This window comes from Artemia sp. Qi Xiang Cuo, chromosome 17 (genome assembly GCF_049724085.1).
Source record: "Artemia sp. Qi Xiang Cuo chromosome 17, ASM4972408v1, whole genome shotgun sequence".
Taxonomy (NCBI): domain Eukaryota; kingdom Metazoa; phylum Arthropoda; class Branchiopoda; order Anostraca; family Artemiidae; genus Artemia; species Artemia sp. Qi Xiang Cuo.
Window position 1 is genome coordinate 28,616,804 of NC_142810.1, and position 259,021 is coordinate 28,875,824.

Below are 259,021 nucleotides of genomic sequence, written 5' to 3' on the forward strand. Positions count from 1 at the left end.
GCCTGTAGGAGGGGGATTATGAAAAGATCAAATAAACATTAAACATTTAAACGCTTAAGATTTAAACAATATAAACATAACGTTAATATTTAAACATATAAACATAAGCATTTTAACTTTTAACATTTAAAGCATTTGCTTAATAAAAAAAAAAAAAAAAAAAAAAAAAAAGAAAAAAAAAGGAGAGTTCACTAAATAAGCTTTATCAAACTACAGTGAATCACAACATCTATAAAAAAAGGAGAGTTCACTAAATAAGCTTTATCAAACTACAGTGAATCACAACATCTATATATATATAAAAAAAATAATAAAAAAAAAAAATTAAATGAAATAAAACTTTTGGCAGCAGGCAAAAGTAAAGAAAATTAATCACATGAAAACAAATATTTTTTTACTAGTCTTTTTAAGGTGCCAAACGAGTGGCATTCTCGAGCCGAATCGGGAAGGGTGTTCCATATCAAATGACACGCAACAAGAGGATTAAAATCGGATCTTATTGTTGGTGTATGGGGAATTTGGATATTTAGAGAACTACGGAGTTGATAATTTGACCGATCAGATACAAAAGAAGACGTAAATCTAAGGGACCTAGGAGTATCACCATAGAACTGAAGAATAGCGAAAGTCGCAGAGGAAAGAATATAAAGTTTTTCAATATTAAGTAACGGTTTAGTCGCCAAATGATTTACATCTTGGATAAGATCTAAAGCTTTATCGTAAGTATTCGAAAGCGGTTTGAGAAAAGAAGGGAAAGTAGAAATCCATATGACTGGACAATAGGAAACATAAGAATGAATTAAGCAATGAAATAGGATTCTTAGAATTGGCCCTGGAAAGATATGTTTTAGTTTTCTTAGAATACCAAGGTTTCTGCATACCTTCATTTTAATCAAATCAATATGGTGTTTAAAAGATAAATTTTCATCTAGGAGGATGCCTAGGAAACGGACATGGCCATCCTTTGATCTACTAATAAAGCCTTTGGATATATGAATTTCAGATAATTGAGGACAAGCCTGGGATATACGAGAAAAAACTAAAAAACTGGTTTTAGAAACATTTAAGGCAAGAGAGTTAGCATCAAACCAAATTGAAACTCTCTCAAAGAGGTCCACTGACTTTGTACGAACCTCATCCTCTGTTCTCCCGGAAGTAATAAGGGTGGTATCATTGGCAAAAGTAACAAGAGAATCCGAGGTATGCAAATTATAGTTATGGGTAAGGGAGACTGTTGGATGACATAGACGACAGCAATAAAGAGGATTTTTATTTGCAACTACAAAAATTAGGTCATTTATATAAATTAAAAACAGTGCCGGCCCTAAAGCTAACCCTTGAGGGACCCCCTGGTCAACATTTGATGGTGAGCGAAAAAGTGGATCAACAGAAATTATTCTACCAGACAAGAAAGACTTGAACCAATCAAACACACTACCTCTTACGCCAAAATGAGAAAGTTTAAATAGAAGAACACTGTGGGCTAAAGAATCAAAGGCTTTACCAACATCCAGAAACAAAGCAGCAGGAATCAAATGGGAATCTATGGCAGAGTGAAGATAATTCAGTAAAACTGCACAAGCATGCTCAGTTGAATGATGTGCTCGAAAACCAAATTGAAAATTGTGAAAAAAATCTTTAGAAGTAAGAAAATTATTAAGACAAGAAAGCATCGCCTTCTCAAATATTTTGCTAAACACAGACAACAAAGAAATTGGCCGATAGTTGGCTAGATCATCTCGTGTCCCCCCCTTATATAATATTATGACTCGAGCACGCTTGAGACTACTCGGGAAAATACCATGCTGAAAGGAGACGTTAATAAGTTTTGTTAAGGGATAAATAATGGAAGGAAGTATGAACTTAATTACTTTAGTAGGAATATTATCAGGGCCAGACGACGAACAATTTTTCAATCCCATAACAATTTTAGCAATTTCATTCTCCGTCGCTGGTTCCAAAAACATTGACTTCATACAAGGTAGTCCAAGATAAGACCAGAAGTTGGATCCTAAAGGAGAAGAACCAACAGCCGAAGCGGTCGTTTTACCAATATTCGCAAAATATGAAGTAAATGCATCTTGGACATTCAGTTCACCTTCGATGATTTTGCCATCGAGATCCAAAAAAGAAGGGGCTGATGAAGATTGAAAAGAGGGCCTAACTACAGAATTTATAACCTGCCATGTTTTTCGTATATCTTTTACACAGTCTGAAAAATAATTCAAATAATACTGGGACTTGGCCTTTCGACAAGCAAAGTGCAAAATATTCCTATAAATTTTAAATCATTGAAGGCAAATAGCTTCATTGAAGGATTAGTAGACTGAAAGGCCCTCCAGGAATTCTTTTTTTTCTTACAACTCTAAAGGAGACCAGAGGTCATCCAAGGATTTAGAGGAAAAGCATTCTTAGACTTTCGATTAGAAGGTAAAGCAGAGCAAACATCAAGAACAACGTCTTTAATAGACTCATAAAAAGTATCAAATAAATTACAAAAATCAGAATCACTCTCAAAACCACCCCAAGAAATTTTTGCCAATCTTGACCTAAGAAGCATCAATTCCACGTCACCAAACCTAAAAGGCCTCTTGCCAGACTCACAAGTCCTCTCAATAGTCAGTTTATCAAAACAGTATCTAGAGTAAACAGGGAAATGATCGGAAATGTCGCTCACTAAAACATAATTTTGGATCAAGGTGGCCGTACAGAAAATATTGTCAATAAGAGATGACGTAGTCTCTGTTATGCGAGATGGGATACATACAGAAGGTAAAGTACCTGCGGCAAGCATGGACGACAGAAAATCCAAATATACAGAAGACTTTATATCAATCAAGTTTATATTAAAATCTCCCATAATAATTAATTCAGTCCACTGTTTTAGGATGGTATCCAGTAGATCATTAAGGGTGTGTAGAAACAATGGAATAGAGCCACTAGGAGATTGATAAATAATACCAACAATTAAATCCTTACCTTCACATTTAATATCTACGAAAAGTGACCCATAGACACCTTTAATATTTCTGGATAAATCCATTCTAAGAGAATATGGGATATTATTAGAAAAATACAAAGCAAGACCACCCTTGGCCATCTTTTGTCGATTCAGTCGTTCCATTTTATAACCTTGCAAATCCAAAAGCATATAATTTTTAGAATCTAAAAAAGTCTCGCATAAACCAACAACGTCAGGTAGCCCATCCGAAACAATCTGTTTTAGATGGTCAATTGAAGAACAAAGACCCTGGATATTCAACTGGAGCACTGAAAAATATCCATACCGCTTGACAGCCTCCCTCAGACTAGAAACATATTTACTTATTACTGTGTGGTTCACTGTGATCAAATCACAGTTGACATGTCCGATAGAATTATTGATAATGCTTAAAACATCTAACCGTTTATTTTCAAGCTCAAAAAGTCGTCCTACAACTGGGGGCGTTTCTAATTTGCCAGTAAAAAAAAGACAATCGATTTTAGATATAGCATCAAATAATAAAATATACATGCACAAAAAAAAAAAAAAAAAAAAAAAAAAAAAACTAAGCACAAACCGCGAATTATCGAATCTTTCGTATAATTTATTTACCAGGTGGTTTGGCCAAAATTTGCCCGCGGTCAGTCCATACATTAAATTTACCGAAGCAATCTCTTGCCGCATTTAAAACTTCACGACGCTATTTTGTTAGCGATTCTGACAAAAATATTCCACTTTTTGCTAGTTTAGTCTTTGCTTTGAAAACAACTCGAGCTAATTCAACATTTTTGAAGCGTATTATCACTGGAGACACTTTAGATTGATCGTTAGAGTCATTCAAACTAAATCGATAAACATTTACAATATTATTAACTTCAAAACCAGGGACCAGCATCTTGTCTTTAATGATAACCGATACTTCTTTCTTTAGGTCATTTCCAGGCCTCTGCCTTACTCCATTCATCACTAAGCAGTCCAACATCTTTTCTTGTTCAAAATCATCCACTTTCGATTCCAATGACAAAATCCTACTTTCCAAGCTTTTAACCATTGCAAATAGTCCTTTGAGTGATTTTTCTATTTCTTGGAATTTTGGGTTGTAATCAATGGAAATAGCATCATGAATTTTTTTTACTATAATATCAATTGCTTGATTCGCTGCATCAGGGTCTGTAAGTTTAGCCTTAACTTGACGGGAAATCTCAGCTGTAAGATTTACTTGCGTCCAATTTAATTCATCCTGGGTAAGAGCTATTTTTTGCAGGATTAGGCTAGGTGCCAGTGAGTCTTCTGCAATAATGCTCGCTGGGTTTAATGCTAGATAAGTAGGTGATGACGATTTATAAATGTCTGGAAACGAATCTAGTTCGGTAAATGCTTTACCAACATCTTTTTCCGTTCTTTTGCGAGCACTAGGGTTATCTGAAAGTAATTTCAAATTAGACTCTGACACTTGGTGCTCAGAATGATCGCCGTAGCAAAAAACTGTATATCTCCATAATCCTTTAACACCACTTTTTGACTGCAAAACAATTGCTGGCCAAGGGGGGTAACTTTTGAAACTTGCGAGAACAATGTCAAAAGGCTTGAATTTTGACATGAGCGTAGCAATCTAAAAATTTCAAATCATTCCATATAGACTTTGAAATGTTTCAAAGAAACATTTCAAAGTTTCTTTGAAATAATCAGAAATGTTTCCCCTGAACGGAATGCTGGGAATTTCCGTATTTTCCCTCTGAACGAATACGTGTTTCACTTTTTATTTTTTATTTTCCGGGAGTGATAGTATTTATCTAGTTGTCACTTTGAAAAAGATTTAATTTTTTACAGTTATGAAGCATAAAGGTGTCAAATATACTGGCTTTTGGTATTCAAAATTAAATTAAAAATATTGAATTAAAAATTTGTATTTGATTTTTTTAATCCTAGTTTCAATGTTTTGTTTTGAACAAACTACTTTGATAATGCCTTACTTTTTATAAACACTGAGTCTAAAGACATTAAATATTTTCGTGTTTGATAACCAAATTCAAAACTGTCGTTATTGTTAAAAAAATATATCCGTCCAACGCTTCGGCATTTCTCAACTGAACTAAATGCTAGGAGTTTATATCTTAGTTTTTGTAAGCAGGCTATTGTTTTATAAATTTTTTTAAATTAATTACTTTTTTCATTTTTATATACTTTTACTTTAATTGACATACTTTTCCATTGCCTTCAGAAAAATGTTCGTCTCTAAGCTTCATTAAATAAAGAAAAAACAAGTTTTTTCAACTGATAGTAAGGAGCAACGTTAAAACTTAAAACGAATAAAAATTATTACGTATAAGATGGGGGTTGCTCCCTCCTCAAAACCATACTCATCACGCTACAGTTTTTTGGCACTTTGAAAACAGTTACTTATTGTTCTAGTTAAACGACCCTTGTGTTTAGGAGTCGTTTTTAAAGAATTGGGACACAATTTAAAGTTTAGCCTAAAGACCGAGATGTTGACGATGGGGAATCCATCTCATAAACGTAATAATTTCTGTTCGTTTTAAGTATTAATGTTGCTCCTTACTTTCAGTTGAAAAACTTGTTTTTTTTCTGTTTTTTTTAAATAACGCTAGGGTACCCGGCTCCGCCTCGACGGAAAAATCCTCACCCCATAGAAACATCCTCTGGACAATTCAATCCTGGGGAAAATTTACCCGGGACAATTACACTTGACATATCCACGCGTAAAACTAAATCGGTAAAGACAAAGCATGACATATAAAGAAATTTCATGTATGAATTCTGGAAAATCAACCCAGAGTAAAATTTCCTCTGAAAATTTAACCCCCTGGAAACTATCCTCTCCATTGAAAATTCTCCCAGCAAAAAATTCGTCCTCCCCTCCCCACCCGGAAAATGTATGCGTACTTCCCAATAACAAATAAAACAATAGGGGGGCCATGGCCCCCCCTATACTTTGAAAATTACCTTCTTATTTATATTTCACAGCTATTTTCTATTTTAGCTATGTGCTATATTAAACCAGCAACTGGTCCAATAAATACGACCAACAAACTGGTGCCCTAATTATATAATCTTGTTTTGAAATGTCTAAGAGCGAGCGTGTCTACACTATTTTATTTCCGAGTAGGGTTCATTCAAAACTAAGCTTCATGTGGTCAGTACCCGTTTGTTATTGTTCTTGTGAAGAATTCGTTGTAAACTATGAGTTTTGTATATTGCCTTTTTTAGTAGCTGGGAAAGGAAATGTGTTCTAGGGTTTCAAGGGGTTTTGGTCAGCAGATTCTTGACGTTGTTGAATAGTTTATGGGATAACTAGTCTCAGTGGAGTGTATGGGACTGTCGTGAACAGGAAATGTAAGTGATTGGTTTATAGGGTTTCTAAGCGGGGTAGTTTCACTGTGGAGTATGGGAGTGATTTTCTAAGTGAGTTTCTACGTGTTTCTTCAGTTCTTCTCTTGCAGTGTCTGAGTGAAGTCATTGTCTACTATTCGTTTAACTATGAGTAAAAAGCGACAACAAACTTTGGACATTTTTTCGGTGAAAATGCGGAAGAAAAATGAAGAAACTTTAGTGCAAGAAACTGGCAATAGTGTCAGCGCCCAAAGTCTCGGGTTAGTTGAGATAAATTTCCCCACCTGTGACAGAATTTCGGAAACAAGCGGAACAATAAATGGCTCCGATCAACATGAAAGTTTGGTCTGCATCGCTGAACCCCTTGCGGGTTCCAGTAGCAGTCAAGAAACTCTCTCAGATATCTCTAGGACGCGTCACGACAAACCAGCTCAACCTATTCTTGAGAGATATCCGGCTTCCATTTCTAACGGAAGGAAATTCAGTGCACATTACTATAAGACTTATGAATGGGTTGAATACTCAAAAAACTTGAAGTCCGTGTTTTGTTTTGCTTGCCGCCATTTTTCTATGGGGACTCTAAGGGCTGGAGAAACTGCTGGAAGAAGGGCTTTCATTGAGTCAGGATTTTGCAAGTGGAAAGACAGTTCTGCTATATTAAAGCAACATGATGGTTCTGAAAAACATAGGCATTGTATGTCAGCATGGACGGAATTTAAGATAATGAGTACTGATACTTCGAAATCTATAGCGAATGTCATAATTCAGTACAGATCTCAAGAGGTTCAGGAAAATAAAGATCATATGAAGTACATTTTTCGCGCTATTTGCTTTCTTGGCCGCCAGGGTCTTGCTTTGAGGGGTCATGACGAATCAGAAACATCTGCAAACCGGGGTAATTTGGTTGAATTGATGGAGGAAATGTCTAAAGGTGACGAAAAGCTGAAGGCCAAGTTACAGCGCCGATATGGTCACTATTGCAGTCATCAGTACCAAAATGAGGCAGTTACACTGATAGGAAATGCCTTGCGCCAAGATATTATTTCAGAAGTAAAATCAGCTAATTATTTTGCTATTCTTGTCAACGAGACAAAAGACGTTTCTAGAAAAGAACAATTAGCGATCCTACTCAGGTACATATCAAATGGAAAAGTAGTGGAGCGACCAATCGGCTGCTATCACATGCACAAATTAGACGCCGAGAGCTTATCCAACTCGATTTGTGAAACTATAGAAAAGCTTGGTGTAGATTCGATGCTGAGTATTGCCCAATGTTATGATGGCGCATCCGTCATGAGTGGGGAATTTAACGGAGTTCAAGCAAAGTTTAGGGAGAAGGTGCCTCATGCAGTTTATGTACACTGTCACGCCCACAGATTGAACTTGGTTTTGACTGACTGCCTAAAAAATATCAGCGAACTTTCTGAATTTTTCTCTGTGGTGCAAAGACTTTACGCATTTATATCATGCAGCAATACTCGTCACGAGCTATTTGTGTAATCCCAGTGTATTAGCGGGCAAAAAGTCTTGGAGCTAGAGAGGACCGTCCAGACTCGCTGGTTTTACGCAGTCCGCTCTATTTCGAAGGTGAAGGCCAGATTTGATTGTATTGCTGCTGTGCTTGCCGCAGTCTCTGATAGTTCCAACGGCGAGGCAGCGTGTGAAGCAAAAGGACTACTGGACAAAATCAACTCTGCCTCTTTTGTTTCAACTTTGCACATAATGGAAAAAGTATTAGTCATTGTAAATTATTTATCACAGCAACTTCAATCCGGAAGTTTGTTGATTTATAAGGCACTTGCACTGATTTCTGGGACATATGAGACACTCCAAAAGCTGAGAAATGATAACGAATGGAACAACTTAAGCAAAAACATATCTGAATTCTTAGCTTTCAACGATATCCAGGAATCGAAATCTCCACAATCTAAAACCAGTGCTCGAAACAAGAGAAGTCAAGCCATTTCCATTCGTCTCAAAGCCTTTCTTTCAAACTCAACAACCGGTAAACGCAATATCAGTCAGCCAGTTAAATCAGACTGCGGTAAACTTCTGTACTTTGAGGTAATAGATCGTTTCACGAGTGAGATGGACCAACGTTTCAAGCAGAATATGCCTCTGCTCGACGCTTTATCTGCCTTCGACCCCTCAAGTTCCAATTTTCTCGAAATTTCAAAAGTGGAAAGAGTTATGTGTCATTATCAAGAGATTTTCGGTGTTGACGACCATGCCATAGAATCCCAGCTTTCTCTTGCGAAGCTGCATCTGTCAAAAAGTTATATTTCAAAAATGGATCTTCTTCGAGCTATCGAAATCTTATCCGACCTCCCTGTTGCTTATTCTGCAGTGCTAAAACTGATGAAACTAGTTGCTACTTTGCCTGTGACCACTACCAGTAATGAACGATTCTTCTCGGCATTAGGGCGTGTGAAAGACTATCTGCGATCGACGATGGGAAAGGACAGACTCAGGGATCTCATGATAATGGCCGTTGAAAAAGAGGAGGTAAAGAAACTGGATTTGGATAGATTAGTCAACAATTTTGCCAAGCAGCGACCTCGCCGCTACCCCCTGTTTTAGGTATGTTGGCTAAATGTTGTTCTTTTTTTTGCATCTTAATTTAAAAAAAAATCTAAAAAAAAATCATTGCCCCCCCCTACATTTTCGTGAATTGGCGCCACTGTATAATATATATATAATATATATATATATATATATATATATATATATATATATATATATATATATATATATATATATATATATATATATATATATATATATATATATATATATATATATATACATATATATATATATATATATATATACATATATATATATATATATATATATACATATATACATATACATATATATACATATACATATATATATATATATATATATATATATATATATATATATATATATATATATATATATATATATATATATATATATATATATATATATAATATATATATATATATATATATATATATATATATATATATATATATATATATATATATATATATATATATATATATATATATATATATATATATATATATATATATATATATATATATATATATATATATATATATATATATATATATATAGTTTTCCACAGAGAATATGGAGATAAGTTTAAGTCTTTTTTTAAATAGATATTCTTCCAGTCAAAATTAACACTTTGAGAAATGAATAATTTCTACATGAACAAAAGCTACTTTTTAACTAAATTAATGAGTTTTCTTGAGTCAAATCGTTCGTCTTTCCCATCAGAAGACTCGTTTTAGATGTGCCAAAGGGCCTTGTTGTCTTTAGGTTCTCTGCCAAGAAAAGGGTCTAAAATTGTCACCGCGATGTTGGCAAAGACCTGTTACAGAAGTCTGGCACTATATTTGATGCATTTCTTTCTGTGATGATAAGTCTGATATCGTTTGGACAATGGTTTTTAGGTTTTTCAGTGTTCCCGGAGGTTAAGACCTTTAGACGACCCAGATTTCTTTTTTTTTTCTTATTTTTTAACGTTATGGGAGCATTAAAACTAAAATCGATTTCTATTCTCAGGTCAAGTTTTTTATTATTATTTAAAGCAAGGGCAGTTGCTTAGCAATTTTGGTGCCCAAGAAACCTGACGATATCTATAATCAAGGATATCGATTGCTAATATCGGTTCTCAGGAAAAATCAATAGAATAGATTAGATAGCATCGTAGTTCATCCATATAGAAATGGTGACAGAGAAATCGTCAAACAGTTCGTGGTAACGAACTGTAAGTAAGGAGCGACCCGACTCAATAGTAACCGAAACTCTATAAAACAGAATTTTGATACCAATAGATATATCAAAAGAATTGGGGTTTTGTGCTGGTTTCAAATAAAGTTTAATTAAGTTTAATCTTATCGATTTAAGGTTACGAGTCTGAGAAGATCAGCCTGATTTTTGAGGAAAGGGGATAACACCCCCTAAAAGTCATAGAATCTTAATGAAAATCACAGTATCAGTTTCATCATATCAGAGAACCCTATTGCAGACGTTTAAATTGCTTATCTGAAAAAAATGTGGGATTTCTCATTTTTTGCCAGAAGAACTATCACTGATGCGTGTTTATTTTTTTGTTTTTCCCAAGGGTAATCACACTAACCCAGTGGTCCTAGAATATCATGAGAGGGCTCATTTGAACGAAAATTAAAAGTTCTAGTGCCCTTTTTAAGTGACTAAAAATTGGAGGGCAACTAGGCCTCCTCCCATGCCCCTTGTTTCTCAAAATCATCCGATCAAAATTTTAAGATAGTCACTTTTTTTCAGCATAGTTGAAAGGCCAAACAACTATGCCTTTGGGGATGTCATGTTCCTCCCACAGCCCCTGGGTAAAGATCTTTAAGTTACAAAATTTCTCCATTGTTTGCGTACAGTATTTGCTATTGGGAAGTAGGCCTATGCTTAGCTTTTTCGCGGGGGGGGATTTTTTTGCTGGTGGGATTTTTCACGGGGATACTTTCCACGAGCAGGGAAGTTTCCAGGGGATGAATTTTTCAGGAGAAATGTCACACTTGTGTCTTGCTTTCTCATTGCCGACTCAAGTTTACGCGTGAAGATATTAAGGGTAATTATCCGGGGTAAATTTTCACCAGGATTGAATTGTCTAGAAAATAAATCCTTAAAGAGGAGGGATTTTTCCGTCGAGGAGTACACACACACACACACACACACACAGAGACACACACACAAACACAAACACACAAACACACACACACACACACACACTAACACACACAGAAACAAAGACACACACACACACACAAAAACAAACAAACAGACACACACACACACACACACACACACAGACACAAAGACACACACACACACACACAGACACACACACACACACACACACACACACACACACACACACACACACACACACACACACACACACACACACACACACACACACACACACACACACACACACACACACACACACACACACACACACACACACACACACACACACACACACACACACACACACACACACACACACACACACACACACACACACACACACACACACACACACACACACACACACACACACACACACACACACACACACACACACACACACACACACACACACACACACACACACACACACACACACACACACACACACACACACACACACACACACACACACACACACACACACACACACACACACACACACACACACACACACACACACACACACACACACACACACACACACACACACACACACACACACACACACACACACACACACACACACACACACACACACACACACACACACACACACACACACACACACACACACACACACACACACACACACACACACACACACACACACACACACACACACACACACACACACACACACACACACACACACACACACACACACACACACACACACACACACACACACACACACACACACACACACACACACACACACACACACACACACACACACACACACACACACACACACACACACACACACACACACACACACACACACACACACACACACACACACACACACACACACACACACACACACACACACACACACACACACACACACACACACACACACACACACACACACACACACACACACACACACACACACACACACACACACACACACACACACACACACACACACACACACACACACACACACACACACACACACACACACACACACACACACACACACACACACACACACACACACACACACACACACACACACACACACACACACACACACACACACACACACACACACACACACACACACACACACACACACACACACACACACACACACACACACACACACACACACACACACACACACACACACACACACACACACACACACACACACACACACACACACACACACACACACACACACACACACACACACACACACACACACACACACACACACACACACACACACACACACACACACACACACACACACACACACACACACACACACACACACACACACACACACACACACACACACACACACACACACACTCACACTCACACACACACACACAAACACACTCACACACAAAAACTCTAACACAAACACACTCACACACACACACACACACACACACACACACACACACACAAACTCACACACACAGTTGATTTCCAGATAGAAAATATGTTTTTGAGGAGGAAACTCCCCCACAACCCTCAGGGCAAGGGTTTTAAGCTATGCCCTGGGGGTTTATAAGGTTTTTTGATTGGAAATTGAAAGGGCTAGTGCCTTTTTTAATAGTTGAAAGTGATTGGAGAAAGACTAAAGCCCCTATCACACACACAGACACACACATAAACACACACACACACACAATTTACGTTTGAACATTTGAACAATTATTCGACATTATTTCTGCTCATCATTAATTTACTGTAGCAGCTCTTTACTTTTAGTTGAAAAATATCCATTGTGGAAAAAAAAGGTTTTTGTCACTCTAAAAAATATACCATTAGAAGTAAGTTTACAGAAAATTTACGTTTGAACAATTATTCGAAATTATTTCTGCTCATCTTTGATTTAGTATAGCAGCTCTTTACTTTTAGTTGAAAAATATCCATTGTGGAAAAAAGGTTTTTGTCACTCTAACAAATATGCCAATAGAAGTAAGTTTACAGAAAATTTACGTTTGAGCAATTATTCGCCATTATTTCTACTCATCTTTGATTTAGTGTAGCAGATCTTTACTTTTAGTTGAAAAATGTCCATTGTGGAAAAAAGTTTTTGTCACTCTAACAAATATACCAATAGAAGTAAGTTTACAGAAAATTTACGTTTGAAGAATTATTCGACATTATTTCTCCTCATCTTTGATTTAGTGTAGCAGCTCTTTACTTTTAGTTGAAAAATATCCATTGTGGAAAAAAAGGTTTTTTTCACTCTAACAAATATACCATTAGAAGTAAGTTTACAGAAAATTTATGTTTGAACAATTATTCAACATTATTTCTGCTCATCTTTGATTTAGTTTAGCAGCTCTTTACTTATAGTTGAAAAATATCCTTTGTGGAAAAAAAGTTTTTGTCACTCTAACAAATATATCATTAGAAGTAAGTTTATGGAGAATTTACGTTTGAAGAATCATTCGACATTATTTCTGCTCATCGTTGATTTAGTGTAGCAGCTCTTTACTTTTCTTTGAAAAATATCCATTGTGGAACAAAGGTTTTTGTCACTCTAACAAATATACCATTAAAAGTAAGTTTAGATAAAATTTACGTTTGAACAATTATTCGATATTATTTCTGCTCATCTTTGATTTAGTGTAGCAGCTCTTTACTTTTAGTTGAAAAATGTCCTCTTTTGGAAAAAAAAGTTTTAGTCACTCTAACAAATATAACATTAGAAGTAGGTTTACAGAAAATTTACGCTTGAACAATTTTTCGACATTATTTCTGCTCATCTTTGATTTAGTGTAGCAGCTCTTTACTTTTAGCTGAAAAACGTCCTTTGTGGAAAAAAAGTTGTTGCCACTCTAACAAATATAGCATTAGAAGTAAATTTACAGAAAATTTACGTTTGAACAATTATTCGACTTTATTTCTACTCATCTTTGATTTAATGTAGCAGCTCTTTACTTTTCTTTGAAAAATGTCCATTGTGGAAAAAAAGTTTTTGTCACTCTAACAAATGTACCATTAGAAGTAAGTTTATAGAAAATTTACGTTTGAACAATTATTCGACATTATTTATGCTCATCTTTGATTTAGTGTAGCAGCTCTTTACTTTTAGTTGAAAAATATCCATTGTGGAAAAAAGTTTTTGTCACTCTAACAAATATATCATTAGAAGTAAGTTTACAGAAAATTTATGTTTTAACAATTATTCGACATTATTTCCACTCATCTTTGATTTAGTGTAGCAGCTCTTTACTTTTAGTTGAAAAATATCCTTTGTGGAAAAAAAATTTTTTTCGCTCTAAAAAATATACCATTAGAAGTAAGTTTACAGAAAATTTACGTTTGAAAAATTATTCGACATTATTTCTGCTCATTTTTGATTTAATGTATCAGCTCTTTACTTTTAGTTGAAAAATGTCCTTTGTGGAAAAAAAAGTTTTTGTCACTAACAAATATACCATTAGAAGTAAGTTTATAAAAAATTTACGCTTGAAGAATTATTCGACATTATTTCTGCTCACCTTTGATTTAGTGTAGCAGCTCTTTACTTTTCTTTGAAAAAAATTCCAGTGTGGAAAAAAAGGTTTTTTCCAGGTTTTACTAAAGGCATTAAATCTCATAGAGACTTTTATCAAGGACATTAAATCTCGTCCCGTATGTATAAAAAAAAATTGAAATTTAGATATCTAGCTAATTGATGAGTTTTAGACATGAAAATTATGGATATAATGAAAAATATTAAGTAATCCTGTTTATTACATTTATAGAACATCGCCGAGTATGTCCAAGAGGGAGATAACATATGGGACGCATGGATTTTAACTGAATCTGAAGAAGAGTTCCTTCTTTTTAACAGTAATGAAGATAGTACTGATGATATAATGGAGATCCACTATACAGAAGATGGTCTATCATACACATTGGAGGATTTGGTATGGCGGGGACCTTTGGGCCGACTCTGTATAGAGGAAGATGAGCGGTTGGTTGGTAGTTTGCCCATAAGAATATGAGAGGATTTATTTGAGGAGATGCCCCCTCTGCTAGATATAATGGTAATTGAAGAAGACGAGGTTCGAGTAGTTGAACCCGAGATTGTATGTATACCGCCCCCTCTGCTAGATATATTGGTAATTGAAGAAGAAAACGAGATTCAACTAATTGAACCCGAGATTGTGTATATAAAAACTATTATAAATATTGATGTATCAAAAGAATAAAGATTAGAAGAATTATTTATTTTTTTATCTTTGATAGACAACTTGACTGAGGATTGATAACACTCTAAAGGGTGATCTATTCAATCTGAACTATTCATGTACAGAAGTCTCTGTTGGTATTCGTACTCTAGGCTTATTGAGTAGGAGAAAATTAATATAGTACAAACAAATTTATTGCAAGGTTACGATACATAACTTATCAATCAAATCAATAATGAGATTTATTGTAAAATGGTATATGAGAATTCTTCCAGAACGATTTTTGATATTTAAAATCCATTCCATTGAATAAACTCTTATGTTGTCTCTTCAATGGCCACTTTTTCCCTTCTCTTAGATCATATTCATTATAATATTAACTGCTATATCTTGCACTATGCACGTTTTTCTTCGAGTTGTCTTTTATACTATATTTTGAGGTATCTCTGTAGAGAAAGCCCTCTTTTCCCAGTCTCTTCTTTCGATCTTCCTTTTCTGTCGTATCAAACCTTGTTTTATGCGAGTTTGCTTGCAATCTGTATAAATTTCTCTTCATATCATGTATGATTTTTCTCCTTATTTCCTCCAGATTTTTCTCCTCTATCCCTACGTCTACATTGTCTAAACGTGTAGTATGTTCATGAGAATGTTCAAAATCATGATAATGTCCTTTATATATAGAACAGTTGCAATAAAAGGATATTTGTAACTCAATTTGTTTACTCATGTTATCACACTGCTAACTATAGACTTAATGAACTTCTATTCACACACTAACAAACACTATAAACCTCAAGGATGAATTGTGATGTAAAGGGAAACTTTACGTAACTTCCCTGATTGGGTTTGAAGGAATCACGTGATCTTGTCCAGTTAGACTCAATCAATACGTTTAGAAACAACAAACAAATTGACCTTAAATGAGGTGTCATTGATCCTCTCCCGGTGGACTCGATCGATAACCCAGCAATTGTTGATGTGAACTTATGTTGACATCCAAGAAAACAACAAACAAATTGACAAACACACATAACCCTCAAACAATCATCCAATAACCAGATGTCTACATCCAGCAATTGTTGATGTGTTAAAACATCGGAGATGTAAGAAAAGGAATTTGCATACATCATATGTTGGATAGATAAGTTACCATGGAGAAAATATAAGTATCTGAATAAAAATTGTGTAAGACTCAAAATGGATTATTATTATTCTACTGATTAAGAACTAACAGAAGAGGGTAACTATAGTATCAAGAGAGAACATGATGAATTATTTTACGGAACAGATTCAAAATGTCCAAAGGTATTCAATGATATTAATAATGTATAATAGTATATTTTTATACTAATGTCCTACATGACATTATTTAATTAAAAATATATTATGTATTACATTGTTATGTGTTAATTATTTTTAGAGTATACTAGCATATCAAACGTTTAGAATGTTTATTAAAACATCGGAGTTGTAAGAAAAGGAATTTGAATACATAATATGTTGGATAAATAGGTTAACATGGAGAAAATCTAAGTATCAGAATGAAAAAATTCTTTATCAACATCCTTTGCCGAATATGTCCGTTAACATTATCAAAACCTAAGTGTCAGAGTGACGAAATTCTGTATCAACATCTATTGTCAGATACGTGGGATAACATTGACAAAATCTAAGTATCAGAGTAAATAAATTTTTGGATCTTAATCTTTGTCAGATACATCGGATAACAGATTAAATTTACAAAATATAAGTATCAGATTGAATAAATTCTTTTTCATCGTCTTTTGTCGGATATGCTTAATAAAATTGAGAAAATCGAAGTATCAGAGTGAGTAAATTCTTTATCAGTGTCTTCTGACGGATAGGTTTGATAACACTACCAAAATCTAAGTATCATAGTGAACAAATTCATTATCAACTTATTTTGTCAGATAGATCAGATAACATTCACGAAATCTGAGTATCAGAGTGAATAATTCTTGATCAACTTCTTTCGTCAGCTATATCAGATAACATTCACTAAATCTAAGTATCAGGGAGAATAAATTCTTTTTCATCGTCTTTTGTCGGATATGCTTGATAAAATTGAGAAAATCTAAGTATCAGAGTGAATAAATTCTGTATCAATGTCTTTTGACGGATACGTTTGATAACACTACCCAAATCTAAGTATCATAGTGAATAAATTCTTGATCAACTTCTTTAGTCGGGTACATCAGATAACATTCACGAGACATAAGCATCAGAGTGAATAAATTCTTTATCATCGTACTTTGTCAGATATGTCTGATAAAATTGAGAAAATCTAAGCATCAGAGTCTATGAATTTCTTCTGACAGATACTTTTGGTAGCACTGATAAAATTTAAGTATCAGAATGAACAAATTCTTTATTAACATTCTTTATCAATATCATTTCTCGGATACGTCGGATAACATTGACAACATCTATGTATCACATTGAATAATTTCTTTATCAACATCCTTTGTCGGATACATCGGATAACATTGACAAAATCTAAGTATCAGAGTGAATGAATTCTCTATCAACTTCTTTTGTCTATTACATCAGGTAAAATTCACAAAATCTAAATATCAGAGGTAATAAATTCTCAATCAACATCCTTTGCCGGATATGTAGGTTAACATTATCAAAACCTATGTGCCAGAGAAATGAAATACTTTATCAACATCTAGTGTCAGATACATGGGATAACATTGACAAAATCTAACTATCAGAGTGAATAAATTTTTTCTATCAACATCGTTGTCAGATACATTAGATAAAATTGACAAAGGCTAAATATCGGAGTGAATAAATTCTTTATTAAAATCTTTTGTCAGATATGTCAGATAAAATTGACAAAATATAAATATAAAAACGAATAAATTCTTTATCATCATCATATGCCGGATACATCGGTTATCCAGATAAAATTGACGAAATCTAAGTATCAGATTGAACAAATTCTTTATCAGCATCTTATGTCAGATATGTCGAAAAACATTGAAAAAATTTATGTACTAGAAAGAATAAATTCTTTATCAACTTGGATACATCGGATAACATTCACAAAATCTAAGTACCAGAGTGAATAAATTCTTTATCATCATCCTTTGTCAGATATACCTATTAAAACTGAGAAAATCTAAGTATCGGAGTGAATAAATTCTTTATCATCATCCTTTATCGGATACGTCGAATAAAATTGAGAAATGTAAGTATCACAGTGAATAAATTCTATATCAACATCTCTTGTCAGATATGTCGAATAAAATTAACCAAATCTAAATATCAGAGCGAATAAATTCTTCATCATCATCATATGCCGGATACATCGGTTATCCAGATAAAATTGACAAAATCTAGGTATCAGATTGAATAAATTCTTTATCAGCATCTCATGTCAGTTATTTCGGATAACATTGTCAAAATCTAAGTATCAGAGTGACTAAATTCCTTATCAACTTCTTTTGTTGGATACATTGGATAAAATTCACAAAATATAAGTATCATAGCGACTAAATCCATTATCATCATCATCATTTGTCATATACGCTTGATAAAATTGAGAAAATCCAAGTATCAGAGTAAATAAATTCGTTATCAATGTCTTTTGACAGATACGTTTAATAACATTGACAAAATCTAAGTATCAGTGTAAATAAATTCTTTCGTAACATTTTTTTTCACACATAGTCATAGTGAGAGAGACATGCAAAAAGTTAGGTTAATTTAGGTTCACTTAGAGGGGTGGGCCACTCTAAGTGAACCTAAATTAACCTAACTTTTTGCATGTCTCTCTCACTATGACTGTGTGTCTGAGCGGGAGTGCTGCCATCTATAACCAGTCTAACCTAAATTCAACGCAACAATGCAAAAAGTCAAATTAAACTTCGATTTTATGAATATTATCTGATAACGAATTTATTCACTCTGATACTCATATTTTGTCAATTTTATCCGATGTATCTGACAAAGGATATTGATAAAAAAAATGTATTTACTCTAACAGTTATATTTTTTCAATTTTATCCTATGTATTCGAGAAAAGGATGTTGATATAGAATTTAATCACTCTGATACTTATATTTTGATAATGTTATCCGACGTATCCAGAAAAGGATAATGATAATGAATTTAGTCACTCTGACACTTAGATTTTGTCATTGTTATCCTATGTATCCGACAAAGGATGTTGAAATAGAATTTAATCGCTGTGATACATAGATTTTGATAATGTTATCCTACGTATCCAGCATAGGATGTTGACAAAGAATTTGTTCACTCTGATACTTCGATTTTGTCAATTTTATTCGACGTATCCGACAAATGATGTTGATATAGAATTTTTTCATTCTAATACATAGATTTTGTCAATGTTATCCGACGTATCAGACAGCTGGTGGCGATAAAAAAAATGTTATTAAAGAATTTATTCACGCTGATACTTAGATTTTGTCAATTTTATTAAACGTATCTGTCAAAAGACATTGATAACGAATTTATTCACTCTGATACTCTGATTTTATCAATTTTATCAAGCGTATCTGACAAATGATGATGATAATAACGGATTTATTGGCTTTGATAATTAGATTCTGTGAATGTTATTCGATGTATCCAACAAAAGAAGTTGATAAAGAATTTATTCACTCTGATACTTGAATTTTGACATTGTTATCCGACATATCTAACATAAGATGCTGATACATTATTTATTCGATCTGATACTTAGATTTTGTCAATTTTATCCGACATATCTGACAAGAGATGCTGAGAAAGAATTTATTCACTCTGATGCTTAGAATTTCTCAATTTTATCCGACGTATCCGACAAAGGATGATGATAAAGAATTTATTCACTCTGATACTTAGAGTTTGTCAATTTTATCCAACGTATCTGACAAAGGACTATGATAAAGAATTTATTCATTCTGATACTCAGATTTTCTCAATTTTATTACGATGATAAAGAATTTATTCACTCTGACACTTAGATTTTGTTAATCTTATCCGATTTATTAAACAATAGAAGTTGATAAAGAATTTATTCTTTCTAGTGCATAGATTTTGTCAATGTTATCCGACATATCTGACATAAGATGCTGATAAAGAATGTGTTCAATCTGATACTTAGATTTTGTCAATTTTATCTGGATAACCGATGTATCCGGCATATGATGATGATACAGAGTTTATTCGCTCTGATGCTTATATTTTGTCAATTTTATCCGACATATCTGAAGAAAAGATGTTTATAAAGAACTTATTCACTCTGATACTTAGAATTTCTTAATTTTATCCGACATATCCGACAAAGGATAATGATATAGAATTTCTTCATTCTAATATATAGATTTTGTCAATGTTATTTAACATATTCGACAAATGATATCGATAAAGAATGTTGATAAAGAGTTTGTTCATTTTGATACTTAAATTTTTTTAGTGGTATCAAACGTATCTGTGAAAAGACATTGATAAAGAATTTATTCACTCCGATACTTAGATTTAGTCCATTTTATCCAATGTATCTGACAAAGATGTTGTTAGAAAAAATTTACTCACTCTGATACTGAGATTTTATCAATTTTATCCCATGTATCTGACCATAGATGTTGATACAGAATTTCATGACTCTGATACTTAGGTTTTGATAATGTTAACCTACATATCCGGCAAAGGATGTTGATAGAGAATTTATTCACTCTAATACTTAGATTTTGTGAATGTTACCTGATGTAATACACAAAAGAAGTTGATAAAGAACTCATTCACTCTGATAGTTTCATTTTGAGAATGTTATTCAATGTATCCGTCAAAAGATGTTGATTAAGAATTTATTCATTCTAATACATAGATTTTGTCAATGTTATCCGACGTATCCGAGAATTGATATCGATAAACAACTTAACTAAAGCATTTGTTCACTCTTATACTTAAATTTTGTCAGTGCTACGAAAAGTATCTGTCAAATGGTAATGATAAAGAATTTATTTACTCAGATACTTATATTTTCTCAATTACATGAGACATATCTAACAAAGTACGATAATAAAGAATTTATTCACTCTGATACTTAGATTTCGTGAATTTTATCTGTGGTACCCGACGAAAGAAGTTGATCAAGAATTTAGTCACTCTGATACCTAGATTTCGTGAATGTTATTTGATGTTTCCGACAAAATAAGTTGATAAAGAATTTATTCACTATGATACTTAGATTTGGGTAGCGTTATCAAACGTATCCATCAAAAGACACTGATAAATAATTTATTCACTCTGATACTTAGATTTTCTAAATTTTATCAAGCATATCTGACAAAAGACGATGAAAAAGAATTTATTGTTTCTGATACTTAAATTTCGTAAATGTTATCTGATGTAGCAGACGAAAGAAGTTGATCAAGAATTTATTCACTCTGATGCTTTGATTTCGTGAATGTTATCTGATGTATCCAACAAAATAAGTTGATAATGAATTTATTCACTATGATACTTAGATTTGGGTAGTGTTATCAAACGTATCCGTCAAAAGACATTGATAAAGAATTTATTCACTCTGATACTTAGATTTTCTCAATTTTATCAAGCAAATCCGACAAAAGACGATGAAAAAAAATTTACTTACTCTTATATTTAAGTTTTATAAATATTATTTAAGATATCTGTTATATGATCATGACAATAAATATTTTTCTTCTGCTAGTCAGATTTTCTCAATTTTATCAAGCATATAGGACAAATGATGATGATGATAAGGTATATAGTCGCTATGATACTTATATTTTATGAACGTTATCCGTTGTATCCAACAAAAGAAGTGGATAAAGAATTTACTCACTCTGATACTTAGATTTTGACATTGTTATCCGACATATCTGACATAAGATGCTGATACAGAATTTATTTAGTCTGATACTTAGATTTTGTCAATTTTATCCGGATAACCGATGTATCTGGCATATGATGATGATAAAGAATTTATTCGCTCTGATACTTAGATTTTGTCAATTTTATCCGACATATCTGATAAGAGATGTTGATAAAGAATTTATTCACTCTGATGCTTAAAATTTCTCAATTTTATCCGACATATCCGACAAAGGATGATGATAAAGAATGATAATTTAATTTTCTCAATTTTATTAGGCATATCTGACAAAGGACGATGATAAAGAATTTATTCACTCTGATACTTAGAGTTTGTCAATTCTATCTGACGTATCCGACAAAGGACTATGATAAAGAATTTATTCACTCTGATACTTAGATTTTCTCAATTTTATTACGATGAAAAAGAATTTATTCACTCTGACACTTAGAATTTGTGAATGTTATCCAATTTACCCGCACAACCCTCAGGGCAAGGATTTTAAGTTATGCCCTGGGGGCTTATAAGGTTTTTATAGAAGGCGTTGTCGTAGAAACTTCAAAAAAGGCTCATTCGATTGGAAATTCAATGGCTAGTGCCCTTTTTAATAGTCGAAAGTGATTGGAGGGCAAATAGCCCCCCCACGCCCATCATTTCCACAAACACATCCAATCAAAATTTTGAGATAGCCATTTTGTCCACTGTAGTTGATTTCCACATAGAAAATATGTTTTTGAGGAGGACACTTCCCCACAGCCCTCAGGGCAAGGGTTTTAAGTTATGCCCTGGGGGCATATAAGGTTTTTAAAGAAGGCGTTGTCATAGAAACTTCAAAAAAGCTCATTCGATTGGACATTCAAAGGGCTAGTGCTCTTTTTAATAGTCGAAAGTGATTAGAGGGCAACTAGCCTCCCCCCCCCCCGACACCCATCATTCACCCAAACGCATCTAATAAAAATTTTGATATATCAATTTTGTTCAGCGTAGTTGATTTCCAGATAGAAAATATTTTTTTGAGGAGGACACTCCCCGACAACCCTCAGGGCAAGGATTATAAGTTATGTCCTTGAGGTATATGAGGTTTTTATTGAAATATTTGTCGTAGAAACTTGAAAAAGGGCTCATTCAATTGGAAATTAAAAGGGCTAGTGCCCCTTTTAATAGTCGAAATTGATTTCAGGGCAACTTACCCCTCTCTCACGCCCACCTTTTCCCCAAAAACATCCAATCAAAGTTTTTAGATAGCGATTTTATTCAACGTGGTTGAAAGTTTTGGAAATTAGGTTTTTAAGGATGACAACCCCTCCCCCCACCGCCCTCAGGGAAGGGGTTTTAAGTTACGCCCTGAGGGCATATAAAGTTTTTATTGAAAGCGTTGTCGCTGAAACTTCAAAAGCGTTCATCCAATTGGAAATTGAAAGGGCCAGTGTCCTTTTTAATAGTTGAAAGTGATTGGATAGCGACTAACTCCCCTCTCACGCCCACCATTTTCCCAAACACATCCAATTAAAATTTTGAGATATCTATTTTTTTTCAACGTAGTTGAAAGGTCAGGAAATTATGTCTTTGAGGATGACAAACCGCTCAGAGCTCTCAGGGAAATGGTTGTAAGTTATGCCTTTGGGCATATAAAGTTTTTATTGAAAGCGTTGTCGTAGAAACTTCGAAAGAGTTCATTAAATTGGAAATTGAAAGGGCTAGTGGCTTTTTTAATAGTTGAAAGTGATTGGATAGCGAATAATGCCGCTCTCACGCCCACCATTTTCCAAAACACACCCAATCAAAATTTTGCGATATCCATTTTGTTCAACGTAGTTGAACGTTCTGGAAATTAGGTCTTTTAGGATGATAACGCCCTTAGAGCCCTCAGTGCAAGGGTTGTAAGTTATGCCTTGGGGGCATATAAGGTTTATATAGAAAGTTGTTGAAAGTCATTTCCCAAAATACATCCAATCAAAATTTTAAGATAGCCATGGTGTTTAACGTAGTTGAAAGTTCTGGAAATTCGGTCTTAGAGGATGACAACCACCCTAACAGACCTTAGGGTAAGGATTGTAATTTATGCCCTGGGGACGTATAAGGTGTTTATAGATAGCTTTGTCGTTTTCAAAAGGGCTCATTCGATTGGAAATCAAAAGGCCTAGTGCCCTTTTTAATAGGCGAAAGTGATTGGAAGGCTTGACATTTTTATAGTAAAGATTGCTGTGGGTATAATACATTATTTTTTGTTGAGCTTGTTTTTTAGACAAGGGCACTTTGTATCAAAGGATTTGTCGTGGGATCTTCGAAAAGGGCTTATTCGATTGAAAATAGAAAGGGCTGATACCCTTTTTATTAGTCGAAAGTGATTTGAGGGCAACTAATTCCCCTTCCACTCCCACCCTCCCACGCCCACCCTCCCATGCCAACCCTCCCATTTCAACCCAAAAATACAAATAATGTTAAAAAATGTTAAAATAATTTGATTGATTAAAGTTATAAAAGTAAAAACATTTATATTTTTTCAATAAAGTGCAAATTTTATTCTGGGCTTGGGAAGGCATAGGGGTTTTGCGCCAAACTTATTTTAATTTCTGCTCGTTTTGAGTTTGACTTGGTTAATTATTGTAATTTCTGTTCGTTTTGGGTTTCATTTATTTATCAATGCTGATTTGTGGTAGTTTCACGCTTTGAATATTTGATTTTATTTTTTCTCTTTTATTGTTTAATGGAGTTCTTTACTTTTCTTTGAAAAACGTATTTTGTGGAAAAAGTTTTTTAAATTAATAAGAAAAAAACCAGGTTGGACGCATATGTCCCTTTCCCTTTGGACGATAAAACAATGCAAGTGCTGTATCAAGTATAACTCACGAAAATCCTGTTAACTTTTCAACATTTTGGCATCCCTGTTTTCAATAAAAAAAAGAAATCAAGGTACTATCACTTAAATATAATAACTCCCTATGCCCCCCCCCCTCTGGATACCATCTTGATAAGATACCGTCTCTGCTTAAAAAAAAATGACTTATTGGCACCCGTGCTTTCAAAAAAAAATCGAGGTATTATCATTTAAATATGATAGCTCACTACCTCCCCCCCCTCTGGATACCACCTTGATAGGATGCCGTCTCTGCTTTAAATTAAAAAAAATTAACTTATTAGGATCCCTGCTTTCAATAAAAAATTTCCAGATATTATCATTTAAATGTAATACCTCCCTACTCCCCCCTCTGGATACCACCTTGATAGGATACCGTCTCAGCTTTCATTAGAAAAATAATTTACTTAATAATTGCTGAGAAAGCTGAGACGGTATCCTATCAAGGTGGTATCAAGAGGGGGAGGGTAGCGAGGTATTACATTTGAATAATAATGTCTCGAAATTTTTTTATTGAAAGAAGGGATCCTAAAAAGTTAATTTTTTTTTAATTTAAAGCAGAGACGGCATCCTATCCAGGTGGTATCCAGAGGGGGGGAGGAAGTGAGCTATCATATTTAAATGATAATACCTCGATTTTTTTCTTTTTTTATTTGAAAGCACGGGTGCCAATAAGTCAATTTTTTTTTTTATTTAAAGCAGAAACGGTATTTTATCAAGATGGTATCCAGAGGGGGGGAGCATAGGGAGTTATTATATTTAAGTGATAGTACCTTGATTTCATTTTTTATTGAAAGCAGGGATGCCAAAAAGTTGAAAAGTTAACAGGATTTTCGTGAGTTATACTTGATACAGCGTCCAACCCGTTTTTTTCTTATTAATTTAAAAAACTTTTTCCCCAAAATAAGTTTTTCAAAGAAAAGTAAAGAACTCCATTAAACAAAAAATGAGCAAAAATCAAATCAAATAATCTTCGAAGCGTGAAACTACCACAAATCAGCATCGATAAATAAATAAAAACCAAAACGAACAGAAATTATAATAATTAACCGAGTCAAACTCAAAATGAGCAGAAATTAACATAAGTTGAGCGCAAAACCCCTATGCCTTCCCATGGCCAGAATAAAATTTGCACTTTACTGAAAAAGTATAAATGTTTTTACTTTTATAACTTTAATCAAATAGTAGATTGTATCTATGGAATTCTATCGAGGCCCTAGGAATTACCATGCTATTTGCATGAGGCCCTAGGACCATGCTATTTGCTTACTTTACGTTCCTTGGCCCCTTTCCAGAACATATACCTATGGATTTGCTTGCCTTATGTTCCTTCCTGTGCTATTTGGGTGGATTACGTTCCTTGGCACCTTTCCAGAGCATGTACTTATGAAATTTGCATGCCTTATGTTCCTTCCTGTGCTATTTGGGTGGATTACGTTCCTTGGCACCTTTCCAGAGCATTTACCTATGATTTTGCTTAGACGTATAGGAATTACCATGCTATTTGCTTAGACACATATGACTTACAATGCTATTTGCTTAGACACATAGGAATAACCATGCTATTTGCTTAGACGCATAGGAATTACCATGCTATTTGCTTAGTCAAACAGAAATTACCATGCTATTTGCTTAGACACAAAGGAATTACCATGCTATTTGCTTAGTAACATATGACTTAACATGCTACTTGCTTAGACACATAGGAATAACCATGCTATTTGCTTACATGTATAGGATCATGCTATTTGCTTAGTCACATACAAATTACCATGCTATTTGCTTAGACACATAGGAATTACCATGCTATTTGCTTAGACACATAGAAATTACCATGCTATTCCGAGGAAGCTATAGGAAAACATTTCTATGGAAGCTCTACACCTTTTGAAAGAGAGTGAGTACCCCCCTCACATGGCCTTATACTTTGCATAAAGCTATAGGAATTACCTTGCTATTTGCGTGAAGCTATAGGAAAACATTTCCAGAGCATGTACTTATGGATTTGCTTGGTTTATGTTTCTTCCTGTGTAATTTGCTTGCCTTATGTCCCTTGGTACCTTTCCAGAGCATGTACTTATGGATTTGCTTGGTTTATGTTCCTTCCTATGTTATTCTAAGGGTTTATGTTCCTTCCTATGCTATTCTAAGGGTTTATGTTCCTTCCCATACTATTCTAAGGGTTTATGTTCCTTCTTATGCTATTCTAAGGGTTTATGTTCCTTTCTATGCTATTCTAAGGTTTTATGTTCCTTCCTATGCTATTCTGAGGGTTTGTGTTCCTTCCTATGCTATTCTAAGGATTAATGTTCCTTTATATGCTATTCTGCGGGTTCACTTTCCTTGCAATGTTATTCTAAGAGCTTATGTTCGTTTCTATTATATTATATGGGTGTGTGCTTCTAAGTGTGCTATTCTAAGGGTTTATGTTACTTCCAATGATATTCTCAGGGTTTATGTTCCTTCCTATGCTATTCTAAGCACATTCTAAAAAAGCGAGCAGTACGAGCAGGGATTCCCCACTGGTTCCTGCACATTGCAAAAAGCGAGATATTTATTATAAATTTGGAACAATATCAATCTATGGAAATGGTTAACGATAACAAACATGTTTTCAATATTTCCGAGAGTTGGAAATATTCCAACTCTTGCATTTCACGAAAGAAATTCAAAATGAATTTTGAAAAATCAAGAGCATGTAACTGTGAAATGGTAAACCACGACAAAACACTACTGAAATATTCCAACTCTTGCATTTCACGAAAGAAATTCAAAATGAACTTTGAAAAATCAAGAGAATGTAACAGTGACAAGGTAAAGCAGAACAAAACAATACTTAAATATTCAAACTCTTGCATTTCAACGAAAGAAATCCAAAATGAACTTTGAAAAATCAAGAGAATGTAACAGCGACAAGGTAAAGCACAACAAGAAACTACTGAAATATTCCAACTCTTGCATTTCAACGAAAGAAATCCAAAATGAACTTTGAAAAATCAAGAGAATGTAAAAATCCAAAATGCACTTTGAATAATCAAGAGAATGTAACTGTGACAAGGTAAACCACGACAAAACACTACTGAAATATTCCAACTCTTGCATTTCATGAAAGAAATCCAAAATGAACTTTGAAACATCAACAGCATGTAACAGTGATATGGTAAAGCACGATAAAACACTAATGAAATATTCCACCTCTTGAATTTCATGAAAGAAATCCAAAATGAACTTTGAAAAATCAAGAGAATGTAACAGTGATATGGTAAACCACGACAAAACACTACTGAAATATTCAAACTCTTGCATTTCAACGAAAGAAATCCAAAATGAACTTTGAAAAATCAATATAATGTAACTTTAACAATGTAAACCATAACAAAACACTACTAAAATGTTCCAACTCTTGCATTTCAACGAAAGAAATCCAAAAATGAACTTTGAAAAATCAAGAGAATGTAACTGTGACAAGGTAAACCACGACAAAACACTACTGAAATATTCAAACTCTTGCATTTCAAGGAAAGAAATCCAAAATGAACTTTGGGTTTGTTGTTTTTTGTGAGTTTCTTTCATTGAGATGCAAGAGTTGGAATATTTCAGTTGTGTTTTGTTATGGTTTACCTTGTCACAGTTAAATTCTCTTGATTTTTCAAAGCTCATTTTGAATTTCTTTCATTGAAATGCAAGAGTTGGAATATTTCAGTGATGTTTTGCCGTGGTTTACCTGGTCACAGTTACATTCTCTTGATTTTTCAAAGTTCATTTTGAATTTTTTTCATTGAAATGCAAGAGTTGGATATTTCAGTAGTGTTTTGTTGTGGTTTACCTAGTCACAGTTACATTCTCTTGATTTTTCAAAGTTCATTTTGGATTTCTTTCATTAAATGCAAGAGTTGAAATATTTCAGTAGTGTTTTGATTAAGTTAGGTCAGGTTAGGTTAAGTTAGGTTAGGTTAGGTTAGTCTACGTACGCGCGCGTACGTAGGCTAACCTAACCTGATTTAACAAACGTAACCTAACCTAACAAAACATCACTGAAATATTCAAACTCTTGCATTTCAATGAAAGAAATTCAAAATGAACTTTGAAAAATCAAGAGAATGTAACTGTGACAAGGTAAACCATGACAAAACACTACTGAAATATTCCAACTCTTTCTTTTCAACGAAAGAAAACCAAAATGAACTTTGAAAAATCAAGAGAATGTAACTGTGACAAGGTAAACCATGACAAAACACTACTGAAATATTCCAACTCTTGCAATTCAACGAAAGAAATCTAAAATGAACTTTGAAAAATCAAGAGATTGTAAGTGTGACAAGGTAAACCGCAACAAAACACTACTGAAATAATCCAACTCTTGCATTTCAATGAAAAAAATTCAAAATGAACTTTGAAAAATTAAGAGAATGTAACTCTGGCAAGGTAAACAACAACAAAACACTACTAATATATTCCAACTCTTGCATTTCAACGAAAGAAATTCAAAATGAACTTTGAAAAATCAAGAGAATGTAACTGTGATATGGTAAACCATGACAAAACACTACTGAAATATTCCAACTCTTACATTTCAACGAAAGAAATTCAAAATGAACTTTGAAGAATCAAGAGAATGTAACTGTGACAAGGTAAACCATAACAAAACACTACTGAAATATTCCAACTCTTGCATTTAAACGATAGAAATCCAAAAATGAACTTTGAAAGATCAAGAGAATCTAACTGTGACAAGGTAAACCACGACAAAACACTACTGAAATATTCCAACTCTTGCATTTCAAGGAAAGAAATCCAAAATGAACTTTGAAAAATCAAGAGAATGTAAAAATCCAAAATGAACTTTGAAAAATCAAGAGAATGTAACTGTGACAAGTTAAACCACGACAAAACACTACTGAAATATTCCAACTCTTGCATTTTAAGGAAAGAAATCCAAAATGAACTTTGAAAAATCAAGAGAATATAACTGTGACATGGTAAACCACGATAAAACACTACTGAAATATTCCAACTCTTGCATATCATGAAAGAAATTCAAAATAAAATTTGAAAAATCAGGAGAATGTAACTGTGACAAGGTGAAGCACAACAAAACACTACTGAAATATTCCAACTCTTGCATTTCAATGAAAGAAATTCAAAATCAACTTTGAAAAATCAAGAGAATGTAACTGTGACAAGGTAAAGCACAACAAAAAACTACTGAAATATTCCAACTATTGCATTTCAAAGAAAGAAATTGAAAATGAACTTGGAAAAATCAAGAGCATTTAACAGTGACAAGATAAAGCTCAACAAGACACTACTGAAATATTCCAACTCTTGCATTTCAACGAAATAAATTCAAAATGAACTTTGAAAAATCAAGAGATTGTAAAAATCCAAAATGTACTTTGAATAATCAAGAGAAAGTAACTGTGACAAGGTAAACCACGACAAAACACTACTGAAATATTCCAACTCTTGCATTTCATGAAAGAATTCCAAAATGAACTTTGAAAAATCAAGAGCATGTAACAGTGATATGGTAAACCACGACAAAACACTACTGAAATATTCCAACTCTAGCATTTCACGAAAGAAATTCAAAATGAACTTTGAAAAATCAAGAGAATGTAACTTTGACAAGGTAAAGCACAACAAAACACTACTGAAATATTCCAACTCTTGCATTTCAACGAAAGAAATCCAAAATAAATTTTGAAAAATCAAGAAAATGTAACAGTGACAAGGTAAAGCACAACAAGACACTACTGAAATATTCCAACTCTTGCATTTCAACGAAAGAAATCCAAAATGAACTTTGAAAAATCAAGAGAATGTAAAAATCCAAAATGAACTTTCAATAATCAAGAGAATGTAACTGTGACAAGGTAAACCACGACAAAACGCTACTGAAATATTCCAACTCTTGCATTTCAAGGAAAGAAATCCAAAATTAACTTTGAAACTTCAAGAGAATGTAACTGTGACAAGGTAAACCATAACAAAACACTACTGACATATTCCAACTCTTGCATTTCAACGAAACAAATCCAAAAATGAACTTTGAAAAATTAAGAGAATTTAACTGTGACAAGGTAAACCACGACAAAACACTACTGAAATATTCCAACTCTTGGATTTCAAGGAAAGAAATCCAAAATGAACTTTTAAAAAATCAAGAGAATGTAACTGTGACAAAGTAAACCACGATAAAACACTATTGAAATATTCCAACTCTTGCATTTCACGAAAGAAATTCAAAATCAACTTTGAAAAATCAACAGCATGTAACTGTGACATGGTAAACCACGACAAAACACTACTGAAATATTCCAACTCTTGCATTTCACGAAAGAATTTTCAAAATGAACTTTGAAAAATCAAGAGAATGTAAAAATCCAAAATGAACTTTGAAAAATCAAGAGAATGTAACTGTGACAAGGTAAAGCACAACAAGACACGACTGAAATATTCCAATTCTTGCATTTCAACGAAAGAAATCCAAAATGAATTTTGAAAAATCAAGAGAATGTAACAGTGACAATTTAAACCACAACAAGACACTACTGAAATATTCCAACTCTTGCATTTCAACGAAAGAAATCCAAAATGAACTTTGAAAAATCAAGAGAATGTAAAAATCCAAAATGAACTTTAAAAAAACAAGAGAATGTAATTGTGACAAGGTAAAGCATGACAAAACACTACTGAAATATTCAAACTCTTGCATTTCAACGAAAGAAATCCAAAATGAACTTTAAAAAATCAAGAAAATGTGACTGTGACAAATTAAACCACGATAAAACACTACTGAAATATTCCAACTCTTGCATTTCATGAAAGAAATTCAAAATAAACTTTGAAAAATCATGAGAATGTAACTGCGACAAGGTGAAGCACAACAAAACACTACTGAAATATTCCAACTCTTGTATTTCACGATAGAAAACAAAAATGAACTTTGAAAAATCAAGAGACTGTAACTGTGACACGGTGAAGCACAATAAAACACTGCTGAAATATTCCAACTCTTGTATCTCAACAAAAGAAATCCAAAACGAACTTTAAAAAATCAAGAGAATGTAAAAATCCCAAATGAACTTTGAAAAATCAAGAGAATGTAACTGTGACAAGGTAAACCACGACAAAACACTTCTGAAATTCCAACTCTTGCATTTCATGAAAGAATTCCAAAATGAACTTTGAAAAATCAAGAGAATGTAACAGTGATATGGTAAACCACGACAAAACACTACTGAAATATTCCAACTCTAGCATTTCACGAAAGAAATTCAAAATGAACTTTGAAAAATCAAGAGAATGTAACTTTGACAAGGTAAAGCACAACAAAACACTACTGAAATATTCCAACTCTTGCATTTCAACGAAAGAAATCCAAAATAAATTTTGAAAAATCAAGAGAATGTAACAGTGACAAGGTAAAGCACAACAAGACACTACTGAAATATTCCAACTCTTGCATTTCAACGAAAGAAATCCAAAATCAACTTTGAAAAATCAAGAGAATGTAAAAATCCAAAATGAACTTTGAATAATCAAGAGAATGTAACTGTGACAAGGTAAACCACGACCAAACACTACATAAATATTCCAACTCTTGCATTTCAAGGCAAGAAATCCAAAATTATCTTTGAAAAATCAAGAGAATGTAACTGTGACAAGGTAAATCATAACAAAACACTACTGACATATTCCAACTCTTGCATTTCAACGAAAGAAATCCAAAAATGAACTTAGAAAAATCAAGAGAATCTAACTGTGACAAGGTAAACCACGACAAAACACTACTGAAATATTCCAACTCTTGCATTTCAAGGAAAGAAATCCAAAATGAACTTTGAAAAAATCAAGAGAATTTAACTGTGACAAAGTAAACCACGATAAAACACTATTGAAGTATTCCAACTCTTGCATTAAACGAAAGAAATTCAAAATCAACTTTGAAAAATCAACAGCATGTAACTGTGACATGGTAAACCACGACAAAACACTACTGAAATATTCCAACTCTTGCATTTCACGAAAGAATTTTCAAAATGAACTTTGAAAAATCAAGAGAATGTAAAAATCCAAAATGAACTTTGAAAAATCAAGAGAATGTAACTGTGACAAGGTAAAGCACAACAAGACACTACTGAAATATTCCAATTCTCGCATTTCAACGAAAGAAATCCAAAATTAACTTTGAAAAATCAAGAGAATGCAACAGTGACAAAGTAAAGCACAACAAAACACTACTGAAATATTCCAACTCTTGCATTTCAACGAAAGAAATCCAAAATGAACTTTGAAAAATCAAGAGAATGTAAAAATCCAAAATGAACTTTGAAAAATCAAGAGAATTTAACTGTGACAAGTTAAAGCACGACAAAAAACTACTGAAATATTCAAACTCTTGCATTTCAAGGAAAGAAATTCAAAATGAACTTTGAAAAATCAAGAGAATGTAAAAATCCAAAATGAACTTTGAAAAATCAAGAGAATGTAACTGTGACAAGGTAAACCATAACAAAACACTACTGAAATATTCCAACTCTTGCATTTCAACGAAAGAAATCCAAAAATGAACTTTGAATAATCAGGAGAATGTAACTGTGACAAGGTAGACCACGACAAAACACTACTGAAATATTCCAACTCTTGCATTTGAAGGAAAGAAATCCAAAATGAACTTCGAAAAATCAAGAGAATGTAACTGTGACAAAGTAAACCACGATAAAACACTATTGAAATATTCCAACTCTTGCATTTCACGAAAGAAATTCAAAATGAATTGCATTTCAACGAAAGAAATCCAAAATCAACTTTGAAAAATCAAGAGACAAAACACTACTGAAATATTCCAACTCTTGCATTTCACGAAAGAAATTCAAAATGAAGTTTGAAAAATCAAGAAAATGTAACTGTGACAAGGTAAAGCACAACAAAACACTACTGAAATATTCCACTCTTGCATTTCAACGAAAGAAATCCAAAATGAACTTTGAAAAATCAAGAAAATGTAACGGTGACAAGGTAAAGCACAACAAGACACTACTGAAATATTCCAACTCTTGCATTTCAACGAAAGAAATTCAAAATAAACTTTGAAAAATGAAGAGAATGTAAAAATCCATAATGAACTTTGAATAATCAAGAGAATGCAACTGTGACAAGGTAAACCACGACAAAACACTACTGAAATATTCCAACTCTTGCATTTCATGAAAGAAATCCAAAATGAACTCTGAAAAATCAAGAGCATGTAAGATTGAAATGGTAAACCACGACAAAACACTACTGAAATATTCCAACTCTTGCATTTCAACGAAAGAAATCCAAAATGAACTTTGAAAAATCAAGAGAATATAACAGTGACAAGTTAAAGCACAACAAGACACTACTGAAATATTCCAACTCTTGCATTTTAACGAAAGTAATCCAAAATAAACTTTGAAAAATCAAGAGAATGTAAAAATCCAAAAAATCAACTTTTAATAATCAAGAAAATGTAACTGTGACACGGTCAACCACGACAAAACACTACTGAAATATTCCAACTCTTGCATATCAAGGAAAGAAATCCAAAATGAACTTTGAAAAATCAAGAGAATGTAACTATGATAAGGTATATCATAACAAAACACAACTGAAATATTCCAACTCTTGCATTTCAACGAAAGAAATCCAAAAATGAACTTTGAAAAATCAAGAGAATGTAACTGTGACAAGGTAAACCACGACAAAACACTACTGAATATTCCGAACTCTTATATTTCAAGGAAAGAAATCCAAAATGAACTTTGAAAAATCAAGAGAATGTAACTGTGACAAAGTAAACCACGATAAAACACTATTGAAATATTCCAACTCATGCATTTCACGAAAGAAATTCAAAATGAACTTTGAAAAATCAACAGAATGTAACTGTGACATGGTAAACCACGACAAAACACTACTGAAATATTCCAACTCTTGAATTTCACGAAAGAATTTTCAAAATGAACTTTGAAAAATCAAGAGAATGTAAAAATCAAAAATGAACTTTGAAAAATCAAGAGAATATAACTGTGACAAGGTAAAGCACAACAAGACACTACTGAAATATTCCAACTCTTCCATTTCAAAGAAAGAAATCCAAAATGAACTTTGAAAAATCAAGAAAATGTAACAGTGACAACGTAAAGCACAACAAGACACTACTGAAATATTCCAACTCTTGCATTTCAACGAAAAAAATCCAAAATGAACTTTGAAAAATCAAGAAATGTAAAAATCAAAAACTGAACTTTGAAAAATCAAGAAAATGTAACTGCGACAAGGTAAACCACGAGAAAACACTACTGAAATATTCCAACTCTTGCATTTCAATGAAAGAAATCCAAAATGAACTTTGAAAAATCAAGAGAATGTAACTGTGACAAAGTAAACCACGATAAAACGCTATTGAAATATTCCAACTCTTGCATTTCACGAAAGAAATTCAAAATGAACTTTGAAAAATCAAGAGAATGTAACTGTGACATGGTAAACCACGAAAAAACACTACTGAAATATTCCAACTCTTGCATTTCACGAAAGAAATTCAAAATGAACTTTGAAAAATCAAGAGAATGTAAAAATCCAAAATGAACTTTGAAAATCAAGAGAATGTAACTGTGACAAGGTAAACCATGAAAAACACTTCTGAAATATTCCAACTCTTTCATTTCAAGGAAAGAAATCCAAATGAACTTTGAAAAATCAAGAGAATGTAACTGTGACAAGTTTAACCACGATAAAACACCACTGAAATATTCCAACTCTTGAATTTGACGAAAGAAATTCAAAATGAACTTTGAAAAATCAAGAGAATGTAACTGTGTCATGGTAAACCACGACAAAACACTACTGAAATATTCCAACTCTCGCATTTCACGAAAGAAATTCAAAATCAACTTTGAAAAATCAAGAGAATGTAACTGTGACAAGGTAAAGCACAACAAAACACTACTGAAATATTCCAACTCTTGCATTTCAACGAAAGAAATCCAAAATGAACTTTGAAAAATCAAGAGACAAAACACTACTGAAATATTCCAACTCTTGCATTTCACGAAAGAAATTCAAAATGAACTTTGAAAAATCAAGATAATGTAACTCTGACAAAGTAAACCACGACAAAACACTACTGAAATATTCCAACTCTTGAATTTCACGAAATAAATTCAAAATGAACTTTGAAAAATCAATAGAATGTAACTGTGACAAGGTAAACCACTACAAAACACTACTGAAATATTCCAACTCTTACATTTCAACGAAAGAAATCCAAAATGAACTTTGAAAAATCTAGAGAATATAACTGTGAAAAGGTAAAGCACAACAAAACCCTACTGAAATATTCCAACTCTTGCATTTCAACGAAAAAAATTCAAAATGAACTTTGAAAAATTAAAAGAATGTAACTGTGAGAAGGTAAACCACGACAAAACGCTACTGAAATATTCCAATTCTTGCATTTCAATGAAAGAAATTCAAAATGAACTTTTAAAAATCAAGAGAATGTAACTGTGACAAGGTAAACCACGACAAAACAATACTGAATTTAACTATGTTTCCTCTCATTCGAAGACATGAAAAAAAAATTTGAAAAAAATATATCATGTTAAACAAAATAAAAAAAAAATGGGGAGGGATGGGCCAAAAAGTTTGAGGGAGGGGGCACCCTTCGAGTTTGGGGATAGGGGACCTTTGGGGGGCTGATGTCTCTGCTGGTTAGGGTCGTTGGTGCTTATGATCCTTGATGGTTTGTACTCACATACACCATACTACTTGATTTGCAAGGATTTCTAAGGTTTGTTCTGAATTTCATTATTAAAATTCTTTTCTTGCCATATACATCTCTCTTAGTATCAACTTTTTAGTATACTATAACGTTAGACTCTGTTTTAAACTGACAACACTGTTCAAACGCCATTTGTGTATTATACAGAATACATCGAAGAAGTAAAGCTATCCATTATTAAAATTCTTTTCTTGCCATCTACATCGATCTTAGTATCAACTTTTTAGCATACTATAACGTTAGACTCTATTTTAAATTGACAATACTGTTCAAACACCACTAGTGTATTATACGGAACACATCGAAGAAGTAAAGCTAGGTCAAGCGTTAAGAGCATTTTATCATCGTTAACCATTTCCATAGATTGATATTGTTTTAAATTTATAATAAATAAGGTATGAATTAACATGCTCTTCAGGGTTACCTTAACTGCTAATCACTTTAACCCTTTTGTTCTCCATCTTCATACGATCCAATTCGCAAATGTTATCTAGATCTGTTTTTTTCCATATTATTCAAATAAGATCGTTCGTACAGTCCAATTCGCGAATCCCTTATCCCTTTTTGCAAATGTAAATCAAACAATTCTGATTGTAGCATCAAATTTTTTAATAACAAACTACTCTTGAGTTAAGGCAATTGTCCAAAAAATCAAAAATTAATATAGTTCGTATAGTCCAATTCACAAATGCTAAACCCTTTTTCTTTTATTCCACCTTCATACGATCCAATTCGCAAATGCTAAACCCTTTTTTTAGAGCTATGATCGCAATGAATGGTACTTGTTATCAGAAAAAAATGCCAATTGCCAAAAAAAAAGAAAAAAAATAAAACACTCCATGCTGAATGTGCTTCAAAAACCCATCTGGTTGAAAACATGTTTGTTATCGTTAAACATTTTCATAGATTGATATTTTTCCAAATTTATAATAAATATTTCGCTTTTTGCAATGTGCAGGAACCAGTGGAGAATCCCCGCTTGTACTGCTCGCTTTTTTACAATGTGATTAGATTAGCATAGGAAGGAACATAAACCCTTAGAATAGCATAGGAAGGAACATAAACCCTTAGAATAGCATAGGAAGGAACATAAACCCTTAGAATAGCCTAGAAAGGAATATAAACCCTTAGAATATAATAGGAAAGAACATAAACCCTTAGAATGCATATGAAGGAATATAAACCCTTAGAATAGCATAGGAAGGAACATAAACCCTTAGAAGAGCATAGGAAGTAACTTACGCCCTTAGAATAGCATAGGAAGGAACATAAACCCTTAGAATAGCATAGGAAGGAACATAAAACCTTATAATAGCATAGGAAGGAACAAGAACCCTTAGAATAGCATAGGAAGGAACATAAACCCTTAGAATAGCATAGGAAGGAACATAAACCCTTAGAATAACATAGGAAGGAACATAAACCAAGCAAATCCATAAGTACATGCTCTGGAAAGGTACCAAGGGACATAAGGCAAGGAAGAAACATAAACCAACCAAATCCATAAGTACATGCTCTGGCAATGTTTTCCTATAGCTTCACGCAAATAGCATGGTAATTCCTATAGCTTTACGCAAAGTATAAGGCCATGTGAGGGGGGTACTCACTCTCTTTGAAAAGGTGTAGAGCTTCCATAGAAATGTTTTCCTATAGCTTCCATAGCATAGCATGGTAATTTCTATGTGTCTAAGCAAATAGCATGGTAATTCCTATGTGTCTAAGCAAATAGCATGGTAATTCCTATGTGTCTAAGCAAATAGCATGGTAATTCCTATACGTCTAAGCAAATAGCATGGTAATTCCTCTGTGTCTATGCTAATAGAATGGTAGTTCCTATGTGTCTAAGCAAATAGCATGGTAATTCCTATGTGTCTAAGCATATAGCATGGTAATTCCTATGTGTCTAAGCAAATAGCATGGTAATTCCTATACGTCTAAGCAAATAGCATGGTAATTCCTATGTGTCTAAGCAAATAGCATGGTAGTTCCTATGTGTCTAAGCAAATAGCATGGTAATTGCTATTTTTCTAAGCAAATACCATGGTAATTTCTATGTGTCTAAGCAAATAGCATGGTAAATCCTATTCGTCTTAGCACATAGCATGGTAATTCTTATGTATCTAAGCAAATAGCATTGTAATTCCTATGCGTCTAAGAAATTCCATATGTAAATGCTCTAAAAAGGCGTCTAGTAACAAAACGTAACCGAATATCATGTTGAGGAACATAAAGTTTGCAAGTTCCATAGGTAGATGATATAGAAAGTTGACAAGGAACGTAATCCACCCACATAGCAAAGGACGGACCAAAATGCACGCAAATCCATAAGTACATGCTCTGGAAAGGTGCCAAGGACCATAAAGTAAGCAAATAGCATGGTCCTAGGGCCTCAAGCAAATAGCATGGTAATTCATAGGGCCTCGATAGAATTCCCTAGATACAATCTACTATCAATCAAATTATTTTAACATTTTGATTACTAAATATCAGTATATGTATATTGAACTGACAATGCACATTCATTTGTATCTTTTGGGTTGAAATGGGAGGGTTGGCGTTGGAGGGTGGGCGTGGGTGGGTGGGAGTGGAAGGGGGATTAGTTGCCCTCAAATCACTTTCGACTATTAAAAAGGGCATCATCCCGTTCTATTTTCAATCGACTGAGCCTTTTTGGAAGTTCCCACGACAACACCTTCGATACAAAGTGCCCTGGTCTAAACAACAACAACAACAAAAAAATTATACATTATACCCACTTCGATCTTTACTATAAAAACGTCAAGCGTTCCAATCACTTTCGACTATTAAAAAGGGCATTAGGTCTTTCGATTTCCAATCGAATGAGCCCTTTTGGAAAGGACAAAGCTATCTATAAACACCTTATACGCACCCAGGGCATAAATTACAATCCTTACCCTAAGGTCTGTTAGGGTGGTTGCCATCCTCTAAGACCAAATTTCCAGAACTTTCAACTACGTTAAACACCATGGCTATCTCAAAATTTTGATTGGATGTGTTTGGGGAAATGACTTTCAACAACTTTCTATATAAACCTTATATGCCCCACAGGCATAACTTACAACCCTTGCACTGAGGGCTCTGAGGGCGTTATCATCCTAAAAGACCTAATTTCCAGAACGTTCAACTACGTTGAACAAAATGGATATCTCAAAATTTTGATTGGATATGTTATGGAAAATGGTTGGCGTGAGAGGGGCGTCAGTCGCTATCCAATCACTTTCAACTATTAAAAAAGGCGCTAGCCCTTCCAATTTCCAATTGAATGAGCCCTTTTGAAGTTTCTACGACAACGCTTTCAATAAAAACTTTATATACCCTCAGGGCATAGCTTACAACCTTTGCCCTGAGGGCTGTGGGGGGAGTGGTTGTCATCCTTAAATACCTAATTTCCAAAACTTTCAACCACGTTGAATAAAATGGCTATCTAAAAATTTTGATTGGATGTGTTTGGGGTAAAGGTGGGCGTGAGAGTTAGTTGCCCTCAAATCACTTTCGACTATTAAAAAGGGTACTAGCCCTTTGAATTTCAAATCGAATGAGCCCTTTTTCAAGTTTTTACGACAAAGATTTCAATAAAAACCTTATATGCCCCCAGGACATAACTTATAATCCTTGTCTTGAGGGTTGTCGGGGAGTGTCCTCCTCAAAAATATATTTTCCATCTGGAAATCAACTACACTGAACAAAACGGCTATCTCAAAATTTTTATTGGATGTTTTTGGGGGAATGATGGGCATTGGGGGGGCTAGTTGCCCTCCAATCACTTTCGACCATTAAAAAGGGCACTAGTTCTTTGAATTTCCAATCGAATGAGCTTTTTTTAAAGTTTCTATGACAACGCCTTCTTTAAAAACCTTATATGCCCCCAGGGCATAACTTAAAACGCACCCCCTGGGGGCTGGGGGGGGGGAGATTCCTCCTCAAAACATATTTTCTATGGGGAAATCAACTACGCTGAACAAATGGCTATCTCAAAATTTTGATTGGATGTGTTTGCGGAAATGATAGGCATGGGGGGGGCCTAGTTACCCTCCAATCACTTTCGACTATTAAAAAGGGCACTAGCCCTTTGAATTTCCAATCGAATGAGCCTTTTTGTAAGTTTCTACGACAACGCCTTCTATAAAAACCTTATATGCCCCCAGGGCATAACTTAAAACCCTTGCCCTGAGGGTTGTGGGGGAGTGTCCTCCTCAAAAATATATTTTCTATCTGGAAATCAACTACGCTGAATAAAATGGCTATCTAAAAATTTTGATTGGATGTGTTTGGGGGAATGATGGGCGTGCGGGGTGGTGCTAATTGCCCTCCAATCACTTTCGACTATTAAAAAGGGCACTAGAATTCTCAATTTCCGATTGAATGAGCCCCTTTTGAAGTTTCTACGACGACCCCTTCCAAATGAAATGCCCTGCTCTAAAGGAAAATATAATAAATAGTACATTGTGCCAACATCGTTCTTACATGCCCTCAGGGCATAACTTAAAACCCTTGCCCCGGGGATTGTGGGGGAGTTTCCTCCTCAAAAATATATATTCTATCTGGAAATCAACTACGCTGAACAAAATAGCTATCTCAAGATTTTGATTGGATGTGTTTGGGGGAAGGATGGGCGTGGCTGGGGGGCTAGTTGCCCTCCAATCTCTTTCGACTATCAAAAAGGGCACTAGCCACTCCAATTTTCAATCGAATGAGTCCTTTTCGAAGTTTCTACGACAACTCCTTCGAGACGAAGTGCCCGGGTATGGAGGAAAAAAAATATAAATAAATAATACACTGTGACAACATCGTTCTTTACTTAGGCAGCGCTAGCGCGCTGCCTACGATTGATGAAACGGGTTTACTTTGAAAACATTCATTCATAAGTACCAGGCAGATTTACACTAAAACGAATTGGTGTGAGTAGTAATCAACATTATACTTTGCTGGCGCCCCTGTACCAAACAGGTTTTTCTGGTAGGTATTCTACCAGTCCTATTCTACAGGGCATTACACTCTTTCAAAGAGGAACGAGTATAACTTGATTGGTGATACAGGTTTTTTTTTGTGTTTAGCATTTGCAAAAAAGGGGTAATTAGTGATTGGAAAATTTTTTAATGCTTTTACAATCGGAGATGTTTGATTAACCTTTGCAAAAAAAGGTGTAATGGGATTTGCGAATTGGAGGAGATGCCATGATTATGTACTGCATAATACACAAGTGATGTTTTGGAGAGTATTGTCAATTTAACGAGAAATGACTGAAAAGTGTTTTGAGGGAGATGGGTTGCATGGAGGGTTGAGTTGTATGAGAGTTCAGTTAAAGGGGGTACAGTTACACGGAGATTTAGTTAAATGGGGTTGAGTTGCATGAGGGTTCAGTAGCACGAGGGTTCAGTTGCATGGGGGTTCAGTTGTACAGGGTTTCAGTTAAAGAATACCTTCTCGACATTAAACCTAAGGAAATTTATGTATTTGGAATAAGCGTATAAAGCCAATCATTTTCATGTATCTATAATTATTAAAATTCTGTTTTTAGAGTTATGGTTACTTTCGGACGAGTTGCACTTTAATTTCACCTTGTTTTCCAAAACACTATTTTAAATTAGGGTTTTTTTTTAGTTGTTTTCGTTTTTGCTTTATTGTTCGACTTGATAGGAATTATGAAACAGGATGGTCGCTGAAATTTCTCAATGACTAAATATTTAGTTTTTTATTCTAAAAGGCTTAATATTCTCAAGGTTTTAGCTTTTGGCGGATAACATTAAACCTAAAGAAATTTATGTGTTTCTAATCAGCGTATAAATCCAATCATTTTCATGTATCTATAATTGTTAAAATTCTGTTTTTAGAGTTATGGTTACTTTCGTACGAGTTGCACTTTACTTTCACCTTGTTTCCCAAAAAAAACTGTTTAAAATCAGGGTGTTTTTTTGTAATTGTTTTCGTTTTTTGCTTTATTGTTCGACTTGATAGGAATTCTGAAACAGGATAGTCATTGAAATTTCTTAATGACTAAAGATTTTGTTTTTCTTCTAAAAGGCTTAATATTCTCAAGGTCTTAGCTTTTGACAGATAACATTAAACGAAAGGAAATTTATGTACTCGTATTCAGCGTATAAAGCCAATCATTTTCATGTATATATAATTATTAAAGTTTTATTTTTAGAGTTATGGTTACTTTCAGACGAGTTGCACTTTACTTTCACTTTGTTTCCCAAAAACTGTTTAAAATTAGGGTTTTTTTGTAGTTGTTTTCGTTTTTGCTTTATTGTTCGACTTGATAGGAATTCTGAAACAGGATGGTCGTTGAAATTTCTTAATGACTAAAGATTTTGTTTTTTCTTCTAAAAGGCTTAATATTCTCAAGGTTTTAGCTTTTGACGGATAACATTAAACCTAAGGAAATTTATGTATTTGGAATAAGCGTATAAAGCCAATCATTTTCATGTATCTATAATTATTAAAATTCTGTTTTTAGAGTTATGGTTACTTTCGGACGAGTTGCACTTTACTTTCACCTTGTTTCCCAAAAACTGTTTAACATTAGGTTTTTTTTTGTAATTGTTTTCGTTTTTGCTTTATTGTTCGACTTGATAGGAATTCCGAAACAGGATGGTCGTTGAAATTTCTTAATGACTAAAGATTTTGTTTTTTCTTCTAAAAGGCTTAATATTATCAAGGTTTTAGCTTTTGGCGAGTAACATTAAAACTAAGGAAATTTATGTATTTGGAATCAGCGTATAAAGCCAATCATTTTCATGTATCTATAATTATTAAAATTCTGTTTTTAGAGTTATGGTTACTTTCGGACGAGTTGCACTTTACTTTCACCTTGTTTCCCAAAAAAATGTTTAAAATTATGGTTTTTTTCTAATTGTTTTCGTTTTTTGCTTTATTGTTCGACTTGATAGGAATTCTGAAACATCAGCGTATAAAGCCAATCATTTTCATGTATCTATAATTATTAAAATTCTGTTTTTAGAGTTATGGTTACTTTCGGACGAGTTGCACTTTACTTTCACCTTGTTTCCCAAAAACCTGTTTATAATTAGGGGGTTTTTTTGTAATTGTTTTCGTTTTTGCTTTATTGTTCGACTGGATAGGAATTCTGAAACAGGATAGTCGTTGAAATTTCTTAATGACTAAAGATTTTGTTTTTCTTCTAAAAGGCTTAATATTCTCGAGGTTTTAGCTTTTGACAGATAACATTAAACATAAGGAAATTTATGTATTTGGAATCAGCGTATAAATCCAATCATTTTCATGTATTTTTAATTATTAAAATTCTGTTTTTAGAGTTATGGTTACTTTCGCACGAGTTGCACTTTACTTTCCCCTTGTTTCCCAAAAAACTATTTAAAACTAGGGGGTTTTTTTGTAGTTGTTTTCGTTTTTGGTTTATTGTTCGACTTTATAGGAATTCTGAAACAGGATGGTCGTTGAAATTTCTCAATGACTAAAGATTTTGTTTTTTCTTCTAAAAGGCTTAATATTCTCAAGGTTTTAGCTTTTGGCGGGTAACATTAAACCTAAAGAAATTTATGTATTTGGAATCAGCGTATAAAGCCAATCATTTTCATGTATTTTTAATTATTAAAATTCTGTTTTTAGAGTTATGGTTACTTTCGGACGAGTTGCACTTTACTTTCCCCTTGTTTCCCAAAAAACTGTTTAAAATTAGGGGTTTTTTTTGTAGTTGTTTTCGTTTTTGCTTTATTGTTCGACTTGATAGGAATTCTGAAACAGGATGGTCGTTGAAATTTCTTAATGACTAAAGATTTTGTTTTTTCTTCTAAAAGGCTTAATATTCTCAAGGTTATAGCTTTTGGCGGGTAACATTAAACCTAAAAAAAATTTATGTATTTGGAATCAGTGTATAAAGCCAATCATTTTCATGTATCTATAATTATTAAAATTCTGTTTTTACAGTTATGGTTACTTTCGGACGAGTTGCACTTTACTTTCACCTTGTTTCCCAAAAAACTTTTTAAAATTAGGGGGTTTTTTTTTGTAATTGTTTTCGTTTTTTGCTTTATTGTTCGACTTGATAGGAATTCTGAAACAGGATAGTCATTGAAATTTCTTATTGACTAAAGATTTTGTTTTTCTTCTAAAAGGCTTAATATTCTCAAGGTTTTAGCTTTTGACGGATAACATTAAACCTAAGGAAATGTATGTATTTGGAATCAGCGTATAAAGCCAATCCTTTTCATGTATCTATAATTATTAAAACTCTGCTTCTAGAGTTATGGTTACTTTCGGACGAGTTGCACTTTACTTTCACCTTGTTTCACAAAAACTGTTTAAAATTAGGGTTTTTTTTCTAGTTGTTTTCGTTTTTGCTTTATTGTTCGACTTGATAGGAATTCTGAAACGGGATGGTCGTTGAAATTTCTTACTGACTAAAGATTTTGTTTTTCTTCTAAAAGGCTTAATATTCTCAAGGTTTTAGCTTTTGACGGAAAACATTAAACCTAAGGAAATTTATGTATTTGGAATAAGCGTATAAAGCCAATCATTTTCATGTATCTTTAATTATTATAATTCTGTTTTTAGAGTTATGGTTACTTTCGGACGAGTTGCACTTTACTTTCACCTTGTTTCCCAAAAACTGCTTAAAATTAGGGTTTTTTTTGTAATTGTTTTCGTTTTTGCTTTATTGTTCGACTTGATAGGAATTCCGAAACAGGATTGTCGTTGAAATTTCTTAATGACTAAAGATTTTGTTTTTTCTTCTAAAAGGCTTAATATTCTCAAGGTTTTAGCTTTTGGCGAGTAACATTAAACCTAAAGAAATTTATGTATTTGGAATCAGCGTATAAATCCAATCATTTTCATGTATCTATAATTATTAAAATTCTGTTTTTACAGTTATGGTTACTTTCGGACGAGTTGCACTTTACTTTCACCTTGTTTCCCAAAAAACTGTTTAAAATTAGGGTTTTTTTTTTTAATTGTTTTCGTTTTTTGCTTTATTGTTCGACTTGATAGGAATTCTGAAACATCAGCGTATAAAGCCAATCATTTTCATGTATCTATAATTATTAAAATTCTGTTTTTAGAGTTATGGTTACTTTCGGACGAGTTGCACTTTACTTTCACCTTGTTTCCCAAAAACTGTTTAAAATTAGGTTTTTTTTTGTAATTGTTTTCGTTTTTGCTTTATTGTTCGACTTGATAGGAATTCTGAAACAGGATGGTCGTTGAAATTTCTTAATGACTAAAGATTTTGTTTTTCTTCTAAAAGGCTTAATATTCTCGAGGTTTTAGCTTTTGACGGATAACATTAAACCTAAGGAAATTTATGTATTTGGAATAAGCGTATAAAGCCAATCATTTTTATTTATCTATAATTATTAAAATTCTGTTTTTAGAGTTATGGTTACTTTCGGACGAGTTGCACTTTACTTTCACCTTGTTTCCCAAAAACTGTTTAAAATTAGGGTTTTTTTTGTAATTGTTTTTGTTTTTGCTTTATCGTTCGACTTGATAGGAATTCCGAAACAAGATGGTCGTTGAAATTTCTTAATGACTAAAGATTTTGTTTTTCTTCTAAAAGGCTTAATATTCTCAAGGTTTTAGCTTTTGACGGATAACATTAAACCTAAGGAAATTTATGTATTTGGAATTAGCGTATAAAGCCAATCATTTTCATGTATCTATAATTATTAAAATTCTATTTTTAGAGTTATGGTTACTTTCGGACGAGTTGCACTTTACTTTCACCTTGTTTCCCAAAAACTGTTTAAAATTAGGGTTTTTTTCGTAATTGTTTTCGTTTTTGCTTTATTTTTCGACTTGATAGGATTTCCGAAACAGGATGGTTGTTGAAATTTCTTAATGACTAAAGATTTTGTTTTTCTTCTAAAAGGCTTAATATTCTCAAGGTTTTAGCTTTTGACGGATAACATTAAACCTAAGGAAATTTATGTATTTCGAATAAGAGTATAAAGCCAATCATTTTCATGTATCTATAATTATTAAAATTCTGTTTTTAGAGTTATGGTTACTTTCGGACGAGTTGCACTTTACTTTCACCTTGTTTCCCAAAAACTGTTTAAAATTAGGGTTTTTTTTGTAATTGTTTTCGTTTTTGCTTTATTTTTCGACTTGATAGGATTTCCGAAACAGGATGGTTGTTGAAATTTCTTAATGACTAAAGATTTTGTTTTTATTCTAAAATGCTTAATATTATCAAGGTTTTAGCTTTTGATGGATAACATTAAACCTAAGGAAATTTATGTATTTGGAATAAGCGTATAAAGCCAATCATTTTCATGTATCTATAATTATTAAAATTCTGTTTTTAGAGTTATGGTTACTTTCGGACGAGTTGCACTTTACTTTCATAGTGTTTCCCAAAAACTGTTTAAAAATAGGGTTTTTTTTGTATTTGTTTTTGTTTTTGCTTTATGGTTCGACATGATAGGAATTCCGAAACAGGATAGTCGTTGAAATTTCTTAATGACTAAATATTTTTTTTTTATTCTAAAAGTCTTAATGTTATCAAGTTTTTAGCTCTTTACGGATAACATTAAACACAAGGAAATTTATGTATTTGGAATAAGCGTATAAAGCCAATCATTTTCATGTATCTATAATTATTAAAATTCTGTTTTTAGAGTTATGGTTACTTCGGACGAGTTTAACTTTACTTTCACCTTGTTTCCCAGGGGGTATGATTCTCATCAAGACATCCCCCACCCTCTCTTACTTAGGAGCACTTTACCCCTTTTCTAAAATATGAAAAAAAAGCCAAGCCTACCACGGGTGGGACCCCCACCACCAAGGTTAGGTTACCTAACATTTCTAGGTGGCCCCCTCCACCCCCCAGGGGACCACGGGGATCGAAAGCCTACCACGGGTGGGACCCCCTACCATGGGTGGGACCCCCACCACCAAGGTCAGGTTACCTAACATTTCTAGGTGCCCCCCCCAACCCCGGGGCCACGGGGTCGAAAGCCTGACATGGGTAGGACCCTCACCACCAAGGTCAGGTTAGGTTAGATTAGGTTAGGTTACCTAACATTTCTAGGTTAACTTACATCAGGGTAAGTGGCGCGCTACTAAACCTGATGTAAGTTAACCTAGAAATGTTAGGTAACCTAACCTAATCTAACCTAACCTGACCTTGGTGGTGAGGGTCCTACCCATGTCAGGCTTTCGACCCCGTGGCCCCGGGACACGATGAAAGTAAAGTGCAACTCGTCCGAAAGTAACCATAACTCTAAAAACAGAATTTTGATAATTATAGATACATGAAAATGATTGGCTTTATACGCTTATTCCAAATACATTAATTTCCTTAGGTTTAATGTTATCCGTCAAAAGCTAAAACCTTGAGAATATTAAGCCTTTTAGAAGAAAAACAAAATCTTTAGTCGTTAAGAAATTTCAACGACCATCTTGTTTCGGAATTCCTATCAAGTCGAAAAATAAAGCAAAAACGAAAACAATTACAAAAAAAAAACCTAATTTTAAACAGTTTTTGGGAAACAAGGTGAAAGTAAAGTGCAACTCGTCCGAAAGTAACCATAACTCTAAAAACAGAATTTTAATAATTATAGATACATGAAAATGATTGGCTTTATACGCTTATTCCAAATACATAAATTTCCTTAGTTTTAATGTTATCCGTAAAAAGATAAAACATTGATATTATTAAGCCTTTTATAATAAAAACAAAATATTTTGTAATTAAGAAATTACAACGACCATCCTTTTTCGGAATTCCTATCAAGTCGAAAAATAAAGCAAAAACGAAAACAACTAAAAAAAAAAACCCTAATTCTAAACAGTTTTTGGGAAACAAGGTGAAAGTAAAGTGTAACTCGTCCAAAAGTAACCATAACTCTAAAAACAGAATTTTAATAATTATAGATACATGAAATTGATTGGCTTTATACGCTGATGTTTCAGAATTCCTATCAAGTCGAACAATAAAGCAAAAAACGAAAACAATTACAAAAAAACCCTAATTTTAAACAGTTTTTTGGAAACAAGGTGAAAGTAAAGTGCAACTCGTCCGAAAGTAACCATAACTCTAAAAACAGAATTTTAATAATTATAGATACATGAAAATGATTGGCTTTATACGCTGATACCAAATACATAAATTTCCTTAGGTTTAATGTTACTCGCCAAAAGCTAAAACCTTGATAATATTAAGCCTTTTAGAAGAAAAAACAAAATCTTTATTCATTAAGAAATTTCAACGACCATCCTGTTTCGGAATTCATATCAAGTCGAACAATAAAGCAAAAACGAAAACAATTACAAAAAAAAAACCCTAATTTTCAACAGTTTTTGGGAAACAAGATGAAAGTAAAGTGCAACTCGTCCGAAAGTAACCATAACTCTAAAAACATAATTTTAATAATTATAGATACATGAAAATGATTGGCTTTATACGCTTATTCCAAATACATAAATTTCCTTAGGTTTAATGTTATCTGTCAAAATCTAAAACCTTGAGAATATTAAGCATTTTAGAAGAAAAACAAAATCTTTAGTCATTAAGAAATTTCAACGACCATCCTGTTTCAGAATTCCTATCAAGTCGAACAATAAAGCAAAAACGAAAACAACTACAAAAAAAAACCTAATTTTAAACAGTTTTTGGGAAACAAGTGAAAGTAAAGTGCAACTCGTCCGAAAGTAACCATAACTCTAAAAACAGAATTTTAATAATTATAGATACATGAAAATGATTGGCTTTATACGCTGATTCGAAATACATAAATTTCTTTAGGTTTAATGTTATCCATCAAAATCTAAAACCTTGAGAACATTAAGCATTTTATAAGAAAAAAAAAAATATTTAGTCATTGATAAATTTCAGCGACCATCCTGTTTCAGAATTCCTATAAAGTTGAACAATAAAGCAAAAACGAAAAAAACTACAAAAAAACCCCTAATTTTAAAAAGTTTTTGGGGAAACAAGGTGAAAGTAAAGTGCAACTCGTCCGAAAGTAAACATAACTCTAAAAACTGAATTTTAATAATTATAGATGCATGAAAATGATTGGCTTTACACGCTTATTCCAAATACATAAATTTCCTTAGGTTTAATGTCGAGGAGGTATTCTTTAACTGAAACCCTGTACAACTGAACCCCCATGCAACTGAACCCTCGTGCTACTGAACCCTCATGCAACTCGACCCCATTTAACTAAACCTCCGTGTAACTGTACCCTCTTTAACTGAACTCTTATGCAACTCAACCCTCCATGCAACCCATCTCCCTCAAAACACTTTTCAGTCATTTCTCGTTAAATTGACAATGCTCTCCAAAACATCACTTGTGTAGTATGCAGTACATAATCATGGCATCTCCTCCAATTCGCAAATCCCATTACCCCTTTTTTTGCAAAGGTTAATCAAACATCTCCGATTGTAAAAGCATTAAAAAATTTTCCAATCACTAATTACCCCTTTTTTGCAAATGCTAAACACAAAAAAAAACCTGTATCACCAATCAAGTTATACTCGTTCCTCTTTGAAAGAGTGTAATGCCCTGTAGAATAGGACTGGTAGAATACCTACCAGAAAAACCTGTTTGGTACAGGGGCGCCAGCAAAGTATAATGTTGATTACTACTGGTGTGACGAAAGAGATATCGACATCCCCACCTAACGTTGCGCACGAGTGACAATAGCGCCCTTGGTCCAGTGCCCAAGTTACATTAAAAGGTCAGGTCATAATAAAAGCTTTCAATTTGGGAGGTTCAAGGAGGAGTCTTTGACATTCTTGCGACCTAAGGGTGCTAGACGTTGCAACATTCTTACGTATCTACAGTGGTTTAAAAATTTCGATCGCCCAACAAATGATGACCAAAAGTATGCACAAATATAACAAATGTAACAATCGGAATATTATAAAACTTTCTTCAAAGCTTTGAAGAAAATCAAAAAAGGCTAAATACCCCTAACTACGCTTGAAAGCTATTTTAAAAAGAAACACTTTGGAGATTTCCATGGATATGACCATAGCAGAAGCTTTGAGCCTGGAATGGGATCAAAGAGGAGTCTTTGAGTATTTTGACCACAAGTGACATATTGTTGCGGCTTTCTTAAATTTGGTAATTTTTATGAGCATTTGGAAATAAAAGCTTAAACTCATTAACTGATACTAAGTCTCCTAACATTTTGTTTGGGTTAAAAATGACGAACTAGGAAGAAAAATCTCAACTTCTTACTGGAGCTACTTCAGTCTGCATAGTATTTCAATTAATTACATTTAAAACGGATGAGCTTTTAATTTTTAAGCAACGTAACAGCTGGCACTTAATTTTTCTTCGTACCGAATAAACCATAAAAGATTTTTTGTTTCATTGTAACCAAAGTGTTCTCATGTGAAGCGTTTATCATGCGTTTTTTAATTTGCTAAATTTAACCCTTTTAGATGCAGTTTATAATTTGACTGATATTAGGTATTTACGAGTTTATAATTTGGAATGAATCCCCAAAAGAAAAAATTAATAATACCCAAAAGAGCAGCCAAAAGCAATAAAAAAGTAGGAGTTCAGCCTTAGCCTACATGACATACATTCTATAAAGAAGCCAAAAAAAAATTTAAAATGCAGTTTTTTAAAATTATTATTAAAAAACAGTTTTAAATACAAGAAGGCTTTTTAGGAATCCAAAAGAGCAAAAAAAAAAACAATCAATATCAAAGTCACCCATTTCAACAGTTTTAAAGGTGACAAAACAGATATAGGCAAAGGGTATTCTGAAAAAATTAATCTTCTAAGTTCAAACTTTCATTCATATTTTTTACACAGATAACTGACGAATTTTGTGATACGGTATTTGAAGTTTTGTATGCAGTAATTCTCGATGAAAAAAAAAACTACTATTTTGGTGATTATTTATGTTAAGAATACATAGCTAATAGATATTTCAACTACTCGTATTATGCAAGAGTTCTGAAACGCCACAGCCATTTCGTTTCTACCAGATTTCTAATTCTCTTGATGAATACCGAAGAAGACCAGTTTCCAGCCCGCGACTTGTGAATTTTTAAACTCATTAATCTGTTGTAAATTTAAGCTGTGATTTCAGAAAGACTGATGAAAACATTAATGTTTGCGGTCAACATTGATCGCACTGGCGGCGCGCCGCGACATCTTACCGGCGGCGCGCCACCGACACCTTACCGGCGGCGCGGCGCGCTGTTTTTGGCCACGCCACCGTCGGTCTTCTCTCATCGGTGTGGCGCCGGGGTCCAATTGCATAGATAGGTATAGATATTTATTGCAACAAAAGCCACTTTGGGCCATGGCAAAAAAACAACAACTAACACAAAATAATACAATATATGCGAACAGACCTTTTCATCAAATCAAAGATCATTTAAGTCAAATACCTGAAGCTTTCGGAAGCGAATCACCTGTCTTTCAATCAACCGTCTTTAAATAGACCTAGGGAAAATTCCAGCGAGGGTGGAATTCCTGTTCCAGATATGAGGTAACAAGTGATGTACGATCAGGTGTAAGAAATGCGCTAGCAAGCATTAAGAAAATATTTCTCATGATAAAACATTGGTTGTTGTCCAAATAGGCCATAATCTCGGCATGTAAGAACAAACGCATATACAGGTCGGTTACTAAAGCTAATTAGGATTGAAAGTCGAAGATATAAATAGTATTTATGATGTATATTGTAAGGTTGTGTCAAAACTCATTAGGTCTTTCAAGTAATAGCGATAATTGAATTAAACAGAATTTGGAAGTCAAATACTAACAAATAAACCAATTTAAGACATCCATTGCAAAAGAGGAGCTGACAGAAAAAGTGATAGATAGAAAGGGCTGATAGAAAGGGCTAGAAAGGGCTATCAGTTTGTGACACAAACTCAGATTTAAATAATGTCTCCTACCAAACTCTTGAACAGTTGACCCATGTTCGTATCGTATAATGGATTTTTTTTTCTGAAAGCCCTTTCTACCTGCGTCCTATTACTTTTTCAGCCCATATTCTCTGATCTTAAACCGAATCCATACCTTATTTCTTGCCTTATTTCTAAAACGTATAAACAATAAGAATTCCTCATTTCTGTTCAAAACACGCATAGGAGGGTCAGCTTGGATCCTCCTGATAACTTTGCTGTCCTACTATTTGCAGCCTCCTTGCTGAATAGAACCGTTCTTGAAGTACACGACTCCACTACCGCACACCTCTGCCCTCCAAAATATTCTCAACTATTGGCCTAAAAAACATTTCTACTTATATTATGCCCGTACCACATCATAGTCACATCTATCGATAAAGAAAGCCAAATATCATGAATGGCAAGGCAATATTGATTTTAGCGTCACACTTGTATTTAAAAAGCTAAAAATTAAAATTACAAGAAATTCCTCTCCCAGATAGAAAAACCGCTGTTCTAATTTTTCATCTTTTCTAGTTTTAAAAATTATGCCTTAAACCTTGACTCTGATTGGTCAGTCAATTTATGTTTTAAAGTTGAACAATGTTCAACTCGAGAAATTACGAACGGCAAACGTAATTGGTGCTGTAGTCGTGCGTAATTTTGATTTTATCGACAAGTGTGACTATAATGTGGCATGGGTATTACTTATATATCTTACTTATATATCTTACTTATACATCTCTACTGTTATTTCTAACACGAAAATTACCATACATATTGGATTCTACTGCTCAATTAAACACCTCAATATCTCCAACATAGGTTGGAGATATTGAAGACACTCCTCTTCCATCCCGCCCTTCTGTCTTTATATAGCCACCATCGGTGATTCTAATTTTATCATTCGCAAAAGTGTTGATGATGTCCACAAATGTAACCCAATTTCTGTGGAAGCTAGAGATATTACTAACCTTAGAAAACCTAAAAGTATTAACAATCAAAACTGACACATCGGTGCAGTATGGTAACCAACAGAACTCCCCAAATGAAAAGGATAGTGAGATACTTATTTAATTTTTGAGTCGAAAGGAGCCCAACATGTAACTTTATCCTTAATTCTTCCAACAAATTCTTCAAAGCAATCAATCCCTAAAATTTCAAATATAAGAGCTCTTTATAAATCTAGGCTATAGACTCTTGTACTTTGCATATTTTGTCATTCAGAGCAGTTTAAAAGTTTGAAATGTATTTTAAAACATTGCATTAAAGCTCGTGTTAAAAAATCCCCCTTTTTTACATCCTTTCCAAGATATACTCATTAGTTAAGAAACAATAAAAAAGGCAAGAATGGTCCGCCACATTCAACTCATCATAATCATTAATTGTACATTGCTTTCATATAAAAGACCTATCAGAGCCACATGCACATTCGAAAATCATTTCAAACTACTAAGTTTTATAGATAAATGAAAACAACCACGACCCTTTCCCTGCAGTTGTCCCCCTTATTGCTCTCCCAGAAAGTGCAGATCTCACATACGCCAAAGAATGGCAACTGTTTTTTTTTTTTTTTCTCTGTCTCTTTTCTTACATCTTTCACGTTAGGGATTGCCAACAGTGCGAGCTGGGCTATTGTACCTTCTGGATCCAGAATCCTTTCTCCGTCGAAAAAGATCTAGCAGTATATTTGCCCTCCCTATACTCTTAGGTGGGTGTGTCACTTGTATTTATTGATGGGATATTCCTCCAGCTTTAATCACACTTTCTCTACTGTTCAATTTGTAATGTGCCAGTTTGTAATTCTAATTTATATTATTCGGATTATAGATCGGAAATGAATCACGGTTGTATCTCCTTAAAACTAAATTAAAATCATCAATTTCCAAAACTTGATTGAAGTTTCAAATTTTATTGGTGCCACCATCTCAACTTAAATTCCGAATCTATCCCTGCCAAGAGTAGCCTTAAAATCAAGACCGTATCCAGGGGGGGGGGGCTACCGGATTTGAAGCCGCACCCCAAAAATTTTTCCGACTCGTAAAAACGTAACAAAACGCAAATAAACAAATTTTTATGTGTTTTTATTAATAAATCCTAAAACCCCCAGAAATAAATCCCCCCGAACAAAAATCCTGGATCCGCCCTTGCTCAAGATACTGCTATTAAAATAAACAAATTCCTTTCCTTCATTGTACATAGCTTCTCTCATTCTTTGCTTGATAAACTAAAAAAAAAACAAGTTTTTTTTAACCGAAAGTAAGGAGCGATCTTAAAACTAAAACGAACAGAAATTAGTCCGTATATGAAAAGGGCTGTCCCCTCCTCAACGCCTCGCTCTTTACGCTAAAGTTTTTTATTGTTTTTTCAACTGAAAGAAAGTAATTTCGTTCTAATTATTCATGTACGGTGAGCCAAAACCAAAACTGCATTAATTCAAAAACATACAGAAATTAAATATAAAAAAACCTGATTTTTTAACTGAAAGTAAGGAGTGACATTAAAACTAAAAACGAACAGAAATTATTCCGTATATGAAAGGGGCTGTCCCCTCCTCAACGCCTCGCTCTTTACGCTAAAGTTTTTTATTGTTTTACTGTATTACTTATATTAAGGAGTTCGCCCCTTAGTCTATACCTCACCCTTAATGCTAAAGTTCGAATTTTGTTCGAATCACAAACTTCGGAATCACAAAGGCCGGTTAATTAGAATAGATAGCACTTTTGAAAGTACCAAAACAAACTTTATCGTAAAGAGCAAGATATTGACATGGGGGCGCTTCCCCTTATATGCGTAATAATTTATATTCATTTTAAGTTTTAATGTTGCTCCCTACTTTCTGTTGAAAAAAAACTTTTTTTTCATTTAATTTCTGATCGGTTTTTAAATAATGCCTGAGAAACTGGCGCCCCCTTCATAGAAAAGTCCCTCCCCCCAAGAAAAAAGCCTCCGTGGAAAGATCCTCCCCCTCAACCCCCTACTCCGAACCCACCCCCACCACCAGAAAAAAATCGCCCCTGAAAACGTCTGTATACTTCCCAATAACCAATACTGTGTGTAAACATTGGGCAAAGTTCATGACTTGCAGCCCTTCCCCCATGAAATGTTTGGGATTAAGTCATCCTCAAAGACATATTTATTAGATTCTCGACTATGCTGAACAAAATGGCTATCTCAAAATTTTGATTTGGTGACTTCGGGAGAAAAATTACCGTGGGAGGGGGCACAGTTGCCCTCCAATTTTTAACAAGGGCACTAGAACTTCTAATTTCCATTCGAATGAGCCCTCTCACGATATTCTAGGACTACTGAATCGATACGATCACCCCTTGGGAAAAAAACGCATCCGTGATCTTTCTTTTTTCAAAAAATACAAAATTCCACATTTTTGCAGATAGGAGCTTGAAGCTTCTATAGTAGGGTTCTCTGATACGCTGAAGCTGATGGTGTGAGTTTCATTAAAGTGCTATAACTTTTAGGGGCTGTTTTCCCCTTTTCTCCAAAATAAGGCAAATTTTCTCAGGCACGTAACTTTTGATAGGTAAACTAAACTTGATGAAACGTATATATTTGAAATCAGCATAAAAATCTGATTCTTTTGATGTGTCTATTGGTATCCAAATTTTGTTTTTTAGAGTTTCGGTTTATATTGAGCCGGTTCGCTCCTTACTAACAGTTCGTTACCGCGAACTGTTTGATTCCTGATTGTTTAGTATCTCAGAATTGTCCTGTTATCTTACCTTTTCGGTGTTAAAAGCATAGCCTGTATTCAAAGAATTTTTTTCAAAACTTTTCTCTCACCTGGGCAGATCGGCTGTTTCATCTTTCAACCCAAAACCTCGGTCGTCTACCGCAACCCTAGTAGCCATTTCAGAGAGTTTTTATCTGAATACCTTGCGGCATTATTTTTACTTAAATGAAAACAAGGTTAAAAAACACTGAACAAGTTTCAAGGGGGAAAAATCTTAATATAGGATGTTTAATTGACGCAACACACGTAAATTGACCTTACTCCCAAATTTGTAATAAGCAAGCTCGGAAAACCTTGAATACCATCTTTGGTGAAAACCACAACCGCTCAAAAGGTGGGGAGGAACCGGCACAGATGCACTGGGCGCCACAGTTGGGGGAAGCCACGTGGGGGTGCCCACTTTGATCAATTTTTTCTCTTTAATTCAGCTTTTTTGCTTATATTTGAGCCGGGAGGAGGGCACTGTAATTAATTTTTTCCGGGTACCAGCAACCCTACGAATGGCTGCGGAAATGAGACATCCACCGAGAAATACAAGACTTGTTTTGATTTGACTTTTACGGGGAGATACTTTTATTATGCTTCTTTTTGTTGCTTTTTAAGTCAAAAAGAAATTATATCACGCGTTTAATTGATGTAGACTATAAATTTGTCTGTCAAACGTTGATTTGAATCCACAAAGCAAGACATGTTTCGATTAGACTTGCGAAATAGCTAAATAAAATGACCTAAATTAAGTTCGACTTTTTGAAAATAAATGTTCCTTTCTATTCTTGTAACATTTTGTATGGAACATAAAACAAATGAGTAGACCAACACCATTTTTTTTTATTATCAGTCTTTAATTATTTCGTAATTAGAATGTTTTTTTTATTTTAAAAAAATAAGGGATATAAATTTGTTTTTTTATGTATGCGTCGCTGTTTTTTGGACTACGAGTAATTTCCATTTTTCCAAATGATTTAGAGTCTGAATCTGAAAACAGTTTATCGAATGAAACAAAAAATTAGCACAATCTGTAGAATGAGTTAAATGTACAGTTTACTCTAAAATTAGACTTTTGGAACCCCGGCCAGTGTCGCTTTGGACCTAAAACGGAGGTTATAGTTTGCTAATTTCGGGACCCTAAGAATTTTAAGTCAGGATAGCAGCCTACTAATTCCAGTAAGCTTGTACCATTAACAGGATGCTGAAACTGCCAAGTTTCTAATTTATCAGATAATCATTAACCTTAGTGCCATTTAAAATAAACCAAAAAATGACGACTTCCTTCATTTCTTTTTACTTGAACACTTAGCTAGGATATTACGGACATAACGGCATTTCAAACTGACCGCCACATGAACTACATCACACAGCACACGCTTAGGCTCATTCAAGAATGGGGAATCTTTCGTCGACAAATGGGCACCACTGCAACAAGAACAGCGGTACACTTCGTCTTTCAACGGGTGACTGACAATTACTGCACCGGTTAGGAGTGCGGAGGGACTCCAAAACGCTTAATATTTCGTATTCAGCTTTTACTCCTAGGCGACACGCATTTGAAAGTTCAAAACCATCAGAGGAAAATACCTTTACAGTCTGCGACAGCCACATATGGGTCCGTCTGATCCTGCTATACAACGCTTTGATCAAACTCAATTTACAGTACTGGGCAATGATCTGGCAATTGGCTTTTAAATCTCACCTGCAGAAGCTCAATTTGATTCATAAGCGATCTTTGAAATTAATTGGAAAAAATGGACAGTATCTTATTTTTTTATATATCTAGCTGATGACCCCCAATAAAAATTTAAAACCTTATTTCGACCAGTTTCAGACTAGCATAATGTAAATACCCGATCATCATCAAAAATGCGAATGCCCTTCACCCTGACAGTAGGATCGGATTTTGCTCTGGATATAACTTCTTCAAGGTCGTGGAAACTGTTCCCAGAAGAACTGAGAGATAGGAGCTCCCTCGCGTCATTTAAAAGAAGAGTAAAAAATCATTTATTAGCATTAGAAAAGATTAGTTAAGTATTGGTAAAAAAAAATTATATAATGTATTAAATATAAATAAATAAAAATAAATTTAAAATTTTATTTTGATATGATGGTGAGGCGGTTTTTCCTGAGGCAAAGGACAGGACGATAATTGGTAGTTATGTTGGAATAAATGAGAGGTAAAGTTATTTCTGAGAAAAGGAACAGTGACCATGCTCCATATTATGTTTAAATGGCAGCGTTGAGGATCTCGGCGTCCAGGAATGGACTGAGTATTGTTATTTGGTGTAATTTATTTTTTGATTTGATATGTATCTCATAAAACTTAAACTTGACTGCAAAAAAAATTGATGTCATAATGTAGTAGCATACAATCGCGACGAACTGGCACTCTTGGAGTTTCACATCACAATTTAGTATATTAGGTACGAAATGGAGCACATTGAGCTCTTTACATTCAGGGTGACACTACCATGGAATCTACTCTATTCATAGAATTCCCCGATGTACTGGAATTATCAAGCTGGTATCCTGGCCTTAGAAGCCTTTGGATCCGAAAATTGGTAAACTATTCCAGTTTTGTATCTCAAAGAGCACTGGCCCAGATTCCAAAGAACATGCTATGGAAAGAACCATACATTTAGCCCATTCTAAAGATTGTAATAATTTTCATTTAATTCGAGTTACTGTCATCAGATTCAGACCTTAAATCATTTGAAAAAATGGAAGTGATCCATATCAGAGCAAACGCATTCATGAAAAAAACAAGTTTATATTCTTTTTTTATTTTAATAGAAAAATATTCGATTCATAGACAAATTAAAATTGGTATAATAAAACGATACTAATTTTTGGTATCGGTCTTCTCATTTGTTGTTTGTATCTTAGAGAATTTTACAAGAATCGAAAGGAAAAATTATTTTTTAAAAATTCAAATTTAATTCTAGGTTTATGAATTCAGCACTCTGTTTGACATATAAATTCAAAGTGTTCATCAATTGAACGCGTGATAAAGATAAATTTTGGCTTAGAAAGAAAGGAAAATAGCATGGCAATAATATCTTTTCCAAAATATTTTTACCTAGCTTCAATATAACAAAAACTAGGGTGATAGTATTAATTTATTTTAGTTCAAAGGTAGAAAAAACTGCCATTTAATTTATTTTTTCCTTGATCGAATTCGGAAACAATGGTCCCTAATGAAAAATAACGCAATTCGATACGCAGCACGTGTATGCACCTTCGAGATTTTCTGGCAAAATATTCTAATCCAAAAGATATGGCTCTGCCTTCCAGTTATGTGTCGACAGTATCCTTAATCTTTATTGTAAAAATAGACCGACTTGGATCCAACGTTTGCCAGCTTATTTTATTCTTGAGGAAGGTAGAAACCACGAAAGAGCAACGTCGGCTCGTCGTCAAATTCACAAGATCATTATTTGTTTATGGTTTTCAAAGTAACCAGTATCATCGTCGTTTTCGTTACTTGTAACCGTCATTTTCGTCATCACCAAATTGTTCCGAAGATGTACCAGCAAAGCATCGCTTATACATAGCCCCTTCCCTTGCTTAATAACATACTCTGTAAAGTTTTCCATGACGGGTTGTCCTCTTAACAAGGTGTATCCATGATTTACAATGCGTATAGTTTGTTATATGATTTTCAACGTAGGCTTAGGAAGGGAATATGCCATTGCATGGGAGCTTATTACTGGATGCTCCAGTGATTCATAGCTAAGTGTTGAACCTTTCCTTGTTTTTTTTGAAAATCTCATACCCCCTATATTAGGGTTGGGGAGGTCCAAATTATAGATCTTTTTCTATAACTCCGAAGAACATCCTTCAGTTTGGCAGTATCCTTTGGCCTACTTAAAACGCCAGTAAAAATATAAAAATTCCACGTTAATTACCGTTTTTATAATATATTCTGACTGTTTGTTTGGTAAGACGAGGCAAGTACGTAGAAGCAAATAGATAAGGAAGGGTAGAATTTGGGCCCTCAAAGCTCAGAAAATTTCACTGTTTTATATATTTATCTTAACGACGAAGACCACACTACTTTTCCATCATAAACAACAAAATATAAGTAGAACAATAGGGATTTTTTTTTTTAATATTCATTCAAATTTTCTTCACTGTCTTATAAAAAAAAAGAACTCCCTATTGTTCTTCTTGTTTTTGTTGTTTATATTTATCTTATACCTAATTTCAAGTTCAGAAATAATTTCAAATGAAAGCAAACAGTGACTTTGAAACTTCAAACAAGCAGTTGTAATTTTATATGCAAGGGAAGCTGCCAACCCCAAGTCTCTAAGGTAAATCCGCTATAAATGAAAACACTCACCTATATAGTTTGAAAATATCAAAATGGTAAAAGTATAAATAATATTAAACTTTTAACACTTGAAATTACAAAATATGATGTTAAACACTTCCTAAACAAGCTTAAATTACGATTCCGAGTTCTGAACGTGGTTATTCCTAAGCAATTCCAGCACTCACAAAAATACACATATAGTTAACATATATAGTTAAATATAGTAAATATATACAATATACATATAGTTAAATACGATTAAACATGTCAATTTCATTCATAGTGCATAATACCGCAATAAAAGTTTTTAACCTCGCGTAAATACCTATGAAAATGTTCTAGGGATAGTTGCTAAGGAGTTCTTTAGCAAAAAACTCCAGCCCACTAGGCGTTGGAAAAATGCTTGTACTACCCACTACGTACCCAAAGATACCCAAAAGATACCCTACATACCCAAAATGATGCAGTTTGGATTTTGGAAAAACAAGGTTGAAGCTTTACTTGAAACAAGTACTAATATATCTGCGCTCTTTAATACAGAGATTCTAGATAGAAAATGTGATCTTATGTTGCTATTCTTATGTTGCGATTCTTATGTTGCTATTTTCGAGATAAGTTTTAAGTAATGGTTCTAATAATTAAGTAATGAATCTAAAATCTTTACTGTCTACGTTTTTAGACTCTGAAATCGAAGACGATCATAGGCAGCGCAATAGCGCTGCCTAAGTAAAGAACGATGTTGGCACATTGTGTTATTTATATTTTGTTTGTTTTTTGGTTTGTTTTAGACCAGGGCACTTCGTATCGATGGAGTTGTCGTAGAAACTTTGAAAAGGGCTCATTCGACTGCAAATTGGAAGGGCTTGTGTCCTTTTTAATAGCCGAAAGTAATTGGAAGGCAACTAACACCCCTTCCACGCCCACTATTTCCCCAAACACATCCAATCAAAATTTTGAGATAGCCATTTTGTTTAACGCAGTTGAAAGATCTGGAAATTATGTCTTTGAGGAGAACACTCCCCCCATAGCCCTCAGGGTAAGGGTTGTAAGTTATGCCCCGGGCATATAAGGTTTTTATAGAAAGCACTGTCGTAGAAACTTCAAAAAGGGACCATTCAATTGGAAATTCAAAGGGCTAGTGCCCTTTTTAATAGTCGAAAGTATTTGGAGGGCCACTAACCCCCCTCTCATGCCCACCATTTCCCCAAACACACCCAATCAAAATTTTGAGATAGCAATTTTGTTCGACTTAGTTTGAAGTTCAGGAAATTTTGTCTTTGAGGATGACAAACCCACCACACCCACCACCACACCTGATTAGAAATTGAAAGGATTAGTGCCCTTTGTAATAGTAGAAAGTGATTGAAGGGCAACTAACCCCCCTTTCACCCCCACCATTTCCCCGAACACATTCAATCAAATTTTGAGATAGCCATTTTGTTCAACGTAGTTGGAAGGGATTAAAGGGCAAGTGTTCCCTTTAATAGTCGAAAGTGATTGGAAGGCAACTAACCCCCCTTTCACCCCAACCATTTCCCCGAACAAATTCAATCAAAATTTTGAGATAGCCATTTTGTAAGGTCCTGAAATTATGTTTCTGAGGATGACAAACACCCCTCACAGCCCCCAGGGCAAAAGTTTAAGTTATGCCCCTGGGGCATATAAGGTTTTTATAGAATGCGTTGTCGTAGAAACTTCAAAAAGGGTTCATTTTATTGGGAATTGAAAGGCCTAGTACCTTTATTAATAGTCAAAAGCGATCGGAGGGTGAATGCCCCCCACTCCCATCATTTCCCCAAACATAGCCAGAATATAATTTGTACTTTACTGAAAAAAAATTATTTGAAACCTTTTCATTTTTATAACTTTAAGAAATCAAAAATTAATTAAGATTTAACGGAATAAATATCAGCATTAGTATATTAAACTGACATTGCACAATTTTTCTGTAAATTCATTTGAATTTTTTTCAGTAAAGTACAAATTATATTCTGGATTTTAGAAAGCATAGAGTTTTAGAGCCTTACTCATATTAATGTCTGCTCGTTTCGAGTTTGACTCTGTTATTTATTTTAATTCCGGTTCGTTTTGGGTTTCATTTACTTATTGATACTGATTTGTGGTAGTTGTATGCTTGGTAGATTATTTGATTCTATTTTTTTTTCATTTTTGGTTTCATGGAGGTTTTTACTTTTTTTTGAGAACTTATTTTGTGGAAAAAGTGTTTTTAATTAATTTTAATAAAAGCTGAACTATTAACGCTAGGCTTTATTCAACTTATCAAAAAAAACGATGTTTTTCATAAGGTTAAAGTATTCTGTTAGACTTTTCTTTTTTTTTAATTCATTTATTTCTAAGAGACATTTAGACTTGAAAGATTTTTAGGAAACCTACTATCATAGACAACGTTTTAAGACCATATTTTAATATTGTGTTAATAACGTTAGCTTAAAGAATACAGTGTTTCATCTACAAAGATAACATTAAGATGTACAGGCTGCATTTATATTTTCAAAATTAGAAAACAAACAAAACAGACCCACTACGTTTTTGCTTCTTTTCGTAATGTTTTTACTTTATAGCTCTCTTCAAATGGGGCGAGGAGGGGTCAAAGGAGAGAATAGAAGCATATTTGCCTATCCTGAAGTAAGTTGCTAGTACTATTATCAGTTAAATAGTCTTTGCAAACTATAGAAGAAGGGCAGAGAGGTGGATATTGGACACATTAGTGGAATTGGAACGGAAGTTTCAAGACCTACTTATCTATCATCTCTATCTCTCTACCTCTCTGTTCGTTTACAACAGGTTTTTGATGCTACGGTGGTATTTAAATAGTCTTTGTACAGAATAGAAAAAGAACAGAAACTTTTAAGTTATACACTTTCTTGGGATTGGAACAGAGTTGTAACCAAGTCCTTACCTCTACGTCTGTTTCCAGAACTTTTATATTCTTTGTCTGGGGATTTCAAATACTCTCCATCCATAATAGGAGAGGTATTATTGGTTAAATATAAAACTAAACATCCCCATAGAACCTAACTGAAACTAAATTGATAGGTTTCTGATTATTATCTTTTTCTAAATTTTCTTTAGAATTAGTTCACACTTTTTTGGTTAAATTTTGAAATAGCCTTAACATTTGAACCTTCTTTTTATCATTATCAATTTTAATGTTATGTTGAAATTTCAGAAAGATCTCGTATACCAAGTTTTGACTTATTTTTGTCTCTTCTATTGATTGAAAACGTATCTCTTCTAAACACTGAATAAGCTTTGAAAATAGAAATCGTACTAATAAGAGGGAATGAGATCAGGGCTATACCGTGGAGTGTTAGAGAATACCCATAGTTTTTCCTGCTATTTTTTAAGAATAATTTGGAGCATTGTCAAGAGAGATTTTTCTTCTTTGTAAAAATAAATTTGAGCAGTCCAGGAAATTTTTCTAATGCGATTTTGTCTAAAGAGTACAAATTTGGATCGGTTTCCTCCTAGTTCCTATAGGTTTTTACGCGTGATTTTTAGAACTTTTGTTGGAGAAAAGTTTGACACACAAGTTTTGTCAAAAGACAATCCTGAAAAAGCTATTGCGCAAGAAGAATGGAGGCTTTGTAAAATCGAGTCACTTTTTTGTAACTTAAACTGTATTTGAAAATTCACTCTACTGAACTTGAAAACCATTAAAATATCTGTAATATAAAAATTTATTAGCACAAACTATATGTAAATTCTCTAAGTGATTGCACAAAATTAAGGGTGATGAAGAAATTCAATTTGTATTTTCGAATACGGCGTAAAAAAGATGAATCATCGGTTTCAACCCTTTAGCAAAAAAATCAGTTTTGTCCAGTAGCGTTTTTGGGGATGATTAATTAAATAAATTTTTAATTTGGTGAGTAATGTATTCCAATGAATTACGTTTTTGAAGGGAAAGTTACATAAAAGTTACATAATTTCACACATTACAGGATCATAAAAATGTTTGAAGTTTGATATTAATAGGTTATAAGGAAAATGACGGTGCAATAATTACTTTCTGAGCTAAAAAATCAAAAAGTTAACTTCGGACGACATATTAGAAGTCATTAACTGACCCATTAGGGACTATCCTCGATTTCTTCGGCTTTTGTATAACCAGGCTAATTTCTTTTTCATTTTATTTTTTAGCCAGCGGTACATCACTTTTACATTACATAACCCGTCCACCGACGGAGAAACTCATCGCTCATACGATAAAACACCGACGAAACAAAGAAAAACAATCGAGATAAAAAAAAAAGAAAGGCGAGGGTAATTTTCAGCAAGTGCATACAACATAAAGTTAACCATACACCTGATCAAAGATCTCCGCCAAGCCGTCCTCAGTGAAAAAGGAAAAAAAACACCAACCATTTGGAGTTAAGTAAACAGAAGTAACAAAAATATTTTTCTTTTGTGTTTTCTCTTGTTACATTCACTGACTGAAAATTACTCCTTTTTATCTTGTTTTTTTTTTTTCGTTTTTTCGTCGTTTCATCGTATGTCATGTACAACCAATGTAAAATCAGAGAACCAATGCGGTCAGAGAAAAGGTTCTTTCTATTCACCTGCTTTGTTTAGAGCTGTTTAAATAAACTTCATCTTCTCCGTTTCATTCCAATTTCTTCCCCAATAAAAAGAGGGCATCCTCTCATTGCCACACCTAAACCAGAAAATTAAATAGTATCTATATTCAAGATCATTAAAGGGTACTACAAATTATATTACCTAATCTAAAGTACCTTACGTAAAACATATAAATTTTAGCGCAAAGATTTCTGCTTTTCATCTCCAGAATCAATAATGTGGTTAGAGCAAGCAGACCTTCACACACAAAGCTGAGCAACAAGAAAACAATACTCGTCACAAGGAAAATATAGAACTCAGTGTTTATTTAAAAAAGGGACTGCAATCTTTGGTTATCCTAATATAATGAAAATAAATGTTTACTTTTCATCAAGACCACGCCTTCTTTTGGGGTGTTTCATTGTTTTCCAAAATTACATATATATCCTTACGGTAACAAACATTAAAAGGTGGAACTAAAGTCTTAAAAAGCCACATATTCAGAATCAACGTTAAAAGTTAAATTTTTAAAATCTATATTTCGTTATCAAGCTTTTCCTTTGAAGTTTTGGTGGCAATTATTGTGGGTGAATCTTTACTTACCATTCATAGCCATGGGTGGTTTGACTAAATCTCGCCGCAAAATACACTGCAACGTAATAACTCTTAATTGCCCCATATATGATAACTCGTCAGTAGCTGTCATATTTTACTTGTCACATTTTAACAGGGAAAGAAGAAGAAGAGTAAGAAAAAAGAAACAATACAAAGAAAACCGTACATTATCGAATCAAAAAACACGCTTGAGAAATCACATTTCTTCTTCTTTTTTAATGAGGATAAGCGGAGGGATGAAAATAGAAAGGAAAAGAAAAAAGTTCTGAAGAGTACTAATTGAAAGCAATGATAACCCACATAATTCACAAAGGAAGGAAAGATATAAATTATTAGGAATGCAGTTTCAACGTATATCTCTTGATAAATTGGACATCCCTGATCATTTAATTTCACGCAGTGCGAGCCAGGCTGTATATTCCTTGGCAGAAAATTTGGCAGAAGGCACTTGAGAGTTCCTTAGAGTTTAATGAGTCTTAATCGAGTCCGAGTTAAGTCGGGGTAAGTTTAGTTTTTGCGCTAGGGGCATGCGCTGGTAGAAATGCTTAATGATTAATCCCAAAACTATCACAGTAGAGATAGTAAAAAACTTTAGTGCTGATATCGGAAAAAATAATGCACCTGTTAAAAATATTTTAAGCCCTTATGATATTCTATTTTTTTAATTTATATATATTATTTTTTTTTAATTTTTAACATATTCTAATTTTTAAGTCCTTATGATATTTATATATTTTAAGCCCTTATAACAACTGTCAAAGAAACCTTTCTGGTTTTAACCCAAGGTTAAAACCAGAGTTTAACCTTGGCTAAATCAAGGTTTCCAGTTAAATTCAAGGTTATTGGGTATCCTTGAGATTTATGTTCTCTTCAAAGCATACGATTTCGCAACAAGATTACAGCTGAAAGTTGCATCAATAGACCAAATGACGTAACGTCGTCAAGATCATAGGGGAAGGGGGGGGGGACAAAGTTGGAACCGATTTTCTAAAGTCAAGTGAAAATGAATGTAAAAAATGAGCTATATGGTACCATAAAGGCAAAGTTATATTAAAAGAATCCGATCTGTTTCAGTGGATGCTTGAATTATGTAGGCTTTTCTTAGTTTTGATATGAATTTTGAATACTTTAGAAATACATTCAATACAATTTGCAATATAATTTGCAATATAACTAGTCATTTTTTTTTCCGGGGTTTGTATTTCTTTCTTTTTTTTGGCTAGTGTTCTTGTAATGTGTGTATCTCTCCTCATTTCTAGAGGCCGTGACGGACTATTGTAGAGAGCTTGTTTTATTCTTTTATTGATAACAAGAAATTAAAAAAATTATCTTATCTTGTTCTTGATTTTCTTTGCAATAGTCAAGAGTACTCATAGAGCCATCTGATAATAAAATTCTGCAAATGACTCGACGAAAAAAATTGGAGATAAAATAAAAATACTATAAAAACGACCTCATAAAGTGAATAAGTAAAATAAAATGATAATTTTAGATAACCGTTCACTAATTATCCGTTGGATGGGGGGCATTCTGGATTTTATGTTCATTGTTATGGTTGAGTAAGGAGTACGAGCCGAAGTTACTTTGAAATATATTTAATAAAATATGTTTTAAATTGAAATTAATTTTCAACATTCAAGTTTTTTTGTCATTCTTGGAACTGAATAATTATTTTAAGGGAGTTTTTTTTTTATAAGAAAAAAAAATAAACGAATCAATCGATGGCTTTAACATTAGAATTGAATAAAATACAAATCTTAGAGTTAATCTATATTATCCCTGAATGGCTTATTGACACTATTAGGTATCATTAGCTGCCTTATATCATTTTTTTTACAGGCTATTGATGATAGTCATTTGGCAGCAACTTTTTTTTTTACCTTAAAAACCCGTTGAAATAGTTGTTCATGTAATTGACTTTTGATAGGTTGGAAAACAGCGGAATATAAGGAATGGTTCTTAATTTAATAAGATCATGTTTATCTCATAGAAGTTGTAAAGTTAAATTTGCTAATGAATCATCTTGCATTTTTCCACTGAAAATGTAGTTTTTTCACATTTTACTTTTTTGATTAGCTTTCCGCTATGTCTGTAAGTAAGTAAAGGAAACAAGGTTTGGTGGTCGGATCAAAAATTGTCATCTATGTCGATAAAAAAACCTATTAAACAGAAGGCAATTCCAATTTCGTTCGTCGCCGCTACACCTTTTGATAAGAAGTAAAGTTTAAAAACAAGAAAATCTAGGCTAAATTCAAAATTACACAAATGGCTACCACAGTAAATGATATAGAAGAGGATAATAATGATATTGAAATAATCTCTGGGCCACCATCTGGTACATCAGAGTCTCCTGTGATGGTACCTGCAGTACAGAGTGACTCCAATGGCTCAGATTTGGACTTGGAAGTATCCCAGATTTTGAATGTTAACCAAGATGCTAAAACTGACAGTGATCCTGTGATTGAAGCTGCTTTAAATCTAGCAGCTGATGTAAAAAGTGATGTACCTGACATTAAAGAAGAGACTGAAAAAATAGAGAACATTGTTAGAGATGATGATGTTGATGAGTCAAAATTAACCAAGAAGGATGAGATTAGTTCAGGTGAAGCTAAAGAAGATCCTAAAAAAGATTCATCAGTTGCATCCAAAGAAGAACCTTCACCTGCTGTTGTTTCTATACCAAAAAAGGAAGAAGAGGAATGGCTAGACAAGGAATCGGATGATGAAGAAGAGGTAGGGCCAAGATATGTCCTGTAGGCCTAAAATTAAAGGGTATAAATGTAAAAGCACTCCACCACCTAAGGAGGCATGTTAAGAAAAGATTTCTTACTTCACAATATGTACAATAAGCCTAGTTAATATATTTTGCAATGGAAGAACCTTCATCTTCACTTCTTTCCTTGTTTTTCTAAGAAATTCATGAATTTCTTAGAACCTAGCCTATATATTAACAGAATATGCACCCCCTAATGTGCAAATATATACCCATAATTGCATTCAGAATCTAAATACAACCTTCATTTGCATCACAAATGAACTTTACCCCCATCCCTAAATATGTCCAAATCAGGGTATATATTTGCACATCATGGGGGTAGAGGTAAAGTTCATTTGTGATGCAAATGAAGGTTATATTTAGATTCAGAATGCAATTCTGGGTAAATATTTGCACATTAGAGAGGTAAAGTAGGCCTATATACTCTGTCAATATATAGGTTTGGTACTGTTCTGTTAGCTAGGCAATGCATGAGAAGTAAAGTTTGGTTAATGCTAATGAAATAAAACAAAATGTGATGAAAATGTAATAGTTTCAAAACAAATTTTGGCTAGCCTATATATTTGAACATTAGGGGGTGGGGTTGAAGCATAGCATATATTTAATACAGAACCTAACCTAGGTACCTTCCCACCCTAATCCCCAAAAAACTAAAGTTTAAAGATAGTTCCTGGAGTGAGAAACCCCTTGTTTATTCAGCATCTCATAGATACTGGGTAATGCTGATTTGATCTTTGCTATTCTTGATTGTAGACCCCAAAGCCACACCAAAAAGTCCGTGGTGCACCCCCCCAAAAAAAAAACAGCAGCGTGCCGCTGAGCTTGCATCAGCATGCTGATGCTGCTGCTGATTCTATTGGTGGCAGCATCACTAATATGCTGCCATTTATTTTTTTTTCTCTCTTTTTTGGTTATCAATATTGACCTTCAGGCTTCAACCATCATCCCGGCTAATCTGTTTCTTAAGAGTAAATGGGCCTGCCATGTATATCGGTTCATAGGAAGGAGAAGAAGAAATTTTTCTTGAAACAAAAATTCTACCTTCCACTTTAAAATTCTGTTCATTTTTCTTTCTGATTTTTTAGATGAAAAGAGCATTAGGCAATTCAGGATGTTATCATAGGCAGCACATAGTGTTTGGCAATATTCAATATTGATATTGATATATTGATATATCAGAGCAAATATTGATATCGAATATCGAAACAAAAATATCGATATCGAAAACGATATTTGAACATATTTGACTATTTTTGGCCTTTTCTGCTACTGGTAAACGTCATGCAGAAAAGATCCAACATAGAAAATTGTTTGGGAAATGGGCGAGAAGAAGAACAATGATGTATTTAATCCATTGACTCATACATGCTGATACACAGCATACTTACCTGTATCCATTAGTTGGCATAGCCTGTTCTCAAACTCAAAATAAGTTTAGTCAGGAGGACTTCCAAATGTTGCTGAGAACCTCCAAAAGACCTTGGCTGTATTAATGCCTTCTGAGCTGATAGGCCTTGCTCATATAAAAGAGAATTGGCTTTCTATGCTGAATCCAAATATATAGGATTCATTCAGTTTAGTGTTCCCATCAAAAGATACAAGCCTGAGAAAATTTTTGTGATTTTTGGGAAAGGGGAGAAACCCCAAAAAGTCAAAGAATCTTAAAGAAAAGTGTACCATCAGATTCAGCATATCATGGAACCCTACTTGTAAAGATTTTAACTTCCCGTCAGTGTAAATGTAGAATTTTGTATTTTTTGTCAGAATAAAAATCACGGATGCATGTTTATTTATTCCTCTTTCTTTTGCCAGCATGATTGCATCAATTCAAAGGCCCAAGAATGTTGGGAAAGTGCTTGTTCAAAAGAAAATAACAGTTCTAGTTCCCTTTTAAAGTGACCCAAGATATTGGAGAGCCAATAGCCCCCCTCCCACGCCCTTTTTCCCTGAAAACAGCCAATCCCAATTTTGAGATATTCATTTTGTTCACCATAGTTGAAAGATCGAAAAAATGTTCCTCTGGAGATAACCTGACTCCCGCAACCTGAGGAAAGGGCTTTAAGTTATGAATTTGCCTATTGTTTATGTATAGTATTTTTTATTTGTAAGTAAACAGGCCTTTTTAGGGGAGGGGGAATTTTCTGTGGGGGGATTTTCCACAGGTAGAATTTCCCATGGGCAGGGAAGTTTCTGGGGCTGAACTAACAAGGGGGAATTTTACAGCAGAGAATTTGTCATAACTCCTATACAAAATTCGTCATAATGTTTCTCTGCCAATTCAATTTTTGATGTAGAGATGTTCCAAGGACATTGTCATGATCTCCCCATAGTACCTGGGGGAAGGGCTATAAGTTATGAATTTTGTCTGTTGTTTACATATAGTTTCTGTTATTTGGAAGTATTTTCCACGGGGAGAATTTTCCATGGGCTGGGAAGTTTCCGAAGATGAACTTATAAGGAGAAATATTACACGGGAGAATTTGCCAGAACTCTTATATCAAATTTATTTTACTTTCTCTTTGCCGATTCAATTGAACATCTAGAGATGTTCCGGGGATATTATCCGGGGTAAATTTTCAGAGAGGTTAAAATTGCCTGGGAGATTTTTTTGTGGGAGGGAGGGAGTTCCCACGGGGGAAATTTTCCATGGGAAAATTTTCAGTGGGAGCAATTCTTCGTGGCGGAATTTTTTGCAGGAGATATTCTCCATGTGGAAATTTTTTGCAGGAGAAATTCTTCATCAGAGGATTTTCCGTGGAAGAAACTTTCCATTCAGAGGATGGGATTTCAATGAAAAATTTCCTGTTGAAGGAGTTTTCCGGCATGATTTGAAAAAGATCAAAAATTAAATGAAAGACAAGTCTTTTTTTTTCAAATGAAAATAGGCGTAAGAGAAATTTCTAGGCAAAATTGTCCACAAGAAAATATCTGGGTGGAATTTTCAGCAGGGACGAATTTGTAGTGATGATTTCCTGGTATTAAATGAAAACAACCAAAAATTAAATAAAAATTTTTTTTTTTAACGGAAACTAGGGAGACATATTGAAACTTGAAACAAAAAGAAAACCTACCATATGCAAGGGGAGTTACCCCTTCCTTTAAAGAGTTCCAATTATTTAAAAACAACTCCTGAAACACAAGGGCTATTTAATTAGAATAAGAAGCTTGTTTTAAAAATACTAGAAAAAAAGTATATGAAGGGCATCCCTCTCATATACGGAATAATTTCTGTCTGTTTTAAGTTTTAATGCTGAACCTTACTTTCAGTTGAAAAAACCTGTTTTCTTTTTTTTTTATTTAATCACTGAAAGGTAGAACAAATGCTCAGGGAAAAAACATTGAAATGTTGCTAAGTTGAAAAGCAAGAAGTAGTCAGTAGATCATCTTTCTTTACCCTGAGCCTGAGTAATTTCAAGTCTAGATTTCTATGATATTCAGTCTTGTAATCAAAGTTTGTTTTTATTGCTTGATTTTCTATTATTCAAAGTTTAAAAAAATTGTGCAAAATACACTTTTATTATAATTGTTGGTATTTTTCTATCAGCCAGTACACATTCGAGAATTTGGATCTACAGGTATGGGGTAGAAACAACCGCTATGCTTGCGAAATAGATAGGATATAATAATAATAATATAATAATATATATTGAATCTATAATATGCGTACCATTCAGAATCAGGGATAGAAGATGCAGATAAAGACTCATCACTTTTAGAGGACAGAAAACGCCAAAGGAGAGAAGGATTAATTTTGGCCCGTGTAGATTCAATATCAATCATCTTTTTTCATATGTAAAAAAAATCATCATATAAAATCATCAATCATATATATAATTTGGGCTGTATATTTGCACACTAGGGGGATGGTGGGGTGGGGGTTAAGTATAGCGGGGCTGCATGCAATAAGTAACCTAACCTAAATAAACCAAAATACCAACTAAATATTTATTAAAACATAGCTACAATGTAGTTTTCCACTGAATCGAAGCTAATTGTAACCATATACAAAAAGCAATAAGCCAGTTGTTGTATGATTTTATAGATTCAGATTCTCGAGTGTGTAGTGGCTAACAGATAAGTACCCAATTTTTTTTTAACTTTGCAAAGCCAAGAGTTAATCTGAATAAAAACTGATCAGAAATATCGAAATCGATGTATCGAAAGTAAAAATATCGATATTTCGATATATCGTTAGATCAAATTATCGCCCAACACTAACAGCGCAATCGATCTGTCTAAGTAAAGAACAATGTTGGCACAATGTATTATTTTTTTTTCCATACCAGGGCAATTCATATCAAAGGAGTTGTCGTAGAAACTTCAAAAAAGGCTGATTTGATTTGAAATTGGAATAGCTAGTGCCCTTTTTAATAGTTGAAAGTGATTGGAAGGCAGCTAACACCCCTTCCATGCCCACTGTTTCCCCAAACACATCCAATCAAAATTTTAAGGTAGCCATTTTGTTCAGAGTAACTGATTTCCAGAGAGAAAATATGTTTTTTAAGGAGGTTACTCCCCCACAACCCTTAGGGAAAGGGTTTTGTAGTTATGCCCTGGAGGTATATAAGAACGATGTTGGCACAATGTATTATTTATTATTTTTTCCTTTAGACCAGGGCACTTCATATCAAAGAAGTTGTTGTAGAAACTTTGAAAAGGGCTCATTCAATTAGAGATTGGAGTGGCTTGTGCCCTTTTCAATAGTCAAAAATTATTGGAAGGCAACAAACACCCCTTCCATGCCCACCATTTCCCAAAACACATCCAATCAAAATTTTTAGATAGCCATTTTGTTAACCATAGTTGAAAGTTTTGGAAATTAGATCTTAGAGGATGACAACCACCCTCACAGCCCTTAGGGTAAGGGTTGTAATTTTTGCCCTGGGGGCATATACGGTGTTTATAGAAAGCGTTGTTGTAGAAACTCAAAAAGTGATCATTTGTTTGGAAATCGAAAAGCCTAGTGCCCTTTTTAATAATCGAAAGTGATTGGAAGGCTTGACATTTTTATAGTAGAGATCAATGTGGGTATAATGTATCATTTTTTTTGTTGTTGTTGTTTAGACCAGGGCACTTTGTATTGAAGGAGTTGTCATAGGAACTTCGAAAAGGGCTCATTTGATTGAAAATAGAAAGGGCTGATGTCCTTTATAATAGTCAAAAGTGATTGGAGGGAAACTAATCCCCCTCCCACGCCCATCCTCCAATCTGACTTAATGTTTAAAAACTAAATGTTGCCATAAGATTAAATCAAAATGCACTGTGTTTATGCTAGTTTCCAATAAGGCATCTCAGCAGTATCCCAAGAACAACTGAGGGTATTATGTTCAAACTTTCAGGGCTTCTTCTGCTCTTAAAATTTGACCAAATCAAAATAGCGTAAGTGTATCCAGGCTATCAAAGAAATTAAACAAAATTTTTTTGCGAATGTTATCAAGTTTTCCATTTCAGGTCAACTAGAGGAGGTATGAAACTAAATTAAACACTACTATATGTGTCCAGATTTTTAAAAGGGTCTATGTTGTTAAATTTTGCTGAAAATTGTTTTCCAGCATACAAATAGCAGGCCAAACTATAAATTCTTAAAAAAAACGAAGAGATTTAAAGTATTATTTTCTTTTTCCCTGAAAAGACTATGTCAATATAAAACAAACAGAAATTAATTAAAAAAACCGTTTCCAAAAAATAAGTTTTTTCAAAGAAAAGTATAGAACTCCATTAAACAAAAAATGAGCAAAATTAAAATCAAATAATCTTCCAAGCATGAAACTACCACAAATCAGCATTGATAAATAAATGAAACCCAAAACAAACAGAAATTATAATGAATAACCAAGTCAAACTCAAAACGAGCAGAAATTAACATAAGTTGGGCTCAAAACCACTATGCCTTCCCAAGGCCAGAACATAGTTTGTACTTTACTGGAAAAATGCAAATGAATATGCATTGTCAGTTTAATATACATATACTGATATTTAGTAATCAAAATGTTAATACTATTTGATTTATTAAAGTTATAAAAGTAAAAACATTTATATTTTTTCAGTAAAGTGTAAATTATGTTCTGGCCTTGGGAAGGCATAGGGGTTTTGAGCCCAACTTATATTAATTTCTGCCTGTTTTGAGTTTGACTCAGTTATTTATTGTTATTTTTGTTTGTTTTGGGTTTCATTTATTTATCTATGCTGATTTGCAGTAGTTTCCTGCTTGGTAGATTATCTAGAGCTAGTATAGAAATATATCTGTAGAAATGAATTACTTTTTTTTTGCACAGTTAGCAGAGCCCACTGAAGTTGAAGTAGCCTTAAACTTTGACTTGAAACGTTATAACTTGACCACTTCTTTCAGAAAAGAATTTCGGAGGGTTATTTTGTGTTGATAATAAAAGAGGGTAAAGGTGCAGTTTAGTTCCTCCTGTAGTGTAGGGCACAGGAGCCCTATGGTGAAGGTGCAGGTTTGTTCTCCCTTATAAAACAACTTATTTCAGCAGATACAAAGAAGAAGCCCATTTGCAGCATTCTGTGGGACCCCAAGGTCCAATACTAGTATCAGGTCCCGCAAATGGCAGTTTACGCTTGCCAAGTTCTGGCTGTACCGGCCACAAGTGCCCCAGCTAAACGGCTTTTTAGCATGACAGGACTGATAGTGACTGCAAAAAGATCAATGGCTCCAGGCAGAGTGAACAAACTCACTTTTGTTACATCAATTGTAACTGAAGTGATGTAACCGCTGATTTAAAATTGTTGATGTTGTTATTTGTTTTTTTTTTTACTTCCTTTTTGTATGTATTTGATGAACAGGAGATGTTTGAACTTCAAACTTTGAAAGTTATACACACATTAGCCCAAATCATTAACAAGAAGGAAATGACTAAACACGGGATTTTATAGGAACAATGCGATGTTAAACATAAACACAACATAGGTTTCCCTGGGTCTAGTGGCTAAAAATGAGGATTCTATTTGGTCTGTTTGGCGGTGAACATAAACACTTTCCGCAGGCCCAACAAATTCCTGTTTTATCATATTGTTCTTGAGGTTTTTAGCCAACCATTTAAAAATCCTAACTACAATCGAGCTTAAACGCTCTTGGTGAAGTGGAATTTCCATTACTATTTTTAATCAGAAAAATCGGCGCGCCATGGCGGGCCGCCGGTTAAAATCGGCGGCGCGCCGCCAAAAAAATTTCCGTCGCCGCCGATACTGAATCACACATTCGCCGCCGTCATTTCGGCGTGGCGCGGCTTTGGGGACTACTTGATTGGCTGTCTTGCATGTTGCCTAGCTAATAGAACAGTACCATAGGATGTAAGAAATTCATGAATTTCTTAAAAAAACAAGGAAAGAATTGAAGATGATGGTTCTCCTGCTGGAAATACATTAATTAGGATTATTGTACATATTATGAAGTAAGAATTGTTCTCTTAACATGTCTCCTTGATTTCTTAAAGATCATTTCTTAAAAATTATTTTCTGAAAGATGTCCAAAAACGACATCTTTTTACTTTGCTCCCACCCTCTAAAGTGTAAACAAATTCTTGCACAATATATATATAGCTATTCCATGAATTTTTCTGTGTCTTATTTGGGATTAAGTTAATTTGAAAAAAAAAAGTTAGTTTATGAAAATTCATGGATTTGCAGTGTTTGACTATGATAGTCCTTGATCATTTATATACTAATAATCAAATATTTTACTATTACTGTTATTTTATATTAAAAACCCATCTTCATACAAAAAGAAAATGACAGAGCACTACAAAAAAAAAAGAAAAAAAAAGCAAAATATCACTATACAACTATGACAGTGTAACTAGAGTTGAAGAAGGTGGCCTCAAGCATGTCTTGAAATCTTTTGTTGTTTTTCTCCACAAGTTTAGCAACAGCTATAGTAGGATCTGCTATGTGAAAATTATTGGTGAACTTTGGATTGCATGTCCAAATTGGATATCTCAGTAGGTATTTTGCAAAATAAAAGAAAGTTGAGTGGGTTTTCAATTTATCAGCATTTGTAAGGATCTTCCAGACAGGTGCAATGTAGAGGATACAGGGGAGAACAACAGTGTTGTACAGCATTGCAAGATAACAGCAATTGAAGTAAAGCTTAGCAGAGACTATGGAAGCATATGAAGCTCATATGCACCATTTGCTGCATTCTGTTAGGAGATGACAAGCATGAAAAATGGTATTTCCAATGGCAATACCAATGTAAAAATTTGGTCAGAAGGGCAGATCTTTGAATTCCCAAGCACAATTTCATAAGGAAGTGGGCCTTTCCAGTAAAAAAGCCCTATGTCAGACTTTTCAGCATTAAATTCAAGACCAGATTTTAAGTATTTTGCTTTCAATTTTTGAAAAGTTTCAGAAATTTTTTCCAAAGTTCAGCTAATGTTAAAAATATCATCAGCATAAGTGACTAAGGAGATATTGAGGCCAGAAAGAATGCAAGACATCTTGCAATGGTCCTGGACTTCAAGAACATAGCTATTGAAATAACAGTGTGAGGCAATTGAACCTTGCCTGGTTCCTCTCTCAACTGGTATAGTTCTGTCCACTTACCTTGTCATTTTGTCTTGCTTAGGAGGGATTTTAAGTTGGACTTTTAGCTTAGAATACATATCTCTTTGAGATCTGATAATAGCCAGATTTACTCCTCTTTTAACAGCCCTTAAAAGCACGAAGGGGTAGATCAGGGAGTTAAAGGCATGGCAAATATCATGACTTGGCATATTGTCATTTAATACTATATAGCAAGCAGCATAAAGTCTAACAAAAGACAATATCATGCTTTCTCCCATTATTTAGAATGATAAAAAGTCATGCACACAACTTTTTGTACCTCTTTCTTTCATAGAGCAAACATAAATAAAGTCATAGAAATGACTTTTTATATAGATCCCTGTGCTGCACTGATAAGGGAAGGCTGGTGGCAGCAGGGTCAAAAATAGCAGCAGTGGCATGCCACCAATGATTTTTCCATGTTGCTGCTGGTGAGATGTTGGTGGCATGCCACCAGCACAATCAATGTTGACTGCAAAAATTAATGTTTTCATCAGTCTTTCTCAAATTCCAGCTTGAATTTACAAAATATTTGGGCCTATTCATGAGTTAAAAACTTTACAAGTTGCTGGCTGGACAATGGTCTTTTTTGTTATTCATCAAGAGAAGTAAAAATCTGGTAGACACAAAATGACTGGCATGAACCTTTGCATAATAGTTGAAGTATCTATTAGCTATGTTTTCTTAACATAAATAATTATCAAAATTAGTAGTTTTTTTTTTCATTGAGCATTACTGTACACAAGACTTCAAATACTATATCACAAAATTTATCAATTATCTGGGTAAAAACTATGAATAGAAGTTTGAACTTAGAAGCTTATTTTTTTCATAATGCTCTTTGCCTATATCTGTTTAGCCACCTTTAAAACAGTTGAAATGGGTGACTTTGATATTTATTGTTTTTTTTTTCTTTTAGATTCTTAAAAAGCCTTCCTTGTATTAAAAACTGGTTTTTAATAACAGTTAAAAAAAATTAAACTTTTTTTTGGCTTCCTTGTAGAATATGTCATGTAGGCTAATGCTGAACTGCTGCTTTTTGGATTGCTTTTGACTGCTCTTTTGGATATTATTCATTTTTCTTTTGGGGATTCATTCCAAATTTGAAACTCATAAATACCTAATATCAGTTAAATTATAATCTGCATCTAAAAGGTGTAAATTTATCAAATTGAAAATACATGGTGGTGAAACACTTCAATTACAGTGAAAAAAAAAAGCAAAAGCACTTCAATAAAAATTATAATTCTCACTTGTAAATAGCTTGTAAATGCCTTATAGTGAAAGAACTTCCAATTGCATAAAAAAAGCACAACTATCAAGTTAAAGCTACAGCTAGAATTTCTCCAATGACAGTGAAAATGTTTTTTTTTCTGTTTCATTGTGATTATTATCCAAAAGTGGGAACAGAATTCATCCCAATTTCAGATGTGTAAGAAATCCAAAAATACCCAAGACAATGAACAAGTCCCAATGGGGGGCCCTGGGTCTATCAAAATATTTCTATGGTTCTCTGGTAATTTGATATCATTTTCTTCTGTCTCCACTTTAAGTTAAAAAAAAATAAAATAAAATTGTCATCTAGGCTTTCAATTAAAAAAAGTCAAGGTATTATCATTTAAAAAAGATAGCCCCCTACCGTCTCCCCCCGCTCTCTGGATACCGCCTTGATAAGATATCCTCTCTACTTTGAATTAAGAAAATAAATAACTTTTGGCATCCCTGCCTTCAATAAAAAAAAAATTGAGGTATTTTTACTTAAAAATGAAGGCCCCCTATCTGTCCCCCTTTGGATACTGCCTTGATAGGATACCGTTTGTGCTTTAAATTAAGAAAAAAAAACTTTTTGGCATCTCTGCTTACAATAAAAAAAAAATCAAGGTATTATCATTTAAATATGACAATTTCCTACCCCCCCCCCTCTGGATACCACTTTGATAGGATACAATCTCTGCTTTATATTAAAAAAACTTTTTAGCATCCCTACTTTCATTAAAAAGAATTTCATGGTATTATCTTTTAAAAATTATAAAGGTCAAACAACAAAAATGTCAAAATTATTCAGACATACCTCAAATTACTGGAAAACTTGAGTCATAGATTTGTCATAGCATTCAATAAGATCCAAGGAATCTAATTAAAAAGGGAACACACACAAAAGCCAAATTAGGCCAGTAGCAAAAGTCCCAATATGGGGCCCTGGGCCTATCAAAATATTTCTATGGTTTCCCAGGGAATTTGATATCATTTTCTTCTGTCTCTGCTTTAAATGAAAATAATAACTGTTGTTGATATCCCTGCTTTCAATAAAAAATTGAGGTATTATCATTTAAAAATGACAGCCCCGACCCCCCCCCCCCCTATAGGCAATAACATACAAATTTTTTAAATCATATTTTTGGGGTCACTTCCATTTCAGTCTTCAATTTCCCAACCTTGCACATAGTGTATAGCTAAATTTTGCCTCAATAGATTTTTTTGGGGGGGGGGGTGAAAATTTTTCAGAAAGAAGACTGTATTTTCTTTAATCCATCAGGCATTCAATAATTGTGCATTAAACATTAAGAAAATGTATCTAACAATAGCAAAAGAAAATTATTCTGCAAACTTATGATTCAGCTGTTGCAGCAATCTGTTGACTATCAATTTTAAAATCCAACTGAACCTGTATAGGGAATGTGTTCTGTTCAACTTAAAAATAAGATTCTTGACTACAAATGATGTAAGAATCTTATAGCAATTGGTAAACTGCATTCGTAATGGTCTAATCTCATTTCATAAACACAAAACTTTTTTCAACATTCAAAGAACCGTGTATATTGCAAATTTGCAATTGTATCTGTCTGGTTTTTATCCAAAGTAACACATTATATGTATGTATATTGCAAATTTGCAATTTTATCTGTCTGGTTTTTATCCAAAGTAACACAAGAGACAAAATTAAAGAACAAGAGAGTAGTGAAGAATTATGGTATGCAAAGTAATATTTGGCAGGGATAGTCACTAGTGATAAATACTAGGGGTGGCACCATGATTGGGTGATTTTTGGGGATTTGGGGAACCAATTTTTTTGGGGGTGGCACATATATCTTCGGGAAAATCAACGAAAATTCGGGGACAGTGCAAGCCCTACTTGATTTCTAATCAGGAAAATCAAAATACTTAACCACACGAGAAAAGAAAAGCTCCGACTTTGCGGTTGAGGCAGTAAAGAATTGCTGCAAAATTAATTTAGTCAGTTGAACGCCTCTTCTGGTGGCGGCGCGCTGGCGGCGTTGTGACACTTCGGTGGCAGTCAACCGGACCTCTCGTTGGAGGCGTTCGGTTGATGCGCTGGCGTCGCTTGGGGTCTATTTTTATACCTCATTCTGTTACAGAGCAAACATAAACAAAGTCATACAGATGACTTTTTATATGTCCTCTTTTATAGAACAGCACAAATGACTTTATACATCATACTCTTATAGAGCTTTAGAGATAACTTGTTTGGTTTTCTCTACATTTACATAATTTTTTGTAATAAAAGTTTATCATTTACTACTATATAGAAAACAGTAGAAAGTCAAATAAAAGATAATATCATGCTTCGTGTGAATGACGAAAAGTCATACACACGACTTTTTATGCCTCATTCTTTTATAGAACAAAAATAAATAGTCATACAAATGATTTTTTCTACCTCACACTATTATAGAGCTTTTTATACCTCATACTATCATAGAGGAAATATGAATAAAGTAATAGAGATGACTTTTTTGGTTTTCTCTACACATACAAAATATTTGTAATAAAAGTTTGTCATTTACTACTATATAGAAAGCAGTAGAAAGATAAAAAAGACACTATTATGCTTTCTCTCATTATTTAGAATGATAAAAAGTCATACATATAACTTTTTAAACCTCATTCTTTTATAGATCAAACATAAATAAAGTCATACAGATGGCTTCTTATACCTTATTCTGTTATAGAGCAAACATAAATAAAGTCACACAGATGACTTTGTATCACTATTATAGAGCAAATATGATGAAGATCATATAGATGGATTTTTATACCTTATTCTATCATAGAGCAAACATAAATAAAGTCATATAGATAACTTTTTATACCTCAAACTATTATAGGCTAGAGCAAACATGAAGAAAGTCATATAGATGAGTTTTTTTGTTTTCTCTACGTATACAAAATATTGGTAATAAAAGCTTTTTTTTTGTTTTATCTACTTATCATCCCCAAGAAGATTTACTAATACATATTTTATCTGAAATAGCTATTATTGATGATCCACTAAAATGTTATGTGAAAGACAGTAGGCTATACTGGCCCAGTCATATAAAGAGATAATAATAAAAAGTCATACAGATGACATTTTGTACCTCTTTATATTCTAGAGCAAACATAAATAAAGTAACACAAATTACTTTTTGTGCCTCATCTCCTAAGGAATAGCATGGAAAAAGTCATACAAATGACTTTTTTGGTTTTCCTTATATATTGTAAAACTTAATGTAGGAATATATGAAACATATTTTAAATAAAAGTATATATCAGTTTTCAATATATGTATATATTTTTGGCTTTATCTCTCGAATTACCCCCCCCCCCTCATCCTGCTCTTAAAACGGGAGAGGCGGTGTCTGAGCCTTCCCCTTGAGGCAGATCCTGTTAATTTTTTATTCTCAGCATTTTTGGTTTTCTATCCAAAATTGACCAACCCTGTCCCTCCAAGCTCTTTGACACAAATGTTAATGCTGTCACTATATAGGACAAAAAGTCAACTGTAAGATATTTGATTGTTTTCTTTATATAGAAATGGGGTAGTATAATGTCTTCCATATGACTTTTAGGTGCATCATCTATAATATTTGTATTGAAATATTTTGATTATGGCAAATTAATACAACAGTGAGATTAAAAAAATAACATACTTTTCTTTAAAATGTGTTTTGTATATCCATACATTTAATATTACAGTAGCCTATATAAGGAAAACCAAAAAAGTCATCTATATGACTTTATTTATGTTTGCTCCAAAATAGAACAAGGTATAGAATGTCATCTATAGGATTTTTTTCTCATTCTATATAATTAGAGAAAACATAATGTTGTCTTATGTTTGTCTTCATACTGCTTTCTTTATAGTAATAATTGACAGTATTCTATTGTACAAACATAAAGAAACAATTTTCTATAACGTCAAATCAACGTAACCCGAAATTCATGGAGTAGAGATAATATGAAATATAATATTTCCCTATTAGGGGGAGAAGGTGAGAGTAAAGGTAGCAGTAGTTCTCTAGAAGGAGACATGCTAAAGTAAAAAGAGGCACATTTTTAGATTGCTAATTTTATACTTTTTTAACGTTTAAAGTTGCATTTATGTCAATTCATCCCTCTTCCCTTGATGATCCCATATATAGCCTTATGATGTATATCAAACAATAAGAGAAAACCAAAACAATAAAAGTCTTACTTTATATATTACAACACATTTATGTAAATCAGATTATCATTTTTTTCTTTCATAATTATTTACATTTTGACTTGACTTAAGTCCCATTGATCCTTGGAGATAATTTTGGGGCCTATCCTTTCACCATTCTGTTGATGTAACTTGTGTATGCACTTCTATCTTCTGTGAGGCAGAGAAGATGTGGTAGGATAAGCGACAATAAATTGTCCTTTAATCTATTTGGGGGACACCCTCTAGGTCAAGATCCATGTACCCAGCCTTCAAAGGCTATCTTCAGGAGACAAGTGTTATTCATACATTGTGTTTTCCATGGCCATCTAAGCTGCTGCAGTTTTATTCTGTTGAGGATGGTTATGTTTGAGCTTGAGATTATGGAGAAGCTTGATGTTGGAAATTTTGTCATGTTAAGTGATATCAGCAACATGTTGCAATAATTTTGTTTCGAGAGCAGCAAGATGATACTTATCTTCTGTTTTTAGAGTCCAGAGTTCACAGGCATAGATAGTGATAGGGGTGATAAGCTAGTCAAATTGCCTCTTCTTCTATTGTGGGGAGAGCAGGCTTTTCAGTCAAGACTACTCAGCTCTTTTTCTTTTGACTCACTCTGTGAGATGATTTGGACTGCTGCAAGTGGTTTCTACGTATTTATCTTGGTTGGCTCAGTTCTGATTATATTTCTTGCACTAGCTCTTTTGATTCTAGAAGCTGAAATATCAGGGAATGTACTTTGAGTTCAGTACTCTGTGTGCAGGTTAGGTCAGCTAGACTCTTGGCTGATGGTTAAGATTTTGTGGTGTTTGAAGTACTTTAACAGTTTACATTAAAGGTTAAGTTGTGTAGACGTCAGCATAATACATTCAAATAGGCAATGATCAATTGTTTCATTTTCCTTATTGCAATGTTTGCAAAAAGGAGAAGAGGGGGCTAAACCAGAAGAACTTGAAAACTGATAGGAAATAGCATGAATATTTAGCCTATTTGAGCTTGTATGGATTCTGTGACAGAGTTTAGAATGGTGCTTATTGGGGAAAGGAAATATAATTGATTCATTATTATTCAACTGGGCCTCCAATAATCTCCATTGGTATATATCTCTAAGGGCAATCAGTCTCCTACTTGGCTGGTCAATCTTTAGGGACTTTTTTGTAACTTCATCAGCATGATGATTGCGTATGATGCCTGAGCGGCTTGGAACATATTAGAGGTATGTTATTATTCCTCTTGAGGCAAGCTTATCTGTAAGACTAAAGATATTGGAGTGTGTCTATATCCATCTTATATTGAGATGCCATGTGCAGCAGCTCCATGCTAGACATCGAGTCAGAGTATACTATAATATTTTGTGTATTAGGACTCAATGGTTTATTATTCATAAGATACTCCAGCACCATGATTATGGCATTTAGCTCTGCTGATATTATGGAAATATTATCAAATTTTCTCTTGCCCATTGCAATACTGAGGGATGGGAAATATGCTCCACATGTCTTTTCATTCATTTTAGACCCATCAACAAAAATTGGGAAATGGTTCTTATAGGTAATTTTATTAAGTTCAGCAAATTTTTTTCTGTATAGGCTAAATTTGAAAGAGGCAAATTCCTTTGACCACTTTGAGAGATTACTATTTATTATGGGGAGAGACCAATTCCATGGTGGGGTCTGGGGGAAAATCGGGGCAATAGACCTTACTGGCACTAGGAATTTCATTTGAGTAATGACAAACTTGTGTGCAATGCCTTTGTACATGGATGGATTTCTTAACCAGTTATACAGGATCTGTGAGCCGTTGGCTTCAATTTTTGACAGATAGCTGATTAAAAGAAATCTTCTTTCATCTATTGTTGCTAACCCACTCTCATTAAGCAGAAACTTGGTAATAGTTGATTTCCCAAGACCAAATATGGGGTAGACTATGTCATTTTGTGTTGTTTCAATTTTTTGCAACTGGGTCTTTGCACAGCACCATAAACTTTGAGCCCATAATCAATTTGTGGGTTTATATGAGATTTATAAAGCCGGAGTAAAGTTTTCTCATTACAGCCCCAGGGTGTGTATAGTAGTCTTTTTGTTATTCTGATTTTCCTGTAGTATTTTTTTTTATTGTAGTTTTAATGTGAAGGTGGAAATTGAGTTTTTGGTCACGAATAAGACCCAGGTAATTTATGTGATTATCCTCAGGTATAATAATGCCACTTAGCATTAGTTTTGAGATAACTATTTTGTACTTGTGTTGGAAGTAGAAGATTTTTGACTTAGTAGGGGCAGTGGGTAAACCAGATTTGTGAGTAAATTTCTCAAATTGGAATAGTGACTTTTGCAACTTTGAATGTGCAATCTCAAAGGTGTTGCCAGTTGCCTATAAGACCATATCTTAAGTATATTGTATATTAGTGTGGGAGAGTTTCATGTCCCAGAGGAATAGGGAGAATCGGTGGCAGCTCAGGACTGCACCCTGTGGAAGGCCTTTGGTTATTGTGGTTTTGGGTGAGGGGGCTGAACCTACATGAACAATGAAACATCTATTTTCAATGAAAAACTTTATGAAAGATAACAGCTTTGGGGTAATCCAAGACTTGCAAGTTTGGCAAAAAGGATCTGGTGATTCCATTGTCATACACACATTCCGAATCTAGAAATGCAGCAACTAGGACATTTTTTTAAGATAGGTTCATTCATGGCATTTGTTAAGCAGAAAAAAAAAATTGTAGATGAATAGTTTCCTGAAACCAGTTTGAGTATGGGGTATCGTATTCATAAGGACCGATCTATGTCTTTGAGGTTTTACTCCCAAGCTAAAGAGTGTTGGGGGAGGAGGTTTATTTTGAATTTGGGTTGAATAGAGAGGATTTGAAGAATTTGTTGTTGGCAAAAGGGGATAGCTTGGATTTAGGCGAGAGAAAGAAATTTCTGGGAAAGTTTAGGCTGGCGGCTGCTGTTTGCCCTGTGTGGATTTGTGAATGAGAATTTATTTCATTTTGTATCTGAGTATGAAGAGCTGTCTGAGTTGCGGAATGAATGTTTTGGAAGATTGTTTGGGAGTGAATGCTGGTTAATTGATCAGATGGCTGAGAGGAATGCATGTGCTATTTAACAGTTGTTTAAGTTTCTTTGTTTAGAAATGAAACATAGGGAATCATGTTTGAGGGGATAGCTTATTATGGTTTTTAGGAATTGAATTCTTTTTCACTATTGAATTCTATTGGTTTTTAGGAATTGAATTCGTTGTTTGTTGGTTAAAATGTTAGACCTTTTGTGTTTTTTTTCTTTTCTTGGTTTGTTTTATTTAAAGCTGTATTTTGTTCCTCAAGCCTTGTTTCTAGACTGTATTTGTGTTGCTATGGCCTGCTGGCCTTTTGCAATAAATCTTGACTTATCTATCTTATTACTTTTCTCTACATACCAAAGGAGTTGATTGTGAATCATTTTGTCCATTACTTTTCTCAGCACAGGAGTAATCATGATAGGCATATAAGATACAGGGTCATGTTTGGGTTTGTTTTTCTTTAGGATAGGTAACAGGGATGAGCATTTCCAAACATTGGGGAAAACCATATCGAGAATCAGGTTTACATGAGCAGTGCATGGCCATTATTTTCAAGGTGTTGATGGTCATTTCAAAGAGGTTGGTTGTCATGTGGAAAATGTCAGTCCAGGAATGAAGATCACAGAGGGACTCATAAATTAGGGCTATATTGTCAGCATATGCAAGTTTCTTTACCATCCTGTGGGGGGACCAGATGGGCTATCAGCTACTGAAAGGACTGCAGTTAAAAAGAGTAGACTTGATTCACATTTTTAGCTCACTAAGAATAGTATTTTTTTTATCCAATATTCAATCTGGAACTTAAGCCAAGCTGGATATCTTCAGGTCTATACAGTAGATCAAGCCGTGGAAACAACAACAAAGCAAGATATTATTAGGGTTATATATAGGGCCATAAAGGAGAGGGGGTGGTGGCTGGAGATTGCACTGTATGGGTAACACATATTATGTTGAAAGAAAGCATGAAATAAGGGATCTAATCATATTACTTTTGTTTTATTAAGATGTTTCTTTCTGGAGAGCTGCTAATCTGCACCTTTACCAGGGAGGGTTAAGACAAAGTGATATATTTTTAGGAATGTTATAAGTAAACACCTCAGAATTTTTTAAAGTAGTTTTCAGAATTTTATGGTGTTTCCTTCTGAGAGGACTAACCACTAAATTAGAACGAAGAAAAGTGTTTAAGCATCCCACCTTTGCTAGGCTAAATCTCGATTTAGGTTAGGCTTACCAAGGCTTTAAGGTTTTTGAGAGTTTGTTTAAAGACAACAAATTTGAAAGACAGATAGTGCCTGAGAACAACTGCTCTTCTGAAGGAAACAATTTGATTTCCCAATTCATGCTCTTTCCAAACATTATATTGCTACTTGGACAATGTGTCCCTTCCCCATAATGGTGCCAGACATAGCCCTAGGGTAATACTCTGAATACTCAGATAGTATCTAACCTCAGGCAGGGATTTTGATTAAAATTTATCTTTCATAAGCAAAGGCACCAGGTTCCTAATCTTGGATGCAATATGGATAAATAGCTTGACTTTTGTTCTTAAAGAAAGAGGAAGGAAACCAGAAATTCGTTTTGAGTTGTCAGAAGTTAAATTATTCAAAATTTATGTTTCTAATTGCATGATCTAAAAGTCTTTAAGCGTCGCTGTATGTTAAAAAGCCTTCCCAACATTAGTTTAACGCTATTTTATTAATTTCTAGGAATATGAAGAAACCCTGACAGAACGATTGATTGGACTGACAGAAATGTTTCCTGCTTCCTTAAGGTCGGGAGTATATAGTCTGACTTCTGGTTCATTAAGTGCTACTAAAGGTACAGTTGTTGAACTTGTTTAAATTTAATATATTACATACATTGAATACATTCCAAAGGCGATTGAACTCAATTTTGTATGTTTTATTTAATTCTTCCGTTTTGTTTCGTCTTTTTTTAACCTTAGTATGTAATGTCAAGTCTTGAATGAAACAATTGATTTTTTTTCTCTATTTAGAAAACTGTTTTCCAAGCATTTGGTAAAAGGAGGGGGTAGTAATTGCCCATAAACACTGTCTTCAGAATATTTTGTGAAAGTTTGTAATATTGCACCTTAGCTCTGATTATTTGGACTTAAAATGTAATTCTTTTAAAAGAACAAGATGATACATATTAATAGTATATTGGACAGTAATATGGTTTTGGGGGATAACTAGCAGTGGCTTAAATTCGTCAAAATCCTTGGGGGGGGGGAGGGCAAATTTGGAGCCAATTTTCCCAAATCAAGTGAAAATGACAGTGAAACTAGAAACGATCCACATATTACCATAAAGGCAAAGAAAACTGACCTGTTTCTCTGGATACTTGAATTATGCAGGCTTATCTTAGTTTTGACAAAATTTTCTGCAGAAACTAAATTTCAGCCGGGGGGGGGACTTTGGTCTGGAGGGGGCAGTTGCCCCCCTTGCCCCATAGCAAATTACGCCCCTGATAACTAGCTGGGATTAATTCTGCATTTTTTTTAAGTTCGATTGGATCAGAGGGGGGAGAAGCATTTATTTTTTGAGCATGTATTCAATTCCATCCAAAAGAAAAAACACTAAATCAATTGCATAAAATTCTTATTAACTATAATATAAACTTTTTTCTTCATAGTTGGCCTATACAATATCAAATAGCAAATATCTGACAAAAAATTTGAATATTTTTAAAAATTTAATGTAAGGTTACACAAAATGGGAAAGAACCACATTCATGAACTTGTCTCTTATGTTTCAGCTCTATCTTGTAGTGTCTGTGAATCATTTTTATGTTTGGTGCTGCAGTAGTACCATCTAAAAAAGTTTATTGCTATTGAATACAAAAGTATGTGTAAAAAATAAACTTTTGTTTGCTGATAAATTGCCCTAAATCACACTTGCAAGTGACAAGGTGAAAATGCACCTATTGATCCCACTGAGGGTGATGATCTGGAAGCAATAGGTAGATACTAGATGCACTTGGCTTTCACTGTTGATAGGAGCTTCACAGCCTGGTTTCCATGGTTTACTAAACCAGTCGGTTTCCGCACCATTCTTGAACTTGGAGGTAGATACAGAAGCACCAGTTCTTTCACTTAGAACATTCCAAGATGACACCATCCTGTCTGAAAAGGATGTAACTCTGCTTCTTTTTGACCTGAAGTATACCCGCAATTTGCGGCTATATATGTAAGTCCTTGTGTTTGGGTCTAAATGGAGAAGTTTAGTCTGGTTCTGTGTAAGTTAGTAGGCAGTGGTTACAACACCTCTTTTTCCTGCTGTAAGTGTGGGTAAATACATCATCTTCAGTTGTAATTGATAAGGGAGCTTGGTACAACTGCTGACATATTGAGTCGCTTTCCTTTGGACTATTTCAGTTGAAGCTTTTTCTCCTTTCTTGACTGGGCTGGCTTCTGTCATGCATGTTCCAGTTTTGGTTTGACTAAACCTTAATAGAGTTTAATGAAAACTTTCTTTGTTCTACTGGCTATGGTTTTCTTGATGAGTGCAAGCAATTTGTTAGTAGTGCTTTCAATGGAGTGGTTGTCGGACGTAAACTTAAATTTATCATCAACAATGATGAAAAGATCCCATTCTTCTAATGATGCAAGACTCATTTGATTTACGTTATTACCCTCCTTAAGAAAATATGTAGTCTTGAGGTTGAAAGACGCAAAGTTGATGACTCTGCACTTACCAGTGCTAAATTCAAGAAGACAGGTTGAAGTCCATGCCGTAAGTATATTTAGGTGAGTTTGGAGTATCTTGCTATTGTCATCATCATTATGGTATGCTGGACCTATTAGTTTTGAGTATTCAGTAAAAAGACTTGTTTAATTTTCATTTTTCTGGTGCATCTTAATATAAATACTATGCTACAAAAAAGGATTAAATAACCAAACAGAAGAGTCCAATTGGTATCCTGAAATTCTAAAAAACTGTAACAAACGTCTAAAAATCCGGGTGAAAACTTCACAATTGGAAATGAATCTGTAGCATTTCTCTGAGGAAGTCAACCAGCATTGGCTAGCACTTTTTACAAATTTCCCTCTTCCAACACTGCTCCCATTTTTCAAGTTTATTACCAATACTAACATGAAAGGACATGTACCTTTTGTTGTACAAGTTTGATGCTCAGATCTATCTAGCTCAATTTGGATAAGTATTGGTGAACATTAGTGCTAGCTCACTTCCATTTCTCCTCTAATCTATGTAAGATGGGTGAAATGTGATATAAATTGCTTTTTAGCTTCAAATTCTGGTGGTGTTTAGAAGCTTCAGTATCACAATATGTCTCGAGAAGAAGTTCAGATCAGGCACAAAGAACGTTAACTAACATGTTGTTTTTCTGCTATGGTAGCTAAAAGAAACTTAGGAGTTTCGGGGAGGCGGCACGCCCCTTGCCCCCACCTTGCAAGGCTATAAAAATCTCTGCCAGGAAAGTCTAAGAAATAAATGAAATGAAATGGGGTCAGATAGTAGTATGGGCCTTAACCCCCCCCCCCCCCCCGTGTATGCACACATCTTTTTCACAATGGCATCACTGGGCAACTTTTTCAAGGTACTACTTTGAAAAAGTGGCTACTCCCACTTTAATTTGAGTTTTTGTTCTTTGTACGGAGGAAGGTATTTGAACCATGATGAAAATCCTTCCGTCTCTTTGGACTGGTATGTAGAACAAGTAGTGCTGTTGGTATAAGCTAATAGAGGTTTAGTAGATCATCCCTAAAAGTGCCATACATTAGATCTATTTTTAATGGGCTTTTGAAAGCATTTTGGTATTATCCTAAATCTTTATTTGAATGAGGTAAAAAGAGAGCCATGATTTAGCCTAAAGAGACTGTGTATATTTCAACACGATGTTATCTAGCTGGATGGCATAGAGAAATTGGAAGAATAGTTAATTTTAACTCTAAAAGAGAAAAACCAAAATAACTATTGTCTTTGCCCAACACTGCAAGAACAACTCCCAAATATTTAGAGTGCCACGAGATGAAATTTGAATGATTTCATTGTGAGAAGTACAGTTTTGTCTATTTAATTTTCACATTAAAAGTAATGTCTTAAGAAGCAGCGGAATGACTTAGCTTAGTAATAGAAGTATCATGAATCTTACCTTCTCTTTTCAGGACTTTATCAACTGACCCGTAAAATCAGTTGGGTTGTATTCACAACGGCTGCTATTTTATTTGCTCCCATCGCTTTTGAAGTTGAACGAGGACAGATGTTAGAGATGGAGAAACAGCAACAAAGAGCCATACTCCTTGGTCCTGGTGCAGCTGTCTCTGGTGGTCCCCAATCGATTGGTAGTGGAATGGCTCCCCCACCCCCTAAATGAAGTTATTATAATGGTTTTGTTACACTTTTTAAGTAATAGACTTTATTTAGACGTTTATATTGTTTTGTTTTTTAATATTGTTGGCTTGTCAGGAGTTTCCAATTGACAATTTTAGCATCATGTTATCAAATCTTGTTTTCGTTAACTTGGCGATTTTTCTATGAAATCTTTAGAAGTGTGCGTTCCTAAAAGCTCAAGTAACAAAATCCGTTGTCACCTTCTGTTTACAACTAGTGTAGGAAATTTAGTTTAGTTCCTAGGTCCTGGAGTAATATGACCAGGGAGAATTTTTGCTGAACATGCTGATGGCTTGAAATACCTAAAAATGCAGATATACGTCCAACGCTTAACAACGATTAAGGAGATTTTTGTTGCACTTCAGCACCCTAAAGCAACACCAAAACGGTTTTGTCTTCAAGAAAATCAGTAAGCAATCCGATCATGGTTTGGGTTTTTGAGTTCCAGTCTTTTGCTGGACACGATTGTCGAAATGAATTTACAGCAGGCATATACCCAAGGGGGGTCTTTTCCTGTTAACTATCATGGTTGCAGCAATAGCTGTAACCTAGTAAAGACGAACCATTTTTAAAGAGTGTTAAGTAAAAAATATTTTCTTATTAACACTATTTTGGAAATTCTGAAATATTAATTTTTTAGTCATATTCAACAGAACAGTAATTACAATTATAATTACAAGAAGGGATTTTAAGGGAAAGAGCCAGAAAATTCTCAAGATAATATTATTAAAAAGATTGAAGAAGGAAGTAATAATTATAGATTTGTAACACAAATTAGAGTTCTAGCCATTCAGACCAACAGCTAACCAGAATCCCCTTCTGAAAATTTCGCAAGAAAGAACTAATTTCGATTGACAGTTCTGGATGTCTTCATAATTTTTAGGCACTATATTTCGTTTATCAACGAACTAATAAGGACTGAAACGGCTCAATAGTAATCGAAACTAAAAAAAGGAATTTCGATATCAACAGATATATCAAAAGAATCGGTTTATTATTTCGATTCCAAATGTAGAGTCATTAAGCTTAGTGTTACTTATAAAAGGCTACGAGTCTGAGAAAATTTCTTGATTTTCGAAAAAGGGGGAAAACACCCCCTAACAGTCAAAGAATTTTTATGAAAATCATACCATCAGAGTCAGCATGTAGAAGAACCCTACTGTAGAGATTTCAACCTCCTACCTGCAAAAATGTGGAATTTTGTATTTTTTTTTGCCAGAAGAAAGATCTCGGATGGGTGTTTATTTGTTTTTCTTTGGGGTGATCGTATGGAAAAAATGGTCCTAGAACATCGGGAAAGGGCTCATTTGAACGGAAATTAAAAGTTCTAGTGTCCTATTTATGTCAAAAATTTTGGGAAATTTGAGATAACCATTTTGGTTAGCATAGTTGAAAGGTCCCAAAACTATGCTTTTGGAGATAAAATGACCCCCCCCCCCATAGCTCTTGGGAATATGTCTTTAAGTATTAAAATCCATTGTTTTCGTATAGTATTTGTTATTGGGAAGTATATAGACTTTTCTGGGGGGGGGGGGATTTTGTTCTTGGGGTGGGTTTCCATGGAGAGAGAAATTTCCAAGGGTGGACTTTCCAGAGGAAATTTTACACTGGGGGAATTGACAGAATTCCTATACGAAATTCTTTTAATTTGTCTTACTTTCTCTATGCGAACTCAATTTTGTACGGTGAGATGTTCCGGGGGAAATTTTCAGCATGTTTTGATTTTCGGGAAAAATTTCCATGGAAGGGGGGATTTCCGGAGTGATCGGAAAAACGATTAGATTTAAAGTCTTTTTTCCAAATGAAAGTATGCTAAGGATAATTTTTCAGGCTAAATCGTCTGTAAAAAATTTTACGGGGGGAGGGGAGATTTCAGCGAGGATGGAATTGTCCTAAAAGGATTTTAAGGGGGATGTATTTTTCGTGGGAAAAACTTTCCAAGGAGGGGTTTCCCGTGAGAGGAGGGATATTTTCATAGCCAGATTTACCGACATTTTTTGAAAAATGATCAGAAATTAAACTAAAAAAAAGTTTTTTTCAACTGAAAGTAAGGAGTAACGTTGGAACTCAAAACCAACATACAACAGTGTGTGTATGATGGACGGTCCCGTTCTCAATATGTGACTCTCCACTATATAGTTCGACTGCTTGTTCCACTTTCTTAATAACGACTCCAGAAAAACACGAGCCGGGTGAATAGAATAGGAAGGTTTTTTAGAAGTCCTAAAAACTTTACCGCGATGAGCGCGGTATGGAGGAGGGGGCAACCCCTTCATATACGGAATAATTTCTGTTCGTTTTGAGTTTTAATGTTGCTCCTTATTTTCAGTTGAAAGAACTTGTTTTTTTTCATTTAATTAGAATATAGTGCCATTCTTGGAAATACCTATAGTTGCTGGCAAAATGGCTAAATAAAATGTTGAACAAGTAACTTTAATGCATCACTCGCAAATAATTTAACAAAAAGGCAATAAGTATCTCGAAAATACAAATTTTTGCGTTAATACTATAAATGTTAACCACTGAAAATTAATTTTATTAATTACATTAACAGATTTAATAAACGAAATTACAATTTGAAACTTAAGCGGATTTGCCTTTCCAGAAAGTATAGTGCCAACGAAAATTAAATTGCTGCATTGCAGAAAGCATCCAAATTACATAAAAAAACTTGCCGTTATTGAAATTGATGTCGGACACAAGGCCATTGATAACCAAGATTTGGAACCAGAAATCCTTTATGCCCAGCGTTCCACTTGGTCGGATTTCCCTGACCAAACCGAGTTTTTGGCCCTTTGACACGAACAAAAATCCGAATTAGAGTTCGGGAACCTTATTTGAAGCTCCTTCATCCGCTCTTTACCTACTTACCAGCTTGTGATGGTCAAGAAAGAAACGTCAGAGCTATGGAGCCGTATCCAAGAACGTCTCACCCCTACTTTTTCAAAAACCCTTTCTACGCATGGACTTTTTTCCAGTAGACACCAACCAGTGTGTGCTGGTAATTGGATCTCGTCCCATAAACGAGGAAACCGTCAATGTTTTTATTCTTTTTCAAATATTTCACATATCTTTTCACATACAAGTGAATGTACCATTTCTTAATAAACTTGTATCATTTCCAGAATCTCGGTCTTGTAAGCAATTCCTAAGAGCTTTCTACTAAAACCTATCTATAAAACAATTGCTAATTTACATAATTTAGGACCATTTCCCCTGGCGTTGTTCAAATACAATGCTACAATGTTGCTAGGCTTATGAACTGCTCTTTCCCATTGACTAGCACTAGTATGGACTATCTTTATACTTTTCATTTTGGTGAGAGAGGATCAGCCAAACTTAAAATCAACACGGAAAAGTAAGATCCAGTACTTAACCTAACCCTTTAAAAAAAATTTCGTGCTAACATATATGTAGAATTTTCAATATAGGTCGCGACAAAGCATTTATGACGAAACTTGAACTCTTAAAAAACTTTTAAAACAGCAAAATACACTTAATTTGAGATTTTTAAAGACTCGACTTCTTCCATATCAGTCAAAGTTTCACCATCTATTTCAAAACTTAGGGCAAATTTCATGTTTACTTTATGCTGAAAGAAAGAAAAGCAAAATATTAATGTTAATCATAGGCACGCACAGTAAAAAATTGTCAAGTAGGGGAGGGGGGGGACGGGTCAGAAACTTGCAAAAGTTCAGAATCGCAAAACAAGTTATGACCATGCTAATTGTGATCAGATTCATCGCAATAGGATTGCTAAGTTAAGAGCAATGGGCCTCCCATACATTATTTATTTCCAAATTTTGAAATAAATTCCCATGCACCTTTGTACAGAAAGGGTTATAGTAAAAACACGGGAAGGGACTTGTTCAATCGGAAATTGCAAGCTCTAGTTCCCCTTTTCAGATACAAAAGTGATTGTAAGACATCCATCCGCCTACCATGCCCTTTTTTTGCCCAGGCACCTTCGTAACCTCCATTGTATTGGATCAAGATCTAAGGATAACCTTTTGACTCAGAATGATCAATAAGGTTCCAAAAACGTGGCCCCAGGGATGGGGGATGATCCATAAAGCGCAAAGGACAAATCGAACGCAACAGACTAAGCACATCACCCATTCTTAAAATATGCAGTTAAGTAGAAAAGATTGGCATTTGGCACCAAGATAAAACCAAAATCTCGCAAGGAATCTAAATATGTAAGACTAGAGGTAAAAATTATGCCCTTAGCCCCCCCCCCCCAAACCACCAACATCACTTGTGCTCCCACACAAACCCGTATTTATGTAAAAACTTGGAGTACACACAAACATAAATATATGAAAAACACACACACACACACACATATATATATATATATATATATATATATATATATATATATATATTGTACATATGCATGTACAAACCTATATAAACAATTATATATTTCTCTTTAAATGAAAATGTTCATGTTTATGTCTATGTCACTGCGGGCGAAAATTTTGAGGTATCGATTTTGCTCCAAATAGCCGAAATGTTCAATAAACATGTCTACAGAGATGATTACCCACGACACTCTAAGAGTGAAACTCCTAATTATGCAAATTACCCATTTCTGCAAATAGATTTTAGTAAAAAAAAGAAGGGCATGATGCACCTCGTTTGGATCGAAATTCTAATAGGATTTTCGACTGGGAGCATTCGATTTTGGAAGCCCTCTCTGGGCTCCAAAGCCGAGCTGGTGACCAAAAGGAGTTGAGTCTAAACAAAAATTGATTATCTTTCACCAAAGGGCTTGGCTACGCAAATTGGTCTCGGGTATTGATTTTGCTAAAAAGGCATATATACCTGAACACACTCATGCTATGCGATCGGTTTGAATCTTGCATGGCAGAAGCCTAACAGTCCAGGATAAAAGGAGCTCCTACACTTGGAATATTTTCAACAAGTTCGGATCAGAAGGAGTTACCAGACTTTGAAAATTGGCGATCAGCCCAGATCAAGGAGGCACACTTGCGCCTCTATAAAGAGGCGACCCACCACAATGTTAAGCGATTTCAGGTCCTAGAGGTCGCAGAGAGACGGCGGTAATCGCATTTTGTAGCCCAAGCTCAAACTAAGAAACTTGCAAAATTTCATCCGCCTCCGACTTTATCTTCATGGGGTAAACTGGGCCGGAAGTTTCGACCCTCCCACCACAGCCCCCTTTAACGTTGTCTGATTGGGATGAAATTTAGAGTTTAATCTTTCTTAGAGCCTAGGAGCTTATCCTCAAAATTTTAGCTTAATCTAATCACTCCTTCCCTATTTCCAAAAAACCAAATAAAGCCACTTAAAATTCAGCATGTCTTTTTTTTTCTTATCCACGCCTACAGGCCACAGGTGGCAACGGATCCGGGTGACCTCGTTTTCCTATAAAAACCCGCTATAACCGGGCTCTTATCGTTTTCCTATAAGAGCCCGCGAAAACGCGGGCTCGTTTTCCTATAAGAGCCCGCAAGCCCGCAAGCTGTCAAATCAGCTAACAGTTAGTCAAGCAATAATAAGTAATAAACTGTACAAAACGTGCATAAATTATTTGAAAAAAACTACGTTTTCTAACTAGTTAAAGAGTCTGATTTACAAGGTCGAACCTTAAAACGTACAGGGATTAAGAGGCACAGTTGGGGGAATACCGTTCCCTCAAATTCCTACTATCTCAGCCATTAAATAAAAAAAAATTCTTTAAACTGAAAGTAAGGAGCGACAGTAAATCTTAAAACGAACAGAAACTATTCCGTATATGGAAGGGGCTGTGCCCTCCTCAATGCCTCGCTCTTTACGCTAAAGTTTGACTTTCTCACAACTCTTTTTTTTAAACAATAAAAACTTTAGCGTAAAGAGCGAGGCGTTGAGGAGGGCACAGCCCCTTTCATATACGGAATAATTTCTGTTCGTTTTAAGATTTAATGTCGCTCCTTACTTTCAGTTTAAAGAAATTTTTTTTATTTAAAGGCTGCGAAAGCGGGGGTTTGGGGGCGGCAGCCCCCAACTGTGCCTCCTAATCCCTGTACGTTTTAAGGTTCGACCTTGTAACTCAGCCTCTTTAACTCTTTAGAAAACGTAGTTTTTTTCAAATAAAAAAAAAGAGCAACCGGACTTGGAGAAATTTTCAATCAGGCCAGATCAGAAGGAGCCAAACTTCTTCTGGTAGATGTTCTGACAGTAAAAATATGGGGAATCTGTTCCCCAGATAAAAAAAGATTACCAAAACTGCAATGTAGAGGCCAGATATCACTTAATACCAAATTTTGTTAAAGTCCAACAACTCGTTCCCGATTAAAAGAATGAAACCACACCCCTTCATTACCCGGACAGGTTGGATCGGCTTGTGGCGCTCAAAGAGCACAATTAAGACGCTCTCCTTTTCACCAAGTACTATTTATATCTGACAACCTGTTTTAGATAAGCCATAATGAAGGGGCAGAAACGGAAAAGGGAAGCCAAACGGAAGGGGCTCCTCCCTTTGCTGTTTGATCAAGTACAGACCTGAAAAGGGCATGATAAGAACAATTAGCTTACTCTCACTTTTCATTTAGTTTGATTGAGATCCGACAACCCACTCTTGCCGATGCCCTGATGATTGACAAGGTTATAGGGATCCCATTACCTCTGCCAGGGATCAGAATCCGTCCAGACATCAAACATTCACAAGGACACTAACCCCTACTTTCCACCAGATTTGGTTGGGATTCGAAGTTCTCTTCTGGCAGACATGTTATATGACACAAATTTAAGAACTCCTTTCACATGCCCTCCACAGAGGAAGTACCAAGTTCGAACAGCCAAAAGGTAAAATTATGGCACTAGTTCCAACTCCCTACTGAATTTAATTGAAATCCACCAACCTCTTCCGAAAGATATCTTAATGAGAAGAAATTTAAGCCGCCCTTACTCTTCTCCTAGATAGGTCAAATCGGTCCCTGACTTCAAGAAGGCAGGAGTGGTGCATTGAATTTAGCTTCGGAACAAATTTAGTTGAGAGTCCGACAAAAGCTTATGGTTTACGCTCTGATGACATTCATTTAAAGATCTCCCATACAATGTTCGGTTCATGTTGTGACCTCCAAAGAGGAAACTGAGACATTAGCTTTTACTACTAATACTAAAAACTCACAGTAGCATCAAGCCTCCTGAGGCCAACACAGCTACTCACACTCCTCCATCCCAATCTATTCAAAGTCTCCCTCTTTAAACCCTCCCAGGAAGTTTCATTTCCCTTAAATCCTTCCTAACGACATCCTCCCACCCAAACCGAGGATGACCTTTTCGTGTAACTCTAGACGGTTGGCCGAAAAGGACAATCTTTGGAAATCAGTCATCTTTCCTCCGTGGGACGTGTCCTAGCCATCTCAACCTTTCTCTCATTATAGCCATAGAAAGCGTGAATGAACCACACTTTTTGAACAGCCTACTGTTTGAGACACGGTCAGTCAGTCGGGTACCCGAAACAATCCGTAAGCAATTTCTCTGGAAAACATCTAGCAAATCTTCCTCCTTTTTCGGAGCGTCCATGCTTCAGAACCATAATTGACCACAGTCATCATTGTAGCTTCCAATATTCTAATCTTGGGTCGCATATTTAGATTCATCTTCTACAAAACTTTTTCCAACTAAAAAAAAAAAAAAAAAACGCCCTTGGCCTTGATTGTTTTGGTTTTAACATCTTCACTATACCCACCATCTTATTCCTAGTCTTAGCGACTTGGTGTTCTTAACATTTATTTTCAAACCTTTCCTAGCACCTTGAACTCGCAAAACCTCTAAAAGATCATTCCTTTTACTAAATCTTTCTTGTAGGATGTTTAAATCATCATCATAATCTAAGTCTAGGAGAGTTTTACTTCCCCATTTGATTACGTGTTCTCCTGTTGTCTTTGCTGTGTTCCTTAGGACAAAGTCCATCAAAATGATCCATATAAAGGGGGATAAAACACAGCTCTACAGAACTCCTGATTTAAGACGAAACCAGCTACTAACCTCATTTCCTACCTTAACCGCAGCAGTGTTATTCTCGTACACAGCATTAATCATTTTAATGTATTTTTCTGATATACTATACAAGGATAAGACTTTTACTAAAGCTCTTCTATCAGCTGAACCGAGCGTTTGTTCATAATCTATAAAATTGAGGACAAAAGGCGTTCGATGACTAAGGTACTTCTCATTTATTAACCTGGGAGAATTTGGTCGACCCATCCTCTACCCTTCCTAAAACAGCACTGTTCTCCCCTCAAAACCTTGTCTACAACATCTCTTAAGTCTAAAAAGTATCATCATAAAAAGCAAAATGCTACTAACAGAAACAAGGCTAATGCCTCTATAATTACCACACTTTATTTTATCACCTTTCTTATACAGGGGTTTAATTAGGGTTTTCCTAAAATCGCTAGGTACTTCCTCCTTTTTAAAAACCATATTCAAAATATTAAATAACTTTTTTCTAACCTCATAACCACCATATTTAAGAAACTCATTTAACCCACTATCAGCAACTAGCGCCTAATTCTATTTTTTAATCCTTTTAATATCTTTTCCCGTAACTCTATCACGGTTTAGCACATTCTCAATATGTTCTGCTCATCTCTCTTTAACTCTTTATTTATCAGTAATTGTGGCCCCATTCCTATCTTTAACTGGGACAAGTCCAGATTTACTACTCCCTGTGAATTTATTAACATAACTATACAATATTTTACTATTATGCCGTCTAGCTGCATCTTCCGGATCTTCGACAATTTTATCCATGGCCTCCACTTCACACCTCCTTAATTCACACTTTAATGCTTTCTCCACTTCCCGCATTTTCACTAATATTCCTAGCTGTATTTATAACTCTCTTCCCTAAGACACCATCAGCGACTTCACAAACTATTTTCCGGAAATTAATCAATCCATCTTCTACATTGTCGAATTTTAAACTCTCAGTTTAGTATTCAACTGTTCCTGGAATGTTTCTCTCAAATTCTGATCCTGGAATCTACCAACGTCATACATTCCCGAAATATAGTTGCTCTTCCAAAATTTCAGCTTTAAATTTGCCCTTTACTTTTAACAAAGGTAAAAAAACAAAAGTTTTGGTGATCTTTACCTTTAACATCAATAGCAGCATTTCTATATATCCTAGTATCTTGCATTGATCCTGCCAGTCTTTGGTTTACAATAACATAATCAATACGGTTAGCTGTCTTACCGTTATGTGAATACCATGTTAACATATGGGCCATTTTATGACCTAACACTGTGTTGGTTATAGCTAAATTATTATATCTACACAATTACAACAGTCTGTAGCCATTAGTGTTTTCTTTTCCTACACCAAATTTACCTAGGCTAGAATACCATCTCTCCCTATTTCTACCGACCTGGGCATTAAAATCACCTAATAAGAATACCATATTTCTACTTGGGACCCTGTCTATTTGTTCCTGCTGTAAGTAAAATTCAGTTGCTGCTATCTCCATCAATCGATTCTACATGAGCATATACTACTGTGACTGATACCCTGCATTCTTTATCCATAAAATGTGCAACTTGTGTTATATTAAATATCTTCCCAACCTAAACAAGACTTAGCAGCTTCTTTATTCATCAAGAGTCCTACTCCCTGTCTATGTACCCCATCCTTCCTGCCCGAGTAAATAAATTATATATCACCTAATTTCATGCTTCCTACCTCTGGGATATGAGTTTCTGAAACTCCTAATAAGTTCAGTTCGAATCGTCTAAATTCGTCAGTCAAAATGTCAATAGGATAGTTGATCCTATTTTCATATTCTTTAAATAATTGAAATTATTTTGGCCTTAGGAAAAGCAATAGTCTCGGATACCAGTGCAGGTTGGACGGGGACCAACACATCTTCTCGAGTCTACACTGAAGCGCTTAAGCCCGCTTAAAACCGCACAGTAAGAAGTCATTGGGACCTCCAGCTGAATGGAGGCTTTGTGCAATACTGGGCCCATCTTGGTCACAACATGGTTTTCAGCACTTGGCGACGCTCTTCTATCAACAAGAGTCGAAATCCTACAAAGACAATCTCAAGCCTATTACCTCCGATTCTATACCCCTCTAGCTCACAAATATTATGCTATAACGGAGATAAATCATAGTAGATAAATTAGCTAAAAAGAGGTTTTTCAACCCGAAAAAGCCCACCAAAACAGACCAAACGAATAAGAATGATTCAGATTCCGGTCAAAATGCTGTGCCATTTACTAGACTGTAATTTCCTTTGGGGGTGCCATTCCTCAAGGTCACCCTTGAGCGCTTTAGCTATCACCTTGCTTGGCATTAAGCTTAGCGGTGTTTACACCCCTTAACCACTTTGAGGTGAACTGACGGATTAGCTTTTACTTCCCACCAAGTGTCATTATACCCAACAACTCCTTCTACCAAGAGTCCTAGTGACAAGAATTTGGGGATCGCCTAGCCCCCCGTAGGTTGGGCCAGGCACGGGTATCCAAAAAGCAGAACTATGATATTTACTCTTACTTCCAATTAAGTAGGATTGAGAATGAATAACCCTTTTTGATAGACGAAAAGCTTTGAGGAGTCCTCCTCTCCCTACACAGAGGCCAGAATAATTGAGTAACCCAAAAGGTTGCTCACTCAAACTTGCTTTCTACTTTCCCAATTAAATTAGTTTTTAATGTGAGAGATCACATGGACGTTTAAGCATGGAATAATGGAGACATTTTTCCAGGAGGGGGAGGGCTCTAAAAACGAATTTTGTCAGATAACTTTCATATTTTTTCTAAATGGGGGGGGGGGAAATTAAAACGGTGCGCTTGGAGTGTTTTTGCCCTTACCGGGGAAAGCAACTTCCCGCTTGTCTTACTGTGCTGGCCTTTGTTAGAAAGAACCCAGTTTATTTTCGGTGCATAGAATTCAGATTTAACACGATCCCTACAATAACCCAAGACTTCAGCAACACATCGCCGCTGTCGCAATTAAAGGTCGTAGCCGACATTTTCAACCTTTTAAGACAATTATCAAAACCGTTTTCACGCTGTTCCCAAAGGGAGGACCAACAGTCCAATGAATAATCAATCACACTTTGACCCTCTTGATCAACATTGTGCTACTGATCCTCCCATTGAGAACAGCTTAGCAAATAGTTTCTGGACATTCTAAAGCGACAATTCAGAAACATGAAAATGTCAGGTAGGAACTTTAGGCTTGACAGTGACAATTTGTTTATGGATGTTAGTGGCCTTTGTGCTTGGCAACCCGATGGCCAAAATTTGATTTGCTTGACAAACGGATTATTGAATTCGAATGAGCTTCGAATCTGGATTCGAATCAGATTCTCTTCTCGACTGTGAAATCGAAAGTTCTTAGCTAGACTTTGGTTGCCAGATTGACTCAAGACTTTTAAACTCTGGGACTTTGTCCTGAAACTCTTCTTCCATCATTTAATTCCGAACATTTTGACAATCTGATTCCATCGAAGTGCATTTTCTAAACCACTAATATCTTTACAGGAAAAAGATTTGAAGAGAGACACAACTTTCACAAACAATGTTCAACCCAAAATAGAAGTAGAAGTGAACGACACTCCTTCTCTTAACGATAAACATTCCTGAAAAGAATATTTTGTTAATATACAACAACAAAGGGCAGCTGGATTTATTTTCGTCTTATTTTTTTTCTGAAAGTAAAAACTCGGATGAGAAAAAATTTTAGGTGATACTGGAGGTCTCCAGAACGTCAATTCGTTAGTCCAAACTATGGTTTTATGTAAACATTTAACATTGATATCACGCCGATGCAAACACTTAGAATCAATGAAAATCTTAATGATTAGAAAAATAGCATTTAACCAACACACACAAAAAAAAGGGACAAAAGAGAATAATTAGAAAAACCAAAATTACACATCTGGATTTTATCCATCACTGCGTATTTGCCTAAGTAACGAGCGAAGGGGCACAATGTTATTTTTTTCGCCAAGGCACTTCATATAGAACAAATATACTCTCATAAAGACTTCGGAAGTGGCTCGTTTGGTTAGAAATTATAAGTTCTAGTGTTCATTTTAAGAGTCAGAAGTGATTGGAGGGCAATCAACCCCCTCCCACGCAACTTTTTCCTCCACTTTCATCGGATCAAAATTTAAAGATAGACATCTTGTTCGGCATAGTTGAAAGGTCCAATACCTGTGTCTCTTGGGATGTCAACCTCCCCCCCACAGCCCTTGGGGCAAGGCCTGTAAGCTATGCAATTCGCCATTTTGTTATCGGAAAGGGGTGCGTGCCTGACATTTGATGCCTAAAAAGACCAAGGGCAGTCAGGTGAAGCTTTCAGAGCATGGTGAGGATAGTGTCGAACTAAATCAAAACACTATGTCCCTACAGAATGTCAAAAGGGCCTAGGAGTGGTTTTGGGTATTAAGTTGTAACTTTCAGGGAATGATGAGGGGGGTGATGAATTGACCGAAATGCAATATGTGCACGCTCTTACCACAGCTACTATTACTACTACTACTACCAATAGTACCAGGGGCATGGCCCCAGCATTTTTGTTGGGGGGTAAGAAGGATCTACATCCGGAGAGTCAAGGGGCATGGGCTAGAAATAATAACATTTTGCTCCAAATTCTTGGAGGAGGGGGGAAAATACCCCCCTCCCCAAACGACACCACTGACTACTACTACAATTACTACATCTATTACGACTGCTACTAAGGTTAATGGTATTAAGATGAATATTTCAGGAAATGTTGAGGGGGAACTTGAACAAAAAATAACATACTGTTTGCAAACAGGTTGTCAAAGGGTGAGTTAAAAATATGTTAGGAACAGTTTAGAGCAATAAATTGAATTTTTATGGGCATGAGGGGGGGGGGGGGGTTCAACTGATCAAAAGACAATACATGTATAATACTACAACCATTTCTACTACTGCTACTACTACTACTACTACTGTGACGACTGCTGTTACTAAGGCTAAGGATATGAAAGTGAAAATTATAGGGAATATTGAGGAGCAATTTGAATTAAATAAAAACACAATGTGGATACAGGTTGACAAAAGGACGTATCAGCAATATCTTAGGAATATGTTGGAATATTAATTTGAAACCTAAGAGGCATGTTATGGGGGATGTTGAACGAACCAAAAGACAATATTTGCATGCTGCTACTAGTTTTAATGCCACTACTATTACTAATTCTACTCCTGCTGCTACTACTGATGCTAAGGGTATTAAGGTGAGAATTTAAAGGAATTTTGAGAGCACATTGAACTAAAAAAAAACTATTTGCATGCAGGTTGTCAAAAGTTATCAGCAATGTCCAAGAAACTGCTTAGGGTATTAAGTTGATTCTTCCAGGGTATGTTGAAAAAATAAAAGGCACTATTTGCATACTGTTGCTAATGCTGCTACTACTACTACAGAGGCTAAGGGTATTAAGGTGCATCTTTCAGGGAATGTTGGAATAAATCAAAACACACTATGTGCATGTAAGTAGTCAAAAGGGTGTATCAGTAATATCTCAGCAACCATTTAGAGCATTAACTTGAAACTTTCAGGGTGCGTTAAGGCTGATGTTGAACTAACCAAAAGGCGCTATATACATACTTTTTCTACTACTACTACTTGTTCTACTACTACCCTTACGGTTATCGCCACTACTGAAACTAATCATATTAAGTTGAAAAATTTCAGGGAATGTTGAGAGGGATGTTGGACTAAATCAAAACAAACTGTAAATGCAAGTGTTATGCATGGTGTCAAAAGGGTAAATAAGCAATGTCTTAGGAACAGCTTAGCGCATTAAGGCTACTAATGCTAAGGATATGGAGGTGAAAATTAAAGGGGTACTGGGGGGGGGGGAATTTGAACTAAATAAAACACATTGTGTTCAAGAAGGTTGTTAAAGAGCGTGTCAGCAATACCTTAGGAATAGATTGGACTATTAAGTTGAAGCTTACTGGGCATGTTGTGTGGGAATGTTGAATTAACCCAGAGGCAATATTTGCACGTTACTACTGCTACTTTTGTTACTAGTACTACTACTATTACAGCTACTGCTGCTACTACTGTTATTACTGCTATAACAACAACTACTACTACTGCCACTACTAAAGTTAAGGGTAGGAAAATCAAACTTTCAGTGAATGTTTAGAGGGATATTGAACTAAATCAAAACACCCTGTGCATGCAGATGGTCAAAAGGGCGTATCAACAATATCCCAGGAACGCTCTAGGGTATCAAGTTGAAACTTTCAGGACATGTCAAGGGTAACGTCGAACTAGCAAAAAGGGACTATGTGCATGCTAACACTACTACTACTAGAACAACTGGAAGCAAGGATATTGCAGGAAAAATTTCAGGAAATGTTGAGAAGGATATTTAACTAAATCGAAACATGATATTTCGATACAAGTTATTAAAGGTGCATAACAGCTATATCTCAAGAACAATTTACACTTAAGAGTATTAGGTTAAAACTTTCAAAGACTGTTGAGGGGGAAGTTGAACCAACCAAAAGGCACTATCTGCATATTGCTACTACTACTTCAACTGGGACTATTAATACTACCAATAAGGCTAAGGGTATTAAGGAGAAATTTTAAAGAAATGTTGAGGGGAATGTAGAATTAAATTGAACACGCTATGTGTATGCAGGCTGTCAAAAGGGCATACCAGCAGTATCTCAAGAACGGCTAGTAGTATTAGGTTGGAACTTTCAGAGCATGACAAGGCGTATGTGGAACTAATAAAAATGCATTAGGTGCATATTGGTGCAACTATTGCTACTGCTTTTAGTACTACTATTACTAAGGTTAACGGTTTGAGGGTGAAATTTCCACGGACTATTATGGGGGATGTTGGGCAAAATCAAAACACACTATGTTCATGCAGGTTATCAAAAAGGCGTATCAGAAGTATCTCAGAAACAAATTAAAGTATTAAGTTGAATCTATCAAGGCGTGAGTAGAAGCCACTGAACTAGACCAAAAAGGCAAACTGTGAATACTATTTCAGCTTACGACTACTAATACTACTTCTGCAGTCACTAATACTACTTCCAATGCTCTTAATATTACTTCTGCTACTATGACTACAACTATTGCTAATGCTAAGGATGGTGCTGAACTGAATCAAAAAACACTATGCATCTGTGGGTTATCAAAGGGGTATAATAGCAACCCCCGGCAATGCCTTTGGGTGTTAGGCTGAAACTTCCCTGGCTACCAGTATTACTACTACTTTTGCTACTACTTCTATCAGTACTACTGCTACTACTGAACTAGGAAGAAAAGACGAATTAAAATTGAAACAAACCAAATATATTCAAAATTGCCATTTCCCAAGCAGGGTTAGCTGTGGGCCACGGTGTGTTGATTAAATCACAAGAGGCCCTGCCCTGGGGGTACCTGACTCCTGTATACTCGTTTTGTTGTGCATGTTGGCCTTGGCTTGCTTTGACTGTTATTGTGCTTTGTGCAAATTTTCCCAGATTCCTGCATACTGCAACTATAAGTGCTGAGAGTAGCAACCCATTTTTACCCTGCTTTTAGACTTATTGCTGTGCCTTCTTTTTATTTTTTCTTCTTGCTTTATTTATTTTTTACTGAGGGCTCCCCCCCCCCCTCTTATTGTTGGATATTCGTTTTATTTTTTTTACATTTACTTATTTTGTGATTTTATATTGTTGTTTTACCTGATTATTTTTAACCCATTGGGGTTTTTTCTTTTGGGGATGACTGACAGGACAATTAGGAGTAGGCCTAGTCCTGTCACCCCTGACCCAAATAATTCTAGTGTTAGGATTTTGGCTTTAGGTGTTGAAGGTCCAAATGAAACCACTAGGTTGTTTACATTACGTAGTAGAACAGTCATTGCCAAAAAACTTTTTGAACATCTTCATAATCATGAGTGCAGGGGCCATTATGGTTCAATGTTAGAAAGACTTGGACCAGATGGCTCCATTATAATAATAGCTGCAAACTAATAAGTAGCTACTGCTATACTTTCAATTTCAGATATAGCAGTAAATGGTTGTAAAGTAAAGTTTTTGCTTGGTCCTAGTTCCAACCCTGCTTTGCTAAGAAATAGAAAAGGAATTGTATTTATCCCATCTGAAGAGGTCACCCATCTGGATGACTTTGTCAAGGAGGTCCAAGTTGATAATAGAATAGAACATGTGGCATTGGCCTTTAAAAACCCAAACCCTTCAGTTATCCCCCTGGTTTGCACCTTCAATCAGGATGTTCAGTTCCCTCTGAAAGTCTCTGTTTGGCGTGGAAGGTATACAGTTAAGCAGTTTATCCCCCGGGCAATATAGTGTTTCAATTGCCAAGGTTTTCGCCAAATGGTTTCAAATTGCCACAAAGGCAAAAGACGCCTACTGTTTTGTGGACAACATACTAATAATGAATGCCTCCAGTTTGAAACAATCAAGACATATCGGATTCTCAATTAACCGCAGTGTAGTGTTAACCATGCTACTAATACTAGAAACTTTCCAATATTCACTGAGGTAAGAAAGCAATTGTTAGATCGTCTTTTACCAATACTATCCGCATTAGGACTGCAGCAGCGGACCTGAAGAATGGACTTCCAGAAAAACCAAAACACGTCTCTATGGCCCATAATAATGGCTTCCCCCCTTTGACACCTAACCAACTTCCTGTTAAGGACCTGAATAAGAAATATATGACCATGTTTGAAGGCGTTACAAAGCAGATCTCTTATCTGGCTGAGACAATAGCATCACTTTGCAAACTAGTATCTCAGATGATGCCAGCTAATCTTCAAAATGCAGTCCTTAGCCGCCTGTCCAACATTGCTGAAAACCTAAACAGAGTTGAATCAAGCCCTACAACCAGTAACAACCCTCCCCAAACCAGCAGCCCAAGGGCCCCTGAAAGAAAACGTAAAGGAAAAGAGGCTACACCTAGCCCAGAAGGTAGTAGTAATAAGCTACAAAGACGCAGGTTAGCTCCCTCACACACAAATGACTAGCTCCCTTTCAGTGTTCCAACTAATTATCCGGGGATTCAACCAAGCCAAAAGAAAAGAACTCCAAAATATTTTAGTCAGGCATGCTCCTACTTCAAGAAACTTTCTTAGAATAGGAGATTATTGTCCATGATTTCATGGGGTACACTATTGCCCGTTAGGACAGAGTCCACAAAACAGGTGGTGGCCTACTGTCACTTGTGAAAAATGACCTAGCTTTTAGAATACATGACCCCAGTCCACAGGGGAAAATGGAAGTAGGCATAATTGACATAAAACTACTGGGAAGCAACAAGTGGATTAGTATTGCTAACTGTTATGCCCCAAAGACAAATAAATTCTCCCTGAATCAATTCAAACTGATTGTGAATGCATGTGGCCCTGTGAAAATAATTAGTGGTGACTTTAACCTGCTCCACAGAAGGTGGGATACTGTATCACCAGAAGATCCAATTGCAACCCCTTTAACTGATTACATCCTGGAACCCATAAATAAGTTGTCCCTTGTCACCCCCAAAGACCTAAATACATGGCTGAACCCTCAGACAGGCAAGTACTCAACCATTGACCTCACTTTCACATCATCAGATATTATAAATAGTGTAGAAATTCAGAAACCCTGTGACTTTGATTCTGACCACGAGGTTCTATCATTAACACTAGAGATCAACCCAGTAAGGTCAAGGTTCCAACCAGTGAAATTCTGGAAATTCCAAGACAAACTCTGGAACTCCTGGAAACACAACTTAAACCAAAAGGCTTCAGAAATTAAGACAAGTGACCAGTCAGTGGAATCATTATCTAATAAGATTGCTTCAGCTATAATAGCTTCTTCAGAAAGAATATTTGGTTACAAACAACTTCATACCAAGAGACGAAATTCCACTCCTGGATGGAACAATAAATGCCAGAAAGCCTACCTAGAGAATAAAAAAGGAAAAAAAAACTACTCTAGATACCCCTCAATTGAGAATAAAATTGCTTTCAAGCAAAAGACAGCAGAATTCAAAAAGACTGAGACACAAGATGGATGGAGAAGGCTCATTGAAGACAAATTTGGCCACAACACCGCTGTTCCAGAGCTGCGGAGAAATTTTCAGGTTTTTTCAGGTAAAAAAAGAAGAACACCCATCCCTGCAGAAATACAGATGGGAAGGACTACAGAATTTTCAACCAATGGGAAACTTAATCTGTTCTTAGAAAAGTTTCTGAAAGTAGATACACTATCACAGGTCACACACCATCAACTCAGTCTAAAAAACGGTACTGTTCCCTTTTCTCATTTCAGCTTTCAGGAAGTTAAAGACACCATTTCAAAGCTCCAACCTGTTTTAAGCAGCCATTAGGAAATTCACAATTTAAAGCTGAAAATTTCCCTAGGCACGTTTGTTGAGGTTCTGACGGGCTTATTCCATAGATTTCTCATAGAGTTATCAGCACCACCTGGGTAGAATAGAGAAACAGTGACCCCACTTCTCATGGGAGGAAAAGACCCTAGGCTAGCTGACTCATACCGCCCCATGTCACTCACCTCTTGTGTTGCAAAACTAATTGAGAGGATAATAAAACAAAGAATTTTAACCCCATTATCGACCACATCCAAATTGAACAGCTCGGATTTCTCCCTGGAAGGAGCACCACAGATGCATTAGTTAGACTAGAGCATCTGATCAAACAAAGCTTCAAAAAAGGAAAAGCAGTACATGTGATAGTTTTAGACATGGAATCAGCATTTGATAGAGTAGATGTGAGGCAACTAATCAGAAAGCTATCTGTAATGGGCTTACCAGACCTACTGGTAAATTGGATCCACCAATTTTTGATGGGCAGGGAGGTCCAGACCTCCCTGGGGGGCTCCCACTCAGAGTTGAAGAGGAAAGCCTTTGACATTGGAGTTCCTCAAGGGGTTGTTCTCAGTCCACTTCTCTTCTTAGTTTGTCAGGATACTATCCTGGAAATTGTCCATGGAGCAGAGATTTTCCTGTATCCTGATGATGCTGCTGTTGCAGTTGTGGGGAGAAGCCCTTCTTGCTTACGGTCAGCCTCTCAAAAACCTGTAGATATGCTATCAATTTGGGCAAAAAGTAATAATTATGGTCTTCTCAAGCAACAAGTCAGTTAGTGTGTTTTTCCACAAAATGCATAACCTGGATGCTTTCAAACCACTGGTGAAACTGAATGGACATGGGATTGGGGTTGCAGAACATGCACGCTTTCTGGGAATTGTATTTGACCAAAAACTGAACCCCATCTGGATGAGCTGATTGACAGTCTTAACCGAAGACAAAACTTCATCAATGTTCTCTGCCTTGGAAGAAGAGGAACCCCCACAGCATTTGCTTCAACTATTGTCAAGTCAGTGGTGATATCCAAGATAGACTATGGATCATTTATACATAGATCTGCTAAGAAATGTCTCCTGAAGAAACTTGACACTACCCTCCATGCAATCTTACGAAGAGCCTTTGGCTTCCTAAAATCAACTCCTATTGCAGCTATGTAATGTGAAGTGGGGATCCAGTCCCTTCACTGCAGAAGAAAATATCTCCTGGCAAGATATTTTGCAAAGAAGATAAGACTCAAGAACCACATTATCTACAAAGGAATCATTAGCCACCACAACCTTGGTGTCCGCTACAAACCAACAGAGATACCCTCTTTCCAGAGATTCCTTTGCTTTCCTGGCATGGAAGAGTTCATAGAGAATGGCAGGCTGACTGTTAATTTGGATGATGATTTTCATAGTGCCTCCTGAGGAATTGGGGAATGGAGTATTCCTATTATCAGCATTGAAAAAAAGGAGGACTTTCCCCAAGCAGTTATAAAATCCTATTCCTCGGACAGATTGCAGAATACCAGGACTAAATCCAAGTTTACACAGATGGCTCATAGACAGAAACGAGACGCAGCTGTGCAGTAGTTATACCCTCCCAGGGCCTGTCTCTTTCCTACCGTTAACCCCCTTCCTGACAATTTTCTCTGCAGAACTTATGGCACTTAAGTTTTCTCTTCAAGCCATAGCAAGCCAAACAGAGACCAAAAATCGGAAGTATATTGTCTGCACTGATTCACTGTCAGCTCTGGACTACCTTTCACACCAGCAACACCAAGTAAGAAATGTTGCCATGGAGATTGAAAATCTGACTACACAACTTGCAAGAAAGGGTATATCAGTTCTATTTATATGGGTCCCAGCACACTGTGGTATAAAGGGAAATTAATTGGCAGACCAGGCTGCAAAACAAGCCTCCCATCTGGGTCTGATCACTCAAACCCTATTACTGGTCCTGAATTCCTGTCTTCAATCAGTTAAAACATTTTAGTGGAAGAGGAGGTTTTGCTTCTTTCCTACCATACCCAGCTCCTGGATCTCTATGATTATGGGCAGCCGTCAAAAGAAATGTACCTCTCATATCGCATCTTTTCAACCTGCCTCTTTTGTCTTGGATGTGGCCATGCAAAGACAAAATTAAAAGTATTCCAATGGAAAATGGCCCCTTCTCTAAACTGTGACACATGTGGAGAGTATGAAGACATACGTCACATCATCTTCAACTGTAAAAAATATGAAAAGGAGAGGGAAATACTAAGGAATTGCTGTGAGAGGGCATTTAAGGTATTCACAATGCGCTCTGTTCTGGGACATTACACGTCTCCTCCTTGGGCTAGACAACTAAGCACAAACCTTTTAGGTAGATTTGTTAAGACTACTGGTTTGGTTCATTCCCTTTAAGGTTTTTTTTTTACACACTCATACTAGCTCATTTTAGAGTCATCACAATTTGTATATTTTTTGTTTTTATCTATGTTCCATCAGTTTTTTTCTTTTTTTTTTGTTGTTTTTTTTTTAGTTGGCGTATGTGACAGGAATGATATATATTGGCATTATTTATTTAATTGTTTTGCAATTTTATTTTAATTTTTTTATTACAAATCAGTGCTGAATTACTCTGATTCTTGTTTTTCACCGCAGGCATTTGCTACATGTGAATGACCCCCTACCAATAGCATAATAAGTAATACCTGACATGGCTCAATGAATATTGACTGAAGTGACACCCAAGCAAGCTATTGTTTATAGAAGGCACAGAATAACTGAGTGATAGGAACGCATATGACCGATTGGTCAAACGCGTCAAACCCCAAACAACAACAACTACTGAACTAAATCAAAATAGTTTAATTGCATGCAGGTCGTCAAAATAGACCAGTTTGTCAAGATATCCAGGCGGGATATCTTAGTGCTGGAATAGGGTATAAAGTATAAACTTTCACGGTAAATTTATGTTGCTTTAAAACTAAATCAAAAGGCCCTATGTGCATACTGGTGATCAATAAGACGTCTCAGCAATATCTCAAGAGCAACTAAGGGTATTTAAGTTGAAACTTTCTGAGCTATAACATTACTACTTTAGCTCCTAGTATTGAACTAAATTAAAAGGGTATAAGTGTGCCCAGGTTTTCAAAATAGTGTAGATACAATGTCTTTGGAAGTTGTGGAGGTGTTTCAGTGAAAGTCGTGGAGGATGTGTATCCAGACGGTCAAAAGGGTGTATATTATTAAAAATTGTTGAATTTTTTTTCCAACATATGAATAGCAATTCAAAATCTAGATTCTTGTAGAGAAAAATCCAAAATATTTAAAATATTCTTTTCTTAACCAATGAAATAGACTATGTCAATTAAAAACGAACAAAAATTAATTTTAAAAACTTTTTCCGCGAAGAAGTTTTCAAAGAAAAGTATAGAGCTACATTAAACCAACGACAAGCAGAAATAAAGTCAAATTATTTTTTAAATGTGAACCGACCATAAATCATAACCAATAGGTAAATTAAACCCCAAAACGAACAGAAATTAAATAAAAAAGCGCAGAAAAAGAACTTGCAAATTACAGAAATAAAGTCAAATTATTTTTCAAGCGTAAACCAACCATAAATCACAATCAATAGGTAAGTGAAACCCTAAAACGAACAGAAATTAAATAAACAACAAAGTCAAACTAAAAAAGAGCAGAAAAAGAATTTGCACATTACAGAAAACAAGATGCATTTTAATTTTTTTTTTTTTTTTTAAATATGATGAATCCAAAATTATAAAGACTTTTAGGAATACCAGCCTATATATTAAACTGTCAATCAAGATTTTTTTTTACTATCTTGGTTATGATGGTGATTTTATTTGTTTCATTTTTTGATACTAAAAAATCTAGCTCGAAATAAGAATTGTTTTCAGTAAAGTGCAAGTCATATTCTGCTTTCTAGAAGGCAAAGAGGCGTCAGCCCCATTCTCTTATTTTCTGCTCGTTTTAAGTTTGATTTATGACAATTTTACATTTAAAAAATTATTTGACTTTATGTTTGCTTTCCTTTGGCTCAATGTAGCTCTTTACTTTTCTTTGAAAAACTTATTTAAAATTAATATTTTAAAATGGAGCCAGAGTCAGCTATAAGAACTTTACTAATAAGTCTAAATAACTTTACTAAATCAAAAGCCTAGCCATGTATCGTACCAGGACGCCTTAAATACCTCCTCGAGTATGTTGACTTAACAGACAATTTTATACAAAAAAATAGCTATTTTTTTTATGTAAAATGTTCATTTTATTTCTTCAAAGTAAAATTTGACTTATTCAACGGGAAAAAGGGCGTCACTATTAGGCAGATTGTATTACAAAATTTAAAAATTAAAATTATGACGAAACCTATTAAGAGAAAGTATTTTAGGATTTACACACTGATGACACTATTTTCTTTTTTAAGAGAATAATATGTTAAAATATGGCATATATTTCACTTACCCAATGTGGAGTAGCCAAAAGTATGACTTGGGTAATTGCTGAAGGCGGGAGAATTGGATTAAAAGCTGGTATATTTGAACTTGATGCTGGTAATATTTTTATACGACATTCCTATGGAAAAAAAAATAAAACGGCTTAAAATAATTATTTTCTTAAAATACCCAGAATAAAATCAAGAAATCTTCAAAATTAACTATACTCAAAATAAGGTATTACTTTAATCACAAACAACTATTAGAAGCTAATAAGGCCAAATTCGTCTTCTAGGTAAGAGAACAAACCAAAAACAAACAAACAAAAACAATGGGCATAAATATAAAGTGAGTCAAACAAAAGCAACAACAAAAGAGATGGAGGAAATATATTTAGGAAAAATGCTAATTTTCCGACGACAATGTTTGTTATTTACCGAATTTGGTACATAAAGGTGGATTTCGTGACCTGAAAATTTTAAATACCTTACTTCGGGCATTTCCAAGTCATTGGGTGAGACAGGAAGGGATTCATTCTGTCTACGATTTTTGTATCATATCGTCTAATTCGAATTTTGTGGCTTAACTTTGAAACTCATGGTGACATTTGTTTTACTGGCGTTCTGTGCTAAAACAAATGCGGACAGGACAAGCAGTATTCTAAAAATAAACTTTATTTTTTCAGAAAAATGGCTGAGCCACCTCGAGCCTTACGTCCCCGCATCATCAGTGTTGGCGCAGCAGCAATTATGGTCACTTGCGAATCCAGCTCAGACGAAAGCCATGACTTACCTGATTTGAGCAATAGCGAAGAGGATATGGATGCAAGTTATCTCCCATCCGACTCGGAAGGTGAAAAGAAGATGGTATTTCGTATAAAAAAGAAGAAAAAAGAGTTATCAACTCCAAACGCCAGGAACGAAGTCGCTGAAGAAGTTGAATGCCATACTTCTGCATCCAATCACTCAGATCATTTACAAGCTGAATTTACAACCGAACGATCCACAGCGAAAACCGACGCCGAAAATATTTCTGAGACAATCACAGCCGCGACAAATGGATCTGATCAACCTTTGCGTAAGCGGAAAGTAGTTGGTTGGGAGAACTGGGTTAAGAACAAGAGAATGAAGACCCACGGCAAAGCCCACAAATCTTATCAAAAACGGAGTGATAGGTGGGAGTTAATAGACCGACCTGCTGCTCGGCAGAAACCGATTTGTGCGTCCGAAAAGGGCGCTTTTCGTTTTACTCTGTCTAACGAAGAAAGGACACGCATATTTCAGTATTTCTGGGAGATGGACGACGGACAGAAGGCCGAGGACGGGAATTCTCTCGTACAGGCTACCCGAGCTGCGAGAAATCGGAGCAGTGTTGAAGTTGACTCGCGGCGATTTTCGTCGTATTTTTATCACTTAAAAAGCTCAGACGGGAAGCTCTTGAGGGTGTGCAAAGTCACGCTTCTTAATGCTCTGGGACTGCGTAAAGGTAGAGTTTTAAGATAGCTTTCTCAGTTCAAAGACTGCCATGGTACTTCCCAGCCTGGAGGCACCTCCTCGAAACTTCGAGGCAGCGGTGGTGGCAAAGCAAGGATATCTGAAGACGACAAAGGGTGTCTGGATAATTTTATTAAGGAACTACCGAAACTTCCTAGTCACTACTTCCGCTCATCCAGTAGCAAGCAGTACCTCGAGCCTTTTTTAGCAACAAAGCAGATGAATATTCCCGGTACAAGAAACATTGTGAAGAAAAAGAAAAGGCCGTTTTGTCAATGCGCTAGTTCTTCTATGTTCTTGAAGAACAGAACATTGGTATTTACCACCCTAAGAAAGATCAGTGCAACATGTGTGTTGGATATGAACAAAAGAACGTTACCGAAGAGACTTGTACACAAACAGCTTTAAGACAAAGCCCTTCTTGTGAAGTCTCTTGACAAAGAGCTCTCTAGTGAGACCGACGGTGTTTGCAAAATGGACCAGCAAGCTTTAATTCAGTTACCAAAGAGTCAAGCGAGCATGCTGTAATATAAATCAAAATTAAATGTGCACAACTTCACATCCTTTGACCTGGGATCTAAAGCAGGCTACTGCTGCCTGTGGAATGAGAAAAGAAACAGCAAAAGGTAAAAAAACGCTGGTCGTCTGGTCTAACGGCTCAGAACCGTAATTGTGTTCTCTCTAATGCACTTCTTCAACTGAGTGTAGGAAAAGATGTTAGAATCTATCAAAAGTATCTAGTAATTGGGCATAGGCAGATGAAGTGCGATTCAATGCACTCTATCATAGAAAGGAAAATAAAAAATCAGTCCCTGTTCGTCTCGTTCAAGCTTCACAATCAAATTCAGTCGGTGCGACCATCACAGTCTCACGTCTGCTACATGCTTGGCCATAAATTCTTCAAAGACTTCAAGAAGTTTAGCTATGTTGACTCGATCCGGCCAAGAATAAAGGCAGGGATCCGGAAGTAAGAGGTTTGAAGTACGCTGACGGAACCATTTCCTACACCCTTTCATTTGATGATGAATGGTCACTTCTACCTCAAAGAGTAAAGAATGTTCAGGTGAAGGAGCCAGACCAAGTTTACAGCATGAAACTTTAGCTCCATCCACTGAAGCAGAAGCATCTCAAAGAACTCCTTCAGATTATACCAGACGAGATTTGGCCATTTTATCAGGCACTGATGGATGTAAATTAACCGATGCGGTGTCGACTTTCTAATTTTTCTTATTTCTTGAAGTTGAACACTAAAGATTTGCCCTGTTCTCAACACACGGCTCAGTTTTATAATTATTTTTCAATAAATGACTCAGAAGAATCAAATTATATGAACCGTTCTAATAGACGGACCTCCGTTCAAACCATTATTTGAAACTACCTATCTCCATTTTTTGGCTTCTGTGATCACAAAAGCGAAATCTGACGACGGGAACGGGATCCATTACCTCAATTTAGCTTTCAATGATTTTTTTTGTAGATTTTTCTAGAGATGGCGAAGTTTTTTTCTTCTCCTGAAAAGTAGGGAAAATGGAGATACGCAAATTTGATATCCAACTGTACATATTTTGAAATTTTTTTTTCATTCAATATTCAGTTAATGAAGATGCAAAAATAATGTATTTTAAAGCCTAGGGAAAGGGACAGTTTTTTTTCAATTGAAATACCGAAAAAAGATATTTTTTAATATCTGGGGGAGGGGATTTAAGGAGCAATTGAACCACCATAATCCCCCACCATTCGTTTTTTTTTTACATATTAACAGTTAGAACAGCTTGTTCTTTTATAGTTGCCACAGACTCAGGTATTTTAAGCCGTGCTCTTTGCGAGAACATCGCAGCGTAGAACACTCGTCTTTGCAGTTACAGTGAATTATATTAATCAGGAAGATATGCAGATAAAACTCTTTGCTCTTGGGAACCATAGCGTCTTATGAGCAAGTACATGCTGGACTATGGGGTAGCAAAGTGCATTGATGTTCTACTTGGTAACTCAAGGCCTAGGACTCGATACAGCTGCTGCGAGTTTGGGCAACAGGCTTGCTACTTGTCCCTGCAAAAAGACCTACAAACTAAACGTCAATTCGACACCCTATTAATGATTCAGTAGTATCTTTATGCTTTATATAGCCACAGGATGACGGTCAGTATGGCTTTAGTCCTATAGAAGGCCAAAATTATGTAGATTTTCAATCCATCTATTTGAATGATTGCCCCCCTTCCCATTCATCCAAAAATTAATAGTACAACTAATATGAAATATTTGTTGCAAAATTTTGTCAAAATACAAATAACAAGCCGAAATCATAATTCTTATACAGAAAAAATCGAAAAAAAGCTTTACAAATATTCCATATTTGCCATTAATCAATACGAAGAAACAATGCCAATTAAGAGGTAAAGGTTATGTTTTTGCTCAACTTTAAAGCTGGAGCCTTGAATATTTCTCCCTTCTCTCTACCAGGGCCGTCCTGAAGCTCATTTTATTGGGGGCGTTCTTCGTAAATTTTACCCAATCGCTACCTGATTCATGCTGAATTTTCTGTAGAAATCAAGAATTTTACTAAATTTCGGCCGATTTTTCAAAATTTCAGCCGAAATTTTCGGCTTCGGCGAAAATTTTACCGAATGCCGGAAAAGATGGGGGGAGGGCGCCCCTCGAAGGTCCCCCCTCGGGACGCCCCTGCTCTCTACCTTCTCAAAGACCTGGAATGACTAAAATTCTTCGAATTCTTTGCTATTTATATTAGAATTAGGTTATTTACGCATAATAAATATCTTTGTGCAAACACTTAATTATCATAGTTCTCGATCCTTGATCTAAATCTTGTCATTTATATCTTGACCAGAGCTAAATTGCACGAATACGTTATATCCCAATTATTTACCTTTGGCACGATGGCTTGCATTATATAGGAGCTGACTGGACTGGAATTTCGATTAACTGTTGTTAAAACAATGACAGAGACATCTGGTCTCGGTCGGTCGTAACAAATGTTCAGGGTTATGTCTAGTCCACGTTTTCTCTCAAAAATCTTCATCGGCGGAATAGTTCCTACAAAGAAAATTTAATAAAATTAAAAAACAAATAAAATAAAACTTAACACTGAGGAGGTTGATGATAGAAGCAATTCTTCTTGTTTTCATACCGCTGAACCGACTACTGGAAAAGGAATAGCATTCCGTAGTCCAATGTTTAAAAAAACAACAACAAAAAAAACAGTTTTACTGTGATACACACAACAATTTCTTTAGTGAATTGGCTGACTTACTAACGCTAATGTCAAGTCAAATCGAAAAGGAAATTTTTTTTAGGGGACTCTAACTCCCTATATTCCCCGCGGAAAATCCACTACATGAAAATTCTGCAAATTTTCAGCATACATCTTCGAGACTCTTCGCAGGTTTGAATTCTTTGATCTATAATTGATTTTATTTATCCTTATCTTACATCTTACCCTGGCATCTTTTTCGCAAGAATTCACTTCCGGCTCCCGAGTCAGATACGTATGAATTATTTCCAACTGAGAATGAAAAGTCCACAACAAACGATGTTATAATGAAAAGTTCGGATTTTGAAATATTCTGTCAAGGAAAAGTCTGAGTCTGAAAAATTCTGTCAAGGAAAAGGAGCTATCTGTCACAGATAACTTAATATATATATATATATATATATATATATATATATATATATATATATATATATATATATATATATATATATATATATATATATATATATATATATATATATATATATATATATATATATATATATATATATATATATATACTGCTGATGCTATTAAGGCTCACCTTATGAAAATTGCCGCTGAGTGGGGGATCAAGGAAAAGGTTGTTGCTGCAGTAACTGATAATGGAGCAAATGTAGTTCGGGCCGTAAAGGATGCTGGATCCCAAGTAGGTACAAGATGAACACATGTTTCGTGCTTTGCACATCCTCTAAATTTGATTGTGGGGGTTGATATTAATGATACTGCTGAATTGTTGCCTCTCGTCCAAAAGGCTAGAAATATTGTCAATTTTTTCAGACGTAGTGTTGTAGCTACCGACAAGTCGCGCCACGTTCAAGTCTCTATTAATAATGTTTGCACAAAAAACTAAAACCTGATGTGACCACTAGATGGAACTCGCTTCTCACTATGTTGCGTAGTCTGCAAGATTTGAAAGAGTCGGTAACAAGTTCGCTTGCGCTTCTCGGTAAAGTGGACCTCATACTCACTGATAGTAAGTGGGGTGTTATTTCAAACGTGATTGCGGTGCTTACACCCTTTGAAGAGGCAACTAGACCCCGGCGCCGCGCCGATGAGGGAAGACCAGTGGCGGCGGGTCAAAAAACTGCACGCCGCGCCGCGCCACCGGTAAGACGCCGGCGGCGCGCCGCTGGTAAGATGTCGGCGACGCGATCAATGTTGACCGCAAACATTAATGTTTTCATCAGTCTTTCTCAAATCACAGCTTCAATTTACAACAGATTTGAGCCTATTCATGAGTTAAAAAATGCACAAGTTGCTGGCTGGAAACAGTTCTTCTTCGTTATTCATCAAGAGAAGTAGAAATCTGATAGAAACGAAATGGCTGTGACGTTTCAGAACCCTTGCATAATACGAGTAGTTGAAGTTTCTATTAGCTATGTATTCTTAACATAAATAATTATCAGAATTAGTAGTTTTTATCATTGAGCATTACTGCATACAAAACTTCAAATACCGTATCATAAAATTCGTCAGTTATCTGGGTAAAAACTTTGAATATAACTTTGAACTTAGAAGCTTAATTTTTTCATAATGCCCTTTGCCTATATCTGTTTTGTCACATTTAAAACATTGGAAATGGGCGACTTTGATATTGATGGTTTTTTTTTTGCTCTTTTGGATTCCTAAGAAGCCTTCTTGTACTAAAAACTGGTTTTAAATTACAATTTAAAAAAAATGCATTTTAAAGTTTTTTTTTGGCTTCTTTATAGAATATATGTCATGTAGGCTAAGGCTGAACTGCTGCTTTTTTATCACTTTTGGCTGCTCTTTTGGATATCATTCATTTTTTCTTTTGGGGATTCATTCCAAATTAAAAACTCATAAATACCTAATATCAGTCAAATTATAAACTGTATCTCAAAGGAGTAAATTTATCATATTGAAAAATACATGATGAACACTTCACATGAGAACGCTTCAATTACAATGACACAAAAAACACTTAATAGTTTATTGGCTATGAAGAAAAATGAAGTGCCAGCTATTTTCTTAGGTAAAAAATGAAAAGCTCATCCGTTTTAAGTGTAATTATATTGAAATAATATGCAGACTGAAGTAGCTCCAGGAAGATGTTGAAATGCTCATCCTAGTTCGTCACTTTTAATCCAAGCAAAATGTTAGGACATTTAGTATCAGTTATTGAGTTTAAGCTTTGATTTCCAAATGCTCACAAGAATTACCAAATTTAAGAAAGTCGCAACAATAAGTCACCTGTGGTCAAAATACTTAGACTCCTCTTTGATCCCAACCCAGGCTCAAAGGTTCTGCTATGGTCATTTCCATGGAAATCTCTAAAGAGTTTCTTTTTAAAATAGCTTTCAAGCGTAGTTAGGGGTATTTAGACTTTTTTGCTTTTCTTCAAAGCTTTGAAAAAAGTGTTATAATATTCCAAATGTTACATTTGTGCATATTTTTGGTAATCATTTGTGGGGTGATCGAATGTTCTAAACCACTGTAGATACGTAAGAACGTTGCAACATCTAGTACCCTGAGGTCATAAGACTGTCAAAGACTCCTCCTTGAACCACCCAAATTTAAAGCTTTTATTATGACCTGGCCTTTTAATTTTACTTGGGCACTGGACCAAGGGCGCCACTGTTACTCGAGCGCAACGTTAGGCGGGGAAGTCGATATCGCTTTTGTCACACCAATTCGTTTTAGTGTGAATCTGCCTGGTAAATATGAATGAATGTTTTCAAAGTAAACCCGTTTTATCAACAAGAAAAAAAACTGGATTGAACACATGTGTCCCTTTCCCTTTGAATGATAAAACCATTCCAGTGCTGTATCAAGTGTAACTCACGAAATCTTGTTAATTTTGTCAACTTTTCAACTTTTTGGCATCCCTGCTCTCAATAAAAAAAGATCAAGGTACTATCACTTAAATATAATAACTCTCTATGCCCCCCTTCTGGATACCATCTTGATAGGATACCCATTGCCGTAAAAATAATTTTTTACGGCAATGGGTATCCTATAATAGTTTTTTACGCCTCTGCCGGGGGCGGCGTGCCTGCGGTGCGCTGGCGGCTTTACGACACTTCGGCGGCGTTCGATTGGGCCTCGCATCGGCGGCGTTCGGTCGATCCGCCGGCGCGGCGCCGGGGTCTAGAGGCAACTATTGAGCTCTCGAAAACTTTCCATCCATTTCGAAAGTCCTGCCTTTGTCTAAGATTTTGAGACGCCACCTTCTTCAGGTAGATTTTGGTGGATTCTCAAATGTGGCTGATGAGCTTCGAAAGGCTTTGCTGAATAAAATGCATTGTAGGTTTCTAAGCCTTGGTCAAGTCAAACCCATAACAATTGACACATATCTTGACCCGCGTTTCATGAAAATGTATATTTCACCTGACGATATTTTACAAGTTGAGAGCAAAACTGCAAACAAGATTGATTTGGCCTTGCTGGCTGCTAAATCTCGATCAGAAGATACAAGTACCATCGCAGTCCCTGCGCTGCAGTCATATCAGAATCAAGCCAGTTTTTGGGATTCACACGATGAAGGTCTTATAGTCAATGCAGGACATGCTTCGATAGCAGCCGAATATATCGTGACTCTGCAAACTTTCAATAGGGAGCTAATAGTTTCAAGAGAAACTCGTCCACTCAAGTATTGTTAGTCGCTTGCTATGGGTTCCTAAAAATATTTATATGAAGTTGCAATGAAATTCATGCCTATGCCCGCTATCAGTGTCCCTTCTGAAAGAGCGCTTTCCAAGACTGGTCAGATAATAACTGAACGGCGGAACTTATTCTCAGAGAAAAACACTGACATGCTGATGTTTTTGAATAGCCAGTAGTTTATTTTCCTCTTTTCCTGAGCCTTAATAATTCCAAATCTTGGGTTTTATTAAATTTTCTTATGTAGTCGAAGTTTATTTTTACTGTTTGATTTTATATTATTTGAATTTTGAAAAAAAAGTTAAGTACTTGTTAAGAATCCAGTAGTCACGCGATAAGTGAAGTTTCGTTAATGCTAATGAAATAAAACAAAATAGGGTATAAATATAATAGTTTAGAAACAAATTTGGGCTATATATTTACACAGCAGGGTGGGTGGGGGTAAAGTATAGCATATATTAAATACGTAACATAACCTAACCCAACCTAGGTACCTTTTATTCCCCCTAAACCCCAAAAAACTAAAGTTTAAATATAGTTCCCGGAGTGAGAAACCCTTTGTTTATATAGCGTCTCGCAGAAGTACTGGATAATGCTTATCTGTTCTCGCAATACAATTCTCGCGTGACTACTGGATTCTTAACAAGCACCAAAAGCTATACAAAATACCTTTATTTACTATTTGAGTTATTAAACTTCGGCAAATCCATGAGATAGCAAAACACTGATCCGAAATATCGATATCGATACAACGAATATCGAAAGTAAAATATCGATATATCGATTAATCAAAATATCGCCCAACACTAAAAATAACCCAATACAAATATGAAATAATTATCTACTTTATTTACACATATGCCCACATGTCAAAGAGGTTCACTAAGATCGGTCTATAGTAAAGAAAAATAAATTTTGTATTTCTTACCCCTTTATAAAAATGATGGGTCACAGAAAAAAGGACAATATACACAAACAGCTTGTGCCCCAGACAAGATATTGGAAAACGAATTTCGAGAAAGTGGTAATTTCCCCCATACACGAACTTTTTAATTAGTATTACTAATGTCCCAGTATAGAATTTATTACTTCGCAACAAGCAAGAAAATCGATGAATTTTGCATATAGATTTATTAAATTAAAAAAAGAAAACATAAATCATTTGAAAAAAGAAATAAAAGAAAAAACAAAAACAAATAAAAAGCAAAAAAAAAACAAAAAAAAAAAACAACTCATAACTCAACGATTTATCATCTCAAATAGAGGGTGGTGCATAAATCTCAATTTGACAGAAAAGGCTACATAACAACTTGTAAACTAACATGGGAAACGTCAGGGTGATCAAAAGATTCCCCCACATGGTTCAGGTACTTTGAGTGGTAAATTTTGTCATCGTTTCCTAACGTGAAAAAATCCAACATGGGTTGCCAAGCATAAACTAAGCCTTCATATACTGTGCAAAACTGTGAAAATACTATTTTAGCCGGGCAAGTTTCAGTAAATTACACTCCCTATTTATAATTAGACTGGGAGAAATTCTTCTTCTTCTTCAAACAATTCACCGCAGCACCAAGGAGCCTGAGGCCAATACAGCTACGCACGGTCCTCCTCCATCCCAATCAATTCAATGCCTCCCTCTTTATACTCTCCCAAGAAGTTCCCATTTCCCTTAAATCATTCTTTATGACTTCCTCTTATTCTAACCATGGATGACCTGCTTTCTGTTCAGTCCTAGACGGTTGGCCAACAAGGACAATCTTTGGCAATATGTCATCTTTTATCCGTAGAACGTGCCCTAGCCATCTCAAACTTTCTCTCATTATAGCCTTAGAAAGCGGAACTGAACCACCCTTTTCGTACAGCCTTTTGTTTGAAATATGGTCAGTCAGTCGGGTACCCAGAACAATCCGTAGGCAATTTCTCTGGGAAACGTCTAGCAAATCTTCATCCGCTTTTCGGAGCACCGATGCTTCAGATCCATATTAGAACCACTGTCATCACTGTAGCTTCCAATATTCTAATCTTGGTTTGCAGACTTATCTTCCTATTCTTCCAAACTTTTTTTTAACTGTGAAAAAAAAACACCCTGAGCCTTGGGTATTCTACGTTTAGCATCTTCACTGCTCCCACTGTCTTTACTAATAATACTACCAAGGTAAGTGAAGCTGCCCACCAGATCAATCTTTTCATTACCCAATGTCACCTTTTCATGTTCACTTATTCCTAGTCTTAGCGACTTAGTTTTCTCAACATTAATTTTGGCTCTTAATAGAAATTAGCTGAATCTATCATCACTGCGGCGATAAAATCCAAGTTGAGCCTAGCTTAGCTAATTTATCCCAAAATTCCGAGCGGTTTCTGGATGTTAAAATTTCTATTTGTCATAAGTAGTACATAACTACGTAGTTATAGAACAGAATTTATCAAAAATAAAAGAAGTTTGAGAGAAGATTCGCTTGATAAATTGGTTACTAAAAGCTAACAATTTAAGCAAGTTAGCACTTTCTTAACCAAACACTGAGCCAAAATAAAAAAGAAAATTTAATGCTATTGGATGTCAACTACATTTCCTTTAAAATTGAAACAAAAACCTGAAAACTTCAAAAAGAATTATGTGATAAAAATTGGACATACCAGGCTTAACTGATTCAACAGATACAGTAAGGTCACCCAGTGGTTTAACTTCAGGGCAGTTACTGGACTGGGACTGATTGTCAAGTCGGATATTCACTCCAGATACCTAAAATAAATATTTCACTATGACAACTTTCCTGACACCATGTCGCCAAAAAACTATGGACCTGATATGTCACTGGTCAAGATTTAAACCTTATAATCCTATCATATTCCTTTTAAAGAAAACTAAAACGGATTTACAGGCTCAACCCCTTGTAGGTAATTCAACCCTACCGTATTTTTGCGAGTTTGCCGTATTGGGATGGTAAGCGACGGCTTAAGTAGATATAACCCTACAGGGTGGAGGATGTGCTTGTATGAAACAGCCATAGAGGAAGCATCAAATGGGGTCTGTAAAAGCACTCAATCGACCTTGTTTTGGCCCTAATTCAAAACCTCTTGAGTGGTTGTTTTTGTTTTATTTTTACCAAACCTTTAATAAGAAGCCCATTGAATCAAAACTCCTGCACAAGGTGTCCGCTTTTTATGACTAGTAATTTATGGTAAACGCTATATGTTCAGGTTTTGGTAATTTAAGTGGACTATATCCACAACAATAGTAAAGAAAGATCAATAGAATCCAATGAGGTTAGGCAGATATAGAACACAACAAGTGACATATATTTTGTACCGATATTCACGTTCCGTCTTCAGTGCTGAGCTGAAATAAATAAAATTTTCTGGAGTTTTAATGTGCAAATCTTTAGTTTTTCACCAGCACCAAATGCGACCAGTTTTCCGTGAAACGTTAAGGCTTATGTTCTCTGTGCAAGTTTTCGATTTGTTATTTTTCTGCGGTCCCACAGTTTTAATATTTGAATTAAGATGACAATTTTGCTATTGTTCAATAGCTAAGATACAGCTTTATCCATGTTTTGAAACATGGCATGTTTTGATCAATTTTTTTTTCAAATTTGGTTCGACTTTTTTTTAGATTAAAAATATATTCGGAAACAAGCCAAAATAAAAAAAAAAGTTCCTATTTTCATAAATCATAGCAACTTTAGATCATTCTTTAAGAAACAGCCAAAGTTGATCCAAAATCTGAAAGTAAACCAATTAACAGATTATTTAAAAATGTAATTTGAAATACATCATTCATTCATTCATTGAGCTAATGTTATTTATTCTGGCTCGTTGAATGGTAAAAAAAAGTAAAAGGCAAAGAACATGGCATTGGATTTTACAGTCCCTACCGGCGGCGCTGATACTCCGTTTAACAGCGTTTTAGCCAGGAAGTGCAATGGGGTTAAGGGTCAGCAATTCTGTGCTTTCACACATCCTTCCTGTTTACCTTCCCCAGATTTCTCCAGATACCTATTTAGAGCTGCGTCGACTCTGGCTAAGCTTACAGAGTGACGTCACTGACCCCCGTTCCAAACCAAGTAACCAGTTACATCAAGAATCGAACCCCTGTCCTCAAGGGCAAAGCATTTCAAGTCTAGCGTGCTAACCACTCGGCTAGGACGGCTCGGTGAATGGATACATAATAAAACTAATTAATCCTATAATATAAGAATCACGTCCTTTCGAGACGAGATTAGGGAATATAAACCTGAAAGACCTTCAGAGCCATAATTGGTTTGAGAATCGTCGAAATATTTCCTGGGTTGGCCCAATCTTCCTCTTCCTGAAATTGTAAACAAAATGTTGCTAAATTAATAATTCTTATTTAAGTTGGCACAATCCTCTTCTTCTTCTAATTGTAAACGGAGTGTTGCTGAATTTATAGTTGTAAAATTTCCCTGGTCTGTCATCCCCATAAATACGAGCGTTTAATTTCACAGAACTGTAAAGTTCTGAAATATTCAGAACTTTACTTTTTGTTTTTTCCTTGCCTAATAAAGGATTTATCCCTATTTGAAACTCTTATTCGTTTCGCCTTAGCCATTGGTGTGATGTTGCAGATAAGACCTTTTGACGATAAGGATGCACTATGCCATTTTAACAACCAGGATGCAGTTATTCTTTTTTGATTTAGTTTAGTAACTTTAGTTGTAAAAGTAGAAGTTATAGTAGTATTTGTAGATCCATCACACAATCAATGATAAACCTACAAAGATGTAGGTTTATCACACAATCCATGTTCCACAGGGAATATAAACCTGAAAGACCTTCAGAACCATAATTGGTTTGAGATTCGTTGAAACATTTCCTGCGTTGACAAAAAGCCCTTCCATGTCAGCTACAAAATCTCGCTTAAGCCTGTACATACACAGACTAAGAAGACGATTGGGGTTCAAAGCTGTTCCTAAGATGTTACTTGAGGGTGGGAGAGGTGGGCTGAGATTCCGCATCAAAATCTACAATGAGTTCTGCGAGGTCGATAGATATATTCACCTATATTACAGTGAAATTGTGTTAAACCCAACATGATCAACCTTAGTCATGGAAAAAACATATAAAAAAAAAACTCGGCTGGCAGCAAGGCTATATCAATCTAGTTGACTGTTTTACCATAAACTTAGACAAACTGATCAGGGGATATATGTCCTTTTTCAAAGTGCAGATCAAAATATACGTGACCTGATTAAGACTTAAAAGACTATAGCGAATTTTCTCCAACAATGTGTTCAGGGATTTTCAATTCTTTATCACAATTCTACCATATATGGGATTTCAATCCACCACAGTTTACCACATATGGGGTTTCAAAGTCATAGATAAGTTCAAAGCTTTAAAGCTGGAAGGATTACTTTTTAAACGGGACTTGACTGTTACCTCCTCAAAAGGAATGCAAGACCAACATTTCAGGTGCAATAAAAAACCACTTATTGTGCGTGAGTAACCAACACATTCAACTAAAGAACAAGTCTTTTTGCCATTAAACAGCAGAAAAGTTTGCCCTTCCCCTCAATTATGGGGAATAGGGTAGGGGTTCTAGTCACAACCGTTAAATCTTTAGATACATCCTTGAAAAAGCCGTAATATGGAGGTTATATAATTCAACCTATAATTTAAGTACTCGAGACAATACTCCCTAAGGCAAGGCACCATATCAAAAAGCATTGATTGCACAAGTCAATTTTACAAAGAAGCGCAAGTGTACTTGCTGCTGGCCTTTGGAGCCAAGAAAGAGACGCAATAATAGAGGCCCGACTTTCAGCGGGTATTTTTTTTTTGTAATCTCTGCGGCTCCATCAACGACAGTGATATGCCGCTAGTCCTTATAATTTCCTCATTTTGTTTTCAGCTTTGATGTATTTGTTGTACCTTCACTTGAATGCTTCAAGCGAGGGATTTTCAGGGATTACCTCTGCTAGAAGACTACACGAGGTGGCGAAAATCGTAGGGCAAAGCTTATTCTTAGGTATTCCTCACGGGATATACCATGATTAAAGTAGTCCTGCCGGGTTGCCGGACAATGTAGTTTTGCTCTTTAAGGAACAAACTACAATAAATCCTCCATAATCTACTTTTAGTTTTATTTGCACACTAAAGCAGTCAAGCTATCTGATCACGTCACAGCTTGTAAGCAGCTAAATTACAACCTCTAATAAAGCTCACTATGTTCCGAACTATCAGGACAAAAAAAAAACTTTTCAAATGTCATTTTTTATACATTTCTTTACGTTTCAATATCGAAATATTACATTTCATCCTATATTTACAATCTTCGTTTCGACATATACTTGTTTAAAAATATTACAACCCTACGAAATCGTTTAGAATTTTTTTAATGAAAAATTTGTCAACGACAAAGCGTCATTAATTACAGTATCTTACGGCAAATTTGTCACTTTTGATTCACGGCCAGCCGTGCATTAATAACGACATTCTTCACAGGTACATTCTTCTTGTATTTCAAATCATTCCGAGTAGAGACAAAGTAAGAATTTATAGTCGAAATGTTAACTAAAGTATTGTACTTACATCCGGTTGAGACATTTGAGTTTCATTCAAATCGACTATATCTAGAAAACCATTGCTATCTTTTCTGTCGTCGTTCATGTTATCAACTAATAGTACATCATCAAGAGAAGAATTAGTAGACTTCAATGAGGTTTTCGATCCAGCGTTACTTAATGTAGAGCCTATGGGTTTCGAGGAATGCTTTGAGGTTGAGATAGAGTCAAATACCAGTGCAGTAGAACTTTCACCTGATAAGAGGTCAAGCTCTTGGCCAGAGAATGTAGAAGGGACGGGAGGACCTTGGGTGACGTTTAGCTTGGTCATTTTGTTCATCGGAATCTTCTCCTTCGACCTATAAAATTAATATATATACAAAGAAATAATATAGTACAGGAGACCTGTGTGATCAGAGACGAGATAATAAACGATTTATTTTGGAAACATTTTTATGAGCTCGAAAAACTGAATTTTTGCTTCATGTCATATCGTAAATACACAATCTCGACCCTTATAAACTAGCTGTAATAACAAAAGGGTTAATACTATTTTACTCCCTGTTCAACACTATTTCCAAATATAATAATCGTTTAGGTTGCAGTTGCGTCTCCGTTCCCCCTCCAGTGTCTAATAAATCTAGTTTATCACCTTTTCTGCAATTCAACAATGCAACAAAACTTTTATTTCATTACAGTTAGAAATTTCTAACTGGTAACAGTCTAGTTTGTCCCAGATTCCTTTAGTTGATTTTTATCCGCTAGTCATATGTAAAGACATAAGAGGTAGGGGATCTCAATCAGCTTGGGTTGATCGGGGCCCAAGAATTTCAGCTGTTTTGCTCCAGCAAGATACCCAGAAAGCTGAAACTTGCACAGTCGGCTGAAGCGAAATCAATTACGTTGTTATCATTTATTTCGTGAATGTCCAGTAAGCTCAAAACTCAGTCACAATTAAGCTCAAAACTCAGTCACAATTAAGCACAAAATCTTCTTTGAATTATTATTGCGATTCCATTCAGTTTTGATTCAGCTCCCGTACTGTGAATATCTATCTATATATCAAATAAATAGCATTCGTGATCGGATTATATATAAGGTGACAAAAAGGATAATTTATTTCACAATTCAAGTGTATTTCATAATGAATGTAAGTGATTTTAATTTCATAAGTTTAGCTAATAACCTTAGCCTAGTGGGCAATGAAATGAATGAATATAAAAATAACCAAGGCGTTCCGATATCACAGTGAATACGGCAAATATAAAGTACATTTGAACCGGACCGACATATATTGAGATTCTTAATGAAATTAAATATTAAAAAAAAACTTTTTCAATCGAAGTAAGAAGCAACAATAAAGCTTAAAATAAACAGAAATTATTCCATACATGTGGGGAGCAGCCCATTCGTCAATACCTCGCTCTTTACGCTAAAAATCGATTTTTGTCCCAATTCTTTAAGAACAACACCTGAAACACAAGAGCCGTTTAATTAGAATAAGAAGGTTTTTTAAAAGTATTTAAAAATCTTTAGCGTAAAGAGCGGGGTATTGACGAGTGGGCAGCTCCCCATATACTAAATAATTTCTGTTCGTTTTAAGTTTTGCTGCTGTTCCTTACTTTAAGTTGAAAAAACTTGTTTTTATTTAATTTTTGATTTTTTTCAAATAATCCCCAAAAAATCACCTTTCCCTCCATGGAAAGCTTTCCCACGTAAAGTTCCTCCCGTGTCAATCCCCCCTCCCAGAAATCACCCCCGGACTATTCCATCATCGACGGAAATTCCCCCTCCCCCCAGAAAAACTTCTTGCGGATGATTCCACCTGAAAAATTATCCCTATAAAGAAAAGCTTGCTTTTTCATTTAAATTCATATCATTGTTCAGGTCATGGCGGACGCCCCCCCCTTATGTGGAAAATTTTTCCTAACCACCCCCCCCCCCCCTGGGAAGGTTTCTCCTGTGGAAAATTTCCCCATGAAGGATTTCTTCTGGTGAAAATTCCCTCACGGAGAAAATTTTCCTTTTGAAAATCTCCCCCTCTACTTAAAAATCCCCCAGAGAATTCCAAATCCGCTAAAAATTTCCCCCAGACAATTTCCCCAGAACACCTCCAAACGTAAAAAAAAGTTGTCATCGAGAAAGTAAGACAAATAAAATTGAATTTTGTGTATGAATTCCGTCAAATTCTCCCCGTGTAAAATTTCCCCTGAAAATTTTACCTTCGGAAACCTCCCTCCCAATAGAAAATTCACCACGTAGAACCCCCCCCCCCCCTCCAAAAAAAATCTATGTATACTTGCCAGAAACAAATACTATATGTAAACAATGGGTAAATTTTATAACTTGCAGACCTTCCCCCTGGGACTGTGGGGGTTCATGTCATCCCCGCAGGCATAGTTATTAGACCTTTCAACCATGCTGAACAAAATAGCTAAATCAAAATTTTTATCAGACGACTTTCGAGAAAAAAAAAGGCGTGGGATGGGGGCTAGTTACCCTCCAATGTTTTTGTCCCTTAAAAAGAGGACTAAAACATTTGATTTCCATTCAAATGAACCCTCTCCTGATCTTCTAGGACCACTGGTTAGATACGATAACCCCTAGGAAGAACAAAGAAAAAAAAATAAATAAACACACATCTGTCATCTTTCTTCTGGGAAAAAATACAACATTCCACATTTTTGCAGATGGGAGCTTGAAACCTTTATAGTAGGGTTTAGAACCCGGCGCCGCGCCGATGAGGGAAGACCGGCGGCGGCGGGGCCAAACACAGCGCGCTGCGCCACGCCGCCGGCGCGATCAATGTTGACCGCAAACATTAATGTTTTCATCAGTCTTTCTCAAATCACAGCTTAATTTTACAACAAATTCGAGCCTATTTATGAGTTCAAAAATTCACAAGTCGCTGGCTGGAAACTGGTCTTCTTTGTTATTCATCAAGAGAAGCAGAAATCTGGTAGAAGCGAAATGGCTATGGTATTTCAGAATTCTTGCATAACAATTGAAGTATTTATTATCTATGTACTCTTAACACAGATAATTACCAAAATTAGTAGTGTTTTTTCATTGAACGTTATTGCGCGCAAAACCTAAAATACCATATCAAAAAATTCGTTAGTTATCTGGGTAAAAACTTTGAATATAAGTTTGAACTTAGAAGCTTAATTTTTTCATAATGCCCTTTGCCAATATCTGCTTTGTCACCTTTAAAACAGTTGAAATGGGCGACTTCGATATTCATCGTTTTTTTTGCTCTTTTAGATTCCTAAAAAGCCTTCCTTGTATTAAAAACAGGTTTTAATAACAATTAAAAAAAAAAATTACATCAAGTATAACTCACGGAAATCTTGTTAATTTTTAAATTATCCTAGGGGTTGGACAAAGATGTTGTCAGGGAGTATTTTTGTTTAGCTTCTTCCTTCTTTAATTTACATGTGTTGATTCATATTTCAAAACATTATCCAACTGTCGAAATATACCATACATAAAACAAAAAACAATATTTAGAATACACAAAAGAATATACAATTGCAGGCAGAAATATATGTAAAACACAAAAACACATCAACCTGTCCTACCAATTTTTTCCACAATCATTTTGAATAGGATAACTTAAAATTTCACCTTAAAAAATAATCAAGCATCAGTTCCCAATGACGAAATGTGGATGACCCCCCTCAGTACTGGAAGGAAAAGGGAAGTCAATTTCCAATCAATGTGTCAGTCTCAACCATTTAGCTTGGTCGAACTTAAAATGAATTTATATAATGGACGATATCTGAAAATTGAACAGCTTTTCGAAGAGCATGCATAGCAATTCAACGTAATCTTGTATGATTTGAATATGTTTCTCAATTACAATTAAACTAAAATGAAAACATTATGACATTAGAAACTTTTAACTAAAACAGTGAACGTTTAGAAATTTTCCTTAGGGGCATTCTCATTGAATTTCCTTTCTTTTAAGCTCGTGGCAACGTGTGACGGGTAAGCTGGTATACTAAGGAAAGTCCAAATATTAGTATGTGTAAAAAAAAAGGTATTTTTCAAAATAGTGTGGAGGGACAAAAAATATAGGCGTCAACTGGTCGAAAAAAATTCCTTCAGTCAAACTTGGAAGTCTATTCTAACTGCGGGATGTGGCTATAATTGTCATGAATAAAAATCAACTTATCCACTTTGTGTGGACTGAGGCTGCTTTCAAAAAAAAAATTCAAGATATTATTATTTGAAAATAATAATTCCCTGCCGCCCCTCTAGACACCACCTTGATAGGATACCGTCTCTGCTTTAAATTAAAAAAAATAACTTTTTGCCATCCCTGCTTTCAATAAAAAAAAAATCAAAGTACTATCACTTAAATATAATAGCTCCCTATGCCCCTCACCTCTGGGTACCATCTTGATAGGATGCCGTCTCTACTTTAAATAAAGAAAAAAACTTTTTGGCATCTCTGCTTTCAATAAAAAAATTCAAGATATTATCATTTAAATAAAATACTTCCCTAACCCCCCCCCCCCTGGATACCATGCACCTTGATAGGATACCTACTCTGCTTTAAATTAAAAATTAACTTTTGGGTATCCCTGCTTTAAAAAATAAATAAATTTGACATACAACCATTTAAAAATAATATCTCCCTATCGCCCCCCCCCCTCTGGATACCACCTTGATAGAATACCGTCTCCACTTTAATTTTGAAAAAAATAATTTTTTGGTATCCCTGCTTTCAATAAAAAAAAAATAATAACTCCCTATGCCCCCCCCCCCCCTATGGATACCATCATCTTGATAGGATACCGTCTCTGCTTTAAATAAAAAAAATAATTAAATTATTGGCATCCCTGCTTTAAAAAAAAAAAATCAAGGTATTATCATTTAAATATGATAGCTCCCAACCCCCCCCCCCTCTGGATACCACCTTGATAGGATGCCGCCTCTGGTTTAAATTAAAAAAAAACTAAATTTTTGGCATCCCTGATTTCAATAAAAAAAATTCAAGATATTATCATTTAAATGTAATACCTCCCTACCCCCCCCTCTGGATACCACCTTGCTAGGATACCGTCTCAGCTTTACATTAAAAAATAATTTATTTAATAATTAACTAGGTCACTATATGGTTCAAACAAACACGCGAAATAACGTTAAACATATTAGTGTTAATTGATAAAAAAATTGAGGGTATGAGTCACAGTTTATATACTTATCCAGTATGATCATTCCCTATCTCACCCATTATAAAAACCCGGACCGGGGTGCGAGTGCTCCAGAGAACGTAGAAACATAAGCGGCATCAGATATTTTCACGGGTAGACAAGTCAGACGCGAAACAATCGGAAACAAGTGGAAAACCGCTATTACGAATAATGCACTTTGTAACCCAGGGTTGCCACCGTCAGTAGGATTTTACTAGATCTAGTAAAAAAAAAATCTAGTAAATTTAGAGGGTCTAGTAAATTTCCCGAAATCTAGTAAAAACTAGTAAAAAGTCATGGTTTATAGTAAACAAAACTTTTTTTTTTATTTTCCATGAATTCAGGGGAAAAAACTATCGTAAACATATGACAAACTACAATTTTTGCTTGTCTGTTTTACAATTTACAATTTTGCTTGTCTGTCTCAGAGACAGACAAGTAGTCACCTATTTTCATAAGCAAACACTTCACTTCCGGCGTCTAACGGTCGAAAAAATCAGCTTTCTGTGTATCAAATTTTACCAACTAAAAATGAAGCTATAATGACACTTTGATTTGTGATGATTGGGAATCTATTGGAATCAAAACAAAAGCCAACCACCCAAGGTCATTAGGTGATTCTCCTCAGTTTGAAAATTTTTATTGAGTAAAAAGGTGCCTGCTGAGAGAAATTAAAAGTAAGTAGAAATGTAACATTATATATATATATATATATATATATATATATATATATATATATATATATATATATATATATATATATATATATATATATATATATATATATATATATATATATATATATATATATATATATATATATTTATACAAAAAAAGGATTTTTGAACTTGTAGGTTTCTGGAATTTTCAATCATACTATGAAAACGAAAGAAAAAGGAAAAGAAAAAAAGAAGAAAAAAGGAAAAAAGATTGTGAAAATCGTATTGATTATCCTCCTATAGTAAAAATCGATGCTTGATGGTGCGCTTGAAATGTTCAAAATTTTTTTTTGAGCATTTAGTAAAAACAGATGCGATCTAGTAAATTTTTCCTCTCCAATCTAGTAAATTCTTCCAGGTCAGGGTGGCAACCCTGTTGTAACCATTTCTCATTGATAGACGCAAACACACTGATCCATAACTGCACGAAGAAGTGGGAGGAGCTTTTTGTTCGCACCGAGAACGAAGACCAGAAATGATCTGCGATAAACTGTATAAACTGTGGTATGAGTAACGGGGTACGAAGACAAGAACAAAAAAGGCGAAATTATTCAGATATACCTCAAACTATTGGAAAACTGTGTCAAAGATATGATACGGCCTTCGATAAGGTACAAATATTCCTATAACACGGAGCACAAAAAAAATACACATTACACAACTAGCCTTACAAGAAATTGAAATATGTCGAAGACAAAGAGCAATTCCCAATGGGAGGTCCGGAGCCTATCAAAATATTTCAATTGTTTCTGAAGAAATTTAATAGTATATTCTTCATTCCCACTTTAAATGAAAAAAATATCATATCTTTTTGGCATCCCTGCTTTCAATATAAAAAATGAGGCATTATCATTTAAAAATGATAGCCCCCTACCCCCCCCCTATAGACAATAATTTACAATTTTTTTATGAATCATATTTTGGGGTAACTTCTGTGTAAATTTTTATGTCTCCATCCTTGTACATAGCTTCGTCTTTATCTAAATTTTGTCTAAAAAGAAGGTTGTGTTTTTTTTTTGGGGGGGGGGTAAAATATTTCAAGACAGAATATTGTATTTTCTTTAATATATAAGGCATTCAATAATTGAGTATTAAGCATTAAGAAATTCTTATCTAAAAACAGCAAAAGAAAAAAAAATTCTGAAAACTTTCAAATCAGCAGTTGAAACGATCTTTCTCCTATCAATTTCTAAATCTAACTGTTGTGAATGTTGTGTTCTATAATTCTATTCAACTTGAAAATAAAATTCCTGAATACGAATGATGTAAGGAATTGCAAGTGGGAAAATGGATTCGAAATGATTTAAACTCATTTCATAAAGATTATACTTTTTTTGTCAACATATGAAGAACTGTGTATATTGCAATATTTGCAATGCAATTGCATATTGCATGTGTCTGGTTTTTATGCAAAGTAGCAAGAGACGAAATTTAACGAACCAGAGAGTAGTGAGAATTACGGTATGCAAAGTAATATTTGGCAGGGAAAGTCACCGGTGATAAATCGCTAGGGGTGGCATCGTAATTGCGCAATTTTCGGGGATTCGGGGAACCAAATGTTTTTTCGGGTGACGGATGGATTTTCGGGGAAATAATCGAAAATTCGGGAATAGTGCAAGCCCTGCTTGATTTCTAATCAGGAAAATCGAAATACTAAACCACACGAGAAGGAAAAGATCCAACTTTGCGGTTGACACAATAAAGAATTGCCGCAAAATTAATTTAAAGTCGACCGAACGCCGCCGCCTTTGCCGGCGGCGGCACGCCTGCGGCGCGCCGACGGCGTTGCGACACTTTTGTGGCGTTCGACCGGGCCTTTTGTGGGTGCGATTCGGTCGATCCGCCGGCGCGGCACCGGGGTCTAGTAGGGTTCTCTAATATGCTGAATCTGATGGAGCAATTTTCAATAAGATTCCTTGATTTTTGGTGGATGTTTTCCCCTCTTCCCTGTTTTGAAAATCAGACAAATTTTTTTGATGCATCAATTGTCATCAAAATTCAGTTTTTTTGTTTTGGTTACTATTGGGCAGAGTCGCTCCTTACTTAGAGTTCGCTACCACGAACTGTTTGATTGATGTGACTCTTTTTTCGGAATTTTATTTCCTGTAAATATTCACGAAAATGGGGGAGAAGAGAATAGATAAGAAAGTAAAAACTGATATTGGAAATGTGATTGTTGGAAAAAAGTTTAACCTCAATTCCAATAACTCTAACAGGAGTTGAAAGGTCCACGTCGGAAAATTCTATTCTGGATTCGAGTGGGAAAAGATTACGAAAAGAATGTGAAAAAACAAATGCAGAAAATATTGCAAAGATTTTGGAGTTGTTGGAAACTTTACAAATAGATGTAAAAGGTATTAGACAGTCTCTTCATAGTGTGAAGACAGGCATACAAAATATACAAATAACCGTTTGTGAATTGGGCGAAAGATGCACGCTAGTTTAAAGAGACGCAAGTTAGGCTAGTGATGACTAAATGATAGACAAAATGAGACTAAGTTAGACTAAATGATGACAATAATAATGATGTTAATGATTGTAATAAGCGCACTTAATTAGATAAGACCCAACGCATGTTCACCTAGCCAGGACGGCTAAACAAATAGATCGTAAAGAAGCACGGAATTCCTAAAGCGTTTTCAAACCTTTTACTTCTCCTGAAAGTCTGTTTCAGACTTCAGGGCCTATATACCTAATGGAAAACTTAAATAACAGAAATATGTGTTTCAATCAATTCAATATTTCTAGTTTCATAACTATGTTTTTTTCTTATAAAAGCCCAAAAAACATACAGGTAACAAACAAGAAAGGAATTTATGCATTAAAAAAAATTTACATAAAATTTAACCAAACCAAAAAAACGGTAGAATTTTTAATTGGATATACCAAGATCTTACCGAACTCCAAGACAAATCGTTGGTCAGAACTCACGGAGCGGGTACAAATGGCTAATGAACTTCGACGATCAAACTAAATACAGATGAATAAGAGAAAAATACAACACTCAAATAAACTTTTTTTGTGGAAAACAATCTTCAGTTTTGGCAGAATTCCAACATGTTTAGCTATTTTTGTACTTATAAATGTTGGACCTTAAGAGTCTAGTGCCGTCATATTTACTTTTTACTTTTTGTTACTTTATTTGTTTTAACCAACATTCTAGAGATGGATTGATAGATCGATTTTGGAGTAAGTTTATACTTGTATATTATTAAAAAAGATTTTGTTTCATACGTTTTGTGATTGGGTGAGTGTCGTTATGTGTCGAAACTTTGTTGAGTTGTAGATTTTGAGTGTGGCATTCATTCGAGTTCCCTGTAAACACATTAATTTTAGAATTGTTGATTAATTGTTTAGCAGCGGTTGGGGAGGGGGACGAGTAAGAGATTTTTTTCCCGAGCAAGTGTAATAACAGTTGTTTTGTTTTTTTGGGTTCGTCCCAAACGCGCAAGTTTGCGTCGGGACTTATTGTGAATGTTTTTTGCGTCGGGACTTATTGTGAATGTAAGGTGATAACGTTTTTTTTTTTTTTGGTTAGTATTATAAGGAGATTTAACTATTGTGTTTGTGTGCCCCATTTGTTCATATAAAAAATAAATAAATAGAGAACAGAATATATAGCAATACACATGCCAGTAAATCCGAAACTGATTTAAAAAGAGGGCTAAGTCTTCTATTTAATGTCAAAATGCGCCTTAGCTTCAAAAATTGCCAGAATATAAAAAATTCTGGACATTTTGACTTTATGCAAGAAATGCAGATTGGAGTTATCTCTTCCAGAGCCCAGAAAGAAAAGATGTGAGCATAACATATCTCAAAATTTAATGTCTATTTCAAATAATGAACTTTTGCAGATCTGGGAGCCTGGCGATCTTCTTCCAAATCGGAATCATCGTTTTTTTTTTTATTTTCGGTTTTGATTTGGATTCAGCGTTGAAAATCCTACGACTAAGTATGCCCCAGACCATGATGAATTATTTTCTAACCATTTGAAGCTTTCTCCTACTTCTTTTTTTGGCTATACTTCTTTGCTGTTTTTTTTTTTTAACTCGGTCTTTTTAGCCGGGCAAGTGCTAACTTTTTTTTTAAAACAGGCATAGGAACCCTGGTGTGGAAGCAAGGAAAAAGCAAGTATGAAACGTGATTCTTTCCAGCCTATTTCAAAGAGTTTTCAATTAAGTAAGTTGCCAGAGCTTAGTGTAAAATCTCCATTTGTTTTGCTTCATTTTGATTCCAACAAGTTGGTTTTACTAGATATCCAGGTTGTGATCAAGCCCAGGCCGTCTTTTCGCAAATATATTCTTCTTGGATTAAGAGAAACCCGTTAAATACTTTTTTTTATTGACAGAAACGGGGCGTTTGATCATTTCCACGTTACTTAGTTTTTTTTTTTTAATAAGATATATCACATAGCATGATTAAAATTTTTTATTCATGGTGTCTTATCTTAAACTCCACGTTAATTCGGGATTTCGGAATTGTTCTAATAAAATATCAGTCAAAAGAGGGATTCCGCTAAAACAGTTGGCATGTTGCCACCTCCAATTTTCAAACTATGTCTGAAAGATGGGTTTTACTTCTTCAAAAACCTCGCTTATCTATTTATCAGTTGAAATAGGTATTTAGAATAAGCTGATTATTTTATTTTACTTAGTCAGTCTAAAGCGGTATTAATTGATAATTTTAAGATTTTATTGGACGAATTAAAAAGAAGAAAGATTTGGAAATTAACGTTGCAAAATGTCTTTTGCAAAATGTCCAAACGTTGTCAAAATTTATTTTGCAATAAATTATCTTCTTGGCTTTCTCCCTCTTGATTTCAGTGATGGTTGGGTTTCCAATGCTTCAGATCCAATGCTGAAGTCCAAAAAACATATTTAAAAATAAGTCATTCAGAAGCTAGAATTCAAAGACTTTTCATTTTCTCATTCATCTGCGTGGCTGAATGGGAAACGAAGCACTAGCTAGACTTTCTTACGACTAGACTTTATAGACTTTATGATGGTTCTCCCTTTGGATAGCTTTCCTGCAGTTATCTTCACAAGTTTTCAGCCTTCTTTTCTTCTCAGATTAACGAAGTATATTTTAAATATCTTGAATTTGTACTTGGTTTTTCAAGTATGTACAGAATTAAATACCCACTTGAGGTAGTGAAAAATAAGTGCAATCTCCTAAGAAAAGGCAAAAAATTATTTACAAGTCACAAATATATTTCTTTTCCTGAAAAAAAAAAAAAAAAAAAATCAAATTCGTATACATCATTTTATATTTACTTATTTTTGACATAATTTTGTCGAATTTGTCATTTTGAGTTTATACATAATATATATATATATATATATATATATATATATATATATATATATATATATATATATATATATATATATATATATATATATATATATATATATATATATTTGTCATTTTGTCGAATTTGTCATTTTGAGTTTATACATAATATATATATATATATATATATATATATATATATATATATATATATATATATATATATATATATATATATATATATATATATATATAATCTTCAATTTCTATATTCAAGGGGGAAAAAAGAATCATAACGATAAAAACCCTGTTGTTTCAGAAAGTAAATTTTTATTTCCAAAGCTTATTGCTCTCGGAGGTCTCAAAGAGTTTTTAGGGAGATATGGAATAAATAAATAAAAGTACTAACTTTGGAACAAACTTTCCCATGGCCATGCTTGAGTCACCACCTGGAAGAGTTTTCAAGAGATCCCCAAGAAAATCTAAACTGTCAAGACAATGAGATTGCTGGCTCACTTCAGATATTTCATTAGAGACAAGCGAGACTACAGTGGAAGGTTTAATAGGTTCTTGAGGTAAAGACGGCACAGTCGACATACTAGTGAAATTGAAGTCTGCAAAAGATGAAGTTGATTGTCACATATATGGCGGTATTTTCTTTTTGAGTAATATTACAAACAATTTAATCTCAAAGAGCGTACTTTATCTTTCTTTAGTCTGGTCATTTTCCACTTGACGTTTAGTAAATCATTGAAAAAGAAGTTTAGCCGATAACTTCCCAATTTATTTCGTTTCTGTTGTCTATTTTCCAGAAAGTATGTCGGAATTTCAGACGAAATGAGGCATAAGTTCGTTATGTTCAGAAACTGAAAAAAAAAAAAAAATTGCGAAGCATCTTTGCTTTTGGACAAAACTTTTTAAATTCAGAAATATTCTTCTGAAATATTCTGACTGATCGAGGCATGTACACAGGAGTCTATTTAGGGAAAGGGGCAAATAAAATGTAAAATGGAAAACTAGAAAATATATATGTAGAATCATGGGATCTCATAAAAATGTCAATATTTTGGGGAATTCTCACTCAGACCTGTATATCCCCTTCCCTGTGCAGGATGCAAGAATCAAATTTTGCTTACGCCGAAGACCTATTGGATCCGACTTACTGGATTGACAAAACCGTTAACTGAGTTCCAAATTCCGTTCGCTTGGGCATCCTCCACTACAACCAATGGCAGTTGAAATCCGAAAAAGGGTCCATTCAAGCAAATATTTTGAATTCTAATGTCCTTCTTAAGTCGCAAAAATATCTACAGTCTTTGTCTATTTTGTGCCTTAGAACACAATTTTGCACCAAAAGTCGTCAGACTCAAACTTTTGATATAGATCTCCCGTTTTAGGTTAAAAAACACATAAAAGTATACGAGTTCTCAGTGTCAAAGTCCCACGCGGTTGTTTTGTTCTTCAGCAAGTAATGGCGCACTTTATAGTTTACTTATTATGAACAAACTAAAGCCGAACATTACAAACACCAACGAAAATTATAAACAAATATTTCACAAAAAACTACAGGTCAACGTTCAAGACTTAAAGCTAACATAATAATCTAAAAAATCTACCCCCCCCCCCCGCCCCCAAATAGGGTACCCTCATTCAAAATATGAGTCGGGTTAGAATGTGTAGTAGAAAGGACTAGTTCATTACTACTGCTGTTTTAAGGAAGAAGAGGTGGATACTTTTGAGATATATTCTTCTTATGCAACAATGCCGCTTCCTCAGGCGACTTGTGATTGCATGCCAGACGGCCAAAGAAGATGAGGTTATCCAAAAATCGCTTTCTGACGGACTTGTGACCGAGATCTCAGAATGCCTGAGATCTCGTTAGTACCGGATTGGGGAACGCAACGACTGCGGCGCGGCTTGGGACAAGTAGAGGGACTTCGTCGATGCCCTATATGTCATCAATGACTCTGGAGGAAATAAGGTCAAAGGTTAGGTAGCAAATTTGAATAAAATCTTAAAAATGTACCTTATGTTCCAATATCAGAAATATGGTTTACTATTAGTAGTTGATTAACTAAATGTCTCTTCAAAATGTGAAGTGAAAATTGTGCCGTTTCCAATCTTACTGAAACCCCTACATTTAAGGCCAATTCACCTAAATGCGTACGGTAATTATCAAAGCATTGCGATAAGGGTGCACGTTTGAAAATTGTAGTTTTCTGTCAATAGAAAGTCAAATTTATCCAAAACAAACTGCACCATTCCACTCAAACTTGGGATAGTCTCCATTCGGCTTAAGCTGTATGATCAGTCATTTTTTCACCATTCGTATTTTTTAGAAGCCCAGAAGTTTTCGTCCGCAGTGCAAAAACAGGAAGATACCAATATCATTATCGTTTAACTACAGTAGTACCACACAAATAATTACCAACTGATATCAATTCTTCACCCACGCTTGAGCTATGGCTACGGTTTTCGGTTTGCATAGCGGGGTCAGTACCACCCAATTCCAATAAGGCTGCTGAACTTGGCTTCTTGGTTATATAGTCTCTGTAAAGATCCAACACTCGGTTCAATTCATCTGCTGATTTTAAAATCGCTTCGAGAGATTCACCTGTAAGATATAATTTACTTAAAACAATATTATGCAAGTAAAAGAATTGCACTTTTCAAATTCTAGCATGGGCCGTTCAGAAGCCAAATCAAATAGCCCCTTAAAATAAGCATGGGAAGTAGATTAAACGGAAAATTGTTGTTTGTTTTAATTAAAATTTACTAGGCATTTTGTACCAAAAAAAACAAACAATCTTAGCTGTTTGAGCAAGGGGAGTATGTTTAAGTATGGATGTATCCAAATTAGTTTCTAAGGGTTCTTTTTTCGTATCTCACGACAAAACAGTTTTCTGCATTTTATTACTCAATTAAAATACATGAGGCATCAAATCAAAAATTTCAGAAAATAAGCAAAACAGCTGGAATTTGGTATTCAAGATCGACTTTTCCGGAACCATTTCTAAGAAACCTAGAACAGAGATTCAGCATTTGGTTCTCCAGTTCTCAGAGAGACAATCTAATTTTCGGCAGCAATATGACATAGAATCCTTCTGAAAAGTTAACTTTCCCGGCTACAATGGTTTTGTTTGGATACCATGAAGAACACGAAAAAAAGGTTTTTTTGTAGGATACTGCTGGAAACTTTAAAAAATTCACTGGAACTTTTCTTTCCCGTTTCACGTTTCCCATACCAAGAAGCAATTTCGAGTTTGCATCTCTTGCCACTTCAAACCCACATCCGGCTGAAAAAAAAAAAAAATAAATAAAACAGCTGCGAAAGCAGTATTCGCACTATTAAAAGGTTGGTTTTAGACGACCACAGACAGGGTTGCCAAAACTGGTGATTTACTACCAGACTTGGTGGTTCGTTCATTATTTGGTTAATTTTAGTCTTTCCAAGGAAGTTAAATATAGTCTTTATCGGTCCTTCGGTCATTTTTCAACTGTATTATTTAGCCTGATAATAAGGATATTTCATTTTTTCGTCGAATGATATAATTTTCTTTTCTTTTTACAATCATGACTTCGAGCTTTTCATGCTTTCGGAGCAAACAGGGAGCCAGCATACCTTTAGTAATCGAATTTTAAAAAGCGTAGTTTTTTAACAAAATTAAAACTTAAATAACAGAAATCAAGTAGGGTAAGAAGTTAAACTTGATGCCAGAAGCAATTGACAAAAATGAGCACTATCCCCCCTTTCCCTTTCAAACCCACAAAAAGCTAGCGTGCCACTCTGATTTCACAGAGAACTAAATATCCTAGACTGTTGAAATTGGAATTTATAAATAACCGGTTGTTTTTCTACAAATTCGAAAAGAATGAAAGTAAAAGAGAGAAAACATAGATAGAAATAAGTGCTATGTCAGACTACATAGTGCCACATTAGATTAATCAAAATGATTATCACAAATGAACTTAAAACTCTTCCGGCAGCAGGCCTGTTTCAAAAATCTAAAATGTCACATTAAAGCAAAAAAAAAAAAAAAAAAACAGTTTAAATGTATTTTAGTTTCGTTTTCAGTTAAGCGTCTTTGATCATTTTCAGTTCTATTCATTTTAAACTTGACATCTTATAATAGTGAATTCCTTTTCGTTAAAAAAAACGCTTTTTCAACTGAAAGTTAGGAGCAACATTAAAAATTTAAAACGACCAGAAATTATTCCGTATCTGAGGGGGGAGGTATTCAACTATCGTCCTTAAATATTTGGGAGAAAAGGGCAGCCACCCTGGATACGTAATAATTTCTTTTCGTTTTAAGTTTGCTGTTACTCCTTACTTTCAGTTGAGAAAACTTGCTTTTCAAAAATTTATTTTGTGATCGGTTGTCAAATCATGCCCACACTTAACCAAGAAATGATGTGGGGTTCCAGCCCCCATAAACCCCAATTCCTCGCTGTTCTATTGTATATATCAATAATTCCAAATTGATTAGTAACACCTTGCTTTTATGATTAAGAATTAAAATGATGGATTAAAATTAAAAATTTTCTGTTTGAGATATAAAATGATGGGTTGTAATTAGAATTTTGCAAAAAAATTGAATGTTTGGTAAAAACTTTCGATAAACAGCAGTTTCGTTGAACAAGTTAACAATATTATTTGGCAGGATAGCTTCCAGCCACCAGTCTTTGATCTCTAACGCTGCACCAGTGCCGCTTGGCGGTGTCGCTAGACCATAGTAACACCATCGAGCGGTTTCAAAGGTTCTACAATTTCGTCTGATTTTACAACCAGTGTGGGCGTGAAAAGTGTATTAGGCTTGGGAGAGTTAAGGGCCAAACTATTGGGCCCAAGGTGCCACGATCCGTGTCACCACTGATATCTCTCTAACTATCTTTTTGGAGGGTAAACGAACCCAGCTGTCGATATATTAATGACGGTACTCCTCGAAAACTTTTTTTCCTACCCCGCCAGGGTTCAGGGAAAAATAATCTCACGCAGTTTGAGAAAATAACTCATTTTTATTCGTCCAAATGTCGACTCCGACAAACATAACTCTCGAAACAGATTCTTAAAACAGACTCTGAGCTCTAAAAAAAGAACTTTGAATACAAACTAACTACAAAATTACGTTTTTCACAAAAAGGAAATTTGTGTCGGGTCATTCGGTCATCCAGAGTCATTCTGTGTGCCCCAGAATGACTTTGGGCAACCCGATAAATGGGGACATCAAATCAATGAGCTTTTTGATAAACTTATCTTTTCAATGACCGAGATCTGACGGACAGAAATAGATTTAACCCAAAGTTAACTTATTTCGAAACAACTGCCATGGCAACAGGAAGTTAACGTCCTTTGAAATTATAATCAATAAGCAAATCTAATGAAAAATTTATCTGAAAAAGAAAAAGGGCAGACCCCCAACAAATATTTGTACTACAAAATTCTGTGTGGACGGAGAAAGATATTATTGTTCCTATAGATGGAAATTCTACGCGACTTTTGATCTTCTACGCGGCTGAAGCCATTGTAACCTCTACAATACGGTTCTCTCATGTTTAAATACACAGTATAATTTTATCTAAACACATTAAAATATAGTAGCCTATATAAATAGAGCAAGAGAAATATTACCATTTAAAATCTCTGAAAACAAAGCTCATGGTAGCACTTGCCGTTAAGCCCCCCCCCCCCTCCCTTCCTCCACTCGCTTTTTCCACCTCTGTGTTGGTAGGCATATGAATGTAATATTTCACTCTACATTGAAAAATATTTTTGCAATGGGAGGGGCACTATTGCCCCCCCCTTCAAGCACCAATAATGAAGGCGTGGACCGAAATTACTCCCGGATATCAAGAGGCATTAGAGAATGACCCACTGCCCCTCCTTCATAATAGCTGATGTGCACTTACATATGCCTGCACATAATTTTATGAAGTATGGATCAAATCATTTTAATTACATGAGGCTTTAAAATAAATTTCAGAACAATTTTTCACTAGAAGAAGGTAGATGAGAGATTAACTCTAACCCCTACCCCCATATCCCTTTCTATGTTTATCTGAAGGCTCATGGAATTTTAGACAATTTCAGCATTGAAATGCGCTCTTTTAGGCATCCGCCCCCCCCCCCACGTACACAATGCGCCGTAGCCTCTCCTCATAATAGCTAGTGCTCAATTATACATCAATAAATATAACTTCGTTAAAAATCAAGTGAATTAAGTTAGTAAAACCAAGCATACATATCAATATTAACCATTTAACTCGTATGGACTACGTGACTTTTCGGGAACAAATGCACCCCCATGCAGTATTGCTTCCTCTGCAACTGGAAAACCCAATATATAATTCTTTGATACTTTTAGATCAATTAGCTAACACAGGACTTGGAATCATTAGCAATTTGGTCTTCTTTGGAGTAAAGTCGTAGTTTTGTACCACAAAATGAAAGAAAACGACACTTTCCCGAGGTACGATCTTTTTTTAGTCACTTAAAAAGGGCATTTGAACTTTTCGTTTCCTTTGGAATGAACCTTCTCCCAATCTTCTATGACATTCAGCTCGATATGGTCACCCATAAAAAAAAAAGTAAAAAAGAAACACATATAAGCACTCATCCATGATCTTTATTATGAGAAAAAAATAGTGAAATTCCACATTTTCCCCATCTTAAAACCCCTAGAGAGTAACAATACATAAGCTCGATCAGCATTAAGAACTATAGAGAGCATAAAGAAAAGAGAAAATAAAAGAAAACATTAGACCTTCCGTATCGGCAGCAAATTTAAAGAGTTGAGGTCTCAGCTTCTCAGAAGTTTCAGCAAGCTGCTGCATCAACTCAAACTCTTCGCTACTTGAAGCCCCATTGTTCATCATATCTCGTAAGATCTTAATGTGATTAGCAATCTTTTCTAATTCTAACACCCTTAAAGCAGCCTCTTCTGCTTTCTTTTCATCCTAAAGAAAAATAAGTAATAAGGAAAACAGCAACTAAAACCACGAAAGCCTATCCATCTAAACCTGGAGCAAAAACATACATAATGTCAAAGACGCATCTCCATTTTCCTATATAGCAATTTTCAAGGAGCGCATCGATGTTATTCTTGAATATAAAAGCCATTATTTATACAGAAATCCTAACTTGTAAAAGCCAAACAAAGGTAATATTTATTCTGTATACTAATATTGATTCTTGATGAAAACTTTTCACAATATCAATCAACATACCCTTGTTACTTACCACTGATAACAAGGAAATTGGAACCCGGAACCAGAACTGAATTACATATGTCTACTAAAGTAAATGCTTCCATGGAAATCGATGGCTTTAGAGAAGAAATTCAACGCGGAGCCCAAGATTTAATTTTATCCTGAATGTGTAATTAAGGTGTTATATTATGAAGACAATATGACTTAAATTCAATTTTTGTGATACAGATGTTCTACGTCATGTTTGCAGCGGTGACTGCAACTGGTAAAGTGCAAACTTTGGCCCATAGTAGCCCAAAAATAAAAAGCTCATTTTGAAGAAATCTGATGTACAATAATTGTCAATTGCTATTGATTAAAGAATAGTGATTATTTCTAATGTTCAACTTGATAGTAAATTAGAATTACACATAAAAAATTTCATAAAGAGCCGAAAAGCCTTTGAGAATGACGGCGTCCAGTACACCATCCACCTAGAAAATCAAAGATGTTAGCATTGATAGAAGCATGCCAGCGCCAGTTGGCTACTGGAAGGTTGTTCAAAGCTACTGTTCAAAAGCTGTATTCTTAACTTCACAGATTTTAGGGATATATATTACCACGCGGTGGTGTATTCATTTCTAATGCTTTCATCCCAGCTTTTAAGTTTAATACACCACCATGGAGCAATTTATTGCTTCAATTACTATCACTAAGGGAGAGTTTTAGCGGTGGGGAGATGGTCATCACCTCGCTTGCTTGGGTCCAGTTCATTTTTCTGCCTTTCGCAGTTAGATTTATACTTACCTGACGACAAAAAAAATTAGACAGCCACTCTGTCTAATTAAAAAAAATTAGACACTCCCTCTCTTTCTGAATCTTCGATGTGTTGCTGCCAAGCATGGAAACACCCAAATGTATAAAAATCCTATTTCTTTTTATTATTGTAACTGTGTATGTAGGAACTTTAAGCACATTAATTAAAACTAAAACATTAATTATTAAGTCAGGTTGATTGCGCGGTAAACTAATACCAATATTTCAATTTTGCAAAGATGGGGCTCAAAGCTCGCTGTGGGTAGTCTTTCTTTTTTGGCTTCGCAACTTTAAAGTTACTTTCATAATGTTAACATCGTTAAGTAAACTAAATATTAACCAATCCCTTTTAGGTTAAAATGGAAAATTTCTTTTATGTGTTTTGGTTGCGCATGTTACTTAGTATTAAAGCACTATGTAAAAAAACAAAATCCTAATGAGTTTATTGCCATTGTCAGTAAAGCAAAAATGACAATTTACCGTTAAAATTCAAGGGTTGATAATCCTAACTGAGGATAGTCCCTTTCTCCTATGAAAAAAAAAAAAACAAAAAACATTTACATCCAAAATTGAAAAAACGAAAGAGAGAGCTTAAAAAAAAATAATTATTTTTTCAAATAAAAGTAGTGATGATAAACCTTGAAACGAGCGAAAATTACGCCGAGTAGATTGGTGGTTGTGGCCCCTCTCAATCCCGTCCTAGAAATGTTCAAGTGATTACTTACGCTAGACTAAAACTTCTTACGGTGTATTAGATGTCCAATTGGAACTACATATGTTCTATCAAATTCCGAAAAACTACACACAGGTATTTTCATAATCTCAGTGAAAAATCGAAAACGCTTTGTTTGCACTAAAGCACCAGCAACAACTTGAACATTACGAATGACGAGGGGGGGGGGGGTCATCCTCCTGCTCAGGGTAGCTTTTCCTGAAAAGGAATCGCAAGGAGAAGATTTAATCTGCCCTCTAAAGGGCCATCGTGGACCCACCTTAAGAAAATAATGTGAAAAGCATATTGGAATTTGAGACAAGCCAAAAACTTATACACCTTATTTGTCAGAGAAGGATTTGTTAGACATTCTCCGTTTAACCAGTTTGGGTCTTTATTTGTCAAGCCAGCTTCAATTTTGAGGAACTAAGGATGAGGTTTTTTTTTCATTTACCGCATAATTAAGCTAGTCTTTATTGAACTTTTCATTCGTGTTTTCTCTCCGAAGAAGACTGTTGAATATATGATCAAAACATTCGAATGCTAAGGCTCCCCTATCTTGACAAAAACAAGAAATTCTCATCCCACCACCAATTTTTTGAACAAAATTAGGAAAGTTGCACCTCGTTTGAACGACATGATGAAAGGATTTCAATACGCATGATTGCAGGATCAAATTTGGGTCATGCCCATGAATAACACTAGGCTTACTCGGACTCTTGGTCAGCTTCGTATGATACAAGATGGCATATTCCACCTTTTTTGGGAACCAGAATCATAGAAAAAATTCGTAGTCTGTACAAATGGAGGGCCAAAATAGGCTCATAGCCCCTTCAATCACCCAGCCAAAAAAATCTCCCTATTAGCATCCAGATAGGTAAGTTACACCATTTTTTAGTCGAAAAAGCGAGATAACATTAAATCTATATGATTTGAGCCAATAGCCCCCCCCCCCTCTCCATCCCATCCAGATTTTTAGCTGTAGGGTAGACATTATTTTACCTTGTTTGAGGCGAAATCGAACGATACTTTTTTTTCAATCAAAGCTGAAGGAGACAAAAACAAGACCCATAAATCCCTCAAGGCCCTCCCCTTCCTTCTCGTCCCATGCAATATTCAACTTTTAGCAGAGTGGTAGGTATATTGTGTTTGATTAGGGTTAAGAAATAACGAAAGAGTTTTCAGTCTGTATGATTCGAGAGCCAAAGTGGGACAGTTAGCAATTCAAGATACCCTCCTTCAACGCCTAACTTTTAATTGGAAATGTAAGTATGTTGCACCTTGCTTGAATCGAAAACAGACAATGATTTAAAATCCGTGAGATAAATAACACAAAATGGATTATTTTCTTTCGAGCAAAGCTTTCCCTTCACCTGGGCCCTTACACCCTTCAGGGCCAACTTTCATCACCAGCTTTTCTGCAGAGATACAAACAGGCATTTGAAATTTTTTACTAATCGGTTAGAAAACCGGGGCCAAGTACTAGTGATGATTTCAGATATGTGTTTCCCTTCTTCAGCTCCAATTTTCTCGAAGCTTTAGGACCAAGTGAATTTGAGCCAAGGGCACAGAGCCGATAGATTTTTAGAGACATCCCCCCACTTCTGAGCCCCACCCACCTTCCAAACTAAAGTGACCATTTTCACTGAAAATTTGGTAGGAGAGTACCTACAGCCAAGTTAAAAAATTAACTATTTAGAAGTTTCTCTTTTATCACAAAGAGTGACTTGTAAGCAATATTCGAAACCCTTGTTACTCTTCAGGGATGAAGGTTTAAATGCTCGTGCTTATTGGTATGCCTTTATATTCCTTTCTAATACATTTAAAGAAGGAAAATTTAGGTTCATGCAAATACTTATGCAACGATTATAAATAATAATACAACGCAATGGCTACAAAATGCACCCGATGGCCAACAAACAAAATCAAGGTGTTGCCCCCCCCCATTTTGCCAGCAAAAAGGTTGCTGAATATTTTATGTTGCCCTAGCAACACAGGCCTAGCTTTCCTCAGTTTTAAATGCTTTCAGGTTTTAACTGTAAAATTTTTAAGGAAGCCTTTTGGCCAAACTTCGATTTATCTTCCCAAGAAAATCCAAGCAAAAATTTTTTGTCGCTTCAGGTTTTTGAATACGTTCCTGATACCCTCGTGATGCGAGCATTTACACACTTTGAAGATAATTCTTTTGATACGCCAAGGCAAATAAATATCTACAAATAAGAAAAAGAAAGAATTCAAGGAATCTGATTTCATAAATGCATGCAGTAGCTATTGACATATCCTGTGATTTGCAGACCGAGCCTTCCATCCATAAACTATTTTTACTTTAACAGTTCTGATCTTTGAAACTTTCAAATAAAAGATCTAAAGCCAAACTGGCCAGCCATGACAAAACACACTTAAAATACGGGTCTATGGCCATACGACAAACGGGTCTATGGCCATTAAATGAAAAAAAAAAAAAAAAAAAAAAAAAAAAACTAAAACCAATATTGCGCCCGTATCTAACAAGGCGTCTTCAGCGTAGAGAGAGAAAAACAAAAAAAAAAAAAACTAAAAAACATACGTAAAACTAAAATAGACTCACCTAAAAATATAATATACAATTACTTAACATTTACAATTTGAAGCTACCTTCGTGAAACCGAGTTACTTTTGTGAGGTGGTTTCAAGAAGTTAGCGTCAAATTGTAAATGTTAAGTAATTGTATATTATATTTTTAGGTGAGTCTATTTTATTTTATTTTTTCTCTACGCTGAAGACGCCTTGTTAGATACGGGCGAAATATTCGTTTTAGTTTTTTTTTCTTCATTTTCTTTACTGGCCATAGACCCGTTTGTCGTATTTATATTTTAAGTGTTTTTTGAAACTTTCAATTCCTTTTTTCAATTTTCGTTTCAACCCACTTACCGAAATCAACTACAGTTTAACACGGCAAGTGGTAGTAACTGCTGGTGTATACACACAAACCGAAAAGATCCTCCCGCTAGGGCTTTTATTCTGCAAGTATTGAAGGATTTACCCTTATTTTTGCTTCTAATCTGGTGAGCTAAATATGTCGGACTAAAATTAAAAGTTACCATACATATGTTAATTAGTGGTATGCTAACCCCTACTTCCGATATTAAAAGTTTCAACAGTTGCCAATTCTTTTTATTAAAGATAAAAACAATTGTTAAACCTACTTGTTGAACAAGGTTTTTAATTAGTCTGTTGGCTTTTTCCAGATCTTCGGGTTTTCCACTCTGTATCAAAGCTTTAATGGTTCTCTCTTGCTCTTCATTGCCCAAAAATGGTGTTCGAGCCTTCGAATATACTGGCTCCTCATTCTTTACGTTGTGGGCGTCTACATTTCGAACTCCAAGATATTTAGGCTCAGACTGAAAGAGAAACGCGCTTTTACTCAATAATTCTAAGTGGAATTTTGAGATATTATGAGTTTAGATATTATCAATGTTAGTAGGTTTCGTAGCTAAGGTTAGATTATAATTCATTAAAAAAAAGTAGTTGGGTTGAAAAAATAAAAATAAATCGTCACTAACATCAAAGTTTCAGACAGACAAAACTCGAATATTGATATTGTGATTTTTTTTAGACTTTTAAGAGCAGAAGCTGTGCAGACAGCAGAATAATTTACATCATAAAAACAAACATCACAGGAAAGTGGCTAAGTGCACTGGCAGTTTTAATTATAGTAAATTATTCTGAACATTAGGTAGAAAGTAATCTAATTATTGCTACAAGGGTTTGATCATTGAAAATCTGTTTATACATATTTCAATGCGGTTAAAAGTTTACCAAATTGGCTTCAATCGAAGTAAAATATATTGCTCAATTGCCAGTCACCTGGTAGGCAATAATCTTGTTTTCACTACAGGCGTCTGATGAATCATCTTGTTTCTACGGCTATTTTAATGAGCACTTTATTTTCAAAAATAGACTATAATATTAAAAAAAATACAAAATCGTTTTCTAATACATGTTTTTAAATTATTCTTGTTTTCTTTCTTTTATCCAGTGGTATTTGGTCCTTACTGAGTAAGTGCTCTGACTGCCATATACATTTTTTTTCCGGAGCAGAGGGCCACAAGGAGTAAATACCCAGTGTAGTGAAACTACATAGCTATGAAAATTGATAGCCAGAATTATTTTAAAAACACCCCTGGATTTACAATAATGTGGACCTACTTAATTGATTGGAATCATATCCCTATAAATTTGAAAATGAACTAATAATAAAATACACAGCATATATCTACTGTAGCCAGATCCCACGCAAGCCCTAAATTTGAAAAATGAACTAACCATAAGATACACAGCATAAATCTACTAGAGCTTGTTTTAATCTTCGGGCGTGATGACACATTAGTTCACTCAACTCAACGGCCACCGTGAACATTAAAAGAGAAAAGCAGAAACCCTAAGAGACAGTACAAACCCTACAATAAAACAAGTAAATCAGTCCGAAAACGTCAGCTCCCGTAGCCTCTCCCCTAGATTCTCTGCTTGATTTTGAACAATCCAATTCCAGTTCCTTGATTTTGAACAAATGTTTCTGGGGAGACAATTTAATTGAAAATGCCAGTTTTTGGTATTTTCATTGCCAAAAACTGGAAAAAAACGACAATCCACTCCCCCCTACCTAAAAAAAAAAAAAAAAAAAAAATCGGGACTTGAAGCCAGTATATACAAGCAAAATAAGTTTCATTATGATTCTTTTTTCAGGAAAATGTTTACATCAAGTTAAGAGGATAATAAAAAAGAAAGAATGAAGAAAAATTAACAGCGAGTGAAGTGAATAGTAAAAGTGCAGATATTTTCCGGAAAAAATGTCTGCTTGGCTATTTTCAGTATAAAGAAGGGTACACCAAATACAACAATGGAGAAAACTAATGTAAAAAAAATCTCCAACAGAAAACTAGTGATGGGACGATTAACCGACATCTCAGTTAGGAACTGAGACAACCATGGATTTTCCTGGAATGGAATTTTTTTTAATGAGGGAAAACTTAGCCTTTCCATTTATTTGGCAAATATAGCCTTTATTTGGGCTTTGGTAGCTTCTGGTTGTAGAGATACTAGTCATGTATTTAATTTAACGAACGGTTTTATTATCGTACTGTGACATATACAACACGAGGCATGTATTAAGACTTCCTTTTACCCATACTTTCTTAATTATTTTTGCTTCTAATGATTTTGTGTACTTGTATTATCCGTCAATCATAATTTTATTCCTTTTCGTACACAACCTACATGCAAACAGTAACTTTTTCTAGCCTTTTTCCCTTAAAAATGAAGGTCAAAGATAAAGAACCACTTTTTACCAAGGACACAAAGGGTGTATTATAGTGTATTTTTAAATAGCCTGCCTTCCGCAAACTAACCTAACCCAGACTATATACCGATGCATAAAAATTACTTAAAAAACTGAAGAATCTCCCTATTTTCCGGAAACGTCGGGTTGGATCCAAACAAATCAGGAACTTTAGTTGAAATCAAAATTTAGTATTTCCCAAGTATACTGGTCCTGAGTTTTAGTTCTGTTGGGTAGCATTAGATTGTTAAACCTCCACATGACTAGCTTCCAAAACAAAGTCAGATGGATTTTTTTCCGGAAGTTATTTTTGACGCTTTATTCTACAATTAGAGGTGAAACTTTTGGACACAGACATTTAAGTATCTTGAAGGTAATCTTTATTTGTCATCAATATAAATTCTAATTGCCTGAGATATTATTAGTTTATTAGCAGACCCGAATTTTCTCCCATGGGCATACCAACTCCCTGCTTATATAATATACCACTCAATTTTACACAAGTATTAAATAATACAAACTAATAAATCCAGCAGTGTAGTGAGTCAAGAAAGTTTATTCCATTTTCAGGATTTTCATAAACATCATTCTCGCATGAGAAAATTTTGTTATTCCCTTACTTTTTATAACAAATACCCTTTTCAATCTAACATAATGTTATTTTTCTTAATTCCTCGATATATTTCAAATACTGTATGCCTAATATTTTTCATAATATGAAGTTGAGCTGCTAGGGCCGTTTGGCACCTGCATAGCTAAGGAAAAACAAATATTTACTTTAATCACTCCCTGTTTTTTCAGCATTCCATAGGCTTCTTTAATCTTTGGCTCATTTGTCACGTCAATTGACCAAGTAAATAAAAGTTCAAGTACCCTCTGTTTTACAGATGAATGAGTTTTAGCACCGTCGTATTTCGGTGATACCAATTTAATCAACTCGTTGAGAAACCTGAATTTGCCAATTTCGTTGTGAAATTTGGGTCCACAAGATTTCACGCATTGATCAAGCAACTGAAAAAGATGAAAGTGTATAAATAGAAATTAATCTGAAAAGTAAGAATTGTTCTAGAGCGGGGGGGGGGGGGGGCAGCTACCTCTAGATTCTCACATTGAATGGCAAACTTTGCCTGAAAATGCAATGAGGCACAGCTTTAACAGACAACACGAAGTATTTTAACATCCTAAACTAGATTCTTGAGGGAAGCAGCCAGAGAAGTACCTATAGGCAATGGGTGGGGAGGGCACCATTTCTTAAACTGACAAATAACGAAAGACATAATATTGATAAATACAGTTTTGGTTAACATTTTATTGCATTTTCTTCTACTGAATTAGAAAAAATAAGAATTTCTTCACTCCATAGTCCGGATGTAGCCACTGGGAAAAAATGACAACAGTTTGTGAATTTGTTTACCAGTTTTATTCTTGGTCCTTACTTTCAGTTGTAAAGACTTTTTTTTATATATATTTAATTAAGCCCATACCTAGCCAAGATATGATGTGGGGTACACCCCATAAACCCCCGATTACCGGCTGATAAATTATATATATCAATTATCATAAATTGATTGGTAGCGTCCCGCATTTCAGTTTTTCTGCTGCAGAATTAAAACGTTGAATTGATATTAAAATTTCTGACAAAATTTGGATATTTAGTAAATAATTTTCGATAAACAGTAGTTTTATTGAACAATTTCTTGATACTTTTACTAAAGAATTTCAGGTGGGCGAAAAGGTGTATTATTATTCGTACAGATAGAAATTCTGCGTGACTTATGATCCCCTGCGCAGCTACTGCCATCGCAGCCTCTACAATAGGGTTCTCTGATGTTTAAATACAGTGTGCACATATGTTTGAATACACTGAAACATTTTACAAAAATACGAATAGAAATACCACCATTAAAAAACGCTGAAAACAAAACTCCTTATAGTACTTGCCACCTCCCCCCCCCCTTCTTGAAACTTCTTTTATCTGAAGGCGGAATGAGAGTTACGATATTTAAGTACTAAAATGCACTCTTTAAGGCATATGCCCCCCCCCCCACGTACAAAATGGCTTTCAGCCCCTTGTTCACAATAGCTGATGTGTAATTTCACATCATTGTGTACAATTTTATAAAAGGAGAAGCAAATCAGTTTAGCTAAATGAAGCTTTAAAATAACTGTCAGGGACATTTTCTGCAATAAGGAGGGAGGTATCAACCCGCAATAGCCTTATTCATGTTTAGTCTAAATAAAGGGAGATGACACATTAACTCCTTTTATTAACTCATGTTTCTTTTTTTTGTGTTTGTTTTTAGTACGTTTTGTTAACTGCTTGATTTAAATTAAACCCGTCTTTCTCTCTTAAATTTTCTTAAATTCTCGTAAATGGAAAAGCAACGTGGTCTAAGAAATTATCTATTAACTCCTACCCCCACCCCATACCTTTTTCTATATTTATCTGAAGGATCAATGAGAGTTAGACAGTTTGGGCATTGAAAAGCACTATTTTAGACATTTGCCCCCCCCCCCATACTTAAACATTTGAAAATAATAGTTAGTTATTTTATATTCTTTTGTTCTTGTTGCTGGAGTGTTTTGCGAGTGAAAAGAGGGTGCTCTTAGACGGATTAAGTAAGTATTAGCTCTGTAAGTTCATTAATATCAGGAGAATAGTTTAAAAAGAACATTAGGTTTGCATCCTAAAAGAGGGATGTCCCTTATCTCAATGTAAGAACTGATAATACCAAGTCCAGTTTCGACCTTACAGTCAGCGAATGTGTAGTTTACATTTTCCAAGTTTACAGTTCTGTACAGTTAAGACTGATTTGATGAATACATTTAAATCGCCCATCAAACTGATATTGTATACCTAAGTATGTTCTTCAGGTTTTTGTATTATACAGCTACTAGACAACACCCTTATAAGTTATATCCACCAGAAGTGAATAAGAGAATCATTTTGAAGACTTCCATTTCAAAAACTTGTAACTCCTGAAACCATCTTCCTGAGGATGTTGTATATTCTGAAAGTCTTGCACAACTAAAGAACTCATTACTTGCATAAGGATTGCAAGTTTAGCTCTGAAATATGAAGTTTTGATTTACTTGTTGTATTAGTAGTTGGTTGTATTAGTTACTCCATGTGGTTTATCATTTGTATTTATGTGCAACAAGTGAAAAACTTTCTGTGTTTTGGTAATAATATATAAATAAATATAATAAACAATCAAGAGTCTTGTTGATCACATTAATTTCAGCATGCATTAAAAACGTGTTATGAAAGTCTTTCATCCACACCTAGAGCTTAAGAGGGGTTTGCCAGGTCCAAGGCAAATAATACGGGTATGCAGGATGAACAGAAAGAGGGAGAACCAAAATATTCACTTGAATATTTACACCTTCTCGAGGGAGTCCACTAAAAGGAGACGGGTTCCTTAGTTATTCTGATAATAGAGCCAAATCATTGTATTTTATTTTGTGTTAGTCTCCCGCTTTAATTGTGGTTAAGCAACTCTCCTTCAACTAACAGCCAAGTATTTGTCGATTTCTTAAAGCCAAAAACGATTCAAATGTTCCAAAATGTCTCATTCATGTTCCAAAATCGCAAATACGCTCCAAAAACCCTCAAACAAGTCCTTCCTCTCCATAGCTCCAGCCAAATCGACTACTATGCAATTCTAACAAAAGTAAAATGTAGTTTCTACTAGACCCCGGCGCCGCGCCGGCGGATCGACCGAACGTGGCCAACGAGAAGCCCGGTTGACTGCCGCTGAAGTGTCGCTTCGCCGCCGGCGCGCCGCTGCCGGCAGAGGCGGCGGAGTTCGGCTGACATTGAATTAATTTTGCGGCAATTCTTTATTGCGTCAACCGCAAAGTCGGGGCTTTTCTTTCTCGTGTGGTTTAGTATTTCGATTTTCCTGATTTTCCTGGGCTTGCACTATCCTCAAATTTTTGGGTATTTCCCCAAAAATCTCTGCGTCATCCAGAAAACAAATTTAGTTCCCCGAATCCCAGAAAATCACCCAATCACGGTGCAACCCCTAGCGATTCATCACCAGTGACTTTCCCTGCCAGATATTACGAGGTTACGCAGTTCTTCATATGTTGACATAAAAAGTATCGTCTTTATGAAATGAGATTAAATCATTTCGAATGCAGTTTCCCAATTGCTATTTCTTATGCCATTCGTAGTCAAGAATTTTATTTTTAAGTTGAATAGAACGTATTCACTACTATAAATCTTCAGTTGGATTTTGAAACTGATAGTCCATAGGCTGTTTCTACAGCTGAATCGTAATTGTGCAGAATTTTGTTTTCTTTTGCTGTTTTTAGATAAGATGTTCTTAACATTTAATCACAGTTTATATAATTAGACAGTATGATCATTCTCTATCTCTCCCATTATAAAAACCCGGACATTATAAAACCCATTATAAACAGGCTAAACAAGCTAAGGCAGAAAGAAGTGGGAGGAGCTTTTTGTTCACGATGACCAGAAATGATCTGCGATAAACTTACTTGTACAAAAACCCGGAATAAAACCCATTATAAAACAGGCTAAACAAGCTAAGGCAGAAAGAAGTGGGAGGAGCTTTTTGTTCACGATGACCAGAAATGATCTGCGATAAGCTTACTGTTATATTCTGTCTACTGTGCATTTAATACACAATTCTTGAACGCCTGATAGATTAAAGAAAATGCAATCTTCTTTCTGAAAAAATTTACCCCCCCCCCTGTTCTTTTGTGCATTGTAAATATTGTTTTATGTTTTATATATGGTATATTTCGACAGTTGGATAATGTTTTGAAATATGGATCAACACATGTAAATTCAAGAAGAAAGAAGCCAAGCAAAAATACTCCGTACAACATCTTTGTCCAACCCCTATGATAATTTAAAAATTAACAAGATTTTCGTGAGTTATACTTGATCCAGCACTTGTATAATTTTATCGTCCAAAGGGAAAGGGACACATGCGTCCAACCCGTTTTTTTCTCATTGATGAAACGAGTTTACTTTGAAAACATTCATTCATAAGTACCAGTCAGATTCACACTAAAACGAATTGGTGTAACGAAAGCGATACTGACATCCCCACCTAACGTTGCGCTCGAGTGACAATGGCGCCCTTGGTCCAGTGCCCAAGTTACATTAAAAGGCCAGGTCATAATAAAAGCTTTCAATTTGGGAGGTTCAAGGAGGAGTCTTTGACAGTCTTATGACCTCAGGGTACAAGATGTTGCAACGTTCTTACGTATCTACAGTGGTTTAAAAAATTCGATCACCGCACAAATGATTACCAAAAATATGCACAAATATGACAAATGTAACATTTGGAATATTATAACACTTTTTTCAAAGCTTTGAAGAAAAGCGAAAAAGGCTAAATACCCTTAACTACGCTTAAAAGCTATTTTAAAAAGAAACTCTTTGGAAATTTCCATGGATATGACCATAGCAGAAGCTTTGAGCCTGGGTTGGGATCAAAGAGGAGTCTTTGAGTATTTTGACCACAGGCGACTTATTGTTCCGACTTTCTTAAATTTGGTAATTTGTGTGAGCATTTGGAAACCAAAGCTTAAACTCAATAAGTGATACTAAGTCTCGTAACATTGCTTGGATTAAAAGTGACGAACTAGGAAGAAAATCTCAACATCTTCATGGAGCTACTTCAGTCTGCATATAATTTCATTTAATTAGATTTAAAACGAATGAGCTTTTCATTTTTTATCTAAGAAAATAGCTGCCACTTAATTTTCTTCATACCGAATAAACCATTAAGTGTTTTTTGTTTCATTGTAATTGAAGTGTTCTCATGTGAAGTGTTCAACATGTATTTTTCAATTTGATAAATATACTCCTTTTAGATGCAGTTTATAATTTGGAATAAACCCCCAAAAGAAAAAAAATAATATCCAAAAGAGCAGTCAAAAGCAATAAAGAAAAGCAGCAGCTCAGCATTAGCCCACATGATATGTATTCTATAAGGAAGCCAAAAAAACTTTAAAATGTATTTTTTTTAAATTGTTATTAAAATCAGATTTTAATACAATTCCTTTTTAGGAATCGAAAAGAGCAAAAAAAAAAAACAAACAATATCAAAGTCCCCCATTTCAACTGTTTTAAAGGTGACAAAACAGATATAGGCAAAGGGCATTATGAAAAAAATAATCTTCTAAGTTCAAACTTATATTAAAAGTTTTTACCCAGATAACTGACGAATTTTGTGACACAGTATTTGAAGTTTTGTATACAGCAATGCTCAATGAAAAAACAATACTAATTTTGATAATTATTGATGTTAAGAATACATACGGTAGCTAATAGATACTTCAACTATTATGCAAGGGTTCTGAAACGCCACAGCCATTTCGTTTCTACCAGATTTCTACTTCTCTTGATGAGTAACGATGAAGACCAGTTTCCAGCCAGCGACTAGTGAAGTTTTGAACTCATGAATAGGCCCGAATCTGTTGTAAATTTAAGTTGTGATTTGAGAAAGACTGATGAAAACTTTAATGTTTGCGGTCAAGATTGATCGCGCCGGCGGCGCGCCACCGCTCCTGTTTTTGGCCCCGCCGCCACCGGTCTTCCCTCATCTGCACAGCGCCAGGGTTTAGTTTCCACCCATCTAATGTAAAAGCAAATTTCAATGTTCCGGAAGTTTCTCAAGTTAATTACTTCGGCTTGATTCTAGGTCAAAACTTAAGTTCAAGTCCACATACTAAGCTTTTACCAACAAATACCACAGAAAAATGATATTACTACCCACCCACTTGGGTTATTAGACGAAAAATTATTTTAGACCTCAACTTTATTATTTACTAATAGATTATTATGTGCACTGATAAACTCTACAGAAAATAGAAACTACACCATTGGGCACGGCTTTTGTTCGTGAGGTTTTAGCAGATGATCCAGAGCCATGTCATTATTTTATTGTTACAGACAGACTAACCAGGCTGAGCTGAGGATTAGACCACAAAGGCTGATTCCCTCCAGAGAGCACTGTTAGACAGTGATTGACTGTTTCTCTATCTATCTTTTTATGAACGCCGGGAACGCCTAGATTAGTAAGATTAAAAAATAAAAGCTAGTGAGACACAATATTAAAAGTACTTTGAAGTCTAGAAAGACAAAAATTAGGATTACCATTTTTTTCAGAAAAATTTTTCTTTGTAGTGATGGTTGGTAAAGCAATGCATCTGTTTAGGATCTGTTTGCTCGTTAGATTTGTAAGAGGTTAGCCCATATTCGAATTTACTTTTCATGAGTATGGGAATAGTACAGAAGGATTCCATATCTTAAATAAGACTGAATTTTTCTCATGCGAGACTGGAAATATTTAGGAAATCTTCCTAGTATATGGATGTGAGGTACTTGATTTGGGATGGTGTATTTTATCATGATTACTTGATGAGCTGGCTTTGACGATATAACTCTTTGATATTATTAGCTCATATACTGTAGATAAAAATGGTCTGACCCTGGGCCAGTGGAATCAATTGGAGAGGGTGGGCCTATGCTCCCTAGATTTTGAAAAATCTCTTTTTTGGACTATTTTCAATGAAAATCCTTTTGCTGGTATTTTCATTGAATAAATAAAAAACGGCAAATTTGCCACTCCCCCGAATATGTGTGAATTGACACCACTGGCCTGGGCTTGGACGATGAATTGAAGATAGAATTGCAAGGTGGCAGATTGATGACTTGTATTTGTTGGTAACTTTTGTCCATGTTTTTTTTTTATGTGCCTGGTTTTAGGAAGTAGCCTATGGTTAAAAAAATGAAACTATTTTAAATCTCAAAAATTTCTGCAATCCATGAAGAGTAGCTTCATTAACTAATTTTGTCTGTTTAATACACTAGGCAGCTCTAATTGGTTATGGTACAGATTTCTTTGAATTAAAAGCGAGCTCCAAATCTATGCCAGAGTTCCTCATATTCTTTGAGCTAAAATAAAGCTAAAGTAAATAAGGAAAGAAAGTGTGTGTAATTAGCCTAAAAAAAGTAAAGGATATGAAAACTTACAAATAATGAATTGAGAGCTTCTTTTTCTTGAGGAGAATGAATTCTATATGCAAGCAGTTTAGTAGCTTGTTGTGCCCCATCTTCTAACTTACAAACAAGGTGACAAAACTTTTGTACTTCTAAACCATCTATAACTGGACTTAAGGGGTTGGTTATTTTTACTGTAAAACAAAATACATGATTATTTTATGAGGCACCTAAACAACAAATTTAGAGCAGAATGATGTTTGAACAATTTAATACTATATGTCAGCAACATATAAAAAACAAATAATCATAGGCAGCGCAATCGCGCTGCCTAGAAACTTCGAAAAGGGCTCATTCGATTGGAAATTGGAGTGGCTTGTGCCCTTTTTAATAGTCAAAAGTGATTGGAAGGCAACTAACACCCCTTCACGCCCACCATTTCCCCTAACACATCCAATCAAAATTTTGAGATAGCCAATTTATTCAGCGTAGTTGATTTCCAGATAAAAAATAAGTTTTTGAGGAGGACACTCCCGCCCAACCCTGAGGGCAAGGGTTTTAACTTATACCCTGGGGGCATATAAGAACGATGTTGGCACAATGTGGAATTTATTTATTTTTTTCCTTTGGACCAGGGCACTTCATATAATAATAATAATAATAATTTATTACAAACCCGCTTATAAAAAAGAAGCATGAAGAAGCGGAGCAAAACAAAAGAAAAGAGAAAATAAAGACGAAAACAAATCAACCGAACATAATAATCTACTAAATACAAACAAATCACACTTCAACTATCAAGCAAAAAAGTCGCTGGGAAATCAAATAATAGTGCCCTATGTTTCACGAGAGCTTGTTTTTCAAAATTCGGCATGAACTCAACAGGATCAGGTATATGATACTTTTCTAGCAGACCAGTGTTACGGAGGTAAAGTGGCAGACCAAGCAGAAACTTTAAATATTTGCAAAAGCCTGAACGGATTCGCAACATATCCGAATTCGATAGCCAATGCCAAACGGGTGAGATGTAGTGAGCAAAGGGAAGAGCGACGGCACGATACAGCCTAGCAAGGATATGCTTATTAAATTTAAACTTCAGAGCTGCAAGTTTAGCATACCCAGACCGAAAACCCGACAGAACTTGGTCAACAAAAAGAGCACGCGAGCGTCTGAGGTCGCTTCCATATGTGATACCTAGGTACTTCAACTTGCGGCTTGGAAGTACTACTTGCCCTGCAACGGTAACACGGGTAGCCTCACGACGGGCAACTTCAGACGGCGCACGCGGGGGTTCAAATACAAGAAATTCTGTTTTAGCAGGGTTAATAACCAGACCAATATTAGTATAACCTCGACTTAGGAGATCGATATTGGCTTGAAGGTTACAAAGCGATGTGCTCACCAGTAATATGTCGTCGGCGTAGCACAGTAGGCTCACATCCATACATTCAGTGTTAAAACCACCGTTAATCTTTTTTGTTACCGACGAGGTTAGTGAATTATATCGACGAAGTTGTCATAGAAACTTCGAAAAGGGCTCATTCAATTGGAAATTGGAGCGGCTTGTGCCCTTTTTAATAGTCGAAAGTGATTGGAAAGCAACTAACACCCCTTCCACGCCCATTATTTCCTGAAACACATCCAATTAAAGTTTTGAGATAGCCATTTTGTTCAGGGTAGTTTTTGTTCCAGATAGAAATTATGTTTTTGAGGAGGACACTCCCCCACAGCCCTCAGGGCAAGGGTTGAAAGTTATGTCTGGGGGGAAATAAGGCTCTAGTAGAAAATGTGGTCGCCGAGACTTAAATAAAGGCCCATTTGAATGGAAACTGAAATGGCTAGGGGCCCTTTTAATAGTCGAAAGGGATTGGAGGGCAACTAACCCCCCTGTCACGCCCACCTTTTCCCCAAACACATCCAATCAAAATTTTAAGATAGCCATTTTGTTAAATTTAGTTGAATGTTTTTAAATTTAGATATTTGAGGAGTACACCCCCCCCCCCCCACAGCCCTCCGGGTCCGGGGTTTCAAGTATCGCCTAAGGGCCAACAAGGTTTTTATAGAACACTTTGTCGTAGAAACTTCAAAAAAGGCTCATTCGATCGGGAATTGAAATGGCTAGTTCCCTTTTTAATAATCGAAAGTGATTGGAAGGCAACTAACACCCCTTCCAAGGCTACCCTTCCCCCAAACACATCCAATCAAAATTTGATGATAGCCATTTTGTTCCGCGCAGTTTGAAGTTCAGGAAATTATACCTTTGAGAAGGACACTCCCCCCGCAGTCTTCAGGGCAAGTGTTATAAGTAATACCCTGGGGACATATAAGGTTTTTGTTGAAATCTCTGTCGTAGAAACTTGAAAAAGGGCACATTCGATTAAAATTCAAAGGACTAGTGCCCTTTTTAATAGTCGAAAAGGATTTGAGGGCAACTAACCCCCCTCTCACGCCCACCTTTTCCCCAAACACATACTACCAAAATTTTTAGATAGCCGTATTATTAAACGTAGTTGAAATTTTTGGAAATTAGGTCTTTAAGGATGACCATCCCTCCCCCCACAGCCCTCAGGGCAAGGGTTGTAAGTTATGCCCCTGGGGCATATAAGGTTTTCATAGAAAGCGATGTTGTAGAAACTTCAAAAAGGGCTCATTCAACTGGAAATTAAAAGGGCTGGTGCCCTTTTTAATAGTCGAAAGTGATTGAAGGGCAACTAGTCCCCCTCTCACGCCAACCATTTTCCCAAACACATCCAATCGAAATTTTGAGATATCCATTTTGTTCAACGTAGTTCAAAGTTCTGGAAATTAGGTCTTTTAGGATGATAACCTCCTCAGAGCCCTCAGGGCAAGGGTTGTAAGTTATGCTCTGGGGGCACATAAGGTTTTTATAGCAATCGATGTTGTAAAAACTTCAAAAAGGGCTAACTCAATTGGAAATTGAAAGGGCTAGTGCCCTTTCTAATAGCTGAAACTGTTGGAAGGGCAACTAACCCTCCTCTCACGTCCGACATTTCCTCAAACACATCAAATCAAAATTTTAAGATAACCATTTTGTTCAACGTGGTTCAAAGGTCTGGAAATTAGGTCTTTGAGGATGATAACCTCCTCAGAGCCCACTGTGCAATGGTTGTAAGTTATGCCCTGGGGGCATATTAGGTTTATATAGATAAAGTTGTCGTAAAAACTTCAAAAGGGCTCATTTGATTGCAAATTGAAAGGGCTAGTGCCTTTTTTAATAGTTGAAAGTAATGAGCGACAAACGCCCCTCTCACGCCCACTATTTCCTCAAACACATTCAATCAAAATTTTGACATAGCCATTTTGTTTAACGTAGTTGAATGTTCTGGAAATTAGGTCTTAAAGGATGACAACCACCCTAGCAGTCCTTAGGGTAAGGGTGGCATATAAGGAGTTTATAGAAAGCGATGTCGTAGAAACTCAAAAAGGGCTCATTCGATTGGAAATCGAAAGGCCTAGTACCCTTTTTAATAGTCAAAAGTGATTGGAAGGCTTGAAATTTTTATAGTAAAGAACGATGTGGGTATGATATGTTATTTTTCGTTGTTGTTGTTTAGACCAGGGCACTTCGTATCGAAGGAGTTGTAGTAGGAACTTCGAAAAGGGCTCATTCAATTGAAAATAGAAAGGGCTTATGCCATTTTTAATAGTCAAAAGTGATTGGAGGGCAACTAATACCCCTCCCACGCCCACCCACCCCCCATTTGTCCCTTATTTTTAAAAACTAAATGTTGCCTAAGATTAAATCAAAATGCACTGTGTTAATGCTAACTCCCAATAAGGCATCTCAGCAGTATCCCAAGAACGAATGAGGGTATTATGTTCAAACTTTCAGGGCTACTTCTGCTCTTAAAATTTAACCAAATCAAAATAGCGTAAGTGTATCCAAGCTATCAAAGAAAGTAAACTGAATTTTTTTGCGAATAGTATCAAGTTTTCCATTTCAGGTCAACTAGAGAAGATATGAAACTAAATTAAACACTACTATTTATGCCCAGATTTTTAAAAGAATGTATGTTGTTAAAAATTGCTGAAAATTTTTTTCCACCATACAAATAGCAGGCCAAACTATAAAGCTTTAAAAAAACAAAAAGATTGAAAGTATTATTTTCTTTTTCCCTGAAAAGACTATGTCAATATAAAACGAATAGAAATTAATTAAAAAAACTTTTCCACAAAATAAGTTTTTTAAAGAAAAGTAAAGAACTCCATTAAACAAAAAATGGGCAATAATAAAATCAAATAATCTACCAAGCGTGTAACTACCACAAATCCGCATCTATAAATAAATTAAACCAAAAACGAAAAGAAATTACAATAAATAACCGAGTCAAACTCAAAACGAGCAGAAATTAACATAAGTTGCGCTCAAAACCCCTTTGCCTTCCCAAGGCCAGAACATAATTTGCACTTTACTCAAAAAAATACAAATGAATGTGCATTGTCGTTTAATATACATACACAGATATTTAGTAATCAAAATGTTAATATTATTTGATTTACTAAAGTTATAAACGTAAAAAAATTTATATTTTTTTCAGTAAAGTGCAAATTATTTTCTGGCCTTGGGAAGGCATATGGGTTTTGAGCCCAACTTATGTTAATTTCTGCTCGTTTTGAGTTTCACTCGGCTATTTATTGTAATTTCTTTTCGTTTTGGGTTTCATTTATTCATTGATCCTTATTTGTGGTAGTTTCACGATTGGTAGATTATTTAATTTTAATTTTGCTCTTTTTTGGTTTTATAGAGTTCTTTACTTTTATTTGAAAAACTTATGTTGTGGAAAAAGCTTTTTTTAATTAATTATAAAAAATAAGCTATGACAGGTGAGCATTATAACACACAATAAAGTATTCCACAAACTTTTTGAATACCTTTAACAATTTCTACTAACAGAACAATTACTCAATCCAGGAAAGCCTGCACAGGCGGGATTAGGTTCAAGGTAAATAAAGGGGGGGAGTACCGTATTTGCACGTAAGATTCCCTACTAGTAAAGAGTTTGTCAGATAATAACTTTTGTTTTAAGCCATATAATTATATTTATAGACCACAATTTTTTCATGGGACCCTTTCTCCACCAAGCAGATATAGGTTGTATTTGCTTTGGTCCGAACAAGCCTGGCTGACTGTTTTGGGGTTGAGCATGTAGTTAATTGGTATATTCTCAGACAGTAGGCTTAAACTGCCCTTTACAAGTCGAAACAGCGTTGTAAGTTTTTTTTTTTTTTTACAGTAAAAAATACTTTTGAAGTTCGTCACTTTTGAAGTTGAGCACCCATATGGTCAGGAGGACTTGCATTTGGCTATTGAAGATTGCACAAGGTAGTTGGGAGAGGTGAATCGGATGGAGGTGGCCAAGCTTGCGTGGCTATTTAACACTCATTCCTCTGGAGCATGAGTAACTAATTCTTGTCTTGTTAAGCATAGACTTGTTAAAGTTTAAGATTTGGTGATAAGAGAATTTTGTGGTTGTTAATGACCTTAAAAATGGGCTATTGTAAGTAAGATGTTTATAAGTTCAAGACCAAAGAAGTGTTGAGTGTAATCAGGAAGTACCATATTTGGATATGGATACAATATATGGAAGTACCATATATTGCTGAAACTGTGCACCCTGAAAAAGGCTCTAACAACTGGATGTTTAAAATTTATATATAGACCTGCTGTTTAAATACAATAGAAGACAAGTTAGAAGGAAAGCTTTTAGCACCATGTTTGAGAACAAAGTCACCAGCTTCTGTAGATGATACTACTTGCATGGTGGGAAACAAACAAGGTATTTTTAAGACAACAGCAGGACTAAAATGATGTAAAGTTTCATTGAACAAAAGCAGTTTGTAAGTTTATTATAAGCCAAACAAAAAAAAAAAAAAAAAAAAAGGCCATACAGCACAGTATTCTTAAATACACTCCATAAGAAAAATAACATAAATATCAAGTTTCACTCATTGATGTCAACACTTCATTTACATATTTACATAACTGCCTGATTGTCCTTTCTACAGTCGTCTGCAGGATCCCTGGGAACTCCAAGTTACCCCCCTCAAAATACTTTCCCCTTAAAAGGGAAAGTTGCTGGCACTCGGCGAGAATAAGGGCAACATCATCAATACCTACGTTACATCTGGGGCAAGAGTACTCTGCATCTGCATTTGGGGCCATCCTTTTTCTTTCAAATAATTCATCATCCTAAGGAGCAAACATGTCCTAGAATCAATTAGCATCTTAATTTCAGTACTACTTAGTTCAAATTTAGACACCCATATACTTTTTGTCCCACATCTGTTTTAAGTGATTATTTAAACTTAAAGAAGATGATTCTTCCTTTATCCCAAACCAATTTGTATCTGCTGGTCCTGGAGATTTCTCTTAATTATAGGCCTACAATTGCAAATTAAGGTCCATACTAGGGCCCGACCCATATGGATTTTTGGGGTCAGATATCGGTATCGCACCGATCGAATTTGTCGACAAATTCCCCTCCAAAGAAAAACCTTACCTTAAGTTTGAACACCCATTCTCTGCCAATATTCATACTCATGCGTTTGTCCCTGGTCTATTACACACCAAAGAACAGCCTCAATAATTCACTTTGGATTCCAAAACTTTAACCATATACAAGGATTATTTGCTTTTCTTCACTTTTTCTGATCAGCAGCTTCTGAGCACACAAAAGAAATGGCAGATATTTGCGGAAGTGACAAATAAGAAAAATATTAACAAAAGAAGCCGGTTTAGTTACATAAACACAAATACGTGAAAATCTGACTGAAAGAAGTGTAAGATGTTTATTAAATTGGTTATTCAAATTTCAATAGCGGGACTTTGAATTTTAATCATTCACATACTAATGTGAAAACTTCACTCTATCTTCATATCATATGGTCTCTTACTAACGAATCAATGCCAGGCACACTTGACACGGTGGTGCAGCTAGAGTTTTAAGTTTGGAGGAGGGATTTAAAGAATGTGTCGACAAAATCGTCCAGTATGCCGACAAATGCGGATACATAAGGTAAATTGCCTAGGTATCTAGGTAAATTTCCCAAGGTGTTGGCAAAGGGCGGCGACACCGTGGAACCTCCGTCACACTTTACAAACTCCCTCTCCCCCTTCGCTGCGCCCCTGACTGGATATCATGTTTTTAACCGATTGAATGTTGGACCTTTCAACTTGGCAAGTGAACATTCATTAAACAGAAACCGTATGGTTTATTGTATTTTTTTTAGTTGTTTTAGTAGAAGATGTACATTCTTGAAGTCACCATACATTTAGAACATTGCTGCACCAGGTGTGTATTGACAGATATTGACAACAAATATACGTTGATTCATCTCTGCTGCTCTCTCCACCATGTACAGTTCTTAGCTAGTTTCTTCACCCCCAGTGACTGAATACCTGAGAAAATCTGGTGTTATATATACATATATATATATATACACACACACACATATATATATATATATATATATATATATATATATATATATATATATATATATATATATATATATATATATATATATATATATACACTACTACTAACAACTCACTGCAGCACCAAGCCGCCAGAGGCCAACGCAGCTACGCACGCTCCTCTTCCATCCCAATCTATTCAAAGCCTCCCTTTTTACACCCACCCACGAAGTTCCCATTTCCTTTAAATCTTTCTTTATGACGTCCTCCCACCCCAAACGAGGATGACCTGTTTTCCGTTTAGCCCTAGACGGTTGGCCGAAAAGATCAATCTTCGAAAACCTGTCGTCCTTCATCCGCACAACGTGCCCTAGCCATCTCAACCTTTCTTTTATTATAGCCCTAGAGAGCGATATTGAACCACATTTTTCGTACAGCCTATTGTTTGAAATACGGTCAGTCAGCCGGTACCCAGAACAATCCTTAAGCAATTTCTCAGGAAAACATCTAGCAAATCTTCATCCGCTTTTCGGAGGGTCCATGCTTCAGAGCCATATTTGACCACTGTCATCACTGTAGCTTCTAATATTCTAATCTTGGTTTGCAGACTTATCTTCCTGTTCTTCCAAACTGTTTTTAACTGTAAAAAAACACCCTGAGCCTTGGCTATTCTACTTTTAACATCTTCACTGCTCCCACTATCTTTACTAATAATACTACCAAGGTAAGTGAAGCTGCCCACCTGATCAATCTTTTCATTACCCAACGTCACCTTTTCATCTTCACTTATTCCTAGCCTTAGTGACTTAGTCTTCTCAACATTAATTTTCAAACCTATTCTAGCACCCTGAACACGCAAAACCTCTAAAACATCATTCATTTTGCTCACACTTTCATCTAGAATGCTTAAATCATCAGTATAATCTAAGTCCAGGAGACTTTTTCCTCCTCATTTGATTCCGTTGTCACCCATTGCCGTTCATGTGTTCCTTAAGACAAAGTCCATCAAACTGATCCATATAAAGGGGGATAGAACACAACCCTGCTTAACTCCTGATTTAATACACAACCAGCTGCTATCCTCATTTCCTACCTTAACCACAGCAGTGTTATTCTCGTACATAGCACTAATCACTTTAATTTATTTGTCTGGTATACCATACAAGGATAAAACCTTTACTAAATCTCTTCTATCAACAGAATCGAAAGCTTGCTCATAATCTATAAAACTGAGGACCAAAGGTGCTTGAAAAATCAGGCACTTCTCAATTATTAGCCTAAGAGTAAAAATTTGGTCGACACATCCTCTACCTTTTCTAAGACCGCACTGTTCTTCTCTTAAAACTTTCTCTACGGCATCTCTCAGTCTAAGAAGTATCATATTACTAAGTAATTTACTACCTATAGAGACCAGACTAATGCCTCGATAATTACCTCGAATGCCTCGATTAAAGTGGCTTAATTGAGGTTTTCCTAAAATCGTTAGGTACTTCCCCTTTTTCAAAAATCATATTCATAACCTCAGTAACTTATTTCTAACCTCAAAGCCAACATATTTAAGAAACTCATTTACCACCCTATCAGCACCTGGAGCCTTATTATTTTTTAATCCTTTTGATTAATTTTGATTTTGATTTTTTGATTTTTAATCCTTTTTTGATTTTTAATCCTGAATTGAAGTTGTCAAGTATTTTGCAGTAGATTGCATAGGTTGCAGAGAAAAGTCAAGACAGATAGTCCAAGTAATTGAGAGGCAAATGTTTAAATGGCTGGGCCACGGGTAAATGGCAGGTTATCTTCCTTCACATCCAAGGTATCACAAACTTTTTCATTTTCCTCTGTATCTTTTCCTGCAACTCTATCTCGGTTAGCAAATTCCCAAAACGTTCGGCCCATCTCTCTTTAGTTTTTTCCTTATCGCTAATTGCGGCTCCATTCCTATGTTTAACTGGGCCAAGTCTGGATTGACTACTCCCTCTCAATTTGTTAACAAGCCAGTACAATATTTTACTATTATGCCGCCTATCTGTATCTTCCAGATCCTCGGCAGATTTATCCATGACCTCCCCTTCACATTTCCGTAGTGCATATTTTAATATTTCCTCCATTTTTTTTGTATCCCTATTGTTTTCGTATGATCTCTCACTAAGATAATTTTTGTACAAGTCCTTTCTCCCTTCTATTATACATAAAGCTTTTTCACTAATATTCTTAGCTGCAGTTCTAGCTTTCTTCCCTAAGACACCTTCAGCAACTTCACAAATTATTTTTCTAAAATTATTCCAACCATCTTCCACATTATCAAATTTGGTTCCTGGAGAGTTTCTCTCAAATTCTGATCCTTGAGTCTACCAACATCATAACTTCCTGGGAGGTAGTTACCCTTCCGATATTTCAGCTTTAAATTAACCCTTGACTCTACTAGACGGTGATTTTTACTTTTAACATCAATAACGGCACTCCTATATACCCTAGTATTTTGTATTGATCCTGCCAGTCTTCGGTTTACTATAACATAATCAATAAGGTTTGCTGTCTTACCATCACGTGAACACCAAGTTAACTTATGAGCCATTTTATGACCAAACACCGTATTGGTTATAGCTAGATTTTTATACCTACAAAATTGCAAAAGTCCGTATCCATTACTGTTTTCTTTTCCTACACCAAATTTACCTAGGCTAGGATACCATCTATCCCTGTTTCTACCGACCTGGGCGTTAAAATCTCCCAGTAATAACATCATATTTTTACCTGGGACCCTGTCTATTTGCTCATGTAACTGTAAATAAAATTCATCCGAGTCACTAGTATCTCCGTCAGTCGGTTCTACAGGGCCATATTCTACTATAACTGATACCCTGAACTTTTTAGTCATAAAATAAGTAATTAGTATTCTATGATTAATACTTCCCAGCCTAAACAAGGTTTAGCAACTTCCTTATTCATCATGAGCCCTACTCCCTGTCTATGTACCCCATCCTTCCTGCCTGAGTAAACAAATTCTATATCACCTAATTTCATACTTCCTACCCCTGGGACATGAGTTTCTTAAACTCCTAATAAATCCAGTTCGAATCGTCTGAATTCGTCAGTCAGAATGTCGATACGAAAATCATTTTAACGTCGTAACATTCCAAGTTCCAATTTTCATGCTCTTTAAATCATTGAAATTATTTTCGCCTCTGGAAAAGCAATGATCCCGGATGCCAGTGCAGGAGAGGGATTACATATCTTCTCAAGTCTACACCGATGTGCTTAAGCCGGCTTAGAACCGGACAGCAAGAAGTCCCTGGGACCTCCGTGAATAGAGGCTTTGTGCAATCCTGGGCCATCTTGGTCACAAAATGGTTTTCAGCACTTGGTGATGCTCTTCTATCAACAAGAGTTAAAATTCTGCACAGGCAATCTCAAGCTTATTACCTCTAACTCATTATATATTCGTGCCTACAGATATTGTGCCATTACGGGCAGGCAGCCAACATTATATGAATCAGTTAGTAAGACGTTTTTCATCCTACAAACGCCCTTCAAAACATACCAAGCCCAAAAGAATTATCCATTATTCTGAATTCCGTGCGAATGCTGTGTCGTTTACAAGGCTACAATTTCCTTAAGAGGTGCCACTCCTCAAGTGGGGATTTCTTTTTCGATTTCCGCTTATGACACTGACCCTCATATTGGCCAGATAATATCAGTTGGCCAATATATCGGTCGGGCCCTAGCCCATATTAGGCTAAGGAGTAGTTAAGACAACCTTCATGTGGTGCACCTGAGAATAGTAGGCCTTGTAATATTGAACAACGAATATCGGATTGCTACTCCTAATTTCAGTCCCAGCCAGCCACTGACTATCCTGCTCAGTGTTTGAGTTACAGGGAACAATAGATAAAACTTGGTCATGTCACTGTTCAATGCAACCTAACAGCATGGGGGCCCAAATCTGTTACCACCAAACAACAGGCTGGCCTATCATCTGGTACTGGTACATAATCTCTTGCGCTATCAATTAGCACTGGCCTGCAAAGTTTGATACCAGAAGGAAGGCTGATGAGGTGTACAGAAGGTTCCACCAAGACTTGGTACTTGAAAAATGACATTCGTATGGATTGGGTGCTATAGAATGGATGTCTAGCAGAAAAATATTTACAAAAAATGAAAAATTTGCAAATCAAATAAATAAAGTTGAAATCACAGACACCTTTGGAAGGTATGAATATAAACTCTAATGTACTGCTAAAAAGCAGTACAAATGGGTTAATGCTTGTTGAAGACATAGCCTTACAGCCACCACCCCTTGAGAATGGGCTGTGGCAACTAGTAATAAGATAAGTTTATCTTTGCCCACTTAAAACATACAAAAAAGGGGCGGAGTAAAGAAAAAAAAATATAAATAAAAATCCACTTCTAAACAAGGAAAATAGATAATTCAAAATCGATCCAAACAGCAATGATAAATAATGTTAAACGGCAGAAAATGAAGTAAACGGTTTAAACTTCTCTTAAACGCATCGCACTCTATTGAATCCACTACATCTAAAGGGTTAGGAATACAATATTTCTGCAAAATAAAACTGTTCCTGTAATACAGAAGGAATCTTAATAGAAACTTCAGATAGTGACAAAACTCTGATCGAACCTTTAACTGCTCAGTTTTAGACAGCAAATCCCAAAGTGGTTAAACATACAGCGCGTGAGGCAGAGCTAGGGCACTATATAGTTTAGCATTTTTTTTTTTTTTTTTTTTTTTTTTTTTTTTTACTAATGGCTGCTAAAATTATAATGGGAACCAGGGTTGTTCCCTTGGACACATAAAGTGCTAACCATGGTGCAAGAAAAGATCCCTTGGGAAGCAATGAAAGGTACAAGAAAGTTTACTGAAAAGTTTATTGTGACACATTAAGGAATGATATAAGTATTTTAGAATTTACTTGAGTAGTTTTCAGAAATTTATAGTCTTTCCTTCACGAGAGTGGGAATACTAAAATGATACCTTTGGTTTTGGATTGTTTTGGGTACCTGGCTGACTAACCATATTTCAAGAAGTAGGCTGTACGAAAAATATGAATTCCGGTTTCTATGGCAATAATGAGAGAAAGGTTGAGATGGCTGAGGCACGTTCTGTAGCTGAAGGATGACAGATTACCAAAAATTGTCCTTTTCAGTCAGCTGTCTAGGGCTAAATGGAAAGCAGGTCGCCCATGGTTGGGGTGGGAGGATGTCATAAAAAAAGATTTAAGGGAAATGAGAAATTTCTGGGAGGGTGTAAAAAGGAAGGCTTTGAATAGATTAGGACAGAGGAGGAGCGCGTGTAGCTGCATTGGCCTCAGGTGGCTTGGTGCTGCGGTGACTTGTTAGTAGTAGTAGCATATAAAGGTTACTTTTTCCAGAATGCTCTGCCGAGGATAGGTTGGGTATAAAAGTTTGGAGCTGTTCTGGTGTTGTTAGATATATTGGAGTTTCTACTCCACCATAAGCTCCTCCCTCCGTTTCTACTCCCAAAAAGGAGAACACGCTTGCATTGCCCAATAGTGGCGTCAAGGTGGACCATCCACAAGTTTGCCTAAACAGAACCATGACAGCAAACAGCACTGCAGAGTACCCTTAAGGTGCCCTTTGAGGAAACGTTAGCTTAGTGAATAACATAGCATTGCACTGGCCTCTGAATAATGGATAATTCTTCTATGCTTTGTTTGTTTTGGTTGGATGAAAAACCTCTTTTTAGCTAACTTATCTATTATAGTCTGTCTCCCATTGTAGTATATATTTATATGCATGAATATATAATGAGTTCAAAGTAACAGACCTGAGATTGCTTGTGCAGGACCAGTGGCTTCAATGAGAGGGGGGTGGGGCAAGGGGAGGGGCAGTTGCCCCTCCAATATCTTGGAAAAAAACTATAATTTATTGAGTAGCTTTAAAACTTTTGCTTGTTTTAAGTGTCAATTTTACTCTACTTTGAGTAGATAATTTTTTTAATTAATCCATGCTCGTTTTTAACATACGGAAAGCAAGAAAAATATGGGCCATTAAACTTCATAACATGCTCCACATTAGCATTTTTCCAAATATGCTGACTTTGAAACTTTATAATCAAGACAAAATGTAAGCCTGGTTAATGGCAAATTTGAAAAATATTCTATGCTTCCTATTTCGCCACATCTGCTCTGGTCAATTTTTTCCATGATATTTAAAGTGCTTTTACTTCCTAAAATCTATCAGTTCAAGGTTAGATTCTCTTGTTTTAAAACTTTCAAAGGTGCATAGCCACTCCGGAGCATTTTCACCTTTCCCCTGTGTGTCTACTTTTACTTTTTTGGGGTGAAAAGCGCCCAATTGGAGATGCATCCCCAACACACCAGAAAAAGAGGAAATAGAGCAAGCAAGGAAACAAAAGTATAAGAGATCACAAAAAGAAGCATGGACAGTCACCAAAAATTGTTAAAAGTAGTGATAATGAGGCACAGAAAGAGCAGGCACAGGTTTTGTCTTTGACTACAATCTTAGTTTGTACAGAATATAATGGATTGGGTGTCATTGAATGCTTTTATTGTCATTTTATGTACCTCAAGTCCTGTTTTTACTTTTTACACCTTTATACATACTTAAAAAAAAAGACTTCCAAATCTAAAAGTTTAGCATGGTGTCTGAGCAAATAATAGAGCCATCCAATCTAACACTGTGTGTGTGGGTTGTTTTGGACAATTAAAAAAGAAAAGAAAAATATAAAATCAAATTTTTCCCTTTTGGAAAAAAACCTGAAAAAAATTTAAAGGTAGTCATAACAAATATGCACTTTATGGTGAAGTCAGAACTACAGAAAAACCAATGGATATACCATTTAGAAAATATCACATTCCAGGTCAACCCTGACCTCCACTAGTCAATCTGGACTTGTCCCAGCCAAAAATGGGAACAGGGGCTCAATCGGTGATAACAAAATTGTAAAAGAGAGATGGACAGAACATTTTGAGAATATGTTAAACCATGGTAAGGTTACAGGAAATTATACAGAAAAGAACAAAATGTCTGTTACAACTTAGAAGTGAAGGAAGAGTTAGAGACTGAAGTAAAAGGATTAAACATCAATACAGCAACAGGTGCTGATATTGGGGTAAATAAACTTTTGTAAAAGGTATCTAGCAATTTTAAGAAAATATTAATTAAACCCCTTTATAAGAAAGATGATAAGAGTGAGTGTGGTAATTATAAAGGCATTAGCTTGGCTTCTGTAGGAAGTATATTCCATATACTCTTTATACTTAGGGGTGCTGTAGAAAAGGCCTCAAGAGAAGAACAGTACATTTTTAGGAATGGGAGAGGATGTGTCAACCAAGTTTTCACTCTTAGATTAATGATTGAGAATTGTCTGAGCCATCAGACCCTTTTACTCTTTTGTTTCAAAAATTATGAACAAGCAGTTGATTCAGCTTTAATGAAACTCCTATACTTGTATAATGTACCAGATAAAAAGATTAATATAAATAGTGCTACAGACAAGAAGAACAATATTACAGTTCAGATTGGATATGAGGCTACTAGCTGGTAGCTAGTAGTAGTAGTTTTGTATTAAATCAAAAGTTAAGCAGGATTGTATTATATCCTTATTTATTGGATTGTTTTGATGGACTCAGTCCTAAGGAACACTGCATGGGAGAGCAAGGAACCAAATGGGAAGGTAAAACTATTGTACACTTGGATTATGCTGATCATTTGAGCATCCTAGACAAAAATGTTAGCAAAATGAATGATTTTTTGGAGGTTTTGAGAGTTCAGGGGGGGTGCAAGAATAGGTTTGAAAATTAGTGTTTGGACTAGGAGCAAATATGGGTGTAGAGATGACGTTGGATAACAAGAAGATTGATCAAGTGGATAGCTTCACTTACATTACCTTAAATTCAGCTTGGAACAATCTAAGATAAGACTTTTACCTTGTGAAGTTCCAGGTTAATGTTTGAAGTTGTTTTCATTTTTCTTTAGTGAACAGGTGCAGCAGGATGATTGGTAGCTTCCCAGTTGAGTTTACATTCCCTCAAGGATCACCGCTCCCTTATACAGAAGACTAATGACTTTGGGGGAACAAGTGGAAAGGGGTATGCTTAATCAGCTCCAGAGTTGAACTAGCACCAGCAACAACCTTCTTAGCATGGGTACTGAATTTTAATTTGTTGTCAATGGTGAATCCAAGATCTCACTTATTATTTAAAGAGGAGATTAGGTGGCCTGAGAGAAAAAAAAGACTGACGAGGATTCATTTTGCCAAAGTGAACAACATGGCACTTGGCAACATTGAATTCAAGAAGCCAAGCCTCAGCCCATTGACCAAGCAGCCCAACATTATTTTGCAGATGGGTATGATCTTAACATGACAAGACTGGTCCAAGGAACTTCAAGTTGTCAGCATAAAGTGTTAATTTACTGATGATAGTGGAAGGAGCATCACTGAAAAAGACATTAAATAGTGTAGAACCCAAAACACTTTCCTGAGGAATTCCACTCAGAACTTGCTTAGAAGACTTGCATGGGTAGAGTTATTAGTAAAGATGTTCAAATAAAATAGCCAGGGCAGGGCTGTTTTTTCACAGTTGAAGAAAGTTTGGAAGAACAGGAAGATAAGTCAGTGAACCTTGAAAGCTACAAGCAACAACAACAGCAACCGTACAAGAAAATCGAAATATATTTTCTTGATTATTATCGCTTCTAATCAGTAGTTGTACCAAACCTATCCTGCTCAAGTCATCCTCAGGGATATACTGTGGTGTTTATCCTTCCCATTGTATAGTGCTGATGTTTTTATATCATCTATTTTCCATTCTTATTTTAGTTTTATATTTGTTTTTAAAGCTTTTTCCACTGGGAAATGTTCAGAAGTCCTCCAAAAAAAAAAGTCCACCCAGATCCCACATCAAATTCAATAGTGAAAGATACCCATCATGGCTGGTCAAGCACATTATCTGAAAGTTCTAATGATAGCTCCAATTCGGAGAATAGGACAAAGATAACTGTAGGTCCTAATGCAACCATAAATGATGATAATGGGTTTCAAGAGGTCCTCTCTAGAAGCTCTAAAAAAAGGAAAAAAATCTCCCCAATTAAAAGCATTTCCCCTCTCCCTGCCCAAGATCCTTCCTCCAAAAACTTACGAATTTACCTTAAAATTACACCCACTACCCCCGTTGAAATAAAATTGATCACTGCAATAATAGTTGCAATTTTTAAATTGCTAAAATCAATGTTCTCTCTTAACATTAACCGTGATGGATCTCTGCTTATAGCTGTAGAAGATCAGAAATCAGCAGATACAATAATTAACCTTAAATCCCTTCTGAATATCCCAATTATTGCATCTAATTGGAACCCAAAAAAATCACCAACAAAAATTGTAGTTTATAATGTTCCCCCAGAGATATCTACTCAGGAGTTAAAAGAAGGCCTCTCAGATAGGGCTGGAAACACAATCCCAGTTGAGGATGTTACCCAACTTGGAAAACCTAACTCTACTGGCCTAAAAACTAGTAGATCCTTCTTATTCACACTAAAGGATAAAATTGATATCCCAGAAAAATTATTCCTATTTGGGCAAATCAAACCACACAAGGAATACAAACCTAAGCCTATTCAGTGTCAGAAGTGTTTCAAACTGGGACACACAACCAACAAATGCAATGAAATTCTCCAAGAGTGTAGTAATTGTAAATCTTTCCATCCTAAAGAGCTGACAACTTGCAAAAACACTCAGCCTACATGCATCAATTGCAAAGGTCCACATGAATCTACAAATAAATCATTATGCCCTGCATACAAGAAAAGAGCTCTAACACTCCAAATATCAACAGAGAAGGCCATCCCATACCCCTTTGCAGCAATGGAAGCAAATGCTGCCCAACAATACCAAATAAAGCCTGTAATGAAACCAACCAAAACCCCCAAGTCAAATGCCCCAAATGCTTCAAGCACCCCATATAAAACAACATCTTCTAAGCCCCCTAGCTCAAATCCCTATCAGAAGGAATCACCAAGCCAGCAAGCCTCGTTTTCCAGTGAGATGAGGCAAGCCTGTCCCTCCCTCCCAAGAAGAAACAAACCAGAAACACTACCAGGAATCAATCCCTTCACCACCAAACAGGATGCACTACCAAAAATGCAATCCCCAAATATATGCTTATTCATTCTAAACTCTAATGCAGTTCAGGCCATGAACTTACATCAACTACAGAAAACAAAAATTATTGCAGAATTGGCAAAAATCTACATCCAAGATGATATGCTCATTCAAGCAAAAAAAGATCTTGCTTTACTTTTAACAAAGCTGAACATTGATATACAGTCATATGAAGAATAAATCAACAACACAACATTTATCAATGGAATGATGTAATCAATGTTATCAATGTTATCAATGGAATGTAAGATCACTCACAGAAAATAAGCTAGATGAACTAATATCATTTATGAATAATAATTCCATTAATATTGCTTGCCTCCAGGAAACTCATTTAACCCAAAATCAACAAATTAAGTCTCTGGGATACACTATCCTGAGAAAGGATAGATCTTCAGAGAGAAAAGGAGGTGGTGTAGCTTTATTAGTTAATAATAATATAAAATTTTGTGGCATCAATTTTCCAGATTTTGAAAATGATGTTGATGTAATTGGTATAAGTGTTTGGCTGAATAATTTAAAAACCTACATAATAAGCTTTTATAACCCTAATGGCCAAACTTCAGATGCCAAGGATTTCTTTAATTATATAAATAATTCTAATATGTTAAAAAACATCATTATTTGTGGTGATTTCAATGCCCACAGCCTTTTGTGGGGGAATAAACCAGCAAATAAAGCTGGTAAATTTATTGAGCATATGACTTCAAATAATAATGAATTAGCTGTTGCTACCCCTCCAAACCTAAATACATATTTTAACCCCAAAAGTGCCAAATTCTCCACAATTGACCTACAAATTGTGTCTTTAAATTTTTTGAACAAAATTTACATAAATAAAATTGATAGTCTGTGTACAGACCACTTTGGTATAGTTTGCTCCCTAAATGAACCTGCTGAAACTTCATCTCATACCTCCAAATATATCAACACTAAAGCAAATTGGTCTATTTTCCAAAATAAGCTAAATGATAAAAGTACAAGTTTCACCCAAAGTTCATGCATTTCTAACACAACAGTTGACACACATGCTGAAGCCTTGAGATCTTTACTAATAAATACAGCTAATCGTGCTATCCCCAGGACAGCACCTAAGAAAATACTCCCTAAAAAAATTCCTAAAGCATGGTGGACAAATGAGTGCCTAAATAAACTGAAGATAAAAAAGGCAGCTAGGACAGAATTCATAAAAAAAACCAACACCTACTACATATTTAAAAAAATTACAAGCAGAATCTAATCTAAGAAGGACTATAATAGATGCTAAATATAAATACTGGAATAATTTTGCAAATTATCTCTCCAGAGAAACGCATGAGCCAATTATACATAAAGTCATAAGCCACATATGTGGGAAAAAGACTTCTCCCAACCCACTCCTGTATGAGCTTTTACATAATAATACCCATTATGACAATGATATTGAAAAGGCTAACCTATTTGCAACTCTTTTTGTTAATAAGCTAACATCAAACAATCAAAGCAATCTGTCCACAATTCCTATGAACCCTAGTTACCAACCACGCCCAGGATCCGAGTACATAACTAATCCATTTTCAATCCAGGAATTGAATAATGCAATACATCATATTAGGTCCAAAACTAGCAGCAGCTATGACAATATACACCCTACATGGATAATGAATCTCACACCTTCATACAAACAAGAACTGCTAAATTGTTATAATCACGCTTGGGCATCGTCTAGGTTCCCCAATATATGGAAATGTTCGTCCCTCCTACCAATCCTAAAGAAAAATAAACCAAAAGATAACCCTGAGTCTTATAGGCCCATAATGATTACACCTGTGATGGGGAAAATAATGGAGAAAATGATTTATCACAGACTCCTCTGGTTTGTTGAGAAAAATAACATGATCCCACACACTCAAACTGGATTCAGGAAATACCACTCCTCAACAGATGCTTTCATTTTGCTAACAAATGCAATAAATGAATCTTTCTCAAAAAATAATATCCTAGTGGCAGCTTTCCTTGATTTTGAAGGAGCATATGACAATGTGAACCACCAAATCCTTTTAAATAAACTTGCAAACCTTGGAGTACCTCCCAAGCTAGTATCCTTTATTAAATCCTTCATAGAAGTGCGAAGTTTCATTGTTTGTGTTGGTTCAGCCTCTTCACCCCAAAAGACAATATCCAAAGGCCTACCTCAGGGAGCAGTCCTCAGTTGCCTCCTATTTGCCCTATATCTCTTGGACATGAACCTACCCCATACGAATCTACAATATGCTGATGATCTGGTGCTATGGTCATCTGGCAACACCTTTCAGATAGCACAGTCAAATCTGCAAAAGTCACTTTTCCAGTTTGAAAAATTCTCTCAACATTCAGATTTACCCATTGCACCCACCAAGTCAAAAATAATCCAATTTCACAGGAAGCGAAACCATGTTAATGCAAAACTAACTCTAAATAAAACAACTATTCCAGAGGATAATAATATTAATTACCTAGGTCTCATGCTTGACCAAAAACTTAATTTCCACCTCCACATTTCAAACACAATAAAAAAATGTTATAGAAAAGCAAATATACTAAAAAGACTTCTTTCCACACCGTGGGGCTGTAAGGAGAAAACCTTACTCCAGTTTTATAAGTCACATATAAGAACCCAGATTGACTATGGGCTCATCGTCTATGGTGCATGAGCAAAGACCCAGATGCAAAAAATTGAAACAACACAAAATGATATAATACGTCTCATATTTGGTCTTAGGAAACCCACAAGCACCAAGTTTCTGCTTATGGACAGTGGATTAACAACAATAAGGGATAGACGTAGCTTTCTCTTCATAAAACATCTTACAAAAATTGAATCAAATAGCTCACACACATTACATAATTGGTTAAGAAATCCAGCCATGTATAGAGGTATTGCAGATGAGTATACCAATATTCAAAAGAAGTTCCCTGTACCAGCAAAGTCTATTGCACCTACGTTCCCCCAATCCCCTCCATGGAATTGGTCATCTCCCATAATAAATACTGAATTTTCAAAATGGAATAAAGATTTAACCCCCATTTCTTTTGTTCAGAAAAAAATTGCAGAACTTAATACAATTACCTAGAAAAATCACTTCCAAATGTTTGTTGATGGGTCAAAAAATGAATGAGAAGGTTGCAAGTGGTGTTTTCCTTCCTCACCTGAAAATTGCAATGGGCGAGAGATTATTTAATAATTTATCTATAATGTCTGCTGAATTAAATGCCATAATCATGGCATTATAACACCTTAAGCAAAACCAATCTTTGATTGAAAAATTGAATAATATTATCATCTATTCCGACTCTTTATCAAGCCTTGAGTTGCTGGCCTCAGCTCCTCAATATAAGTTGGATATTGACACTTATCATTGTCTCAGTATTATTGATAATCTTGCTGCAAGTGGCATAAACACTTACTTTCAGTACATTCCTAGCCACTCTGGCATAAGTGGTAATCATCAGGTTGATGAAATAGCAAAAAATGCTATAAATATTGACCAGCCAAGTGGGAGACCAATCCCAATTAGAGATATTTACCGATGGAGGCTATCAGATATTAATTTTAATAAGATTAATCCTATCCTTTCCCCCTTTCCCAATAAGTATCTTTCTAAAATTTATCATAGAATTCGTTCTGGAACAAATGGACTAAATTTCCTTGCATTCTCATATAAGATTTCTAATTCAAGTGGTTCAATTCCCCTGTCCCCTCTTTGCAGGCATTGTAATATGAATAATGAAACAATTGACCATTGCCTATTTGAATGTAATATGCTGACGTCTGCACAACATACCTTGCTTTCTAAACTGTTAAAATACTTCAAACACCACAAAATCCCACTATCAGTCAAGAGCCTAGCCAACTATACCTGCACACAGAGCATAGAAATCGACATCTATCATCTTATATTTGAACTCCTAGAGTCGAAAGATCTGCTGAAAGATATCTGAATATATCTAATAAATATGAGGCAATCAAGCCAGTAGCTCTGTAGCCCACAGAGTGAAGCAGAAGGAAAAGGGCTAAATAGTTTTACTGAAAAGCCCGCCTGCTGTTAAATAGAAGAAGAAGAAGAAGAAGCTACAGTGTTAACAGTAGTCAAGTATTTTATTTTCCAAATGCTTGAAGAAATTGAGAAATTGTCAATGGATTGTTTGTACCTGTTTGACTGACCAGATTTTGAGTAGTAAGCTGTATGAAAAAAGTAATTCCATCCCACTTTCTACAGCTATGTAAAGAAAAAGGTAAAGATGGTTAGGACATATTTTGCAAATGAAGGATGACAGATTGCCAAGTATCATTTTTGTTGGCCAGATATATATGGCAAAACAAAAATCAAGCTGTCCCCAAATGAGGTGGGAAGAGGTTAATAGAAAGAATTTAAAGGAAATCACAACTTCTTTGTAGGGTGTAAAGACAGGAACTTAGAACAAATTGGGATGAAGGAGGAGCATGCGCAGCTGTGTTGGCCTCAGGGGGCTTGATGCTGTAGTGAGTTGTTAGTAGTACTATTACTTGCTGTAAATTTACAGAGTAGCATCTCTCCAGAATGAGACACTACCTTAATTTGCACTTCAGAGCAAACATACTAAATAAAAAAAGAGGCATTTTATATTTTCAATTTTAAGCTCAGTTTTATAGTTAAAGTGCATTTCTGATAATTCACCCCCTCCTTCCCCCCCCCCCTCTACAATGGTCCCATGTATAGCCTTCTGACATATAGGCAATAAAACTAAAATTAAACAATGAAATTTTTATTTTATAATGTGCAGCATATTTATGTCAATCAGATAATCAAGTTTCCTTCTATTATTATTCACATTCTTAACTTGCTAAAAATAAAAATTTTTCTTTTATCCAATATTCAGCACAACCACTTAAGATACAATTGATATCTCAAGTCTGCATAGTATAAGATAAATTATAATATAATTTAGCTATGAAGAAAGTGAGTACATCACTTGATCGTTTTTTTATGTTCTTTCCAAATTCAATAATTGTTTCTGGGACAAATTCCATTTTGAGCCCTTAATTGGGCCCCAAAAGGTAACTTGTTCCCTTGTCTATAGTTTTTAAACTATGTTGTGAAGTTGAAAAATTAGTTAAAATCTAATTAGATAAAAAATTAACTTTTAAACAAGGCCTTATACAACCCTCTATGATGTTTTTGTGCCCTGTTGGCAGAAAAAAATCAACAATGCCATATTTTTTTTTTTGCTGTGATGCCCTTTTCAAGGGGTTTCAGGCTTTTTTTAATTCCTGTAAATTTGTTTTCAAAATAACATTTCACTATTAAGACTGATGAAGATAATATGATCCCTGAATCAGCCAAAAACGGCAATTTTTTCTCATTAGACAGTTTCTCAAAACATGGTTCTTAACATTTGGTTTCTATGGGCTGTTTTTAGCCCCTTTAAGGGCTAAAAATGGAATTTGCCCCATATGCACTTATTAACTTTGGAAAGAGCAGAAAAAACAGGCATCAAATGATGTATTCCCTTTCTTCCTAGCTAAATCATACAAATATGTATATATTTACCACTAAACAAATATATTACTACAACTACTACTAACAACTTGCTGTAGTGCCAAGCTCCCTAAGGCAACACAGCTAGGCAGGCTTCTCCTCCATCCCAATCTATTCAAAGGTTCTCTCATTACATGCTCTAAATAAGTTCCCATTTCTGTTAAATCTTTCTTTACAGCATCCTCCCACTCCATTCAGGGACAACCCAATTTTTGTTTGGCCAGCAAGGACAATCTTTAGCAATATATTAAAATTAAATATTATTATTAGGGCTATACATACATCCATCAAGGAGGAGGAGTGCATTATCAGGGTAATGATTATCATTCTGAAAAGGAGTATAGGCATGATATATCCCCTGCATCTCAAGAAGTGAAGTTAGGTTAATTCTAATAAAATATACCTAAGTACTATAAAAACATAATACTTTATAAACAAAATTGGGCTATATATTTGCACATTAGGGGGGGGGGGGGGGAAGTACAGTGGGTCTGCAGGCATAATATGTTAGCTACAATTATTCTTATATTATGAAGTAAGAATTGTTTTCTGACTTTACACTGTTCAAATACTTTACCCCACCCCCCTAATGTGCAAATATATAGCCCAAATTGTACATTTCCCATCTATCTGTCAGGTCTCTTCATCTTTTCTTATGCTAAGTTGAAAGAAACAGCAAAAGAAACTGGTTTACAGTGTATTAATGTATGAACAACTTGAGATGCAAAGGGTGTATCATATAAGTACCAGAACATAAAATAAGGAATCTATTGGTACCATTCCTATTTTAAGTTAGTTTTTTTTACATAGCCTAGAGCTATATGCAAGACCATCAAGTGGGCTGGGTTAATTGCTGTAAACATAACTTTAACCATAAAAAAAGAGCATAAAATTAGCAATTTGAAATGCCACTATTTTTTTTAGCATGTCTACTTCTGGAGAGCCACTACTCAGCATATTTAAACTACTATAACATTTTAAAATACTTACCTTTATCAGTCTTTAGAGTGTATCACTTTACTTTATCCTCAGCCCCCCCCCCTCCCAAAGGGCAAACATATAGTCTAAAACAAATATAGCCTATAGTGCTCATTGAATTTTCTATAGGCTGACTCTTCTCCAAATCATTTTAATTGCAGACAAGCAGCATCAATGACATAACAAGTAGCAGGAAGAACAGTCAGCCAATTGGAAATTCATTGAATTGGAAATTCATTGTACTTTTAAGGATGATAGGCTCTCAGCAATATTTTGGAGTGTTTCAAAATAGTTTTCAGGAATTTATAGAGTTTCTATCTATAAAGAGTAGCAACTAAATAAGTATTGTATTGATAGGCTTGAGAAGTTATTTGTATATGCCTAGTTAAGTACCTATAGAGAAGGAAATATGTTAAGAAAGCAATTTTTACTTTGTAATATATAGAATAATTGTAGCTAACACATTTTGCATGCAGCCCCACTATATTTTACCCCCAACCCCCTAATGCCCAAATTATATATTTCCCATGTATTCTCCCAATGCAGCTCTTTTCTTTCAACCAATGTGCCTGTAAATTGAATCAACTGTGACAAAACATGTGGCAGAATGCATTGGAATTATATAATTTGGGCTATATATTTGCACATACGGGGGGGGGGGATAAAGGATAGGCTGCATGCAAGATGTGTTAGCTATGATTATTCTGCTTATTATGAAGTAAGAATTGCTTTCTGAACATGTTTCCTTCTCTATAGGTAATTAACTAGGCATATACCAAGTTATTTTTTAGTAACATTTTGTTAAAGGTATAAAAGTAACATTTTGAATCCCTCATAATTAGCTGTTAACCAAGGCTTTCATCTGAATTTATAGAGTTTGCTGCCAATTCTTCCCAAAATAATTATTGATGATGATAATAGCACACCATCTTATCTCTTGGAGTCATGGGCATACAGTGGGGTGGGAAGTGGGGGGAAGGGGCCCCCCCCCCCGAGAATTTCAAATTTATGGTAAATATGGCTGAAAAGCATATGGTTGACAAAGCTGGAAATAAACAACTGGAATGACAGAATAAAAGTCAAACAAAAAGCAATTATCCATAATATCTTGGAAAGATTTAGCTCTAATCCAAGAAGATGAATGCTGAAGCTTATTGATGATTTTTGGTGATTACTTATTAATAAGGATTTCATAGGTATGATAGAAGTTAATGGCAATGCAAGGTTTTGTGAACTGCCAGTATAACTTCAGCTCCCCTCTCCACCCTTCATCACAGAATCTGCTACCCCTCCCTAGAGAAGAAACCATTTATGCCCATGCTTGGAGTTATGGTATTTCAATTCTGAATCAAATCTTGACTAGCTTGATGTCTAGTACAAACATTGATGACCATTGGCATAAATTTTCAGTTCCATTTTGTGGTTTAATGCAGTGTTACTGCATGCCAGAATGGTGACCCTGTGTTTACTACATCTGTACCTGGGTCTACTACTTTAGTTTCTTTTATGAGGTTTTTGTTCAGTAGCATTTTATAATCAAGTCCTGTTTCATCACAATTAAATATTTGGCCTTTTTCTGTGCTCCTAGCCTCAATGAAAGTTTGAAGATTAACTTTAAATAGCTCTATCTCTCACAATTTGATGATAGCTTTTCAGCACAGATATGCAACTGACAAATTCCAATGGAATTTTTCATGTCTAGCTAGCCTATGTTGGATGTAAAATTTACACCACCACATTTATTTATTTTTTTTTTTAATGCAGCACTTTTTGTTTTGAGATAGATTCCAGAACAGGTAAACTTTTATTCCAAAGCTGTGCAAACTTAATATACAAGGTGTCACTAGTTTTATTATTTCATTTTTTTTGTCTTGTCTTTTAAGTCAATCTTGAAACTTGTGAGGAAAAATATTCCTGTAATTCTGTTATTTTCTTCTTCCAGTCCTTACAGTGCATTGACTAACACCATAGTCATCAAGTCAATCAAATTGCTGGGTGTTGTAGAACATCTAGTTACTTTAGATACAAGTTTATTATTTCTTTAGATTTCTTTAGATTATGTGACAGACCATTCTGAATTGAAAATCTGAGTCACCTTTCATAGCTGGGTTTGGGCTGTGTGATCAAAATTCAATGTTTGGACTGCAAACATGCAAGTCACCATCCCCAGGGGTTCAAACTAAACAGTTTATTCATGAATCTCAGCTCATTCATTGCCATTCCCTCCAAGCACTATTTATATTGACCATAAACCATGGATACCTCTAGTTGGTTATTTTTCTCTATGCCCTTAGTTTTTTGTACAAATCAGAAGCTGTTGTTTGTATTATTTTTATGCTATATCTAGAAGAGAATAGAGTAAGTTCTTTGTTTTGGATTTAATGCATACCTTACTAGCCTACCCTTCAATCTGACAAGAGTGACAAATACCAAAAGATTGCAATTTGGTTTAGTTAGGGAGCATTGAAGCCCCAGTTTTAGCTTGCTATTTCTTGGCAGGGAGTATATCCAGCAGCTGCCAAGTCAGGCTTTAAGGAGAGTTTTGGGGTAAATTTGCAGTGGGCCACATAATTTAGCTAAGATGAAAGTGAAATCATCATTTGATGTCTTTTTTTCGGCTTCAATTCAAGAATCACTTCTGGGGCTACTTGCATCTTGAGTCCTTAAAGAGCCCCAAAGGTATTTTATATAAATAATGAAAGAACATAAAAAAGCATCAAATGATGTTTTTATTTTCATCCTAGCTAAATTATATGGCCCACTGCAAATTTACCATGACATTTATCTGTACTCACCCCCCTAATGTGCAAATATATACCCTGAATTGTGGACAGCAAAGTTTCAAATTGCAAAATTCAGTGCTATTTTTGCTGACACCATTAAAAAAAACTTGAGATGGTAGGAAAACAGTTTACATTTGAGTTGTCTAATCAATTAATCTTGAATTGCTATAAATAAGTATTTCTTGGAATATATTACTCTTGAACAACATATTTATAAACTAGTGATATGTTATTAACCCCTTTTTAATTAAATACCAAGTGTTGATAACTTCTTTGTGTAGCCTACTTACAAAATCAAATACATCTAGGGCCCATTTAAGGGCTCAAGATGCAACTAGCCCCAGAAGCAATTTTTGAATTATGAAAGAGCATAAAAAAAGGCATGAAATGACATTCATCTTCATCTCAGCTAAATTATGCAGCCTAATGCAAATTTACCCAGTTTTACATCTAGGTATAAGTCATGCTTGGGTACCAGTCCTGCATGCCTATTGGGTAAATATCTACCAAATCATATTATTGACTTATGCATAAAGTGAATATACCACTTGGTGCCTTTTTTTATGCTGATTACAAATATAACAATAATTTCTATTGTAAATGAATTTAAGCCCCCCCCCCCCTATATATGCCAATTCAGGGTAGGGTAAGACACCCAGTAGTCGGACACTTTAATCACTTTGAAAACTTTTCGACATTTAAACTACTCTAATTACTGTATTATACCACCTAGAAACTTAGTTTTTGTATCAAAAAATTTCTGAAGAATTTCTGAACAAGTAGGTTACTAATTTAAATAGTTTCACTTGTACAGCGCCTCCTATTTTTGAATTTACTAACAAGTGACAATTCTGCCTAAACTCGGACATACAAATGGGTCATTGTAAATTGGTCATTAAAATAGTATAAAAGATTCTGTCCAAGAATAGGCAGGTGGCCGACTACTGGGTGTCTTACCCTATATATTTCTACATTAGGGGGGTGGGGGTAAAGTTTAAACTTACCTCCCATTTAAATCAGAAACAAAATTTGCCCCCATCCCCCCCCCCCCAAATAATGTAGAAATATACCCTGGACTAGCATATATAGGGGGGGGGGCTGAAATTCATTTCTGATAGAAATCATTATTATATTTGTAAGCAGCATAAAAAAAAGGCATTGAGTGGTATATTCACTTTATGCGTAAGTCAATAATATGATTTGGTAGATATTTACGGCCTATTGTAGTACATAAGGTTCTCATGCAGAAAAAACCTCAATTAGAGCAATCCTGCACAACTCAATACATTCAGCTCTACCCTTGTTCAATCTATCCTACGTTTATCAAGACCCCCATTCAACTCAGCTTGCAATTAACTTAACTTCTACCTGAAACTATTCAGGTTTAACTGAAACCCCATTCAACTCTAACAGGAGAAGGAATGGAGGTAGGTACTTCAAAATACCTTCCTGGGACACATTTTTGTGTGTAGATCCATCCCTGAAAGTTTCATTTTCCTAACCTAACCCCTTTCCAAGATAGACAAAAGTAGCTAAAGTAGAATTTTACCCAACTCCATTCAAATGATGATTGGATTGCATGGGCAATCCAATCACCATTTGATTCAACCCCCATGGAACACTAAGCCAATAAGAAACCACTGTGATGCTTTTATTTTGATGAAAAACCCTGGTAAGTTATTTCACACTTTTAGACTAAAAAGAAACAGTTTGAATCCCTCACAATTAGTTGCTAACCTAAAATAATATCAAGGCTTTCATCTGAATTTGTAGAGTTTGCTGCCATTTCTTCCCAAAATAATTATTGACAATGATAATGCCACACCGTCTTATCTCTTGGAGTTATGGTTTTTCAATTTCGAATGAAATCATTGACCAGCTTGATATCTTGCACAAACAATGATAACCATTGGCATACATTTTCAGTTCCATTTTGTGGTATATGCAGCGTTACTGCAGGCCAGTAATGACCCTGTCTTCTTCTTCTATTTAACAGCAGGCGGGCTTTTCAGTAATACTATTTAGCCCTTTTCCTTTTGCTTCACTCTGTGGGCTAAAGAGATACTGGCTTGATTGCCTCATGATTATTAGATATTTTCAGATATCTTTCAGTAGATCTTTCGACTCTGGGAGTTCAATTATGAGATGATAGATGTCGATTTCTATGCTCTGTGTGCCGGTATATAGTCCCCGAAGCCACGCCAAGCCGAAATGACGGCAGCGAATGTGTGATTCAGTATCGGCGGCGGCGCGCCGCCAGGGGTGCCGAATTTTTTTTGGGGGCGCGCCGCCTATTTTCGACCGGCGGCGCGCCACGGCGCGCTGATTTTTATGATTAAAAATAATAATAAAAGTTCCACTTCACCAAGCACGTTCAACCTCGATTTTAGTAAGGATTTTTAAATGGTTGGCTAAAAACATTGTTGGGCCGTGTGGAAAGTGTTCATGTTTACCGTCGATCAGACCAAGTAGAATTATCATTTTTTGCCACTAGACCCAGGGAAATCTATGTTGTGTTTATGTTTAACATCGCATTGTTCCTGTAAAATCCCTTGTTTAGTCATTTCCTTCTAGTTAATGATTTCGGCCAATGTGTGTATAACTTTCAAAGTCTGAAGTTCAAACATCTCCTGTTCATCAAATACATACGAAAAGGAAGTGAAAAAAAAAAATACAACATCGAAAAAACACTGCATACAAATCAGATACCATGGCTTAACAACACCAACAATTTTAAATCAGCAATTACATCACTTCAGCTGCAATTGATGTAACAAAAGTGAGTTTGTTCACTCTGCCTGGAGCCATTGATCTTTTTGCAGTCACTATCAGTACTGCCGTGCTAAAAAGCCGTTTAGCTGGGGCACTTGTGGCCGGTACAGCCAGAAGTTGACGAGCGTAAACTGCCACTCGCGGGATTTGATACTAGTATTGGACCTTGGGGTCCCACAGAATGCCGCAAATGGGCTTCTTCTTTGTATCTGCTGAAATAAGTTGTTTTATAAGGGAGAACAAACCTGCACCTTCACCATAGGGCTCCTGCGCCCTACACTACAGGAGGAACTAAACTGCACCTTTACCCTCTTTTCTTATCAACACGGAATAACCCTCCGAAATTCTTTTAAGTGGTCAAGTTATAACGTTTCAAGTCAAAGTTTAAGGCTACTTTAACTTCAGTGGGCTCTGCTAACTTTGCAAAAGAAAAGTAATTCATTTCTATAGATATATTTCTATACTAGCTCTAGATAATCTACCAAGTGGGAAACTACCGCAAATAAGCATCGATAAATAAATGAAACCCAAAACGAACAAAAATAACAATAAATAACTGAGTCAAACTCAAAATGAGCAGAAATTAACATAAGTTGGGCTCAAAACCCCTATGCCTTCCCAAGGCCAAACATAATTTTCACTTTACTGAAAAAATATAAATGTTTTTACTTTTATAACTTTAATAAGTCAAATAGTATTAACATTTTGATTGCTAAATATCAGTATATGTATATTAAGCTGAAAATGCATATTCATTTGTATTTTTTCAGCAAAGTACAAAGTATGTTCTGGTTTTGGGAAAGCATAGGGGTTTTGAGCCCAACTTATGATAATTTCTGCTCGTTTTGAGTTTGACTCGGTTATTTATTGTAATTTCTGTTCGTTTTGGGTTCCATTTATTGATCGATGCTGATTTGTGGTAGTTTCACGCTTGGAAGATTATTTGATTTTAATTTTGTTCATTTTTTGTTTAATGGAGTTCTTTACTTTTCTTTGAAAAAACTTATTTTGTGGAAACAGTTTTTTTAATTAATTTCTGTTCGTTTTATATTGACATAGTCTTTTCAGGGAAAAAGAAAATAATACTTTAAATCTCTTCGTTTTTTTAAGAATTTATAGTTTGGCCTGCTATTTGTACGATGGAAAAAAATTTTCAGCAATTTCAATTTTTAACAACATAGACCCAATTAAAAATCTGGACACATATAAGAGTGTTTAATTTAGTTTCATACCTCCTCTGGTTAACCTGAAATGGAAAACTTGATAACATTCGCAAAAAAAATTTGTTTACTTTCTTTGATAGCTTGGATACACTTACGCTATTTTGATTTGGTCAAATTTTAAGAGCAGAAGAAGCCCTGAATATTTGAACATAATAACCTCAGTCGTTCTTGGGATACTGCTGAGATGCCTTATTGGGAATTAGCATAAACACAGTGCACTTTGATTTAATCTTACGGCAAAATTTACTTTTTAAACATAAAGGCCAATGGAAGGGTGGGCGTGGGCGGGGGATTAGTTTCCCTCCAATCACTTTCGACTATTAAAAAGGACATCACCCCTTCCTATTTTCAATCGAATGAGTCCTTTTCGAAGTTCCTACGACAACTCCTTCTATACGAAGTGTTCTGGTCTAAACAACAACAACAAAAAAAAATGATACATTGTACCCACATCGAACTCTACTATAAAAATGTCAAGCCTTCCAATCACTTTCGATTATTAAAAAGGGCACTAGGCTTTTCGATTTCCAAACGAATGATCCCTTTTTGAGTTTCTACGACAACGCTTTCTATAAACACCGTATATGCCCCAGGGCATAAATTACAACCCTTACCCTTAGGGCTGTGAGGGTGGTTGTCATCCTCTAAGATCTAATTTCCAGAACTTTCAACTACGTTAAACAAAATGGCTATCTCAAATTTTGATTGTATGTGTTTCGGGAAATGTTGGGCGTGGAAGGGGCGATAGTTGCCTTCCATTCATTTTCAACTATTAAAAAGGGCACAAGCCACTCCAATCTCTAATTGAATGAGCCCTTTTCGAAGTTTCTACCACAACTTCTTCGATATGAAATGCCCTGGTCTAAAGAAAAAAATAATAAATAATACATTGTGCCAACACCGTTCTTATATACCTCCAGGGCATAACTACAAAACCCTTGCCCTAAGGGTTGTGGGGGAGGGGTAACCTCCTCAAAAAAACATATTTTCTCTGTGGAAATCAGTTACTCTGAACAAAATGGCTATCTTAAAATTTTGATTGGATGTGTTTGGGGAAACAGTGGGCGTGGAAGGGGTGTTAGCTGCCTTCCAATCACTTTAGACTATTAAAAAGGGCACTAGCTTTTCCAATTCCCAATTGAATGAGCCCTTTTTGAAGTTTCTACGACAACTCCTTCGATACGAATTGCCCTGGTATGGAAAAAGAAAAAAAAAAAAAATACATTGTGCCAACATTGTTCTTTACTTAGACCACAGTTTATAGAATTATCCAGTAAGTTTATCGCAGATCATGTCTGGTCTTCAGTCTCACCGCGAACAAAAAGCTCCTCCCACTTGTTTCTGCATTAGCGGGTTAGTGGGTTTTCGTCAATCAATGAGAAATGGTTACAAGGTGCATTATTCGTAATTGCAAAAGCAGAAAAAAACTTGGTGAGCCAGCCAAGTGGTTTGCAAGTGTCCCATCTCACAGGTATGACTTAATTTATATACAAATTATGACTTAATCTATTATTTACATACAGTGGGCTCAAATGATTGCCCTATGTAGGATTGTGTAAAAAAGGAGGCGGGGGGTTGATGAAATTTGTGAAAATAAGGATTCTTCTTCTAATAACTTTTTCTTCTTCTAATAACTTGTGGAATAGGTGTGATGGTTTCAGGGGCGGATCCAGGATTTTTCTAGGGGAAGGGGGCGCAAAGTAGGTTGATCCGACAAACTTACGTTAGGAGCAAGTTTAATTAATACAAACTTGAGTTAATTAGGTAAATTACACTACTTTAGACTACTTTACGGAGGTAACCCTCTCCCCCCCTCTGGATCCTCAACTGGATAGTTTATCATTTTTTTTCACGTCGTGATATTTATTTTCTCAGATTGTATTTCCTGTGATATTTGAAAAGTCTAGTTCCCTGTTTGGCGGAGAGCCTAGATAATACTAGTTTCGTTTTCAATCAATGTTTTCATGTGAAATGGGCAGACCTTTCCTGAGCTTTAAACAATAAACACCTCTGTTTGAAAATCTTTGCACTTTCTGAATTTTGATAGCGATAAGGGTTCCTGATTGAGACCAATTTTAGGACTTGGGTTCTATTTATTGGTTGCTGTGGTAAAAGTTGCCACAATAGCCCTATCCAAGAAAATACCAAACGTCTGTTAAGAAGTGTTTTTCGTATAATTCTTAGGGAATTTTCAGAAAATTGAAGGACATCACACATTTTAGTGGCAGATATATATATATATATATATATATATATATATATATATATATATATATATATATATATATATATATATATATATATATATATATATATATATATATATATATATATATATATATATATATATATATATATATATATATATATATATATATGATATATATATATATATATATATATATATATATATATATATATATATAATATATATATATATATATATATATATATATATATATATATAGAGAGAGAGAGAGAGAGAGAGAAAAAAAAAAAATATATATATATATATATATATATATATATATATATATATATATATATATATATATATATATATATATATATATATATATATATATATATATATATATATATATATATATATATATATATATATATATATATATATATATATATATATATATATATATATATATATATTTATTTATATCGGCACGTACAAACAGCTCCTCTCATTTGATATGCCATCAGCGGTCCAATTACCCTGGAACACGTATTTTGGCAGAAACTTTCTCAAAATGCCTTTGAAACCAACTTGAGACTTCGAAACCTATTTTTAATTCCTAAAAACATCTAATAATAACATTACACTACTAACTACCGATTTTCATGTATGTATTGGAATAAATTAATTTAAAATTAGTTTCTTCAAAACAAGTGTTCCAACGTTGAAGCCAGGTTTCGCGTCCAAGAGAAATCTAACTTGTCTACCCGTGAAAAGATCTGATGCCGCTTATGTTTATATCTGCAAAAACGTTCTCTGGAGCACTCGCACCCCGGTCCGGGTCTTTATAATGGGTGAGAGAAGGAATGATCATACTGCTAATTCTATAAACTGTTACTTAGACAGATCGATTGCGCTGCCTATGATAACATCCTGAATTGCCTAATGCTCTTTTACCTACCTCTTTTCATCCGAAAAATAAAAAAGAAAATGAACAGAATTTTAAAGTGGAAGGTAGAATTTTTGTTTCAAGAAAAATTTCTTCTTCTCCTTCCTACGAACCAATAGGCCTATACATGGCGAGCCCAAGATGACAGTATTTATTCTTAAGAAACAGATTAGCCGGGATGACGGTTGAAGCCCGGAGGTCGATATCGATAACCAAAAAAGACAGAAAAAAAACAAAAAAAAAACGGTGGCTTACTAGTGACGCCGCCGCCGGTAGAATCAGCAGCAGCGTCTGCGAGCTGATGCAAGCTCGGTGGTGCGCCATCGTTTTTTTTCGGCGACACACCTCCGACTTTTTGGCGCGGCTTCGGAGTCTACCGGTATAGTTGGCTAGGCTCTTGGCTGATAGTGAGATTTTCTGGTGTTTGAAGCATTTTAACAGTTTACAAAGCAAGGTATGTTGTGCAGACGTCAGCATATTACATTCAAACAGACAATGGTCAATTGTTTCATTATTCATATTACAATGCCTGCAAAGAGGGGACAGGGGAATTGAACCACTTGAATTAAAAAACTTATCTTATACTGAGGAGCTGAGGCCAGCAACTCAAGGCTTGATGAAGAGTCGGAATATACAATAATATTATTTGAATTTGCAATCAAAGTTTGGTTTTCCTTAAGGTGTTCTAATGCCATGATTATGACATTTAACTCAGCAGACATTATAGATAAATTATTATATAATCTCTCTCACATTGCAATTTTCAGGTGAGAAAGGAAAGCACGACTTGCTACCTTCTCATTCATTTTTGACCCATCAATAAATATTTGGATGTGATTTTTATAGGTAATTATTTTAAGTTCAGCAAATTTTTTCTGGACAAAAGCAATTGGGGTTAAATCTTTATTCCACTTTGAGAAATCAGTATTTACTATGGGACTTGACCATTTCCATGGAGGAGATTGGGGGAAAGTGGGTGCAATAGACTTTGCTGCTACGGGGAACTTCTTCTGAATGTTCGCATACTCATCTGCAATGCCTCTATACATGGCTGGATTTCTTAACCAATTATGTAGGGTGTGTGAGCTATTTGATTCAATTTTTGTAAGATGTTTTGTCAAGAGAAAGCTACGTCTCTCCCTTATTGTTGTTAATCCACTCTCCCTAAGCAGAAACTTGGTGCTTGTGGCTTTCCTAAGACCAAATATGAGACATATTATATCATTTTGTGTTGTTTCAATTTTTTGCATCTGGGTCTTTGCACATGCACCATATACGATGAGCTCACAGTTAATATAGGATCTTATATGTGATTTTCAAAACTGGAGTAAGGTTTTCTCCTTACAGCCCCAGGGTGTGGAAAGAAGTCTTTTTAGTATATTTGTTTTTCCATAGCATTTTTTTATTGTGTTTGAAATGTGGATGAGGAAATTAAGTTTTTGTTCAAGCATGAGACCTAGGTAATTAATATGATTGTCTTTTGGAATAGTTGTTTTATTTAGAATCAGTTTTGCATTTAACATGGTCTCGCTTTCGATAAAATTGGATTATTTTTGACTTGGTAGGTGCAATGGGTAAATTTGAATGTTGGGGGAATTCTTCAAATTGTAAAAATGACTTTCGCAGATTTGATTATACTATCTAAAAGGTGTTGCCAGATGGCCACAGCACCAGATGATCAGCATAATATAGATTCGTGTGGGGTAGGTTCAGGTCCCAGAGATATAAGGCAAAGAGGAGCCAACTGAATAAGGCTCCCCGAAGTAGGCTTTTGGTTAATGTCTTTAGCGATGGAGAGGCTGAACCAACACGAAAAATGAAACCTGGCATTTCTATGAAGGATTTTATAAAAAATACTAGCTTGGGAGATAGTCCAATAGATGCAAGCTCACTTAAAATGATTTGGTGGTTCAAATTGTCACACGTCCCTTCAGAATCTTGGAAAGCTGCAACTAGGACATTATTTTTTGAGAATGATTTTTTTATTGCATTTGTTAGCAAAATGAAAGCATCTGTTGGCGAGTGGTGTTTCCTCAATCCAGTTTGAGTGTGAGGGATCATATAATTTTTTTCAACAAACCAGAGGAGTCTGTAATAGATTATTTTCTCCATTATTTTCCCCATCACGGGAGTAATCATTATGGGCCTATAGGACTCAGGGTTATCTTTGGGTTTATTTTTCTTAAGGATTGGTAGGAGGGACGAACATTTCAATACATTGGAGAACATAGAAGACGCCCAAGCGTGATTATAACAATTCAGCAGTTCTTGTTTGTATGAAAGGGTGAGATTCTTCATCCATGTAGGGTATATATTGTCATAGCTGCTGCTCGTTTCGGTCCTAATATGATGTATTGCAATATTCATTTCCTGGATTGAAAATGGACTAGTTATATACTCGGATACTGGGCGTGGTTTCATAGGAATTGGGGACATTTTGCTTCGATTATTTGATGTTAGCTTATTAACAAAAAGAGTTGCAAATAACTTAGCTTTTTCATTATCATTGTCATAGTGGCATTGCCCTGTCTTTACTACATCTGTATTCTTCTTTTCTTTCTTCTTCTATTTCACAGCAGGCGGGCTTTTCAGTTGATACTATTTAGCCCTTTTCCTTTTACTTCACTCTATGGGCTACAGAGCTACTGGCTTGGTTGTCTCTTATTTATTAGATATTCTCAGATATCTTCCAGTAGATCTTTCGACTCAAGGAGCTCAAATATAAGATGATAGATATCGATTTCTGTGCTCTGTGTGCAGGAATAGTCGGCTAGGCTCTTGGCTGATAGTGAGATTTTGTGGTGTTTGAAGCATATATATATATATATATATATATATATATATATATATATATATATATATATATATATATATATATATATATATATATATATATATATATATATATATATATATATATATATATATATATATATATATATATATATATATATATATATATATATATATATATATATATATATATATATATATATATATATATATATATATATATATATATATATATATATATATATATATATATATATATATATATATATATATATATATATATATATATATATATATATATATATATATATATATATATATATATATATAATTTAATTTACCAAGTAAGTATTTTCCATATTGGTTGCAGCTGCGGGCCAACTGTTTGCCTTTAAGATGGAGGAGTAAAGTATTTGATAGAGGTAAGGGGTTCCCGGCGTCTAGGTACACGTGACCCATTTGTAATATTGAAGAGGAAATTCTGGACCATTTTCTGTGCCAGTGCCAGGGGCTTACTGATTTGAGGGAGGGTATTTTGGGGAAAAGTAATTTTTCACTTCGGGGCATGTTGTCTCAGACGGTACCTAGCCTCATGTGTAGATTATGTAGATTTGCTGATCAGGCACCAAAGATAAGAAAAAGGAACTATTGTGGAGAAGATTTGTTATGGTTTGGAATAAAAATGCTGAAGGGAGTTTTATTTTTGTTTTCGTGTTATATTTGATGTATAGTGTATATGGCCCCGTAGAAAGGCTTTTGAATACACGATTATTATTATTATTATTATTATTATTATTATTATGTGTGTGACATTGTGTGTAATTATGTGAGTTAGTTTTATAGTATTGTGTGTGCGTTTGTGCTGCAATTGCTATGTAATTTTATTTTTATTTGCTGTGGGCTATGCTTAGTTTTTGTTATATATGTGATTATCATGTATTTTGACTTTATATGCAATTGTGTTTGTTTTTGCCATGGCCCAAAGAGGCTTTTGTTTTGCAATAAATATATATATATATATATATATATATATATATATATATATATATATATATATATATATATATATATATATATATATATATATATATATATATATATATATATATATATATATATATATATATATATATATATATATATATATATATATATATATATATATATATATATATATATATATATATATATATATATATATATGTGTGGGGGGGGGATATATATATATATATATATATATATATATATATATATATATATATATATTGGTTTAACCGAGATAGAGTTGCAGGAAAAAATATAGAGGAAAATGAAAAAGTTTGTGATACCTTGGATGTGAAGGAAGATTTGTTTTGGGCTGTGTGTGTCAAAGAGACACACACAGCCCAAAGAGATACACACAGTCCAGAGAGACACACACAGCCCAAAGAGACACAAACAGCCTAAAGAGACACACTCAGACAAAAAAGAATAAAACAGCCCAAAGAGACACATCCCAGAGAGACACAAACAGCAAAAAGAGACACAAACAGCAAAAAGAGACACACGCAGCCCAAAGAGGCACACACATCTCCAAGAGACACAAACAGACCAAAATCAACTCAAATAGCCCAAAGAAACATACACAACCCATACAAACAGCCTAAAAAGATACACATATCCCTAAGAGACCCCCACAACTCAAAGAGACACAAACAGCCAAAAGAGACACGCACAGACCAAACAGACTCAAACAGCCCAAAGAGAAACACAAAGCCCAAAGAGACGCACACAGCCCAAAGAGGCACACACAGCCCAAAGAGACACAAACAGACCAAAATGACTCACATAGCCCAAAGAGACATACACAACCCAAAGAGACACACATAGCCTAAAGAGACACAAATATCCCTAAGAGACATCCACAGCTCAAAGAGACACAAACAGCCCAAAGAGACACACACGGACCAAAAAGACTCAAACAGCCATAAGAGACACGCACAGACCAAAGAGACACACACAGCCCAAATAGACTCTAACAGCCCAAAGAGACACACACAGCCCAAAGAGACACACATAGCCCAAAGAGACACACACATCCCAGAGACACACCCACAGCCCAAAGAGACACTAACAGCCATTGAAACACACACAGACCAAAAAGACTCAATCAGCCCAAAGAGACACAAACAGCCCAAAGAGACACACATAGCCCAAAGAAACACACACATCCCAGAAAGACAAACACAGCCCAAAGACACACAAAACGCCCAAAGAAATACACTAAGACCAAAACGACTCAAATAGCCCAAGACACACGGCTCAAATAGGCAAACGCAGCCCAAAGAGACTCAAACAGCCCAAAGAGAAACACACAGCCCAAAGAGGCACATAGAGCCCAAAGAGACGCAAACAGACCAAAAAGACTCAAATAGCCCAAAGAGACATACACAACCCAAAGAGACACACAGCCTAAGGAGACACATATATCCCTAAGAGACACCCACAGCCCAAACAGACACAAACAGGCCAAAGAGACACACACAGACCAAAAAGACTCAAAGAGCCCAAAGATACACAAACAGACCAAAGAGACACACACAGCCTAAAGCGACAAAAACTGCCAAAAGAGACACACACAGCCTAAAGAGACATTTACATCCCAAAGAGATACCCACAGCCCAAAGAGACACAAACAACACAGAGAGACACACACAGACCAAAAAGACTCAATCATCCCAAAGAGACACAAACATCCCAGAGAGACACACACAACCCAAAGAGACACAAACAGCCTAAAGAGACACACCAGACCAAAAAGACTCAAACAGCCTAAAGAGACACACACAGACAAAAAAGACTCAAACAGCCCAAAGAGACACATCCCAGAGAGATACAAACATCCAAAAGAGACAAAAACAGTCCAAAGAGACACACACAGACCAAAGAGAAAAACAAAACCCAAAGAGACACACAAAGCCCAAAGAGACACACACAGACTTAAAAGACTCAAACAACCCAAAGAATCACACACAGCCCAAAGAGACACACACAGCCCTAAGAGACAAACACAGCCCAAAGAGACACACACAGGCCAAAAAGACTCAAACATCCCAAATAGACACATACAGCCCAAAGAGAGAGACACAGCCTAAAGAGACACACATATCTCAAAAAGACACCCACAGACTAAAGAGACACCAACAGCCCAAAGAGAAACACACAGACCAAAAAGAGTCAAACAGCCCAAAGAGATACACATGGCCGAAAGAGACACACAGCTCAAAGAGACACAAACGGCCAAAAGAGAATGACACAGACCAAAAAGACTCAAACAGCCCAAAGAGACACACACAGCCCAGAGAGGCACACACAGCTGAAAGAGAAACACTCATCCAAGAGAGACACCCACAGCCCAAAGAGACACAAACAGCCAAAAGAAACACAAACAGACCAAAAGGACTCAAACAGCTAAAAGAAACACACACAGCCCAAAGAGACACACATATTCCAAAGATACAAACACATCTCAGAGAGACAAACACAGCCCAAAGAGACACAAACAGCCCAAAGAGACACACAAAGACCAAAACGACTCAAACAGCCCAAAGAGACACATACACACCAAAGAGACACACACAATCCAAAGAGACACAAACAGCCCAAAGAGACAAACGCAGCCTAAAGAGAAACACACATCCCAAAGAGACACCCACAGCCCAAAGAGACACAAACAGCCAAAAGAAACACACACAGACCAAACAGATTCAAACAGCTAAAAGAGACACACACAGCCCAAAGAGACACACATATTCCAAAGATACACACACATCCCAGAGAGACAAACACAGCCCAAAGAGACACAAACAGCCCAAAGAGACATACACAGACCAAAGAGACAAACACAGCCCAAAGAGACACACAAAGCCCAAAGAGACACACACAACCCAAAGAGACACACACAGCCAAAAGAGACACACACAGTCCAAAGAGACACACACAGACCAAACATACTCAAACAGCCCAAATAGACACATACAGCCCAAAGAGACAGACAAAGCCTAAAGAGACACACACATCTCAAGAAGACACCCACAGACTAAAGAGACACAAATAGCCCAAAGAGAAACACACAGACCAAAAAGAGTCAAACAGCCTGTGAGAATGTGGGAACGCCATCATAACCTGACTAAATTGTAAAAATAACAAAGTATGACTTTTGAGTAATTCTAAAGGAAAGGAAGTATTAATTTTCTTGGTGTAAGGAAACAACATTGCATTTGAATAAGAATACCTTTGATCCATCAAGGGCCATAAAATGCAAATACCGGACCTCCGTTTCAAACTCAAGGGCTCAATGGCAAGAAGCATTACGCGACTTGTATCACATGACAAAAACAGGATTTTAATAGACAAAGCGGAAACTAATCTTTTGAACAAAGAACTATTATTGGGATTACATCAAACTGGTCTCGGGCCAATGAGAAGAAAGAAGAACAAAATAAGAGAAAGAACTTAAAATAGGGATTCGGGGACGAAAACAGGGTAGTCTTTTTTGGATCAAACATAGCAGTAAGTGGTTTACTTTGTAATTACGATACACTACCACTGTCTGTCTGAATTCCACTTGGAGACAAAAGTTTGAAAATAAATTTAAAATAAGAAGTAAACCTCTAAATATTTCTGTCATTCGGAGATAACTTTAATAGGTATATGGGAGAAAATAATAACAACTAGTGCTGAAATCTACATTTAATATAAAATAGGTGATTTTGAGTTTAAGTAGTATTTCCGGATAGACAAGGCTTGAGCTATTTGGACAAAACAGCATTTTAAGGTTAAAATAAGCTAAATTAAATTTCTTCCCAGAAATTTAAGCTTTGAATAACTGAGGGTTCAAAGAGGAACGGAACCTTAACCAAGAAGAGAACGCTAGGAGATCCATTTGTGCTTCCCCTTGTCAGCCTTGAGTCCCTTGAGGCTTCGCTTGACTTTACAAAGACCTTATATCCAAAAATTGGAATTGTCGGACAATAGCATTACTTACCCCCCCCCCCCTTGTGCAATCTTCAGACGTTTATACGAAGAGGAACACCGTTCCCTTTTTAATCATTCTTTCATTTCGTTAACCCAGCACTGCATGTTTATACAAAGGTGACCTTAATGTTTAAACAGGTAGGGTAGGGGAAAAGGGAACAATATTGTTAGCTTAAGAATTTTCAAACCTTTATTTCCAGATATTTTCAATTAAGTTATCCCTGCTAAAGTTAAAGCTGAATAAAGCTCCAAGCAATACACAGCCCTTTTTAAGAAATCATAAGAGAATCTCTTGGTTTGGGCTAATGAAAATGGGATTAAAAGCAAGTACGGTTATTCTTAGCTTAGCTCAACAATAGCTTGAACTAAAGGATTTTAATAACCCAGAATTCAAGCCTTGACTAGCTGTTCAAGTGTAACCTTTTTAAGTAGAAACATTCGTTAGCCTAGGATTAACTTAATCGTTTTCTTTTCGGTAGACATTGGTGGATTGAACAAGTAGATCATTAGACCTTAGACCTAGAAGAGGGTTGGAAATAATTAACATAATTAGAACCAGAATATTTTTCATTTCTTCTTCTTTAGTAAATAAAATCAGGTGTCACTGAATTCTGAGTACCGATTTCTTACCCAACTCCTCAGTTTGTATCACACTACCAAAATTATTAGGCCTTTGAGTAAGGGACAATCTTACAACTGGTCGCAGCTGTACTCAGGTTCGGTACAACTGGTCGCAGCAGTACACAGATTCGGTACAACTGGTCGCAGCGGTACTCAGGTTCGGTACAACTGGTCACAGCGGTACTAAGGTTCATTACAACTGGTCGCAGCGGTACTCAAGTTCGGAGCAACATTCGTTTAAGTGGGGGAGGATAAATTAAATTGATAAAATTTAGTAAAATTTAGTCCTCTGTTCCTCATAAGAAGGTGTGTGTTCGGTTTTCCAAACCTATCCAAGACATAAAAGTTTGAAAAAGTGTTCATGAGAGAAAATTTTAACCTTAAGGGGAAACTCAGACAGACTTTTATCTTTTATCTTCCTAAGATTCTTTCTTTCTTCTGCTTTTCTTTCTCCTTGCTACAAGTTCTAGTATCCGAATCGTCTTTAATTTACTTAAATAGAGCCATAGGTTAATCATCCTCAAGTGTGTGTAATTATAATATTAACCTTGAGGGTTAATTTAAATCGATATATTGAGCTAATTCTTACGCAATTTATAAACTAACTCATTTTTTAGTTTAAAACAATTTAAAGGTTCAAAAGGTTTCCACATTAAGAGTTTATAAGGATAGAACAATCATGAGTTCAAATAAAAACAAAATCAAAGAGTTCGAAATTGCACTACAAGACGCACAGTCTAGAATAAACGCTCTAGAAGGGCAATATAGAGATGCCATGGTCACAAGTAGGCTTCAAAACCTATTTGTGGAGCAAGCGCCTCCCATCTCGTTACTGGCATATCCCAATGAAATCCATTCATGGATTTACCACCCTTAAACAAATACAAAGGAGTTCAGGAAAAGTTTAATTATTAGCACTGACAAAAAGATTTGAACTGATTGATTTAACGTATAGGGACTCCTCAGATATGTCTTTGGGAGCAACGGTGGTTGACTCAGGAGACAAAACTTCCCCTGCAGAACAAAGAGATAACTCGAGAGTAGAATTTCAAAACATAGGAAATTAGAAAAATAACCCAAAGAAATGTTCGAACCGTGGAAAGAAAGATATTTCAGGACCAACTAGGGGTAATTATTCCAGGAATAAATTTAGTGAAAGAAAAGACGCTCGCATAAAATGCTGGACTTGCGAGGGTCCACATAGACAATAGGAATGTGAAAAACCTCCAACTTGTATCCGCTGTGGTGAAACAGGCCACAAAGCAAAATATTGTTTAGCTATTATCCCTATACACCAACCCCAAGAAAAATTTTAAGGCAATATTGCCGAAGGTACTGCGGCCTCCAAGCAATGGTTAGGGAGCCACCGGTAGGCACAGGCCCAGATTCCGTAGTTTTATAGATATAGGTTAACCGTTAGTAGTAGATTTAGTGTGACCAAGAGTCACTAACAGGAACAAGACTAGGACTATGAAGGTCACTAGCACGGAAAGACTAGGACTATGAAACAGGAGTCACAAGCACGAACAAGACTAGGACTATGAAGGTCACTAGCACGGAAAGACTAGGACTATGAAACAGGATTCACTAGCACGGACATGACTAGGACTATGAAGGTCACTAACACGGAAAGACAAGGACTATGAAAAAGGCGTCACTAGCACGTGCAAGACTAGGCCTATGGACGTCACTAGCACGGACATAATAGGGCTATGAAACGGGAGTTACTAGCACGGAGGATTAGGAGGAGTTTTGTTCGAAAGATGAGTTAGTATCTAATCTCTTTCAAGAGTTAAATTTCAGCCTACAAATATTTATAAAAAAAAAGAAAAAAAAAGAGTCATTCAATAAAGTTCATTAGAAAATTATTCTTATAGGAGACCCTATCTAGTGTTGCCAACATTATATAAAAACGTCTTTTTGTTACACCAGTTGAAAACTTATAAGCGACGGTTAGCAAATATAAGACAACTTAAAAAGATAAACAAGGAAGTGACAAAAAAATTCAATTCAAATAAAAAGGTTAGTAAAGAAAACAGAAACAGTAATCCTTTCTGTTCTTCAAGCAGAAAATAAAAGTTTCCCATTCATTGTCACAGATCTGGCAGACATCCTTAGGAAAAATTTCGAAATTGAAAATTCACTGTCAAAAGGCTATAGAATATCGGTAAATTAAAGACGTTACGGCTTACTCGAGCTTTATAAATCGATTAGCTGTAATATGACGACACATCAATTGAGATACTTGGCTATCTGTGATTTTTCTATATCAAATAAACAACATGGGTTCAGAATGTTCGAAATGTTCAGCATTCCGTTCCCAGTGTCAAACACTTCGTATTTCTTTCAAATAGAAAATGAGTTCAAATTTTTTGGGTTAAGTAAAGATCAAACAAAATATTTTTTAGAAGATGACAATATAGAAAAAAGAGTATACAACTATTGTGCACTCAACAACTTATTATGATGAGCACACAAATGAATTCCTGCCATGCATAAATCTATACTTAAAACAGTATACTAATTGAAAAACTGTTCCAAACCAAAATCATAAAGGAAAGCATAATCGCAATACAAAAAGTCCAACAGAGCAGGTGTATAATCACAAATCCATTATGATGGTCAGTAAGACTACATTTCGAATGTAAAACAAAAAAACAGTAAATTCACATATATAAAAGGCAGCTCAATAGTAAAATTGCCAGAAGAATGTTCTCTAACTGCAGAGATGTTAAAGATAAACAGTATGTATAGGGGACAGATTACAAAGGAAATGGCACCTTTAAACATATCGATAATTAGCCTAGAAGGCAACCTCTCCATAGCTGGTATAAAAAACGAATGCAGCAAAGAATTTGAAGATTTGATCTCTATATATTTCCAGAACAACTCCAAGACGCAGATTGGCATAGCTGAGCTAAGAAAAATGCACATTTCCTTAAAGGACGAAAAAGGAAGGAAAACTGCTAGCTATTGGACATTTTTTCTCAATACCTTTAATCAATTTCTATCTTTATTAGGACTAGTCTCTATTGGAATTATACTTAAAACATTGACAAAACTATGGTTAGACTATAGGAAACAAAAGTCTCAAGGATTTCACGTAAATTTAGAACAGGAAGAAATTGAACTAAATTGATTCTTAGCAAAGTTATGGTTTCATTAACAAAATAACTCTAGTAAGCATCGCAAGTGTGTGAAGTTCTTAGAATCTGGGATGGTCATCATAGTCTTACTATATTGTAAAAATAGAGAAGCGTGATTTTTGATTAACACTAAGTGAAACAAAGCATTAATTTTCTATAGCGAGGAAACAATATTACATTTGAATTATAATCTCCTTGATCCATCAAGGGCAATCACATTCCAATACCAAACATTGATTTCAAACTGAAGGGCTCAATGAGTAAAAGTAGTATGTGATTTGTATCATATGACAAAAACAGGCTTTTAACAGACAAGGTGGAAAATATTCTCTTGAACAAAGAACTACTATGGGGATTTTATTAAGATGGTCTCGGACTAATGAGAAGAAAGAAGAATAAAACAAGAGAGGACTAAAAATATTGATTCGGTAACGAAAACTGGGTAGTCTTTTTTGGATCAACCAAAGAGTAAGTGTTTTACTTTGTAATTACGATAAGCTACCACTGCCTGTCTGAATTTCCCCTTGGGGATAAAAGTTTGAAGATAAAAGTTAAAATAAGAAGAAAACCTCTAAAGATTTCTGTTATTTGGAAGATAACTTTAATACGTATATAAGAGAAATTAATAACAACTAGTACTGAAATCTACAGTTGATGATATTATAGGTGATTATGAGTGTCGGTAGTATTTCCACCTAGACAAGGCTTGAGCCATTTGGACAAAATAGCATTTTAAGGTTAGAATAAGCCAAATTAAATTTCTTCCCAGAAATTTAAGCTTTGAATAACTGATGGTTTAAAGAGGAAAGGAAACCTTAACCAAAAAGAGAAAGCTAGGAGAGCCATTTGTGCTTCTCCTTGTCAGCCTAGAGTCCCTTGAGGCTTAGCTTGACTTTATAAAGAACTTATATCCAAAAACTGGAATTATCGGACAATAACATTAATTACCCCCCCCCCCTTTGTGCAATCTTCAGACGTTTATACCAAGAAGAACACCGTAACCTTTTTAATCATTCTTTCATTTCGTTAACCCCGTACTGCATGTTTATACAAAGGTGACCTTAATGTTTAAACAGGTAGGTTAGGGGAAAAGGGAACAATATTATCGGCTTAAGAATTTCCAAACCTTTATGTCCAGATATTTTCAATTAAGCATTCCCTGCTAAAGTTAAAGCTTAATAAAGGTCCAAGCAATACACAGCCCTTTTTAAGAAATAATAAGAGAATCTCTTGGTTTGGGTTAATGAAATTTGAATTAAAAGCAAGTACGGTTATTCTTAGCTTACCTCAACAATAGCTTGAACTAAAGGATTTTAATAACCCAGAACTCAAGCCTTGACTAGCTGTTTAAGTGTAACCTTTTTAAGTAGAAACATTCGTTAGCCTAGAATTAACTTAATCTTTTTCTTTTCGATAAACATTGGTGGATTGAACAAGTAGATGATTAGACCTTAGACCTAGAATAGGTTTGGAAATATTCAGATTAAACAGAATTAGAAAATGTTTGTTTTAATCTTCTTTTGTAAATAAAATTTGTTGTTAGTGAATTCCGAGCATTGGTCTCTTGTACAACGACTACTTTTACATCACACTACCAAATTTATTGGCCATCTTAGTAAAGGAGAAACCTTATATACCTTACAAGCCCAAAGAGACACACATGGCCAAAAGAGACACACACAGCTCAAAGAGACATAAACGGCCAAAAGAGAATGACACAGACCAAAAAGACTCAAACAGCCCAAAGAGACACACACAGCCCAGAGAGGCACACACATCTGAAAGAGAAACATATATCCAAGAGAGACACCCACAGCCCAAAGAGACACAAACAGCCCAAAGAAGCACAAACAGACCAAAAGGACTCAAACAGCTAAAAGAAACACACACAGCCCAAAGAGACACACATATTCCAAAGAGACAAACACATCTCAGAGAGACAAACACAGCCCAAAGAGACACAAACAGCCCAAAGAGACACACAAAGACCAAAACGACTCAAACAGCCCAAAGAGACACATACACACCAAAGAGACACACAAAATCCAAAGAGACACAAACAGCCCACAGAGACAAACGCAGCCTAAAGAGAAACAAACATCCCACAGAGACACACACAGCCCAAAGAGACACAAACAGCCCAAAGAAACACACACAGACCAAAAAGAGTCAAACAGCTAAAAGAGACACACACAGCCCAAAGAGACACACATATTCCAAATATACACACACATCCCAGAGAGACAAACACAGCCCAAAGAGACACAAACAGCCCAGAGAGACACACAAAGACCAAAACGACTCAAACAGTCCAAAGAGACACACACAGACCAAAGAGACACACACAATCCAAAGAGACACAACCATCCCCAGAGACACACACAGAACAAAAAGACTCAATCAGCCCGAAGAGACACACATAGCCCAAAGAGACACAAACAGTCCGAAGAGACAAACACAGACCAGAAAGACTCAAACAGCCCAGAGAGACACCAAAAGCCCAAAGAGACATAAACGGAACAGAGACACACACAGACAAAAAAGACCCAAACAGCCCAAAGAGACATACATAGCCCAAAGAGACACACACAGCCCAAAGAGAAACACATAAACCAAAGACTCAAACAGCCCAAAGAGACACACAAAGCCCAGAGAGACAAACACAGCCCAAAGAGACACAAACAGCCCAAACAGAGACACAGAGACCAAAAAACTCAAACAGCCCAAAGAGACACACACAGACCAAAGAGACACACACAGCCCAAAGAGACACACAAAGCCCAAAGAGACACACAAAGCCCAAAGAGACACACACCGCCTAAAGAGACACACACATCCCAAAGAGATACCCACAGCCCAAAGAGACACAAACAGCCCAAAGAGAAACACGCAGACCAAAAAGACTCAATCAGCCCAAAGAGACACAAACATCCCAGAGAGACAAACACAGCCCAAAGAGACACAAACAGCCTAAAGAGACACACCAGACCAAAAAGACTCAAACAGCCCAAACAGACACACACAGCCCAAAGAGACACACACAGTCCAGAGAGACACACTAAGCTCAAAGAGACACAAACAGCCTAAAAAGACACAGAAAGACAGAGAAGACTCAAACAGCCCAAAGAGACACATCCCAGAGAGACACACACAGCCAAAAGAAACACAAACAGCCCAAAGAGACACACACAGACCAAAGAGAAAAACACAGCCCAAAGAGACACAAAGCCCAAAGAGACACACACGGACCATAAGACTCAAACAACCCAAAGAGACACACACAGCCCAAAAATACACACACAGCCCAAAGAGACACACATAGCCCAAAGAGACACATACAGCCCAAAGAGACACACACAGCCAAAAGAGACACACACATCTCAAAAAGAAATCCCACAGACTAAAGAGACACAAACAGCCCAAAGACAAACACACAGACCAAAAAGACTCAAATAGCCCAAAGAGACACACACATCCCAAAGAGACACACATAAACCAAAGAGACACACACATACCAGGGACACAAACAGCCCAAAGAGACACACAAAGACCAAAATGACTCAAATAACCCAAAGAGAAACACACAGCCCAAAGAAGCACACCCAGCCCAAAGAGACTCAAACAGCCCAAAGAGAAACACACAGCCCAAAGAGGCACACCCAGCCAAAAGAGACTCAAACAGCCCAAAGAGAAACACACAGGCCTAAGAGACACACACAGCCCAAAGAGGCACACACAGCCCAAAGAGACACAAACAGACCAAAAAGACTCACATAGCCCAAAGAGACATACACAACCCAAAGAGACACACATAGCCTAAAGAGACACACAAAGAACAAAACGACTCAATTAGCCCAAAGAGACACACACAGCCCAAAGAGGAACACCCAGCCCAAAGAGACTCAAACAGCCCAAAGAGAAACACACAGCCCAAAGAGGCACACCCAGCCAAAAGAGACTCAAACAGCCCAAAGAGACACACAAACAGACCAAAAAGACTCAAACAGCCCAAAGAGACACATACAGCCCGAAGAGACACAAACAGCCTAAAGAGACACACACAGACAAAAACAACACAAACAGGCCAAAGAGACACATCCCAGAGAGACACAAACAGCCAAAAGAGACACAAACAGCCCAAAGAGACACACACAGACCAAAGAGAAAAACACTGCCCAAAGAGACACACAAAGCCCAAAGAGACACACACAGACCAAAAAGACTCAAACAACCTAAAGAGACACAAACAGCACAAATAGACACACAAAGACCAAAAAGACGCAAACAGCCCAAAAAGACACAGACAGCCCTAAGAGACAAAAACAGCCTATAGAGACACACACAGACAAAAACCACTCAAACAGCCCAAAGAGACACATCCCAGAGAGACACAAACAGCCAAAAGAGACACAAACAGCTCAAAGAGACACACACAGACCAAAGAGAAACACACAGCCCAAAGAGACACACACAGCCCAAAGAGACACATACAGACCAAAAAGACTCAAACACCCCAAAGAGACACGCACAGCCCAAAGAGACACACACAGCCGAAAGAGACACACACAGCCCAAAGAGACACAAACAGACCAAAAAGACTCAAACAGCCCAAAGAGACCCAATACAGCCCAAAGAGACACACACAGACCAAAAAGTTCAAACAGCCAAAAGAGACACACATGGCCCAAAGAGACACACATGGCCCAAAGAGACACATACAGCTCAAAGAGACACAAACGGCCTAAAGAGACAGACAGAGACCAAAAAGACTCAAACAGCCCAAAGAGACACACACAGCCCAGAGAGACACACACAGCCGAAAGAGACATACACATCCCAGAGAGACACCCACAGCCCTGAGAAACACAAACAGCCCAAACAGGCACACACAGCCTAAAGAGAAACACACATCCCAAAGAGACACCCACAGCCCAAAGAGACACACACAGCCCAAAGAGACACACACAGCCCAAAGAGACACAAACAGCCAAAAGATACACACACAGACCAAAAAGACTCAATCAGCCAAAAGAGACACACCCAGCCCAAAGAGACACACATAATCCGAAGAGACACACACAGACCAAAAAGACTCAAACAGCCCAAAGAGACACACTAAGCCCAAAGAGACAGACACATCCCAAAGAGACAGACACATCCCAGAGAGACACCAACAGCCCAAAGAGACACAAACGGAACAAAGAAACACACACAGACCAAAAAGACCCAAACAGCCCAAAGAGACACACATAGCCCAAAGAAACACACACAGCCCAAAGAGACACAAACAGCCCAAAGATACACACACAGACCAAAAAGACTCAAACAGCCCAAAGAGACACACATAGCCCAAAGAGACACACACAGTCCAAAGAGACACCCACAGACCAAAAAAAACTTAAACAGCCCAAAGAGACACACACAGTCCAAAGAGACACACACAGTCCACAGAGACACACACAGCCCAAAGAGACACAAACAGCCTAAAGAGACTCACACAGACCAAAAAGACTCAAACAGCGCAAAGAGATACAAATAGCCCAAAGAGACACACACATCCCAGAGAGACACAAACAGCCCAAAGAGACACAAATAGCCCAAAGAGACACACACAGACCAAAAAGACTCAAACAGCCCAAAAAGACTCAAACAGCCCAAAGAGACACACATAGCCCTAAGAGACACACGCAGCCCAAAAAGACGCTAACAGCCCAAAGAGACATAAACAACCCTAAGAAACACACACAGACCAAAAAGACTCAAACAGCCCAAAGAGACACAGATAGCCTAAAGAGACACACACAGCCCAAAGAGACACAAACAGCCCAAAGAGACACACAAAGACCAAATAGACTCAAACAGCCCAAAGAGACACATACAGCCCAAAGAGACAAACACAGCCTAAGGAGACACACACAGACAAAAACCACTCAAACAGCCCAAAGAGACACATCCCAGAGAGACACAAACAGCCAAAAGAGACACAAACAGCTCAAAGAGACACACACAGACCAAAGAGAAAAACACAGCCCAAAGAGACACACAAAGCCCAAAGAGACACAAACAGACCAAAAAGACACAAACAACCCAAAGAGACACCCACAGCCCAAAGAGACACACACAGCCGAAAGAGACACACACAGCCCAAAGAGACACATACAGACCAAAAAGACTCAAACAGCCCAAAGAGACCCAATACAGCCCAAAGAGACACACACAGACCAAAAAGTTCAAACAGCCAAAAGAGACACACATGGCCCAAAGAGACACACATGGCCCAAAGAGACACATACAGCTCAAAGAGACACAAACGGCCTAAAGAGACACACAGAGACCAAAAAGACTCAAACAGCCCAAAGAGACACACACAGCCCAGAGAGACACACACAGCCCAAAGAGACAGACACATCCCAGAGAGACACCCACAGCCCTCAGAGACACAAACAGCCCAAACAGTCACACACAGCCTAAAGAGACACACACATCACAAAGAGACACCCACAGCCCAAAGAGACACCCACAGCCCAAAGAGACACACAAAGCCCAAAAAGACACACACAGCCCAAAGATACACACACAGACAAAAAAGACTCAAACAGCCCAAAGAGACACACATAGCCCAAAAAGACACATACAGCCCAAAGAGACACACACAGACCAAAAAGACTCAAACAGCCCAAAGAGACACACAAAGCCCAAAGAGACATACACATCCCAAAGAGACAGACACATCCCAGAGAGACACCAACAGCCCAAAGAGACACAAACAGAACAAAGATACACACACAGACCTAGGAGACACACACAGCCGAACGAGAAACACACAGCCCAAAGACACGCCAAAAGATCACAGAGACACACACATCCAAAAGATACACATACAGACAAAAAAAACTCAAAATGGCCAAAGAGACGAACAAAGACCACAGACACACACACAGTCTAAAGAGACACACACAGACCAAAAAAACTTAAACAGCCCAAAGAGACACACACAGTCCAAAGAGACACACACAGCCCACAGAGACACACACAGCCCAAAGAGACACAAACAGCCTAAAGAGACGCACACAGACCAAAAAGACTCAAACAGCGCAAAGAGATACACATAGCCCAAAGAGACACACACATCCCATAGAGACTCAAACAGCCCAAAGAGACACACATAGCCCAAAGAGACACACACAGACCAAAAAGACTCAAACAGCCCAAAGAGACTCAAACAGCCCAAAGAGACACAAATAGCCATAAGAGACACACGCAGCCCAAAGAGACGCTAACAGCCCAAAGAGACATAAACAACCCAAAGAAACACACACAGACCAAAAAGACTCAAACAGCCCAAAGAGACACAGATAGCCTAAAGAGACACACACAGCCCAAAGAGACACAAACAGCCCAAAGAGACACACAAACCAAAAAGACTCAAACAGCCCAAAGAGACACATACAGCCCAAAGAGACACACACAGCCTAAGGAGACACACACATCCCAAAGAGACACCCAAAGCCAAAAGAGACACACACAGCCCAAAGAGACACAAACAGACCAAAAAGACTCAAACAGCTCAAAGAGACACATATAGCTCAAAGCGACACACACAGACAAAAAAATATCAAACAGCCCAAAGAGATAGGGGAGAGTCAGGTACGTTCGGACGCGGGTCCGTTGAGACACGTGTACTTTTGATAGAAAACTTCAAGCTAAAGATCCGCCACTACTCACACCTCAAACGTCATCTCTTGGACTATCTGTGGATGTAATATAGTGTTCGCATGTGCAACTTTCTATCACAAAATTTAGGTAAGAATTTTTTATGTGGTTTTTGAAAAATATTTTTGCTTTGCGAAATTCTACGGTACTCTTAGGTAAGCAGCTTTTAAATAGCTCATAAGAACTTGACGTACACTATAACGTTTTAGGTCACTTCTAAAGCCTTTATCACTTATAAACGCTTTAAATCACTCATGAGCACTTTGAGTGTTTTTGGTCTGTGTGTGTTTCTTTGGGCTATTTTTTTCTGTTTAATACTAATATTTACTCGTAAATAAAATTAAACCACTTTCGGTAAAGCCATTTAATCAATAAAAGTAGAATTAATATGCAAATTTTGTTTTAATTATTCATGTACGGTGAGCCAAAATCAAAACCTACAGTTATTCAAAAACGTTCAGAAATTCAATAAAAAAAAAGTTTTTTTAAACTGAAAGTAGAGCGACATTAAAACTGAAAACGAACAGAAACTATTCTGTATATGAAAGGGGCTGTCCCCTCCTAAACGCCTCGGTCTTTATGCTAAAGTTTGACTCTTTCTCACCACTCTTTTTTTTAAACAATAAAAACTTTAGCTTAAAGAGCGAGGCGTAGAGGAGGGGACAGGTCTTTTCATATACAGAATAGTTTCTGTTGGTTTTAAGTTTTAATGTCGCTCCTTACTTTTAGTTATTTTTTTTTATTTTTTCATTTAATCATCTTCAAGGGAGAGGACTTAGACACTTTCACTGTGTTTGTGATTTGTTCACGGTATGCATTCGAGCATAAGAAAATATTTTTCCATCGCTATTAAATAGTAGCTTGTAATAAACAATTGGAAAGTATTTTATCTACATGGATGAGTGATTTCAAACTTTGGCTAATTGATCTACCTTTTATTCATTTCCTGTGCATGCTAGGATGGGGAAATTCGTATTCATGCATGTAGCTACATAACTACTGCTAACAGCTCAACGCAGCACCAAACCACCTGAGGCAAACAACAGCTACGCGCGCTCCTCCTCCATCCCAATCTATTCAAAGCCTCTCTCTTTACATTGTCCCAGGAAGTTCCCATTTCCTTTAAACTTTTCTTTACGACATCCTCCCACCCCAACTGTGGACGACCTGCTTTCCATTTAGCCCTAGACGGTTGGCCAAAACGAACAACCTTCGGCTATTGGTCATCCTCCATCCGCATAACAACCACTAGCCATCTCAACATTTCTCTCATCATAGCCCTAGAAAGCAGAATTGAACCACACTTTCGTACAGCCTACTGTTTTAATACGGTCGGTCAGTCAGCCAGGTCCCCGGAACAATCCGTAGACAATTTCTCTGAAAAACATCTAGTAAATCTTCATCCGCTTTTCGGAGCACCCATGCTTCAGAGCCATATTTGACCACTGAATCAATGTAGCTTCTAATATTTTAATCTTAGTTTGTAGACTTATCTTCCTCTTCTTCCAAAAAAAATTTTAACTTTGAAAAAAAAAAAAACACCCTGAGCCTTGGCTATTCTACTTTTAACATCTTCACTGCTCCCACCGTCTTTACTAATAATTAGATAAAAAAAACAAGTTTTATTTAACTGAAAGTAAGGAACGACATTAAAACTTAAAACGAACAGAAATTATTCCGTATATGAAATGGGCTGTCCCCTCCTTAACGCCTCGCTCTTTACGCTAAAGTTTGACTTTCTCATAACTCTATTTTTTTTAACAACAAAAAACTTTAGCGTAAAGAGCGAGGCGTTGAGGAGGGGACAGCCCCTTTCATATACGGGATAATTTCTGTTCGTTTTAAGTTTTAACGTCGTTTCTTACTTTCAGTTAAAAAAACTTCTTTTTTTTATTTAATTTTTGAACGTTTTTGAATTAATACAGGTTTTGATTTTGGCTCACCGAACATGAAGAGTTAAAACAAAATTTGGATATTAATTTTACTTTGATTTGGTTAAATGGCTTTCTCGAAACTTGTTTAATTTTATTTACGAATGTTTTTATTAGTAATAAATATACGTAACTTACGAATTAACTTACGTAATGAACTTCTATATTCATGTATTTTTAATACGTATATTAGGGGGTTCGCTCCCTAGTTAGTACCTTGCTCTTTACGCTAAGTTCGAATTTTGTTCCAATTCTTTAAAAATGACCGCTTAATCACAAAGGCCGTTAATTAGAATAAATAGCTCTTATAAAAGTACCAAAAAATCTTTGGCTTAAAGAGCGAGGTACTGACTAGGGGGTGAACCCAATCATATATGTAATATTTTCAGTTCGTTTTAAGTTTTGATGTTGCTGCTTACTTTCAGTTGAAAAACTTGTTGTTTTTTTAATTTAATTTCTGATCTTTTTCTAAATAATGCTGAGAAATCCGGCGTCCCCTTCATAGCAATCTCTCTTCCCCCATGAAAACTTCCTTCATGAAAAGATCCTCCCACATAATTAAACTTGATGAAACTTATATATTTGAAATCAGAATTAAAATTTGATTCTTTTGATGTATCTATTGGTATCAAAATTCCGTTTTTTAAAGTTTTGGTTACCATTGAGACGAGTGCTCCCTACTTACAGTTCGTTACCACGAACTGTTTGATACTACCAAGGTAAGTGAAGCTGTCCACCTGATCAATCTTTTCGTTGCCCAACGTCAACTTGTCATCTACACTTATTCCTGGCCTTAGTGACTTAGTCTTCTCAACATTAATTTTCAAACCTATTCTAGCACCCTGAACTCGCAAAAGCTCTAAAAGTTCATTCATTTTGCCCACACTTTCATCTAGAATGCTTAAATCATCAGCATAATCTGAGTCCAGGAGAGTTTTTCCTCCCCATTTGATTTCGTGGTCTCCCATTGCCTTTCCTGTGCTCCTTAGGAAAAAGTCCATCAAAATGATCCATATAAAGGGGGATAAAACAGAACCCTGCAGAACTTCTGTTTTAAGACGGAACCAGCTACTAACTTCATTTCCTAGCTTAACCGCAGCAGTGTTATTCCCGTACATATCATTAATCACTTTAATGTATATGTCTGGTATACCATACAAGGCCTTAGCGAAGACCTTCGCTAAAGCTCTTCTATCAACAGAATTGAACGTTTACTCAGGCACTTCTCAATTAGTCTAAGAGTAAATAATTGGTCGACACATCCTCTACTTATCCTCAAACCGCACTGTTCTTCTCTCATAACTTTGTCTACAGCATCTCTCAGTAAAGAAGGTATCATATTACTAAGTAGTTTTCAACTTAGAGACCGGACTAATGCCTCGATAACTACCACACTTGCTCTTACCACCTTATTTATACTGTGGTTTAATTAAGGTTTTCCTAAAATCGCTAGGTACTTGCCCTTTTTCAAAAGTCATATTCATAATCTTCAGTAGCTTATTTCTAACCTCAGAGTCACCATATATAAGAAATTCATTTACCACACTGTCAGCACCTGCAGCCTTATTTTTTTTAATCCGTTCAGCACTGTCTTCCTAATTTAGTACTAATTCTTCCTGACAAAAAAAAATCTTCCTTCATATCAAAGGTATCACAAATTTTTTCATTTTCCTCTATATCTTTTCCTGCATCTCTATCTTGGTTTAGCACATTCTCGAAATATTCTGCCCATCTCTTTCCTTATCGCTAATTGTGGCCCCGTTCCTATCTTTAACTGGGACAAGTCCATATTGACTATTCCCTCTCAATTTATTAACATGCCAGTACACTATTGTACTATTATGTCGTCTGGCTGCATCTTCCAGATCCTCGGAAATTTTATCTGGCCTCCAATTGAAAAACTACATAACGAATATAAATAACTAGCCACAAGGTCGTTGGGACCAAAGGCATGAAAAAAAAAAAAAAAAGTGCCATACTTATTTGTGAGGATCGGAGAAAACTGTTCCCCTCCCCCTTTCAACAAAAACTTAACAAATTCTACCCTCCTTCTTTTGCTGAATAAAAACTGGAAGGTACATAAAACTACTGATAACACATTGCTGGCGAAACAGCAGTCCATCAGGAACAGGTACATTACCACAGAAAAGTCATATAAAATCTGTTCAATATTATACATAAATGCCATAAAAAAGATATTATTTGCCTATAAAAGGGCACTGATAAAATTAAACAACCATCATCAATCAGCAATTATTCTTTTGGTTTTGTCACTTTATCGTATTACCATCAAATCTCTTGCCACAATACTAAAGACCCTTTTTTTTCGCTCAAAAACTCAAATTTTAATGTTTTAAAAAGAATTCAAAAAAGAAAAAAAAAACAATTTTATATACAGATTGTACATAAAAATCTTACGTTACTGACGAATAAACCTTCCCCATGTCGCATTTGTCCACAAGTAGGCAAAATAAAGTAAGTTTTCCAGTAAATTATACAGGAGTTTTGTTCCCAAAACATTAGAACGTTGCTCTAGAAAAAGCCTAAAGACACAGAAATATTCATCAAATAAATATAGAAAATACTATAATTGCAAAATAAAATGAAACATATATTAATATCAACAAACGCATGACTATAACATAGACAAGTGAAAGCATAAACTACGAGTAAAAACAAACTCCTAGACATTTTAGATAACAAAAACTAAAGACTCAGCTGTCTCATCAAGTATGGGCTTTAGTTCCAAAATTTTATAGCATGTAGACTGCACGAATTTACTTTTCATTAAAAGACATTATGCAGGGTGTCATTACAAACGAATGACAAATTGATTGACTAAAACCTGGGCTTTGATATAAAGAATTCTCTGTAAACCTTTTTGTTACAGCCACCAGAAAAAAACTTCAAAGTTATGAGAATTTTAACTTTTAAATTTCAGACACAGTGAATATTTCCGAACTATTTACTTTTTTAAGACTGTTTTTTTTTTTTTTTTTTTCACAAGCCATATAACCTGTTTTTAAAATTCACATCAAACATAACCCCCAAAATATTGGTCAACAATCGATAGCAACAAACATAGTAACGGAATATGCCCCAAGCTGAAACTTTAACACAGCTCATAAATGAAAAGACGAAACGTTACTGGCGACTGAACTTTTATAACACAGCTAATTGGGTAATACCCAAAATATTAGTGGTAAAATAAGTTGACTTCTACTTCCAGAGAACGATTCTCGAAACTAATCAAACTTAGTTGATGAAATTGTTCAAAAAGTACATATAGATGACAATATTTAATCTACTCAAAATCAGAGCAGAACAAGTTTTTGAAACAATGAACAGAAAAATATAATAAACGTACATTGATTTTTTACTTTTTAACACTTAAGTCGTATGATAGAAGAAAAATTAGATTTTTTTTTGTATTCCGAGTATGATAAATGCACGTAAGCGCGTTTGAGCAGGGACGTGACCTAATTGGCTTTTACAACATTATTTTGTATGTTAAAAAGGTGTTCTTTCATTTTTTGTACTACTCCTTATATTTGGAAATGTTCCTATTAAAGCAAAAGTTAAGATCCAATCTAATACTTAATGACGAAATATAAATAGAAGTGCATATGACAAGAATAGTCAAACTCAGCAAATTGTCTGTCTACTATTTAGATTCTGGGTTAGAACTGGCTTAGATTCTTTCAAATCTAAATCATATACTTTCGGGACTTTCCCTTTTATTTTATATATATTTTCTCTTTTGTTTAAAAAAGCGCCAAATACGATCTTTTTTCTGACTTTGTTTTTCTTTATTTCAGCCCTGAAATTAGATTAAAAAAATTTCCTTCTCTGCATAATAGAAGGACAAGCCTGTTAAAAAACAACACTAAACTTACACACGAACCCCAACTTTGATTCTTCATCTTCACTTGTTTGAACGCATATAAACGTAAGGTACAGCTTTGAAGCGAAAGAAAAACTTATTTTAAAAGTAGTTTAATGAAACTGCAATAGAACAAATATTAACGACAGACTATACTAGTAATTTTCCATTTACAAAAAACGTCAAAGCGAAAACGTGTTTTATTATCGCCCGTGCAAGGTTTTGGCTGGGAAAAGGAAAATGTATCAGAAGCGGTTCTGACCTCTCTTGCGCTAGGGACAAAATCTTGAATAGCACCCCCCCCCCTGCCTCCCAAAAAATTTCAGGCCAAATTTTAACAAAATATTAGATTATTAACAAAATTTTTCATTTATTCAAATCTGACTTTCCTTACTTTATAAGGGAAAAAGAAACATTTCGGATTCAATTTACTAAAACTTACTGCCAACTGCACCCTCTACTTTAATAAAAATTGAACTTCAAACATTACAAAATGACTATAAATGTCAGACCATTTATTTTAAATTTTGCATCTAAAAAATAACTGAATCCGGGGCAAGTGCCCCTTCTGTTCCCCATAAAATCACTTCTAAAAAGGCTGTACTCTATTTGAAACGTCTAAGAATGATGTTCGGAAATTTCGATGAAAGTTCAGACAAAGAATCGCTTTTGCTTAGCTGCGATCAAGAGTAAGAATTTAGTATTAGGCGAACACGATTAATTTTCTTGAATTACATAGTAAACTACTAATTTAAAACAAGTATTTCTGTTTATTGGGCTTTCTTGACGTTTTTTTTTATATTTCAAGTATATTTTCCAGACATATATGCTCATTTAACCAAATATTGTTCATCTTAACCTCTTCTGTTTGAGAGTTTCTCAAAAAACATACAATAAAAATACACTAATGGAAAAACAGAATGATGAAATATATTGGGGACAGTCTTCACCTGTGCACTAGAGGACTAAAAATACAAATTTTCCTTCTAATGAGTCGTGTGACACCCCCTCCCCCCCTCACACAACACAAACAGGGATGATTTTGGTAAAAGCAAATTGAACACACAAAAAATCTAAACCTTTAGTTTAAAATGCGTTTTTATTAAGCATCAAATCGCTTTGGTCCGGATAGGGTAAAGCATTGTTTTTTAGATGGAAAAGTCTTTTAACTCCGTCTCTTTATAAAAGAAAAACAAAGTCAGAAAAGACATGCTACACGCACTAATATCTTTCAGCTAGCCTGTGAGACAACATACATCTATGAGTTTCTTCTGCTGACAAAGAATATTATGACACATTAACCTTTTCAATAGACAGCATAAAAAACTTCAATTTTTTCTTAAAAAATATTCACCCGCATCAAGCTTAGTTGCCTCTGACGTCTAAGAGAATGAGCTGTGTCTGGTGCTTAGGAGGATTGGAAGGTGATTTGCTGTATCTATGTAACGATTCCAATATCATCATAAATGAAATATTCTGAAGTAAAAATCAAATTCTCTTTTTGGTTCATTGTTTAAGCAGGAATAAACAGTCTTTGCAAGTTCTGATTAATTTTAAAGCTCAAATTATTTTCTTGCAACATGTATTTCACAGCCACTAGCCCTGTGTTCAAACAACGGTGTTTTTTATCTGATGCAAAACGGCTCATGCACAACGGATTCAGCAATCAAACAAAAACAAAAACGTTCACTAAATGTATATTAAACACAGACGACGGAAAAAGAAAAACTGAATTGAATAGAAAGCAAACCGAGAAAAACCTCACATTTGCTCTACAAAATAAGTCATGTGTTTACTTTGGCATTACATATTAGGACACCTAATCACTAATAAACAAAATTCCTAAAATTTCCGATTTTTATTATTGAAAATTCTTTTAACTTTAAAACCAAGGCTCGGTGATCCAGCTAAGAAGAAATTTCAACGCAGCTGGTGAACCATCAGATCCGAATATGACGCAAAACGCAAAAACACAGCTGTTTCAACCAAGGATAACACCGATTGTTTTTATATAGAAAAAAATCGATTTTTATTATCAGGTAAACAACTATAATTTATCAAATGAAATCATCTGTCAGTAAAATAAAATAAAACAAATCTTTATGCTCATAATAACTACAAACTCTGGCATAGTGTCAGTCCAAAAAATGAAAATGAAATAACAAGTTAAGATGACGACAGTGTTTCAACTTGTCCTTAGACCAGAACAACTTTCAAAATTTGTTACAAGCTAGGGTTAAATAATTTACTATTTTTTTAATTTTTTTTGTAAAATTATAGGTATTGAAGAAACATAAATAAAACAACATTAAAACCCATATAAGGAACTTGCAGGAAAAACATTATACAAAATAAGCAGCTAAATAAATTAGAAAAACGTGGAAAACATAAATATTACCGAACAAACAAAAGGACGGGATAACAAAGTATGGATATTAAAGCCCTCTATAGGATTAAAAGATTCTATATGATCACAAGACAGGTAAAATGGAAAACGGAAAGTAATTAGCATACTTTATATTTCACATAAGAAGGTGAGCACTGAAATTTACTGGCAAAAACAAATTCACCAAATTAGGATCAGAAAACAGTAACTAAAGTTAGATTTATTTGGTCTGAAGTGTTGACTCTGATCATACATCAGATTAACAGCATGTATCTTCATATTAGCTTTTCTATTTTTCATACTTGTGTGACTTTTTACAAAATCAAGTGCAGAAACACTGGACTTTGACATAAAACTAAAAACTACAAAATTTTTTACTCCGATTCTTTTCTTTTTAAAATAGACACACAACTCCTAGGTCTTGTTCTTTTATAAAATAATATCTTTTTCATTGCTTAATGACTTCATAAAAACCATTCCACCATAATGGTTCCAATGAGAGATAAACTAATAGCCTCCCTGGCCCTAGCCATTGATCCCCTCCTCTTAGCGCCTTATATACCTATAACAGGGCAAAATTTTTAATACAGTGAAATTTGCAATCGTTATTTTCAGAGGAGCACCATTCGATACGTCAGCATAAAAACAGATAATAATGGATTTGATAAAACAGAAATTTTTTTTCTGGATTTAGAAGGAAAAAACAAGATAAACATAATATTCTACAAAATATATCCTCTCTAGACAAGAGTTCATCTTAGTTTAAGAAAAAATGGACACAAGTTATATTTCAATTTCAAATAGCTTTTAAATACCTTAACTTGCAATCACAACGAAACTCCATCAAGATTACAATTTTCTAGATTTACGGTTTAAACCTGCTGCTGATTGAAGGTAATGGTGCTTATACATCGGTAGTTTTCATGTGAATAGGCGCATAAAGAACATCATCTATGTACCATTAAATACTCGGCTAGCTACCGGAGAACGAGACTCTTGGAGACAGTTGGAAGCCCCCTCTTTTTACACCTGTTACTACGAATGCAGCCAGAAATTCAGTCCTGTAAATATCATATATCCGGATAGCGATCCCTCCACTCAAAGACGACTCCACAGAATGTCGTTGACCAAGGTGGCATTAACGTGGCCATCTGAAACAGCTAGTCTCTGAATCAACCCGGTTCTAAGCGTCTTTTACCTAAAGGGCTAAACACATTAAGTGTCAATAGTTGGAGTCACTAAAACACATTTTCTTGATGATGGAGAGGACGACATCGATGAAAGGCATACACCAATTTGGTCTGGTAGCAGTCTAAAAACAGAGGTATTGGCCTAGTGATGAGCAACCCCACAAGTAAGGCCCTCCTGTCATTCAAACTTGTAGCATCCAGGCTTCTGAGAGCAAGGGTCAATGAAAAATATGAAAACATAACCATCATTACCGGTTAAGCACCCACAAAACAAAGCGATGAAAAAGATATAGACTGGATCCTATTTTCAACGGATTCTGAACTCTTTTCAATGCCTTCCCATGAATACCTTGTCCTCCTTGTGGGCATAAATGCTAGCATTTTTATTAAATTGAGTGTGACCTACGGAACCTCGCGACTGGGTCTGTAACAGCGAATGTCCTAAATGGTGATCGAGAAAGAGTGCTGAACTGCTGTTTGGCCCAAAATCTTACAATTACAAAGACATAATTCCAGAGATCCACCATGGCCAAGTAGATATGATGGATCAATGAAGAGTATATTCAACCACATTGTCATACGACGATAATAGCTGTTTGTCTGTACGGAATTGTCACACCTATCAAAGTGCTGATCTCGGGAACACCAGCCATCGACGGGTTGCGCGAAAATTATTTTGGCCTTGAAGCTACAAAAATAGCCTGTCATCTCTGAAAATTGACACCTAAAACACCAGGAAAGACTTCACTCTGACTGTGAGGTACCATGTCAAAATATCCTACAAATTTGAAGTCCCAGAGCTGTGCGGTGATTGTGAGGGTGCATGGATAGTCTTCAAAGCAGAAATCCTGAAGAATTACCGTCCGATTCTATGTCTACAACAGCTGTTCAGTCTTTTGCACCTTGAAATGATTCCATCAGATTGAAAGACTGCCTTCCATGCGACAGTCTGCTAGAGGAAAGGAAGCAAATTAGAACGCAGCAACCATCGTGGCATAACCCTGATTTTGGTACCCAACAAACTTTTTACCATGCTGCTCTTCAAGTAAACAACAAGCTACTCCTATCTCCTTTGTCATCCCAAGTAGGTTGGGTGAATTCTGGACTGGTTCACAAGTGAGCAAATTCATAAAATTAGATAACTGGTAGAGAAAACTCCAGAATACAAAAGAAAGCCGTACACTGACTTTATTGATTCCCGATCATCGTCGACAACAGTCACTGTGGCTAATTATTCAATCTGCTGGTAAGACCACAAAAATTGCCAATCTCTTCAAAGAGCTTTACAATAAAACTGAAAGCTTGGTCACCGCGAATGGTCACCCCGTCTCATGTTTCAAGATTATAAATGGTGTTTGGCAAGGCTGAGCCACTCCGCTCGAACTCTTCAACTGCGTCATAGACTATGTTATCAGCAGATACTGCGTTAGCGCATCCATTTGCCATCGATTTTGCAAGAAGATTTCTGTCGAAAGTTGACTTTGATGACGATATGGCAATAGAATGCTTAAGTCTCGGTAAGTCCAAAACTGCACTGGATCTCGTGTCTGCTGCAGTAGAGCTTGGTTTAAAAAGAAACTGATCTCAGTAGCGGCTGTGGACACTGCCGAAGCATAAATTTACATGAAGCTCCAATCGTCACGCAGAACAGACCATTCTGGAGACAAATAACGGTACTGATTTCTAGTTCCCTCTAAACCCGCAACGCTGCCGAGCTAGAGCTTCAAGTGAAGTAAATCAAAGATTGATGAAATAAATTGCTGCCAAACATTGCATATTTACTATTTTTGTCAGTTGGCTAAACAATTGTCTCGTTTTATTTATAAATTCACTAATATTTGCCAGGAATGAGAATTTCGCCGGTAAATGGATAAACATAAGATATTCTTCAGTCTAATCCACAAAAATTCCTAGCCTCTTCCCTTACAAAGAGACCAATGCTGGCTTACTAATGCCTTAGAAAGTTCGTTTCAGCTTGTAGTTTCCTGAAATGGAAATAGAGACAATTATAAGCTCCCAAAGGGCCAAGAAACGGGTATCAGCATTGCCGTAAGGGACTGTATCCAGAGCTTTATCCTTCCCCTTTTTTTGCTACAGGGAATATAATGACCTGGAATTCTTTGACAAACCTCCAAGAGGTTGAGAGCCGTTTCCTCATGAACAGATATACTTAATATGCATTTACCATTTTTAAAAGAAGAAACACGAATATGTTGGTTTACTTACTTTTTAACAGCTATTTGATAGATAACCTGGATTTACAAGGAGATAGTACACAATCTATTTTTCTTGAAAGAGTAACACAAAAATTGGGGAATCTACATTCTAATTAAAGTACTCTTGTGTATACTAATATAGTGTTTAAACACTAATTATTATATATTTTCCGGTATAAAAATATTGCTGAAAATGTAAAAAAAAGTAAGAGGGTAAAACTTCCTAGCTCAAACAAAATGTTGATAAAACTAAGCAGAATGAATATGGCAACGACAATACAGAGAATTAAAATGACATAGGTTTAGATCTGAAAATGGTAAACTATCGTTTGAAAAAACTAAATCACAACAAGAATTTGGTAATATCCTCAATATAAATAAATAAGGGACTATGTAACTAACATTTGAAGAAACCACTAGCAGTTTTGCATTCTCTAATAGTGACAGTTGATGAGTTGACAGTTATATCAGTGATGCATATTTGATCCACCATTGGGTTTTTCTTATGAAGCTCCTTTAACGACTCAACAACTGTTTCACTATATACAGTTCTTTCATAGTCTGGGTTTTTCAAAATTTCATGTGCTTCTTTCTTTCTTTCACTAAGACATGAAGGGGTAGTATTGACCTCGATCGGTTCAGGCTGAATAGCACGACTTCTTTCAACTGGAATACAGCGTTGCAGTTCAAGTAGAGCCAATTTTGCTGCATGCTCATCTTTGGTATAATTATTTTCGTTCACTGTAGGCGGAGAAACACGGGAGATCTTCAAAATTGGGGACAAAGGTCCACTTGGGCTTCTTGGACTTTTAGCTCTGTCTGTCACTGATATTGTAATCCCCACACGATTTCCATCACTCAATACCTCCGCTTTCCTTTTAGCACCCTCTTCTTTATTTTTCCTCTTTTCTCTATCCTTAGTTTTTTCCTTACTTCGGTCACGACTTTTGTTTCTATCCTTATTTTTATGCTTATGCTTTTGTCTATGTCGTTCGGATCTTTCATGATTATTTTCGGCTTCAGAACTAAAGGAACTATCAGTTGTACTTTTGGGTGAGCACCTATCAATTACTGATGCTATTGGAGAAATACAAACTTTCATTGGTGATTTTCTAATATCATCTTTAGAGGATTTCCTCTCTACACTGGGTGATTTTTTTGTATCACTCCGTGGGGAATAACTTCCCTCAAGTCTACAAGGAGAGTTTGAACTTCTTCGAGGCGATTTGCTTTTATCTCTATGTATTTTATGAGTTTTTTCTGTATCACCATCAATGTCCTTTTTATGTACTTTAGCTTTATTATCTGGAGTTTGTACCTCTTTCTTTTCTTTAGAACTAGGGTCTATTTTCATTTCTTGAGTAAATGGATCAACTTTGTTTTCTTTCAAAATAAGATCAGTTTTATTTTCTTTGGGGATTAAATCGAGAGTATTCTCTTTTGCGATTAAATCGATTTTCTTTTCTTTATGAACAAAATTAATTTTCTTTTCTTTAGGACTCAAATCAATTTTCTTTTCTTTGAGACTAGAGTCAATTTTCTTCTCTTTGGAGGGATAAGCATTATTCTTCAATTCAAAATCCTTGTTATGATCACTACTTCTTTTTACTTCAAGTTCATTTTCCACTTCTTTGATTGTTTTCTCCAAGACTTCAGCTCTTTCACTATCTTTACTTAACTCAGATTTTTCCACGCCAAGTTTTAAAGCTGTGATTTCATCAACACTGTGACTATTTCTAAGACTATCACCAGAGGATGTTTCTCTGATAGGTTTGACTAACTCCCGCGTTTCAATATGAACTTTTTCAACTGAAGAATCTGAATCCATCGGTTTCTGGCTAGTGTCAGCTTTAGTTGTGATTTCGATCTTATCAATTTCTGGTGGTTCATCATCAGATAATTCCGGCTCTTCGACTATTTTTTCAGTATCGAGTCCCTTGTCATCACTACTCACAGAAGAAGTAGAAGCTTTTGGAGTTATCTGAGGAAGCGGAGAAGGCAAAGTTTCCTGAAAAAAAGTACATTAAATATCACAACTTGAGAGAGAGAGAGAGAGAGAGAGAGAGAGAGAGAGAGAAAGAGATTGAGAAAGAGAGAGGGATTGAGAGAGAGAGAGAGAGAGAGAGAGAGAGAGAGAGAGAGAGAGAGAGAGAGAGAGAGAGAGAGAGAGAGAGAGAGAGAGAGAGAGAGAGAGAGAGAGAGAGAGAGAGAGAGAGAGAGAGAGAGAGAGAGAGAGAGAGAGAGAGAGAGAGAGAGAGAGAGAGAGAGAGAGAGAGAGAGAGAGAGAGAGAGAGAGAGAGAGAGAGAGAGAGAGAGAGAGAGAGAGAGAGAGAGAGAGAGAGAGAGAGAGAGAGAGAGAGAGAGAGAGAGAGAGAGAGAGAGAGAGAAAGCGAGTAATGCTTAGATTGAATATGAAAATCAAGCTTAAAACGAACAGAAATTAATGTAAATTAATAAATAAATCTTAAAACGAATGAAACTTAAATTGAATATGCAAATCAAGCGTGAAACGAACAAAAATCACTACAAAAGAGTTTGGGTATCGCCTCCTTCTCTCACTGTAAAAGCCTAAAACCTACTGTGTCCTTGGCGCTTTACTGAAAACTATATGCGTCTTGAACAGTCTTGGAAAGTATAAACAACATCAAATTGAATATTTGATACGTAATGATATTAATTGTTGCAAGATCCATCAGTACAAGAACTTATTTCACTTCAATTTTATTTTCAATGCTGTAAGTACTGGAAAAGAAATTATTTGTAATATAATTCGTTTTCAGTGAAGCGCCAATGACGCAGTAGGCTTTTGGTTTTTATTGACAGTTATGGAAGGCAGCAGTTTCCAAACTCTTGCTTGTAGTGAAACTATATTTGTCTTGAACAACTTTAAAAAAAACTAATAAATTAAACTGAATATTTGATGTATAATGATATTAATTGCTGAAAGCTCATCAGTTAAAAATTTTACTATAATTTTAATGTTCATTTTCAATATTAAGTACAATACCAAATATTTGTAATAAAATTGGTTTTCAGTAAAGCGCCAATGACGCAGTAGGTTTTAGTTTACAGTGACAGGAGGCGATACCCAAACTCTTGTTTGTAGTGATTTTTGTTCGTTTCAAGCTTGATTTGAATATTCAAATTAAGTTTCACTCGTTTTAAGATTTATTTATTAACTTACATTAATATCTATTGTATGTTTGTTTGCATTGATTGTTTATTTAATTTCTGTTCGTTTTGGGTTTCATTTATTTTTTAATAGTAATTTCTGGTCGTTATGAGTTTGAATTTTAACAGGTATTTTTATCTACTGGGGCTTAAGTTTAAAATGGCCTTTACTCTTCTTTGAAAACCTTATTTTTCGGAAAGTTTTTTTTAATTAATTTTTGTTCGTTTTGATTGCAAAAAGTTTCAAATTTTTAAAATTCCTTATTTCAAAATCAAACTTAAAAAAAATCAAATCTTCATCGAAGTATCAAAACTGGTATCAAAGTAACACTATCAAATTGAAAAAAGTTTGTGCCCTCTGAAATGAGCCCCCTTTGAAGTATATACAATGACTCTTTCTATATGAGGTTCCTCTAGGAAAAAATGAATGGAATGTGGGGGGAGGCTGACTGCCCTCCGATCACTTTTTACTCTTAAAAAGTGAATTACAACTTTCAATTTCCAATCAAATGAGCCCCCTATGAGGCTCATACGAGTATCCGTTCCAAAACAAACATATATGCCCCCAGGGCATAACTTACAACGCCTACCCTTGGGCCCGGGGGGGGGGGGGGCTGTGTCGACGCCGGAGTTTTTGTTATCTGAACTATATGAAGTGCGCCTGGGATAAAAATTAATGAGGTGTGGGGGGAGGTTAGTTGCCCTCGGATATCTTTTGACTCTTAAAAAGTGAACTAGAACTTTCAAATTCCAATCAAATGAACCCTCTCTGAAGTTTATAAGAGCATCCCTTTCATAAGAACCATACACGCCCCCAAGACAACACTTATAACGCATACCCCCCGGGCCCTGGGGGGTTGTGGTGACACCGGACTTTTTGTTATCTAATTTTTGAACAATTTTGAAAAAAAAACTCGCTATCTCAAAATTTGTAGCGGATGGGTTTGCAGGAAAATGGCCATGGGGGGGGGGTCTCGTTGCCCTTAAATCTCTTGACTCTTTAAAGTGAACTAGAACTTTCAATTTCCTATCAAATGAGATCTCTTTGAAGTTTATGCGAGCATCCCTTTCATAAGAACCATACATGCCCTTAGGGCATAACATACAACGCCTTCTCCCGAGCCTTGGCGGTTGTTTTGAAACCGGAGTTTTTCTTATTCGACCTTTGAACAATTTTATTTTTAACAAAATGTCTATCTCAAAATTTTTATTAGACGGGTTTGGAGAAAGAAGGCGTGGAGGGGGGCTAGTTGCCCTTGGGTCTCTTCTGACTATTCAAAAGTGAGCTGGAATTTTCAATTTCCAATCAAATGAGCCCTCTCTGAAGTTTATACGAGTATGCCTTTCATAAGAACCATATATGCCCCAGGGCATAACTTACAAGCCTGCCCCTGGGCCCGGGGGGTTGTGTTGACACCCGAGTTTTTGTTATCTGACTTTTGAACAATTTTAACTTAATGGCTATCTCAAAATTTTTATCGGATGGTTTGAGAAAAAAGGGCGTGGAGGGGGGGGGATGCACTCCAATCTCTTTTGACTCTTAAAAAGTGAACTAGAACTTTCAATTTCCAATCGAATGAGCCCTCTTTGAAGTTTATAGGAGCATCCCTTCAATAAAAACCTTATATGCCCCCAGGGTATAACTTACAACGCCTGCCCCCGGGCCCTGGGGTTTGTGTCGACACCGGAGTTTTCGTTATATGATCTTCGAACTATTTTTAACAAAATAGCTATCTCAAAATTTTTATCGGATACACTTTGGAAAAAAGGGCATGGGGGAACTGGTTACCCTAAAATATCTTTTGATACGAGCATTCCTTCCATAAGAGCCATATATGGCCCCAGGGCATAGCTAATAACCCTTGCCTTGTAGACCTTGGGAGGGAGTGTCATGCTCAAAGATATAATTTCCAGAGCTTTCAATTACGTTGAACAAAATGGATATCTCAAAATTTTGATTGGATGTGTTTGGGGAAATGCTGGGCATGGAAGGGGTGTTAGTTGCCTTCCAATCACTTTCGACTATTAAAAAGGGCACTAGCCATTTCAATTACCAATTAAATGAGTCCTTTTTGAAGTTACTACTAAAAATTTTGTTGTAATTACCGTAGATGCCACCTGTGCATAATCTTCTACCCTTGCGCGGAGGGCTGTGGGGGGAGAGGATTTTTATCCTCAAAGACCTAATTTCCAGAACTTTAACCCCCGTTGAAGAAAATGGCTTTCGAAAAATTTTGCTTGTATGTATTTGGGGAAAAGGTGGGCATGAGAGGGGGGCTAGTTGCCCTCCAATCACTTTCGAGTATTAAAAAGGGAACTAGCCCTTTGAATTTCCAATTGAATGAGCCCTTTTTGAAGTTTCTACAACAAAGCCTTCTATGAAAACCTTATATGCCCCCAGGGCATAACTTATAACCCGTGTCCTGAGGGCTGCTGGGGAGTCTCCTCCTCAAAACTTAATTTCTATCCGGAAATCAACTACGTAGAACAAAATGGCTATCTCAGAATTTTGATTGGATGTGTTTGGGGAAATGGTTGGCGTAGAAGGGGAGTTCGTTGCCTTCCAATCACTTTTGACCCTTAAAAATGGCACTAGAACACTCGATCTTTAATCGATGAGCCCCCTTTGAAGTTTTTACGACGACCCCTTCCATATGAAGTGCCTTTTCGAAGTTTCTACGACAAAGCTTTCTCTAAAAACCTTATATGCCCCCAGGGCATAACTTACAACCCTTGCCCTGAGGGCTGTGGGGGAGTGTCCTCCTCAAAAACATAATTTCTATCAGGAAATCAACTATCTCAACATTTTAATTGGATGTGTTTTGGGAAATTGTGGGCATCAAAGGGGTGTATAGTAACCTTCCAATCACTTTTGACCCTTAAAAACGGTACTAGAGCTCTCGATTTCCAATCAAATGAGCTCCCTTTGAAACTTATACGACGTTCCTTACATATGAAGTGCCTCTGGAAAAAAATTTAATATAACAAAGGAGCCGTATGGCCTTTACTATAGGCAACGCTATTGCCTCTGATCAACAAAAGTAAAGCATTGCAACCAAAATAACTTTACAACCCCATATATATATATATATGGGATCACAACTTGTCCGCCAGTTATATATATATATATATATATATATATATATATATATATATATATATATATATATATATATATATATATATATATATATATATAACTGGCGGACAAGTTGTGATCCCTTTACAGAGATTTTGCCTTTCTGATCTGGAGTCCTTGGGGGATACTCTCTCTCAGACACTTCATACTTCACCCAAACCCTTGTCCAGTAACCCTTTTCATAGCTGTTATTCTTCATGGGAATCGACAATTATTTCCGGCAAATTGTATTCAGTGGGAGATATATCTAAGGTTCATCTTCAATTAGCTTCAACGCATCAACGCAAATTAATTATCCCATGGGAGCGAACACGTAAAACTGGTGATTCGTGAATCGCTCAAAATTTTACTAAATTCCCAGTACCCTGACCGTGTTCACGGGCCGGTGTATTTTCTACCTTAGACTATTTGAAATTATGCCAAGAGGTAACTCGTTTTTTTATTGAAATGTGGCGTTGTTACCACAGATGAAAATTGACCGGGTAATACAGCCAATTTTTCACGATGGTTGGCATCATCATATGTGCCAGAAAGTGATTCTCTGATCCTCTCAAATGTAAATTCGGGACAGCGAGAAATTTTTTTGTTTTTGATTGTGCTACGCACAATGATTGTGTACGAATCTTGGGCACTTCAACTTTCAAAACCTAATGCGGAGGCTATACGATTTAGACCATGGTGGTCCTACAGGAGAGATGTTTCGATGAAGACCGATCCAGAACCAAGCGGTGGAAGTAGTAACAAAGTCACTGGTAGAAGAGAGAAGGCAACTGTATTTTGTAAAGTTAAAGTTATGTGCTTTTGATTACGAGGGTTGACAAAAGTCACGAATGGGTGATCGGTTATCTTACGGGGTGAGGTGTTGGGGGTCCTCCCCGGATTATTTTCCTTTCAGATAAATGACCTGTTTTCCTTTTCTTAATTACATTTGCTTATAGTATAATTTCAAAAGACAGGTTAAATTCCGTTACTAAGCGATAGTGGTTTTGCAATAGGTAAGCTTTTGCATTGTTTTTGGGGGGATCTTTGTTTTACCCAATTTTTCCCCGATAGAATTTCAACTCCTTGTCCCCCCCAAAGATTTCCAGATGATCTGGTATCACCAGCAACCCCGATAGAGAGACCCCTGTCGTTACACTTTGAACCAAGTTTTTTTTTGTACTTCCGGGTTTGGGAGTCCTTGAAAAATAAATCTAAGAAGTTGAATTGGGTTTGAATGAGGATGTAGCTGATTGGCTGGGCCAAGCGGAGGTCCACCCATATGAACAATGGTGTGTAAAATATTATTTTGTGCAAGTCTGTGTTTTGACCCCGTTTGGGGAAGGATATTTCTGTTGTTATATGTGACTCTTTTGGAAGAATACAAATAAGGTATTTTCTACAAACTGTGTACTATTTTCCGTAACCCAGACAGGGTAGGAATAGAACTACGAGGTACCGTCATTATTATATTGACAGGGAGGTTTGTTACCTCCAAGGAGAGAGTTAAGAGATTTTCTAGCCGTAACCCAAGGCGGGTAAATTTGGCTTTAGAACGTGGCCATTTGACCACTCGACCGCGTTATCATACCCTGGGACAGCGTATACTGTAAATAGGGTAGAACCGAACCCGATATTTGCAGAACCGGCGTGGTAGACACGGGCAAAGCATTATAAATTGGGGCCGGGGCTTTCCCCTCCAATAAGTGGTGACACCCGTATATTACCACGCCAGTGGCGTTGTGGCCTACCGGTATAACACTGGTAACTAAACACCACGAACATTGGTGCCACGAACATATATATATATATATATATATATATATATATATATATATATATATATATATATATATATATATATATATATATAAAATCAAAAAATGAAAACACAGCTAACAAACTCCCAAGCAGAAGTGTTCAAAGGCAAAAAAGAAAAAAAATGTAAGAGAACTACGTATTTCAGTCAAGACTTACATGAGGATCAGGAGAAGAATATGTCACTGGTTGGGGTCTTCCTCTTGGCTTTGGTCCTCTTTTATTCACTTCTCTCTCTCTCCTGTAAAATTAATAATTTTAGGAAAAGCAACAAGTCTTACAATAGTTTATGAACCACTGAGCTTTTTAAAATCATTGAAAAAAAAAAGTTGTTTTAATGGAATAACAGCATCAAAGATTATGGAAAAAGATAATGGAAAAGTCGCTCAAAGATTAGCATGTTTACTAAATAAGAAAATAGAACTAAAAATAAATCCACAAACTCTTAAAAATATTGATGCACCCTGCAGCGCTGAAAAAAATGTCAAACAGATTAGCATTAAATAACATTCACTTTCAAAATTGTAATTGACAATCCAGGAAAAAATAAATAAATTCTACAAAATATAACTAATATAAATTACGCTTTTTTGTATTATAATCAGAAGATGAAAAACAATTTGACGCTAAAGTTTGCTCTTTATGCTCTTTACGCTAAAGTTTGACCTTTTCTCACAACTCTATTTTTTGAAACAACAAGAAACTTTACCTTAAAGAGCAAGGCGTTGAGGAGGGGACAGTCCTTTTCATATACGGAATAATTTCTGTTCGTTTTAATGTCGTTTCTTACTTTCAGTTAAAAAAAAACCTGTTTTTTTATTTATTTGATTACTGATCGTTTTTTTTAATAATGTTGGGAAAACCGGCGCTTCCTTCATAGCAATGTCCCTTGCCCCATGGAAGATCCTCCCACGTAACCCCCAAAAGCCTCCACTACCAGAAAGAATCCCCTCTGTATACTTCCCAATAACCAATCCTATATGTAAACATTGTGCAAAGTTCATAACTTGCAGCCCTTCCCTCGGGTACGGTGGGGGATTTAGTCATCCTCAAAGACATAGGTTCTTATATTTTCAACCATGCTGAACAAAATGGCTATCTCAAAATTTTGATCGAGTGACTTTGGGAAAAAAATGAGCGTGGAAGGGGGCCTAGTTTCCCTCCATGTTTGGTCACTTAAAAAGAGCAATAGAACTTTTAATTTCCGTTCGAATGTGCTCTTCCGCTATATTCTAGGACCACTGGGTCAATACGATCACTCTATAATTCCACATTTTTGCAGATAGGAGCTTGGAACCTTAACCTTTACAGAAGGGTTCTCTGATACGCTGAATCTGATGGTGTGATTTTCATTAAGGTTATATGGCTTTTAGGGGATGTTTGCCCATTTTTTCGAAAATATGGCAAATTTCCTTAGGCACGTAACTTTTAATGGGTAAGACTAAGCTTGATAAAAACTTATATATTTGAAATCAGCACAGTTCGTTACCACGCACTGTTTGATGATTTCTCTGTCACCATTTCTATTACTTACAGTTTCGCTCTACAATTAGCCATGTCTTGAGAGAGAGAGAGAGAGATCAAACAGACCTACCACGTGAAAATCTATACAGATTTGTTTGTGGGAGGACTCACTATTTTACTCACTCATATATATATTGAAAAAAAAACTTACTCACATATATAATGGAAGAAAAATAATAACAATAAAGCAATCAAATAAATAAATAAGAAGTAAACCTCATGGGAATCGCAAACCAATCCTTACACAAGACAAAAGACAGAATACAGCCCCTCCCCCCTCAGCCATCCCTATTCATTAATAAATTCTTTAACCTATTTTAAAAAGAGGACACACTCTCAGCCATCCTAGTGCTTTCCGGAAGACTGTTCCATACCGAAACACAAAACCTACTGCATCCTACTGCATGCAACCTACTGCAAAATACTTGATAACTTCAATTCAAAAAAAGAAACATTATTGTACCATAGCTGAGTCATAAAAAAAATTTAATGCATAATATAATTAAATGAAAAAAAAAACAAGTTTTTTTAGCTGAAAGTAAGGAACGACGCTAAAACTTAAATCAAACAGAATTTATTCCGTATATGAAAGGGGCTGTCCATTCTTCGACGCCTCGCTCTTTACGCTAAAGTTTTTTATTGTTTTAAAAAATAAAGTTGTAAGACAGAGTCAAACTTCAGCTTAAAGAGCGAGACGTTGAGGAGGGGACAGCCCCTTTCATATAAGGAATATTTCTGTTCTTTCTAAGTTTTAACGTCGCTCCTTACTGTCAGTTAAAAAGAACTTGTTTTTTTTATTTAATTTTTGAACGTTTTTGATTTAATACATGTTTTTATTTTGGCTCACCATACATAAATAATTAAAACAAAAGTTGACTATTAATTTTACTTTTATTAGATTAAATGGCTTTCTCGGAACTTGTCTAATTTTATTTACAAATGTTTTTATTAATAATAAATATACCTAACTTACGAATTAACTTACGTAACGAACTTCTATATTCGTAGATTTTTAATACGTATATTAGGGGGTTCGCCCCCTAGTCAATACCTTGCTCTTTAAGCTAAAGTTCGAATTTTGTTCCAATTCTTTAAAAATGACCCCTAATCACAAAATCTTTTAAAGAGCGAGGTACTGACTAGGGGGTGAACCCAATCATATATGTAATATTTTCTGTTCGTTTTAAGTTTTGATGTTGCTCCTTACTTTTATTTGAAAAACTTATCTTTTTTTATTTAATTTCTGATCTTTTTTTTTAATAATGATGAGAAATCCGGCGCCCCCTTCATCGAATTGTCCCGTCCCCCATGAACACTTCCTTCATGGAAAGATCCTCCCATATAACCCCCGAAAGCCCCCCCCCCCCCGCATACCAGAAAAAATCCCCCTGAAAACGTCTGTATGCTTCCCAATAACCAATACTATTTGTCAACATTGGGTAAAGTTCATAACTTTCAGCCCTCCCCCCGGGGACTTCGGGGGATTAAGTCATCCAAAAGACATAGTTATCATATTTTCGACCATGCTGAACAAAATGGCTATCTCAAAATTTGCATCGGGTGACTTTGGAAAAAAATGAGCGTTGGAGGGGGCCTAGTTGCCCTCTATTTTTTGGTCACTTAAAAAGGGCACAAGTACTTTTAATTTCCGTTCCAATGGGCCCTCCCACGATATTCTAGGACCACTGGGTCGATACGATCACCCCTGGAAAAAAAACAAACAAATAAACACGCATCCGTGATCTTTCTTCTGGCAAAAAATGCAAAATTCTACATTTTTGTAGGTAGGATCTTAAAACTTCTATAGTTAGGTTCTCTGATACGCTGAATATGATGGTGTGATTTTCATTAAGGTTCTATAACTTTTAGGGGGCCTTTCCCCCTTTATTCTAAAATCAGCCAAATTTTCTCAGGCGCGTAACTTTTGATAGGTGAGACTAAACTTGATGAAACTTGTATATTTGAAATCAGAATTAAAATTTGATTCTTTTGATGTATCTATTGGTATCAAAATTCCGTTTTTTAGAGTTTCGGTTACCATTGAGCCGGGTCGCTCCTTATTATATATATATATATATATATATATATATATATATATATATATATATATATATATATATATATATATATAGAAACCACGAACTGTTTGATCAAATACGCAGCCAACTAAAGAACATCAGTCAACGTTCAGAAACAGTGCTTGAATAAATAATTGATGAGTCACTTAACTAATCTGGAATGGAATGAAGTTATTGTGGCGTCTGTGAAGGATAAAAAGGAAAGAGGAATTGAATTCATCCCAGAAAAATAAATTCACGTGAGTGACGTCACAGTTACTAACATTTATAGAGTATAAATTACATCATTTTTTCCCAGGGTGTGGAAATATCGTTTTGAGTATCTATGACGCATTTAAAATTACCTTAGACGACAAATGACTCCTAACAGCCAAAGAAAAAGGCATGGAACTGGAAACAGCAAAATCACATTGAATAGCAAACGAAAATTTTGCAAAACCAAATCTACGATTAGAAGACAAAAGCAAAATACAATGGAATGAAGGAACTTGTTAGTTTAGCGTGTGTGAGTCTGTGAAGGATAAGGAGGAAGGAGGAATTGGTTTTTAGAATTTTGTGCAACAGCAAAATTACACAAGAAGACTGACTGAACAGCTAAAAAAAAGCATAGAGCAAGAATCAGCAAAAATCACGTTGAATTGCAAACGAAAACGTGACTTAAAATTGAGAATAATACGATAATTATACTATTGCGTAATTCATATATTTCAGAAATTACAGTGAAATAGGGAACAGGCTATTCTAGCGTCTGTAGAGGATAAATAGAAAAAAATAATTGAATTCACGCCCGAAAAATTTTGAATAAATCTAACAATTATAGCGAAAGGCAAGAAAAAAAAAATATATGAGGTAAAAGAGGACCAAAATGAAGCGCAACGACATCTACAGCTAGAGGACATGTGACAACAAGCATCACAACAAATCCCAAATGAAAATAGCACTGCCTAGGTAAAGAACGATGTGGGCACGATGTATTATTTTATTTAATTTTTTTTTAGACCAGGGCACTTCGTATCGAAGGAGTTGTCGTAGAAGCTTCGAAAAAAGCTCATTTGATTGGAAATTAAAAGGGCTAGTGCCCTTTTAAGTAGTCGAAATTGATTGGAGGGCAACTAACATCCCTTCAACTCCCACCATTTCCTCAAACGCAATCAATCAAAATTTTGCGATAGCCATGTTGTTCATTTTTTTATTTTTTTTTATTAGGTCATACATTTTATACTGTCAACACTTTTCAACAGCGTGGCCGTAAGGTAGAATCAACCACATTTTCGTACAAGAATGAGATGGTCTGACAGCCTACATCAATTTCTAAGCAAGACAGAAATAATACCACAAGATGCGCCCGCAGCTGCTCTAGACGGGGTTTCTCGGAAAGTGGTAGTGTCTGCTCTCGACAGTGGCGCCAAATCAGCAGGAAAATTAAGTAAGTTGTTCTTCTCCCACCCCCACACTCCATAAGCTTGAGCTTGATCCCCATAAGTCATTCTCTAAGTGAACCAGCTATTCCATTTTGATAACACCCCTGATTATTTCAAATTTGTCCCTCAACCCGTTCCTAGGATAATGGGAATACGCTATTTTCACAACCATGGTACACGCAGCGTATTTTTAGATCAACATTACCTCCCCCCACACATTCTCTGAAAGTTTCAGCTTGCTTCCAAAAGCCTTTCCCAGGATATTACAGATACACCGTTTAGAGCATATGGCAACACAAAGAGTAGTCTTTCTTAACTCAATACTGTCGAAAATAGATTATAGGTCCCATAGGAGCGTATAAGACATAGTTCAAGGACAACCATTATAGACCCCGCCCTCTACTCCTTCCCCAAAGTCAAAATTGTTTTCACAAGTCACACCGAGGCTCTCAAATAAATACAAGGAGCTTTGACCAACATTTCCAATTCTTAACGAAATAAACGTATCCCAGAGGAGAAGTGCGAGTGCCCCGACTTAAGAATTTCACTTCAAAACCGATCGTTTATTCTGTTAGAGCAGACTGTTTTTCAAGAAAACATACAAGAAGAAAAACAGCTTTCGGGTTCATACACCAGAGTTTGGCGACACACTGGTGGCAGTATGTCAAAAGCGAAATGATATCTGGTGTAATAAACTCCACATTCAAATTCTAGCAACAAATTTTGGGCCTGCATGCAGAAAATCCTACAGCCGAAATCCAGAAGCGACTTTGGACCTGCACACAGCAGAGGTTGTATACCATGAAACATGCTGCTGCAACTTTGCACCTGGCAAGAACCTCCCTTTCAAACAAACTAGAGGTAGATAACCAAACACGAATCAAAAGCAAGCATTTGAAGAAATGTTGGGGTTCTTTGAAGCGAATGATAGTTCAAAGTTCGGGATTTGTCAACACAACGAGTGAGTTCTTTAATGATTCGGAAAAGCATGTTCACAGCAAAGTTTACATAAAGAAGCTGGCAAAAAGAGGTTTGGCGATGGGAAAGTGATTGCAAAGACCGATGACAAGGCTAGTATTGTCACAACAAGGGCCACGGCCTATGCTAAACTGCCAAACTTTTACGCACAACCAAATGATAGTAAAAAAAAAAAAAAAAAAACTAGTGCAGCTGCTGAGATGTTGAAGAGCAAAAATGTATTACTTCTTACTCAAGCAGCAAATCTTCCATCCTTTGGTTCTTTGCATTTTACAACCATCATTGCTTCCACCTTCCAGCAGTCAAGTCGGTAGAAAGCCAGCCCATTGTCTTAACATGAGAAGTTATTGAATTGCTAGTTATTTCACTGTATCACACAAAACGAGACTGTTACCGACATTTTCTCATTACGAGTCAAAATCACAAAAAATTGAAAGCCCTCTACGGATATATTGGCAAAGAAGCTGGTCAAGGAGAGGTTTGGCGATGGGAAAGTGATTGCAAAGACCGATGGCAAGGCTAGGATTATCATAACAAGGGCCACGGCCTATGCTATACTGCAAAAGTTTTACGCACAGCCAAATGATAGTAAAAAAAAAAGAAAAAACGAAGAAAAAAAAAGAGGAAAATGAATGTTATTAGTGCAGCTACTGAGTTGTTGAAGAGCAAAAACGTATTACTCAAGATATGACTGAGTATGTTCAGACAAGCGATCTGGGAAATCTCGAAGAAATCTTGAACTACCTTCTAAAGACTCCAAAGTTCTTCCTGAAAAGCTTGTTTGTGGGCAGACACTAAGCTGAAAATAGCTGCCACTGGCCAGAGGATTATACAAGCCACTCGACCTAGAGCCACTAAATCTCCTCTTTAAGTAGGACTCACTATAAACGGTTCATCATCAGCAAGGAAGCCTCAACCCAGTTGATAATCTCAGCGCTACAGCGATTGCAACAAGAGCTGTATGCATCACGATGCGGACAATAAGGATTGAACATAAGAGCGATCGTTGGACACAAAACGATCCACATATCAAAGGTGAAAGAAATACCCATTCTTTACTACAGAAATTAAAGCAGCAAACCTTCCATCTTTCAGTTCTTTGCACCTTACAACCATCATTTCTTCCACCTTCCAGCGGTCAAGTCGGTAGAAAGCCAGCCCATTGTCTTAACAGGAGAAAATATTGAATTGCTAGTCCTTTCACTGTCCCACACAAAACGAGACTGTAAACCGACATTTTCCCATTGCGAGTCAAAATCACAGAAAACTGAAAGTTTTGCAGGATATATGTGCAGTTAAATTGAAACTCAGTGATTCTCTTTGAGACCAAATTCTTTCTTCCATGCCATCGTTTGATGCGATTCGACTTCCCGAATTTATAATAGCCTATAGAGGAATCTACACCGGTAATATACACGAAAAAAAGAAAAACTTCCAGTATATCACCAGACTATTCCTGGGTTCAGCTTCTGCAAAAGGCAATGTTAGCACAACTGGAGAGAAGGCCATGCTTTTTTTGTTTAAGGCTGCAGAAAATGAAACAAGCCCTGACCAGTTACGCTACAGAAAGATCTTGGAAAAAGTTAGAAGTCTTGGAAAGTCTGTAGAGGCAACAACGTTCCCATCAACAAGGGATGTTTGCAGGTATAATTCGCTTCAAGCGTACTGCCAAGTACAAGCGTGAGAAAATTTTGAGTGTTTTGTGTTTTTTAAAACACAAAAAAATTGTATTTTTTTAGTTTGTCTAGATTGTGCGATAAGGAGAATTACGATCTGTGTATTCAGATAAAACACAAGCACAGTCTTCCCTTCTCTAAGTGTTCCACTGTAATTGCAAGGGCAAGTGGTCGACGTCGTGATATTCTTGCGAAAAGCATGGCTTGAAATGTGCCTGGCCTTGAGGCAATTGTAAAGGAACAAGCTGTTTCAACTGTGAAATAGTTGGTGCCGAAAACCCTTGAAGACAATGGTAATGAACTAGAAGACAAATTTGTGAATATCTTAATCACTATTCAAAAAATCTCTGCTTGCTGTGATTTTATCTGCTTTATGCTGTTGATCTAAATGTTACATAATACTTGAGTATATTGATCTCTTATTTGTAAACTAATGCTTCGTCTCCGCTAGGGAGACGAACAGAATATTTTTTTTATACTTTTTGTATTTTGTCAAATACGGTTTTCAACTTCCCCACCTCCTCCTCATTATTACTAACTTTCAAAAAAATAAACGTTCCCAACATGCTGGACTTCATCTGGACCCAGTCTGGGCTGTAACCGCAGTTACTAGAGTGCAAACTTTTTTTCATGGGTCAAGTTTACTATACGCCTACATGTCTCACCTCTACCTCAATACCACTCTTCTTTGGAGCATTGAGCCCCCAAAAATTATCGTGACTTAAAATGTTTTATTTGATGTTCATCAGCAAAAAAGGGTACAAATGACATATCTGATCGCACTTTCTGGTATTTACTCAATCACCTTTTTCTTTGCCTTAGCCTCAAATTCAGGTAAAAAAAAATTAAGTCTGTGAAAGATTTAGAGCAGTAGACTTCTTGGATTTGGATTCAGCACACTTTTTAGTCAGATAATTAAGAATTATTTGTATAATAATTTGCTTAAAGTTGACCCCCATTTAGTCCAGCAGAAATACGGTTTTGACCCGGCATTTGAGCAACAGAGATGTTTTACCACCAAATGTTCAGAAAAAGTCGCTTATAACGCATCCAAAATTGGCCAAAATTGCCCGTGCAGAAATACCCCTTTTTTCAGGGAAAAGAGGGGAAAATCACGAATTTGAATTTCTGCAATATTTTTGGATTGAACGGTCGTTCCCTATTAGTTCAAGTCCGGGAATCCCAAAAATGATATCGGAATCGAAAAATTTTATCATTTAGTAACCCATTTCCACCCTAGTAGTGCAGAGTGGGGTGAAAGGACAATTCTTGTTATTGCCATACTTATAGTTTTAACGATGCTTCACTGTAACTTCACGCCCGTGAACTCAAATATGAACAAATATTGGGTTTCTATTAGTTCCCAAAGCCAAGCCGAAAACTTGTGGCGCGCCGTCGCCACAAAGACTTCGGTGCACCGGCGCATCGCCGACAATTTCTACCACCGTATTATTTTCTGAGATTATTGAGAGGCAAGTACAAGGCAAAATCCACTATTTAATGGTAGATGCACAAATTTTGGATTCCCTTCAAAATGTTTTTGAATTATTCGTTTACTATTGACTTTAGATTGTCTTTCCCTTGTGTCTGTCCTTTTCACTACAATGCAATATTCTGTTTAAAATGAGTATCGACTAGCCCTGATATTCCTTGAATACCTTATTTATAAATACTTTCTTATTTTTGGTTGAATCTTCACCAAGGTTCTAAGGCCAATAGCATTCAACCGGCCGGCGCAACTATAGGTAACATCGGCTAATAGGCTAAAAAGCGCTTTATCTCAAAACTTGTACTACATTTGTTCTAAGTAAGATTCTTCAATCGTGAAGCAATGAGAAACAATAGTCACTAAAGAGCAGAAAGTGAGATGTTTGGAAGCATCAATCCCTTTATTCTGTAGATTAATTACTGATTATTTAGGTTCTAATGTTGTTCTCTATTTGCACACATTTTTTTAATATTTGATATCCATTCATTTTCGCTATCATATTCATTTTAATCCACGTTTGGCTTTTGCACCAAAGTTTAATTTTTGCATTTACAATGCTTCGAAACTAAAAAAAAACTTGAAAAAACTCTCCACCTAACATCATCACTTTCATCCTGTTATGCATCTTCACTACCCTGAGATCATCTGACCAAGCAGCCTCCTTTTCTTTGACGTATGATCATAAATCATGAGGAAATTTAGAGTTGTTGCTCTTTTGAGAATTAAATAAAAAAATCAATTTTTTTTAACTGAAAGTAAGGAGCGACATTAAAACTTAAAACGAACAGAAATTATTCCGTATATGAAAGGGGCTGTCCCCTTCTCAGCGCCTCGCTCTTTACGTTAAAGTTTTTTATTGTTTTAAAAAATAAAGTTGTGAGACAGAGTCAAACTTTAGCGTAAAGAGAGAGGTGTTGAGGAGGGGACAGCCCCTTTCATATACGGAATAATTTCTGTTCGTTTTAAGTTTTAATGTCGCTCCTTACTTTCAGTTTAAAAAACTTGTTTTTTTATTTAATTTCTGATCGTTTTTTAGTTACTGCAGCTTTTATGTTGGCTCACCGTCATTGAATAAGTAAACAAAATTTGCATAAAAATTTTACTTTTCTTTTGCTAAATGGCTGTCTCTAAATTTGGTTCTGACGTAATTTACAAATTAACTTACGTAACCCTAGTCAATACCTTGCTCTTTAAGCTAAACTTCGCAATTTGTTCCAATTCTTTAAAAATGAACCCTTGATCACAAAGACCGTTAGGCCTAATTAGAATAAATATCTCTTGTGAAAGTACAAAAAAATCTTTGGCTTAAAGAGCGAAGCATTGACTAGAAGGTGAACCCAATCATATAGCTAATATTTTTTGTTCGTTGTAAGTTTTGATGTTGCTCCTCACTTTCAGTTGAAAAACTTGTTTTTTTATATTTAATTTCAGATTTTTTTTAAAAGAATGATGGGAAATCCTGCGCCCCCCTCCTAGCAATGTCCCTTCCCCCATGTAAACTTCTTTCATGAAAAGATCCTCCCATAAAACCCCCGACCCACCCCCACCCCCCACTACCAGAAAAAATTCCCCCTGAAAACGTCTGTATACTTCTCAATAACCAATACTATATGTTAACATAGGGTAAAGTTCATAACTTTCAGCCCTCTCCCTGGGGGCTTCGAGGGATTAAGTCATCCTAAAAGACATAGTTATAATATTTTTGACCATGCTGAACAAAATGGCTATCTCAAAATTTTGATCGGGTGACTTTGGGAAAAAAATGAGCGTGGGAGGGGGCCTAGTTAACCTCCATTTTTTTGGTCACTTAAAACAGGGCACTCGAACTTTTTATTTCCGTTCCAATGAGCCCCCCCCCCCCACGATATTCTAGGACCACTGGGTCGATATGATCACCCCTGAAAAAAAAAAAATAAAAAAAAATAAATAAAAAATAAACACGCAAGTAGAATACTAATAATGAATTTGCTTGAAGCTATAGGAATTACCACGCTATTTGCTTGAAGCTATAGAAAAAACATTTCCAGAGCATGTACTTATGGATTCTAGTAGACTATGTTCCTTCCGGTGCTATTTGGGTACTTTACGTTCCATGGCACCTTTCCAGAACATGTACCTATGGATTTGGGGGGATTATGTTCCTTCCTATGCTATTGTAAGGACTTATGTTCCCTCCCATGCAATTCTAAGGGCTTATGTTCCCTCCTATGCTATTCTATGGGTTCATGTCCCCTCCTATGCTATTCTAAGAGTTGACGTTCCCTCCCATGCTATTCTATAGCGCTATTTTCTTTCCTATGCTATTCTAGGAGTGTACGTTCCCTCCCATGCTATTCTAAGGGCTTATGTTCCTTCCTATGCTATTCCAGGAGTTTATGTTCCTTTCTATGCTATTCCAGGAGCTTATGTTCCTTCCTATGCTATTCCAGGAGCTTATGTTCCCTCCCATGCTATTCCAGGAGTTTATGTTCCTTCCTATGCTATTCCAGGAGCTTATGTTCCTTCCTATGCTATTCCAGGAGATTATGTTCCTTCCTATGCTATTCAAGGAGCTTATGTTCCTTCCTATGCTATTCCAGGAGCTTATGTTCCTTCCTATGCTATTCCAGTAGCTTATGTTCCTTCCTATGCTATTCCAGGAGTTTATGTTCCTTACTATGCTATTTCAGGAGCTTATATTCCTTCCTATGCTATTCCATGAGTTTATGTTCCTTCCTATGCTATTCCAGGAGTTGATGTTCCTTCCTATGCTATTCCAGGACTTTATGTTCCTTCCTATGCTATTCCAGGAGTTTTTGTTCCTTCCTATGCTATTCCAGGAGTTTATGTTCCTTCCTCTGCTATTCTAAGGGTTTATATTCCTTCCTATGCTATTCTAAGGGTTTATGTTCCCTCCCATGCTATTCTATGGCCTTATGTTCCTTCCTGTGTTATTCTATGGGATCACTACACTTGATTAAACACGTTTTATTTATGTCCCCTTGGTACCTTTCCAAACAAAGTGATAAAAAAAAGAAGAAAAAAAAACACGTTTTGAAGCCACATGCTATTTGCTTACCTTTCCTTGGTACCTTTCCAAACGAGCGGGGATTCCCCACCGGTTCCTTAACGTTGCAAAAAAAAGCGAGCAGTATGAGCTGGAATTCCCCACACAAGTTTGTTTCAACTCCATGTTTTTCAACCAGACTGTTGAGAAATTTTTTAGATTTTTCATTGGTTAGAGATGCAACAATGGTACACTTTTTTAATAGCATGGAAAAGAACGAATTTTGAATGCCTCGCTGTTCAAGGAGGCACACTTGTGCCTTTATAAAGAGGCGACCCACCACAATGTTAAGCGATTTCAGGTCCTAGAGGTCGCAGAGAGACGGCGGTAATCGCATTTTGTAGCCCAAGCTCAAACTAAGAAACTTGCAAAATTTCATCCTCCTCCGACTTTATCTTCATGGGGTAAACAGGGCCGAAAGTTTCTACCCTCCCACCACAGCCCCCCTTTAACGTTGTCCGATTGGGCTGAAATTTAGAGGATAAGCTTTCCTAGGGCCCGGAAGCTTTTCCTCGAAATTTCAGCTCAATCCGATCACTCCTTCCCTGTTTTCAAAAAACCAAATATAGCCACTTAAAATTCATCATTTCTTTTTTTTCTTATCCACGCCTACAGGCCACAGATGGCAACTGATCCGGGTGAATGAGGACTCATTCCAAGCAGAATTTGACCTGTTAGTGCGTTTTGATATTTTCAGACCGAAAAAATTATCCACCAAATTTACCTTTATGGAAAAACTCGTTTTCATATAATAGCCCATGTTAATTTTCCCACCACAAACCCCCTTTAACGTTGTCTGATCGGCCTGAAATTTAGAGGCTAAGCTTTCCTGGGACCTGGGAGTTCCTCCTCAAAATTTCAGCTCAATCTGATTACTCCTTCCCTGTTTTCCAAAAACCAAATATCAAGTTTTGTGGGAATTTGCTTGCGTCGAAAATAGATTCCATTTACTAAAAAACAATTACAATTGTGTCTCTTTAGTCCAACGGTTGATACTCCAGACTGTCAGGCGGAAAACCCGGGTTCGATTCACCGTCAGAGCAAATTTTTATATACTGAATTTAAACTTTAAAAAGAAACTCAGTTTCTTTTTTAAATTATTTGAAAAAAATTACGTTTTCTAAAGAGTTAAAGAGGCTGAGTCACAAGATCGAACCTTAAAACGTACAGGGATTAGGAGGCACAGTTGGGGGGCTGTTAAAGAGGCTGAGTCACAAGTTCGAACCTTAAAACGTACAGGGATTAGGAGGCACCCTGTACGACGTGATTTGAGTATTCAGGAATTAAAAGCCTTAACACAAGAATCTTGAAGAGCGGCGGGTTTGGGGGGCGGCAGCCCCCCAACTTTAACCCCTGACACGATCAGCTAACAGTTAGTCAAGCAATAATAAGTAATAAACTGTACAAAAATGTGCAGAAATTATTTGAAAAAACTACGTTTTCTAAAGAGTTAAAGAGGCTGAGTTACAATGTCGAACCTTAAAACGTACAGGGATTAGGAGGCACAGTTGGGGGGCTGCCGCCCCCAAACCCCCTGCTTTCGTAGCCTTTAAATTAAAAAAAAAGGTTTTTAAACTGAAAGTAAGGAGCGACATTAAATCTTAAAACGAACAAAAATTATTCCGTATATGAAAGGGGCTGTTCCCTCCTCAACGCCTCGCTCTTTACGCTAAAGTTTGACTTTCTCACAACTCTTTTTTTTAAACAATAAAAACTTTAGCGTAAAGAGCGAGGCGTTGAGGAGGGCACGGCCTTTCATATACGGAATAATTTCTGTTCGTTTTAAGATTTAATGTCGCTCCTTACTTTCAGTTTAAAAACTTTTTTTAAGGCTGCGAAAGCGGGGGGTTTGGGGGGCGGCAGCCCCAAACTGTGCCTCCTAATCCCTGTACGTTTTAAGGTTCGACATTGTAACTCAGCCTCTTTAACTCTTTAGAAAACGTAGTTTTTTTCAAATAATTAAGTTAAGAGGTGAAGCCAAGACCAGAGTTTTTGAGATTTTTCATTGGTCAGAGATGCAACAATGGTACACTTTTTTAATAGCATGGAAAAGAACGACCTTTGGATGCCTCGCTGTTTAAGTTAAGAGGTGAAACCAAGACCAGAGAAGTTTTTGAGATTTTTCATCGGTCAGAGATGCAACAATGGTACTGTTTTTTAATAGAATGGAAAATAACAACTATTGAATGCTTCGCTGTTTAAGTTAAAAGGTGAGACCAAGACCAGAGGCGTTTTTGAGATTTTTCATCGGTCAGAGATGCAACAATGGCATTGATTTTTTAATACAATGGAAAAGAACGACTATTGAATGCCTCGCTGTTTAAGTTAAGAGGTGAAACTAAGACCAGAGGAATTTTTGAGATTTTTCATAGGTTAGAAATGCAACAATGGGACATTTTTTCAATAGCATGGAAAAGAACGACTATTGAATGCCTCACTGTTTAATTTAAGAGGTGAAATCGAGACCAGAGGATTTTTTGAGAATTTTCATTGGTCAGAGATGAAAAAATGGTACACTTTTTTAATAGCATGGAAAAGAACGACTATTGAATGCCATTCTGTTTAGCTAAGAGGTGAAACTAAGACAAGAGGAATTTTTTAGATTTTTTATTGGTCAGAGATAAAAATGCTACACTTTTTTAATAGCATGGAAAAGAACGACTATTGAATGCCTCGCTGTTTAAGTTAAGAGGTGAAACAAAGACCAGAGGAGTTTTTGAGATTTTTCATCGGTCAGAGATGCAACAATGGTAACTGTTTTTTAATAGAATGGAAAATAACAACTATTGAATGCCTCGCTGTTTAAGTTACGAGGTGAAACCAAGACCAAAGGAATTTTTGAGATTTTTCATTGGTCAGAGATGCAACAATGGTACATTTTTTTAATATCATGGAAAAGAACGACTATTGAATGCCTCGCTGTTTAAGTTAAGAGGTGAAACCAAGACCAGAGGAGTTTTTGAGATTTTTTATCAGTCAGAGATGCAACAATGGTACTGTTTTTTAATAGAATGGAAAATAACAACTATTGAATGCCTCGCTGTTTAAGTTAAGAGGTGAAACCAAGACCAGAGGAATTTTTTAGATTTTTCAATGGTCAGAGATGCAACCATGGTAGGCCTACACTTTTTTAATAACATTGAAAAGAACGACTATTGAATGCCTCGCTGTTTAAGTTAAGAGGTAAAATAAAGACCAGAGGACTTATTGAGATTTTTCATTGGTCAGAGATGCAACAATGGTACACTTTTTTAAAAGCATGGAAAAAAGCGACTATTGAAAGCCGCGCTGTTTAGGTTAAGAGGGGAAATCAAGACCAAAGTATTTTTTTAAAATTTTTAATTGGTCAGAGATGCAACAATGATACTGTTTTTTAATAGCATGGAAAAGAAAGACTATTGAATGCCTCACTGTCTAAGTTAGAGGTTAAATAAAGACCTGCGGACTTTTTGAGATTTTTATTTGGTCAGATATGCCACATTGGTACTATTTTTTACAGCATTGAAAAGAACGACAATTGAAAGCCTTGCTGTTTAAGTTAAGAGGTAAAACTAAGACCAGAGGAATTTTTTAGATTTTTCATTGGTCAGAGATGCAACAATGGTACACTTTTTTAATATCATTGATAAGAACTAAAATTGAATGCCTCAATTTTTCAGTTAAGAGGTGAAATCAAGACCAGAGTACATTTTTAGATTTTTCAACGGTCAGAAAAGTCGGATTGTTACGCTTTTTTATATGAATAGAAAAGAAAGACATTTTAAAGCGTCGCTTTTTAATTTAAGAGGTGAAATAAAGAACAGAGGAATTTCTTAGATTTTTCATTGGTCTGAGATGCAACATTGGTACATTTTTTAATAGCATGGAAAAGAACGACTATTGAATGCCTCGCTGTTTAAGTTAAGAGGTGAAATCAAGACGAGAGGAATTTTTGAGATTTTTCATTGGTCAGAGATGCAAAATTGGTACACTTTTTTAATATAATTGGAAAGAAAGAAATTTGAAAGCCGAGCTTTTTATTTTAATATATGAAACCAAGACCAGAGGAATTTTTTAGATTTTTAATATGTAAGAGATGCAATAAACGTATACTTTTTTATCATAAGTTAATATAAAGACTATCGATTGCCTTGCAGTTTCAGTTAAGAGGTGAAAACAAGACCAGAGGAGTTTTTGAGATTTTTCATTGGTCAGAGATGCAATAATGGTACATTTTTTTTAAAAGAATTTAAAAGAACGACTATTGAATGCATCGCTGTTTAAGTTAAGAGGTGAAACAAAGACCAGAGTATTTTTTGATATATTTAATTGGTCAGAGATGCAACAATGGTACACTTTTTTTATAGAATGGAAAAGAACGACTAATGAATGCCTCGCTGTTTAAGTTAAGAGGTGAAACCAAGACCAGAGGAATTTTTGATATTTTTCAATGGTCAGAGATGCAACAATGGTAGGCCTACACTTTTTTAATAGCATGGAAAGGAACGACTATTGAATACCTCACTGTTTAAGTTAAGAGGTGAAACCAAGACCAGAGTAATTTTTAGATTTTTCATTGGTCAGAGATGCAACAATGGTACACTTTTTTAATAGAATGGAAAAGAACGACTATTGAATACCTTGCTGTTTAAGTTAAGAGGTAAAAAAAAGACCAGAGGAATTATTGAGATTTTTCATTGGTCAGAGATGCAACAATGGTACAATTTTTTAAAATCATTGAAAAAAGCGACTATTGAATGCCTCGCTGTTTAGGTTAAGAGGGGAAATCAAGACCAAAGGAATTTTTTAAAATTTTTCATTGGTCAGAGATGCAACAATGGTACTGTTTTTTAATTAGCATGGAAAAGAAAGACTATTGAATGCCTCGCTGTTTAAATTAAGAGGTGAAATCAAGACCTGAGGAATTTTTGAGATTTTTCATTGGTCAGAGATGCAACAATGGTACACTTTTTAATAGCATGGAAAAGAACGACTATTGAATGCCTCGCTGTTTAAGTTAAGAGGTGAAATCAATACCCGAGGAATTTTTGAGATTTTTCATTGGTCAGAGATTCAACAATTGTACACTTTTTTATAAGCATGTAAAAGAACGACTTTAGAAAACCTTGCTGTTTTATTTAAGAGGTGAAACTAAAAAGAGAGGAATTTTTTAGATTTTTCATTTTTCATACATGCAGAAATTAAACACTTTTTTATTAGAATTGAAAATAAATACTTGTTAATTAGTCTAGGTGTAAGTTAAGAGTTGAAATCAAGACGAATGGACTTTTTTAGATTTTTCATTGGTCATAGATGCAACAATGGTAAAATTTTTTAATAGAAGGGAAAAGAAAGACTTATGAATGCCTCGCTTTTTATATTCCGATGTGAAATCAAGACCAGAGTATTTTCAGAATTTTCCTTGGATCAGATAATTAACTCTGGAACATTTTTTTATTATATTGGAAAAGAAAGGACACTGGATAAATCGCTTCGCCAGAAATTTTGTGATGTAAAATAAGAAACACTTTTGCGATTTTTCAGCGGTCAGAGATGGACCCTTGGTTCATTTTTTTAATTAGAAATGAATATTACGACTATTGTGAGCAAAAAGGGTTCATTTAATAGATGACACCAATACCATAAGAATTTTTTAGATGTTTCATTGGTCGGAGATGAAGCAATGGTACATTTTTTTTTTAGCATGGAAAAGAACGACTTCTGAATGCCTCGCTGTTTAAGTTAAGAGGTGAAACCAAGACCAGAGGAATTTTTCAGATTTTTCATTGGTCAGAGATGCAAAAATGGTACACTTTTTTAATAGCATGGAAAAGAACGACTATTGAATGCCTTGCTGTTTAAGTTAAGAGGTGAAATCAAGACCAGAGGACTTATTGAGATTTTTGTCAGAGATGCAACAATGGTACACTTTTTTAATATCATTTAAAAGAGCGACTATTGAATGCCTCGCTGTTTAGGTTAAGAGGGGAAATCAAGACCAAAGGAATTTTTTAAAATTTTTCATTGGTCAGAGATGCAACAATGGTACTGTTTTTTAATTAGCATGGAAAAGAAAGACTATTGAATACCTCACTGTCTAATTTAGAGGTGAAACAAAGACCTGAGTAATATTCGATATTTTTCATGGGTCAGAGAATACGGAATGGTAATCTTTTTAACACCTTTGGATATAACGACAATTGAAAGCCTTGCGGTTTTAGTTAATAGGTGAAATTAAGACAAGGAGAATTTCTTAGATTTTTCAATGGTCGGAGATGCAACAGTAGTAGGCCTACAGTTTTCTTATAGAATTGAAGAGAACGAATATAGGACACATCGCTGTTTATGTTAAGAGGTGAAACCGATACCAGAGTAATATTTGAGATTTTTATTGGTCAGAGATGCAACAATGGTACACTTTTTTAATAGCATGGAAAAGAACGACTATTGAAAGCCTCGCTGTTTAAGTTAAGAGGTGAAACTAAGACCAGAGGAATTTATTAGATTTTTTATTGGTCAGAGATGCAACAATGGTACACTTTTTTAATAGCATGGAAAAGAACGACTATTAAATGCCTCGCTGTTTAATTTAATAGGTGAAACCAAGACCATAGTAATTTTTGAGATTTTTTCATTGGTCAGAGATGAAATATTGTTAAACTTTTTTAAAATCTTTGAAAATAACAAATTATGACGGCCTCGAATTTTCAGATAAGATGTGCATTCTAAACCTGTGGAAAGTCTGAGATTTTTCATATATCAGAGATTTACCACAGGAATACTTTTTTATCATAACGGAAAATAACGAATATCGAATGAATTACCGCTCCGGTTACGAGGTTAAATCAAGACAAAGACAGTTTATTATATTTTCTGGTGGTCAGAGACGCAATAATGGTACACTTTTTTAATAGAATGGAAAAGAACGACTATTGAATGCCTCGCTGTATAAGTTAAGAGGTGAAATAAAGACCAAAGGAGTTTTTGAGATTTTTTATCAGTCAGAGATGCAAAAATGGTACTGTTTTTTAATAGAATGGAAAATAACAACTATTGAATGCCTCGCTGTTTAAGTTAAGAGGTGAAACCAAGACCAGAGGAGTTTTTGAGATTTATAATCGGTCAGAGATGCAATAATGGTACACTTTTTTAATAGAATGGAAAAGAACGACTTTTAAATCCCTCGCTGTTTAAGTTAAGAGGTGAAATAGAGACCAGAGGAATTTTTGAGATTTTTCATCGGTCAGAGATGCAACAATGGTACTGTTTTTTAATAAAATTGAAAATAACAACAATTGAATGCCTTGCTGTTTAAATTACGAGGTGAAAAAAAGACCAGTGGAATTTTTGAGATTTTTTCAATGGTCAGAGATGAACTAATGGTAGGCCTACACTTTTTTAATAATATTCAAAAGAAAGACTATTGAATGCCTTACTGTTTATGTTAAGAGGTGAAATCAAGACCAGAAGAATTTTTTAAGATTTTTAATTGGTCAGAGATTCAACAATGGTACACTTTTTTAATAGAATTTAAAATAACTACAATTGAATGCCTCGCTGTTTAAGTTAAGAGGTGAAATAAAGACCAAAGGAATTTTTTAGATTTTTCATTCGTCAGAGATTCAACAATGGTACAGTTTTTTAATAGAATGGATAAGAACGACTATTGAATCCCTCGTTGTTTAAGTTAAGAGTTGAAATCAAGACCAGAGGAATTTTTGAAATTTTTCATTGGTCGGAGATGCAACAATGGTACACTTTTTAATAGCATGGAAAAGAACGACTATTGAATGCCTCGCTGTTTAAGTTAAGATGTGAAACCAAGACCAAAGGAATTTTTGAGATTTTTCATTGGTCAGAGATGCAACATTGGTACACTTTTTTAATAGCATGGAAAAGAACAACTATTGAATGCCTCGCTGTTTATGTTAAGAGTTGAAATAGAGACCAGAGTAGTTTTTAGATTTTTCATTGGTCAGAGATGCAACAATGGTACTGTTTTTTAATAGAATGGAAAAGAAAGACTATTGAATGCCTCACTTTTTAATTTAGAAGTGAAATCAAGACCAGAGGAATTTTTAAGATTTTTCATTGGTCAGAGATGAAACAATGGTACATTTTTTTAACAGAATAGAAAAGAATGACTTTTGAATGCCTCACTTTATAAGTTAAGAGATGAAACAAAGACCATAGGATTTTTTGAGGTTTTTTATCGGTCAGAGATGCAACAATGTTACTGTTTCTTAATAACATGGAAAAGAACAACTATTTAATGCTTCGCTGTTTAATTTACAAGGTGAAACCAAGACCAGAGGCGTTTTTGAGATTTTTCATCGGTCAGAGATGCAACAATGGCATTGATTTTTTAATACAATGGAAAATAACGACTATTGAATGCCTCGCTGTTTAAGTTAAGAGGTGAAATAAAGACCAGATGAATTTTTGAGATTTTTAATAGGTTAGAAATGCAAAAATGGTACACTTTTTCAATAGCATGGAAAAGAACTATTTTTGAAGACCTCGCTTGTTAAGTTAATAGGTGAAATCAAGAACTGGGAACTATTAGAGATTTTTCTTAGGTCAGAGATGTAGCACAGGTGATCTCTTTTAATAGCATGGAAAAGAACAACTAATGAATGCCTCGCTGTTTAAGTTAAGAGGTGAAACCAAGAATTTTTTAGATTTTTTCATTTGTCAGAGATGCAACAATGGTAAAATTTTTCAATAGCATGTAAAAGAACGACTATTGAATGGCTCGCTGTTTAAGTTAAGAGGTGAAAACAAGAACAGAAGATTTTTTTAGATTTTTCATTGGTCAGAGATGCAACAATGTTACACTTTTTTAATAGCATGGAAAAGAACGACTTTTGAATGACTCGCTGTTTAAGTTAAGAGGTGAAACCAAGACCAGAGGAGTTTTTGAGATATTTCATCGGTCAGAGATGCAACAAAGGTACACTTTTTTAATAGCATGGAAAAGAACGACTATTGAATGCCTCGCTGTTTAAGTTAAGAGGTGAAACCAAACCAGAGGAATTTTTGAGGTTTTCATCGGTCAGAGATGCAACAATGAAACTGTTTTTTAATAGAATGGAAAATAACGACTATTGAATGCCTCGCTTTTTAAGTTAATATTTGAAACCAAGACAAGAGTAATTTTTGAGAACTTTTATGTATCAAATATTCACCATTAGTACACTTTTTTAATAACTTTTACAATAAAGACGATTTCATGCACTGCTTATTATGTTAATTGTTAAAACAAAGACCAGCATTCTTAATTTGATTTGTGATCATTCAGAGAGTCGACAATGGTACACTTTTTCATTAGCACGGACAAAAACGACAATAGAATGCCTCACTTTTTAAGTTATGAGGTGAAATCAAGAACAAAGGAATTTTTGAGATTTTTCATTGGTCAGAGATTCAACAATGGTACAGTTTTTTAATAGCATGGAAAAGAAATACTTTTGAAGGCCTTATTTTTTATGTTAGATTTGAAAGCGAGACAAAAGGAATTTTTGAGATTTTTTATTGGTCAGAGATGCAGTCAAAGTACAATTTTTCAATAGCATGGAATATAACAACAATTGAATGACGTGATGTGAATTTTAAGAGGTGAAACGGAGACCAGAGGAATTTTTTAGATTTTTTATTGGTCAGAGATGAAACAATGGTACTGTTTTTTAATAGCACGGAAAAGAACGACTATTGAATGCCTCGCTGTTTAAGTTAAGAGGTGAAATCAAGACCAGAGGAATTTTTGAGATTTTTCATTGGTCAGAGATGCAACAATGGTACATTTTTTTAATGACACTGAAAAGAACGACATTTGAATGCATTGCTATTTAATTTAAGAGGTGAAATAAAGACCAGAGAACTTATTTAGATTTTTAATTCGACAGAGATTCAACAATGTTACAGTTTTTTAATAGAATTTAAAATAACGACTATTGAATGCCTCGCTTTTTATGTTAAGAGTTGAAAACAAGACCAGAGTAGTTTTTTAGATTTTTCATTGGTCAGACATGCAACAATGGTACTGTTTTTTAATAGAATAGAAAAGAACGACTATTGAAGGACTTATTGTTTAAGTTAGTGGTGAAACCAAGACTAGAGGAATATTTTAGATATTTCATTGGTCAGAGAAGCAGCAATGGTACACTTTTTTTAATAATATGGAAAAGAACTACTTTTGAATGCCGTGCTGTCTAGTTTAAGAGTTTAAATAAGGACCAACCTAATTTTTGATATTTTTCATCGTTAAGAATTGCAACAGGAGTACTGTTTTTTAAAATAAATGAGAAGAAAGACTTTTTAAGAACTCACTTTTTATGTTAAGAGTTTATCCAAAGACAAGATGAACATTTTAGATTTTCCATGGTACAGAAATGCAACAATTGTTCATATTTTTAATATCATGTATAATAACTTATAATGATTATCTCACGGTGCATTGGAATATGTGAAACGAATACCAGAGGAGTTTTATAGATTTTCATCGGTCATATATGGAACAATTGTACTGTTTTTTAAAATAATGGAAAAGAAAGACTTCTTAATCCCTCGCTGTATAAGTAAATAGGTGAAATAAAGACCAGAGAAATTTTTTAGATTTTTCATTGGTCAGAAATGCAATAATGGTACTTTTCTTTAATAGAATGGAAAAGAACGACTATTGAATGCCTCGCTGTTTAAGTTAAGAGGTGAAACGAAGACCAGAGGAATTTTTGAGATTTTTCATCGGTAAGAGATGCAACAATGGTACTGTTTTTTAATAGAATTGAAAAGAACGACTATTGAATGCCTCGCTGTTTAAGTAAAGAGGTGAAATCAAGACCAGAGGACTTTTTGAGATTTTTCATTGGTCAGAGATGCAACAATGGTACTTTTTTTTAATAGAATTGAAAAGAACGACTTTTGAATGCCTCGCTGTTTAAGTTAAGAGGTGAAACCAAGACCAGAGGATTTTTTGAGATTTTTCATTGGTCAGATATGCAACAATGGTACTGTTTTTCAATATCTCTGAAAAGAACGAATTTTTACTGCCTCGCTGTTCTATTTAAGAGGGTAAATCACTACGTGATTATATTCTTAGATATTTCGTTCGTAAGAGATGCAGCAAAGGAACACTTTTTTAATAACATGGAAATGAACAACATTTGAATGCATTGCTTTTTAATTTAAGGAGTGAACCAAATTCCAGAAGAATTTTTGAGATCTTTCACTCGTAAGTGATGAAAAAATTGTACTTTTTTTTAATAGCATGGTGAAAAAAGACTATTGATTGTCTCGTTGTTCAAGGTAATATTTGAAACCAAGACAAGAGGATTTTTTGAGATTTTTCATCGGTCAGAGATGCAACAATGGTACTGTTTTTTTTAATAGAATGGAAAAGAACGACTATTGAATGCCTCGCTGTTTAAGTTAGGAGGTGAAATCAAGACCAGAGGAATTTTTTAGCTTTTTCATTTGTCATATAAGAAACAATCTTACATTTTTTTAATAGAATGGAAAAGAACGACTATTGAATACCCCGCTTTTTAAGTTAGAGGTGAAATCAATAGCAAAGGAATTTATGAGATTTTTTATTGGTAAGAGATGCAACCATGGTACTGATTTTTAATAGAAGGGAAAATAACGAATTTTTAAAGCATCGCTATTTAAGTTAAGATGTGAAACCAAGACCAGAAGAATTTTTAGATTTTTCAT

At 35.5% G+C, this 259,021-nt stretch overlaps 3 protein-coding genes across 5 annotated transcripts in view; 1 reads left to right on the plus strand and 2 right to left on the minus strand.

Moving 5' to 3' along the window:
* Positions 1–68,179: 68,179 nt before the first annotated feature.
* Positions 68,180–91,219, plus strand: mge (translocase of outer mitochondrial membrane 22 homolog mge). The gene is made up of 3 exons (XM_089102878.1): positions 68,180–68,702; positions 87,532–87,643; positions 90,954–91,219. The coding sequence occupies exons 1-3, from the start codon at positions 68,235–68,237 to the stop codon at positions 91,160–91,162; spliced, it is 789 nt and encodes a 262-aa protein (XP_088959004.1). The 5' UTR covers positions 68,180–68,234; the 3' UTR covers positions 91,163–91,219.
* Positions 91,220–94,607: 3,388 nt separating this feature from the next.
* On the minus strand, positions 94,608–190,915 carry LOC148942075 (ADP-ribosylation factor-binding protein GGA1-like). 3 transcript variants are annotated; one of them, XM_089103375.1, is made up of 12 exons: positions 190,719–190,915; positions 162,117–162,277; positions 154,874–155,107; positions 151,965–152,159; positions 146,828–147,020; positions 142,495–142,680; positions 140,476–140,680; positions 128,883–129,213; positions 124,968–125,073; positions 118,323–118,489; positions 113,974–114,084; positions 94,608–94,771 (listed from the first exon to the last, which is right to left on the minus strand). In XM_089103375.1, the coding sequence occupies exons 1-12, from the start codon at positions 190,765–190,767 to the stop codon at positions 94,676–94,678; spliced, it is 2,034 nt and encodes a 677-aa protein (XP_088959501.1). In that variant the 5' UTR covers positions 190,768–190,915; the 3' UTR covers positions 94,608–94,675. The 3 variants fall into 3 exon arrangements, with proteins under 3 accessions (XP_088959501.1, XP_088959503.1, XP_088959502.1); XM_089103377.1 differs by lacking the exon at positions 190,719–190,915 and adding an exon at positions 190,531–190,555; XM_089103376.1 differs by lacking the exon at positions 190,719–190,915 and adding an exon at positions 168,219–168,282.
* A 28,953-nt stretch (positions 190,916–219,868) lies between these two features.
* Positions 219,869–259,021, minus strand: part of LOC148942076 (uncharacterized) — an 82,228-nt gene continuing 43,075 nt past the window's right edge. Inside the window, exons 3-4 of the mRNA XM_089103679.1 lie at positions 235,278–235,359; positions 219,869–229,019 (exon numbers count right to left, since the gene is read on the minus strand). Of these exons, the coding sequence (XP_088959805.1) occupies positions 227,409–229,019; positions 235,278–235,359 (1,693 nt within the window). The 3' untranslated portion in view covers positions 219,869–227,408. The remainder of the gene's footprint in view (positions 229,020–235,277; positions 235,360–259,021) is intronic.

Excerpts from the sequence above, each read along its gene's own strand:
- LOC148942075 (XM_089103375.1), bottom strand. The coding sequence starts at position 190,767 with ATGGCAGCAAACTCTACAAATTCAGATGAAAGCCTTGATATTATTTTA. Across the intron at positions 155,108-162,116 it reads AAGCTCTCAATTCATTATTT|TTGCTTGATCAATGCGTGAA; the intron begins GTAAGTTTTCAT and ends CATCTTTTTCAG. Across the intron at positions 147,021-151,964 it reads TTAAAAACCTTGTTCAACAA|GATGAAAAGAAAGCAGAAGA; the intron begins GTAGGTTTAACA and ends ATTTTTCTTTAG.
- mge (XM_089102878.1), top strand. The coding sequence starts at position 68,235 with ATGGCTACCACAGTAAATGATATAGAAGAGGATAATAATGATATTGAA. Across the intron at positions 68,703-87,531 it reads AATCGGATGATGAAGAAGAG|GAATATGAAGAAACCCTGAC; the intron begins GTAGGGCCAAGA and ends ATTAATTTCTAG. Across the intron at positions 87,644-90,953 it reads TTCATTAAGTGCTACTAAAG|GACTTTATCAACTGACCCGT; the intron begins GTACAGTTGTTG and ends TTCTCTTTTCAG.